Source organism: Polypterus senegalus, chromosome 16, assembly GCF_016835505.1.
Source record: "Polypterus senegalus isolate Bchr_013 chromosome 16, ASM1683550v1, whole genome shotgun sequence".
Lineage (NCBI taxonomy): Eukaryota > Metazoa > Chordata > Cladistia > Polypteriformes > Polypteridae > Polypterus > Polypterus senegalus.
The window spans coordinates 61,146,892-61,435,249 of NC_053169.1; positions in this window are offsets into that span (position 1 = coordinate 61,146,892).

Genomic DNA, 288,358 nt, shown 5'->3' on the forward strand with positions numbered 1-288,358 from the left:
AGAAAATTAAAGGCACACAATACATTGATGCATATTACAGCCACATACAAGCCAGTATTACTGTAAGAGAAAATATTACGGACGTATCTACTAATAACATGCCACCCAAAAAAAAGGACACGTCAAATAGGACAAAATACACAGACAATCAAATCCTATATAAGCAACATCTCCTGGAAGAATGGTCCACTCAACAAGTAACCATCAACAAAAGAAAGGCTGAAAGACAAAGAAAAATACAAGCAAATAGATCGATTGAAGAAAAAGAAAATGAGCGTCAGAAAAACGCTAAAAGAGAAAGACTCAGAAGAGCAAACCTTAGAAAAAGTTGGCATTTACTTGCCAGAACCAGTATCCGGCCACAGTCAGTTATATGTTGCATTATCAAGAGTTAGAAGTTTTCCAGATGTTGTTGTCAAGGTTGTAGATGGTCCTGAACAAGGCAAACTGTTGCCAAACTCAGACAGAATATTTACAACAAATGTTGTCTAAAATGAAATTTTATAGAAACATTTCATGAGGTAAAAAAATAGAAAATTTTTCCTAAATATCTTCTTCAGATATTGTGTATTACAGATTGTTAAAGTTTTACACTAAGGCAATATTAATTATACTTACTGTATTGTCACATACGTTTCTATTTTATTTTTATTATTTTACTTTAGGCTTCTTGCAAAAATATTTTTGACAAAAAAAAATTAAGATAACAAACAGAATGAGGTCCCTTTCCATTTAATATAGACTGTTCCTACTAATGTTTATGCACTACTGTTCTAGCGCCCGTTATTGTAACGAGCTTAATGTCTAGTACTATACTAATTGCAATAACTAAATCGTTAAAATTGTTATCATGGCAACAGCAAATGACTGGTTGCATGAAACTCATATTTAACTGTCTGTATTACATACTATGGTTTATGCATGATTGCACACAGTTACATTTTGTTAATTGAAATGTCAGCATTCTTTTTCATGTAAAAATCTATTTTTAATCAGCCTGGCAAACCAGTAATCACCGTATTTCAGAATCGTGATTTGTAAAATAATACATTTTTTCCCCAATCCAAATATTTGATAAGTCATGTAGTATTCATCTAGCATTTAAATCTAAATGCAAAATAATTTAACAGAGAGTAACTACAGTCCACAATACCTATGATAGTTATGTCACGGGTGTCATTCTCGATACATCTATTCAATGGCGTTTGTCGTGTATGCTAATAAAATGCATTGCATTTTTTAGTCCGTCATTTGGCGTATACAAACAGACCATGTAACCTCATAAAGGAAATTTTAAACAGAAATATTGATAGGAAATATAATAAGTTGATAGAGAAAGTACTAATCCCACTGAAGCCCATTGATTGTCACAAAGCGGGAAGAAGCTGATGGTATGACCTTAAGGGTCTCAAACTCTGGTACTGGGAGGCCAGCATGCCCTCTTTTAAGCAGTTAATGGAATTTGTTATTTACGTGATTTCTTTCCACTTTTATTTTATCATATTAATGGGGTCAGATCACCAGAATGTTTAATGGACTCAAATGGGATTAGTACTCCCTCTTCCATTCCTTGTTGTTTCCCTTGTTTATTATCTTTCTATTTAAAAGTTATAGTGTCAGTTTGTTTGATGTCCCAATTTTAATGCCACTTGCTATACGATTCTCTATGACAGTGTTAATGCTTGCAATGCGCCATCTATTGGAATGAAAAAATGCATTCAATTTTATTACTACATGTACTCTATTACAAAATACATTCCAAAAGATGTACATTTCAAGTAGTAATGCTGAATATGTCCAACAGAGTAAAACAGCCAGACGGACAGAAAACATCCTGTATTACATAGATAATTAAGTGAATCATACTTCAATAAATATTCACTTTTGAATCGTGGTTCAAATGTCAGTATTACCCAATATTGCAAAAGTATTCTACAGTATTTAACAGCTTTCAAAATTAAACAATTTTGTCACATTCTTCAGTTCATGTAATGTAATGAAGCATTTTTTTATATAGCACCATTCACTGAGAACATCATTACAAGGTGTTTTACAATTCATACAAATAACAATTCACTAAATTCAAAATTAGAAGTGTAACAAAATAGCTTGCACAGTCTAAGCAATATACTGTAGATTTCCAGATGTTTAAAGTAAAATGCATTAAATTAGCTTACCAAGGTGTTTCTGTGGTACTGGAAGGCTAATGGATACGCAAAATACAGCCAGCACAACAACAAAGGAATAAAGTTGAGAAAAATATACAGATACAATTAACTCTAAAAGGTCACAGTGTTAACAAGACCCTAATTTTGGAAATATGGGAATGAGAGTCATTAGACATACCAGAAAAGACTATTCAATCAAGTATAAGTACATTTAAATTACCAGAGTAACATTTGCAAGCAATCAATGGCATCAGTACCTTAGTTAGATTTGTATGTACTGTAATGTTACTTTAAATTACAGCAAGGTGTTCAAATTAACAGTTCCCTTAAACATACAGTAAAACGCTTTCAAATGAAATAGATTCCATACGATGAGATTTATCTAATGTAAGTGCAGAGGTGTAAGTACAAAAATGTTACAGTAACCCTTTCTAGTGATTTGTTTACCTGTAATACATTAATAAAAATAAGTACATTTTCTCCATGAAAGTATTTTTTAGAGACCCACAGTGAATTCGACCTTTATTACAGTGTAGACGTAGCAGTTACACACCTGTTCAGGAGCATAACATGCAGAGAAATTACACAATGACAAGAGGCTTTATTTGTATTTGTTCCCTTAGAGTAAAGGAGTAATTCTTGGAAGACCTTTGACATTACCAGTTGAAGCCATCTACTGAGTCTCCTAATGAGTTTAGGAAGGTTATAATTGGTTTTGAATTCGGAAAAGGAAAGGTCCAAGTGCAATTCTCATTTTAAGACATATATCACTGATAGCAATTGAAGGGAATAAGAAGATGTATTGTGAATTCATAGACTTAGAAAGAGTGTATGACAGAGTGCTCATGGAGGTGACCTACTGGTCCCTGAGGATAAAAAGGGTGTCGGAAAAGATTATTAGAATAGTCTAAAAAATGGATACCAGAGCAAATGCACTGATGCAAATGGGAAGTGGAGAAATGTAAATTAAACTTAATTAACATTAATATAGGTTTTCATCAGGGGTCAGTGCTTACTTGTATCTTTTGATATTGATGACTGACATATTAAGTGAAAACAGGGAACAAAGGCTGGCAGCCTCCAGGTGGTGTCCCCAGGATCAGAGATCGCTAGTTTCTGGAATCTGAACCATCAACAGGGATGTCCTGCATTTGACATTTGGAAACATCTTCTTTGACAAGGACACATGAACCATCCATTCCAATCTGCCATCTTAACCTAAAAGGAATTAAAGTAGTAAATGGAAATATCAGTAGTTATCAATAATCAATAATCCTCTCTAAAAAGTTGGACAGTTGGGAGACAAAGTCAAAGAGATGAGATTGCATTGGTATGGACATGTGCAGAGGAGAGAAGCTGAGTATATCGGGAGAAGGATGCTAAGAGAAGGTTTATGGATGTGGTGAGAGAGGATATGCAGGTGATGGGTGTAACAGAACAAGATGAAGAAGACAGGAAGATATGGAAAAAGATGATCCATTCTGGCAACCCCTAACGGGAGTATCTGAAAGAAGATGAAGAAGATCAATAATCCCAAGGGAAAACAATGCAGAATTGGCTGCCATTTAAGAAACACATACTGAACATACAGATATACCTGTAGAAGGTATACTCTGACCTATAGTTTATTTCAGTTAAATACTGATCATTCTTTCTTCCAAGAGAGCTAGTAGTAGTGATTATCACTGCTGTCTATACACAGCATAGCTAGCATAGTTCTTGATCTTCTTCTAAATGCCATAAATGGACTCCAGCAAGCTTAACCCCGATGGCTTTCACGCCATAGTGGGGGATTTTAATCAGGCAAACCTGAAGTCTGTTCTTGCTTAAATTGTTTTACCAACTGCAGGGAATACCCTAATATTTTTATTGGTTTCATTTGTGAACATCACCTCATGATTTTTATTGTGGTATGCTCCTGCTGGCACCAGCCACAGGTATCAGTAGTTGGTCTAGTCTTAGCCTTAAGGGAGGAATAACCTGCAAGACAACAGGTATGGATTGCCATTGGTTATAACTGAGTTCCTCCACTCTGTGATAGGTTTTGTTGTCTGCACACCCCCCTCACAAAGACAAACTAAACTGGAGCACCAGTTTTATTTATTATCAGTATTAGAAAAATTAGAAAAACATGGAGCATTTCTAGTTTTTGTTTATTTACTCAATGAAAGATAAAGATGTGACATTTTTATGAAATATTATCACAACAATAAGTCATTCAAAAATAACAGAAATAATAGAATTAAATTACATTTTTATAACAGCACACAAATACAAGTGATTTAATACTGTAGCATTTTACAATATTGTGTGGTTAAAACAAATAAGCTTCTATAGGGATAAAACAGTTTTCATAGACACCAGATAGTAACTCAAGAGGTGTAAAAAGTGCACATTCAATGTACTAGTGTTGTTTGCTTACTGTAGAGTTATTTCTATGTTGAAGTCCTTTCACTCACAGCTTGGAAACTGCCATCACCTCAGTTGCTTGAGCACACAGCTCTACTGGTAATTCAGTAACGTGTACTGGGATTTGTTCTTATGTCAGAAGCAATTATTGAATGTGTAAAAGATGAAACTGTACAAGTTGCAATAACCTCTCTCAAGATAAATTTGAAAGACTAAATTAATTGGTAATTAAGGTTACATAAAATATTTATCTTAAAAATTGTTTTTTAACATGGAGTCTTTGAAATTTCAAACATTTGTACATTTGCCTATACAGAGATAGATAGATAGATAGATAGATAGATAGATAGATAGATAGATAGATAGATAGATAGATAGATAGATAGATAGATAGATAGATAGATACTTTATTAATCCCAAGGGGAAATTCACATACTCCAGCAGCAGCATACTGATAAAAAACAATATTAAATTAAAGAGTGATAAAAATGCAGGTAAAACAGACAATAAGTTTGTATAATGTTAACATTTACCCTCCCGGGTGGAATTGAAGAGTGGCATAGTGTGGGGAAGGAACGATCTCCTCAGTCTGTCAATGGAAGAGGACAGTGACAGCAGTCTGTCGCTGAAGCTACTCCTCTGTCTGGAGATGATCCTGTTCAGTGGATGCAGTGGATTCTCCATGATTGACAGGAGCCTGCTGAGTGCCTGTCACTCTGCCATGGATGTCAAACTGTCCAGCTCCATGCCTACAACAGAGCCTGCCTTCGTCACCAGTTTGCCCAGGCGTGAGGCATCCTTCTTCTTTATGCTGCCTCCCCAGCACACCACCGCGTAGAAATAGGCACTTGCCACAACCGTCTGATAGAATCTTTGCAGTATCTTATTGCAGATGTTGAAGGACGCCAGTCTTCTAAGGAAGTATAGTCAGCTCTGTCCTCTCTTGCAGAGAGCATCAGTATTGGCAGTCCAGTCCAATTTATCATCCAGCTGCACTCCCAGGTATTTATAGGTCTGTACCCTCTGCACACAGTCACCTCTGATGATCACGGGGTCCATGAGGGGCCTAGGCCTCCTAAAATCCACCACCAGCTCCTTGGTTTTGCTGGTGTTCAGGTGTAGGTGGTCTGAGTCGCACCATTTAACAAAGTCCTTGATTAGGTTCCTATACTCCTCCTCCTGCCCACTCCTGATGCACCTCACGATAGCAGTGTCATCGGTGAACTTTTGTATGTGGCAGGACTCTGAGTTGTATTGGAAGTCCGATGTATAGGCAGAACAGGACCGGAGAAACTACAATCCCCTGCGGCGCTCCTGTGTTGCTGACTACAAAGTCAGACCTGCAGTTCCCAAGACACACATACTGAGGTCTGTCTGTAAGACAGTCCATGATCCATGCCACCAGGTGTGAATCTACTCCCATCTCTGTTAGCTTGTCCCTAAGGAGCAGAGGTTGGATGGTGTTGAAGGTGCTAGAGAAGTCCAGAAACATAATTCTTACAGCACCACTGCCTCTGTCCAAGTGGGAGAGGGATCAGTGTAGCATATAGATGACGGCATCCTCCACTCCCACCTTCTCCTGGTATGCGAACTGCAGAGGCTCAAGGGTGTGGCGGACCTGTGGCCTCAGGTGGTGAAGCAGCAGCCGCTCCATGGTCTTCATCACATGTGATGTCAGAGTGACAGGCCGGAAGTCATTCAGCTCACTAGGATGTGATACCTTTGGGACTGGGGTGATGCAAGATGTTTTCTAAAGCTTCGGGACTCTCCCCTGTTCCAGGCTCAGGTTGAAGATGTGCTGTAAAGGACTCCCCAGTTCCAGCGCACAGGCATAAGCAGTCGTGGCAATATTCCACCTGGACCCACTGCATTGCTGCCATGAAGTCTCCTCAGCTCTCTGCTCACCTGGGCTGCTGTAATTGTGGGTGGGGATGTCTAGAAATAACTATATCTATAATAATATCTAGAAATATTATTAGAATTATTAATGGTTTTAAGGTAATTAATTGTTATTAATTAGTCATTTTAAGATTTGGCCGATGGCTTGTCACCATACATTTTTGAATGAATTTCTAAACTAAACAGAAGAGATGCTGCTGACCTGTGCACCACCCCGCCTCAACTGCCACTCAGACAAGCTGCGAACCTGAGAAATGTCACACAATAAGTGTAAAAGATCTGATGGCTGCTTATGTCTATAACGTCAGAAACTATAAAGGACTCTAAAAAAATGTTAAGTGGAATGTTTTGAAACATTCCTGTATTCACCTGGTAGCACTGCGATCACTGCTGTCTAAAGAGCCCCGCTGTTACTCCTTGCCTGAAGAGCTGCTCCTCTGTAAATGAAAAGGGTGAAAGGAGGAATAGCCAGAACAAGAACAAAAAGTTACAAGCTTGTCTGGAGATAGAAAAGGCGAATATCTGGTGTGAGGATTAAAGTAAGAGAGTTATGGCAAGCTCAGGTAATAATAATAGTAATAATAATAATACTTTTTATTTATATAGGACCTTTGCCCTGCTCAAGGCACTTGATATTTGGGCACTGCGAAGAACCAACTTCCACCTTTTATTTCAGATGCTATTTTAATGCTGGATGGATTTCATCAGACGGAGTAGAAAAATCAGGAGGAGGGTGGGAGATTTTTGTGAATGTGCAGTGATGAAAAGGGGAGCACAGTATAATTAAAATTAAATGTGTGGTCCAGAAATTGAATTGCAGACTGAATTTGCCTGTTTCACTGCCTGGGAAAGTAAGTTACTAAGCCTGGCTGACTTAGTAGCAGAAATGATTCACTCTATGCCAATATCTTTTTGATAAATCATTCTTAATACTGGTGACTTCAAAGAAGGAATAAAGGCCTATTAGGCCTGTGCCTTTCATAGACATTGCTCTATCCAAATGTTATTGCCTTTAAATATAAATCTGTTGCCCAATCTAAGCTGGTCTAACCTCATCTTACAACCTCTACAAGCCTGTATTGATAATAGCAGCTCTTTGTTATCCAACCCGTATTTTTTTTTGTTGGTGGGCTTTTTTGGGCGGGGGTGGAAGTTGTTTGTTTTTATCATATTTATTTATGTAATTATTTTTTGAGCTTCTGTAAAATTTGTATTTATCCTTGGGTACAACTAAAGCACAATCTAATCTAAACTCATCTAATCTATTCTATCAATTCTAATGTGATCAAATCATGCATAGTTTGGAAATGTGGAACTAACATTGAACTTTCCTTGTGAATAAGTGTACTAAATTTCAAATAAATTGGTCATAAAGACAACAGACATGAAAATAAAATTAGGTGCTTTGGCATTTTATTTGCGGCACGGTGGCGCAGTGGTAGCGCTGCTGCCTCGCAGTTAGGGCTCATTTATACTTCACGCGACGCGACGCATGCTGCAGCGGACGCTCCTGCTACGCAAGCGTTGAAGTGTTTATACTTGCGCGTACTTTTACGTAAAGCTGGAGGAGTCCACCAGGTGGCAGTGTGAGATAGTATCGCGGTGAGAACATGTTTGGCTTCTCTGTGTTGTGAATTGCCTAAAACACCTATTAAATTCCGATAACACCTTACCGCAATATCTGTGAAAAGGATGTTTATTGATTAAATCCATCAATCCAGGGATGTGCCCATTCCAACAAGCATTGGGCACGACTGAGAAACAGTCCCTGGACGAGGTCTCTGCTCATCGCAAGGTGAATACAAGCACTCACATACACTAGCGTCATTTTAGCGGCACCAAATCCCCAAATCTGCTTATCTTTGGAAGGAAACCGAAGCACAGTGTGGAATACAAGCAGGAAATACCAGCAACGTAACTCTCTGCGAGACAGCAGTGGTATTGCTCTGCCACCGTGTCACCCCCATGTGTGTAATTATTAACAGTATTCATTATTTAAATGAAATTATACGTAAAATGTAACATACACACTTTAATGCATTTCATCATGAAAGTGATATCAAGTATGAATCTAAAGATTCTAAATGTGCAGAGAGTTGGAATATCATACATTTAATTTGTTCTGTGTGGTGATCTTTTGCTGCTTGCTTTATTTTTGTACTTTACCTGCTGTCAGGTCCAAGAAGCTCGTAGCGATTAAAAACTGGGATGACGTTTACGACGGTCTGCTTTAATGATAAAGTAAACTACGAGGTTAAAGTGGACAATTCGGGATTAAAGCGAAATTTCCACTTTAATCACAAAATACACGTTTTCACGCGTCAAATATAACGCTATACATTATGTTGCTTTTGTTAAGTTGCAAAAATAAAAAAATTAAAAAAGACGACACAAAAGATGGTATGTGAGACTTTTAAAATGTGTTGTGTCATTACATTCGGGAACTATCTACATGTGACAGAAAGCCTCTATGCCGATCCTACGGGATGGATGCTTCGATGTTGTGAAGCAAAATGCCGACATACAAATGCATTCGTGGTGCTTTTATATTCAAGCGTCGCATATTCCCGATCGTAATGACACGATACATTTTAAAAGTGTCAGTGCCCTCTATTTTTTTTTTTTGCAACTTCACATCGGCAACATAATGTATAGCGCTGTATTTGAGCCACTGAGAAAAAAATAAAAGACACGGTGAAAACGTGTATTTTGTGATTAAAGTGGAAATTTCGGCTTTAATCTCGAAATGTCCACTTTAACCTCGTAGTTTATATTATTAATAAAGCAGACCGTCAGAACGTCATCCCAGTTTTCATCGCTACGAGCTTCTTGTACCTGACAGCAGGTAAAGTACAAAAATAAAAAATAGACGGCACAAAAGATGGTATGTGAGACTTTTAAAATGTATCGTGTCATTACGATCGGGAATATGCGACGCTTGAATATAAAAGCACCACGAATGCATCTGTATGTCGGCATTTTGCTTCGACACTTTGAACCATTCATCAAACAGCAAAGCGCGCACATCGATCCCGAAGGATCTCCATAGAGGCTTGCTGTCACATGTAGATAGTAAACAGAGACTCTGACGTCACGTTCCGACTTTTAGCACACTGCGCCCCCCGACTTTTGCTGGTACTGCAACTCGCGCACGCGTCGCGTTAATTTCTGAGGACCTGCTCAGAGGACGCGTGAAATGAACGCTGGGAACGCGTGGCAGCCATGATGCGGACGCGTACGCGTTCTGAGCGTGAAGTATAAATGAGCCCTTAGGAGACCTGGGTTCGCTTCCCGGGTCCTCCCTGCGTGGAGTTTGCATGTTCTCCCCGTGTCTGCGTGGGTTTCCTCCCACAATCCAAAGACATGCAGGTTAGGTGGATTGGTGATTCTAAATTGGCCCTAGTGTGTGCTTGGTGTGTGGGTGTGTTTGTGTGTGTCCTGCGGTGGGTTGGCACCCTGCCCAGGATTGGTTCCTGCCTTGTGCCCTGTGTTGGCTGGGATTGGCTCCAGCAGACCCCCGTGACCCTGTGTTTGGATTCAGCGGGTTTGAAAATGGATGGATGGTTGGCATTTTATTTGAATGCAACTAAAATAGATTTAAATAATCTGCAAGGTCCTTTAAAAAATAAATATTTTTGTCTTGCTGTGAATCCTGACTTACATCGAGCAGCTTCAGTAACACACCAGATTGAGAGCTGTAAGTGTGTGTTACCTGATACCATGTTATACTGCACAGTAGGTGTAAAAGTTGTCTTGCGATGATTAGGAGAGGTGACTGAAGTGGCATTGTTAGCTGCTTTTTTAAATTAATTGAGATTTAACACGTTAGTTTATTGGAGTTATCATCTAAACACACAGTTTGGTTTATTTAATAACCTGATGCAAATATTTCATGACGATGAATGTTATGTTTTGTATATCGTAACATTTTAAAAAGAGAATGATACTATTTATGTTCAGTAATGCAGCACACAGAGGATTCAAGGAAGTCCTTTCTTACTGCATTACTCGCAAAACTACAAAATAACTCACAAAATAGACACATCTACAGTAAGCACTTCAACTCATTGGAACAATGTATGGCTCACAAAGTCATATTTCAGCCAGGATGTGCTCCAGCTTTTGAACCCAAGTCTCCAGTATTTACAATTTCCATGCTTCACTTACTTTTGTATTCTCTGCCATTAAACCTTCAGGGTCTTGTCACAGAAGGTCTCCAACATCACATTAGGATCAGCAGCTGCACCCAAGTCTGCAAGCTGCTCACACAAATTGTGCGCAAACTCATTAGAAAAAGCCTGATCTTGGAGTCTGAGTGGGTCCAGCCTCATTCTTCTAGTATGTGGTAGCCTACTGGACCTAAGCTGGATTTTCTGAATAGAAACAGCAGGTCTGTGGTCAGAATTCACAAGCTGGGCACTTCTGTAGACCCTGCTGTTCTGTATGAGCGTCCAGAATCTGTCCACAAGGATATGATCAATTTCCTTCATCACACCACTCATATTAGAGTACCAAGTCTAGTGAAGACTGGATGCCCCTCAGTACTGTGTCTCTTCAGAGAATCCTTCAGTACCGCTGGTTTGACTTTGTGTCAAACGAGTGGTTGCTCACAGAGTCTCAAATGAGGCACATGACCTGCATTGTGAGGAAGCATCAGTTACGACACTAAGGCCATGTTACACGATTACCCAAGGGTGATCCAGATCACAAGATACTTACTGTTGAGGAACCAAGCAGCTGGACCAGGCAAATGGGGATGGGACTGGACCGCGTGTCTGCCTGGAGGGTTGTCATCCAGGAACGTGAGCTGTTTCCTCATGTGGTGGGTGTGACAACGCACCATACCAGTGCATGCTCCCCAACCTGACTTAACTTGACCTGCTACAACCACCTACAACCCAGCATGCTGTTTCCAACATTGGACTATCTATTGTTTTGTCTTTTTCACTTCAGTTGAGCCACCTACTCCTGTTTGTGCTGCTTACATTTTTTTAGCCATCCAGTCCATTATTTGTTGCTAAATCATTTGTCCCACCAATTCTGGTGTATGTTTCTTTCTTATTTGAATTAGGTTAATTAAGAATCCACAGACTGTTCTTTTGTCATTTTGATCCCCTATCTTCATCTGTTTCTTGTCCAGTGTTAACTATGCCTTCTGATTCTATTCTTGCTAATCAGCCTGGACCTCCATTGTTTATACCTGCTAATCAACTGGGACTTTCTGCTTTTGCTTTCGAGTTGTTCATCTCATTTCCAAGAGAGGACACTATTTTGCCTTTCGTTACATTTCCAAAAATTCCCAAACCACTTGTGTGACTTGAGATGTTGCCTGAGTTTTGTCAGGATGTGGCTGATGTCCATTGCTGCAAGAGTGTTATGAGGAGGTCCTTGTCACAATCATTAACTGAGTTATTTACAGCGGAGAATAACTTAAGGCCAAAGTAACTTTAAGTTAGAGGGTCAGAACATTACCAATAGAATGTCCTTGGTTAAGTAGTCAGCAAAACAAAAAAATATTGTGTTAAAATATCACAGGCATCAATAAGGAAATGAAATCTCTTTTCATCTTTTTCTCTTCAACTTATTTTAGCATGCTCACCTCTCCAAGCCCACCATGATCATTACATAAACTCATGATAGCCAGAGCTTTCTAGAAAGCCTGTAGTGCAGTGCAAACAAACAGTGCCTATGGCTCAGTGATACTACAGACTACACAGGGACTCCTGGCCATTGTTCAATGCCATTAAAAGAAAGTGGGGTGAAATACTGTGTCTAATCAAGATTAGCCAGATCTATTCATCTGGAAGGTTTGCACACCATTTAATGGGAGACTGTGGTAAAAACCATGAAAACAGATTTGGTTTAATTAGACTCATTGTTGTTTTAGCCTTTGGTTTCACAATTGGCAAATAATCTGTAATTGAATTGCACCTTTTTGAAATATTCAAATGTTTATCATTATTGTTCACAGTACTTTTACTTTGTACTATCAAATAGATTTTTGCACTGCTGAGAAAAAATGGTCTCCAAAGAATAAAAGAAGTTGAATGTAAATGCCTCTACTAATGATTTCCAGAGTTCTAAATTAAATGACCCTTATTAATCTTACATCAGATATATCTCAATGAGACAATTATTACAACCATTTAAACATATCTTAGATTTCCTTCCCCCAGACAAGTAATCATTTTCAAAATCAAATAGAAAAATCCTACAGGGATTTTGGACATTTGCAACAGAACTGACCATATTTTCCTCAAAAATATTACCACATTTAAATGCAGGACTTTTTCATATTTTAATAGATAAATGCTTTTTCAGTACCACAATGTTCACTTTTTCCTGGTATGAATTCTAAAAAAAAACACTATCTATATTCTTCTATTGTAATTGCTAATTTGAATTAAAAAATAAACAATATACAATGTACCTTTATTTACATTATTTGCAAGTTCTTGATAGCTTAATACATTTTTCTCATCTTCTAAGTATCACTGATTACCATTTTTATTCAACCTTTATGTTCATTTTAACATTTCTGGTGTAACAAAATGTAATAAACACTACTACACATCATGTCATTATGATTGTAATGCAAAGCTGGTGTCAGTCAACCATGTAAATTCATCATACGATTTAAAAAGCAGCTGACAACGTGTGTTGCTGATGTCAAATAAGAGGACAATTAGCTGTTTTTTCTTCTTCTCGGTATTTAAATAAATTTAGATAACAAAAGCCTATCTTCCTTTTATTTGCTAGAGTTTGTATTACAACATGAGGTCCAACTCAGCCTGACAAGTTCAAGGCTTGAGCCCCTGGTTGTTAATAGCAGAGAGAAGAATGTCTGGCAGGACTGGAATGAATTGTGCCTGTTTAGTCCAGACATGTCATGTGGCTAGACACAACTTATAGAGCCTTTGACCTTTCTGGCTGACCTGTGTTATAAAGTGACCATAAAATATTGAGTTGCAGACAAAATTAGTTCCCTGCCCCCCTTTCCCAAGGCTTTGTCGCTTTTGCAGATGTGGATTTCAGCGTTTGAGATGCACTATGCAAAAAAAAAAAGTTTTGTTGTGAAGCAATACTAGTTGTTATAATGCAAAATAAAAAGGTTTATATAGTAAACTGGTCAAAGTGAAAAAAGTGAAATACAACAAAAGAATGCAGTACATGAGGTAAATATGTATTGTCTGCAAAATATTTAAACAGCTTTAAAGTTACATCACAGCTATTGATACATGATAATGGTGGGCAGCACTGAAATACATTTATTTACACTGCTGCTTCACAACTCCATGATCCAAGATTTGAATCCCAGACTAGGCACTGCCTGTAAACAGCACAGTCTTTGTTCGACTTGTGGGATTTTCTTCAACCACCGTACTGTTCCTCTCACATCCCAGAAATGCACAGGTATTCGTTAACCCATAAACCAAAATTGGCCAAGTAAGAATGTACCTGGGCTGTGCTCTTCAGTGAACTGGTGCCCCATCCAGAGGGTTTTTTCTGGATTGTGCGGAAAGCTGCAAACGTAGGAATTGGTTGTGAGGTTACAAAAGCATTGAAAGAGAAAAAATTGAGACCCAGTGTACATAGTAAAACAAAAATACTTTTCTTAGAGAGAAAGCACTGGAATTTCTCAACCTCTGGAATACTGCCAAACACTCTACCTTCTCACCTTTTGTGCAATATTTACCAGATTAGCACTGTTCCCTCCTACTGTATTTTTAGTCTTTTTTTATCTAGCTACTTATCATTTGTTAAAAAACACTCATGTTAATTTTAATTGATAATTCTTTACTTGAATATGGTTATAAGTACATCAAATATTCACTTGGTGACAGTGGGAGTATTGCTGATAATTCCCCTGTGCACTACATAATGTAAAGGAAACAATCAGTATCATTTTATTTACTTGTAATCTCTACAGTGTTTAACAGAAACATATGCTTAATGTCATTAAATATTTTAACACAATGTTGAAAAAAAAATTACATTTTTCTTTTTTTGAAGGAAATCACCTTTCATTTGTTTGTGAAAACATATAAGGTAAGTGACTTATTTGTATATAAATATTAATATTTCTATATTTATTCTGTATGGGAGACAATATATATATATACATAGTCACACACGTGCACTTCGGATGCAGTCAATGGGCTTGTCTAATGCATGTCTTCCTTCTTCTGCAGATCCCCAGAAGTAAAACCCACCCAACGTCACTTCCGGTTCTGCTTCTGGTGACCTCCCATCCACTCTCAAGCCTCTCATCACTTCCAATTCCAGCGCCAGAGACCTGCCTTTTCCTTCTGACCCACTATAAAACCACCATATTCCTGTTAGATAATGCTCAACATGAGTTTGACTCAGTCCTAAGAGATTACTCTGATACTTTACACTATAATATACACACACACACACATATATACAGTGCATCTGGAAAGTATTCACAGCGCATCACTTTTTCCACATTTTGTTATGTTACAGCCTTATTCCAAAATGGATTACATTTATTTTTTCCTCAAAATTTCTACTCACAACACCCCATAACGACAACGTGAAAAAAGTTTACTTGAAATTTTTGCAAATGCATTCAAAATAAAAAAATTGAGAAAGCACATGTACATAAGTATTCACAGCCTTTGCCATGAAGCTCAAAATTGAGCTCAGGTGGATCCTGTTTCTCCTTATCATCCTTGAGATGTTTCTGCAGCTTAATTGGAGTCCACCTGTGGTAAATTCAGTTGATTGGACATGATTTGGAAAGGCACACACCTGTCCATATAAGGTCCCACAGTTGACAGTTCATGTCAGACACAAACCAAGCATGAAGTCAAAGGAATTGTCTGTAGACCTCCGAGACAGGATTGTCTCGAGGCACAAATCTGGGGAAGGTTACAGAAAAATTTCTGCTGCTTTGAAGGTCCCAATGAGCACAGTGGCCTCCATCATCCGTAAGTGGAAGAAGTTTGAAACCACCAGGACTATTCCTAGAGCTGGCTGGCCATCTAAACTGAGCGATCGGGGGAGAAGGGCCTTAGTCGGGGAGGTGACCAAGAACCCGATGATCATTCTGTCAGAGCTCCAGAGGTCCTCTGTGGAGAGAGGAGAACCTTCCAGAAGGACAACCATCTCTGCAGCAATCCACCAATCAGGCCTGTATGGTAGAGTGGCCAGACAGAAGTCACTCCTTAGTAAAAGGCACATGGCAGCCCGCCTGGAGTTTGCCAAAAGGCACCTGAAGGACTCTCAGACCATGAGAAACAAAATTCTCTGGTCTAATGAGACAAAGATTGAACTCGTTGGTGTGAATGTCAGGCGTCCCGTTTGGAGGAAACCAGGCACCACTCATCACCAGGCCAATACCATCCCTACAGTGAAGCATGGTGGTGGCAGCATCATGCTGTGGGGATGTTTTTCAGCGACAGGAACTGGGAGACTAGTCAGGATAAAGGGAAAGATGACTACAGCCATGTTCAGAGACATCCTGGATGAAAACCTGCTCCAGAGCGCTTTTGACCATCGACCATCCAGGGCTGGACTTTCAGGGACTTGTGGGTTTGTGTGCACTTGAACTTGTGTAAATATATTGTAAATAAACGTGTGGTGGTGGAATTGCAACATGTCTGCATGTCTGTGCTTGGGTCTCATTCACAATATATATATATATATATATATACATATATGTGTGTGTGTGTGTGTGTGTGTTGTATATATATATGTATGTGTGTGTGCAAACTATAATCCATGCACCATTTGATTCTTGACTTTTTGTTGAAAATTCTACATTTTTCCACTGATGCCTTAAGATGGAAATTTGTTTTAGTGCCATTTCTATTGAATTATATTGACACATATGACTTTAAAGTTTTTTTTCATTTTTTGCTTAACTTTTAAACATAATAAATGAGGGGGGCAGCACAGTGGTACAGTGATATTGTTGCTGCCTCTCAGGAGACCAAGGTTCATGTCCCAGGTCCTTCCTGTGTGGAGTTTGCATGTTCTCTCTGAATGCGTAAGTTTTCTTCAAGTGCTCCGTTTTTTTCCCACTGTCCAAAGACGTGCATGTTAGGTCAATTAGTGATGCTAAATTGGCCCTAATGTGTGTTTGGTGTGTACATGTGTATTTGCTCTGTGATGGACTGGTGCCCTGTCCAATGTTTGTTCCTGCATTGTGCCCTATGCTGGCTGGGATAGGCTCCAACCTCCCTGTGACCCTGGTCTGGATTAAGCAGGTTACAAAATTACATGAGAGGGAAGAATTGTGTCTTCAGCTGCCTTTTGTGTGATGCCTCATTTTCATACTATTTAATTAACTTTCAAGTACAATATGGTTATAAATGATTCCCTATTTGCCTATATATGAGGGTTGAAGGTTAGTGAAGACTAAGAGTATTTGATCATTTTATTTTATGCTACTGACTATACATTATTATCATTATTATTTAACTATATTTTTACGTGAGCAACAGTAGAAAAGACTAATGCTGTCACTTTGTTCTTTCTGAAAAATCAGAAGAAAGTGTATTTATATACTCATTGTGTAAAATGTGTCATTCACTAATTCCACATCATCCAAACTTCTCACTCTTTCTCTCTCATTCTCTTCATTCATCATCCTCTCAAAGTAATTTTTCCATCTATTCAACACACTATCTTTGCTTGTATGTTTCCATTATTATCCATTATCATCCTAAGCTGCTGCTCATCTTTCCCATCCTGGTACCTCTGCCTAGCCAATCGGTACAGGTCCTTTTCTCTCTCCTTTGTGTCCAACTTCTCATGCAAGTCATCATATACCTTATCTTTAACCTTCGCCACCTCTCTCTGCACCTTATGCCTCGTCTCTTTGTACCCCTGTCTTCTTGCTTCATCTCTCTGATTATTTCACTGCTTCTTCTCCAACCTCTTCCTCTGTATACTATCTTATACTTCCCCATTCAACCTCCAGGTTTTCCTGTCCTCCTTCCTCTCTCCAGATATCACACCAAGCACCCTTCTAGCTGTCTCCCTTACCACTTCTGCTGTAGTTGCCCACCTGTCTGGTAATTTATTACTGCCACCCAGAGCCTGTCTTACCTACTCCCTGAACTCCACCTTTCAGTCTTCTTTTTTCAACTTCCAAAATTTGATCCTTGGCGTTGCCCTCACTCTACTCCTCTTATTGATCTCCAATATCATCCTACAGACCACCATCCTATTCTGCCTAACTATGCTTTCCTTTGTCACCACTTTGTAGTCTTCAATCTCCTTCAGTCTGAGTCTCCTGCATGGGATATAATCCATCTGCTTGCCTCTTCCTCCACTCTTGCATGTCAGCTTTTTTCTTGCTTTTTTTTAATATATTGCAGATACAGTCTATGGATTTTCCAGTTGACAAATCTATCTGGATAAAACTGAGAAAACCCAAACCATCTATCTATTTTCTATTCCTACCTGTACATGCGGTGAAGGAGAAACTGACTGAGCCTCAGGTTCCTGGACCTGTAAGGGAAAAGTTCTAAACATTGCAATACCTCATAAATGATAAATGATAAATGAAAAATAAGATTTAATAAATTAACTTTTGACACCTTAATGGTGTCAGTCTGTTAATATTTTGCATCCAGTTACATCAAACAAATCTAAAAATGGAAAATGTCATGTCCAACTATATAGGATTTTCAATTAGGCTTTTTAATTTATTCTCAAGTGACGTGCTGATAAAGTTTACTTTTTTATTCTGCAATAAAATATTATTAATCATAAGTTTTGATACTTACTCGTTTTTATAGATTATACAGTATTGGTTAATTTTATTTATATAATCTTATTACATTTATTGGCTATTAAATTATTGACAGCTTTTAGACAAAAGTATACACATGAATTATATCTGAAAAGTAGATTTTATATTTAACTCATTTTATGTGATGACAATTTAAGTATCTGTTAAAAATATAGAACAAACCCTTACAAACCTCTTTTAACAAAAAATTATTGTCCATATTCAGTCTCCTTCACTACCAATGATAGTGTAAACAAAAAATATAAAACTAAGTGTGAGCATATTGTTCAATTAATAAAAAAAAACAAAACACTTAAGCAACACATTAATTTAGATATGGTCACTTTATATTGTATTTCAAGAGGTCTCTGATGTATTTATCCGTTCCACACTCACACATACAGCATGTAAATTCAGCCATGAAATAATTTAGATATCCCATTTCTAAAAGTGCACATGTATTTGGGATGTAAGGGAGAAACTGAAACACCAGGAAAAAAAAATCCAAACAAGCAAGAATCATTTTCCAAATCTCTTAGGCTACTTTTCTATTCAGTTTGTTACGTTTTCTTCATCAGAGATTTTTTTATGATGTACACAACTTACACATTTAAAAGTACAAGAATTGCTTGTTTATTTTTTTTTCATTTACAATATAAAGTGCATTAATTAGCTGTTTAAAAGTATTCAAGCAATACCATACATTGCATGAAAATATGCAGAAATTGTTTATAGATTTAAAGAGCAGTTATAAAGGTATACATATGTTGAAAACTTTGAGAATATTACCCGCCAAAATTCCTTCATGTTTTTCTTTTTCTTTTTTTAACATTTTATTGAATTTATTAAAATCAAATTACATTCCATACAAGCAAGTCAAGTTTTTCAAAACTATGTTCCAAACAAATCAAGCCCCATGATTTTCAGTTTACTTAACCTCCAGAGTTGTATCTCAGTAAAACACTGCATTTTCCTTGTGTGATTTGCTACAAATATTACAATTCTACTTATATATACTTGGGAAGTTAAGTCACTGATGTCACTACAGCATTTCTAACTACATTAGGCAGAATTAATGTAATGGTCATGGTTGTATGTGTTTCAGAGTGATAGCAGTGTAAGTTTACCCATCTCCAAACACTATATTAGTAGGAATATGGAAGACATCACTTATCTCATTATGTTTGCTTTTTGAAATAATTCATTGTTACTATGGTTATCCATGGATGCCATCCTGATTTTATCTTTATAGTAACCAGGTTTCTTGTGAATCTTAGGCTTTTGATACTTGTCAGTACATGATACCACAATAGGTACTTTCCCACCACAAGAAATTTTTTTATAACCAGGGTTTTTTAGCTACTCAGGAAAGTTTTTAGCATCTCCACTGCCAGAACTCAGGCTACTTGTAGTTCCTGGTAGGTAGTTCCTTCAACTTTTTTTAACTCTTACTCCAGGGCATGTACTTTTCTTTCAACCAGAAACTATCGTGGGTGGGGCTTGAACGATGAATTGTGCTGATTGGTTGACCACAAGCTTGTGGTGCTCCAGTGTTTCTCACATCCATATTAAAACACAAATGTAAACATGTATTTGGATCAAAGTGACAGTAAGTTTCCAATCTATAAATCAAACATCGAAGTTCCAGTTCTTTTATTAATTTTAGCTTTAAAGGTGTGTTTGCAGGGATTTGCTGTCAGCAAGTGCAAAATTTTTAATGTGTTTTTGCTCTTTTTTAAAGTGTTGACTGTAAGAAAGTACCACTTGTGTTTTCTGAAATAAGAGAACTGGCGCTTTGAATAAAGAAGGAGCATCAGGAATAATTCTGGTGCAGGGGCATTTAATTTTGTTCTGTACTAAGCTTATAGAGTTGTTTTGTACTTCAGGTTATCACTTTGATCTGTTAATCTCTGAGGACATTATGTCTGTTTTAAAACACCACTTATTAATTAGAACTGTCGGAATACATTTTTACTCTGTTTGAAATATTTTTCTCAGCTCTGCTCTTTCCAAAATACATACTTTGATCGAGAAACTGCTGTAGTAGCATCATTTGTTTTATTTTTCCTGGTTTGTTAGCCTATAAGAGTTGCATGTTGTAATTATTTAATAGTACACCTGAATGCTAACTGATGAATCTGTATTTTTATGGTATATTGTGTATAAATGAAGAAATATAGAAAATTGTTTCTGCTCTTCTACTCTTTTGGCTGCCTGACAGCTATAATATTACCTGAAAATGTGACATGCAACTTTCGTTTCTTACTTGTAAGTTAGCTGTTCTAAAAACATTTTCATCTGTTAATTTTCAGTAGAAGTGAGACTGGGATGGTAGACTGCTTTTTCATACTGATTGATTGAAGCAAATTAGTAAAGATGCATCTTTGTTGCTCTTTCAGTATTTTAATTTTCTTATTTAAAACAACATAGACTATTGCTATAGTCTATCTTGTTTCACTTAAAATGACCTTTGACTTAAGACAAATTGATTTGTTTGAAGCCAGTTTCACATCGGAGCTGTAGTTATTTGTATGTATGATGACTTTGTTCATTACTCAGTGTTTACGTAAAAGAATAGTAGCCGATCAGAAGTAAGTAAATAATGGTATTACATAGATTAAGTAAAAGTAAGGGTAATTATTTTTGGAATAATGACAACATGAATGATAATTATATTCAAAGTATTATTATTAAATAGGCCATTTACAGTCTTGAAAATCAGGACAGGGTGGCCTGGTTGAACTAGTTGGCATGTTTCCACAAAGACCCTCTCCAAAAAGTGAAAGTATGAATACATAAATCAAAGTTACTATATTCAGCTAAGAATGAGGAATACTATATGGTCTAAAGGGTCTGTAAATTAATTACATACATATTTTTGAATTAGTTTTAAATCTAACTTTAGAAAGAATGTTAATATCATTACACAATTTGGACACAATTGAAGTTTACTAATAAAAGTAAATGTAAATTTTCCCCCTTTGCTTTTTTATATGTGAATTATGGAAAAAGACAAAACTAGCAGGGAATGGTGTTTGTTTCTCTAAATTATTTCAGATAAAAAATAGTATACCACACATTGTAGTTAAATATTTGCAAAAGATATATAATAGATGATGTAAAAAAAAATGAAGTTATTTGTACCTGAAGTGTTTATATACAGTAATGTACGTAAATATGGAAAATGTGTTGTGGAATATATGACTTTAATAGAATAAAGAGATAAAATGTTATCTCTATATGTTTTCCACATGTGATGTGTTTTATTTGTAGTTGATTTTGAAGTAATAGCAAAAAGTAGTTTTTTGAGGTTTACCCTCTTCAAGGATCATTAGTAGAATTCCAAGTAAAATTATATGTGGAATGATATATGCTTCTATATTTTTACATTGTAGAGCTGTGTTCTAGATAGTGTCTTATCTAACTAACTATTAAGCTATTTTCTGACACTTAGGGTGTATAGGTTGCTCCTGAAAAGTCCAGACCATACTCAAAATACATTATTGCAATATGATTTTAATTATTTACAAAGGCTGCTGTTTTAGATGGAGGCTAGGTATGTAACCAAATTTTAAATAAGGCAAGCTGCTATAAACCACATATGGTTAATCAAACAGTCAAACAAAATTAAACTCTGATATATTTTTTGCTTTGTAAATCTTGATATTGTGAGGTTTCTGAACTCTGTTGGGACCCCCACCCCTTCGGGGCAACAAACCATAGCTCGATTTCCACTTCTATGGAAGGCTACCTATCTGTCACAGAGGCAACCGCAGGTTCACAGCGTAGCAGCAAAACACTGCAGAAACAACTCTGAGCCAGTTGTTGTTGTGCTATAAGTGCCCGTCGTCGATGGGTGATGCAAGGAACATTATAAATGCAGGGAACAGTATTACTTGGCCACAACCCTTCCTGTTTGCTGTGTCTGTATATAGGAGAGTGGTAGATCTGCGACAATAAATAACCCTGCTGTTCCTGTTTAAAGTTGAATAAAGCTTGTTTTGCTAAAGTACTGAGACTCAATCTCAGGTCATGGGGTGCAAGACAGGGACTAGCGCATCACAATATAATGCTAATGCTACAACTTCTAATTTCTGAAAACTGATGTTATTAATGGTTGAACGAATAAACGAATGAACAACACTTGTATGTTTGCCAAAATCATATAACATGTTTGCTAAAAAGTGTCTTTGTGTGACAAACATTAACATTACACTAGTGATATAGCATAAACAATAAAGTATATTTATCATTAATGCATACTGAAATATTAAATGTAAATGTGCAGTAAATAGTAATGTAGTGCAGATAATACAATAAGTATATAAATAAAACAATATGACATTGTAAACAAATGCCTACAAATCTTGTGAAAACATATTTTTCCTTTGTCATTATGGGTTATTGAGTGCGACTGAAGTGCACAAATGGCAAATTTATTCATTGTAAAGTTAAATCTACAACACAATAAAGTGTCCATAAAGTGAAGTACTTCCTGAATCCACTGTATATTAAGTTAGGCTGAGGGATTTAGAGAGCTGACAAGGGCAGGGCTGAATCAAAAGTTATAATTTACCAGACTGGTGGAAAAAATCTATTGACGTGTAGAGTGATTCTTACTTAAAAGGGGGATCTATAAGGTTTCACCCAAATGTCACTGATATTTTTATAACCAACGTGTAGGAGGAGGGGGCTGACTCGTGAAAGGCACCATTTCCATCATTTTCAGAGTAGGCCCACTGATTCATCTTCATTGAATATGGCATCTTGTTCCTGTCTACAATCAATGGAGTGTCATGAACAGACCTTAGGCGTTTTACAGACATGTCACTGAAAGTTCAGTCATTAATACATAGTATGATTATGCATACATGTGACCCAAGGAAGCTGGCGCCTGATGATATTTCTCAGGAAAAGAGTATTGTCCCAGATATATTTTGGATTGTGTAGTTTGACAGAAATTTGTATAATGCACAATTTTGAGATGAATGAATTGGATCGTGTTCCATACATATTGAGAAAGTGTATATTTTTTCGATAGACAACTTTCTTTCATTACCTGAAAATATCGATAAAAGGTCCTGTTCCCAAGTTCTTTGGATAATATACAAATGCATTACTTTGGAAATACTACTTATGTCAAATATAGTGTATGGTGAGGGATGTTTAGCAAATAACACTATATTTGTTTAAGGTACAGCTGCTCAGTGGGTTCAAAAATATTGTAAATATCACATTTCTAAAGTTCCTACACCCACTTTATTCAATAAATGAAATACTCTTTAAATGCTTTTTCATTCAACCAAAGACTTCCAGAGATTCTGTTGTTGATGATTAGTGATGTGCAAACCCTGCAGAGTTTGTTTCACTGTTAGTTCTGTGAAATCATGGAAGTGTTCAGGAACTTCATTAAACTCCGCTAAATACATTGAAGTCAATAGGGAAGGAGGAGCTGAACTAATTTTGAGTGGATTATAATGGTGCAGAGCTGCTTTAATTATCCCTAGGAGCTAGGAAATCAACTATCAACTATGATGGACAATTATTGCAGCCAAACCTGTGACCTGAGCTGTGCACCACAGTGCCTCAAGCAAAAAAAGATGCAAAGACGAAACAATAACTACAAACAAAATACAACAAATGACCACAAACTAGCAATAAGTCGAAAAAAATATATATAATTGTGTTCACAGAGATCCAATCTTCTGATGCAGCTGGAATTTCTTTTTTGTTTCTTTGATATCTGTGCAGATGCTTTGCACTTTGTTCTTCCATGAAGAAGACTGAAAAGCCACGTACGCAGTAATACATCTTCTGGTATTACTATTGTTTCACATGGTTGCATGTGTTTTCTTTCTTGGGAAGGGAGAGAGCTCTTTTAGGGTTCTTTTGATGTAGCTGAAACACATGACCAATTATGCATGCAAATTAGCCATGTTGCACTGTGCACAGGGATCTGTGTTATACAGTATATGTAATGTCAGTATTCATAATATTCTCATTATGGTCAGTTAATGTACCTCTGAAAATAAACTCATGCACCAATTTACAGCAAACTGAGTTGAGGCAATTTGTACTTAATGGCTGACGGACATATGAAAACAACAGGGTAATAATGATCTAGAAATTGCCAAAATCAGCCAGTAAAAAAAGCATTATTTATTATTATTTCCCAGGCCCTTGTATGTTATCTGGCTCATGGAAGGCCCTTTAAGGTTTGTTGTGGTTGGCACTGCCCCATGTGATAAATTCTAATAATAATAATAATACTTTACATTTATATAGTGCTTTTCTCACTACTCAAAGTGCTCAGCATTTGCAGGTTAAGGGCCTTGCTCAAGGGCCCAACAGAGCAGAGTCCCTATTGGCATTTACGGGATTCGAACCAGCAACCTTCCAATTGTCAGTGCAGATCCCTAGCCTCAGAGCCACCACCTTTAAGCAAAAGAAGATGGAAGGAGACATGATTGAAGTGTTAAAAATCATGAAGGAAATTAGTACGGTGGATCAAGACTGTTAGCCTAAAATGAGTTCATCAAGAACACAGGGACACAGCTAGAAACTTTAAAGGTAAATTTCACACAAACATTAAGAATTTTTTCTAGATAGAGAACCATAGACACATGGAATAAATAGGACTGGCGAGCTTTGATGGGTTGAATGGCATCTTCTCATATAGATTGTTCTAATGTTCTAATTTGACCCACACCACCTTTCGTACATCAGTGTTTTTCATCCTTTATGGTGCTACAACCACCCCCTTGGTGAAATGGGTGGAACTGGGGGGGTCCTCCTTGGAGAAACAAATTCATATACAAACAGGGAAACATATCACAATACATTGCTGATTGCTTAGGCAACACACCGAAACCCACTTGCACCCCACTGCAACTCACTTACAAACCTATGACAGTAATCTGCAACCCACCAGTAGCAACCTAGGTTCAAACCAGTGGATGAGAAACACTGGTTTCGGAAATCCAGCTTGACCCACTCGCAAACTTTATCAGAATTGGCCGATGTTAAGAGTGGTGTCCCACAGGAGTGAATGCCAGCACTGCTGCTATTTTTAATATACAGTATATAGATGATTTGGATAGAAATATAAATAACAAGTTAGTTAAGTTTGCAGATGACACCAAGTTAAGTGGATTGGAAGATAATCTAGAATTCATTTACAAAGGGACAGAGGAACTTGGACAGCATACAGCTTTAGGCAGATTTACAGCAGATGCAATCTAATGTAAGTAAATGTAAAGTATTACACATAAGAAGTAAAAATGTTAGATATGAATACATAATGGGAGATTGGAAAGCTGAAAGTACACTTTATGAGAAGGATTTAGGAGTCATAGTGGACTTGACACTAACATCTTCTGGACAGTATTCAGAAGCAATAGGTTATGTAGCACAGTGTGTGTAGTACAAGTCAATGGAGGTTATGCGAGGCAAGAAATTTTAAATGCATAGCTAAAATACAAACTTTTTTCATGTTACAGTAATAATGACAAAATGTTGACTGCAAGTGTTTAATGTGTGAAGACTGATGTCCAAGTATCAAATAAAACACTATCTACAAAAGCTATAACAAATAAAAGGTGCTTTTATTAAAGGACATAAAAGAAATTGGTCAATTTACATGTTGCTGTCAGAAACCAATGTAAGATGTAGCTGTTTCAGTACATTTACTTTTTAGCCCAGGCCATCTTGTACATATTCTTCGTCCTCACTTCCACACATGTTTTTACTGATCATTTTGTCACTTTTCATTTCTTTCAGTAAAGGTAGACTAGAAGACTTCTGACCTGGTCTAAGTTGCAAGAGGAGGCCCTGGGAATTTCATGTATCTGAGAAAGTGCTGCAGCAGTGTTTCAAATGCCACCATGAAAAATCAGAGTAAAGTTAATCACCTTCCAGCTGATCCAAATCAGCCTTAAAATTAAATATTCTGAGACAAGCAGTCATTTTATTTGTACTTGACTTATGTCCAAAGGACCATTTAGCAATTACTTATATGATGACATTTTAAACTACTGAATCACCAGTAATATACATTGTATTTTTAGCATGAATTGACATGCTGATATTCATGCTGTGTAATCAGGATGAAGTTTGGTAGACTGGATACAAAAGGTATAATATTTGAAGCCTAAGACTCATATCTACCTGCAACCCAGTCATTTCTGTGTTTGAGCTATTGCTGGATAAAATGAGTCCTGGAGAGTAAGGAGTGGCAAAATGTCATTTTAAATGTGATTGCTTGGATGGGTGATCTCAAAAAATCCCCCCTCACTTGTGTGTTGTATATGCGATCATGAGGGTGCTGATCACCAGGGGGGACTCCAACTAAAAATATATTTGAAAAGGACCAGATTAGAGACAACCTAGGGTCACATACCAGGTACTCATTGTGCACCAAAACCAATTCATTAAGTCAAAAGTAACAAGTTAGATTTCTTGTAAAATAATAAAACTCTCAGAATCACTTGCAAAGCTACTACAAATACAGAAACATGATGTGGACAGTAGGGGGCGCTCCAGCTCCCCAAACACCCAACACAAGTAGGCTCAGGACACAAGTTCAAAGCACAAAGAGTCTTTATTTGTGACAAACTGTTCCCTATAAGCTTCTCCCACCATAATAACAAGCATAAGTACAATAGCACAATAAATCACTCTTTGCTTTCTCTCCCTCAGTCACTCACTGCATCCTCCACTCCTCCTCACAAACTTCGTACACCTCCACTTGACTCTGGCTGTTGGAGCAGTGGCAGCAGGCTCCTTTTATCCTGTGCTCTGGAATACTTTCTGTTGCCCCTTAGAACGGTCCAGAAGCACTTCCAGATGAAGCACAAGCCCAATAAAGTAGGGATCCACAGTCGCTGCAGCATCCCCGACAAGATACATGGGACCCAACAGGACTGTAGCGAACTCCAACTCCCATTGGGCCCTGTGGGAATCTGAGGCACCACTGCAACCCAGGGAGGCTGCCATTTAGCACTCCAGGGGCGATAATGCCCTGTGTATGATCTCTCCCCCAGCCCTTCCATTACCAAGGCATCCCAGCTGGGTGAGGGTCCCTGTCATCCGCCACACTTGGAAAGTGGAAGACGGACAACAATGACCTTTATACTGTTGCACTAATTGTGGTCATGTGGTAGAATAAGGAAAAAAAATTGTGGTGTACCAGGACTCAAAATGTTTTTACATTTTTACACAGTCAAATTGGGAACCATGCACTGGTACAGTGCGTTGCCATACGCACTACACGATGAAAGAACTCGGGAATCCGATTTACAACTCCCCAGGCAGACAGGCCATCCAGAAACACCCTCAAGAAATGACCCTCTATCTGCCGCAGCCAGCTGTTATGTGGATGACCCTTGGTCTGGTCCAGCCACTCGGGTCCCCAACAATGAGGATCTTATGAACCGGATCTCCCTCTGGGAAATGTGCCACATGGCCATAGTGCCGTAACTAACGCTCCCTCACAATGCAGGTTATGTGCATCATTCGGAACTCATTCGACATAAAGTCAACCCAACGGTACCAAGGATTTTCCAGAGAGACACAGTACCAAAGGGGTCCCGTCTTAGTCTCAGGTCACTGAATAGCGTCCATGTCTCACAACCATATATCAAGACAAGAAGCACCAGTACTCTAAAGACTTGGACCTTGGTCCTTTAACATGGATATCGGGAGCACCACACACTCCTTTCCAGCGACCTGAGGATGTCTCACAGGGCAGCTCGATCAACTGTGTCGAATGCTTTGCGAAAATCGACAAAGGCTGCAAAGAAACTCTGCCCATATAATTGCGTTTGCGCTCCATGTGAGCCCTTAGTGCCAGGATGCGGTCGATGGTAGACTGGCATAAAACTAGACTGTTCTGGTTGCTGGTAGGTGAGCAAGTGATCATGGATCCTATTGAGGATGACCCTAGCAAAAACCTTACCTGGCACCAAGAGCAGTGTTATCCCCCTGTAGTTGCTGCAATCCAGTTGATCACCCTTCCCTTTCCAGATAGGGATGACAAGTCCCGTTTTCCAGTCAGTTGGGATGATGCCAGTCTCCCAGATGGAAGCAAAGATTGCTTGCAATGCCAGGAGGACAGCCTTACCACCAGCCTGGAGAAGTTCACCCCGGATACCACAGATCCCTGCAGTCTCAAACCCAGTCTCAGCTGGTTCACCAACTGTGCAATCTCAGTGAGAATGAGTAGTTCACAGCTAATTGGAGGATCAGCCTCAAGAACAGTGGACCCAGAGATATCCAACGTCCTAGCCGCAGGATCAGCTTTAAACAACGGCTCAATGTAGCCAGCCCAGCAGGTCACAACTGCAGTGTCATCTGTAAGGACCGTTCCATCAGCTGCCCTGACTGCAACTCTCTGTGGAACAGATTCAGATGTGCATAATGCTTTGATTCCTCTGTAAGCAGGACGTGGGTCACTAGACCACAGATGGTGTGTCACTTGCTCACAGATTCTTCTAACAAACACCTCTTTATCTGCCATCAGAGCCCTCACAGCCGTCCCTCTCAGTTTCTGGTACAGACCAGAGTTGGCATTGAGCCATGTGCTGTGACTCTTATCGATGATATCCAGGGTGCCCTGAGAGATGAAACACCTCCTTCTGGGAACACCAGTACCACCAACACAACCCTCAGCAACCTTCAGGGTCTTGTCATGGAAGGACTTTCACATCACATTAGGATCAGCAGTTGTTTCTAAATCTGAAAGTTCCTCATACAAACTGCATGCAAACTCATTAGAAACAGCCTGGTCTTGGAGTCTGGCCAAGTCCACCCGGGGATTGCCATAATCTTATAATACGCTCGTTGAAAGGAGTGACATTGGATACCATTGGAAGAAGACAATCCGCTACAGCAACAGCTACTCCCCGAGTATGACAGCCATCTGACTGACCAGACCAATAAAAGGTGTATCAACTGACAGAGATCTGGCTGGTCCCCAGTCTGTGCACCAGAGAGAGTGCAGCCACTGAAATGCGGAGTTTACGCAGCTCCTCCGACAGCAGAGGAAGACGTTCCATACACCCACCCATATGGGCCACCTCAAATTGGGACCAGACTGCTGCCGTGCAGCGGGCAACGCCTTAGCACCACACCAGTTTCAATCCCCAACAGACCTGACCCTATTGACTCTCCAACAGTTTCGATTCTTCAGGGGATGGGGCTCCCGAGAGCTTTCCCCCTTCCCCTTCATGATGTGAGCAGCCTTCCCATGGGCAGCTGCAGCAGAGCTACTCCCGCGGAGAGCAAAAAGGAGTCCTTTCTGTAGTCTTGGAGCTTTGTGAAGTTTTTTACAGTGGCTGGAGTGCCAATTCTGCCACCAACTCCTATGATTTCCCTGCAAGTTGGAGGAACACTTGCAGGGCTAGATACAGTTTAACATCATACCCAAGACACATGATGAAATTGCTTGCGTACTAAAGTGACTTTAGCTGCAGGTGGAAGTCCCATTTTACTTTATGGTGCCAAGCAGAGTTGCGTTGCATTATAGCAGTCTTTAGCCAGCGAAAGCGCTGTGAAGAAGCTGTCTGTTGTTATGGTCCTGCCTTTGTCCAGTCTGTTAGCGGTTAAGGAACATCATATCTTTGATTGTCGGTACAACAAATAGTTTTTAGCAGGCATCAGCCACAGTGCTGCTCTTGTGAAAAGAATGGAGATAGACGGCATCAACTCACAGAGGGAGGGGCAAGTTCATTGTAACATGTGAATGTCACTAAGAGAATAAAACCGAATAATAAAAAAACAGGTGCTAACTTTTACAAGTTGCCAAATGTTACACCGGATGTTTCAGACACAAATCAAATGTATGTTTTAATCATATTATAGTAATAATAATAATAATAATAGCAGCTCACTACTCAAAACATGGAGCGCCCAATCTCAAACTCAGGACTGTTGGGTTATTAGGCAGCGGTTCTTACTTCTATACCATTCAAGAACACATTTCAGTTTGGGTTTTTAACTCATTGACAGCAGCATGTAAATTATTTTTTTTTTCTCGGGATATATTCTTGAATAAAAGTGCATGTGTTTATTTGATATTTGGACTAAAGTCTTCACACATTATATTCTTCTCATCATTATTATTACACTTTGGAAAAAGTTTCTGCATTAGGTATGTGTTCAGCATTTCTTGCCTCACATTTCCTTTCATCCTACACTAACCCTGATCTTTGTAGACACGGAACACACATGAAATTAATGTATTCCAAATAACGATATACTGTATTATTTATTCTATACAACTCCAGGAACCTCAAATGCAGATAAGGAGCCTTGGCTTCAGCTGGGAGAACGTTTTGCCTGAGTTGAGCTCCGTCAAAGGGGGGATGGGACAGCAGGCTGCTTACTGCTTTTGCTGATCAACACATTTACAAAACAAAAGATGCTAATGGAGAGGTGCAAAGGAATTTTCGTAGGCTTCAGTAATTCTAGTGTTAACAGATGTTAAGAATTACAAAGTTAAATAAATAAGACGTGCAGTAAAAACAGGTACCGATGAGCATCCATTCATTAATAACCTGTTTATTTTGCTTATAGGTAGGGTTCACTTTTTGCATAAAGTATTTATTTATATGGATAGTTTATTTTTCAGTTTAAAATGACAAACTGTTCTGCTTTGATAATTTTCAAATCCGATTTTGATCCTCCAGCTAGGATATTGGACATCTCTGGGTGTACGGCTCTTGAGGCTGACCCTCCAATTAGCTGTGAACCACTCAATCTCACTGAGATTGCACAGGTGGTGAACCGGCTGTAGGTAGTGAAAACTGCAGGGTTCTGTGGTATCCAGGGTAAACTTCTCTATGCTAGTGGTAAGGCTGCCCTAATTGCATTGCAAACAATCTTTGCTTCCATTTGAGAGGTGGCATCATCCCAACTGACTGGAAAATGGGACTTGTGATCCCTATTTTCAAAGAGAAAGGTGATCGCCTGGCAACATCAGGGGGATAACACTGCTCTCGGTGCTGGGTAAGTTCCTTGCTGCCTTGTGGGACATTCTGAGACTTTGTGGGATCCCCCCAAATTTTCTGGTTATCATGGTTGGCCTGTACACTGATACTGTGAGTGCTGTACAGAGTGGAGGCAGAACCTCTGAATTTTTCCCAGTTAATTATGGGCTTCATCTGGAGTGTGTTCTTGCTCCTACTCTGTTCAATGCTTGCATGGGCTGGGTGTTGGGCGGGGTTGCAGAGTTCAGGGGCTGTGGGGCATCTATTGGTGAAAAAAGACTCGCTGATCTTGACTTTTCTGACAATGTAGCGATCTTTGTGGAGTCAAGGGAGGTTCTGATCAGGGCTCTCGAGAGACTGAGCGGGGAGTCTGAGTGTCTGGGCTTATGAATGTCCTGGATAAAAACCAAGATCCAGACCTTTAATGACCTCGGGCAGTCATCAGCAGTGTGTCTGTCTGCGGAGACATTTATGGGGGCATGAGGTCACTGGAAAGGGGTACGTGACGCTCCTGACACCTTTGCAAAAGGATAAAGGTCCAACTCTTTAGAGCTGGAGTGCTTCCTGGCTGCCTATGTGGTCGTGAGACATGGATGCTATCCACATAATTATGATGTGTGGATTTGTGTGTATATAAATATATATATAGGTTTATTGTTAGTCAATCATTGTCCAACTCACAATATCCTAACACAGGGTCAATGGGGTCTGCTGGAGCCAATCCTAGCCAATACAGGGCACAAGGCAGGAGCAAACCCCAGGCACGGCGCCAGCCAACCGCAGGGCACACACCACACACCAATCACACACTAGGGACAATTTAGGATTGCCAATGCACCTAACCTGCATGTCTTTGGACTGTGGGAGGAAACCGGAGCACCCGGAGGAAACCCACAAAGACATGAGGATAACATGCAAACTCCACGCAGGGAGGACCCGAGAAGTGAACCCAGGTCTCCTTACTGCGAGGCAGCAGCGCTACTACTGTGCCACCGTGCCGCCCTAGGTGTATTGTAACAGAACAAAGGACAAGAGTAAAGAGTTGGGATACCAAGACAGCCATCTTATATATTTGGAGGCAGTGAGATTAAAAATAAAAACATGCAAAATATTGTGTCATTGTCTATACAGACATCAGTTCAAGACGGAAATGTTCAAAGATAGTTGAGCTTCCAGTTTTGGCCCCTTCTGACAGGAAGAGGCAGGTCCAGGTGGACAAACACTGGAAGTGACGTTAGAGGTGTCCTAGCCTTCAATTAACTGATCTACAGAGGGAGAAAAAGAGAGAGAGGCATCAGGACATGGCGCCATCCCCTGCAGCTGCAGTACAATTACAGTCAGTAGGACCGTTTTGGTGTCCTCTATGTGTATGCGCATGATAGTTTCTAGTATACAGTATATTAGTCAAATACGCAAGTTTGATAAGGACCTTACGAGGAATTCCTATCTGAGGAACAATAATGTCTTGTTCTCCCTGCCACTGTATATCTCCTCAAGAGTCCATATCATAAAAGACTTCACAGTCAGGAAGCCTTTGTCTTTTTCCAACCATTAACCACTAAAGGAAGCACTGCTGTGTTGACCTGAAGTGTGTCAATACTTTTTTGCCTCTCTGTTGGAATTCACTTCCCATGCTTTCTCAATTATATTTACCACAACCATGACAAGCAAAAGGGAATCCCTGGCCGATATTCCAAAACTTCTTCACATCTTTGTTTGCATATTTTTCAATATCTAAAGATATAGAAAAATATACATGTATATAGATAAGTACACATGCACATTTTATATATTTATATAATTATATACAATGTATAGATTTACATCTATTGTTCAACAGACAGTAGTTTATATTATAACTGAGTTTTGCTGCCTTCTGTATTTTTCAGCCAGTGATACAAACATCATCACAAAGGATTGCCTTGGCTTAGCTATTTTAAAACAAAAGGCTTGCACTTTACAGTAAATTTACTGACCTACATGTACCATCATACTATGGATGTCTGTCAACAGACCACTGGTGCATGACAATGCCAGTTTGAACAAATGTTATAAAGTTGTCAGCCCAACAAAATGCTAAATAATCTGATATGCCTCGTACAAGACTCTACATAAAATTAGAATTTTGAAATGTGAATGATATGATGGCACAAACATCACAACCAAGAAAAAAAGAACTTTGTAGAAATAAATGGACTGCACACGTCATTTTTGTCACAATGAAAGAACATGTAACAATAAAAATTACTTTGTAAAAATATTTTCTTTTGTTTAGATTTTTTTAAATTGATTTTTGAATGTATATAATGTGGAGCCGACCCGGACACAGACAGACGGACATGTTGTTCAATACCACCACACGTTTTATTTACAACTATTTACAAATATAATAATGGTCACTTAGACTGAGTCCCATGCACAAACCCCAATAATCTCAGTCCTGAGACAAATGCCTTCTTTTCGGGCCGCCTCCACTCCTCTTCTGCCTTGTCCTAATTCCACCCGACTCAAGCCTCGAATGAAGGGAGACGGCCCCTTTTATACATGACCCGGATGAGCTCCAGGTACTTCCAACACTCCCCCGTTGGCCACGTCCCAGCGTGGCGGAAGTGTCGGCTGTTCTCTCGGCAGCTCTCCTTATTCTTCCCCCCAGCACTTCCTGGTGTGGCAGAAGTGCTGAGGTAACAGGTCCCCAAGGCATTGGGGCGCCTCCTGGCGGTGACCACGGGCCCCTACAGGGTGAGGCTTCCATGCCCTTAACCCGTGGCCCCCAGAGCAACCAGGAAGGCGGCCCCCACGTGATCCAGGGTGGGCCTTGACCCTCTTCCGGTCCCTCACGGCATCCCGGCCGGGTCGTTGCCCCTGGCATCCCTGACAATAATTACTAGAAATGACAAGACATGAGAAAACATTATTACTTACGTACATTGCTGATAGGGAATAGTATTTGTAAAAACTCAATAATGACAGATCAAGGTGTGGAATAGAATGGACAGATAGACAGAAGAAAGGACTGGTCACTGATTGTCATAAGAAAAATTTACATTTTTTAAGTCTCACAAACATTTGATGGTTATCATGATTATTTAAAGTAATATGCGCCATTTTTCATATACGTGTTCTTAATACGTTTCAGTTATGTAGCTGGTTCCTATGACTGTTTATGGCTATTTTTCTTTTGTCTATTTTGCATTATTGTGTTTTATTTATGTTTACCCTTTTGATCTTGATTTTGTTCTTATTTTTCTTTCACATCTTTATCACTCTACTATCTTTCCATTTTTATGTTAAAAGTCATTACAACTATTAAGTATTTCCTTTTGTTACTTTATTTTCCTTTTACCATGTATTTTAACCTATGTTTTCTGTAGTTTTCTGCATTATTCTCCTGCCTTTTTTAAATATATACCCCTATCTTACTGTTTATTTCAAACTCAAATTTTCTGCACTTTTATTACTCTTCAGCTTAGTTTCATCCTTTCTGACTTTATATGCATCAAGAGTGCAATGAAGGTCAGGTCAGGTTGGCAAGCATGCACTGATACAGCACATTGTCGCATCCACCACATGACAAAACAGCTCAGGATCCTGGTTGGCAACCCCCAGGCAAAAATGCGGTCCAGTCTCACCCTTCAAAAAATGACCCTCTATCTGCCACAGCCAGGTGTTATGTGGGAGTTCCCTAGACATGGTCCAGCCAATTGGGTCCTCAACAATGAGGATCCTGTGAGCCGGATCACCCTCAAGGAATCGTGCCACATGGCTGTAGTTCTGTAACTGACGCTCCTTCACAATGGAGGTAATGTGTCTCATTCAGGACTCCATGAGAAACCACTCATTCAAACCACCTGTACCAAAGGATTCTCCGAAGAGACACTGTACCAAAGGAGTCCAGTCTTTGTCTCAGGTCACTGGATAGCATCCATGTCTCGCAACCATATAGCAAGACAGGAAGTAACAGGACTCTAAAGACTTAAACCTTTGTCTTTTTGCATAGATATTGGGAGCACCACACACTCCTTTCCAGCAACCTCATGACCCCACATGCATTCCCAATCCGACTACTGACTTCATAGGAAGAGTCACCACAAACATGAATGTCACTGCCATGGTAAGTAAACTTCTCGGCAAGGTCGACACTCTCTCCGCAGACAGACACATTGTTGATGGCTGTGTCTATGAAAGCCCCAATCTAAGTCTCCATTGACTCTACGAAGATCACAGTATCATCAGCAAAGTCAAGATCAGTGACCTTGCCCAACACTCAGTCCATGCAAGTATTGAACAGAGTAGGAGCACACTTCTGGCGAACACCAGAATCAACTGTGAAAAACACAGAGCTTCTGCCTCCACTATTTACAGCACTCACAGTATGAGTTTTTAGGCCAGCCATGATATCAGGAACCTTGAGGGGATCCTGCGAAGTCTCTGGATGTCCCACAGGGCAGCTCAATCAACCGAGTCAAACACTATGAAAATCGACAAAGGCTGCAAAGAAACTCTGCTGATATTTGCATTTGTGCTCCATGAGGACCTTCAGTGCCAGTATGTGGTCGATGGTTGACTTGTTAGGCATAAATCCAGACTGTTCCTGTCACTGGTAGGTGAGCAAGTGATCCTATTGAGGATCAAAAAAAATGTAAAAAAGTCATGTTTATTCACCGTTTCCTTTTAAATTTCACTACATCTGACACAGGCACATGAAAAATGTGTTTAAGAAAAACAATAACAAAGCTATAACTGGACAAAATCTGAGGTAGTAGCAATACTTTTTTCCATTTTTGAAAAAAAAAAAAAAACATTTTGGTCATATCCGACCTAGGTACACATCAATGTGCATAAAAAATAGTGCACAGTATTGACAATAACATTTGTTTCTCTCTATCTGACCCAGGTACATCACAAAGTACATTTTATAGAATAAGAACTATCAATGCTATTAAAGCTATCAGTGCACAAACCCATAATAAGTGATACAATTAACTAACACACATGAATACAATGTCTACTGCACACTGAGGGAACACAGGTTTGTTTTAAATCACCACATGTGTGATTAGCAGTGCCTCTTCTGTAAACGGTGGCGGTACACATATGTTGTGTTTTTGGTCAAGTTTCAGGTACCGCAAAGGTATATAGAGACAGGGAGTCCTAGTTTTACATGTTTTGTTTATTTGATGAAAAAAACACGTTTAAAATTTGAAATTGACAAATCATCAAGTATAATGATAATTGTTTATATTTATATAGCACTTTACAAACTCCACGCAGGGAGGACTTGGGATGTAAACTCATAAGCTCCTTTTTTACAGTCAGCGGCACTACTGTTGTGCTATCTGCATAGGTGTACTGTCCTCCATAATATTGTGCTTGATGGTTTAAACATACAAACACAGAAATTCTGAAATTGAAGAAAATAACTGCAGGTTAATAACAAACTCTACATTCTACAAAAAAGTTGCTATGTATTCCCACAAAGCAATCAGTGCTTAATTTGGTTGAAGAAAATTCTAAACGTTTTGCATGTTTTCATCAAAAGCAGTCTTTCTAATTCATTCTTTGCTTTGAGTATCAATATTTCATCATCATCCTCTTAACAGATTCCTCTTGAATCTGCAGGAATTTCATGAGAGTGGAGGGCCGATCAATCATATGAAGAGAAGTTAAATTCTGCTCTGTACTTGTAATTATTATATTGTACCTGAGGATTACTTGTGTTCTGTTCTGTGTATTTTATTGTATTTACCCCCATTTTTTGTCACCCACTGCACGCCCAACCTACCTGGAAAGGGGTCTCTCTCTGAACTGCCTTTCCCAAGGTTTCTTCAATTTTTTTCCCTTACAAGGGTTTTTTTTGGGAGTTTTTCCTTGTCTTCTTAGATAGTTAAGGCTGGGGGGTTGTCAAAAGGCAGGGACTGTTAAAGCCCATTGTGTCACTTCTTGCGTGATTTTTGGGCTACATAAAAATAAATTGTATTGTATTGTATTAAAAGTGCGGAGACAGTGCTTGTCAGTAACAAGGCTCTCATTGGAGTAACAATTGGATTAATTTGCAAAAATCGATATTAACATTGATTTTTCTGAAACTGGAATACAACTAAGACTCAGCACACAATTGATTATAAAATCATTTAATATGTAGTTGATGCCATGACCACGAGGTACCAGCACGTACCTTCACAAAAAAACACTGTATCACATACTACTACCACAACACTTCTAGACACACAACAGCGCACTGCATTGTGGGCTGAATGTTGCTAGGCTACGTGGAGTATTGCATTCATGGTCTGTATTACTGTAGGAAAATTTATGTAGGAATTTCTGAAGGCTCACAAAGTGTGTTTTTCTAATTTTTTTTCTGTGTTTCTGGCTGAACCACAGGCTGGGCCACTCAGAGGTTGCTCCTGGGCCACATGTGACCCGCAGGCCACCATTTGAATAGGCTGGCCTTACAATAACATCCAAGAGCATAATGAATTTTTAAATTACTTACTCATTTGGGTTAGCAGTTATTTGCAATGTATTTTTTGGTCTGTAGTACATGTTGTGTGGGATACTGTAGGTCGTGTGCCATTTTACATTACCATTTATTTTTTAATTCTTGAGCATACTGAATGCAAATAAAAATTCTGATGTATATGAGATATATGGCATTAAAAGTTTAACAGAAACTGAAAGCCATGTTAAGGCATAAACTAACAGCTACCGCTCTTTCACAGAAAGTAAAAGATGCTAATCTCATTCCCAGATCAGGACCACATATTTCTCTGGCACTAAATGAACAAATTGTCTTTCAGTCTATTCCTATATCTTCTCTAATGGCTTCTTTTTGCATCAACTTTTGTTGTCATTACTTTCACCTCCAGCTGGTTCCTTCTCTTCTACTCCTGTATTTGTTCTGTATATTTGAAATCTTCTTTTCTACTTTTCAGTATGAGAATCTCCTTTATCTGTGTTTTCATTTTGCTTGTTTATATTGAAACAGCCCTTCATTAATTCTCTCATCATCATTCATGTAGCAACTTTGAGCTTACTCTTCAAAAAATAATACGAAAAGACTGATATGAGCATCTGACAAAATCAATTTGTTTTTCACAAACTTAATGCACATCCTACTCACAAATTTGACTTTCTGCGGCATAAACTAGCATGATAAAAATAGTTTTAATTACAAAAAAGTATTTTTTAAAGTAAGTAAGCAAAACACTAAGACAAATTATATTTTTCTAAGTTCAACCAGTTTAACATGTATTTTATTTCTCTTGTGTTATTATTTAACAGGTGTTTTATTATAGCACAGAGGAAGTTTTAGTTTTATTACTCTTATTTTTATTTATTTTTGTTTTTATTTTATGCATACATCTGTAATACAAATCGTAATGTGCTTGTAATTTTTTTGGACAGACTTGACTTCTGGCACAGCTCTTCTTCCACCCACATATTAGTATTACTTTTCACATTGAAATAAATTCACTTATTTACTCTGTTGCCACCAAGAGAATTAAGCTTGTATAATAGATGAGAAATATGAAATTGTGTTTTATATAGCAGAAACATCTTTCAATATATATAATTATATGTTTCAATTAATTTCTAAAAGGGAACATTTAAATTCAGACAACTAACAATCACTTTAAAAACTTTTCTTTAAAATTTAATATGTATTAGAGCACATATACATTTATATGTATGTTTTTGCATATGTACAAGTCAAATTCCTTGAGAATGAATTCAGTTATAGCAATTTTTTTTGGTCCTGGTCAATTTCCTATAGAAATAGTGTAAAAAGAGCCTCATTACAGCAGGGTTGATTTTATCTGCAAAATTCAGTACAACAAAATCATTTTTCACAAAAAAGCAGTAAAACCCACATATTTGTATTGTATTCAGGAGCTCCGCTGATCAGCCAATTAGATTGCATGTTTATGTCACTTGGTTTACTTGATAGTTGTCATACTCTTGCAACAGAGGAGAGCTCAAGAAGGGTTCCTGCAGAGGCATTATGGGTGTATCTAGGGACAGGATAACTGTCAATCAAATATGACTTCAGCTGCACTTGCGGAGCTCTGGAGGCTTTGCTGAGCACATTGATCAAATTGAGGATTAAAATTTGGCTTGCCCTTTAGCAAAACTTCCTGTTACACACTGACCATGGTTCTTTGACTTGGCTTCTAATTTTCAAGGAACCTGAGGGCTAAATGGCTACGTAGCTTGAGAAGCCTCAAAGGTTTAATTTTCAAGTACATCACAGAGCTGGGAGCCAGCATGCATACAATGATGCTCTGCCTCGCCACCCTTGTGCAGAAACCGACTACCACCACTATTCAGGAAGTGAGCCACTTTGGACCAATGCATCTTGTCTCTAGCCTGACGAAGGAGCCACACTGGTAGCACTGGACCCAGCTGAAGTAGGCAGAGCACAAGCTGCAGATCCAGTGCTTTCAAGGGTTTGACAGTGGGTTGAGTCTGTTAGCACACCAGATAACAGAGAACTGTCCCAGATGAGTACCACGGCAAAGGCCTACAGGTCTCAGCTTAACAGCCTTGAATTACACAACAACATCTTATATTGCAAATGGGTGGAGCCTTCCCAGGGAGCAAGGCTCTGGCAACTTATGGTTCCTCCAGCACTCCAGAAGACCGCTGTCCATGGTCTGGTGGGGGCGGCACAATTAGGAGTGGCAAAGTCCCTACAGCGGCTAAGTGAAAAATTTTACTAGGCTGGCTGCTAAAGGAATGTGGATCTGTAAGTGGGGACTTGCACCACTGGTACTGCCTACAAGGGGCCTACAGATCGCTACCGCACCCCTTTGCAATAATATTAAGTAGGAGCACCCATGTAGAGAGTTGATATAGACATCCTTGGCTCTTTCCCATGCACTGACGATGGAAACCACTTTGTGCTGGTCGCCATGGACTTCTTCATCAAATGGCCAGAGGCTTTTCCGGTCCCTAACCAGAGTGTCACCACAATAGCTAAAAAGCTTGTAGCTGAAATGTTTTGCTGCTTTGATGTACTGTGGTGTTATGGGTCCACAGCTCGCTGAGCAAAGGCCGTTTCTTTTTAAATAAATAATCACGCTCTCGTGAGGGGGCGTAGTGGCCATAGCAAGCCGCGGGGCGATCTGCGGTGTGGCCGTTTCTCAATTAGTGCACAGGTGAGGGACTGCCCATATCCATGATTGTTCCCATGGCTAATGTGCTGCAGCTGCTATCGCCCCTCACAATATAAAAAGAAGCGCGAGTCGGTTGGGGAAAATAAAACAGAGGATCAGAAAGAACAAAAGGAGAAAGATCAGGAAAAGAACGAGAGAAAACGAAAAGAGAAGGAGACAGAGGTTATTAGGAAGCATGTCGGTGCAAGAGAGAGAGAGCCACGAAGAGCAAGTGGGTGAGCGAGCGAGCGAACAAGCCCTCGTGGGCAGCTGCGAGGGCCTGGGTGTTAGGCCTACACCCAGGCATTGGAGTTGGAAGTTGCTCCCGCTGAGCGAGCAGGTAGCGGGAGTGACCAGGGGAAGGCGACTGGCCGCAGAAGGCCGCAAAGGCAGCGGGAGTTGGGAGGCTTGGTCGGGGAGTATTCAAATTGAGTGTCCTGGCCGTTGGATTGAACCAAGTCTCGAGGCTGGGATGAGTGCCAGACCGAAGCCAGGGATCGGGAGGTCTCCAGTCTCGTGCGTATGAAAGGAAAAGGGCAGCTGCAGAGAGTGGCTCCCCTGTTGCGAAGATTGGACAGGGAGAAGCAGGGGAGTCACCAGTTAAAAGAAGCACCAAGCTTGTTGTTTTTAAAGACTACTTCCTAAGGTACGTTTTAACCTCGTTTTTTAAAGGATTGGTTTTTTTATTGTTTCTAACCTCCACATTTCTTTTATGGGATTATTTATTTAATGATTAATTTTGGAAAGCACTGCATTTTATGAACACTTTGATTGTTTTGTTGACTGTTTTTAATAAAAGCTCTTTTGTACATTTGAATCATCCCCTTGCTCAGTTGTTGCCTCCATTGTCTAGCTCATCGGTGACATTAACGACAGTGTAGGGTTCAAAGGCTTCTGAACAATGATGGGAGCGTGGAGCAGAACCCACATCGTCAAACGTACCAGAAGAACTCCATAGTGATCAGGAAAGAAACTTTGAAGCTCAACTGTTCAAAGAGGTTTGCCAGCTAATTGGGGTGCACAAGACCAGAACCATTTCCCTACATCCACAAAAAGATGGGTTGATGGAGTGCGTCCACCACCTTTAACCACCCAATGGCTATGCTCACATCCACCCACCAACAGGACTGGGACTGACATCTACCACTCGTTTTATAGGCTTACCGCTTGGTTGTTCACCAATGGAGCAGATGCATCCCAGTAGCCCTGATGTTTGGTTGTGAGCTCCATACTACAGTTGACCATGTCTTTAGGCGGCCTCCAGAAGAAGAGATTTCTTGTGCACCTGGTCTGGAATATCTGACTCAGCTCCGGAACAGGTTTGAGACAACCTATGAATTCTGACAACCGAATCTGTGGCCTGCCAGAAAAAAACTTATGATCACCGATGTCTGGGGCAACCTTTTACTCCTGGAGACCAAGTGTGGGTGTTTAATCCCTGCTGCAAATACAGATTGTGCCTAGAGCTTGCCATCCACTGGGAAGGTCCAGGTACTGGAAATACTCTCTGAAGTAGTGTATAGGGTCAGGATGCCTAAAAGGAACAAGTTAATGGTGCTCCATCAAGACTGGCTGGTACCTTTCAAACACAGAGGGTCACCAGAAGTCCCCGACATACCACCATTCCACTTGGCATCTCCAGAACTAACCTGCTGAGCCTTCCTGTAGAATCCAGCACCTAAGACATCCTCCTTGCTGGCATCAGGATTATTTTATGGACTGTGGGGGTGATGAGGACAACTGAATCCCTGGGGGCATTGTAGCGATGGAGGGCACTGATGTCCCAGAGGCTCTGCGGCACTGCACCTGAATTTTGGACCGTTAATTTTAATTTCTTCCATGTTGGGTTTCAAACAGTTGTGTTTAATGTTGATTTATAGCTTTTCATAATGGGAGTGTTTTATTGAAGTTTAAAGGGGGGGGTTTGAGTTTGCCGACCACCACTAACTGTTGCTGCCAGGTGTATGCGTCCCAGGATTGGGACTAAAGACTGGGGATAATTTGAATATTGCCATTTGTAGTGATTGCATTACATTCACAGTATTAAGAAAGGAGTAAAGAAAAGTGTTTTGTTGAAAAATCCAGTGTGTCTGTTTGTCACAATATGTATACATACTGTGAGACTTCTGAACTCTTTGAGACCCTCCTCAATGGGAAGACACACTGAAGCAAGACTGCCACGTTTGTTGAAGGTTGCTTGACTTTTGCTGAGGCAACCGCAGATTCGCAGCACCACAAAAACAATTACTGCCAGTTGCCCAATCGGTGATGAAGGGAACATTATAACTTGGCCACTGACCTGGCCCTGACCTTGCCTGTTTGCTGTGTCTGTATATAGTAGAACGGTAGATACCACTACAAAAAAGAATCTTGCTGTTCCTGTTTCCAATTGAATAAAGCTGGTTTTGCTAATGTACTGAGGCTCAGATTCGTTTTTGGGGTGTAAGACACCAACTCACACATCACAATATGTACACATACTGTATATATTGTGAAGAAGGGGGCTGAATGCACCCCTAGAAGATGCAGTCACTCCTTCGAAACCCTCTTTTAAACGGAGATTCAATGGGAAACAAATACAGTTTTTTACCTCCTCTTTGCTAGATTAGCTCTGCTGCTGCTGCCGTGCTGCATGATCTGCTTCTTGTGCGGTGCTTAGAACATTTAAAGCCTGTATAGCAGCTGTGCTTTTGTCTTATTGCCTTGTCTGACTTCTTCCCCAGACATCCTCTACTTTATGCTTTATTATGCTGTTCACGAATAAAGTTTATGTTTCTCAAAAACCCTGAATGAATCTGTGCAAATGTGTAACCCAAGCATGACAATATATATACAGTCATATGCTGATTTATGGCTGATCAAGTTGAGGCAATTCATACCTACAGCTGGGGTATATTGTGGCAGGGTCAAAATTACAATGTCAAGTTTTCAATATATTTACACTTTTAGGCATCCCTGGAGTCTCTCTGTCTGTATGGTAGGATGGGAATTTATGAATCCTCGTGCAGGATCGTCCAGATGACCGTGGTGGAGCCGATTCCGGCCGGATTGGGTCCAGCTTCGGTAAATGTAGGATTGGCCTGCCTTGGGCGTTTCCTGCGTGGGGAGTCCCTGACCTCCTCCTAGCCGATACGAGGCACGACTTGACGGGCATTTCCATGCAGGTGGATGGAGTCACGGTGAGTAGATCGGGAGATTCCTGTTAGTTTGACTGGTGTGCTGGAAGTAATACGAATATAGAAGGAAAAGGAATAAAAAGCATATGCAAAATAAAGAATAAGAAAGCATACTGTATGGAAAATACATAGGAGGGTTCTAAGGGCTCACGGAAAGTGACTTGGGACCCTACGGAAAACGGCACAGTGTGAATGTTAGCTAGTCACCCCTGTGGAAAGGATTAGAAAAGGGGCGAGTGGCACGGTCCTGTCATAATTTGAGGAACGGGGGTGAAAGGGTGTATTTAGAGAATGTGTGTCTAAATAAACGGGAGGTCGAGTTTTTCATCTGCTGTCTGGTCATACTCTTGTTTCAACGGGTTGCTAAGGTGACGGAGACAATACCCTGGCAGATTGACTCATACAAACCGTCTGATGAAGGGATCGGGGTAAAAACCTCCATATCCTGGACTCCACGGGGCGTATTGATGTAGGATTCTGCTGATGCGAATAAACGGACACGAAGTCACCTGAAGCTGTAATCCGGGAATAGGAGCGGGTGGAACGGGGTTTATCAAGGGCTGAGTCAATTTTTGCTGAGATCCTGCCACTCACTATGAGAAAAACAAATCAGTAGCCAGTCAAACAGTCCCCCAAGAGTCCTAAAAAACCTAATGTTAGAAGGATTATTTTCGGGGGATCGCCAGGCTCCTAGTGCGCTGTCGGGATCGAAAGGCGGGTTACCTAGAAAGCTCATTGAAAAGAAGACAGGATTAAAAAAAGCATGTAGGAGGTGGAATAAGGACAGTGGAGGTAGATGGCCAGTGGAAGGAACTGGAGATATGAATTAGAAAAATACTGTGCAGAAATACACAGGGTTGTTGTAATGGAGGTCCTTATCGGATGGATATCTATGACAGATGGGAATTGGTTATTAAAGACCGTACATTGGAAGCGGCACAAAAACTGAATGAGCTTTTAGTTGCTGAACTTAAGAATAGAAAGGAAAAAGAAGAGCTGCTTATAGCTTTACAGAAAGTGTAGGCTGATACGGGACCCCAGTCTGAAGGAAGGAGGAAAAGGAGTGATAAAAAAACTTTTATATCCAGTGCTCTCTTCCCCAACACTTTACCCACAACCCCTTCCACTGCCACATTCAATCATTGCCCCAACGGCTCCTGTGGTTACCGATGCCCCAGTTACTGATGATTTCTTTGATGAACAATATCAATGTGACCCCCCCTCACTTACAGATCCTGATGATGAGACTGACGGCCACTTGTTAGGGGCTATGGGAGGCTCTTCTAACTTACATAAAAAGCCCTCCATTTCACAAAGTACTAGAAGCAAAACCCTCAGAGATAAGACCCCTCATAAACCTTACCCCGTTTAAGTCCCCAAAACCTTTAGCATCCACATTTTCATGCCCTTTAATTGAGGTTCCTAACCCCGACACATCCCACACTGCCCCAGGAAATGCTAACCCCACTACTGTAATGATACACCGTAACTGGGATATTCAAGAGCTGAAAGACGTAGTGTCCGAATTGCCTGATCGTAAGGTAATCGGTGGGTTGAAGTTTGTGGAACAGGTGCAGCAGCTAGATAATATGTACAAACCCGGTGCAGCCGAGTGGACCCAAGTGCTACGCAGAAAGTTGAGGACTACTTGGGCTACTGTCAATTATGGGCAGCATAATGGAGTACAGTGGCATTGGAATGAGGCATTGCCTCGTGGACAAAATAATGAGGGTCTTTTCCTTGCCAAATGGGAATCTGTGAAAACTGCAATAGCTGCAAAATATAAAAAGGGCACCGACTGATACCTTTTCAGCTGCCAAACAAAAGAAAGATGAGACAGTAGATGAATGGGCACACCGCATTCAGGACTTGTTGACAAACCATTCTGGCTTAGACAGCCCAGACGACCATAACAAGGCAGGAGTTCCTCCTTTTCTGTCAGGACTCAGAAGTGATATTCAAAATAAAGTACGCACGTCCTGTATTTGGATGGGAAAGTGCCACTTTTGATGAAGTTAAAAAAGACACGCGGAGCATGCTGAACGACAGACTAAACAAAAGAGTCAGACACTCAGACCAAGTTAATCGCGCACAAATGAATTATTATGCAGGTGGAGCTGCCTCAGGCAGGGGCGAGGACGTGAAAGGCGTGGATTTTCCGAGAACAGGGGCAAGCCGGGGAGAGGTCGTGGATTTTTCCGAATTCTTCGTCTGCTCAGCCGCCTCTCCCCTCAGATCAAGCACCTACACATCTTGCCTGTTACGATGGGACACTTCTGCCGCAATTGCCCACATCAGCTTCCTCCCCCGCCTTCCTTACCTGAACCTGAGGATATTCCTTTCACAGGGACCCCAGCCACTCTTTTCAGTTGCCTTTGCTCACTTGCCATGTGGACACAGATCCTTTATTGACTTTGCTGAATGGCACTGAAACTGCTTTTCTAGTCTGCCTCGAACGATACACTGACTGTACTTACTACTTCTGGACAACCTCATGTTTTGCTGGTGTCTAAAACTCTTCGGGTTCAGCTTCATTTCAGTGGTTCCACTTTGATGCACCGTTTTTTGTTAAATCAGCTCTGCCCTGTTAATCTGTTAGGAAGGGATGATGACTAAGCTCTCCCTCTCTATTTCTCTAACCAAACGAGGGTTTTACTATTCTATTCCTAAATTCCTGTGCCAAACCTCCCCCACACTAAGCCCTCTTGCAGCCTGGACCCTGAACATTTCCTCACACACCATTCTCCTTAAAGCCCTACACTCTTTTCCTTCATGTCTTTTCCCCACTTGCAAGTCCCCAACACCCTCCACTGCACTGCCCAGTACTTCCCTGCTGAAGTGGACACACCTTGGTTAGAATCTTTTCTCTTTTCAGGCACTAGCCCAGAGACCCTTCATATCCCTTGCATTTTTTTTCTCATGCAAACAAAGCTGCTGCTCCAGTGCACCTCACATATTCACAAAGCGTTTTCTATTTAGGAGGTTCGGTTCCCCATGTTTTTCTTTAGCCAATTATAGCACCGTTCACTGAGTTGAAATTGGGGATTGGGTGGAACAATGTTTCAATAGGACGGACTGGCTACATGTTGCTTCGGGTATCTTTGATACCTCAGATCATTTGATAACTAAAGTTTGTGCTTCAAAATGATTTTTTAGTACATCGTGCATTGTGCCGTCCTTCCCTTTCTGCTTTTTCATTGCAAACCGCCTCTCCCACTTGGCTTTCCTCACTTCCCGATGCACTTTGGTCCCAGGGGAAAAATGATTATGGAAGGATAGCACACTGTGAGCCACTGGTGATTTACCCAAAAATCCTCCTTCCGCCCGCATCGCTCCCAGTATCCTCTGTCTCCAGCAGCAGAGGCTGGCATCTCCGCCGTACATTCCGATCTCGTGAAATGTGGAGCAGTCATTCAAATTAAACACTCTCCAGTCAACTCCCCCATTTTACCTGTTTAAAAGGCTGACGGTTCATGGTGTTTTGTTCAAGATCTTCGACAAGTTAATTCTGCAGTTTTTCCTAGGGCACCTATTGTTACTAATCCTTCCACTATTCTTTCTACGATACCCTCGTCTGCCTGTTATTTCTCTGTTATTGACTTTGCTAACGCTTATTGTTGTATTCCTTTGCACCCCGACTCTCAATTCTGGTTTGCCTTTACTTTCCAAAACCGCCGTTGGACATGGACCGTTATGCCTCAGGGATATATTGTAGCCCTTGTGTATTGGATAAGCTCTTGCTCAAAATTTAAAAGGCTTTTGGCGGAAAAGACAGTGTATTGATACAGTATGTGGAATGTTGTGTAGTACTAGTACTACAAAGCAGATTGTGCACGGATACTCAGCAATTGTTATTATTTAGCAGAAAATGGCCACAAAGTTTCTAAAACAAAACTGCAGTTAATTCAAACAACTGTGAAATATTCAGGTCATGACATTTCTTGTGAAACGAGAGCTCTCTCTCTCTCTAGTGACCGTATAAACACCATTCAAAATCTTCCTAGACCTGTTACAAAGCAACAGGTTGTGTCTGTATTAGGCGTTATAGGATACTGCCGGCAATGGATTTTAAACTTCAATGAAAGAGCACAGCTTTTGCAAACTTTAGCGTCACCCCTGATCTCCCCCTTTTTGGTCAGGTGGCATGGAATGATCAAGCTGGGAAGGCTCTATGTGACTTAAAAAAAAAAAAGTGCCCTACTGTTTGCATGCATTGGGACTGTTGACTATCTCGTCCATTCACTCTGTTTGTGGACGAAAAGGGGGGATATATGAATGCATTTTTTACACAACTCCATGGAGAAAAAACAAAGGCTTAGCCTAATTTTTGAAAAAATTGGATCCAGTGGCTGTGGGACATCCAACCTGTCTCAGAGCTGTAGCAGCCACAACAGAGGCCGTGCTAGCCAGTACAGATATAGTGCTCATGAGCCCCCTAGTGGTAAAAGTGCCTCACGCGTACACTCCATTTTAGTACAGGCTAAAACATCACATCTCATTACTGCTAGGGCAATACACTATCAAAATATACTCTGTACATTGTCAAACGTTACCATAGAAAGGTGCTCCACCTTAAATCCAGCTACATTGCTTCCAACTGAAAATCAAGGGAACCCCACAACTGTCATGATGAAATAACTAAGGTTATAAAACCTAGACCAGACCTACAGGAAGCAAACCGAATTTCTTCAAGTTTAAGCGCGCAGGCAGCTGAGTTGATAGCTCTCACCGAGCTTGTCAGTTGTCAGAGGGAAAAATTGTAACTATCTATACTGATTCTAGATATGCTTTTGGAGTCTGCCATGATCATGGGGCATTATGGAAACTCAGGGGATTCAAGACCAGTACTGGCAAGCCCATTCAGCATCAAAAAACTAAAAGAATCCCTCTTAGAGGCCATAACAAAACCATCAAAGCTAGCGATCATTAAATGTCAAGCTCACACAGGAAAACAGGATCCTGTCAGCAAAGGAAACAAATTAGCTGATCATTTTGCTAAACGGGCTGCGTATAATAACACACCAATCTTTTATTCCAACAGAGAAATGACCAGGACACTGATAATCAAATTATTTCTTTACAGAATGCAGCCACGGACACAGAGAAGAAAAATGGTCCAAAGAAGGGTCCCTCTCTGATGGAGTCTGGACCCATAAGCAAACTAACAAACCTTTCCTCCTAAAGCTTCTTTCCCAGGTATGGAAAAAATCGCCCATGGCTTAGACCATGCTGGAAAAGACGCCATGGTTCAAGATGTTGAAAAATATTGGGAAGCTGTAGGTTTCTCTACATATGCAGAGCAGTTCTGCAGGTGCTGTGCATTATGTCAAAAGTTTAATGTAGGAAAGGGCACCCAGGTAAGTCCCGCCATTACACCTAACCTAATGGGTCCATTCAAACACCTTCAAATGGACTTCATTGAATTAACACCATCAAAGGGGTACCGATACTGTTAGTAATTGTTGATGTGTTCTCCCGATGGGTGGAAGCTTTCCCTTCCAAACATGCAGATGCCAAACCTGTGGCAAAAGCTTTGATAAAGGAAATCATTCCTAGATGGGGAATACCACAGAAATTACAAACTGATAATGGCACCCACTAAATTCCATTATAAATGAATTAACCACCTGGCTCCAGATAAATGTGCATCATTATTGCAAATACCACCCCCAGAGTGGAGGTATTGTGGAACGATGCAATGGTACCTTGCAATCTAAATTGGCTAAAATCTGTGAGCAAACAAATTTAACTTGGCCTGATGCTCTGCCTCTGGCCTTGATGGGATTAAGGGGAAGAACACATTGGCAGTTAGGGCTGTCGCCATTCGAAATTCTGACGGATGGCCATGCCAGTCGGCATGGTCATAGGTAATGTTACACTGCATACTGTGGACAATGATCTTCTTTCCAGTCTTACAGGTCTCCGAGCTTCTCTGAAGGAAGTCCACGAGCAGGTGAATCAGGCCTGGAGAACTAGTCCTCCATCAAAGGACTCCCTGATTCCATTAGGAACCTGGATTCTGGCTAGAGATACTCGAAGGAAACATTGGCATCACCCTCGTGGAGAGGACCGTTCCAAGTTCTGCTGTAGACACCACATGCTGTTAAAGTTGAGGGACTGCCTGCTTGGATTCACATCTCACATTGCAAAAGATGGCACCCTTGATTGTGGTCCTACTATGTCTTTCCATCCCCTTGTCGACTGCTCTGGTCACCTTGACTTTTCCTTTCGGAATCACCACATCAGTTCAGGTGGATTTCTGTTCTATTATTGACTGTGGGACTGATCGACAAATCCAGTGGAACTGGTCTGACAAATATGTGTGTGTAACTGTTACAAACTCTGGATTCGGAAGTAACTGTGACATGTGGGACTGGGTTTTGGCTAATACTGGAACTGATGACTGGGGTTTATCAACCCTATAAGGCCCAGAAGTATGGTCTGAAATATCGTTTTCTATTATAAAAGGACATGCCCCTCATGAATGTGCCGAATACCATTGTAACCCTTTGATCATTACTCTGAAGAACCCTTCTTTACATGATTCAGGAACCTGTATTTTAGGGGCATATGTATCTGGAATAGATCCTCTAGGGAGATTTCAAATTAAGGTTGAGAACCCTGTTACTAACACCTCCCATTTCCCCACACACACACTCTCTCTCCTACCCCTGGTCCAAACCGCCCCTGTCAAGGTCATGAATATTTCCACCTTTCTTCCACTTTTCGATTGAAATTGGGTATGGGATCAGAACCGTTGGCTGCAATGGGTATTATATTCAGCTAGACAAGTGAATCAATCTGATTGCTATGCATGTGCTATAGCTAGGCCACATTTGGCCACTGTCCCTTTTCCTCTTTCTAACATATCTGATCCTACTGGCCTTCCTTGCCTACTTGCCCTTTTTATCTCTTCCTCTATTCCAATCGACTCTAATTACATTACACTTTCCCTTCTTTTTCCCCCTACTCTTCCCATGACTCCCCCGATATTCCTTTATACCTGTTTTTTTAGAAACCTCACTTCCTCTCGTGGCACAAATGTTGGTAATATCCCATCCTCTTTTTGTTTCCAAACTTTTCCGATTAATTCTTCCTCTTTAGCTTCCAAATTATCAATTTTTCTGATTACTCAGAATACTGATATTTGGTGGATGTGCCATAGGTCTAAATTGCTTGACATCCTTCCACCTGACTGGACTGGCACTTCTGCTTTAATACAATTTGTTATGCCTTTCCGACTTTTCCCTTTAACTGCCTTCCATGTGTCGACCATGTTTGGCCGACATCGTCAACCCCATTCTGTGGACCCTTCCCAGTTTTCCCTACATGGCCCTGGGGTGTATTTTGATTCCATTCGAGTCCCTCGTGGAGTCCCTGATAAGTTCAAGGCAAGGGACCAAGTTGTTGCCGAATTTGAGTCTATTTTTCCTCAGGTTACTATAAACAAAAATGTAGATTGGATTAATTACCTCTATTATAATCAACAAAGATTCTTAAATTTTACTAAAGAAGCTGTTGAAGGTATCCATGAGCAACTTGATAAAACATCCCTCATGACCTGGCAAAATCGATTGGCTTTAGATATGCTCTTGGCTGAGAAAGGAGGCGTTTGTGCTATGTTTGGTGATGCATGCTGTACCTATATCCCTAATAATACAGCTCCTGATGGATCAATCACCCGTGCTTTAGCTGATTTGACATGAACTAGCTACTAATTCTGGCATTTCTAATCCTTGGGACAAATGGTTTATGTCCACTTTTGGGTCCTGGGGCCAATGGCTTAAATCAGTTTTCATCTCTCTTACGGTTGCTTTAATTGTTCTCCTGCTTGTAGCTTGCTGTATTGTTCCCTTGATAAGATACATTGTATTCAAGTATTTTACTGCCTCTATGGCAAAGGCTTACTTTTTACACAAAGAAAAAATGCTTCAGATCAGCACAGCCACCCCACACTCCTCGCCCACTCCACTCCATCCTCCTCTCCTACCCTTTCCTACTCATCTCTCCCTGATCAAATATTTTTGTTTGCTAAAAAAGGGGGGAATGTGGAAGACGAATGTTCTCTTCGTTCCCTTGTACTAATTCATGTCTGAGAAGTAAGCTTTACAAAACCATGTAATAGCATGCTTTGTTTTAGCAAACAGAAAAATGTTTGTGCAAAGGACTCAAGGTCTGAGCATTCCACACATGAGTCTGCCTTATCACGTTTTCCCTTAGCTTACATCTGAACGCCATAACAAAAGGAGCCAAGAAATCAAGTTGCACAAGGGGCGTTGAAGGGGCTAAAGGTTTGTGTATAATAAATGTGTTGACTGTTACATTTTATAATGATATTAAATTACGCATTCTAGGGGTATAAAACTGGACCCCACCCAACAGACGGGGTTCAGAAAAGCCCTGACACTGTCATGTATATTTGATTGTCTGCTTTTCTGAAACTCTTCTCACCGTGACTCTGAAAATAAAGCTGCTTTATAACCGCACCTGCTGTCGGGTCTGAGATTTCGTCCACATGACTTATTGAGGCATGCAGGCAAAACCACAATAGCACGCGGGCTTGATGTACTATAGTGCGCGTCAACTCAATCTGAATTGCGCGATCACATTCGAAAAAATATATCTTTTCAAGTTCTATTTAGTCCATATGTGTCAAACTCAAGGCCCGTGGGCCACATCCGGCCCGGCGTGTAATTATATCCGGCCCGCGTGATCATTTTATATACTGTATTATTGTTATTAATGGCCCGGCGATATGAAGCGCTTTTAACACAATAAACTACAGATTACATAATGCAGCACTTCAGCTGCCTTGCTGAACACTTACCACGTTAATCAAGTCTAGCTTATCATGCTGCAAGTTATTGCGAAGCTAGCCCTCACGATGCCGAAGAGAAAAGTTGATTCTGAAAATAGAGCCTTTAAAAACCGATGGGAGGCTGAGTATATGTTTACTGACATTGCCGGTAAACCCGTGTCTCTCATTTGTGGAGCTAATGTGGCTGTAATTATAGAATTTAATCTAAGACGGCACTATGAGACAAAACATCAAGATAACCTGAAAGACCTGAATGCAATGCAGAAGATACAGAAAGCAGAAGAGTTAAAGAAGAATCTGACACTTCAGCAGACGTTTTTACTCGTGCAAAATCACAAAGTGATTTCAAGTGAAGCTGCTTTTATGGGAGACACAAATGCACCAGTGCAACTTGCCCCACTTTCCCTGTTGCCAAGTAATGTTGAACCAAGTCGGTACAACTGTGTTCCCAAATACGCACTTTGTTGATAAACTGAGTGCACTGCGCACTGAGTTCGCATGGCGCTTTGGTGACTTAGAAGAACAAAAAAAGAATTTTTTTTTGCCGTCGATGTGGAAACTGCACCTGTGCAGATTCAGATGGAGGTGATTGAGCTGCAGTGTAATGGCACACTGAAGACAAAGTACGATACTGCAGGGCCCGCACAGTTTATTCACTCCATTCCTGCAGAAATGCTCCAGCTCCGTCTACATGCGGCTCGAACCTTGTGCATGTTTGGTAGCACATATCTGTGTGAGAAGCTCTTCTCAGTGATGAAGACTAACAAAACAGCACACAGGAGTCACCTCACTGATGAGCAGCTGCAGTCCATCCTGAGAATCTCCACAACACAGAACCTCACACCAAACAGAAACGAACTTGTTGCCAAAAAAAGATGCCAGGCGCCCAGCTCTGATAAAATAACATAAGAGCAAAGACAACTGAATGATTTGATTTATTATTGCTGAAAAGAACACATTTTATTTATATTTCCAGGTTTTGTTATGCAGCATGTTCATATTTGAATTTGTATAATTTTGACAGGATATATTTTTATGGAGAGCAAAATTTAAGTTATTTAAATTTGAGTTGATTTATTCCGGAATAATATTCCTGTCTGTTTTTATTCATATTTATGTTCAAAAAAGTTAAGTTTTAAAAGTTTTAAAGTTTTAAAAGTTTAGTTTTAGTGTGTTCAATTAATGTTTATCCTGTTCGGCCTAAAGTGTGTTTTGGATTTTGGCCCCCTGTGCAATTGAGTTTGACACCCGTGATTTAGTCGACACAAATATCTTTGGAATGTAAGGCGAATTTACTATTTACATTTGTATGGTGAAGAAAAATTTATGCAATGATGCCTACATTTAACTTACATTCCTACCAAAGATATTTCTGTCGGCTAAATAAAAATTCCTTCTATTTAAAATTTAAATAGAACTTGAACAGATACCATAGTTCATAATATCCACGCAGACTTGCACGTAAAAGCGGGAGTCATACGTTTTAACTAACAGCGTATTGCACTGATACAAAATAGCCTGCCCATTTAATTATTTAGGAATGGATAAGATTTTGTACAAATAATGTTTTTCATTTTTCTTCCTTGATGGATTCTGCCACCCCCAGCAACAGTTGTTCGCACCCCAAAAAGTGTATGTATAAATATATATATATATATATATAATATATGTGTATTTGTGTATATGTATATATGTAGATATGTATGTATATGTATATATATGTTTATATATGTGTGTGTGTATGTATGTATGTGTGTATGTATGTGTATATATGTAGATATGTATGTATATATGTGTGTGTGTATATATATATATGTGTATATGTATATATTTATGGATATGTGTATATAAATATGTTTATATGTGTGTGTGTATATATATTGTGGTGGATTGCCGGCATTTCACTCCGGCCCTCAACCCCAGGCCGCCAGGAGGAGCTCTCCCGACAGCATGATCATGCCCCGAGTTCCAGCAGGGCATCATGGACTATGTAGTGTTTGTACACAGCCCTGCTGGATACCTTGGGGGCCACCAGGCGTCGCTGTAGGGGCTCGTGGGCTCTTATGTGCCCTATAACCCGGGAATGCGTCACGGTCACGTGACAGGAAGAAACGACGTGCTTCCGGGTTGAAGAAAAGGACTATTTACCCTGACCCGGAAGGAATAAGGACTTGTGGACTGTTGGGCAGGAACACCTCCGGGTCAGGGAATATAAAAGGACTGTGGGAGCTCCCAGACGATGAGCTGAGTTGGGAGGCAGGGTGGCTAAGCGTCTGGGAGTGGAGGATTGGTTTATTATTATTATTGTATTTGTGATTATCATTGAGAATTGTGGAGAGAAGCGTGCTTTGTGCACTTTATTATTATAATAAATATCATCATTGGATTTTACCTGGTGTCTGACGTATAGTCTGAGGGTACAAGGCTGCGAGAAGCGCCCTATTCTATTACAATATATATATATATATATATATATATATATATATATATATATATATATATATATATGTGACAGCAACACTCATCACTCACAACAATAACAAAACAATTACATTGACAATCATGTTATGTTATTTTCAAAATGTTTCCTTTTCTTTTTCATTACTTCTTTAACACACTACTTCTCCGCTGCGAAACGCGGGTATTTTGCTCGTTCAATAAAAAAGTCACAATTTGTGCCTCTTACTATGTTACCAATCAGGGCATACAAAACTCTTGTGTTTTCTGTGTGAGTAGACCAGCTGAGACAGGAATACAAAATTGATGAGCTGGAGAAAAGCTACAGTTGGTGCCAAATTAATTGTAAGAGCCAATTTTAGAAAGTTAAAGTTTTGAGTTAAACTCATTAATGTTTGCTTAATTTGAATAGAATATAAATTTCTCCCATAGTCATAGATAATGGTATAGTCTTTTCTCCCTATAAGTTAGTAAGAGATAGAAACTTCTTGCTATAACTGAGAAACAGTGTGATAATAGATCCTGTTGTGTTTAGAACAGGTCCCAGTAAAGAGGGACTTGAAAGACCCATTTTCTACTCAGAAATGGGATAAGCATACAGTTTTGAAATGGTTCAGAAATGTTCAGTAAATAGTAACGTTTTGAGATGTAACAAGATTTAAGCTTTGAACAGAACTTTTCTTAACAAGAATTTTTCCTTTTTTTTGCTATTTTAATTTTCTTTTTTGTGTGAACTGTTTAACTATGAAATTTAACTAAACGTTAATCCCATTTTTTGAATTAGAGCTTGAACTTTGGTAACTTTGGAAAAACGCAGCTACATTAATATTAACCTTTGTTTAATCTGACAGTTTGTCAAAGCCCTGTGAGCCTGATTAATGTATTTATGTCATATGTTTCTGGGTTTGTCTGAGGCTAAATTAAAAAAGTTCATTTTTGCCAGAATATATATTAGAAAACTGATTTCTGATGCTGAATTTGATGGTGCAACGAGTGATCTGGAAAAAGTGCCCTGAGTATCATTTAAATAAGTAAGCTTTTAGGTAACAGCAAAGATCCAAATTATTAAGAAACTGTGAAATGTCATAGTTAAGTTGAAGGTATTGTGTTGCAACATGAGTCTCAAAATTCACATTTTGGGTTCACAAGTTTTGGAGCAACGAATACAATGAAGGGAGAAAGATTCCATCAGGATATCAACAACATAGAAAAAAGTACCAGGGTTGTTGGGATGTCAATGTGACGGCAAAATACTCCTGGATGACCTGTAGGGATGCACCGGCAAAAGTATAGAAATGACAGGCCCACCAAACCAAGTTTCAGATCAAAAAAGTGACAGAAACTAGTTAAGTTTTATTTAAGTCAACGAATATGTAGTATTCTTTTCTTAACATATACTATATGTTAAAAATGCTAGATTGAATAATATGTCAGTGATAAATTGATTTAGAAAAGTAAAGTATTGCATACATCAATAAATTGTAGAATTTGTTCAATTTCAATTCCATTTTTCAATTTTTTACTTAAATGTGATGTGATGGAAACATTCTAAATATATTTTTATGTTCATGAATGAAAATAAAAATAGAAATTCAAAATTAAAACATTTTTTGTTTAATTTTGCAGACCTGTGTCAAGATATGATTCTTCAGTTTTATTGTGCTTAATACAAAGTAGGCCTACAATATTTTACTAATAGGATGTGACACCCTGTGCATTGGAATTGTGGGTGCCAAACTACACACTCTGTGTCCCTGTAGTCCAGAACCAAACAGGACCAGTACAGGAGATTTAAGATGAGAGGAGTAAGAGACATGACAAAATGTTGGGTTTTAAACAAAAAGTCTGCATTTTATTTGCAGCTGCAATAAAAAACAAGACAACAAAAATGTCATGTGGGCATTGACAATCCAAAAGCAATGACACACTAAATAATTAAAGAAGAAAAATGATGGTTCTTAACAGTAATTACAGTGAAGATCCTGATGTCCCAGAAAGAAAACCAAACAGGAAAAATAAGTGTATATGCACAAATTTGTTGTAGTCGTTGTCAATTAAAATGCTGCCAAGAAGTTACTCTAGAATAACACAGTCGTAAAATATGAAGAATCCACAAAAATATGTACTAAAAAAAAAATAAATTAATATAAAATAAGATGAAAAGGGCACCAAAACCCAAACTATATAAATACCTCTGCCAATCAAGATCTGTAATATCAATATCTATAATAGAAACAAATTATATGCGAAAATAGACACAAGCCGCAATGATTTACTGCACTGTAAAATGCTCTACAATAAACTGCTCATCACACTCACCAATTGACCCTATATGCAGGAAGTGCCTTTTAGGTTCAGCTCCATTTTTGCCAACCAATCCAAGTGCATGTCGTCTATCCAGCCAATCACAGTAGACGTGAGCACTTCTGTGCTGCGCAACCCGTACCTTGTGTGCAATGCTTCTATTAATTTTATTGCAGTCTCACAAGCACTCTCAGGCTTTGGGCTCAAACACACCACTGCTTTCAAACACTACAGTAAGTTTTTGCCTTTTTATTTTTTACTTTGGGGTCTCCACTATCTTTCACAATGAACAAATTTCTACACTTTTTCTCTCCACAGAGACAGTCATTTGCAAGCCACTAGCATTTGACCTCTACAAGCCTTCATGTGTGTTCTTGTGCCAGGGTCTCATTGTGTAACCCCACTGTAGCAGCACCAAACCTCCAGCTGATGCATCATCTTATGCACACAAGTTCAAAAGAAAAAAAAATGTGTCATTTTCCTTTTTTTGTGTTTCTCCCGAACTTAAACTGTACTAAATTCCTTTGCTTTAGTAATGCCTGCCTAGGAACATTACCACAAAGGATTACATATTTATGGTATAAATGCCTTGTGCAAAGGATATTATTTTTGTTCAGAAAAAAAAATGCTTGCTATGAATTATAGCATATTCCTAAGCATTATTATTCCATCCATTAATCCATTTTCAGTGAGAGCCAGACTATATTATGCCCATACTGGACACAACACAAACCTAACCCTGGATTGTACACCAGCATGTGAAAGAACACATTCATATACTGACTATGTACCCTACAGTCTGTTTAAATTGCAGAGCCAATTTAGACACATCTGTAAAACTAACATGTACGTAACTGGGATGTACAGTGGGAGACCCAAGTTATACTATACTGCACCTTTTTTCAGATACTGTATGACTTTTTTTACAGTTTAATCAATGATAATAAGTACTAACTGAGAAAAAACTGTTCAGCAAACCTTGCGATAGGAGGCACTGAGCATGGGGCATGAGCTTAGCTTGCACTGATTGGCTAATATATAACCTTTGGCTAATATATAACCAAGCTGTGAAACACATACACAATACAGCTTTTACGAAAGTGATTAAGTACATTTATATATGGGTAGATTTCTTCATACACTTTGAATTGTTGTTAGTGTCTGTTTTTGTGGGTTTGATTAATTTTGTTTGAAAATTTGTATTTTTCTTATTTTTCCATGAATTTTTCTTTTTTTTAAAATCAAACAGTAATATTTTTTGGCCATTCTCATTGTCATCCTCAGGTCCATTGTTTTGGTGTCAGTTGTTCTGAGAATGCATTGTGGACTACTTGTTAACTTCTTTTATCAAATGTTTCTTGTGTGAAGTAATAGTACCTGACTTTTTTTTCACAGGAGAGTGAACAGTGGACCGTGAGACTGACAGGTGAATGGATGCAGTGGCAGCAATTATGAGAACAATGTGCCAGACTGTGGTGGTAATATGGGAATAAAGTGCTCAGACAAAGCTTTTTTGATGTATTGGGGTACATCCCCATGCTCATCTGATCATGATCTGTGAGAAATAATGGTAGGGAGTACAGTATAATGTAAGTAGAACAAGTCAAATTAAGGCACTTGTCCTGGGCTGCAGTATAGCAATACAGGAGGACCATGGGGTAGATCATCTAGTTCTTAATGTTGGGAGGAGCTGTTTGAGCATATTGTTTGGAGTCCCATTGAGAACATACAGTATCTGGTATACTTGGAAAATACAGCCCCAGCAAACACTTGGTGATTTACTGTACAGTATCTCTCTCAACTGGCCTAAGATCATCTGAAATTACCAACAAGAAGTTTGGTATCATCTGCAAACTTAACCAGCTTGTTACTTATATTCATATCTAAATTATTTATATATATTAAAAATAGCAGCGGCCCTAGCACTGACCCCTGTGGAACACCACTTGTTACAGGACAAGGAAACTAAATTAATTTCCACAAGTTTGTCATGGAGTTTTTAGGATGGAAATCCTGATGGGACCATACCAGAATTTTCCCATATGTATGCAGGTATATCTAAGGTAAACATAAAAGTACCTAACGCCAATCAATAATATCTGTCTCTGTTTTGCTAGTGACTAGTGAAACTGGCAATTTCACACACCTTTCATGTTATGAAAAATCATACAGTGGGATACTGGTGTCCGATATGCCTTGACTGGTATCCGATCATTGTGATGTCCTTGCTCATCATTGTTATCTGACAAAATACATCCAAATAGATGTAACTTTTAAGTAAACTGCGAGCCTCATGGCCACCTGCTGCTCCAGAAAATATATTGGTTATAAATTGCCTACTTTGAAACAGCAATACATCAAGTTTAGAATCAAATGGCTTTGAGGTGAAAAAGAACAGGACAAAACAACATTAAAATAACACACAAACTACACAAGCTGTACAAGTTAAACTGTCATTGCACATTCAGTAGCAGTGCTAATTAACATGCTAGGTGTTTGCTGGTCAGCGTGAAACCAACAAACGACTGAAACCAGGATTCTGTGTTTTTTTCAAAGAGAAGCCTCATTCTGCTGACTTCTTTTCCACAAAGTGGGATAATCACAACTAGGCTTCTGTGGTGACTTTTTCAAATTTACCATGGTCCTCCTGAGAGGTGGGTGAAAATCAAGATGCAGCACAACATCTAGTCAACAATGAATCCCTGATATTGGGCTCCTTTCTTTTTTTCTGTGGCTACCTTTACACGTGCATATAGTACTGGACTTTTTGTACCTTTTTGCTGGTGCGTGCTACACAGCCTTAGCTTGGCTGATAACTGGAAGTTCAAACAAATGATTTAAAAAAAGAAACAAAAAAGGAGATTCTCATTTTAATACAGGTATTGACCTTCAGATCCCATCATTAAACTGGAAAGTTCAGGCTGCTTATGTGTACACACACACGGGTACAGAGAACACTGCATGGTTAACTAGTCCAATCGCTTAGCTGAAAATTGGCTTGTCACAAGGACAATTTCATATACTACAAGAAGCAATATTTTTCTATATAAATAATTATATTAAGAATTTGATAGAACCATTGGATCTAAAGCAGTAAAGCCTCTTATTGGAACATGTTTGAAATTGATGACTTATTCTCAATCTTTGTTATTTGATATATTTTATCAAATATATTATTTTTTAAAGTTTTTTCATGACTCCTCAGTCATCTGTTTTGTTCTTTTTCATTTGTTTCTGTGTGTTTAAGTAAAAAATAATAGTAATTAATGAGTCCGAATTTTAACTACTCAGTGAACAAAGAAACATAGAAAACATACAAAATATAATGATGTGTATAGATTTTGCTAAATGAACTCTGTTTCATCTATCTGTTTTCTGTAGCCACTCTATTTCATGCAGCATTCTTTGGGGACATACCCTGTCAAAGCATTTATTCAGTACAGAAAAGGACTCCACCTTATGGGGAAATCATTGTGAGGCAGTGTGTCCCAAAAGCCATAGCAAATGGGGCTGTTCAGAGTGCAATGAAGTGAGGCTTGCACAGACGAGCACCATCAGCCATTCTTGATTAAAGCAACTTAAATGCTGGGGCAGGAATTGATAAGGAAATTTGGAACCCTAAAAAATGAAAAGGATTAGCTCAGTGGTGTGTGTACGTAGTTACATTTTTCAGACTACAGTTTTTTTGAGTTTACCATGATGTGGTAGAAATTAAATTGGAAATAAAGAAAGAAACCTTGTCCTCCACTAGGACCTCTTTGGGTAAGGAATCATGCAGGAGGAAGCTTGTCCATTGAGTCTTTTATTTACTCTTGGAGCAACTTGTACAATTATCTACTAAGGGACAGTGCTCTAGGCAGAGGTTGGCAGCAAGTGCTCAAAGAATAATAGCAGAGGTCTATATTTATAATCAATTGAATTTACAAAACAGTGCTGAGTTAAAAGATAACACATTAGCTGACATTTACTCTGATTGGTTCGTTGGCTCTCACACCCAAATAAATTACCCAAACAGTCTCATTCTACTACACTCTTGTTCTTCTCATATCTCTCAGGTTTAGCTCTTACCCTTGACATTTCTGTGTGCGTCACAACTGTTCAGTCTTGCTGGGTGCAGTAGATCTGCTGATTTCTTAATCCTCCTAGAACACCCTCTGTATGACCTCAGTCATCTCATAGTACAGTAATTGCAAACCTTTTGTGCTTGGCATGTCAGAAATTCTGAAAATGCCTAACTTGACTCTATTGGCATGTAAAAAAACAAAAGAGAAACAATTCTATACATATTCATTTATTTAAAAAAACATAGCCCAATCATGTGTGGTGCTATGTATCATAAAAGTAAGAGAAAAATCAGTGACTTACAATAGAGAAAATGATATGTGGACTCATAATTGGATTAACATAGTGCACTAAAAAAGCACCCTGATTTTAATAGTAATTTTGAATTGAAATAAAAAATATCAAACACATTATATTTGACTTGACATCAATAACTTTTTTGTTGCTGAGTATTAATAGATAAATCTGAAATTCAAGGTAGGTACTTTGTGCACTTCAAGCCCAGGCATGTAGCACTGACATAATCTGTCAGTTACTTTTTTTGTCTGTTTTAAAGTTGTTTAACACTGAGCATAAGGTCTTGCAAAAGTATGTAGAGGAAAAAATTGTGAGAAAACAATTCCTTGATGTACTTATTGGCACTGTTTCTAGCTCTTTCAGCTCTTCTCTCATTGTCTGACCATTTGAAAATCTAGTAATGATGGCCAACCAAGCCAGTGAGGTGACATCAGTAGTTTCAACAAGACAAATCGAACAAATATTTAGTTTTTTAAGTCTCCTTTTAATTGATATTATACATTGGAGATCAGTGTCATCACTCTTTCTTTAAAGGTATTTCTGCTGAGTGGTAAATCAGAAATATGCCTAATAATGGCATCTTTATTTTGCACATCTTCAAACAAAACTTTTACAAGAAATTCTTAAATAAATTCTCCTTTACTGAGAGCCTTTCAATGTAATGTAATGTAAAGATGTAAATTTAAGTTGCCTCATTTATTGCTTAATACATTGGAAGAGTTTTATATTTAATTGTAAACTTGAATTGTGGTGAATAAGCTAAAATCTCTTTCCTCAGACATACAGTATGCACTTTTCCTGCTGGAATACTTAATTGGATCATTGTTTTCAATATGATTTGTGTTATTTTTTACTTAAAGGTACAAACCAGCAGCCATAACATACAACACTGGCATCCATTTTGTGTGGTCTCACCACTTATCAAAGAAGATCTGAAAAGAATAAAGAACGTGGTGGCTACACCTGAACTACTGAAGAATGTTGCTAAACCAGGAATCAGAATGAGACACAAACGTCTGATATGTCAAAATGACATTTCACTCGACATCATAAATGTTTCAAACCTTTCACATTTTAAAACCATTGTGAATGTTCCATTATTGTAATGTTTAAAACATTAAAAAAATACACTTCTATATTAAATTTATACAGTATGTTACTGTTCTGTATCTGAATAACTATGTCCTATATTACTTTGACAGAAATCATCAGTGCTGAAGGATATAGCAAGGGCAAGTCATTGGGTAAACAAAAAACAAAGAACTAGTTACTGGAGTAATATCTGAGCCTTCAGTCCCGGATATGACTCCGAAAACTGTGGGGATGAGGAGCAAAGGGAAGAGTGTTTAAAGCCATTTATATTTCTTTCTATAACTCTACAGATATGCATATGTTTCTATTATAAACAAGATGTTGGTGTTTGTACATAATTAATCACATGAAATAAAATAAAAATCTGTTGATTTCAGAAATTTATATTCTATATTTGAGAAAATGGTTGATTTACAAATTATTAACAATTTAACATACAATTCAATAAATGTTTGTGAAAAATGGAACATACTTTGACATAAATCCATGAATTTGTGACAAACTTTCAAAGCAAATTGAACAATCTACCCTGCAGTGAGCTGGGAAAATTCAACTGCAGCTGAACAAAGCCTTTTGTCAAAACCAGTCATGTTTAACCCTTTAGAGTGCTCATCAAACATCAGAGGTAAACCTATTCATTAGATGAGTATGCCAACTTTGCCATTCAGGCTGGGTCAGGCAAAACCGAACTACAATTTAACAAACACATCTGTGTTTTGTCAAAACTGTGAACATTAAGGTGTCCCAATGGCATTTAACCCTTTACTGTGCCATCAAACATCACAGTAAATTCCATTCATTACATGAAAATGTATGCCAACTTTGCAAGTCCATTTGACAAATCTATACTAATAAAAGGCAAAGCCCTCACTCACTCATTCACTCATCACTAATTCTCCAACTTCCCGTGTAGGTAGAAGGCTGAAATTTGGTAGCCTATTTCCTTACAGCTTACTTACAAAAGTTAAGCATGTTTCATTTCGAAATTCTACACGTAACGGTCATAACGGTCGACAACGTCCGCCATATTGAACTTTCTTATTTATGACCCCATCTTCACGAAATTTGGTAGGCGGCTTCCCTGCGCTAACCAAAACCGATGTACGTACTTATTTCGGTGGTATGACGCCACTGTCGGCCACCATATTGAGCTTTCCAATGTTACTAATTCTCCAACTTCCCGTGTAGGTAGAAGGCTGAAATTTAGCAGGCTCATTCCTTACAGCTTACTTACAAAAGTTAAGCAGGTTTCATTTCGAAATTCTACGCGTAACGGTCAACAACGTCTGCCATGTTGAACTTTCTCATTTATGGCCCCATCTTCACGAAATTTGGTAGGCGGGTTACCTGTACTAACCGAAACCAATGTACGTACTTATTTCGGTGGTATGACGCTACTTATGGGCCCATTTTCAAGAAATTTGGCATGTGGATTCCCAACGCTAACTGAATCCTACTAACGTACATATATACGTCCATAGCCTGCAGCTCGGTCACCGTGTGAGGCGTTGGGTCCCCCATCCCAACGCCTCTCACTTTGTTGGCTGCCTATATAAGGCCGTCCTTCGCTCCAGTCTCTACATTCATTCATTCAAGGTTTAATTTTCTTCTTAATAAAAATTTTAAGGCAGTACTTTGCCGCTGCGAAGCGCGGATATTTTGCTAGTATATAATAATATTGAATAAGTAACTGCTTTACACAAGGTATGTAACTAAGTAGCTGGCTGGTAGGGAGTAAGTAGCCAGTTAAATATGGAGGTGCAAATAAGTACTCAGCTTCAGCCTTGTACCTTTATGCAGGGTGCCAGTCTTTCACAGGAGATTCTCCAGTCCATACCCATATTTACTGTACTTAACAAGCTAGTTTTGATTTATTTTCCTTTGACTGCATCTAGATACTTAGTTGCTGTAAGAAGATGCAGGTAGGCTTCTAGGTTGTGAACCTATACAATTAAATTTCAAATAAATAACACTGAACCACACCAAAACAAACATCTTCTGTTACTGGGTGGAGTCTGTGTTTCCTACACTAGATCAAGTGTGCAGATTTCAAATCTGAAGTCAGATTTTGTTAATTAAGTCAGGATCTTAAGTTAAGCATACATGTGCAAAAATTAACTTGTCCATAATACAGAACTAGTTTCTGCTGGATAAGTGTGTGATGACATACTAATGTATTTATATCAACAAAACAGAAAATAATATACTGAAATGAAAAGATGTTCAAATGATTCACTGTAAGCTCAATGTGATTTTCTTCAAAAGTGTTTAAGTACTTATTTTTGCACGTGTGAACGGTTGTAGTTGCGTGTTACAGAAAAATCAGTTGTCACCCATCATGGTGGCCCCAATATCTTGTTTAAATAATAATAATTTCTTGATGGAATCTCCCTCCATGTTCATCACTTACATCACCCAAATTTTGGAGGAAAAATTCCAGATGCAAATGTAAGAAATGCATTTTTAGTGACAGCAACCAAGTTTTTGTTATGTTGTTAGCATGTTGTTTACAAATTCATTATAGTTTTCAGATTACTTGTTCCCAAGAAAACTGATGTAAAATGTTCCAGTTATGTGCTGAGTAGTTTATCACTTTCAAAATAAGTTCCATTGGTTCAATTGTCTCTTTCATGTTTACCTCATGAACTACTGGAATAGAAGATTTTTCTTTAACCTTGTACATTAAGACAGCTTTAAAGCTCGCTTTGCCAGAGTCTATGAATAGTCTCCAATGGTCAGGCATGTATTTTCAACCTAACTCCAGCATGAGACCATTCACATCGGTACAGAAGCAGATACCATTTTCCAAATTGTGGTAGTTAGACAGTTTTCTGTGGCAAGCTTGAAAGTGTGACATTGTGCTACATTCCTGTACATTGGAGGCTAACAGTTCCGATTTCTCTTTTGACAGTGACAGATCTTTAACTAGATCATCTAAATCAGATTGGCTTATCAAGTGCAGCTCACCCTGTTCAAATTCTGGATCATACAACTCAACAGCAGCAACTTCATCTTCCAGATCTTTGTCAATACTGTCAGTTTCCACAGCAGCAGTTGCAGGAGGGATTGCCACAGCATTGACTTCATCATGAGCTACCATCTTAAGTGCAGACTCATAGTCAGGATTAACAATTTTAGATTTATTGTTCTTTGAAAATCCAGCAATTGTAGAGGTAGAGTGAGACTAGTCTGAGTGTTTATTTTTTTATTCACACCACACCATAGGAAACAGCAAAAGACTGAATTCCTTCTGTCATTCATCCACTTGTTAAGCCCAAAACAAGATACTGTGCGGAAGATATGAGGTTCCCAGCTTTTATCCTAATCTCAGATTTTACATCCAAAATAATACTTGCAAACAATTGTTACTTTCTTTGTCGGGTTCTTGTGTTGATTAAGCTGAGTATATTTACCACAAATGTAGCAAAATTTGTAAGGATGGTTGATGCAGCTGTGCCTGTCTTTTTAAGTTTAAAAGAGAAACACTGACAAAACCTTAGCAAGCTCTAGCTGTACCCTCAGTCTCTCTTGTCTTATATAGTTACTGTTGGCATCGGCTGACTAACATGCCAAAAGGGTTCTGGACAATGCTGCAGGCATTTGTCCAGGAATGTATTAATTCTAGAGGTTAGCAGGTTTAAAGATGTTAGTAGGGGTTTTCATGGTGCCAAGCCACAGGATGAATAGCAAACTGGACGTGCTTGTCAAATCCTGTTTTAAGATTTGGAATCAGCATATTCAATTTACCATATAACACATATTTTATCCCCAGTAGCAAAACATTGATTTTTCAGAGTAATTAATTACTAGAGATGCTTAGGAGGTGTTGAAACACAGTCTTCTATGTAATACAATATAACTATCACATTCTTTTATGTTATAAAGCATTCCTTGCAGCAAAACCATTAGTAAATATCATAACTGTTTATAATAAGGTACCAATATTGATTCAGGCTCCAACAGAAACTTGTCGTGCTACATCTCATGATTATGAATGACTCCAGTTGTTAAAAAGATTTCTAAAATTGAATAAATTCAGAAAGCTGTATTGGGTAGCTTTTAGATCGCTTCTATGACCTGTCTTAATTTATTAAATGGATCCAAGTCCATGACAAGAAGTCACAATACCTACATGAAGGTAGGGAAAATGGTAGGAAATGTGTTAAAATCAAAATATTTTAAAGTACTTTCCCCAGACAAGGGAGATAATTCTCCTTACATCTGCTTAAAACAATCTTTGCTATCTTAAAACACATAAAGATGTGAATTAAATATATAAAAAATAAACATAGACACACATGCTCTGTAGTACTGAATTGATGAATTGATTGAATATAGTACATCAAAATAAAATGTTGAAGATAGATAAAGTATAGAAATATAAATGTAATCTTCCACTTTTCCTTTTTTATATACAAATTTGAAACATTGTTAAAAGCAACCAACCCAGAATCCTGCACTTCTCATATATCCCTGAGGTGATATTGGCTTCTCTATGTGAACATGCAGGCTGCATTTCTAAAGTATACAGAAATATTTCATGGAATTTACAGTTTAATGATCCCAGAAAATGATGGGAAAGGGTTTTCTCAATTAAAATTTCTATAAAGGAATGGAATCCAGGTATTTGGAGTACTACCAGATGTGATGCTATGTGCATTACAGTGCATTATGAGAAGTCACTTCAAGTACATAGACTAATTTTGCTCAACGGTAAAAATCCCCATTCATCTTTAATAACTCATTCTCAAAGCGATGTACTGTTATCTCAAACTGAAAAAAAAACCTCTCTTTAAGAGGATCTTTTGAAACATGGGAAGAAGTCAATATAATTCTAAGATAAGAACACTGGGCCTTTGTTTAATTTAATTAACCTACCTCTATTTATTTATTTAGATGGGACTTTCTTTTCATATTGCTGTAATTTTTTTGTTTTTGGATGGAGCTGAATGCAGCGTCCTTTTCTTGGACTGATTTGAAGCATACAATTGTTATTTGCTGTGTTTATCTTATTTGTTCGATTGAATTGTATTCTGTTGTAAACAAATTTCATACATTTGCAAAAGTGTGACAGGCAAAAATAACACATACTATATGTTCATTGTTTAAAGAATTACTCCTCCCTAAAATGACATTTTTTTATACATATTACTTATCATATGCAGTTTATAAGGATGGCCAAGGAAACGTTTTGTCAGAACAGAGATATCAAAAGTTTCTGATATAACAGGGGTCTGTAGTGACCAGTGCTGGAAAACAGCAAACAACATCCAAAACTCAATGAAAAAAACTCATGTTACTTGTTTCACTTAATTCACATTTCAAGTCCTCCACTTGTAGGCTCACAATGCCACAAACACAATGTCTTTTTGCTAAAATACTGTTAAATAAACCACTTTCATGAAACATGAACGGAAATGTAACATGCTTAAAGCAATTACAAGGCTTTTTACAATAAAGAATTAGCATGTAAACATAACTAGTTAATGCTAAGCTGTGGGAGTTTATCATTAGGACAGTGAAGGAATGGCTGCTGCTGAAAGTGGGGTTTGCAGTTACTGTATGTGTGAATGATACATTAAAACCCAGTTATTTCAAGCAGTAATAGCCATTAGAAACACTAGTCATGTCTTGGTTGTATTTTTAAATAAATGTAATGGTCTCTTGAAAAAAAAATCAATTTCTATCTAAAACTTGACCATTTCTGGGTGTGTCCAAACTTTTGACTGTTAGTGTTTCAACTCATGAGGAAGTTCATTGAGTTTGTGGCTGTTCCTACTGAGGTTTTGCTATTATTCTCTATTTTTTTACTCCTGAATTATGGTTTAGACCAGTTTTCTTTGGATTGCCTTTTAGGCTTTTTTTTGTTTTTCTTTTATACATTTATTATTGCTAAAGATTTTTTGATGGTTGTGTCCTTCTCAATGCAGAGTTTTTTATGGTTTTCCTGTCCTTGTAAAGGCATTGTTGCTGTTTTTTTTGTTTTTTTTTTAAAATATTGTTAGATTTTTAACTGTGTGTCCTGAGTCTTATTTTTTACGTGAGAAGACCAATACCTGGTGGGCTTCTGTGTTTCAGGCCTCCTTTAGGGGAGGCCCATACTGGGGGAGGCCAGTAAGTTTTTCTGGGTCTTTTTGGAGGCCTCACTTGTTTTGTTATTTTGTGCTAGAATCAAGATATACTCTGCTTAAGAGTAGAACTGAAAATGATCCAGAGAAGTGAAGCTAAGGCAAAAAAGTGGTAAAAATACTAAACAAGACCACTACCAAAAAGAATGAAAGAACCAAAAAATTATAGCTAAAGTGTAAACCAAATGAAGAATGGAACAAAGCACAGATGAAAAAAAATCAAAGTAGCACATAAATCAAGAGTAACAAGGCTTGTTTGTGTCTCACTTATCTCAATACTAAGAAAACAAGAATGGTATGCCACTTATACAGTATACCTGCAGCCTGACAGAGTGAGTCATGAGATGGAGCCATGTGATCTAAACCAAGATGGCCAAGATATATGTCAACAATCTGCTGTTAATGTTGCTTTACATATATTTCCTTACACACCTGCATATATTCACTATTAGATTAGATTAAATTAGATAAACTTTATTAACCCCATTGGAAAATTCAGGTGCATACAGCAGCAGAAACAAAGAAAACAAGGATTCAGACTCACGGGACATATATATAGGCAATTAATAAATTTTGTTTATTCATTTATTTAACAAGTACATCGGGTGTATATTGTGGTTGATATTTCTAGTAATACCACTACCTTTTAAAGGCAATCATAATGTCCACAGATATTCACAAAACATTTTGGTTGTCTTTATCCAAACAAAACCACAGTGAATTTACGGTTTCAACCCCTAAACTACTGTAACACCACCACATCTTATTTCATCATCCACATTCTGCAGTGCTCCATATTCTTCTGAGCTCTGGTTCCTTTCTAGCTCAAAGTCTTATTTTATCCTATGACCTTCTGCTTATCTTCTCTTTCCCTTTTCTTTTATTCTTTCTTCTGTTCATTCTCTACTCCTCTCAAAAAGATAGCCAATCAGCTCTATCTTTGATGCATCAGCCTCTGAAATATGTCAGAGATGTGTTTCCATCTGTATTGGCAGAGTATATTCTAATGCTTTGATCAGTAAGTTATGACTGAATGCATTCGTACAGTAAGTATCCTGTGAAACCTGCAGCTATACTAATCAAAGAGAATGTTTTTCATCACTCATTCAGGTCAAGAATGGGAGCCAGTTAGGTTCTTTTTCTTCTATTATGGTATATATCCTGAAGAGTTCATGCAAGTGAACAGTTCCTGAATGGAGTCTGTGATTAAATTCTTGTGCCTCTGCCTGGCAGAACTAGTTTAATACTCACATATTTTTTTGTATTTCCTGGACTTCTTAAATTACTGAACCTACTGGTACTTTATATGCACAGCATATTAGTACAGTTGTTAGCTCAGTTGCCTCACGGTTTCAGAAAGCAGGGTATCACTATCAGTTACTTTTAGTAAATGTGGAGTCTGCAGAATTCCACAGTGTCTGTAATGATTTTCCCCAACCATTTCCAAATCTTAAGATGTACATGTTAGGGTAATTGTTGACTGTTTATTACTCCAAAATAAATTAGTGACATTGTGATGAAATGTTGTCTAAGGTTGGTGCCTGGTTTGTCCAAAGCTTTTAAGGCAGACTCCACCTCGACACAGCTCTATAACAAAAAGGAACAATGACAGGACTGGCAGATGGTTCTTGAACCTATCCAATGCTTTCAGAATTCTAATTCTGTATATGTCAGAACAGTTCACAATGGTGCTGAAAAAATGGTGTCAAAAATCTTGCATAATTTACTAATCTAAATTAATCTTAGGTTAATGTTGTGATATTTTACAGTTGGTGGTTTTACCTAGATTTTTTATTTGTTGACTGAGCTGTGTATCTGTTTTTATTGCTCAGTTGTGCTGCTGTTTCCCTCCTGCAATATTTGCTCAGTGTCACTTAAGTGTTTGTTGGGATCACGTGTGCTGCAGGACTTAGATGTGTGCTATGTGAGATGGTTTTAGTTTTCAAGTTACAGCAATAAATAATTATGTGGTTGTTAGAACAACCAGTAAAAAAAGTATGCAATATCTCTCAACATCATTTATAATGTTCCTATTTACAATCACAACACCCTGGTGCAAGGCTAAAAGTTTCTCAAATTGTATATTGACCAGTTTAAAACTCTTTTACTTATGACCACTCATGGCCATATCTCCAGTCAGCGCTTTGAAAGGCTTTGTTTACTGTGGTTTCCTTAGTTAGTGGTTCATTTTATAAGGTAGTATATTTTGGGTCTTTTGTGAGACATTTAAAAATGTAAATGCGTAAATCTGCATGATATCAGTTTACAAGATGAAAAAAAGGTACAATTTGACCTACATTTATCTTTCAGTTTTTGATATGTTCTGGCTGTTTCAAAAATTGGTGTGCATACTGATAATAGAACAAATACCACTGACTGAAGGTTATTTTTCCTGTTGTTTATTTACATTTAATAAAGTTTGATGCTCGAGGAGCTGTAACTATAGTGGTTTTACGAGGTGTGATCAAAAGGTATGGTGAATGTTGATGCAGAGCACCGTCCAAGAGCAACGCAAAACAATTCAGTGCAGGTTTTGACATGTCCATCCTAGAGCCTAGTTTGTAACAAGTTTCAACTTATTTGATACTGTGAGTCGTTTGTGAGCCATTGTTGAGTTCAAGTGTGTTTTTCAAGTTTGTCTTTAATAATAGATATCAAGCAATAAATTAACATAAACTTTTGTTTCAAATGGCTCAGGAAACCAATCAGATGTTAAAATCGGTTTATGGTGACACTGCTCCGACAATTAAGACTGTTTACAAGTGGTTTGATCGATTCCATAATGGATCTGACTTGGTTGAAGACGAGAAAAGATCAGGACGTCCTTCAACATCAATAACAGGAAAATATTGAAATGGTTTAATTCTTCATCATGACAACGCTCCTTGTCACACATCCCTTCTAATAAGACAATTTTTGTTGAATAAAAACATCACACTGTGTCAGCATCCACTTTATTTGCCGGATCTGGCACGGTGCAACTTCTGGCTGTTCCCTAAATTGAAAACAACCATGAAAGGCAAACAATTTCAATACATTAAGGACATCCAGGTCGCCGTGACAGCCCAACTAAAGATACTCTCGAAAGAAAACTTCCAGGCAGGAGAGTTGGGATAAGTGCATTCGAAGTGGATTATTTTGTGGGTGACTAGTAATTGTAAATCTGTTACTGCAATAAACATTTCTTTTTTAAAACATTCACCGTATTTTTTGATCACACCTCGTACTGTACTTTAATATGTATTGTAAAGATGTGTGTACCATGTCTTGGGGATTGTCATTAAATGGGCTTGTGAGGGTTGTGCTTTATTTACAATAAACTTTTCTAGCTACCAGGTTGCCGCTACATACAATGTTTTGAATTTGCCATAAAAACATGACCATGGGACACAAGCTACCACTTCTCAAAAGATTTAAATTTCCAGTACGTAATTCATAAGCTTTTAATTAGGACCAAGACAGAGGTTCTAGCCCCATTAGTTTGCAAGTAATTGCATGACAGACAGATAGACCTTAACATTTTATATATATATAATGTGTTTGCATTACAAAATTCATATTACAAAGGCATTTTGAAAAATGAATAAACTTCTTCTTAAAGCAGGGGACGCTCGTAAGCCTGCATTACTGAAATATGATACAGTCATTAAAATGTCTACTTGCGTAATGCAATTTACACACACACAAAAAAACAGTAGTCTAAATTAATTTATGTTTGTAAGCCATTTTTTGGGATTATATAAAAAAATTGGGTGTCAGCACAGTGGCACAGAAGTAGTGTTGTTGCCTTGCAAATAAGGAGACTAAGCAAAGTTAAGCCCAGAGTGCTCTCTTTGTGACATCCTGTCCTGGGCTTGCTCTTGCTGGGAAATGGCTTCATCCTTCAGGCAATCTTACTCTGGATAAGGGGGTTTCAAAAACAGATGGATGGATAAAAACAGTGAGAGATTCTACATGTGCTTGTATTTCAGTACACTTACTATCAGATTCTTTAAAAAAAATCTACTTGAGTAGTTTTAACTTGGGCATATCTTTATATATAAAATACTCTACTGTGGTTTTTCATTTGTCTGTCCAGGATTTTAAATCACCTGTAGCTGACAAACCGTTTGACCTATTGACCTGAAATTTGGTACACATACTGTATATTACGTGATGTCTACTATCCGCTTTCGGGGTGATGATTGACCTCTAAGGTTATTCCTCTTTTATTTTTATTTTATTGCAGAGTCAATTCATGGCAGTGGCCAGCAGGGCGGCAGTGTGGCACATGCATACGGGTACCATTCTCATCCCTACCACCTTCTCCATCACAACACCTGCCTCTTCATATCTTAAATCATTCTTCAGACAGATTGAAGACTTAAGAGCCAGCTTAAGTAAAAAATTAAAGAAAACGTACTAAGTAATTGCAACACAAACACTGACTTAATCGAAAGAAGAGAAGAAGGGGGCCTCTAGAGTATGAAAGAGTATGAAAACTATGAATGCTCAAGTCATGGCATCCTTTTAATGGTTTAACTTATATTTGAGTAATATTTCAAAAAGGTACCTCTACTTTTACTCAATTATTGCTGTTGAATACTTTATAGAACACTGCTATTGCTTACCTGATGCAACTCTCACACTTCCCCTCTGTAACACTCCAAATGGATCTGCTGTAACATGCCAGCAGAAGGCCACATTTTTTTCTGCTAATGGCCATTGGCTACATAAGAAATAAAATGCAAGATATGAAGACAAGATAATCATGTACTTGTCCACTTGGGAGACTCATTTGGATGCATCTTGAGGGAACCCTGGAATTCTTAAATATAGATTGCACTCCACATGAATCCTTTAAAGCACTAATATAACACAGAGTAGGCCAATTTTCATGGGTCATGCAGTAGAATAAAGGACTGATAAAATCCATATGTCTATGGTCAATGCTTTTTGGGACTTGTGGGATGTCCACAGTGATTCTTTTCCCACTTCTCCATGACATCAGCATGCTTTTTGACATGATGCAAAATGCAGTATAAAATTTTTCAAGGACCTGAACATGATTTTATGCTCTACCCTCTCTTTAGAGAGTACCAGATTTCATAGAGGCATTCTTCTCCAGACTGCTATTTCTGTACTAAGTATGTAGCTGTGGAGAAATAGAGAATCTCTAAAAGTGGACTTGAGCAGTTGAATAGTCCAGGAATTATCTGCTAGTTACATAATTCACCATAGTATCAAGCTATGTGGTCATACAGTGGAGTTATTATAACAAGGATACCAATCCCTTAGTAATGAGATAGTTCGTTATATTTCAGCCATGATGGTTCACTGTTGGGTGGGTACTTGAAAAGTAAACTCCATGCAATGATATCTTTGAGGTGCATGGCTTAGGGGTGTGGTCAGCTCAAAATAGCAGATATGAGTTTGAGGTGATGTCACAGCTAACTTATTGAACTTACCACCACAGAGATGAAGAGCATACCTCCATTAAGAACACTATATTCTTTGAGACTACCCTGTTTTCCTGATAACAACGTGTGGTGTTTTTCCTGACACAATAAATATGCTGTGGGTCTGATGCTAGTCCACCTCAGGTCCCATTTTTGTACACACTCATACTCACACTCACAAAGGTTAATTTCAGAGTCATTAAAAACCTTACTGCATGTCTTTGGAGATGTTGGAGTAAACTGGACTACCTAGAGTGAAATGCACTGTTGACCATTATATAATACTGTATATGAATGTACATACAACATATTTCAGTCAGTGTTCAATTTCCTCCAGACAACATAAAACGTTATTTAAAATGCTCTTGGCTGTTTTAATTTTTACATGTTAAAAAGTAAAACTACTAAACTGCATAAATCCTATTTTTCTTACAATGTTATTTTATTTTGTAATACAATCAAATCACAGAAACATTTTAGATAATTATTCTGTTTAGCTTTAAGCTCTTTCTGTGGAGCATTTAATATATTTTAATGATTGCTGTTTATTCACTTAATAATTGAAAATAACATTTATTTTAGATTTTTACAATTACATTTTAGTTATGTAAAAATGATATGAGTGAAAAGAAATGTTATTGCTTTTTTTTGGAAATGTACATTTTAAAAGAGTATTATGCATACCTACATTGTAGCTTTTATGTGTGTGTTTTTATAATCTATCTACTTTGCATTTTTGTGAGATCTTAACATAACACGCTTTCATTGCTACTGTATAGCTTTGAAAAGGCTGTTCTTTGGGCCTTTGAATAGCTACCATAAAAGGCACTTTTTTGTTTAAGGATAGAAGTGCTATTGTTTTGGACTGCTAGCTAAGAAACAGGGCCATCATAAGCAGTGTGCAATAATAATTCCTTCAGTGCTGCATGCAAAGGCGAAGATGATGAATTTCTATGCCACGCTACATTATAGAAGGATAAAAGAACAAAGGGGTGAAGGGCAGTGGTTGCACAGAGCCTTAATCAGATGCAGATCAGCCTAAGAGCATCAGAGCATCAAATCCCTGCTCCACAGAACCAAGCACCCTTTTTCATGCACTGCAAATGGTTGAGACAGATTCAGGGCTTTATTGAAAGATCATATGGGATGACTGCAAAATCCCATTACTTGTTGATTAAGTATTGATCTCTGCAGCATTAACAACTCAGCTAATATGGAGTGACCTCTGAGACCAGTGGTTGGAGAAAAGGAGAAAAAGAGCAAGAAAAGAAACAGGGAAGGGGGTGTGAGGTGGTTTACAATTTACTAAAACAGGCAGACACATGAATAAAGAGGAGGAGAGCAACTCTTGTCTCTTAGCTCTGGTTAAAATGTCACACTCGACAGTGCGGATCAATGCCCACTTTATTTTCTTGCTGCCGTCTTATTACCATCATGAGACTGCCTTCTTTGATGCTTTTTAATGACCTTCTGAACTATGCACTCTGCCTTTTTATGTCTCTGATGTGGTGCTGTAATGTGGCATGTTCGTGAAGAATAATTTGCCCCATGGAGAAGAAGTTCTTATAAATATTTCTGCACTCTATTTATTTATTAATTTATTTATTCAGTCAGGCAAAGGCCAAGTATTATGCTATTATAAATAGCATATCACTTATGATGTCAGTTTTAATTACAAGAAGCTGTTAATAATATTAGTTTTCAAAATTAGGATTTGCATTATTGTACACACACATCTATATATATAATATATATAAACTGCTCAAAAAAATTAAAGGAACACTTTGAAAATACATCACATCTCAATTGGAATATCTACACTGGTATGGACTGTGTTATGTGTTAAGAATAAAAAAATGCCAGGAATAAAAGGATGCCACATCGTTTGATGGAAATGAAAATTATCAACCTACAGAGGGCTGAATTCAAAGACACCCCAAAAATCAAAGTGAAAAAATGATGTGGCAGTCTAGTCCATTTTGCTGAAATTTAATTGCAGCAACTCCAAAATCATACTCATTAGTTTGTATGGCTCCCACGTGCTTGTATGCATGCCTGACAATGTCAGAGCATGCTCCTAATGAGTACGACGAATGTTGTCCTGGGGATCTCCTCCCAGATCTGAACCAGGGCATCACTGAACTCATGGACAGTCTGAGGTGTAACCTATCGGCATCAGAAGAACCGAAACATAATGTCCAAGAGGTGTTCTATAGGATTTAGTTCAGGCAAGCGTGGGGGCCAGTCAATAGTATCAATTCCTTCATCCTCCAGGAACTGCCTGCATACTCTTGCCACATGAGGCCAGGCATTGTCATGCACCAGCTGGAACCTAGGACTCACTGTGCCAGCATAGGGTCTGACAATGGGTCCGTTATATATATATATATATTGTCAGACTTGCCCGGAGACCACATATTTATAAAACACACACGTTTATTTCTCCCAAATAAACACAGGATTTCAGTCCCGAACACCACACAATGCACACAGCAATTAATCACCACAATAAATCTCTTCTCTACCACAGTCCTTGGCCACCTATCTCCACCCGGGAGCTTCGTCGTGCTCTCACTCTTGACTCAAGCTCCCCAACTGTAGGAAGGTGGCCCCTTTTTTTCCCGCCTGGATGTGCTCCAGGTGGCTGATGACGGCCTTCCGGCAACACTTCCTGGTGTGGCGGAAGTGCTGCCCTTTGCAATGGAAGCACTCTGGGCGTCTCTCTCGCACGCCTGTGTGTGTGTTTGTGTGTGTCTCTCATGCGCCTATGTGTGTGTGTCTCTCTCTCGCGCACCTTGTGTGTGTGTCTCTCTCGTGCACGCCTGTGTGTGTGTGTGTGTGTCTCTCTGGAGCGCCTTTGTGTGTGTGTGTGTGTCTCTCTCTCTCTCTCTCGTGCGCGCGCCTGTGTGTCGCGCTCTCTTTGCACAGGGAATGCCCAGGGAGAGACTGAACACCCCCAAAAAAGTCGAAAGGGAAACTGGCTTGTTCGTATACCGAGTGTGTGGTCGTGAACAGATTCAAAAGTTTGGTGAACTTTTTGTTCGTAAACTGATTTGTACGTGTTCCGAGACGTTCGTGAAACCGAGGTTCCACTATATACTGTATATATATATATATATACAGTATATATCCATCCATTCATCCATTATCCACTGCTTATCTGAGGTTGGGTCGCGGGGGCAGCAGCCTAAGCAGGGAAGCCCAGACCGCCCTCTCCCCAGCCACCTCCTCCAGCTCCTCTGGGAGGACCCCGAGGCGTTCAATGGCCAGCCGGGAGATATAATCCCTCCACCGTGTCCTGGGTCTGCCCTGTGGCCTTCTCCCAGAGGGGCATGCCCGGAACACCCCCCCAGGGAAGCGTCCAGGGGGCATCCTAACCAGATGCCCAAACCACCTCAACTGACTCCTCTCGATGCGGAGGAGCAGCAGCTCTACTCTGAGTCTCTCCCGGATAACTGAACTCCTCGCCCTATCTCTAAGGGAAAGTCTAGCCACCCTGCGGAGAAAACTCATTTCTGCCACTTGTATCCGCGATCTTGCTGTCACTACCCAAAGCAGTGGCCATACTGTAGGTGAGGGTAGGGATGTAGATCGACTGGTAAATCGACAGTTTCACCCTTTGGCTCAGCTGTCTCTTCACCACGACAGACCATTGCAGAGCCCGTATTACTGCGGATGCCGAACCGATTCGTCCGTCAACCTCCCGCTCCATTCTTCCCTCACTCGTGAACAAGACCCCAACTATACTTGAACTCCTCCACTTGAGGCAGTAATGTGTTCCCAACCTGGAGAGAGCATTCCACCGTTTTCCAGCTGAGAACCATGGCCTCAGATTTAGAGGTGCTGGCTCTCATCCCCGCCGCTTCACACTCGGCTGCAAACTGCTCCAGTGAGAGCTAGAGGTCACTGTCCGATGAAGCCAACAGAACCACGTCATCTGCAAATAGCAGAGATGAGATTCTGAGGTCACCAAATCAGTCCCCCTCTGCTCCTTGGCTGCACCGAGAAATTCTGTCCATATAACTTATGAACAGAATCGGTGACAAAGGGCAGCCCTGGCGGAGTTCAACCTCAACAGGAAACGAGTCTGACTTATTACCGGCAATGCAGACCAAGCTTCTGCTCCTCCTGTACAGGGTCTGAATGGCTCGTAACAACTAGCCTTGTACCCCATACTCTTGGAGCACACCCCACAGGAGGCTTCGAGGGACCCGGTCAAATGCCTTCTCCAAATCCACAAAACACATGTGGACTGGTTAGGAAAACACCCTTGCCCCCTCCAGGATCCTGGCCAGGGTGTAAAGCTGGTCCAGTGTTCCATGGCTGGGATGGAATCTGCATTGTTCCTCTTGAATCTGAGATTCGACCATCGACCGAACTCTCTTCTCCATCACCCCCAACCTGGGAAGCTGAGGAGTGTGATCCCCCTTTAGTTGGAGCACATCCTCCGGTCAAAATTCTTATAAAGAGGGACCACCACCCCAGTTTGCCAACCCAGAGGCACTGCCCTCGATGTCCATGAGATGTTGCAGAGATGTGTAAACCTGGACAGCCCCACAACATCCAGAGCCTTGAGGAACCCAGGGTGAACCTCGTCCACCCCAGGGGAACGCCACTTCGGAGCTTTTTAACTACCTCAAAGACCTCGGCCCATGTTATGGATGCCCCGCCCCTGCCAGAGTCCTCCAGCTTTGCTTCCTCTGAGGAAGACATGCTGGTGGGATTGAGAAGAGCCTCGAAGTATTTCTTCCACCGGTCAATAACGTCTACAGTTGAAGTCAGCAGGGCTCCATCTCCACTTTACACAGTGTTGGTGGAGCACCGTCTTTCCCTCCTGAGGCACCTGACAGTTTGCCAGAACCTTCTCGGTGCTGACTGAAAAGCCATTTTCCATGGCTTCCCCAAACTCCTCCCATGCCCGACTTTTTGCCTCTGCAACAGCTGATGCTGCCACACGCTTGGCCCGCCGGTACCCCTCAGCTGCCTCTGGAGTCTCACTGGTCATCCAGACCCGATAGGACTCTTTCTTCAGCTTGACAGCCTCTTGAACCTTAGGTGTCCACCACAGGGTTTGTGGATTGCCGCCAGGAGAGGCACCGACAACCTTGCAGCCACAGCTTTGTTCTGATGCTTCGAAAATGGAGGCTTGGAACGTGGCCCATTCAGACTCAATGTCCTTTGCCTCCTTTAGAATGAGGTTGAAGTTCTGTCGGATGTGGCAGTTAAAGATCATTCTGACCAGTTCCTCCACCAGACATTCCCAGCAGATCCTCATTATACGTTTGGGTCTGCAGGGTCTGTCCGGCATCCTCTTCCACCATCTGATCCAACTTACCACCAGGTGGTGATCAGTTGACAGCTCAGCCCCTCTCTTCACCCGAGTGTCCAAGACATAAGGTCACAAATCCGATGACACGATTACAAAGTCGATCATCGAGCTGTGACCTTGGGCATCCAGTCGCCAAGTGCACTTATGGACACCCTTATTCTCGAACATGGTGTTCGTTATGGACAATCCATGACCAGCACAGAAGTCCAACAACTGAACACCACTCGAGTTTAGATCAGGGAGGCCGTTCCTCCCAATCACACCTCTCCAGGTTTCACTGTCATTGCCGATGTGAACAGTTAAGTCTCCCAGTAGGACGATACAGTCCCCTGGAGCTGCACATCGCAGCACCTCTTCCAGGGACTCCAAGGAGGCTGGGTACTCTGAACTGTGATTTGGCACATAAGTGCAAGCAACAGTCAAAGTCCTTCCCCCAACTCGAAGGCGTAGGGAAACAACCATCTCGTCCAACGGGGAGAACCCTAATGTGCAGGCCTCGAGCCAGGGGGCCATAAGCAAGCCCACCCCTGCCTGACACCTCTCACCCACAGCAACTCCAGAGAGGAACAAAATCCAGCCTCTCTCAAGAGGAATGGTTCCAGAGCCCAGACCATACGTAGAGGTGAGCCCGACTATATCTAGCCGGTACCTCTCAACCCCTTGCAGGAGGTAACTTTCCATGTCCCAAGAGCCAGTTTCAGCAACCAAGGGTCGGAACGCCAGAGTTTCCACCTTTGGTTACCACCCATATCGCATTGCACACAACCCCTATGGCCTCTCTTGCAGGTGGTGGGCCCAAAGGAAAACAGAACCACGTTGCTCCTTCGGGCTGAGCCTGGCTGGGCCCCGCGGTTGAAGGTCCAGCCACCAGGCATTCGCCAGCGAGCCCCTCACCTGGGGCCCTGGGTACCCCCTGGCAAAGGAAACGCCAATCCTTGGTTTAACTCCATATGGAGTTATATATTATATATTGTGAGCTGGAGGGCTGATCGCACCCCAAGAAGATACAGACGCCCCTGGGAAAACCCCAACCCCTGAAACACAGACTACCCTCACATTGCTCCTTACCTTCGTACTTGCGCTATAACGCGTAATACAAGCTTCACGTGATACTCCGCTAACTTAAAAGCCTTGTGCAGCACCTGTCAGTTTTGAAATTGATTGTTTGCTTTTATCTCTCTCTCTGACATTCTCTGCTCCTAGCGGAACTGTCATCTCTGACTTGTCATGGAGCACGTTTAAGCTTTTAAAAAAGAAACAAATGTTTGTTTGCAGTGTTTGAATAATATTCCTGTTTTCTACAACCATCTGTGTCTCTCTGCAAATCTGTGACCCAAGCGTGACAATATATATATATATATATAAACAAACAATGTCTGTTTTTAAGGGTTACATACAGTAAGTGACTAATAAGTGCACTACTGGGTACACAAAAAGAATATGTAATTTTCCTCATTGCAAACAGCCAACACTAGTACTAAATTTTTAATATTAAAAGGTGTCATATTCATTATTATTCATTGGTATGAAGATTGATCCAGATCTTGCCTAAAATGAACCAATCATTATCCATGATTATTTTTCCACCTGCTCAGAGCTGCTGGGATATGTTTTAGCCCAGTGATTCCAAACTGCCAGTTCACAGTCTTGAAGAATATTTTTGACTGTCTTCAAAAATCAGTGAACTCACAGATTATTTTTTTGTGCCAATGTGAGCACTTTTCAGGTAACATTTTGAACAAAAAATTACCTCATTTTCAGTATGGACACACCAAACTTCCAACAATAACCAGCTCTCCAATATAATCTTAATAAATCTACACAGTACAACCTTGCTTAGAGTACTAGCACTTATATCCACTTGAGGCACTGGTTGGACAAATTATGATACACAGCAAATAAGTTTATCATATGTGTGCTCTGAAAAGGTTTTATCAGTCTCCTTCTGGACCATAAGTCAGAAAGGTTCTTGGGTTAAATTCACAGGCTCATTACCATCTATGTGGTGTTTGTGGGTTCTCCTAAGTTTTCAGTCTGGTTTTCTTGAGAATTCCTAAATGGATTTCTTTCCCCAATCACAAAAATGTTCTTTTTGATTGGTGAATTACTCTGGTTGAAGAGATAATGAGTGTATGCACAAATATGCCTCGTGGTAGCCTGGTACCCCATTAAGAGTTGTTTACTGCCTTGCATCTAATGATACTATTACCCTGGAACTGAAAAAGTAAATCCAGAAAATAGATGCATGGTTTAATATATTGTCATTTTTATTACCATAAAAACAATAACCAATTTAATTAAAAAAATATGTTTTACATTAATGTATTCTCTTTACCATATTAAACAGATTATTTCCAGAGGTAATGCAGCAAGCAAAAGGGCAATCTAAGGGCTATTCAGAAATAACGAACCAAAGAGTAATTTTTACTAAATTACATACTGTGAAAGCCAATGAAGGATCACTTTAATCTGATGAAGTTGATGTAACCACTTATGCCACATTCAAAACAATTTTCTTAAAGCCATTAAAACCAGAAGGCACAGCAGGCATGAAGTGACTGCACTTTAAGCCAGGTCATGCTAACACCTCACCCACTGGAGGTAGCTGTTTTTTGAGGTTCTGCCTCTAAATCTCATCAATTTTCCTTAAAAGGATATTAATTTCCCCTAAAATATTTAATTGCACAGTACCAAATGATGAAAGAGTACATGTAGGCTGCCTCCTATGGAGCTCGGAGAAAAAATTCTATAGCCAATAGATCCTGTTTCTTTTGACCTTCATCATATTGAATTATTTATGTGTGAAGGAAGTAACTTACAGTATATGATCAGCAGAAAAAGAAGTAACAGTCTCAGGATATTTTACTGAATTGCAAATGTCTTTAAGATATGTTGTTAGAGCATTAAAATTTAGGTGGCAAGAAGGAAACATAATTTATCCAAAATTGTGGATGCTATATTCCTTATAGAAAAAAGCACGTAACTGTGCACCGATGACTGCATCAGACCAGTTGTAAGGGTGCATTTGCACCAGACACTAGAGCAGGAAATACAGCATTAAGTAAAAAATTGTTAAATGTCCAATATGCTAGATGCAATGAAATCAAAGGTAAAAACATGAGAAACAGTATTAAGTAAAGAATTGCCAAATGTCAAATATGATTAGGGAGAATGAAAAAAGCAAGAAGGTATTCAAAGTAGACGTAGGTGTCCAAACTGGCAAGACATAATCAGTAACTCATCATTCTGTAAGCAAAAGCAAAATCCACCAAAACACCCATCAAATCACTAGAGAATCTGAATGGCTGTTAGGAAGGCAAAAGTATAATGTTTGAGCAGTACCAGAAGGGGGTGCTTATCTTTTATTCCTCTCCCATCCCATCATTGACAACTATATTCTGTAAGTGACGGCACAGCTACATTGGAGAGCATGGAGGTAACCAGAAAGCCAGGAAACTGTCTGAAGGCAGAGCCCCCAAGTCAAAGTTAGATTTATTATTGTAAAAATAATAATCAGGTAAAGGAATCTCTATTACTTGTCTTCAGACCTACAGAAAGAATTTATGTATTGCTTATCTTACCGTGTAACACATGCTGTTCTAGAAGAGAAATCACTATTTATTACACTGTAATCATTGATATCAAGTTCATCACACATTGGCTATTAGTTTATTTTACAGTATGTTCAATTAAGTAAAATAAAAAAAATGTTTTTAATCTTCAACAGAACAATTTTATAGCATTTTTGACAACATAGTCACGAGTCACTATGTGGCTTCACTAGTCTCATAATTCAACCTGTTCAGCTTAGGGCTGTACAAGGCACGGACCCTATCCCATAATTTCCACTGCATGGCAGGCATCAGTATTAGGTGGAGTGTCAGTTATTTGTAGTGTATACTCATATGCATTGTGGAGCCAACCCGGACACAGACAGGCGGACATGTTCTTTTTCATCACCACACGTTTATTATATACACTATTTACAATTATTTAAATTGGTCACACAGACCCAAATAATGGTCACTCAGACCCAGTCACGTGCACAATCCCCAAATTACTCAGTCCTGGCCACAAATGCCTCTCTTCGGGCCGCCTCCACACCTCCTCTGTGCTTCGTCCTGCCTCCTTCCGACTCCAGCCTCGAATGAAGGGAGACGGCCCCTTTTATCCAGTTCCCGGATGAGCCCCAGGTGTTCCCGGCATTCCTCCCTTGGCCACGCCCCAGTGTGGCAGAAGTGCCGGCTGTCCTCCCGGCAGCTCTCCAGGTGCCATCCTAAATCTTCCCCCCAGCACTTCCTGATGTAGCGGAAGTGCTGGGGTAACAGGTCCCTAAGGCATTGGGGCGCCTCCTGGCGGCGACCACGGGCCCCTACAGAGTGGAGCTTCCATGCCCTGTACCCGGGGCCCCCAGAGCAACCAGGAAGGCGGCCCCCACGTGATCCAGGGTGGGCTTTGACCCTCTTCCGGTCCCTCACGGCGTCCCGGCCGGGTCATTGCCCCTGGCATCCCTGACAGCATGCATCCATGTTTTTTCTTCTAAGAGATATCAAAATTAAAACAACATTGAAAAAAGTATTTTTCATTCATTTTGAAGTCTATATAACAATTTCAGGTAAAATAGGTCTCAATATTAGATGCTGAATACACGTAATGAACAGATCTCAAAACTGTATTCCCAAATATACACTAGAGCTCACAGAAATGTTGTAGAGAACTGTGAAAATTTATTATTATCCCCTACCATTTTGTTTTCAGAAACTTGCAGTGTTATTATGGCCTTTTTATTTTGAACAGGTTTTCTTGATGATCCTCATTTCCTTAAACAATTGTCAGATGTCCCAAAAAGGCGATGGTTTTGCAGGTGGTGGCCACAAACAATTGTACTTTCCTTATCCTTCTTGACTGATTCTTCTATAGTCCTTCTCTAGTTTTGCAATTGCTAATGTGCATCACCATGCAGCTCTATTGGCATTCAACAGAAAATACCACAATTGGCAGCTCCACATTGGCAACCAATTCTCTTCATAGATGACAGCAGGTTCACACTCAGATGTAAAAGAGTGAAAAGGTCCAGAGAAGCCATAGGGAATGATAAGCAGCCTGCAACATCATCCAGAATGACTGGTTTGGTGGTGAGTCAGTGATGGTCTGGGGAGGCATATACTTTGAGGGTTGCAGAGACCTTCACATGCTAGGCAACTGTACCCTGACTGAATGAAATCCTCAGAATCATTGTTAGACCTTGCACTGGTGCAGTGGGCCCTGGGTTCATCCTGGTGCAAGGTAATGCTCGGTCTGATGTAGCCAGAGTGTGTAGGCAGTTCCTGGATGTTATTGACTGGCCCGCACAACTATGCAAAAAATGCAAAACTAGAGAAGAATCAGTCAGGAACGATAAGAAGGGAGAAATTGTCTGTGGCCACCACCTGCAAAGTCATTCCCCTTTTTGGTGTTGTCTTGCTGTGGCCTCTCCAATGAACCAGTTGTCACTTTCATTTCTACCAAAGCACAATCGCTTATACTTCCTAACTGGAGACATTGATATCCCTGAAGCTTAACTGACTTGGTGTTAGACTGTGATAATTAAGTGTTTTCTTAATTTTTTTGAGCAGTATATATCTGTGTGTGTTTTATGCACTTCCAATCAAAACAGTTCTGAAAGAACATTAAAGAATGATCCAAGTCTCTTATGTGAAGTTAGTTTAAATGTCATCTGCAAATCAAGTGTATATATTTTCCCTGTGATAAACTGTCATTCTGCCATGGTTTAAATTCTTAATAGTGTCAAATGCTTCCAGTACCTCTAATATTGATGAAGCTTGCTCAGAAATCAGATAGGGCTACATGCATCACAGAATGCTGTAGGTTAAACACTGTACTGTTTTTCTTGTCACATTGTGGAACAATGCAGTACATGTCTAGTGCATTTATCTGCTTGTTATTTTCAGAAATAAAAATTACAGCTAATCTTTAATCACTTTTTATTCAGAAATATTTTATAGCATATGAGCGCAATAAATCACAACTGGATTTTTTCAAGCAAAAAACCTGACAAAAGAATGTAATTGAGTCAGTCCTGATAAGAAGACTTTTGAAATGAGTTAGCTAATATGGCAGCGACACTAATGGCAGCAGATGTGTGACATTTGTGCAGGTTTGACTGTAAGTAACTGTCAAAATATTTGCCATGCCACTTGTCACCATAGCTTAGCAAAGAGCACACCCGTTAGAGGCAAAAACATTTTAAGATCACCTATACTGCAAATCTGGCTATCAAACATGGAAAACCCATGATTTTTATCATTCAGATTTTGTAAATAGAGTTTAAATACTTTAGAAAAATGATTAATCAGATCAGTTTCAAATGCATATCTTTGCTTTATGCAAAATAAGACTTTTTTTAAAAAAAAATTTGAAGCTTGGACCCACGTTGGCACTTCTATGGAAAAAAGTGCTTATCTTGAAGTGATTCTAAGGACATGGCCAGAATTGAGAGAGAGTCAGACAGACATAGACAGGAGGTGAAAATCGAGAGTGCATTGCTAGTACTGCAGATGTGACCAAGGGCCTCATGTATAACGGCGTGCATAGTATTCACACTAAAACATGGTGTATGGACAAAACCGGAAATGTGCATAAGCACAAAAAAATTCAGATGCATAAAACTGCGTAAGCAAAGTTCCATGCATGTCCCCTTTATAGATCCTAGTCAATGTGAATTTTTTATTTTTTATTTTTTTTATTTATTTTATTAATTTTATTGGAATCCATACAAAGCAATCAAGTTTTTACAAAAAGAAAAATTAAATTAAGAACAGATTGATCCCCACCCCTGAGAGAGAGAGCAAGCTAAACAGCGTAAAATTTAAGGCTTGTAAACTTACCTAAATTAATAAATTCTCTGTGCTTCATGAACTTATTTTAAAATATTACTGATTAGATCCTGCCATGTTTTGAAAAAAGTCTGTATGGATCCTCTAACTGAGTATTTAATTTTTTCCAATTTCAAATAGTATAACACATCAGTTTCCCACTGACTTAAAAGAGGAGAGTTTGGGTTCTTCCAGTTTATCAGAATAAGTCTGAGTGTCAGAAGTGTAGTGAATGCAATCACAATTAGTTTGTCTTTCTCCACTTTAAGCCCCTCTGGAAGAACCCCAAACACAGCTGTTAGTGGGTTAGGAGGAATTGTAAGTCCAAGGCTGTCTGAGAGGTAATTAAAATTTTTTGTCCAGAATAATGTTAATTTGGTGCAGGCTCAGAACATGTGACCCAGTGAGGCTGGAACTTGGTTGCAACATTCGCAGGTTGGATCATGCCCTGGAAACATTTTGGAGAGTTTTAGTCAAGACAGATGTGCTCGATATATAATTTTGAGTTGTATAATTGTATGCTTTGCCCATATCGAGCTCGAGTGAATTCTCTGCATTGCTACTTTCCACTCCTTTTCTGATATATTAATTGAGAGATCTTTTTCCCAGTGTCCTTTTGGATCTTTGAAAGGGAGGGATTGTAAAATGATTTTATATATTGTAGATATGGAGTCTAAGTCCTTAAGATTGAGCAATATTTTTTCCAGCATGGATGAGGGTGCAAGATGAGGAAAAACTGGAAGGTTCTGTTTAACAAAGTTCCTGAATTGAAGATTTTACTTCTATTGCGGTCCAAGCCTGTGTATGTTCATCAATTTGTATCCAGGTTCTTATCGCCTGTATATTTGCTACCCAGTAATAAAACTGGAAGTTAGGTAAAGCCAGTGTTCCCAGCTCGCGTGGAGTAGTTGAAAGGGCGGACTGCAAGGCCTTTTCCAGTTTCAGATGATCTTCTCCAATCGCCGAGCTATCGTGACCTGCGTCACTCATGCTCATACATTCGCTCCCCATTTCGCTCTCAGCTGGAGACGATGTAGCGGACTGTGGTCCCGAGGAGTCTGGGCTTTCGCCCATCTGATCCGGGTCAGTCTCTGAAAGGCCGTACCTTGAGCTTGAACTGGGGCTTGCCGATCTGAGCTTGGATGTAGCTTTAGTTTTCGTTTCTTTCTGAACCCCTTTCCTGTTGGCCGTGTTTATATATGCTTGCATATACTGTAGTAGTACCTTCAGGTTGGATAAATACAGGATATCTCAGGATAATAAGAAGATAATATGAAAAATAACACTGCTAGTAGCGGAGCTCCACTTCAGACATCCATCTCTCGGAATGGACGAGACCAAACACCATCATACCCTTGGTTTTATTGTTGTTATTATTGCATTAAGACTTACTATGCTTATTCTGGACCACTTTCTAACACCATTCCCTGGGTTTATTATCCAGGTTTATTATCTTAATACATTAAGATTGCTGAAGATTATATATATTTTAGGTTCATAGTTTGTCAATAATTATATTTTAGGTATATAGTATTTAGACTATATTGGCATTAGATATCTCTATTTTTTAATCCTAAAACGCCGCTGCGTGGGGGCTTGTTTTGCTTTGGACATGCTCTGTCTCTGGGTATGTCAGAGGACCGGGACTGCGTGAAGTGGGGTCCAGTGTCACGTGGGGAGGAAAAATGGGAGGGTGGGGGTTAAGGGGGGGAGAGAAAGAGAGCAGGCTCTATCTATATCTTATCTATCCTTTTAATCTTTATAATTATGACTACCAACAAAAAAATAAGCTGCATGGCAATAACTCTTGGGGAAATAGGAAATTAAGGTTAAAGCTGTCTCACTTCCAGTTAACACTATAAAATGACATCAAAAATTCAGAATCAATGTCTCCATGATGGGACAGTTAAATTTGTGAGCTGAATTGTTAAATGGCCTGAATCACGAATTAAAAAGAAAGAAAGTACTCTCTCACCTAACAAGTTTAAGCGCTAAAATAGTATTTTTACAGGAGACCCACTTACTAAGCAAGGATCAGTTCCGGCTGCAAAAAGGACTGGACTGGCCAAATGTTCTATTCTAGCTTTACAAAGAAAACTAGAGGTGTGGGAATTCTTATACATAGAACAGTCTCATTTGTAGCATCAGATGTAGTATTGGATTCTGAAGGGAGATATGTGATGGTCATGGGCAACTTATCTAACTGTAACATGATTTTGATAAATGCTTATGCACCAAATGTCGATGATAAGAAATTTATACAAAATTTATTTGCATCTATTCCCAATGTGAACACTCATAAAATTATAATGGCTGGGACTTTAATTGTGTTTTAAATCCTCTCTTAGATAGGACTTGTATCACAGGGGGGATGACATCTAACACGGCAAAGATAATTACAAAGTTTATAACTGTTCACAACTTATCTGAGCGTTGGAGTTTTTTACACCCAAACTCAACATATTCTTTCTACTCACCAGTACATCATTGCTACTCAAGAATTGATTATTTCTTTAAAGATAACAATGTCTTGCCTGCGATTAAATCTTGCAAATACGATGCTATTGTTATTTCTGACCATGCACCTCTGATCTTAGAGCTAAAGTCACTATGCCCCACACACTCATTTCGCAAATGGCGTCTCAACCCGCTTCTATTAGCAGACGAGAATTGTACAGAATTTATATCCAAACAAATCAGTTTCTTCCTAGAGACAAATACATCCTCAGAGATTTCTGCAGGAATACTCTGGGAAACTCTTAAGGCCTTCTTAAGAGGACAGAGTATTTCATATCTTTCCCACAGAAATAAATTAGAAACCAAGAAAGTAGCAGAGCTAAAAAGCGAAATTACTAGAATAGATAAAGAACATGCCAGGCTTCCAAGCGAGGCTCTACATAGGAAAAGGCAGGCTCTGCATTTAAAACTAAACCTCTTGACAACTAAAGAAACTGAACAACTAATTTATAAATCCAGACATCATTACTATGAACACGGAGAGAAAGCTAATAAGCTTTTAGCTCAACAAATTCACAAACAAGAAGTCGAATCCCAGTAATCACTAACACGAACGGAGACAAAATCATCGACCACAAAAATATAATGCGCACATTTAGAGACCACTATAAATCCTTATATTCTACTGAGTTTAAAGAAGACAACACACAATCTAATGCATTTCTGGATACATTACAGATACCACAAATAGATACTCCTAGTGCAGAGGAACTGGATAAACCTCTGGTGTTATCAGAATTACTAGATTCTATAAAGTCACTTCAAGGCGGGAAAGCAGCAGGTCCTGATGTCTACCCTGTAGAAATATATAAGAAATTCTCTGTTCATCACAAGTAAACATAAAGCGCTTTATCAACAAAATTTTGCAGTCTGCATGGAAAAAATTAAGCAAGACTTGCATAGATAATCAATCCTTCATCTCACACTAGCTGGAAGAATTAACACTGTTAAGATGAATATTCTTCCTAAGCTCCTTTTTTATTTCAAAACATTCCAATATACATTAATAAATCATTCTTTAGGCAATTAGATTCAACAATAACCTAATTTATTTGGAATTCAAAACATCCACGTATCCAAAGAGCGACCCTACAAAGACAAAAGGCAGGAGGTGGCATTGCTCTACCTAACTTCCAGTTTTATTACTGGGCAGCAAACATACAAGCTATAAGAACCTGGACACAAAAAGATGAACATACACAGGCCTGGTACGCAACAGAACTAAAATCCTGCAGTACATCTTTATATTCCCTGCTCTGCACCCCAATAAATGCAAGTTATTGGCAATATATTAATAACCCAATTGTGCTTTACTCGCTCAGAATATGGAACCAATGTAGAAACCATTTTAAGAAGGAGAAGCTTTTATCTGTGGCACCTCTGCAATAGAACCTCCTCTTTCAACCTTTAAAACATAAGCAGTTTTTAATATCTGGAAAAAATTTGGGATTAACTTACTTAGAGATCTTTATATAGACAACGTCTTTGCATCCTATTAACAATTAGATTCCAAATTTAACATTCCAGCTGCACATTTCTTTCACTATCTTCAAATTAGGAACTTTGCTAAACAGAACCTGCCTGATTTTCCTCATCTTGCACCCTCATCCATGCTGGAAAAAATATTGCACCATCTCTGCAATATATAAAATTATTTTACAGTCCCTCACTTTCAAAGATCCAAGAGGACACTGGGAAAAAGATCTCTCAATCAATATACCAGAAAAGGAGTGGAAAATAGCAATGCAGAAAATTCACTTGCGCTCCATATGCACAAAGCATACAATTATTCAACTCAAAATTATATATCGAGCACATCTGTCTCGCCTAAAACTCTCCAAAATGTTACCAGGGCAAGATCCAACTTGCGAACGCTGCAATCAAGTCCCAGCTTCACAGGGTCACATGTGTTGGTCCTGCACCAAATTAACATCGTTGTGGACCAAAATTTTTAATTACCTTTCAGACAGCCTTGGTGTCACAATACCTCCTAACCCATTAACAGCTGTGTTTGGGGTTCTTCCAGATGGGTTTAAAGTGGAGAAGGACAAACAACCTGTGATTGCATTCACTACACTTTTGGCATGCAGACTGATTTTGCTAAATTGGAAGAATCCTATCTCTCCTCTTTTAAGTCAGTGGGAAACCGATGTTTTATACTATTTGAAATTGGAAAAACTCAAATACTCAGATAGAGGATCTGTAGAGATTTTTTTCAAAAATTGGCAGGAACTAATCAGTAATATTTTAGAATAAGCTCTTAAAGCACAGAGGAAGCAATTATTTCTGCATTTCTTTTTCTTTTCCATTTATCTCTATTGGCTTATCAAACTCATCAATTTAGGTATGTTTACAAGCCTTAAGTTTTACTCCGTTGGCCTTGCTCTCTCTCTCAGGGGTGGGGGTCGATTTGTTCTTAATCCTACTTTTTGTAAAAATTGATTGATTTGTATGGAATGATTGCAATAAAATTAATAGCATTTCCAAAAAAAAAAAACAAGCACATGTAAAAAAGAAGAATTAAAAGGAATGCAAAATTTAGGTCCTGCTCAGTAAAGTATAGGCAAAGAAAAACACACTATTTGGTGTCTTTAATCTCAAAATTTCCACTTTAATTAAGTAATTTATTTTGTTATTAAAGTAGAACATAGTAAACTTCACCTTAAAATGAATGTTTAATTTATTAGAATTTTTCAAACCCCATGGTAACTAAAGTAGAACATTAAATGCTTCATGTTTTAAGAGTTCCCCAACCCTGTTAATTGCTTCATGCTTCTTAATCGAGCTTATTCTTAAGCCAACACAAGCACACAGGCAGTGATCACCACAAAGAATACATTACATTCATGATACTACAGCACTCTTAACATCTAGGAATACTGAGATGTATACTTGATATCATTTTCATAATGAAATTATTAAAGCATGTATTAAACATCTGGGGGCACGGTGGCACAGTGGTAGCAAATACAAAGGCATTTATTGTGTCTGTCAGCGTGTTGCAGTATGGATTCTCAGGGCCCCCATATGTTTAATTATTAACAGTGTACATTATTTAAATGAAGTTAACAATTTATCTGTAGAATTTAATATACATTAATGCATTCCATCATTAAATGACATCAAGTATACATCCTTAATATTCTTACAGCACACAACTTCAAGAGGATAGCTCTTGGAAATCTAAATCCACTTAGAAGCCAGGGATGATTATATGTAAATATGCACTCTCTTCTATTGAATTGAATTGAATTCCTTTATTGTCATTGTATGGTATAATGAGATTCAATATGCAACTCCTCCATAAACTAATCTATACTAATAAAAGGAAAAGCCCTCACTGACTCACTCACTGACTGACTGACTGACTCATCACTAATTCTCCAACTTCCCGTGTAGGTAGAAGGCTGAAATTTGGCAGGCTCATTCCTTACAACTTACTTACAAAAGTTGGGCAGGTTTCATTTCAAAATTCTACGCGTAATGGTCATAACTGGAACCTATTTTTCTCCATATACTGTAATGGACGTTAGCTCGATGGACGTGGGGGTGGAGCTGCGTGTGACATCATCACGCCTCCCACGTAATTACGTGAACTGACTGTGACTGCAGTATGTGAAAAAGAAGTTTAATGAGAACACACGAGGTATAAACAAGACTTTGGATCACTTTGTAACGGAGTTAAAATTGCTGTAGACGTGGACATCGCAACATCACACAAGAGAGCAGCTTACGTGAACTGACTGACCGCAGTACGAGTGATCACTTCCATGCATCAAACCTGTTCAAAAACGCATTACACAATTGACAAGCTGGGAAAAGAATATGCTCCGAGCTGAGCTCCACAGCTAACGCGGTCTTGCGGAAGCAACCTCGTCACGCTGCCACCAAATACTGACAGAAAAATCCACAAGTTAATACACACGCTGTCTCTAGAGTTTCTCCACACTCAATGTATTCTTTGCATCCCTGTTACACCCTCTGATCTCCCATTTCAATTCAGATGCCTCCAATTTCCAGTAAGGAAGATGAGAAGTAAGAAGTCTCAGGGACAGACCCAACAAAAGGTTGCCATTGATTTCAGGCAAGATTGCTTTTCTCCTGGACAACTATACGTTGCATTCTCAAGAGTGAACTTGCGCAGCTTCGTCATATTACAACCACAGTGCTGAATTGACAATGTGATATATAAAGAGAATTATAATAATCGTAATAAAAGAACAATAAAACAGCGGAGAACCTGTGGATTAAATAAAAAGGCAGCTTTCTTGGCAAAGCAAGGAAAGAGGATGGCTTTATATGTCGTTCGTTTATAAAACAGCAGAGAAGCTGTGTAAAGGCTGCTTCACAAAAAGCCAGCGGAGCGCCTTATATGAGCAGGCAGTCAGCTAAAGAAGGGAATCAATAAATATCTCTAATCGTGATAAACAAACAAAAAATAGCGCACAAGCCACGGATTAAATAAAGGAAATGGGTATCTGAACAGTACAGTAAGTCTTGAATAGCTACACAATAGCTATAAGAATCGTAATAAACGAACAATAAAACAGTACAGAACCGCGAAGCAAGGAGAAACGACGGCCTTATATGGCGTTCGTTTATAAAGCAGCGGGGAAGCTGTGTGAAGGCAGCTACACAAAAAAACAGCAGAGTGCCACATGCTGAATGTATTCCTCACATCACCGTTATACGCTCTGATCTCCCATTTCAATTCAAATGCCTCAAATTTCCAATAAGGCTCTGATGACAATTAATAAGTCTCAGGGACACACCCCACAAAAGGTGGCCATTGATTTGAGGCAACATTTCTTTCTTCCTGGACAAAACTAGACATTGCAATCTCAAAAGTAATCTCAGTGCACAGCTTGGTCATATTGCAACTGGACTGCTGAACTGACAACGTGGTATACGTGGGGATTTTGCTATATACAGTATATATATATATGTAGATATATACGTATGTATGTTTATATATATATATATATATAGCAGAATACCAGCTTAGAGAGTAGTGTGTTAAAGAAGGTGCGAAAAAGAAACGGAAAAATTTTTAAAATAACGTAACATGGCTGTTAATGTAATTGTTTTGTCATTGATATGAGTGTTGTTCTCATATCTATCTATATATATATATATATATATATGTTGTTCTCATATCTATCTATATATATATATCTCTATCTATCTATATATATATATATATATACCCGCGCTTGGCAGCGGAGAAGTAGTGTGTTAAAGAAGGAAAGAGAAAGAAAAGGAAACATTTTGAAAATAGCGTAACATGATTGTCAATGTAATTGTTTTGTCACTGTTATGAGTGTCGCTGTGATATATATATATATATATATATAAAAAATACCAGCTTACGCAGCGAGAAGTAGTGTGTTAAAGAAGCAATGAAAAGAAAAGGAAACATTTTGAAAATAAGGTAACCTGATTGTCAATGTAATTGTTTTGTCACTGTTGTGAGTGATGAGTGTTGTTGTCATATATATATATATATATATATATATATATATATATATATTTACACACACACACATAAACATATATATATATATACATATCTATACATATACACATATATACATACATATATATATATCTACATATATACACACACATACATACATACACACACATATATACACAGAAATACATATATATATATACATACATACACACATATATAAACATATATATACATATACATAATATCTACATATATACACACACAGCTATTTCGTATCAGTGCAATACGCTGTTTGTTAAAGCGGTTGACTCCGCTCTTACGTGCAATAACAAATCAAATCATTCAGTTGTCTTTGCTCATATGTCATTTTAGAGCTGGGCGCCTGGCATCTTTTTGGCCACAAGTTCGTTTCTGTTTGGTGTGAGGTTCTGTGTTGTGGAGATTCTCAGGATGGATTGCAGGTGCTCATCAGTGAGGCGACTCCTGTGTGCTGTTTTGTTAGTCTTTATCACTGAGAAGAGCTTCTCACACAGATATGTGCTACCAAACATGCACAAGGTTCGAGCCGCATGTAGACGGACTTTTTTGTTCTTCAAAGTCACCAAAGCGCAGTGCAAACTCAGTGCGCAATAACTCTAGCCGCAATAACTTGCAGCATCATAAGGTAGACTTGATTAACGCGGTAAGTGTTGGCAAGGCAGCTGAAGCGCTGCATTATGGGATCTGTAGTTTATTGTGTTACCAGCGCTTCATATACCGGGCCATTAATAACAATAATACAGTATATAAAATGATCTCGGGCGGATATAATTACACGCCGGGCCGGATGTGGCCCAGCCCTTGAGTTTGACACATATGGACTAAATAGAACTTGAAAAGATATATTTTTCAAATGTGATCGCGCAATTTAGATAGAGTTGACACGCACTACAGCCTGCATGCCTCAATGAGTCATCCTCCCCTCGCTCTTACTTTTTTACCGTTCATCTAATGAATACACTGAGTATGGCTTTACCAAAACAATCATTGATGGCGAATAAAGTATCCATTATTCGAGTATGTAGATCGGTATATATATATACATATATATATACCAGCGTATCGCAGCGAGAAGTAGTGTGTTAAAAAGGTAGAAAAGAAAAGGGAACATTTTAAAATAACGTAACATGACTGTCAATATACAGTATTTGTTTTGTGAGTGTTACTGAGTGTTGCTGTCATCAAGGATTTGATTATCATTATTTCTTTCAATCAGGTTCGTATTTGTAGGATGTGTTGTGTTCAAGTTACATTCCGTGTTTGTCAATCGTTGTAAAGATGACAGGTTTCATTCATCGATTCGTTTCTTACTGCATCAATAAACAGCTCGTCTTCTTCTTTATCTGAGACCTGACACACTGCATGCACGGGTTTTTTACACTGTCTTCCTTTAGCGGGACATTGACTTTTTCACCGTGTGCTTTGTTTCCGCAGTAGCTGGATTTATGAATATGCTTATCAGGCGCTTCATATTTTTTGCTGCCTTTTCAATTGTGTAATTCGGTTTTGTTCAGCTCTTTGGAACTGTTGCTTTTATCTGTGCACTGCGTCAGTTCACGTGAGCCACTCGGTGTACATGCATCGAAGGTTCCCAGCTGTGCTGGTGCCATCTCGTGCTATGTCCATGGCTGTATTTAATGTTACCTTAGTCCTGGCACTTAAAACTTTCTCTTGCAGTTTCAGCTGAGTTTGTGTCAAACACCACCCTGACCATCTCATCTTCCTCTCCATAAGCACAGTCCTTCACCCGTGAATATTTACCCGTGGCAGTTTGCTATTGGATTGCCGCTGACGGACGGCCTTATATGGGTGGACACTAAATTACAAACGCCAGCGGCAGCCTGTCTATGAACTTAATTTAAAGTGTAGGTTTTACATCGTGCTTTGTTTCCGAAGTAGCAGAACTCATGAATATGGTTGTATATGTCACTCGCTTCGCTTCTTATTGTTTCGCTGCCTTCTCAATTATATAATGCATGTTTTCTTAAGCGCTCTTTTGAGGTCTTCCTGGTTTTCTATGTACTGCGTGATTACGTGGGAGGCGTGATGATGTCACACGAAACTCCGCCCCGGCGTTGAAGCTCATCTCCATTACAGTAAATGGAGAAAAACTGCTTCCAGTTATGACCATTACGCGTAGAATTTCGATATAAAACCTGCCCAACTTTTGTAAGGAAGCTGTAAGGAATGAACCTGCCAAATTTCAGCCTTCCACCCACACGGGAAGTTGGAGAATTAGTGATGAGTGAGTGAGTGAGGGCTTTGCCTTTTATTAGTATAGATATGTAGATATGTATAAATATATATATATATGTGGATATGTATATATATATGTGTGTATATATGTAGATATGTATATATATATGTAGATCTGTATATATATATGTATATATTTGACTGTGTATATATATATGTGTGTGTGTGTATGTATGTATGTATATGTATGTGTATAAATATGTTGATATGTGTATATATGTTGTCACGCACGCGCGAGTAGGAGGCCGCGGATTGATTCGATAGCACCTGGGAAACCATTCGCCGCCAGGGAATGGCGGGTATTAACTTTCTCCCTCTGCTTCCTCATAGAAAGAAAGACCTTCCTGCACCATAGGCCTGGATTGACGCAGTCGCGATACTTCCGCCCTTCCTCCGCCATCTTGCCCTGACGTCATCCTTCCCATCCTCCCTTGCGGTCCTTCCCGCATCCTCCACTTCCGCTCCTCCCCAATAAAATGGCGGCGCCAGGAGTCGGCGCGCGCATATGAACTGTTTGTTTATAATTTTGACCTGTTTTTTTTCTGTGTACAATATACGGGGCGGAAAACCCCAACCTTGCTACTGTCTCCTCGGTCCTTTACAAGTGGCGTAGTCGGCAGGATAGAGATCCCGAATGACGGAGGGACAGGACCTCAACACGTGCTGCAGGAATGAGCGCCCAGCTCCAGGCTGCAGCAGCGCAAGCCGCCACCACCGGGAGCTGGAGGCCACGGGCCAGGTTAGTGGAAGCCCAGCGGGCGAGACCAGACCCGCCCAGGCAGCCGCCTCCTCCTATTAGTCCGATGGGCCCTTCGAGGGCGTCGGCCTACCTGGGCATGTTTGAGAGGACGCCACCCGAGCGAGTGGCAGCGGTCAGTGGGCGTCCATCTTGGCGCCATACCTGAAGGACCAGCGCTGCGGGCCTATTATGACCTCCCTGAGGAGGAGGCGCTAATTACGACCTCCTCAAGCCCGAAATACTGGCCCGCTACGGCATTAGCCGGGCCAGCAGGCGGCGAATGGCGGAACTGGGTCTTTGACCCGAAAAGCCCTTCGCGCCCAGGCGTTGAGTTCTGGGGCAAGATGGGCCGCTGGCTACGGCCAGAGGCCCGGCGGGCGGAAAGTGGTCGGCGGGTGGCCTGTGAAGGCCTGGTCAATGCGATGCCCAGTTCCCTCGCCCAGCAGGTCGGGGACACGCCTATCAAACATGTCGGGCCTCCTCGGCGTCCTGGAGCGTCAGTTGGCGGTCCTCCGACTTGGGGGGTCAGAAAAGCCTGCTCGCGGGAACCGGCAGGGACGGGCGGGCCACCCCGAGCCCCTCGGCGCTGCAGAAGCGCCAGCCAGAGCCAGAGAGGCGGGTCCGCCGCTGTTTCAAGTGTGGCGAGACCGTCACCTGCTGCCAAACTGCCCCATCACATCGCCCGGAGCCTATGGACTGCAGCTGGACATCGCGGAGAGGTATTGTACCCGCCGCATCCCTTGGCGAGTCGAATCGGGAGTGGTGTTGCTAAATGGAGCGCGCCGTGGTGGCTTTGTTTGATTCCGGCAGCAACATTACCATTGTTGCTCGCCGCTTTGTCTTACCGCAACAGTGGTTAAAACAGCATTTGTTGGTTACCTGTGTGCATGGGGGACTAGGTCATATCGTTCAGCTCACTGCTATGTCACCTGGAAGGGGAACCAATCCAAATGGCGGTCGCTGTGTTACCTGACCCCCTTCCCAGTGATTTTGGGACAAGACTGGTCTAAAAGAATCAGCGGTAAGCCATTCGCGCTCGGGGCCTCGTTGGATCTTGTTATGAGGGGAAAAGGCACCCCTCCGCGGCCTCCACGCCCGTGCACAAGGGCAGGCCCTATGGGCGCTGGTGTCTCGGGGACCTTTCGTGGCTACGGACCTTGACCGGAAGATTCCGCGGAGAAGGGACTAGCCAGGGAACTCTCCCCGGGCCCAGGCCCCAAGACCCTCTCGGCGGCCTGGACCATCAATTTGGTCCACGCCGCCTCCTTTAAGAGGGAGCAGTGGAATGATGACTCCCTGCGCTTTGCCCGAATGCGTCGTTCTGCCTAACAGCTCAACAGCGGGCGGATCCACACCGCGGGAACCCTTCTTTGTCCTTGAGAATGATCTGTTGTACCGGTGGCTACCCATGAGGGCGAGGTGCGAAGTTGTTGCTAATTCAGCGTACCTTCCGGCGGGAGATATGCGAGTTGGCACATGCTCACCTCCTAGGCCCACCTCGGGGCGAAAAACACTGGAGAGGATTAAGCTCGCTTTTACTGGCCTGGGATCAATGAGGAGGTCCGCGGTTCTGTCAATCCTGTCCGAGTGCCAGACCCGCCAGATTCCTAGGAGGGACCGTGCTCCTCTAGTCCCTATTCCCCTCGTGGACATCCCCTTTGAAAGGATAGGGGTCGATTTGGTGGGACCCTGGAGCCCTCAACCCGTGGCCACAAGTATATCCTAGTCATGGTGGACTATGCCACCCGGTACCCAGAGCGGTTCCCCTGCGCTCGCTAATACTAAAAGCATCGCACGGGAACTGGTTAATTTGTTTTCAGCGTGGGCATACCCAAGGAGGTCCTCACGGACCAGAATGCGCCCTTCACTTCGGATACGTTCAAGGAGGTAGCCAAATTACTGCAGATAAAGCACCTGAAAGCGTCAGTCTATCACCCGCAAACTGGCGGGTTGGTCGAGCGATTTAACACAAATACTATATATATACATACATACACACATATATAAACATATATATACATATACATACATATCTACATATATACACACACAGCTATTTCGTATCAGTGCAATACGCTGTTTGTTAAAACGTTGACTCCGCTCTTACGTGCAATAACAAATCAAATCATTCAGTTGTCTTTGCTCATATGTCATTTTAGAGCTGGACGCCTGGCATCTTTTTTTGGCCACAAGTTCGTTTCTGTTTGGTGTGAGGTTCTGTGTTGTGGAGATTCTCAGGATGGATTGCAGGTGCTCATCAGTGAGGCGACTCCTGTGTGCTGTTTTGTTAGTCTTTATCACTGAGAAGAGCTTCTCACACAGATATGTGCTACCAAACATGCACAAGGTTCGAGCCGCATGTAGACGGACTTTTTTTGTTCTTCAAAGTCACCAAAGCGGCATGCAAACTCAGTGCTCAATAACTCTAGCTTGCAATAACTTGCAGCATCATAAGGTAGACTTGATTACGCGTAAGTGTTAGGCAAGGCAGCTGAAGCTGCATTATGGGATCTGTAGTTTATTGTGTTACCAGCGCTTCATATACCGGGCCATTAATAACAATAATACAGTATATAAAATGATCTCGGGCGGATATAATTACCGCCGGGCGGATGTGCGCGCCCTTGAGTTTGACACATATGGACTAAATAGAACTTGAAAAGATAGATTTTTTCAAATGTGATGCGCAATTTAGATAGAGTTGGCCAGCTACAGCCTGCATGCCTCAATGAGTCATCCTCCCCTCGCTCTTACTTTTTTACCGTTCATCTAATGAATACACGAGTATGGCTTTACCAAAACAATCATTGATGGCGAATAAAGTATCCATTATTCGAGTATGTAGATCGGTATATATATATACATATATATATACCGCGTATCTAGCGGAGAAGTAGTGTGTTAAAAAGGTAGAAAAGAAAAGGGAACATTTTAAAAATAACGGAACATGACTGTCAATATACAGTATTTGTTTTGTGAGTGTTACTGAGTGTTGCTGTCATCAAGGATTTGATTATCATTATTTCTTTCAATCAGGTTCGTATTTGTAGGATGTGTTGTGTTCAAGTTCACATTCCGTGTTTGTCAATCGTTGTAAAGATGACAGGTTTCATTCATCGATTCGTTTCTTACTGCATCAATAAACAGCTCATCTTCTTCTTTATCTGAGACCTGACACACTGCATGCACGGGTTTTTACCTGTCTTCCTTTAGCGGGACATTGACTTTTTCACCGTGTGCTTTGTTTCCGAGTAGCTGGATTTATGAATATGCTTATCAGGCGCTTCATATTTTTTGCTGCCTTTTCAATTGTGTAATTCGGCTTTTGTTCAGCGGTCTTTGGAACTGTTGCTTTTTATCTGTGCACTGCGTCAGTTCCCGTGAGCCACTTTCGGTGTACATGCATCGAAGGTTCCCAGCTGTGCTGGTGCCATCTCGTGCTATGTCCATGGCTGTATTTAATGTTACCTTAGTCCTGGCACTTAAAACTTTCTCTCGCAGTTTACTGAGTTTGTGTCAAACACCACCCTGACCATCTCATCTTCCTCTCCATAAGCACAGTCCTTCACCCGTGAATATTTACCCGTGGCAGTTTGCTATTGGATTGCGCTGGCGACTGGCCTTATATGGGTGGCACTAAATTACAAGCGCCAGCGTAGCCTGTCTATGAACTTAATTTAAAGTGTAGGTTTTACATCGTGCTTTGTTTCGAGTAGCAGAACTCATGAATATGGTTGTATATGTCACTTTCCTTCGCTTCTTATTGTTTAGCTGCCTTCTCAATTATATAATGCATGTTTTTCTTAAGCGCTTTTTGAGGTCTTCCTGGTTTTCTATGTACTGCGTGATTACGTGGGAGGCGTGATGATGTCACGAAACTCTGCCCCGCGGCGTTGAAGCTCATCTCCATTACAGTAAATGGAAAAACTGCTTCCAGTTATGACCATTACGCGTAGAATTTCGATATAAAACCTGCCCAACTTTTGTAAGGAAGCTGTAAGGAATGAACCTGCCAAATTTCAGCCTTCCACCCACGGGAAGTTGGAGAATTAGTGATGAGTGAGTGAGTGAGGGCTTTGCCTTTTATTAGTATAGATATGTAGATATGTATATATATATATATATGTAGATATGTATATATATATATGTAGATCTGTATATATATATGTATATATTTGACTGTGTATATATATATGTGTGTGTGTGTATGTATGTATGTATATGTATGTGTATAAATATGTTGATATGTGTATATATGTATATATATGTAGATGTGTATATGTATATATATATAGATATGTGTATGTGTAGATATGTGTATAGTTAAAGACATCTTAGAATGGCCCGTCCGTACCAAGAAACAGGTGCAGGCTTTCTTGGGGCTTGCGAGTTACTACCGCCGGTTTGTTCCCGTTTCTCGAAGAGCAGCACCCTTGACTGACCTGACAAAAGGGCGCTCCCTATCGTGGTGTGGACCGACAAAGCAGAACAGCGTTCAGTGACCTAAAGAAGGCCCTAGCGTCGGCACCTGTGTTCGGACGCCCGATTTTGGGCTCCGTTTATTCTCCAGACCGGCGCGGACACAGGCCTGGGTGCCGTGCTGAGCCAAAGCGTCGATGGTGTCGAGCACCCTGTGATGTACCTTAGCGGAAACTGATGGACCGGGGAGACCGGTGCAGCGGCAGTGGAGAGGAGGCCTTGGCCATTAAGTGGGCAGTGACCCACCTCCGTTACTACCTGCTGGGTCGAATTCGCTCTGGTGACTGATCCGCTGCACTTCAGTGGATGTCCCTACACAAAGAGTGAATCCAGCGGGTCACCAGGTGGTTCCTGGACTTACAGCCGTATAAGTTCACTGTCACTTATCGGCGGGGCACCCTTCAGGCCAATGCCGATGCCCTCTCTCGTATTCCACGACCTCTCGGTTAGGTCCGCCCGACCTGGCGGTCCTGGGCTAAGGGGGATGTGTCACGCCTGAGCAGTAGGAGGCCGCGGATTGATTCGATAGCACCTGGGAAACCATTCGCCGCCAGGGAATGGCGGGGTATTAACTTTCTCCCTCTGCTTCCTCATAGAAAGAAAGACCTTCCTGCACCATAGGCCTGGATTGACCGCAGTCGATACTTCCGCCCTTCCTCCGCCATCTTGCCCTGGCGTCATCCTTCCCATCCTCCCTTGCGGTCCTTCCCGGCATCCCTCCACTTCGGCTCCTCCCCAATAAAATGGCCGCGGCCAGGAGTGGCGTCGCGCATATGAACTGTTTGTTTATAATTTTGACCTGTTTTTTTTCTGTGTACAATATCACGGGGCGGAAAACCCCAACTCTTGTTACTGTCTCCTCGGTTCGTTACAATGTATATATATGTAGATGTGTATATGTATATATATATAGATATGTGTATGTGTAGATATGTGTATATGTAGATATTTTTATATGTATATATCTATACTAATAAAAGGCAAAGCCCTCACTGACTGACTGACTGACTCACTCATCACTAATATTCTCCAACTACCCGTGCAGGTAGAAGGCTGAAATTTGGCAGGCTCATTCCTTACAGCTTACTTACAAAAGTTGGGCAGGTTTCATTTTGAAATTCTACACGTAATGGTCATAACTGGAACCTATTTTATCGTCCATATACTATAATAGACTTCTGCTCGATGGCCTCCACGTAATTTAGTGCCTGCCCATATAAGGTCGTCCGTCAGCGGCCATCCAATAGAAACACTGCTGCTAAATATTCATGGGTGAAGGACTGTGCTTATGCAGACGAAGATTAGATGGTCAGGTTGGTGTTTGGCACAAACTCAGCGAAACTGCAAGAGAAACTTTTAAGTGCCGGGTCTTAGCTAACATTAAATACAGCCGTGGACATCACACGAGATGGCACCAGCACAGCTAGGAACCTTCAACGCATGTACACCGAGCGGCTCACGTGATCTGACGCAGTGCACAGACAAAAAGCAACAGTTCCAAAGAGTGCTGAACAAAAACCGAATTACACAATTGAGAAGGCAGCAAAAAAATATGAAGCGTCTGACACATACAACCATATTCATAAGTGCAGCTACTGTGGAAACAAAGCACACGGTGGAAAAAGTCAATGTACCGCTAAAGGAAGACAGTGTAAAAAAAAACCTGTGCATGCAGTGTGTCACGTCTCAGATAAAGAGGAAGACAAGCTGTTTATTGATGCAGTAAGAAACTAATCGATGAATGAAACCTGTTATCTTTACAACGATTGACAAACACGGAATGTAACTTGAACACAACACATCCTACAAATACGAACCTGATTGAAAGGAATAATGATAATCAAATCCTTGATGACAGCAACACTCATAACACTCACAAAACAATTACTGTATATTGTCAATCATGTTACGTTATTTTTAAAATGTTCCCTTTTCTTTTTCATAACTTCTTTAACACACTACTTCTCCACTGCGAAGCGCGGGTATATATATGTATATATATATATACCCTGATCTACATACTCTCAAATAGACAAACCACACGACGTGGCGCAATGGAAGAGGCTTCGCCTCTAGCGCCGACGTTCGAGGTTCGATTCCCAAGAAGGGGTGCAGTGAGTGCGTATGTCTGATGACACCAAAATTAGGGCGAAACACGTGTCGCCTACTCTTTGCATTATTTCACAGTAAAACTATTTCTATATATATATATATATATATACACACACACATACATATATATCAGCGCTTTCCGATTAATTTTACCCTCGCACCCCCTTGGTTTGAGACGTATGAAAAAATATGCGGTTAACGCAGAAAGACAGATCACCAATTGAAGCTTTATGAGTAATAGATACTTTATTCGCCATCAATGATTGTTTTGGTAAAGCCATACTCAGTGTAATCATTAGATGAACGGTAAAAAAGTAAGAGCGAGGGGAGGGTGACTTATTGAGGCACACAGGCGAAAGCACAATAGCACGTGGACTTGATGTAGTGCGTGTCAACTCGATCTGAATTATGCAATCACATTAGAAAAAATATATCTTTTCAAGTTTTATTTGGTCGACACAAATATCTTTGGTTGGAATGTAAGGCGAATTTACTCTTTACATTTCTATGGTGAAGAAAAATTTATGCAATGATGCCTACATTTAACTTACATTCCTACCAAAGATATTTCTGTCGACTAAATAAAAATTCCTTCGATTTAAAATTTAAATAGAACTTGAACAGATACGATAGTTCATAATATCCACGCAGACTTGCACGTAAGAGCGGGAGTCATCCCTTTTAACAAGCAGCGTATTGCACTGATACTGAATAGCCTGCCCATTTAATTATTTAGAAATGGATAGATAAATTAAGATTTTGTACAAATAATGTTTTTGATTTTTCTTCCTTGATGGATTCTGGCACCCACAGCAACAGTTGCTCGCACCCCAAAGAGTGTATATATATTGTAAGATATGGCCGGCTATGTATCCCGGCCAATACCTCCAGCCGCCAGATGGAGCCCTCCTTGCACCGTAGAGGTACCCTACTGGATACCATGGGGGCCGCCAGGAGTCGCTGCAGGGAGGCCCAGGGACTATTTTCCCTACACTCCAGAAGTCGTCCCACTCACATGGACAGAAGAAATGACGTGCTTCCGGGATGAAGAAAAAGAGAAGTTTTACCTGACCCGGAAGTGATAGAAAGTCACATGGACTGAGGGACAAACACTTCCGGGTCAAGGAATATAAAAGGACTGTGGGAACTCCCAGGCAATGAGCTGAGTTGGGAGGCAGGGTGGCTAAGCGTCTGGGAGTTTGGAGGATTTGTTATTATTGTTATTGAAGTATTTAGATAGATAGATAGATAGATAGATAGATAGATAGATAGATAGATAGATAGATAGATAGATAGATAGATACTTTATTAATCCCAAGGGGAAATTCACAATTCACAAATTTGGGAGTGGAGGGTGCTTTGTGCACATTAGTGTTATAATAAATTTCATTATTGGACTTTTACCTGGTGTCTGACGTGGTGTCTGAGGGTGCAAGGGTGCGAGCAAGCACTTAATCTATTACAATTTGGCGTAGTCGGCAGGATTCTCTGGCCTTCAGTTTGGCAGAGGACCTGGTAAAAATTTTACTGTGGACAGAATACCCTCAGACACCACGTCAGTCTTCATCCCGGAAGCACGTCATTTCTTCTGTCCATGTGAGTGGGATGTGTGTGTATATGTATATGTAGATATGTATGTATATGTATATATATATGTTTATACATGTCTGTGTATGTATATACTGTATATATATGTATATATATGTGGATGTATATATGTGTGTGTGTATATGTATATATGTAGATATGTATGGATATGTATATATATGTATTTATAAGTGTGTATATATATATATATATATGACAGCAACACATCTCTCACAACAGTGACAAAACAATTACATTGACAATCATGTTACGTTATTTTCAAAATGTTTCCTTTTCTTTTTCTTTACTTCTTTAACACACTACTTCTCCGCTGCGAAGTGCGGGTATTTTGCTAGTGTATATGTATATATGTTTATATGTGTGTGTGTATATATATATATATAAATATATATAACAGCAACACTCATAACAGTGACAAAACAATTACATTAACAATCATGTTACGTTATTTTAAAAATGTTTCCTTTTCTTTTTTTTTCTTTTTTCAAACTTCTTTAACACACTACTTCTCCGCTGCGAAGCATGGGTATTTTGCTAGTTTTCCTATAAAATGATAACAAATACTAATACAATAGACAAAAAATGAAAAATATACAATATGAAAGCATAAGTACAATATACATTGTCAGGGATGCCAGGGGCCACGACCCGGCCGGGACGCTTTGGAGGACCGGAAGTGGGCGTGTGCCCATCGGGGATCACGTGGGGGCCACCTTCCTGGTTGCTTTGGGGGCCACGGGTTCAGGGTGTGGAAGCCCTACCCTGTAGGGGCCCGTGGTCACCGCCAGGAGATGCCCCAATGCCTTGGGGACCCTGGACCTCAGCACTTCCGCCACACCAGGAAGTGCTGGGGAGGAGAGAAGCAGGGACACCCAGAGAGCTTCCAGGAGAACAGCCGGCACTTCCGCCACACTGGGGCGTGTCACCGGGAGATTGCCGGGGAGCACCTGGAGCTCATCCGGGTGTGGATAAAAGGGGCCGCCTCCCTTCATTCGGGGCGAGAGTCGGGAGCGGAGAGGACTGAGGTAAAGAAGGCAAGGAGGTGGCCTGAACAGAGTGAGAGAAAGGCATTGTGTGGCCAGGACTTTGGGGTTTTGTGGTGCACTTATTGTAAATAGTTGTAAATAAAGTGTGTTTGGGTGGCAATGATGGTGTCTGCCTGTCTGTGTCCGGGTCAGCCTCCACAACATATAGTGCAGATAGTGCGAATAGTTCAAAAAGTGGCTCAGGTTGCGCAATATTACAGTTGTAGTGCAAGTTTACAGTGAGGTAATTGCAATTATAAGTACAAACAGTTCTACTGGGAGCACTTGATGGACTGAAGGAGTGTGTTTACAGCCCTTGGGACGAAATTGTTTCTGAGCCTCAACACTGTTCAACACTGAACAATCATATGCATGGAGGGGACATAGACCTCTAAATAAATACTGCAGACAAGGAATATAATTCAGTTATTTATATTAGCTAAATTTGATCAAAGAAAAGTATGCCATAATTCATCTTAAAATTGTGCATTGTACACATCTTTCAAAATTAAAGTTATTTAAAATATATCAGGGTCAGAATGCTAACTCCAGACAATGTTATCATACAACAGCCTTGTCTGTACTGACTGCGTAGAGAAGCAGGAGTTAAATCTGAAATTGGAGTCAGGACTTTAAGTGAAATCTGGTTTAAGGAACAGAGCAAGGAAGCCAAAAGCCAGAATAGTTACACAGCTTATACAATACAACTTACTGTATTTATACTCACTGATTGCAGCACAGAGATCTGTGAACAGTCATCCGTTAAAATAAAAATATAGATTATACTACTTACTGAATGAAGAACTGGTACTGTGATGGTGCAAATCAACTCCACGCTACAGGTTGCATCCTGGAAGCCTCTTGAACCCACTACCACTGATAATATACCAGAGGGATGAACCAGCAGATGAGGTCACTCACACAAAGCAAGGGATAGGTGAATAAAGGTGCCAAGTGCTTTTATTAAACAACAATCCAACAAAGCAGTGTCCAAGGTGCAGTGCTGTCTTCCATAAATAAATAAATAATCCATGAAAACAGTAAACATTTGTGTGACTAAAAATCCAGAACTTAAAACAAGCATAAAACCATCACAGTCTTTAGGCCCTTGTTCTGTTCCATCCAAAGAACAAATGCACAATGCCCACTTCATCTCCCTAGCTCATCCATTGCTCACTCAGCTGGCAGTGACACTAGCAGCTGCAGTCCTCTTCAACCTGGCCCCTTGCCTTGGCTGTCATGAATGGTGTCAGTCAGACTGCTTGGGGTCGGTCTTCCTTCTTGTTCGCTTCACTCTACAACAATAAATCAATGGGGACTATCCGCCCCTAGAATACTCTGTCTTTTTGCTTTGTCTCTGGGACATCCACCACAGCCTTTCACACACCCTAGCTGGCTCGTCCTGCCTCTCCTACTGATGTTGTACTCACGTCTCTTGTGTTTGTTCTGTCCCCCTTTTTTTCCTGTACAGTTTCCCTTTATGCTAATATTCCTAATAGTGCACAGGTATGAAGGAATTAGTGGGGCACCTGCCTGACAAACTCACTCGCACGTCTTCACAATCAGACAAGTACCTGCAGCCAGGTAGGCAAAGTCGATACTGGAGAGCCACAGTGGCTGCAGGTTTTTGTTCCAACACACTTTCTTGATGAGAAGTCAATTATTGCTAATGAAGTACTTGTTGCTAAAGTGTCATTTTTCTGATTCATTTTAGTGGTCTCTCTTGTTAAGGTTCCCCACCCTTAATTGCTTATTTCAGTATTAAACAGCAGCATTCACTGTTTCAATGGCTGCTTATTAGCAAAAAGATGCAAATGACAATGGAGCCTGCAGTTCTCCATCTATCTTTTTTCCAACAGGCGATTTATGTGCATTAAACGCTTTTGTTTTGATGGGAGTTTCTGTATCCAATGCCTATTTCATAGTCTTATTTTAATTTGTTATTAGTTGATCCAAATTGGTTTCAACAATTATGCTTGAGTTTCTCAAAATATCTAAATCGGGGTGGCAGTGCTAGTCCTGGATTGCCACAGCGGCTTCAGGATTTTGTTACAACCCAGTTTCTTAATGAGTGGTCGATTGCTGATAAAGCAGTTATTGCTCAAGTGACATTTTGATGCTTCATTTTAGTGGTCTCTCTTGTTAAGGTTCCCCAACCTTAATTGCTTATTTCATTCTTAAACAGTTGTATTCACTGTTTCAATGATTCCTTATTAGCAATAAAATGCAAATGACAAAGGTCTGAATTTAATAAATAAGTAAAACATTAGCTGAAACTGTCAGTTGCCACATCAGTGTGTTTATTAAAATCCCCCCTCAACACTCTATGATCAAAATGTAAGTCTAAATCGGATAAAAGACTTCCTTATTCAGTCATGAACATTGAATTTGGCCCTGGTGGTCTGTAGACCAATATTACAATTATGGTGGAATCTGTTTTAGTGTTTAATATAAATTGCCTCAAAGGATGTAAATTCACCTAAATTTTTAGAGGTTAGTTTGCAGTCTGTCACATATAACTATCCCATGGTCACCTCCTTGACCAGTAAATCTTGATGTATGAAAGAATGCATAACCGTTTCATGACAGCTCTGATATGGGAATAGTGCCATATTTACAAAGATGGGTTTAAATCAGAAAACACAAAGCAGATTTTGTACTAAATATAACATCATGTACCAAAGCAGCTTCATTTCCAATAGAACAAATATTTAGTAAGCAACATTTTAAATTACAAGGATGTTTCTGTACTGGTGTTATATTTATTGTTTTAATTTGAATGAAATTACTTATACAGGTACCAGTAGTGGAGGCTCTGATTTAAACTCTTGGTCTAATTATGCTCTTTATCCTTTGGTTAACAAGTAATTTAGATTTTGCTTCAATACTAAGTTTTTAAGAAGCCCCTAGCAGCCTATGATTCATGATCACAAGACTACAGCATGGATTGTGCTCTGATCAGTCAGACAGGCAGTTTTGCTACCATATTTTGTGATAAAACAAAAGACCCCATCCAAAACTGTCTTTCTTGAAAAATCCAGACCTTTACCTAAAGTTATTCCAAATGTTTACAAAGGCTAAGCAGTAGACCACCACAAAGTCACGGTTCAGAGTTCACAGCCTCAGTCGTTCACGGATTTTTCCTTAGAACCTAACTAATAATTGTTAGTGGAAATTGCAAATATCCTCCACAATTTTTGTTTTGCTTTTTTCGTGGCAATACTGTACTGTAGAGATAACACAAAGCAAACATAGAGGAAAACGTGGCTTGGGATGGTGAAAGTAGCCAATCCGAGAGAGTTATTCATTTCTCCTTGCTGCTAATTGGCTGCTGCCCTGTGATGCATCTCCAGCAGATGCAGCCCAGCATTTTTGTTCCAGTTTACCGCATGTAGCTATCTCAAGTGTTTTGCTGAGTGTTCTTGTGTTTTTCATTTTGTTCTTCTTAAAGCCCTAAGATGCTGCCCAAACGCCCTGCACCTTCTAAGGCTTCTGACAATGAACCTAAGCACCAGAAGAAGTTTAAAACACTCCAGGAGAAGGTTGAACTACTGGATTTTCCCCTGGAACTAAAAAGTAAATCCTCTGCTTTGTTGTGCAGTCATTATCTTCATTACATACCTTCATCGTACTGCACAGCTAATTCATCATCATCATCTTCAATCAATATCATTCATTATTGGTGAGTACCCTTACATTTTACTGTATTCTAATTAAATTAAATTATTACGTATTCAGCCTATTTATACCAAAGAAAACGACAGCATATACCAAAGAAAACATGCTTAAATGAATTACAGTACATATGGGGGTAACATCGGTATTTTACATTCTAGCACTGCGGGAAACATAACAGTACAGTACTACAGTGTACAGGTTTACCTTTACATTCTTGCATTTATAGGCATTTCTTTGACCACATCCAAAATTTGCGGGTGTTCTAGGAACATAACCCCCGCAAATTTCAGGGGTCATCTGTACTTTTATTTACACACTAAGTTTCTAACCGGCAGTGAAGGAAATGCAGTCAACTATAAACTCCTTGGTAAGGGGACAGACATAGTTAAATTCTGTCTTTTTCTTTTACTTTGGTACATAAAGATATTAAGTTCCTCTTTAATAACTCAAGATTGCTGCAAATAAATACTTTGTATTAGTGCTGATGTGCAACAATAGACACTACATTGTTGGCCAGAAGGTCCAATTTAGCATTTATGTCTGATACAATTGTCCCAGGAGGCATCTGACTTTATCTGCTGAATTAACATAGTTTAGAATTCCACTATGGACTCACCAATTTTGAGCACTTCGTTGTTCTTAGCCTCAACAGTTGTGCTGCTGAGCACTGAGAATCTGTTTTCTGTCTCACTGTTAGCTGTTTCCTGAGTGGATGAAATGGTGCTGCTGATTTTGGACGTGCATTGACTACAGTGGGGCCTTGGGAGACTTCAGCTGAATCAGAAATGGCCGAATTGTCTAAACAAACCTAGTCAATCCAATTTTTTGTTTGCTTAATCACTATCAGGTGAAGCTGTCTATATTGTCAGCCAGAAAACTGAAACTTTCCATACTGCAGGACACACAACATTTTATAAAATGTTCTCAATGGGCAGAGAACAAACAGAACTTATGTTAAACAATGACATCATCATTATTATTGTTTCTGTAGTAACTTTTGTGCCTTCCGAGTTCAGCTGGTTCACTTGGAAATCCTCATGATCAAGCTTTTACCACCAGCTTGTGATCAACTTTGTGCTGTTGATTCGTCAGATGTGGGGTTTTACTCCAGTTGTAATTTTTCTTTACTAATGGCTGTACTTTGCTTCTGCTGATGCTTGTGCTTCACATCCACTGTTCCTTGTGCTTTACTTTCAATGGTAGTTAAAATAACTGGGTCAAAGTAAAATACATAAATTGTTACCAGGGACCAAAAAGAGTTTGTATCCAAAGAGTGAATTGATTCAAACAGTCAATAATGAACTGCTCAATTCAGTAAGTTGTATCCAAACTTAAACGGCCGGGAAATGTGTGATGCTGAACTTTATGCCATTACAGTAATAACATCACTCATTGCACATTCCTGGTTGTCTTTCCTTGGCATATACCTGAAAACGAGTAAAACAGAAGTTGCAAAATGACAGCACCCATAGTACAAATAACATGCAGTTTATTTTTAAACTAGTCAAAAATATGTTATATTAAAAGACAAATGTGACAATCAGATTCTTTGACCACTAAAACCCCTGAAATGGAAATTCAATGATTTTTGAGAACACTGAGAAAGAAAATGAAAAATTAAAACAAAAATGATATTATTATATTGTGAGGCATGAGTCTCTGTCCTGCATCTGAGAGAAGACGCTGAGTCCAAAGGCCCCTTCCACCTTAGCTTTGTTCACATCGGTGTGGACAAAGCGACCGCCTAAGTGAGAGAGCATCAGAGTTGACAGTGGCAGACATCAAAAGCAAATGGCTGCAAGCTAATAAACCACAGAGTGAGCCGGGCATTTTTATCCTTCTGTCTGTACAGCCACTGGAGTGAAGCATGGTCAGTCACGAGGGTAAACCGCCAACCCCATAATTAGTGGTGGAGGGTCTCCACTGCCCATTTAATAGCCCAAACATTCTTTCTCAATGAAGAGTAATTATGCTCCCTGGGGAGCAATGTCTTGCTCAGAAAAGTGATGAAGTGTTCCTCACCCACAAAACACAGAGAGCACCGCCCACAAATTGAACGCACTTACATTCATCTGTAAAATGAATTCTTTACAAAAGTCTGGATTCTGCAGAACAGGAAATGATGACAAAGTGACTTTCAATTCAGAGAAGGCCATCTCGCAATCATCAGTCCAGACAATGGAGTATTCTTTCTCCCCTTCATCAGGTCTGTGAGAGGAACCACTCTATGAGCAAAATCCAGAATGAATCTGTAATAACCAGTGAAGCAGAGGAAAGCTCGAACTTGCTACTGTGTTTCTCCAGACGCAGATACGCAAACACCTCACCGGCCTTGTCCAGCTGAGGTTTAATCAATGCGTTCCCCTTAGAGTTGGGGTCTCCAACTCCAGTCCTGGAGAGCTACTGTGGCTGCAAGTTTTCATTCTAACTCTTTTCTTAATTAGTCACCAGTTTTTGCTGCTAATTAACTATTTCCCTTTATTTTAATTGACTCAAACTGCTAAATTGATTCTTTTTCCTTAAATGGCACCTAAACATAAATTTAATGTGAAGATGACCAACTAAGTTGGGGCCTCAAACTCTAACCAACTTCAGTTTCTTAATTTGAAGCCAGTTCTTGTTGCTAATTAAACCCGTTATTTAATTCCATGCCAGACATTTTCAAAACTGTTGATTTAACTTTTTTAAGACCATGTGGACCTGAGCAGATCAACAATACTGAGGACTTTGTTTTTCTTTATTTTCAGTTATTGCTTGATGGACGCAGGTTGTTGTTTATGTGTTGGTACATTTTGTGTCTTAATATTGTTTGGTTGCTAATTAAGGAAAAAATAAATAATTAAGGGGCCTGAATCTTAAGTTGTACATCAATTAAAATTAAGGCAAAGAGTTAATTAGCAGGAAAATCTGGTCACTAAGTAATAAAAGAGAATGAAAACATGCAGCCACAGTAGCTCTCCTGGGGCCTCATGTATAAACGGTGCGTACGCACAGAAATGTTGCGTAAGAACTTTTCCACGTTCAAATCGCGATGTATAAAACCTACACTTGGCGTAAAGCCACGCACTTTTCCACGGTACCTCATGTCTTGTCGTACGCAAGTTCTCCGCTCGGTTTTGCAAACTGGCGGCACCCAGTGTCAAAGCAATGGTACTGTTCTTGTGTGATTACTCATTATTTTCATGACGCGGCTTTATAAATACACAGAAACTAACCGCATATTGTTTATTAGTGTAATGCATCTGATTGTAATTAACTCGTAACAATATAATGGTCCAGGGAACAGCCATAGTATTCCAAATACCATAACTGCTTTAGCGTTGTTACTCTCACTTTCTTCTTCTTCTTCTTCTTCTTCTTCTTCTTCTTCTTCTTCTTTCAGCTCCTCCCGTTAGGAGTTGCCACAGCGGATCATCTTTTTCCATATTTCTCTCACTGCACCACTCGGAGTATTTATATCACTGTATCTGAGTGTGAATCACAGCAGCAGCTGATCGGAAAGAGAATTATCGGTATACAGCTTTAAGGACACGCTACCTCAGCCACTGCAAAATGTTTTAAAGCCTTTCCTGTACGGACCTCGCGGTTCAGAAACAGTTTAATCCCAAGAACTTTAAATGCACTCAATCAATTGCTCCTTGTAGAACGGTTTGTACTTATAAGTACAATCACCTCACTGTAAACTTGCACTACAGTTATAATATCTCACAACCTGGGCCACTTTATAAAGCGTATTTACATATGATGACGATATCATTTTAAGGTGAAATGCAGCAAAATATGTTTGTTAAATTATACACATAAAACTTTAACTTCATTTAAATAATCTATATTCTTCACTGGGAGTGGCATGAAGGATAGAATAATTAAACATGTACTACGAAGATATTTCAATGTTCTTTAAACGTTTTGAAGAATCGGCTAAGCTTACAGATGGCTTAACGTCTATTACAGAGCTGATTGTGTGGCGATCGGTTACTTGGGGAAAGAAAAGCAAGGACTCTTGGGGCGGCCACGCCAATATATATTGAATATAAAACAGAAAGAGAAAATAACAACACAGCTAAAAACGCAGCGACAAATTCCGACAAAAGATAAATGCTTGTCATGAGCACGAGGCTCATGAAACACATGTTTAATAATGTGCTTTAGCTCCTATCATCATGAAAATGACATCACGTATACATCTCAGTATTTTAGTTATTCAGAGAGCTGTAATATCACAAATGTAATGGACTCTGTGTCCAGTTGGAGGAAGAGAGCCAGTTTAAGAAGCAAGTAGTGATTCACACACATAGAGCACATACGAGTAGAAGATCAAATACAAAACAAAACATTTAACGTGCTACTTTAATTACGATGTAATTTTGAGAAACTGGTTAATTAAACGATTTTAAGATGAAGTTTATAATGTTCTACTAAATGACAAAATAAACTACGTGATTAAAATGGAAAATTCGAGATTAAAGTTGACATTTCGTGCTTTTTCCCCACCGTGTGCCTTTTTTCTCTGTACCCTAATAAGCTTTCATATGACACTCAGACAGTGGGCTTACAACTCTTCTTTTCACGGCAACTTTGATATGTGACTTCTTTTTTATTTCCGGCACTGTGCGATTTTGTGAATGTGAGCTTTCAAGTTTCTCCAACACGCTATGTCACTCGATCAACTTCATTTTGTTGATTATACCACGGTTTATTTGAACAAATAGTATGTTTTTCCTTTGCCTCCACTTGGTATTCGCTGAAATTCTTATATTTTCCCCGTGCTTTTCCCATTGTCTTTTCACAGAAGGCTGCGCTTAAGGGAGATTTATATTGATTTGCATATTCAAAGAGATGTAATTCTGGGAGGATTTGGGGCGTTACAAAATGCGCGTGCACGAGCGTTAGTTTTCACGCTGATCGGGATTTATGTAGCGGAAGAACGTGGAAGTTGGAGTACGCACAGATTCCTGCATCTGGATTTTTCTGTGCGTAAGCACATTTCGGCTTTTGTGCTTACGCCATGTTATAGTGCGAGTTCTACGCACGGCGTTATACATGAGGCCCCAGGACTGGATTTGGAGACACCCACCTTAGAGTATCCCAAATAATGCATTTCCGACATCCCCAATTTACACTTCTTAGGGTTCACTGTCAACCAAGCCAGCTTCGAGCTGTCAAGCTCTTATTACTAAAAATGACCACAGCATCAAGATACAATCCATTTCACACGGAATGGGGTTGCAGAATCTGGTCCATCATCCTCTGAAAAGCTAATGGTACACCATGAAGACCAAAAGGAAGCCTGGTGATTTTGAACAACCTGTCTGGAGTGACGAATGTGGTCTTCTTGCTACTGGACTCCTCTAGGGGCACCTGTCAGTATCCCTTGGTGAGATCCAGAGTGGTAATATACGTGGCTTGTTTCTCCCACAAGTCATCAATATGCAGTTTCAAGTAGGGATCAAACTTGGAGATCTTATTCAAGAGACTGAAAAATATACAGAACCAAACTGGGCCATTCATTTTAGAACTAGAACAATTTGGCTTTGTCACTTGCTTTAACTTTTGTGAATTACATCCAGTTTAAGCAATTGCCTTTCCTGCTTGCATATCACCTTCCTTGTTGCTCCCGGAAGACGATACGGGAATAGCTACACTTTAACCCTGGGTTCTATTATGATCTTGTGTTCCTCAATTTTCATCCAGCTGGATGCAGCCGAGTTCCTTCCAATCAGAGAGAGCAACGCAGTCTTCTGGGTGTCTAAATTGTCATCAATAGTAACCTCTGGCTGGAAGACTACTGCTGGCGTAGCCAACACCTCTTGGGGTTCGTACCACACTTTGTTTGAACTTTCGTCATTTGGGATCCTGATCTTATAATTTGTGGAAGACACACATTCTTCCACAACCACTGGATTCAGTCACTTCACCTGAAATTTATCACCCTTTTTAAATTCACAAGTTTTGCTTTTCTTGTCATAATTACATTTTTACACCTACTGTTTGCACTGCTGATGCTCTATCATGATTGAGAAGAATTTAGAAATCTGGTACCGGAGTAAAACGACCCAATCAACAAATCTCACCCTGTGAGTTGCATTGCGAACCCCCTTACATTCCTCCCGAAAAATATCCAACACCCCTCTTGGTTGGCGTCCAAATAACAGTTTGAATGGACACAAGTCAGTGAATTTCTGGGGACTCCTGAACAGAAAAAAGGAGGAAGGGCAGCATATTGTCCCAAGAGGTCGGGTTTCATGGGCCAGCCGCAGAATAATCTGTTGTAAAGTCTTGTTAATCTTTCAGTCAGGCCATTCGTTTGCAGATGATAATCAGAGGTGCTCATTTGTTTAATTGCAAGGTTTTTACACAGCTGCTTCATTTGAGCTTGAGTTTCTAACTCATTTACAGCCATATTTTAAGTCGAGTGCTTTTTTAAATTATTTTCTTGAATAAAAGGGCATGTGTTTATTTAATATGTGGACTAAAGTCTTCAGACTTTATACACTTCACATTATTATTAGTATAATATGGAAAATGTTTCAGCTTTAGGTATGTAATCAGCATTTCTCGCATTTCCTTTACACACATGAAATGCATGTATTCCAAATAACGATATACTGTATTATTTACCCTATAAAACTCCAGATCTCACACGAAGATAAGGAGCCTTGGCTTGAGCTTGGAGAACTTTTTGCCCGTGAGCTGAGCTCCGTCAAGGTGGGGAATGGGATAGCAGGCTCCTTGCTGCTTCTGCTGATCAATGCATTTACAAAACAAAAGACGCTGATGGAGAGGTGTGAAGGGATTTAAGGTGGGCCAGGATTACGGGTTTTCTAGGAATTCTAGTGTTAAAATGGCCGAATCCCATAAAGTTGGTGGTGGTTTTTTTTTGTTCAAAAATGACATGTATAAATAATTCAACAATGTGTTTGTAATCATAAGACATGCTTGACAACTGTCTTGGCTTGGAAAATGAACAGATTTGGTAAGTTTTTAGACTTTGCCCTATAAAGTACAATATAAAGCACGAATGTAGGGAAGATGTTTTTTTTTTTATTTATACAACAAGATTCATTTTAGAACACAATTTTTCATAGTAGTAAATGCATATATATATACTGTATATATATATATATATATATATATATATATATATATATATATACAGTATATATATATATATATATATATATATATTTCATATATGACGTTCAAAAAGTTTCTGCATTTTTTTTAACTCTATTTATTAAGAATTTCAAAAACAAATGACACCAATTTTCTACATAGTAACCTTTCTTGTTGTACCAACTTTTTAATGCCATCAACAAAAAATGTTTTTGGTTGAGCACGTAGCCACTGATGCTTTCACATCTGGGTTCGTTCTTTATTCCTTGTGGTCGTGGCTGTAGGTGGAGCACTCTGCATCCGTCACACTAGTACGGCCATTTTGAACATTTCAATCCACTCAGACGACTCTATGAGACAGTAACTTTTTTACTTTTAGTTTTCATTATTTTTCTTTTCTTTTCTCTTTTGTCATAATGAATGTATCACTTTTTAAAGTTTTGGAGACATGACACAAGGGCATTTCTCCTCTTACATTACATTTTATCAGAAATACCAAGAAAAAGAAATGCTTTCTCACATCCTAAAATTTATTTAAACTATTTTATAATTCTTTTACTATAAATCTTACCATTTTTACATTTCTCAGGCCATTAGATTAATTATTGCAAAGGAAATCAAAATGCACATTTGGGACCAGTTTTATACATATGCATAAATATTTAGCCTACCAAAAATGAACTTAAGTTACAACATCTGCCAGTGAAATGTTTCTTTAAGAATCTTAAAATAATTTTTACACAAATAGAATATTCACTGCTAAAATTTATTGATGCTTCAAAACATTAAATTCCTACAAAATGTTTTAGAAACAAAAGATTTTTGTCTGCTTTTGGAGTTAATTTAATGTTGCTACCAGAAAAGCTGTATTCTCAACTTGAAAGAAATTATTAATATTTATATCACTCTAATACTGTTCAAACATTATTTTAATTATATCTAATAAAAGTTTCACAATAAGAAATTAAATGTTAAGGATAGAGTGATTTTATTCACGAGACTCCACAATTCACTATGGCTTACTTTAGCTTCAGAAATTTTATTTCTCTAAAGGTAAAAAGATATCTTGCTATTTTCATACAATTTACATATTATATGCAAAACGTAAAAGACATCCTTTAATTTTACATACCACTGGTTAGAATTATTTTTAAACATCTGAATAAAATCCACCAAATAAGTTCAATTTCCTCTGTAGATTCAATCCAAAATACTACTGTGAGGGTGAAGCTTTTAATTCAGTGGCTGTTCTATGCAGGTGTATACTCTTCATTGTGATTGTTAGATATATCCCAAATATGTAAAGTAAAATTTACATGTAAATCAAAGTTTAATGTGAACAAAAAACTATGACCACTCCCAAATAAACACTTGTGCATGTCAAGGTCACAGCTATATTAGACAGAAAGTTGCCAGTAGGTACTTGTAGTCGACATGTTGAATGCAGAAGATGTGGGTAAGTTAAAAGTGACTCTGATAATGTCCAAATCATTATGGCCAGAGGATTGGGCCAGAGCATTTCCAACATGCCAAGGCTTGTGGGTTGCTCACACTCAGCTGTGGTGAGTACAAACAGAGAGTGATCAGTGGGGACAACCACGAACCATCGTCTGGTATTAATCCACAGAAAGGCTACTGAGGCAAAAATCATACATAATTTCAATAATAGTTATGGGTGTAATGCGTCACGGCACTGTGCATTGAACCCTTCTGCATATGGGACTGTGTAGCCGCAGGCCAGTCAGAATGCCCAAGTGAACCCCTGTCCTCCATGATAAGTGCCTAAATTGGGCACACAAGCACCATAACTGGACCTTGAACCAATGGAAGAAAGTTGCTTGGTCTGATGACCCCAATTTTCAGTTGTGTGATATAGACTGCTAGATATGCTTGCATTGTTTACCTGGGGAGGAGATGGTACCAGGATGCACTGTGGTAAGAAGTCAAGCTGGTGTGTGATGCTTTGGGCAATGTTCTGCTGGAAAACACTGACTCTGGGCATTTATGTGGATGTTAATTTAACACATACCACCTACCTATCTGGTTCTGGGCATTTATGTGAATGTTAGTTTGACAAATACCATTTACATAAACATTGTTGTAAACCAGGTACATCCCTTCATTGCAACAGTATTCCCAAATGAAGTGGGATTTTTCAGCAGGATATTGTGCCCTACCACAAAAATAAAAACAAGGAATAGTTTGAGGAACTTAATAAAGAATTCAAGTTTTTGTCCTGGCCACCAAATTTTTCCTCTTTCAATCTAATGTAGCATCTGGGAAATATTACATCTGATCCATGGTGGCTCTGCTTCACAACTTACAGGAATTAGAGGATCTGCTGGTGCCAAATACTACAGGACATCTAAGGTCTTTTAGAGTTAATGTCTGAGTGGGTCACAGCAGTTATTGTGGCACACTGAGCAAGTGGTCATAATGTTTTGGCTTATCAGTGTATATTTAGATATGCACAGAATTCTCCTCTTAAAACAATACTCCTATAACATGAATCCCTTAATTGGAAAAAACAGGTGTAGAGTGTTATGTTATGTTACTGTATGTTGTGCTATGTTATGTCATGTTTATATGTACTGTAAATAGTTCAGTAGTATTGCATTTACTGTCATTTTGTGCCACCTTCCCTGAACATTTTATCTCTGAACACTGTGATGATTTCACTTCCCCAAAATAAAAGGAAGTTATGCTGAAACCTTGCCTGAAGCACATTCAACAGATTTTCATTGCACAAGTGATCATTAACTTATATATCTGCTCTCGAGAGAGGAAGTGAAGTATAATAGTAGAAAAAAATGAAGATTAAGAATGTATTGCAATTCTGGTCCAGTTACAGAATATTATCTCTTTTTCTTAAGTTGCTAAATTGAGATGTCCGTAGTCCTTTTATTATCTTCCAAGTTTTGTGTAGTAAGTTTGCAGGAACTTTTTTCCAGTTCAGTTGTTCATTGTCAATTCAGATAATTGCATACTCTAAATGGTTGAATACTATTATATCTACTTCTCCATATTTCTCCAAAAAAAGCATTTTCAAGTATTGCTTTACACATTAAGGACTAAATGAAGAGAGTGGTGGCAACTGGTACAATTTTCTCACTAATGGAAAATCTTTAAAAACAGTGCACTCTTTTTTAATTTAATTAAAATTGGCCTCTGGAGTTTAACATTTAAGTGAGTTATTTTCAAGATAGACAATAAAGTTCTGAAATTTCTGTTACTTGCTAGAGTCAAAAAGTTAATTTTTCTAATCCACAAGAAGTCCCCTCACTTAGTACTAACATTGCGTTCAACAGTTATTTTATTTGTCATCTTCAAAAACATATTTGTCCAAACACTACCTTAGTTCTGTTTCAATTAATTCCATCAATTCAGTCAGATGCAAATTTTTTAAGTCTTCTATTGCATATTGCTCTGTTGTAGTGACTGAAGCTTCATTACTTTTGTCATTGGGAAACTGAAGAAGTCTGAAAACCAAACATAAGAGGTCAAACAATCAAAAGCAAATGACACTGTTGTGTAGTAGCACCAAGACCAGCTGAGGAAACTGACTGAAGAAAAAAAATGTTTGAGATTAACAGAACCCAAAGACAGAAGTGGGTTTTCAAGGAAGAAGCACCTTCTATATGGGTCAGTTGATCACAGCCTACAGTTTAAGGTGGCAGGATCTTTGAAAAGAAGTACAAGCGTGCAGAAAAATGATGTTGATGTAGCCTGAGCTTCAACTACCCTGCAGAAGTAGACTTTGCCCAACAGAAGATGGATATACTGAAGGTGCTTTAACACAGATACTGTGGCTAACAGCTGATCCCTTGTGCACAGAATCTCATTGCTACTGTTGTCAAAAACTGAGTGGAATAAATTGATCTGAAAGACTTCATGTTAACCCTGTACAACCCAGACTTAATATAGAATACTAAAATCATGGTGATCTGCCAAAATTATCTGATGCCACAGCTGGGTTTATCAGGAATAGGTGGAAGATTAAATAAAGGGCACTAGCAAAGGATTTTGTTGAATGGTGAAAAGCTAAACTATTTGCAGCTCAACATCAGTCAGACAAAGGAGATGATTGTTGACTTTAAGAGGGTCAAACCACCATGCCCCTGATTCTCAGTAGTGAACTTGGAGGGGATTGGACATATAAACACCTAGGGTGCATCTGAATGACACACTTGAGTGAGCTATCAACATGGAGGTTATATACAAGAAGTGTCAAAATCACGCACTCTGACTGGATTGAACCAGATACTGGCATTATCCTACTGGCAACAAAGAAGGAAGCTAATCTGTGCTTGATAGCCTGTTGTGTAACATACTGGGATAAAAAAAGTATCACTCTAAAATGCACCTATCACTCTGTGTGTCATTCTGTCTGGGCACTCCTTGAGGATTTCTTCATTGAGAACCTTTGATACTGGCAGCATTTTTGCTCCATGATGACCCTGTCTGCCGACATATACATTTAGAAGTGTACTCAGATTATACATATGGGTCTCTGTCTTTCACTTACTCCATGGTCCTTGTTAGACACTGCTGTTTTGTTTTTTTGTATCATAGCCACACCAGCTTTTCTTTTTGGAACGTCTAACAAAATATGTTACTTCCACAGTCTTAGACACATAGACCGAGCATGCGTGTTATTTATTGTCAGACATTCTAGGATGCAGATACAGTATATGTGTGGCCAACTGTTGCACTTTGTATACATGACAATAAATGACTTGAATAAAACACACTGTTTCTCAGCTTTCATGCAACTGCCTTGTCTTACTTAATCCAGGTGATCATTCAATATACTGTACTTTCCTAATAACTCTGCACTCAATAGATCACTGGCTGTAAGGTGGCATTACACTCCATTTAACAGGCCATTTCTTCACAGCATTCACTAGTGTGGTCAGCACCAGCCCTCCACTTGTTCCAGGATTAGCATCTTAGTTACCATGTTACCAATCCCCTAGCAGTTTCTGGTTTCTTTGCATCCATGGGTCACTTGTCAAAAGGCTTGGCTCCATGGGTCAAAAGACTTGGCTCCATTGGCATCTCCTCTATGAGCTTGTTCTGTTAGAGACAGTATGGTCCCATTTATCTCTTTCAGGGATCTTGTACCCTTTAGCAGCTAGGGAGCCAGAGACCAGATACCCTACCGTGGCTAGATCACTTTCTCTGAGCCATTCTTGGAGAGCTTTGCTTAAATGAGACCATATTAGGAAACTATTAACTGATACAGTAGGAAATCTAATGTTTTGATGCTAAAGAGCAGAATAGGCATGAACAGAAAAGAATAAGATTAATTAAAAAAATAAAAAGGTATTATTATGAAACTAAAACAGATGTGAAGATATTCAGTGCAATATTTGGGCAATGATTTATTATGCAAAAGAGGTATAATGGACCATAGGACGAGGATTGCTTTAGAAATAATACAGAAGTACATATAAAAGATACCCTGACCATATTGTTTTAACTTTGTAATTGAACTGAAATTTCAGATGAAATGATGCCTTCCATTTAAAACAAACAATATATTCTTTTTTTGATTTGGTATACTTTGTTAATCAGCAAAAGAAATTGTCTTTTCGCATGACTTTTAGGGGTCAAAGTGCAAGGTCACCCAGTGTATAGCACCCTGGAGCAATTTTCAGGTTAAGGGCCTTGCTTATGTGCCCAGAAGGGTAGGATGCCTTCTGGCAGTAGTGGGATTTGAGCCAGCAAACTTCCAGATGCCACCACAGATCTTTAGTCACAGAGCCACCACTCTGCCTAAACAGACCCATTAGCTACAATGAAGTGGTAGTGGGTGGTTGTCCCAACCCATATACTCTAGATAGCAAATCTGGATAGAGATTATGTTTAGACCAAATTAAAGAAAAGGTGGAAAACCAGATTTCTGGGGTTTTGTTATATAAAGTCCAATATGCCTGGATCTTGAAATTCGAAAAAGAAGGCGCACGAAAACACACTGAAGAATAATCTGCAAACTGAAAACAGACAAGAGCCAGGACAGGAATTAAACCCAGACCTTAACACACTTCAGGCATGTAATATTTAGGAAATCTATCGATCAATGTCACTCTGTATTGTGTCCTTCTTCTGGATAAGCTTTGCACCACTGCCAAGCTTAACTGGGTTATTGCAAGAAGTGTGAGTAACCATAAAGAATAAAAAGACAAACAGATATACTGACATTCTGTTCTGCTTGATGGTTCTGTTTTTAGATATGTTAGCAGTTACCATATTTGGATACACACCATTTGTTGGTATAACTTCTTTCCCCTGCTTTCCATTCTTTAGATAGACTTTAAAGTAAATAGTGTGATTTGTTTGCATTCAGCTCATATAAAACATGATTTGTTTGTTTTCAATTTAACAAAGATTTACCTCCAACGTAGCAAGAATAAATTGCTTACTGAACTTCAAAATTGGTTCTTTATTCAAGTGTATTCATTTTTTTTTATTCCTGGTTACTTCAAGGTAAAGGGTGAGCTCTGTTAAATGTCCTATATTAAGCTCTTGATTTAAGTGTCTTTTTTTTCTTCTTGGACTTTCAATGCAAGCACCAAAATTAAGTGCTAATTGTAAAGTAGGGACCCCACTGTTACTCTGCTTATTAAGATTATCCTCACAGCAGACATTTTCTATCTTTTTCACTCAAGAACCATTTCACTTATAGGAAACACAATGTGGATACACCTGTTTCTTAGATTTCGTCTGCTTGAACATCTGCTAAGGCCATTGTTCTAGTCAAGTAAATAATTAAGACTAAATCTCAGCACAGGAGCATGCTACAAACTGTAAGTAAACAAAATCATGTACAGCTCAGTGTGCTTTACTGTTCATATATTTTTAGAATCTACTACATGTCCATTTTTCTTATCATAATTTATAAAATTAGGTTGCCAAATTTTTTAGAAGGATTGACAGGCTACTTAAATTCAGTGTTACTAGGTTTATGTAATTTTGATACCATATAGAGTCACGTAAAACATTAAGTGCATCCCTTGAAATATGTATTCTTTTTAACATACATGGACATACAAAGATTTGATCTTCACTTAAACTATAAAGATAAAGGTGAATTAATATACCAAGCATCAAACCACATTTATATATTTTGTAGTCCACTGTATAATTTAAATAAACATAAAAGTCAATTTCACACATGCAAACAGTAAGTAACAAAAATCACATTTATCACTAGCTCAAATACCTGAATTTAAAATCAGAAGACCCGTGTCACGTGGAAATTGATTAGAACATCATTTAAGAGGATCTTGGAGGAACCAGTCTTATTTAAACCTCAGACATTTAGTTTGGTTTGCTCTTTGTTGTTGAATTCTGTGTTATCAGAATACTTCGAACAAAAGATCCCCATAAGGCCTTCAGAGAGAAGCTTATAAATGGCCATGAGTCTGGGAAGGGATTTAAAAAGATCTCTAAACAACTGGAAATCAAGCATTGCTCTGTCTGAAAGAGCACCCACCCATTTAGAGGATTTCAAGCAACTGTTAATTTTTCCAGACCAGGCCACCCAGGCAAGTTCAACATGAGAAAATAATGCAAGATTCATAAATATGTCTCTAAGAACTCCAGAATTTCATCACATGAATTACAGGTAGATCTTGCCACTGTTGATATCAAAGTGCATGAGTCTGGCATTAGAAAGGCTGGACAAATTAGATCTACATGGGATGTGTGTCAGGAGGAAGCCTTTGCTGTCCGGAAAGAACATTGGGACAAGACCAAAGCTTGCCCATGAAACAAAGTCTGTGACTTTTGGAACAATGTGTTCTAGGTTTATAAAGCAGTTCTAGACTTATCAGAAGATATGATTGGCAAAAACCAAAGACGGCATTTGAACAGTAGAACCTGATTGAAACTGTAAAGCATGGTGGAAGCAATGTTAGAGTATACTATGAATTCTTTATTTTTCCAGAAGGTGCTCGAGGACAATGTGAGGCTACCTGTCTGAAAATTGAAGCTCAACCATAAGTGGACTTGCAACATGAAAATCACCCTAAATGTACCAGTAAATCCACCAAGGAATGGTTGAAAAGAAAGAAATGCAGGATTTTAGAATTACCAGAGCTCAAAGATCCGGCCCACCTTAAATCCGTTTGCACCTCTCTGCCAGCGTCTTTTGTCCTGTAAATGTGCTGATAAAGACAAGCAGCAAGCAGCCTACTATTACAACAACCCCCACTGTACATTGCAACAGGTACACATGTCATAAATGTAGGAAGGACGGTCCTTGCATGTGTGTGAACTTTTAACATTTGAATTTGATGATTGCATATAGCGCTGAACTGACCTCTCTGTACTATTCTTTCCTCTGCATGTCCTCGAGTACAAAAGAAACACCACCATACAGTAACATGGATATTGGCAAGACTGGGAAAAACAAAAACACGCGGTCACTGATTACAACCGCAAGATGTTATGCGAATAAATATGAATAATATGAATAATGTTGCATCCGTGCCACAATGTTTTCCGAAGTGTACTATACAGGTCATAAAATGAATAATTCCAAATGTCATTCATATCTATGTCTCTGTTTATTGTTTTTTTTTTATATCATAGATCATAAGGTGCATACTAATTCAGCGTGAGCAGGAACACTCAATATAACTGAATAAAAAAAAAAATCGGTAAGATACAAAGAAGGCAGATTCACCGGTGTTTGTGTTTCAGCTTGTATCCCTCCAGATCAGAGAATGTCCAGTTCCATTGCCTCAAAACACCACTCACATCTACAGGTATTCCCAGTTTAAAATAAAAACTAACAGCATCAGATCCCTAGGGCGGAAATATTTATCGTGATCATGACTGAGGGAATAAAAGTGAAAAAAAAAAGTTAACTTTTACAAGTCCAATAAATGTAAACCGTCTGCTACAGATGCAGACCAAATTTGTGTGTGTACTGTATAATATTAACAATAAGAGCAGCTCACTACTGAAAATGGCAAATATAGGAGGCAGTGGGGATTGAACTGGTGGCCTCTTGATTACAAGTCAGCAAATCTTACCATTACACCAAAGAAGCAGTTATCTTATCTGTGAACCTTTTGTGAAAGTGTTTATTTGATCTTTGCACTTCAGGCTTCATATATTATATAGTTTATGCCTACATGTTGTTATTTACTACTAAGAAAAACATTTCTGTTTTAAAAATGTTACACAGATTATTGTACAAGTTGTGAAGGCTGGCCCCAGCACAGACAGACGGACGACATATTTTGCTCCACACACTTTTATTTACAATATATATATAATATACAAAGTCACGTGCACTCACGAAACCCCACTGCTGTTGGCACTGAATCCCCCAAAGTCCAGGGCCCACAGTCTCTGTGCCTTTGTCCTGGCCGCCTCCTGTCCTCTCTCCAGCTCTGTCCACTTCCACCCGACATCCACTAAATGACTGGAGGGGCGGCCCCTTAAATAATGCTCCGGATGAGCCCCAGGTGTTTCCGGCCTCTTCTCTTTAGCCACGCCCCAGCGTGGCGGAAGTGTCGGCTGCTTTCCTGGCGGCTCTCCGGGCGCCACACAAAGTCTTCCCCCCGGCACTTCCTGGTGTGGCGGAAGTGCCGGGCTCCCGGGATAATTAGGCACCCGGGGCGCCGCCTGGCGGTGGCCACGGGTGCCTGGGGCTGGGCTTCAAGCCCTGTACCCAGGCCCCTGCCTAACCAGGACGGACGCCCCACTCAGTCTGGAGGAGGCACACGCCCTCCTCCGGTCTTCCAAGGCGTCCCGGCCGGGCTCCATCCCCGGCCAAAGACCACACAGGGTAAACCGGCATCGGGGCGCCGCCCGGCGGTGTCCACGGGTCCCTACAGGGCTGGGCTTCCAAGCCCTGTACCCGTGGTCCCCTACACAACCAAGACGGACGCCCCCTCGCGGTCTGGAGGAGGCACAAGCTAGCGAGGACACGTGGGTCCGAACGGCACAACCCGAAAGGGCAGCACGTCCCCAGCGAGGGTCCTACTATGTCCCCAGGGTCCAACACGGCACCCTGGGACATCTGTCTTCAGCACCCCCGCCGGCGCAAACGCGCCCCAGTGGTCTGCCCCGCTCTCGCCCCGCTGTCCCCCCCAGCTGGGTCATCATAGGCCTCCCGGCATGGAGCTCTCCCGCACAGCGGCCCGTTCCAGGAGGGCAGGTCCCTGTCGGCGTCGGCCTCAGCGCCGTCGGGCTTCGGGCCTGTAGGAAAAAGAAACAGAGGGCCAGAAGCACAGCCAGGACACTCACCCCGAGCGCCCCGTCGGTCTCCGTACCGATCGTGCTCCTGCCCCCCTCCGACAGTCCCCAACTTGCCTGCTGAAGGCCTCCGCCGCCGGTTCCATGCCCATTCTCTCTTCGGCCGCGGCACCGCTCTTGCAGGCAGCTCGTCCAACCGCCCAGGGAATCTCCTCTGTCCATCCAGAGGGCGGCCCTTCTCGGACGCGCACCCAGCGCCGCGTCCTCCCCTATCGGAGGAATCGGCATTCACCCTTCGATTCCTCCTTCTTCTCTTGGACTCGCTGACGGTCTGGGTCTGAGCACAGCAAAAGCTCAAATCCAGCCCCGTCTGCGTCCAGGCAGAGCGACAGGAGACAGCTGCGGGCTTGAAGCGCAGGGCGCTAGGACCCAGGGCACTCAGCAGCCCTGATCCTACCAGCCCTTGCATGTTCGATCTCCCAGCCTCGCTAGCTGTCTGCACCGCCGCATCCGCTGTTGGGAAGTTGCCTACTCGGAGCCGGTCGTCCTGTAAACAGTCACGGCCATGTTCGGCGAACCCCCCCACTTGCTTTACGGGAACGGCAACACTCACCACTCCCGCCGTGTTCTGCCTGCCTCTGGTTCCAGCGTCGCGCCGTTCCTCCGTCTCACGCGGTGTCACTCCCGACGCAACTGTTTATTTACACTTATTTACAATATAAAAGTCCAGTGCACACTCACACGACCCCAGTGCCTCTGCACCGATTTCCCCAAAGTCCAGGGCCCACAGTCCTTGTGCCTTCCTGGCCGCCTCCCGTCCTCTCTCTCCAGCTCAGTCCTGCTGCCTCCCGACATCCACTCAAATGACTGGAGGGAGGCGGCCCCTTAAATAATGCCCCGGATGAGCCCCAGGTGTTTCCGGCCTCTTCTCCTTAGCCACGCCCAGCGGCGGAAGTGTCGGCTGCTTTCCTGGCGGCTCTCCGGGCGCCACCCAAAATCTTCCCCCCGGCACTTCCTGGTGTGGCGGAAGTGCCGGGCTCCCGGGATAATTAGGCACCGGGGCGCCGCCTGGCGGTGGCCACGGGTCCCTACAGGGCTGGGCTTCCAAGCCCTGTACCCGAGGCCCCCTGCCTAACCAGGACGGACGCCCCACTCAGTCTGGAGGAGGCACACGCCCTCCTCCGGTCTTCCAAGGCGTCCCGGCCGGGCTCCACTCCCGGCCAAAGACCACACAGGGTAAACCGGCATCGGGGCGCCGCCTGGCGGTGTCCACGGGTCCCTACAGGGCTGGGCTTCCAAGCCCTGTACCCGTGGTCCCCTACACAACCAAGACGGACGCCCCCTCGCGGTCTGGAGGAGGCACAAGCCCTCCTCTCCTCCTCCTGGGCGTCCCGGCCGGGCTACCGCCCCAGCCGGGGACCACAAAGTAGAAATGGAACACACATGAAATGCATGTGTTCCAAATAATGATCTATTATTTCCACTGTATAACTCCAGCACTTCACTCCCTCAAGGCGTGAGCTGGGAGAACTTTGTGCATGCTCTGCGGCGGTGGAGGGATGGAATAGTAGGCTGCTTGCTGCTTGTCTTTATCGCTACATTTACAGGACAAAAGATGCTGGCTGAGAGGCGCGAACGGATTTAAGGTGGGACGGATCTACAAGTTTTTTCATAGGCTCTGGTGTTAGTCAAGGCCTGGATATGAAGCTCATTGAGATGCATTGTAGGCAATATATGCAAGGCGCCAATGGAGAGCTGAGGGAATTCTGCATTGAGGAGGTAGAAAAACTTTCTCCCAGTCCATGTAAGAGACTTCTAGACTGTTATATGAAACATTTACTTGAGGTTGTTTCTGTCAAATGGGCAAAACCAGCTATTAGGGCCAAGAGTGTAGTTACTTTTTCCACAGACTCAAATGGCATACCTATTTATTTTCCACTGAATACTGCAAATTATTACAAAGTCAATTTTTCATTGTTTTTTCAATAACATTACCTTTATCTAAAAATACTGTTTTAATGAAGATCAAAACCTGGCATGTCCATGTATGCTAAAAAAGAAAAAAAATTCTTAGGGTGTAGATACATTTTCACATGACTGTATTGTATTATTCTACTCTAGGCATGGTTTTTGGGTGACTGAAGTGTTAGACTGTAAGCCACAAGGCTGCAAGTTCAGTTTTCCCTCCAAACCATGATGTGATCTTCAGCATGTCACTTATGTTACATGTGCTCCTATTGTAAAAGTATGGGAGCAATTGTCATTTGTAAAATGCCTTACATAACAGCATCAGGTAACAAAAATGCTAGTATCTTACAGGTTCGATGTGTGGTTGGTGAGGGTCATGGTGGTACCAGACTGGACAGACAAGATTTTCCAAACCCACAGAAACAGTTTACTTCTGTTGATTTTCCACTACTCCAAAGTTATCCATCAAGTTTCACTCTGTGCTGGGTCTTCTCTCAGTGAATCTTGTCTTGTACACCTACTGTAGAACCAGGGTCTGCACTAAGGTAATCCCAGCTATATAAAAGATTGAACACATTCATTCTTGTAAATTGATTTTTCAGTCCCCCACCAACCAGAGCTCAGGATATTAGCTGAGAATGTAGATGTAGATTGTCTGTTAAATCGGAAGCTTCAGCAATGGTTTCGGAACTTACTGTTCCACTAAAGACCACTGCAGCACTTAAAAAATTTCTATTCTCACTTGTGAACAAGATCCTAAAGTAGTTGATCTCCATTCATGTGGCACTCTCCCACCTAACTCATTGAAACAACACAACTAAGCTTGGCTTCTTCTCATTTTACATTTGTGTTTGATTTCTCTTACAAGTTGTCTAGCTTTCGAAAACAATTTGTTTTATTTTCTGACCTGAAAGGTTACCTGCTGTCTGCAAGTCAAATATAAAAATGGCCTAAAAAATGTAATTTGTTTTACTTTTTATTTTTGTAATCTGCTAGTTGTTGTTACCAACACAACTGTTTCCTACTCCAAAGGTATGTTTTCCCAATTTAGCAGTATCTCAAACTATGTTTTTTCTAACTCTTGTAGTTAACTCCATTGAAGAGCAATACTTCCCTACTTTTGATGAGAGCAACCAGAATGACAGTTTCTGAACTTTTGTAATGACATTGGTCAAGCTGTACAAATGTCATTCCCTGTGCCCTCTTCCTCAACATAGACTTTATTAAAGCCACTGTCAGAACTCCAAGTTTTTTGAAATTTTGATATCCCTCCAGCTAATGCTGCATGAGAGACATTTCTCTTTAACTTAATGATTTCCATTGGTGCCCACCAATGTGTCTTGGAGTTGCCACAATAGCAAATATCAAACAATAATAATGGTCTTGAACAGTATCCAATAAGACTTTCATGTTCCTGACATCTGCTGTGATACAGAAGAAGATCTTTTAAATGTAAGAAGGTAGGCTTTTTGCTGATTGTATCAAGGAACTATTTTGGTCTTTCCATGCTTTTCCAGAAGATGATCCAGTTATATGAGGTATGTTTCAAAAGCCATTTTGTATTGCTGAAGTGTAGAGTGTTCAGATATTTTTTAAGTGTACTGAGAACCATCAGGGCAGTGTACTTGTGGACTGATATTTGCCTGTCTCCAATCTTTTGAGTGTAGCCCTGAAAGGAGTATTAGGATCGAAAACAATTTTGTCCTAAGAATTTTTAGTAAGGTGATAGGCAGTAAAGAGGTCAAACTGTGCGTGGACACCACTATGGAGGCAATGGTGGGAAGAAGTTTCCCTATAAACCTACAAAAAAGAGTAAGACTCACTCTTTTAGGGAAAGACTAACCTGATGTACTTGTGTCATGGGTCATTGTCACTATGGGCTAATATTTATTGTTATATACTGAGAGAAAAGTGAAATTGAGAGAGATATGAACACAAGAGAGAAAGAAACCAGTAGCTAAGGAGGATACTGAAGAGGTTTTATTGGAATGCTTTTAAAAATAGCCTTAAAAAGAGGGCTACAAAATGGCTGTGGCAGCTAAATCTATTCTTAGGACTCAAGGTAGGTTTAGCATGCAATAAGTGTTCCAATGTGTCAACAATAAAGTATAAACTAATTAGCAAAACTAATAAACAACAAAATTTGTCCATCAGCTAATTGAAGAACCACTGCCAGATTGGTGAAAAGGAGTCAGATAAGCCAGACACAGTCAGAGTCATGGGGACCTCAGCCAGCTAGCTGCCTCACCTCTACTGGCCATTCCACAGCTGGGTCAGTGCTGGGTTATCCAATCTGATGAAAAAACCCTTCTGCTTGATGATTTTAGTGCCCCTTTATCTGAGATGACTTTTCCATGACAGGCAAATAACTTGGCAGTAGAGTACTGCCAACAAGTGCCACATGGGGAAGCTGAGACTAGAAACAGAAGAGGGGAGAGTTAGTAACAGTTTAAAAATATCATATTACTTGCAGTATATTTAAGTACTAATGACTAATAACAGAGATGCAGTATGCACAGCTAATCAGCAGCTCTACTCAGGGTATGCTAAACTGAAGTAGTGAGTCTTCAGCCTGGATTTAAAAGCTGAAACTGAAGTAGTAGTAACCATTCAGAAAATGTTCTCCATTCTTCCTCTCCGTGACAGAACTCTCTGGTACTAGTTAGTGGCTAGCTCAACTGTTCTGTATCTTGTACAACTTCCCCATTTGCACTAGGGTAGGAGATGAGCACAGTGATTGGCATATGATTACAAATTTACATGGTCTGAGGTTTACCAAGTCTTTGTTTTGGGTGATTGGAAGACCAAGGGACACAATGTGTTAATTATTTTTATTTAGACTCTTTTTTTAGAAAGTTAAAAAGCGTTTTGATACACTTTATTAGTGATATGGGCATTGCTATTTTGCAAATGTGCTTAATCTGGTCAACCAGAAGTGTGTGGCAAATAACTTTACCAGAGCAAAGGTACAAAGGTCAGTGCTGTTCACTTCCTGGCTGTCAAGGTCTGTGGATACAACAAAGAATATGCTAGCATTCTCATTAATGTTTCAATGTGATTTTAGCAGGAAATTATTTTTTTAATTTGCTACATTTTTTGTTTTTGACTTTGGTTATTTGAAATTTTTATGTGAAATGTTTTGGTTTTTAACTCCTCTGCTACAATCTTTGAATTATGACTTTGGTCTCACTTCCTGAGCTTGTTTATTACAATATCACCTTTCCAGTATCCATCTTTCCAGTTAATAAAACCACAATCTGATGATGATTGCACGGTGCACATTGCTAATGGCCACTTAGTTCTGCATTCACTCCTGCCTTTCCACCTTTTGCTCACCACTGATTGCCCTTCCTGGCTAAACTTTTTCAAAATGTCATATACGATTTTGCTTACCTTGGTGCATCTGATCATAACTACTTTGCAAAGAAGATCCCATTCCATCCTTAGCAGTCTGGATAAAAAGATACTGCGACCTGAAGGCAGCAGGGGAGGATACCATCTCCCACTTCAAGGCTTCTTTTGTTGAAGAGGTGGAAAAATTTGTTGGAGACCAGGTGAACTCTTTACAGTGTATCATCCAACAAGAAATATACCAACCTCCGGGCTGATGTGAATGGCTTAAGGGCTGACTTCCAGCTGCTTCAGAAGGACATTGCCTCATTTAAAGCAAGGCCTGACTTCCATACTGAAGAAATCTCTGCCATCAATGGAGAGGTTGACTCACTGTCAGCAAAGCTCACCAGGATGGAAGATCGTTAGCGCCGTAATAACCTTAGACTTGTTGGCGTAAGGATTGGTACAGAAGGAAACTATGCCGGCTTTCCTTTGTCAGCTCTGACCGAAAATTTTTCCTGCTGTTGCTTCCTTTGAGCCTGTTATAGAGAGGGCACATAGGGTGTACAATGCGCGGGATAACACATCTTGCCCTCCTGCTATTATAATGTGGTTTATTAATTATCAAGACTGCCTGACAGTTAATGGAGTTACAAGAAAATTTCATTTTTGAAGGTCATAAAATTTATTTTTATCAGGACTTTAGTGCTAAAACAGCCGCGGCAAGATAGGCAATGAACATGACGATCAGAAAGGTGAAGGAATTAGGAGTCACCCCATTTTTGGTTTGCCCTGCACGTCTCAATCTCTCTTTTGGAGGTCAACATAGGTTCTACAACACTCCAACCGCAACGTGCAAAGCTTTAGATGACTTTGAATCGCACACCAAATTTCCTCTGTGATGCTCCGATGGAGGTTTCCACTCGGCTGTAGCCATGACTTTTCCAACTAACACCGATGTGAAGCTCGCCTGCCTAAGGGTCTGCTGTTAATTGACTTTTATTTCTTCTAAGAATTTTATGAGGACTGATTATTTCCTCATTGTTATGATGACTTTAATTTAATTTCAATAAAACTATAGTTTATTATTTTTTTAACCACAGAGGGTAACACCGTGGACTGTTCAGCAGGGTCTGGGTATTTTGTTTATATTTTGCACACTTGCTGATCCTAATGGTGGGGGCTTTCTGGACAAATTTTTTTCACATGTTCTGGGAATGCCCTCTGGCTACAGCTGTCTGGCGCTATGTAACAGAATCCCTTTCTACAATTTTTTCTTTTCCCACTCATTTGTCCCCTCAAGTTCTTCTCCTTCTAGACCTTTCTTCTCTTCCCTCACTCTCTTTCTTTTTCTCAGCAGAAGCCGTTAACACTAGAATTAGCAGAGCCTACGAGAAAACCTGTAAATCCAGACCACCTTAAATCCATTCACACCTCTCCGTCAGCGTCTTTTGTCCTGTAAATGTGCCAATTAAGACTAGCAGCAAGCAGCCCACTATTCCATCCCCCACCATCGCAGAACGTTCACAAAGTTCTCCCAGTTCATGCCTTGTTTGATTATCTGGGAGTGAACTGCTGGAGTTTTAGAGTGGAAATAATAGATCGTTATTTGGAACACATGCATTTCATGTGTGTTCCGTTTCTACAGTAATCTGTGTAAACATATTGTTAAAACAGAAACTTTTTCATATTTTATTAATAAATGTTACAAAATGTAGGCATAAACTAAAGAATATGTGAAGCCTGAAGTCCAAAGATCAAATAAACACTTTCACAAAAGGTTCAAGGATGATACAACAGCTTCCGTGGCGTAGCGGTAAGATTTGCTGGCTTGTAATCAAGGGGCCACCATTCCGATCCCCACTGCCTCCTATATTTGCCATTTTCAGTAGTGAGCTACTCTTATTGCTAATATTATACAGTACACACATACATTTGGTTTGCGTCTGTAACAGACCATGTAATTTATAGTACTGTACTTGTAAAAGTTACCTTTGTTTCACTTTTATTCTCTCACTCACAATCACGATGTATACTACCGCCCTAGGGATCTGACACTGTTACTTTTTATTTGAAACTGGGAATAACCGTAGATATGAGTAGTGTTTTGAGGCAATGGAACTGGACATTCTCTGATCTGGAGGGATAAAAGCTGACACACAAACGCTGGTGAATCTGCCTTCATTGTATCTCACCATCACTTTATTTTTTTTATTCAGTTTTATTGAGTGTTCCTGCTGACGCAGAATTAGTATGCACCTTATGGTGTATGATTAAAAAAAATAAAGAACAGACGTAGGTATTGTGGAGGACTGCCGTCTTCCCATACCGGTCAGCACCCCTAGGCCGTCAGGAGGAGCTCTCCCGACAGCAGGATCGTGCCCCGAGGTCCAGCAGGGCCTTATGGACTTTATAGTGTTTATACACAGCCCTGCTGGATACCTTGGGGACCACCAGGAGTCGCTGTGGGGGGGCTTATGGGCCCTGTGAGGCCGTATGACCCAGGAGTATGTCACGGTCACGTGATGGGAAGAAATGTCGTGCTCCCAGGTTGAATAAAAGGACTGATCCTGACCCGGAAGGAATTAGGAACTATGGATTGATGGGACAGAAACACCTCCGGGTCAGGGGCTATAAAAGGACGGTGCCTCAGTCCAGACACTTAGCTGTGCTGGGAGGTGGAGGAGCAAAGTGTCTGGGCGAGGAGGAGAGATTATTGTGTGTATTTAGTGATTAGTAGTGGATTGTTGATTATAGTTATTATTGTGTTGGTGTATGAGTAGTGTGGAGGGTGCTTGGTGCACTAAAGAAAACAATAAAAAGTATTGGACTTTTACCCGGTGTCTGGAGTTGTACCTGAGGGTTCAAGGGAGCACTAGCGCCCCCTACTGCCACAGTATATATGATATTTTGAAGAAATCATTTTATGACCTGAATAGTACCAATCAGAAAACATCATTGCACTAATGCAATATTATTTGAAAACGAACAGCGTCAGATGGGGTCTGAATATACTGAATATAATATACTGTTACTTAGAGTCAGATCAGGAGAGGCGGGAGGGGGGTGTTAGAGCGTGATTGTCATTGAGAGAATAAAACTGAAAAAAGACAACTTTTACAAGTACCATAAATTTATATCCAATGTCCCATATATTTGTCTCTTTCTTTTTTTTGAACCTTTTGTGAAAGTGTTTATTTGATCTTTGGACTTCAGGTTTCTCACATTCTATAGTTTATTCCTACATTTTGTAACATTTATTACTAAAATATGAGAAAGTTTCTGTTTTAACAATGTGTTTACACAGATTACTGTAGAAACGGAACACACAAGAACACACATGTGTTCCAAATAACGATCTATTATTTCCACTCTAAAACTCCAGTTCACTCCCAGATAATCAAACAAGGCACAAGCTGGGAGAACTTTGTGAACGTTCTGCGATGGTGGGGGATGGAATAGCAGGCTGCTTGCTGCTTGTCTTAATCGGTACATTTACAGGACAAAAGAAGCTGACGGAGTGGTGCAAACAGATTTGAGGTGGGCCGGATTTACGAGTTTTCTTGTAGGCTCTGGTAATACTAGTGTTAATGACTGTGACCACTGCAGCTAACTTGTTTTAATGCCTCTTGCTGGAAACCTCTTGCCCTTTTCTATCCTCCTATCTGGAAGTCTTCCTTTTACAATTTTGTCCTTGAGATTTCTGCATCTCAGATCAACAACTCTTCTGAATCTACTATCCACAACACTATTCAATTAGTAAAGAGCTGGTTGAGGGTCGCTCAGTGATGCTGATTTTCATATGTACAGTTTTCCTAATTCTTTTTTTGTCATTGTTTTTGTTGTTTTTTACTTTGTACTGTGCTCCTGCATGATGTGTGTGCCAATTTACTCACTGACTCTTTTTCCCTTTTTTGTGTATTTTTTTAATTTGCAGTCTCAGATGGGATGGAATGGGGTAGGGTTGATGGGCAACCGTTGGGGGTTGGTGTTGTTGTGGTTGTTCTTATGTTCTTATATTTGTTGGTTTTCTTTGGCTGTATTTCCTTTTCTTCTTATCAATGAAAATTTCATCACAAACAAAAAACAATCTGTCTTCTGATTCCACTTAATTAAATACTGCTGCCACCCAGCAGAATCAATATGCACTACACAGATTACACTAAGAGCACACCCTCAATATAGAAAAAAAGTTTACATTTCATCACAACAATAACAGAAACTACGAGTATTAAAGTAATACCGCTCAAATGCAATATAACCAAATTAATGAGTTTGTATAAAATATCAAATTGATCTACATATTGAATTGCCTTAAGATGTGGTCAACTTAAAAGTCGGTGGCCTTAAAAGGTGGGTGAGCCTAGTAACCCATTAACAGCTGTGTTTGGTATACTTCCAGATGGGCTTAAAGTGGAGAAGGACAAACAAATTGTGATTGCCTTTACTACACTATTGGCATGCAGACTTATCTTGCTCAACTGGAAGAATCCTAACTCTCCCCTTTCAAGTCAGTGGGTAACTGATGTTATATACTATTTGTAATTGTAAAAAATATAATTCTCACTTAATTTTTCAAAACCTGGCAGGATCTAGTCAATAACATTTTAGGATAAGCTTTTAAAGCACTGAGGGAGCAGATTCTCTCTTCCTTTTTCTTCTCCATCTATATTAATTTATTAATTCATCTATTTATTTATTTTTACTAGTTTTAAGTTTTATTCTGCTCTCTTTCTCAGGGGTGGGGGTTGATTTGTTTTCAATCCTATTCTTGTAAAATTGATCTATTTGTAAGGAATGTTGTGTGATTTCAATAAAATCAATAAAATTAAGAAAAAACAAACAAACAAAACAAAACCTCACACTGTTCCATCTGAACCAATGTGGTGCTGAGGTGTCATGGCTGCACTCGGGTCCTAATCTGGGATCCTGAATTGATTTGTCATGTGGTAGGTGCAGCAATGTTGCTGTATCAGTGCGTGCTCCTAACCTCATCTCTCGTAATAAATTATGTTCTGAGGAGTATGTGGGGCTAGCTTACTGGTAAGCAGGTGTACCTACTACACTGGCTATTTTTATTAACAATGTCATTGTCAGTTTGTTATAGTTCTTTATAGACATTTATATGTTGAAAAGTAGAATTTCACTAAAGGTGGTGAATATTTTGTTATTCTTCAAAACATCTATAAACCTTGTTTTCATTTTTCATTTGTTTCTGAGGAAAATTATTCACTAATAAACATATAGGGTAAATTAAGAGTATATTTTATCCAAGTCTCTATCCTTCCGCTTTTTAACCTGCTTACCCAGTTCAGAGTCACACTACGACACTGCCTATCCTGACAACATAAAGTGTAAGGTGATAGCTAACCCTGTACATGTTTACATTGAAGAATAAAATTATACAAAATGCTGATGAATTCTAAAAGAGGTAAACAGCACAAAGAACAAATAACATGCTTACATACCATATGATGCATTTAAAGATACAAATGAACAACAGAATGCATTCACAAAATATACCAATAATAACAAGTGCCTCTAATGCCCTATAGCAACATATATAGCAATATATTTTTTACTTTAGTCTGGGATGAAGTATGCACAAGTCAAAATCATCCTGGAACAAGAAAAAAAGCTGTATCGCCACCACTCTGTGCAGTCAATGTGACTTGGAGTATTCACTTTCTTTACAGAACGACTCAATAATGATTTTGCACTCAGTCTGAACATTTTATTTTATGTTTTTTTCATTAAAATCTCATTACTGCCAAATATTCTGATTTTAATATATCACTCACAAAATTACTTTAGCAGAAATATGAAGCTGCAATATAAACTGATTGTAATAGATAATTAAATCTGGTGATTTAAAATGACTTTTTGAGAGTAGCAACGCAAAATAGTAATAACCTAAGTATTTCCTGTTGTGAGTGCAGACACATGCAGAATAATTAATATGCCTGTGAAAGAAGGTTTACCTTCTCAAACTAGCTGAACAGATTTGTTATACCCTAAGTATACATAAACTGTCAATACATGTGCAGATAATTCAGATTAGAAAAGGTTTTAACTCTGTTCATTGACTTGATGAAGCTATTGTCTAGTTAAAAAGCTGACACACTCTATTAGAACTAACATTCCTGTATTGATTATACCATTTGAGGAGCCAGCCTTTCTGTGATAGGAGCTCTGCAATTAGTTGTTTTTTTTTAACTTGTTAAATATTTGTAAATCATTTGTACTTTTTTGCCTTACATAACCTGGTCATTACCTTTTAATCATTTTGTCAGAATGCCAAAAATGCAATCCCTTTGACTTTTTATTTAGAAATAATTTAATTAATGTCTATCCAGAAATCAATGCATTATACATTACACATTATGATCGTTTAGAATATGCATGGCACCCTAAGAATAAGACTAAGATTTATGAAAGTCAGTCAATTTGTGTGACTGAGGAATCACTACTGTATGCTTTATGGACAGGCTTTTCAAATCTTTGTCCAGTCTTCAAATAACTCAATATAATGATGCAAATATCATTACTAGAACCTCATATCTAAATGTGATATGCTATATTGGCCTCTGGTATAGAATTTAAAAAACATTGTCCACAATCACAGATACTGGTGCATGCCAAGGGTATTGCTTAATATACTGCAAAATGCTATGCAGAGGCCTTAAGCACATGTAAAAAAAAAAAAAAGTCTGCAAAGATGCTGTCAAAAATAAAGCCACTTAAAGTTTCAAAATATCCAAAAAATGTACTGTAAAGAGCAGTAAACAGTTGTCACACATGCACACATGGGAGTCAGTCTAAGGACTTAACTTAGGGTAAGACACAGAGTCAGGGGTTGATGAACTACACTAATGCCTTTTCTCCTTCTTCAACAGACCACAAGAAGGGAAGCCCAACTAGAGTTCCACCCACTTCTGTTGCCAGACCACACCTTATTTACAGACCTCACCTCTGACTAAGAACCCGCCTCTTCCTGTCCTGCACCTATAAGACCCAAGCACTCCACTCTCCATTTTAGTCACTGTTTGACTCAGTCCTTTACGATCACTTTATTCACAGTTAACAGATTTACTACATTGTTGCAGTATACAAGGTGGATTCCCCAAACCTTTCCATTTGTTTATGTCTTCTTTACACAGTAAAAAATAAATAAATAAATATTTGATGTGAGCACTCTTTGTCTTTAAAACTGCATCAGTATTCTTATTTATACCGTCATGCAGTTTTATAAGACAAATGTCTGACAGTTTTTTACTAGCCTCTTGGAGAAATTGTCCCATTTGTTCTGCAGACTTTGGCTGTCTTGCTTGCTTCTGTTTCTCAAGGTAATCCTAGATAGCCTCAGTGAGATGGAGACTCAGAGGGGATCAGGCCATCAGTTGCAGAACTCCTTGTCCTTCTTTTCACTGAAGGTGATTGTTTATGACCTTTTCCATTTGTTTGGGGTCCTGTTGCAAAACACAATTGGGAAAAACCAGACACCATTCTGATAATATTGAGTGCTGGATTAGAATAACTTTGTATTTCTGAGCTTTAAAGATTTAAATATTCAGATCAGATCAAAAGCTCCATTGGTAAAAAAGCAACACCAAACTTGCAAAGATCTTCTTCCCTGTCTCTCTGTTGACTGCAGATATTAATCCATATAGTGTTCTCTGGCTCTTCTACTTACAAACTGCCTCCTGTGTGAGTCAGAAATTACAAACTTTGACTTGTCAGTCCATAGTACTTGCTACCACTGTTCAGCACATCATTCACTGTGTTTTCTTGTTGGTGAGTCTCTTGGAGTTGTTCCCATTTTGAAAGAAATACATTTTAAGAGCAATTCTATACCATGAACAAGTCACCAGGTGAAACTGAAACAGTGTTTTTTTTTTCTCTCATGTGCTTGCGACTCAGAAATGTGAGCAACGTGATACAGTGACATTCATTGAAATGTCTGAGTGGCACAGGTGCAGTGTAACAGTACTCTTCGGTACACTAAGAAACATGGCCAGTACTATAAGTTGAAATTGAAAAACCCCTGCTCACAAAGGTAACAAAGGGAAGACATATAGTAGACATTGTCCTGGCTATTGAACCTATGATGCTTGAACTGTAAAACTGCACATTGCAACACTTTAAAGTTACATTAAGCAATACTTACAAATCAAGCATAGCGTTGAGTCCTTCATCAAATGTTGTTCACAATAGAGTCAAAACTCTGAAGCTGACTCATTATCTTAATATTCCTTACTAGCCAACCCGCGGCGTAGCATACGCCGCATAATCAGGCCGCTTTTTAAATGATTCTTAAGCACAGAGGAAAAAATAAACATTTGAAAAATCCGTAATTTAATAAGCCACCAAGAAAAGTAACATTGCAACAATACACGCTACAAACCAACATACAATTGCCCGTGACTGAAAACCAGAGGAGCGCCGTCGCGCTTTCTCCTTCCAAAGCGAAGGACGGGGTTGAACGGCGCTCGGTCAGTACGCACTGCCCGCTTATGTGCCTGCCCCCAACTCCCTACCTGAGTCGCTTTTGTCTGTGTACAGCCCACACGCACCTGTGAGTCACATTGACTGTTAATTTTCCAAACACCGCCTCAGTCGGTTTCCACGTTGATTTTTCATTGTTCTTTGCGGTTCTGGCCTCTTTTTTTTATATATAATCCACCAAGTCACCTGACCATGGGGGGCTTTACAAAGGGCAGGGACGTAATCAGTGCAAGCGTATGACCCGCACGTACTGGGAATTTCTCGTTCGTGGGGAACAATTGGAAGCCATGGTCTCCATCACGAATGGGGTTCAACGGCCTCCCCGCGCCGGGTAGACACATGTTGATCCATTCAGTGTAGTGTGCGTGCAGTACCGGACATACAAGTGCATCATAGACCTGTTAATGCTCAATCTCACGTGGCTGAAAGCCACTTGTCCCTCTAAGAATTTGGACGCCGACCGCTGTTGGGTCGTGTAACTATTTAGCAGGCGGGAGTCTCGTTCGTTTTCAGAAATAACCAGCCAAATCGCTCTACCAACTAAGAACTGCCATGCACCACCACCCACAGAATCGAGAAAGAGCTATCAATCTGTCAATCCTGTCCGTGTCCAGGCCGGGTGAGGTTTCCTGCGTTGAGTCAAATGAAGTGAAAGGTTCCACACCTGGTGGTGCCCTTCCATCAATTCCTTTAAGTTTCAGCTTTGTAACGATAACTCCCCCCTGAACTCAAAGACTTTGTTTACCCGGTTGGCTGCCTGTTGCGGGGCCTGCATTGGTGAAGCAGGTGAGATGGTAATGAAACAGAGGCACAGGGCTTATTGGTTTTTAAAGACTGCTTCCTTCATTGGGTTTTAACCAATGCACGGAACGAACCAACACACAATCGTCCGTGTGGCTCCATCCGTCATGCTAGTCTGCTGGTTTCTCGTTCAGTATACACTGCTTGCTCATGTGCCTACCTCCAACTCGTCACTCGAGTCTTTGTACAGTCCAGATGCACCTGTGACTCACGTAGACTTTTCATTGCTCTGTGCGGTTTTGGCTGCCTTTCTATATATAATCCACCAAGACACCCGACCACGGTGGGAGGGGGGTGTGTACAAAGTGCAGGAGTATCTAAGAAGACGCATGTTTGTCGCGGATGCGAATTGCTGTATGTAGCGTGTAAAACAGTTTGCTATAGTGCACGCGGTCATGCGTCGTAACCGAAAACCGAAGTTTTTTAAAGACTGCTCACTTCATTGTGTTTTAACCTCAGTTGTAAAGGAACGTTTTAAGGATCCCATGGGATACCCCTCGCAAACAGTTTTACACGCCGCATATGGCGATTCACCTCCGCGAGAAACATGCCTCTATTAACAGTCATCGTGGGTCAGAGCTGCATGTGACCTCTACGACAGACGAATATAAATGACGCAGGTTTTTCTGTGTCGTCGCGTCCGAGTTGGTGGGCGTGGCTCTGTGAGTTGTCGTCGTATCCAATGGTCTTGGAGTTGGTGGGAGTGGCTCCTTCCTGCGTGCGCCATAGGTGTCTCACTTGTCGGCGGCTTAGTGAATCCACGCCCCTTCCGGCGTGCTTTCCATGGTTGTCTTTCCTTAGTGAATTATATATATATAGATAATTAGGATTCTATTACTTTTCTAGGTCTTGTTCAACAATATGTTTTCTTTCATTGAAGACGAAGACATTTCCCTAGTACAAACTTCAGAGTTTGTGCATCAACCAAGCAATCCCCATGCCCTTTCACAGAAGTTTTGTGCATATTGGTGCATATGTGGAAAACATGTTGTGAACCATTCATCCCATAAAAACTGGATCACTGCTTGCTGCTTTGCTTTGGTTCAAACTGAAGGCAGAGTGGGCATGTTTACTTTTAGAAGACAACAAGAGAACCTGACTGATCAAGGTTGAAAGTTTAACACTGTGACCACAGACACACCATGTTGGCTGTATAGCCAACCCATGCAAAATGATCACAAAAGTGAGGATAATTAATGACTTACCCTTGTACAATGCAAGGATGGCATACTAATACTAAATAAAAAACTTATTTTTAACACCAATCATCCATCCATCCATCCATCCATCCATTTTCCAACCCGCTGAATCCAAATACAGGGTCACGGGGGTCTGCTGGAGCCAATTCCAGCCAACACAGGGCACAAGGCAGGAACCAATCCTGGGCAGGGTGCTAACCCACCGCAGGACACACACAAACACACCCACACCCTAGGGCCAATTTAGAATCGCCAATCCACCTAACCTGCATGTCTTTGGATTGTGGGAGGAAACCGGAGCACCCGGAGGAAACCCACGCAGACACGGGGAGAACATGCAAACTCCATGCAGGGAGGACCCGGGAAGCGAACCCGGGTCTCCTAACTACGAGGCTACCATGCCGCCCAACACCAATGATAAAAACTCTAAAGATACTGTAACACTAAATGGCACTATACCAGCACTTAACCCATCACACTGACACTGACAACACGAGTTAAAACCGCCAAGAAGTTGTTTAATTTACTTTGCCTTACACAAAATAAAGTACAATATTCTCTCCCCCACTACTCCCAGCAAGCTCTGTCACACACCTCCCAACTCCGGCTTGCCTGTTGGGTCTCCAACAGTCCATTAAATAGTCCTTGACCCGAAAGTGCTTCTCCTCTTCCATCTTATTCCAACGGAATTACTTTGGGGTGTCCATCCCCGTGACTCGGTAGTACTTCCAGACTATGGAAAAGATATAAGTCCCCAGGTCTTTTTACAGTGTCTCCTGTTAGCACCCATGGTATCCAGCAGGTCTGAGAAGCAGAACTCCAAACCACTTGGTGCCCTGTGGGTATCTGGGGCACTACTATGCTGTAGGGAACTCACCATCTGGCATCTTGGGGGAGGCAGTATCCCACAGTAGCTGCTTTCCCCACTCCTTCTCTTCTCTGGGTGTCCCAGCCCAGGATAAGTTGTCGGCCGTCCGCCACAATATTTAAGGATAATTGAATCAGTTACCTCACTTCCTTTCAATCCTGTCTTGATCAGTTTCCTAACATTTTAAACCACTGTTGTTGATTTTGCATCTGCATACAAGGCCTGACTGGCATCTTCTTAACATTACCAGCCAAATATACATACAGTATTTCCCATTCTGAAATTTCTTAGAATGACATTATTCCTTAGCCTGAAATTAAACTGAAATAGAAACTTATCACTCATTTAAAACTGTCTTAAACTGTATGAATTAATCTTAAATATGTCAGATTATATGATAGAAAATACAGTATGTTGTCCTGATGTTATACAGTAACATTATAAGTAGTCACTATTGTTTTTTTGTTTTTTTTCCTTATTACTCTGTCAAAGCCAAATTAAGCCCATGAAAAAGAAGGCAAAAATTCTCCAGGCTAATAGTTAATTAAGCAACAGTAAATGAGAAAGTTGGAGTTTATTAACTGTCTTTGCCCCCAAGAGGAGAAAGTCTTGATTTTTGAAAGTGTTAATAACAGATTAAACCTACAGGTCCTTAATTTGAATGCTTCACCATACTGAGATTGGTAACCTTCCACTGTCCATTCCATATTTAAGTATGGTTTTTATTGTAAGCAAATAAAATGTATAGGTTTTCACAAAGCCAACCATTTAATATGCCTTTATTCTGGTTGAATTAAGTAATATGTGTTTATTCTGTGCAAAAAATCAAGTTTTCAATTAATAAATGCATTAAATAAACAAATGTTTTTCAGTTCTAAAATTTTTTTTTTTCATTAAAGTATTAGGATGGCACTACCCTTATGTTGTGTTTACATTTATAACACAATGTTTACTATCATTTACTGTACAATAACAGTAATTTTTAGTTGAAAGAGTGCAGTATTTGAACACCATAAGAACCTGCAATGTACAGTACCTTCTGGAGATCAGAATGATGGATTACCCTTCAACCAACATTATTATACCTTCCTTTCCCTGATTTTCCTGCTGCTTCCTGGACATTGTGGTATCAGTTATTTTATATGTATCTAAAACTTGAATGATGTTTGTGATGGTTGCTTCAATTCCTGGAAAGAAAATGTAAACAGTTTTTCATTTTTTTAGACACAATGGTCCTTCGTCCTTTTGCAAAGATATTGGGACCACCACACACCCCTTTCCAGCGACCTCAATCCCCCCATGTTCTCCCAATCTGAGAACTGACTTCATAGGTAGAGTCACCAGAGACATGAATATCGCTACTGAACTAAGTAAACCTCGTGACAAGTTCAACACTCTCTCAGCTAACAAACCACAACATTGATGACCATGCCTAAGAGGTATTAAATGCCAAGATCTTTGTTTTTATCCAGGATACTCACAAGCCCAGACACTCAGACTCCTTCCTCATTCGCTCAAGAACCCTGATCAGAGCCTCCATTGTCTCCTTGAAGATCACAGCAAAGTCGAGATCAGTAAATCTGTCTTCACCATCAGATGCCAGACAGCCAATGGACCCTGCCCAACACCCAGGCCAAGCAAGAATTGTACAGAGTAGAAGGAAGAACACACCGCTGACAGAACCCCAGAATCAACTGGGAAAAATGCAGAGGGTCAACCTCCACACTGAACAGCAACTTTGAGAGGATCCCATGAAGTTTTCACAGCTATTTGGAGGATCAACCTCAGGAACCATGTACCCAGAAATGTTCAATGTCCTTCTCTGTTCCTGGTACAGACCAGAGTTTCCATCAAGCTGTGCACTGTGATTTTTCTTGATGATATCCAGGGTGCAAGATGAAACACCTTCTTCTAGGAACACTGGTAACACCAACACAACCCTCAGCAACCTTCGGTGGCTATGATATTAAACTGCATCCAGCCCTTCAAGTGGGCCTTTAACTTGCATGGAAACCATGGCAGATGGTGGCAGGATTTGCACTCCAGCCACCATAAAAACAGGTGAGACAACAAGCAGAATTCCTTTCTGGTCTCCGTGGGAGTATTTCTATTGCAGCCACCCATAGGAAGGCTGTTTGCATTATTATTAAGGGGATGGAGAAAAGCCCTCAGGAGCCCCATCCCTGGAACAGTCCAAAGCAATGATAAAACCAATGGGGTCAGGCTTGCTGGAGATTGGAAATGGTATGGTGCTGAGGTGTTGCCCGCTACACAGCAGCACTTGGGTCTCAGTTTGAGGCGGCCCATCTGGTTAGATTCATGTAACGTCTTGTCTCTCCAGTATAATGGTCATCTTCCTCTGCTGTCAAAGGAGCTTTGTAAGCTCTACATTTCAGTGGTGGCACTCTCTATGGTGCGCAGAACTGGGCCTGGCCAGATCTCCGTAGGTGCGTACACCTTTTATTGGTCTGGTCGCCCTGATGGCTGTGATACTCAGGGAGTAACTGTTGCTGTGGCAGATCAGCGCCTTCAGACGGTGTCCAATGTCACTCCTTTCAACGAGCATACTTTGAGATTCAGATTAACACTTGAATTCCTGAAGCTTAAGGAAAAACTCGTAATCTCGGCCCACCTTAAATCCCTTCGCACCTCTCCATCAGTATTTTTTGCTTTGTAAAAGCATCGATCATTACAAGCAGCAAGTGGCCTGCTGTCCAATTCTCCGCCTTGACGGAGCTCAGCTCAAGGGCAAAAAATTCTCCCAGCTCAAGCCAAAACTCCTTATCTGTGTGTAATGTGCCTGGAGTTGTATAGGGTAAATAATACAGTATATTGCTATTTGGAACACATGCATTTGATCTGTGATCCATGTCTACAAAGATCTGGGCAAGTGTAGGATGAAAGGAAATACAAGAAATGCTGAACATATACCTGAACACATAACTAATAATGACAAGAAATGTATAATGTGTGAAGACTTTAGTCCAAATATCAAATAAACGTGAGCTTTTTTTCAAGAATATAACCAAAGAAAAAAAGCATTCGATTTACATGTGGCTGTCAATGAGTTAAAAACTCAAGCTCAAATATCAATCGACAGGGAATTTACACATATTCTTGAATGGTGCAGAGGTAAGAACTGCTGCCTTATAACCCGAAGGTCCCAGGTTTGAGATTGGGCGCTGTATGTTATGTATATATGTATAGTGAGCTGCTATTATTATTATTATTATTATTATTATTATTATTATTATTATTTCTACAATATAATAAAAACATACATTTGATTTGAGTCTGTAACACTCAGTGTAAATTTTGGCTACTTGTAAAAGTTAGCGCTTGTTTTTTTATTATTCGGTTTTATTTTTTCTGTGACATTCACTTGGTGCAACGAACTTGCCTCTCCCTCTTTGAGACGATGCAGTTTATCTCCATTCTTTTCACAAGAGCAGCGCTGTGGCTGATGCCTGCTCAGAACTGTTTGTTGTACCGGCAATCAAAGATACAATGTCCCGTGACCACGTGGAATTTTAAAAACCTAAAAATGTTTACATGAAAAAATACAATCCAAAGTATTGAGTACCGAGACTACCAAAAAGCAAAGTTCCTAAAATACTTTTTTATCTTCCACATAAATGCAAAGTTCTAGAAAAAAAACAACTATTAATAGAAAAAGAAGTACAGTAAACCAATTTTTCTTTTCACCGACAGTTGGCCTTTGTTCCCCAAACACTCCACATCTAACTCCTTCTTCTATAGTGTAATTGCTACTCTATTTCCTCTATAAAACCCAAACTTCTGTTAAGATGAAATTAAATTAAAAAGACCTATAAAGTGTAAATAATGAAAACACCCCTATGGATTCCAAAACTATATTTTGCATAATCTAGTAGATTTGATAATATAAAATTAGTAAACCCCCAGTGAGTTCCAGGTATCTTGGACTTGTTTTCCTTGCTAACTATAAGCTTCACAATGCATCATTATTTGTGCTACTGGGAAAATATGGGCACTGGAATAAGCAGTTTCAGGAAACAGATAAACATAGGAAAGATTTTTATAGTAACATGCATGTATACTCCAGTGTCAAGATGTTTGTGTTGTCTTACAGATTTATATTGAACGAAGAACCAGTTTGGGTGTTAGAAAGCATACCTACACAAGGTAGCAGCAGAGGTTTGAAGATAAATCTGAAGCCAGTAGCAGTTTATGTGTATTTTTACATTGAGTTGGTTGAAGTCTGCAGATACTTCATGCCAGAAAACAAGTAACAAGTATAGCATCCATAACATCTACCTCTACATTTGAGATAGAAATGAACTGTAGTGTAAGGTGCTTTACACTGTGGAAATATTAATGTAATTCAATTAATTGAAATGCATTGACCAACCCATTGTATCTCATGGAAGGGTCAGAAATACAGCAAAACAAATCCCAGTAATTAATTCTTCCAGGCCTCCATTAAATCTCTTTTATAAACCTGGGACAGGCCAGTTCACTTAGTGGGCTCACATTGATTTTATACTGTATCCTTTGGTATGTTTACTGACACATATTATCTTTCAATTGTTTCACTTTTTCAGCTTTTGTAATCTGCGGTAAATTCACATGGGAATTGTAATAGAGGTTTTCATCTTATTAATGCATTGGAACCTCATATAAATTTATGTTAGTTGTGGATTGATTTAACTATTAAATGTTTCACCTTGCAATTTATTATTAGCTAATAATCTTTTTTGGTTTTGTATGTATTTCTTTTCTCCTTTGTACAATTGGTTTCTTTCTTTTTTAATAAAATATATTTACACATTTCTATGTATATTTACTGCATGAGTAGTGGAATTATTTATTTATGATTATAGATTGGCTCTCCTGTAGTGAATGATTGATTTATGCTTTACATATTCTATTTGTTTAGTATACTTTGTGACGGATGTGGATTGACACCACACTCCCTGCTGCATGATGTAGCCTATGATCCTACAACTGTCACTAACATAATTGGAATTATCTGGGCACATGAGTACATGTATAGCAAGGGGTAGGTGTAAAAGTGTTTTTATTACCAAAAAAAAAATCAAAAGTGTCCCTAAGTACAGTTCCCAAATGTCTTCAATAAATATATACACAAAAAAACGTGAAATCTATGAGTTAAAATCAAGCTTTAAAATAAGGAACGCACAACAATACAGTCATCAGGTCCTTAATGCACAGACAGACCAGCCCAGCACAACTCTATTGTGTAAAATCTATGTGTAAGCTTTTCTCAAGATGCTCCCCCAGTGTTTTCCTCCTACATACCAAACACCCACGTGTTAGGCAAGGCTATTATAGTTAACAAAAACTAAAATCAAAAGTGAAACTATTAAAATAAAATTTCAAAAACTGAAATGAAACGGTTAAAGTAGCTGGAAAGAGTAACAGAAATAAAATAAGATTCTGGTTCAAGTGTTAGTGAACCATGCCAAGGTTTTGATTTTGCTCTGAATGTGCTCAGTAACATTCAAAGCTGCAGTTCACTGGATCTCTGGGGCTCAGGCGAGAAAGAAGTATTAGATACAGAAAATCCCTTACAGAATTCTGTTTACAAAAGTCTGTTCATAAATGACGGTATGTTAGCTCTAATTCGGACTGAATCTAAGATACAGTATGTAAACACTAAACTAAATTCCAGACTGCATATGAATCTGATGTCTGTTATGATGAGATGCACATTTCTTTGCACTTCTTGTATATCAAGATGTAATTCAAATGCATGAAGTCAGAATTTGTGGTCAACAAATCCTTTACTATATGGACAGAAACTGATTTAGAGGCTGACTAGGTTAACATACATTATCAGCATATTGTTGCTGACCAATCACTTTTGCTTTAAAAAGGTCATTTAACAATGAAGCAATACAAACCTTGTAAAATTGTGTTGTCAATGTCTCTACTGAACTAAAGGTAGGTAGGTGAAGAGTATGCCAACTGGTGGAAAACTAAACCTACTAATGTATTTTTGTATTTATTGTTATTTATTAATTTATCTTTTTAAATTTTACATTCACAGCTCAAAATACCTGATATTGTAAAAATAATCGGGTTGCAGAAATATGTTTTAAAATGTTTGTACCCATCTTTTCAATCTTTCTCCTTCTCTCAAAATAAATTGTTAAAATATCATAATCTTTTTGTTCTTAACATCAGCCATATAATATGTATTGCATAACAGGGATTCTTCCTGCCTTGCATCCAAAGCTTCTGGGGTAGGCTCCGGGATTGCTGTGATCCTGCTCTGGATAATTTGGTTTAGAAAATGTATATATTGTTCCTAATCTCAGATGCTGTTTCTGTTGTTTTGTGGCTGTAAATACAAAACCCCATATTCCATGTACGTACAAAAGTACTCAGATTTCATAGGGAAGGCAAAACAAAAAAGAAAAGAAAATAGCTCATTAATAACACACACTATTCAGGCTCTTTCCCGCCTTGAGCCTCAAACTCCAAGGAAGCTCTTGTTCTCTTTGTCCTTAAATGGATGGAGTGGGTTCGGAAATCAGATGGATGGACATTAATTGATAAATCAATTTAATTAATACATTGTTTAACATTTGTTTTTTTCTAAATATCTCTGATATAATTAGATCTTTTAATCTATAATGTTTGCTCTGTCTAGGTCTGTTGCTCCCAGTGCTGCCAGAATATGTTCTGTTCCTCCTAGACCCTGAAGTGGATTAGGAGAATTTAAGATGTTATGTTAGTGTGTGGTTGAGTGCAAAAAAAAGATTAAGAGCGTCTGATGTTTTCTGTACTGACACAGCTAAGTCCAATTGCAAGATGTTTGTATAGCATTAACTCGAAAGGAGATCATTTATATTCCTTTTTTATGGCCTTATCAAGGAAGACATATTTTTACAGCTGACTTTTCACCATATAAATAATTAAACATTAAAGGCTTTTTTAAAGATATGCATCTTTTGATTAGATAATGCTTGATAGAAACAATTACTGACCTGCTGTTGGCTCACACATTCCAACCTTTCTTTCTTCTTCTGTACAAGAGTTATAAATTAGTTTTCCAATTACTATGATCTCTTTTAATGAAAACAGACACCACAGTTAAATTGTCCTTGATATAACCACCTTTCAAATAATGCTACTTCCAATTCTGTTTCTTGATCCTGTACCATCATCCCCAGATCTCATGTTCACAGACTTTGGTAGAATAGGAGGAATGTGAATAATATTGTCATTATTAAGTAATAGCATTCATTTTGTACAATTCATCTTATAAAGCTTTAATGAAAAGAGGTGATTTTATTTTTGATTTATTTTAGCTGTAATAATTTCAACTATAATATTTTTTTCTTATTTTTATACTGTATGTAAATGAATCGCTCACATTTCACACAGGTTAATCAACATAACAATAATCGGTTCCACAATATTTATAAGTATATTGTATATTTATTTAATCTATGGTAAATATTTTATATACTTTACATGTTTAAAGATCTGGCCACAGCTTATTTTTACAGCATATTAATAATTGATAATATAAATAAATAGTAATAGAAAGTATATTAAGTGTCTTTAGCAACATTTTTTTAAAAGCATTCATTTATGTATTATGTATATTTTATTGTACTGTACTTATTGTGCAGTGGTCCTTGTATGTTTTGTTGAATGGTTTTGTATGTTTGATTAAATGCTACTTTAAGGTGTGCTTTGACTGTTTTATATTTATAAATGAGATAAATGTGTTTGTTTAGCACTTCTACCACAAACAACAGACTTTAATTTCTGGTACAGCAATATGTCTTTGTGCAGTCTTCAAGCTCTTTTTGCACCAGTGCAGGTTTTATAAGTGTGCTTCATATTTCTTCCCTATCCAAAAGAGGTGGTGTTAGATTAATTAGTGACTCTAATTTTGCCCTTTATTAGTGTGTGTTGTCTTCTCCAGAGTTTGTTTTTGCCTGTGCTAGATATTGCCAAGATGAGTCCCTGAAAAGCCATGATAGGCAAGACATACTTGGAAAAGAATGTAAAAGTTGTTGCAGAAGTAGACAATGCTCTGAACTCTTCAATGAGAAAGTTCAAACTAGCTGTGGGGAAATAAAGGTGTCATAACTAATATTGTCAGTGTTAGCCAATATGTCTTACAAGAGGGAGTCGAGGCCATTTTGAACTTTGAGTTAATGGAAAACCATAATTACATTTTTGCTTGTCTATTGTAAGTTGTCATCAATCTAAATAGAATTGCCATGAAATTAAACACAGCCTGTTAAATACTTATTTATTATTTCCATTTCATTACGTGAATCCCACTTCTTGTCTATAGATGCACCTCCATAACTGTGGTGTCTTTGTACATGTGTCAGTTGGTGACTTGTTGATGCTATGAATGAAAGACTCTTAAAATTAAAAGTATTTCAAGAAATAGTTTTGTTTGATCCTCTGGACTAAATCTTCACTTATTTGATTTTTATTTCTGAGTTAACCTTTTGTTGTATCATGTTATTAGATCGCCTATGATATGCGGCAACACAAAAGGTACCAACCAGCCTCTTAGGTTAATCTGTAAATGAAGATAGGAAGAAATCAAAATGTCAAAAACAGCTATACAACTGTTAATCTCTTACTTGTCTCACTCTCCATGCTCTATCCTATGTATTTAGCCCTAGGAATGTCTATAACAGGCTACTTGATGACGGGAGCTATCTTTAGCTTCTCTTCTTTAATTCATTCTAGTTTTACATTCATTGTACTACCAATAGAGTGCTTCACAAGAACATCCTTGTGCTTTTAAGGGACTACAGTTAGAAAAGAAACGAACAATCTATACCTCAGCAATGCTGTTAGAAGTCATACAGAGACAGTTTCTTACATTTTTTCACATCAAAACCAACAATAGCAAATATAAATTGATACACAGAATCATACATCTGAGGTGGAGTAATGTCTTGATGCAGTTCCATTAGCAAAATAAGACACTCTGGCTACATTCCTTAATGGGCCAGTTCTTTTGTTAAAGATTATATATATCGGTAAATAAAAAATGAAAATATAAAGATTTCTTGCTGGAGAAAGAGAGAGTCATGAAGGTGTTTTATTTACCATGCAGTAACTGAGAGAAAGAAGCTCCTTGCAAGTCTGTCAGTTGAAAGAGAACTTAAAAGTGTCTCTTTTTGCTGTAAAAGGCAGCATTACTACCCATTTCTTCTTGCCCAAACATTTCACTTACATTTTAAAGTTTCTCACAATTCATAGAAAATGTTACAGAATCATTATTACAAGCTCAAGATTATTTTTCCAATGGGAAAGCTGTGCAAACTAACTATGCAACATACGGCTCACTTTTCAGATTTCCCAGGATACACTGAACTCCATTTAATCTTGACCAAATGCAGGCTAAGGTCATTGCCTGACATTCCTCAGATTAAAAGTTTAAGTGTCTTCTTTAGACCTTATAACAAAATTGCCCCGCCAATCAGTACTTGCCTTACCTATGTTTATAACTTCAGTATTTTGTGTTCAGACCATTGATACTCATTAAATGAAAATAAATCTGAAGCATCACACTTTTGTTTTTTAAGAAATGCATTCTCTTTGGTTACATTAAACAAGTAAAGGACTAGCATCTCAAAAAGGGTCAGTTCCTGTTAGGAAAGGCTGAAGACATGGTGTTGAATTTAGATACTGTATTTCAGTGCCATTCCATAATATGCAGTTTGATATACACTCACCTAAAGGATTATTAGGAACACCATACTAATACGGTGTTTGACCCCCTTTCGCCTTGAGAACTGCCTCAATTCTATGTGGCATTGATTCAACAAGGTGCTGAAAGCATTCTTTAGAAATGTTGGTCCATATTGATAGGATAGCATCTTGCAGTTGATGGAGATTTGTGGGATGCACATCCAGGGCACGAAGCTCCCGTTCCACCACATCCCAAATATGCTGTATTGAGTTTAGATCTGGTGACTGTGGGGGTCATTTTAGTACAGTGAACTCATTTTCATGTTCAAGAAACCAATTTGAAATGATTCGAGCTTTGTGACATGGTGCTTCCTGCTGGAAGTAGCCATCAGAGGATGGGTACATGGTGGTCATGAAGGGATGGACATGGTCAGAAACAATGTTCAGGTAGCCCGTGGCATTTAAACGATGCCCAATTGGCACTAAGGGGCCTAAAGTGTGCCAAGAAAACATCCCCCACACCATTACACCACCACCAGCCTGCACAGTGATAACAAGGCATGATGGATCCATGTTCTCATTCTGTTTACGCCAAATTCTACACAAAATTTGAATGTCTCAACAGAAATCGAGACTCATCAGACCAGGCAACATTTTTCCAGTCTTCAACTGTCCAATTTTGGTGAGCTCGTGCAAATTGTAGCCTCTTTTTCCTATTTGTAGTGGAGAACGAGTGGTACCCAGTGGGGTCTTCTGCTGTTGTAGCCCACCCGCCTCAAGGTTGTGCGTGTTGTGGCTTCACAAATGCTTTGTTGCATACCTCGGTTGTAACGAGTGGTTATTTCAGTCAAAGTTGCTCTTCTATCAGCTTGAATCAGTCGACCCATTCTCCTCTGACCTCTAGCATCAACAAGGCATTTTCGCCCACAGGACTGCCGCATACTGGATGTTTTTCCCTTTCCACACCACTCTTTGTAAACCCTAGAAATGGTTGTGCGTGAAAATCCCAGTAACTGAGCAGATTGTGAAATACTCAGACCGGCCCATCTGGCACCAACAACCATGCCACGTTCAAAATTGCTTAAATTACCTTTCTTTCCCATTCTGACATTCAGTTTGGAGTTCAGGAGATTTTCTTGACCAGGACCACACCCCTAAATGCATTGAAGCAACTGCCATGTGATTGGTTGATTAGATAATTGCATTGATGAGAAATTGAACAGGTGTTCCTAATAATCCTTTAGGTAAGTGTACGAGTAGATGCAAAATAGTTTCTGTTAAATAATGTATATACAGTAGCTTTAGAAATGGGGGCTAAAAAACTTTAAAATTAAATACATCAGCCAAAGAACAGACTGGGAAAGATGCACATTTTTCAACTGATGATCTCTGGCTAATAAGCTGAGGATGGACTTGAATGGTTAAGCAACCTGGGATGCTGGACCTGACATCATTAAATTTATTAATGGTTCCAAATCGATACTGGGCTTCAAAACCTGTATGTATAGGAAATGCTTTATTAACAATTTCATTCCCTTTCTATTTACATTTTTGTTTCTAAAGAGAGCAAATAAATATGTATCTTTCTATAATCTCCCTTCCACTTCATGATCTAATCTAATCACCTTCACAATCTTCTTAGATATGAATCTAACTAAATATCTACCTGAATTGAAGTTGTTGGGCTTAAGAACAGATGGATGGAAAACTGAGATTTGCCTTGATTTTGCATAATAACACTTACAAGATGGAATAATTGTATTGACCCTCCTGGTTCAGTTTTTTTTTCTCTCACTTCAGTCTGCTAAATATCATGTTTTTGTTCCTGAGCCCACTATGATTAAATTTGTTTTTCATTACTGGACTTTGTAGGATATTTAAAGTATATTCTCATTCTATTTATCTCACAAAGGTTTTTCATTCTTTGGTTATAATGTTTTAATGCTTCTCCTTCTTGTAATACTTTTCAAAAGAAAGTAGGGAGACATAAAAGAGATTTAAAAATTAATTATGTGTAAAGATACTTCTTACTGTGTCCTCCATTTCTATGACTGACAGCTATTGTATGGAAATTATCCATCTGTTTATTTTCTGAAACCAATTATGCACTTACTGGGAAAATGGAGGCCAGTAACTATCCTGGCATTTGGTACAAGGTTGTAATCAACCCTGGATGATGCAGCAGGCCATTGCATTGCAATGCAAACTTGCATGTATGGTACATCCATATTAAAATGGCACAATCTAGAATTGCCAATCAACCTTACACATCTTTGAAATCTGGAAGTACACTGAAGCACCCACAGGATTTCATTCATAAAGTGACCAGACCTGGATCCAAAACCAGTGCCTGTATTTATTAAATGTCTCATAAATACTCCTAGTGTTTTCAGTAAAAGCCTGAGTAGCATAAGAATTTGTCCCAGCAGAGTAGGACATAAAAAGTACCTATGAAGCATCCTCCTCCCATTTCCAGCCAGAAGCAGAAGTTCGTGTTTGAGAATGAATGACATATTGATTTTATAGTAACCCAAGCCTTTGGAAATCATGATGACACTTTATAGTTTTCTAAGTCTAATATTAAGGCTTAACCACAAAGATAATAATACTACTACTGCTAATAATAATTTTCAGAAGGATGTAAATGCTTTCAAATATTTATGCCACCCTCATGAGTACTCTAAGGTCAGGCATTGAACTGGACCACTCATAACAATATCAAGTGTAATAATGTAATGAGCACCGAAATGAAAGACAATGGGCATGTTTATTTAACAATGAATGATCCACAGTTGTACTTTCAGAATAATCACCTTCCCACTGTTATGGCCATGGGAAACACATTGTAAAGTAACAGATATAGTGAAACTAGCCTCAGTGTTGTTTCTGAAAATTGTGTTCACTCTTCCAGTGTCCCCAATCATTTTTCAGAGTTGCATACCATGCTCTTCTCCGTGATACCTCCTGTTCTTCTGTGGGTAGCTTTTTATCCAATGTCCAAGGAGTCTCTGTCTGCCTTCATGAACCTTACCAGGGTTGTAAAGTGTAATGCAAATATTGCAGGGGTTCATGGAATGCACATCTCAGCATACCTGTATAACATTTTACTGTCAATCACCCATCATAAACATTTCATCTTTTCTTGCTTGATCTGCATCTTCTGGCAGCTCCTTGCAATTTAGGACAACTCTTGAGCTCTCCTAAGTCCAACAGAAGTTGGGAGTAGTTTCCTAATTTAAGAAAATTGCTAAAATGCTATTACTCCTACTGCTAACAGTAGGACCGGATTTGCATCACTCTAAGATTTTTGAGTTAGTACTGTTCTCCTGTTCTGAGATGCTTGAAAAATACGGGCACAGGTCACCAGCTAATGTATCTCTGTATCGCTCAAAGAGAAGGTATATTTGAGCAAATCTAAGGGTTCAACAAGTAATAACATGAATACTTAAATTACAAGTAGAGCGAAAAGTAGAGGGTGGTCATGAAAAGAAAGCAGATCCAGTGCTCCTGCTGAATATGTTTATGTAGTTCAAATAGTTGTGATTGGAGTTTGTGTGGATTGTTTAGAATAGATTTTAATGTTTTCTCTCTTCATATCCACTCATACACTTTTTTTGCAATAGCAAAGAAAAAGATTTTTAACACATAATGTTCTCTTCACATTTATTTTGTGTTCTGCCTGACCAAGGGCAAACTTTGATAGGATCTGTAAGACATACAGTAAGTAATGATTAAAAGACTGATTACCTTTTCAGTAGCTAAGGATTAACGTTTATTGCTCCATGTACAAATACAGTCATATTTTTGCACAGTTCAAAGCCAGCTCTCTTTGTGGTCATTTTCTGCAGTATATTCCATCATAATGATTTTCAGTGATCTTGAGAGAGGTAACGCTTTTTTTTTTATCATAATCTGTGTTCATTTACACTGGTGCAGAAAGAAGGCCCATTACAAAATTTTATCTTTAGGCTGTCTTGCAAGACTAGAGTGGAATAATAAAGAATCAAGTTATTCCAGAGACCCAAACACCCTCTTTAATCAAGAAGTGCAAGCATTTCTTCAAGTTGCCGTGATGTGTCATTCTATACAGTCGTTGTGGAGACTGAATAGTGAAGTCTGTTTTGAGCTGATTTAATCTCTCCTTGCTGACCACTCAAAGCAAAAATGCTAGAAAAGTGAGGATTGGAAAAGATTGCACCAGCAGATGCCGATGACAAAGGTTAGCAGCCATCATCAAGACTCCCCTGCCAGTTTAGAATCCCAAGTATTCAGTGAGTGACAGGTAAGATTAGAGTTGGCTTTATCAATTTGCTTGTAAAATGAGAGAAAAAAATGTTTCAGACATGCACAGTTCTATTTTCATTTTATGGATATAGCAAATTTATAACACTTTTGATATTATTTAAGTTGTTTCTTTAGATTAAAAAAAACCAAGAAGATCAAAGAAGACTGGAAATTTATATATACAGTATATACATATCTATAGATAGATAGATAGACCTTATATACAGTGACTTCAGAAAATACTCAGGCCCCTTTAATTTTTTCACATTTTGCTATGTTGCAGCCGTGTGCTAAATTCACTTGAATTAATTTTTTCCCCATATCAAGCAACACTCAATACCCCCAGAATGACAAAATGAAATTAGGACTTTAGAATTTATTTCAAATTTATTAAAGATAAAAAGCTGAAATGTTACATTGACACAAGTATTCAGACCATTTACTCAGTACTTAGTTGAAGCACCTCTGGTGGCAATTACCGCCTGGAGTCTTCTTGAATCTGACACTATCTCATGTATAAACGGTGAATAAGCACAAAAATGTTGCATACGCCTGTTTCCGCCCTCACATCGAGATGTATAAAAACTAAATTTGGCATAAAGCCACACACATTTTCACGCTAGCTCAATCCCTGGCATACTCAAGTTCTCTGTACGATATTGCAAACTGGCGGCACCCAGCGTCAAAGCAGTGCTTTTGTTCCAGTGTGGTTTCTTTTTTTAGATCCACATCCCTGGCACGGCTTTATCAAATACACTAAAATTAACCGCATATTGTTTATTAGTTTAAGGCATCAGATTGTAATTAACCTGTAACAATATAATGGTCCACAGAATGGCTAAACTATTCCAAATACCATAGCTGCTTTAGCATTGTTACTCTTAGTCCACCACTCAGAGTATTTATCACACTGTATCTGAGTGTGGAAACACAGCTCTACAGCAGCTGATCGGAAAGAGAATTATCGGTATACAGCATCAAACACATGCTACCTCAATCATGCTCACTGTCTGCTGAACTGCTCTCATATGACAAATACTTCTTAGCCTTTCCTGTAGGGTCATTGTGGTTCAGAAACAGTTTCATCCCAAGAACTGTAAACGCACTCAATCAGTCCATCATGTGCTCCGTAAACTTGCGATACAGTTATAATATTGCACAACATGAGCCACTTTATAAAGTGCGTATTTACATATGATGACGATATCATTTTTAAGATGAAATGCAGCAAAATATGTTTATTACATTATACAGATAAAATGTTAACATCATTTAAATAATCTATATTGTTAATAATGAACACCTGGTGCTCATCCGGGAGCTGTATATAAAGGGCCGCCTCCCTCCAGTCATTGGCGAGAGTCGGGAGGAAAGACGACAGAGCTGGAGTGAGGACTGGAGGCGGCCAGGAGAAAGACAGGCACATATGGAGCTCGAGTGAATTCTCTGCATTGCTACTTTCTACTCCTTTTCTGATATATTAATTGAGAGATCTTTTTCCCAGTGTCCTCTTGGATCTTTGAAAGGAAGGGATTGTAAAATGATTTTATATATTGTAGAGATGGAGTCTAAGTCCTTGAGATTGAGCAATATTTTTTCCAGCATGGATGAGGGTGCAAGATGAGGAAAATCTGGAAGGTTCTGTTTAACAAAGTTCCTGATTTGAAGATAGTGAAAGAAATGTGTAGCTGGAATGTAATTGTTCATAGGATGCAAAGACATTGTCTATATAAAGATCTCTAAACAAGTTAATTCCAAATTTTTTCCAGATATTAAAAACTGCATATGTTTGTGAAGGTTGAAAGAGGTGGTTCTCTTGCAGAGGTGCGACAGATAGAAGCTTCTCCGTCTTAAAATGCTTTCTACATTGGTTCCAGATTCTAAGTGAGTGGAGCACAATTGGGTTATTAGTGTATTGCCGATAACGTGTGTTTATTGGAGCACAGAGCAAGGAATACAAAGCAGTACTGCAGGATTTTACTTCTATTGCAGTCCAAGCCTGTGTACGTTCTTCTATTTGTGTCCAGGTTCTTATCAACTGTATATTTGCTGCCCAGTAATAAAACTGTAAGTTAGGTAGAGCCATGCCACCTTCTGCCTTTTGTCTTTGTAGGGTCGCTCTTTTGATGCGTGGATGTTTTGAATTCCAAATAAATGAGGTTATTGTTGAATCTAATTGCTTAAAGAATGATTTATTAATGTATATTGGGATGTTTTGAAATAAAAAAAGGAGCTTAGGAAGAATATTCATCTTAACAGTGTTAATTCTTCCAGCTAGTGTGAGATGAAGTGTTGACCATCTATTCAAGTCTTGTTTAATTTTTTCCATGCAGACGAAATTTTGTTGATATAGAGCTTTATGTTTACTTGTGATGTTTACCCCTAGGTATTTAAACTGTTCTGCAATGATAAAAGGTAGGGTGTCTAATCTAATATTATATGCTTGAGAATTCACTGGAAAGAGTACACTTTTATTCAGATTAATTCTGAGACCAGAGATCTTTTGAAATTCTGTGAGTGCTGCTAAGACTGCAGGCACAGAATTTTCTGGGTCCAAATATACAGTACCATATCATCTGCATATAATGAGATTTTCTGTTCCAGTCCTTCTCTGCTAATCCCCTTTATCTGATCAGTATTTCGACAATGTATTGCCAGTGGTTCAATGGCAATGCAAACAGCAGCGGTGACAAGGGCATCCTTGTCTAGTGCCACGTTCTAGTTTAAAGTAGTCTGAGCAAATGTTGTTGATGCAAACTGAAGCTTCTGGGTTAGTATACAGTAATTTAATCCATGCACAAATGTTCGGGCCAAACCCAAACTTCTCCAATGTAGTAAAAGGTATTTCCATTCAATCATGTCGAATGCTTTTTCTGCATCCAATGATAATAATATTTCTGGGGTGTTTGATTTAGTTGGTGAGTATATTACATTAAACAGGCGTCGAAGATTTGAAGATAAGTGTCGGCCCCTAATAAATCCAGTTTGGTCTTGTGATATTACGAGGGAGCACTTTCTCCATCCTTCTAGCTATGATTTTAGAGAGTATTTTAACGTCGTTATTCAGAAGTGAAATTGGTCTGTATGATGCACATTGTAATAAGTCCTTATTTTGTTTTGGAAAGACAGTGATTAGTGCTTGGCGAAAGGTTTGTGGAAGAGATTGGTTATCTCTGGCTTCTGTAAATGTTGCTAATAGGAGGGAGCTAGCTGAGCGAGAATTTCTTGTAAAACTCTGCAGGGTAGCCATCAGGGCCTGCTGCTTTTCCACCTTGGAGTGACTTTATAGCATCTAGTAATTCTGATAATGCCAGAGGTTTATCAAGTTCCTCCACACTAAAAGCGTCTATTTGTGGTATCTGTAATGTATCCAGAAATGCATTAGATTGTGTATTGTCTTCTTTAAACTCAGTAGTATATAGGGATTTATAGTAGTCTCTGAAAGTGTGCATTATATTTTTGTGTTCGATGATTTTATCTCCGTTCGTGTTAGTGATTACGAGATTGCATTGGCACTTCTTGCTTGTGAATTTGTTGAGCTAAAAGCTTATTAGCTTTCTCTCCATGTTCATAGTAATGATGTCTGGATTTGTAAATTAGTTGTTCAGTTTCTTTAGTTGTCAAGAGGTTTAATTCTGAATGTAGAGCCTGCCTCCTCCTATGTAGAGTCTCGCTTGGTAGTCTGGCATGTTCTTCATCTATTTTAGTAATTTCGCTTTTTATCTCTGCTACTTTCTTGGCTTCGGATTTATTTCTGTGGGAAAGATATGAGATAATCTGTCCTCTTAAAAAGGCTTTAAGAGTTTCCCAGAGTATTCCTGCAGAGATCTCGGGGGATGTATTTGTTTCTAGAAAGAATTTGATTTGTTTGGATATAAATTCCGTGCAATTCTCGTCAGCTAATAGAAGCGGGTTGAGGCACCATATGCGGGGTGAATATATGGGGTTTAGTAATTTCAGCTCCAAGATCATAGGTGCATGGTCCGAAATAACAATAGCATCGTATTTGCAAGATTTAATCTTAGGCAAGAAGTTATTGTCTATAAAGAAGTAATCAAACCTTGAGTAGCAATGATGTACTGGTGAGCAGAAAGAATATGTTCTTGAATTTGGGTTTAAAAACCTCCAGGGATCTGATAAGTTATAAACTTTGTAATTATCTTTGCAGTGTTAGATGCCGTTCCCCCATTGTCTTTTCACAGAACACTGAGCTTAAGGGCTATTTATATTGATTTGCATAATCAAAGAGGTGTAATTCTGGGAGGAGTTGGGGAGTGGCGGCAGGCACGTGCGTTACTTTTCACGTTGACTGGGATCTATGGAGCAGAGAAAGTGGAAGTTGGTGTTTGCACAGATTTATGCATCTGGATTTATTTGTGCTTAGAACATTTCTGCTTTTGCCTGTACGCCATGTTTTAGTGTGAATTCTACTCACAGTGACATGGAACACACATGAAATGCATGTATTCCAAATAACGATATACTGTATTATTTACCCATTACAACTCCAGGAAACTCACATGCAGATAAGGAGCCTTGGCTTGAGCTGGAAGAGCTGCTTTTTTGTCCATGATCTGAGCTCTGTCAAGGCAGGGGATGGGACAGCAGGCCGCTTGCATCTTCTGCTGATCAACACATTTACAAAACAAAAGATGGTGATGGAGAGGTGTGAAGGGATTTAAGGTGGGCTGGGATTATGAGTATTTTCATGGGCTTTAGGAATTCTAGTGTTAAATGATACCCAAGTCTCTCATTACAGATCATTTATTGTACCATCACATTCTATGTCTTAGAAATCAGTTTTCTAATACCAGGTTCAGAAAAAGTGCTCTCTTTCAATTTAGCCTCAGACAAACTTGGAAACCTTTGGTACAAATACATGAAATACACTACATCTTTCAATAGGGCTTTGACAAACTGCTTCATTAATAAGAGCTTAATGTGAAAGCAGTGGCAGCAGCACTTTGTCTGGATCCACCAAGCTAGATCTGAGGATGCTTTATTAGCAAGCCACAGCTTTTTTCTAGCTGACCGTTCCTTCTGAACCCAATGTCATTTCTTGGCTCTGCTGTCCAACTCACAGGGAAAACAAGGGAATTTTGTACGACATGACTAGTTATACATAGAAATGTGTTTTGAGAAAAAATATTGCATTATGGAAAAAAATGTTTTTCATTTTTTAATTCAGAGTCCCAAGCATTTTTAATAATCAGAAGAAATAATCAAAACAATTTTCAGTGTATTCCTGCAGTGTTGTTATTTGCTTAATTTAACGATGTAAAAATGTAGAAAAGACTCTTTACACCTGGTAATAAAATCATCAACCACTAAACCACACTGGTGGTGCATGGCCATTCTTAGTTGGTGGAGCGATTTGTCTGGTTAATTCCGATAATGAATGAGACTCCCTCCTGCTAAATAGTTACGCGACCCCCGAGCGCATATTGTAATCTTTTTAGTTAGCCAATAAAAGGTGTCATTTTGCTTGGCTTTTCTCAACCACTAAACAAAGATTTATTTAATTCTTATTAAGTATGAGTCATCAGCATTTCCAGATTTACTGCAGCAGCCATTGGTGAAGAGAATGAACAAAACAGGTGAAAGAACACAATCCTGAGAGGAGTTTGTAGACGAGGTCAATATATCAGACAAATAACCAGTTCATTTTACTCTTTGTGCCCTGTCTGTTAAAAAGTTAATCAGCATCAACTTAAAGTTTTTAATAGGCCAATTTTCAAGAAGGTGTGGCTGGGTAATATTAAACAGTGATAAGAGGTCCACATTCAGGAGCCTTTAAGTGGTTACACAACAGATGACACAAAAGTAACAACGGTGTCCTGTGTCCCTCTATCTGACTATTAGGCAAACTAAAATGGATCAAATAAAGACTATCTTTTCTCTGTCAGCTTCCACTTTATATGCTTTTCATATGATTTCCTAACCAGTGATGTCACTGGTCATTTAAGGTTTTGGGGCTTTTGCTTGTAGGCTACAGGAATTACTCTTACCTGTTTGTATATGTTACTCTTCTAACTATAATTTGGAAATTATATAAAAACTGGAGTTCATATAATTGATTAATTAATTAATTAATCACATTTATGTAACACTTTTCTCATTACTTAGCGCTTTTACATAGATTGATGGAGCCCAGCATCAGTTCTCAGAACTCTCCTGGATGATGAGACACCAGCCATTATTGTGCCAGTAGACCCAACACACATTAATTGTAAAGAGGTGAAAGACATAGTCAACTAGAGACTAGAGACTGATTAGGGGGGCAGAATGGACAAGGCCATGATGGGCAATTTAGCCAGGAAATTGGGATAAGCCCTGTTCTTTTTGAAAGATGCCTGGTGACCAGAGTGATTCAGGACCTCAATGTTCTGTTTTATCTGAAAGACAGTGTTATTATTACAGTACAGTGTTCCCATCACTGCACTGGGGCATTAGGCTCCACACAGACCACAGGGTAAGCACCCCCTGCTGACCTCACCAACACCTGGTCATACAGCAACCCAAGCTTTTCCTGGATTGTCTCCCACCCATGCTTAGCTTCAGGTAGACAACCTGTTCTGAAGCACAGTTGGTATCGCTATGCACAAGATTTCAAGTGTCTTCTATTACAATGGCCTGGTTCAAGACCTTTACTTGTTTTTAATTTTCTATATTGTGCTGTAAGTCCCTTTGAAGAAAAAAATCTCTCATTTGTCAGAAATCTTCTGCTTCAACTGATTCTTTGTGCTTTGTTATAAAAATAGACTGATTGCTTTAGACAAGCTACCCCTGTTTTCCTGCAACTATGGCACCCCATTTTTTCTTTGGCAACTACTTGCCAAATGAGTAAAACAGCTTAAGAAACACCAGTAAAAAATAATACATGCAGTGAAAATGTAACGATTTCAAATTGTTAAAGCTTTATGTATAGTTCATGTAAAATAATCATGCAAAATCAGTCAGCATGATGTAAAGAATGGCACAAAGAAGCAAATTATAGCATTTAAATGTTTCATGTTATTGTTTTTACCTTTAGGATTTATAGGAGCCTGCATCCTTTATTTTACAATTTCAAAGGTGTTTATTTATTTAGAGACACACATAAGAGGAAGTGCAGTAAAATTTCATCACCCTTAGTTGTTGTAAGCTGGAAAAATAACTTGGCAGACTACAGCAAAGCAGTGATTACTGGGAAAACATAGAAGAGTGGAGTGCTAAAATATGAAATTAAAGAAAAGCTGCTTCTATAATTGCAGAGCGAAGAAAAGAAATTGGATGGCTATGTGTTACAGGAGAATGTTATATAATAGCTTTAATATTTGGTGTGATAAACTCTAGAGTTTAAATGAGAAAAATATAGCTACATTCCACAGATGGAGATTAAAAAAAGAAAACACAGTTATTGTTCGGTTCAAGCTTTTTTAAGTAAAAAATGTAATATGAGTCTTTTCTCAAATATCAGGGAACTTGAAGAATTTACTGCTGAAAGCACTAGACTTTCCAGCCTCAAATACTCCGTCTGTCCCACCATGACTGAGCTAATCGATACATACTTTTATATTAGCCAAGTATTTCAGTTAAGCAGTACCATTCTATTTATTGTTAGCAGTGATTCAAAATGTATCAACTAGGGTGTGTTGAATCTCTCATATATTACACAAAAAAAAAATTACTTACAAGCCTTAACATAAGAAAATCTGTATCCGCATACAGTAATAGGAGGCTCTAGTAGCATATTCTGTGTTTAAAAACATTTCTTCTTAAGAGGGAATACTAAACACCAATTTGGAGTGGGTGCAGACTTTCACAATTAATTGTTGTGTGTTTTATTTTTGTAATTAATTTGGATTGCAAAGATCCGTTTTCACTTTGACATTAAAATATCTTTTTCTGTTGATCTATGTCAAAAGTGTGATTCTTATCTCTGGACTGTAACTTCTGTTTACATGAAGTTCATATTCATGTTCCATTAGAACAACACAATTTAAAGTCTGGTGATCACTCTGATGGAGATCCTGATTTCCCCTTTATAACACACACACACACACACTGTTCCTATTTACACAAACACTAAGTATGAATAATGCCTACACTGCCAGTCATTTATTAGTATTTTGCATAGGACTCATTAAGATTCCATACATACAGGTACTGTACATGTGGATGATGCATGCACAGCCCTACGGTACTCCAGTTACACAAATATACATGGAGATCTTATCCGGAAAAACACTTGAGTGATGTCCAATTGCTAGTCACACCATAATAGTCATCATTGAACTCTTAAATACGTATAAGAGAGATGCCAAATGCTTGTCACCCTTAGTACTTGTACTGTGCATTGTGATGGTGCAGGTCAGCTTCTTGCTCCCTCTTTGCTTCTGGGAGCCTCTTGAATGCGACACCATTAGTACCGTAATCGAGATGAGCTTGGCAGAGGACAAAACACACCAAGCAAGGGGATGGTGAAAACAGCAAGTGCTTTTATTATAAAAACCACAGTCTGAGTAGTCACTTCAAGTAATGGAGCTTTCTTTTAGCTTGTCACACTCAACTATGTATAAAGCACTCAAGTGGTGCAATGACGCAGAATGAGACCATGTGTCTGTTACACCATCATTACACCATCGTACATCAAGACAATGCTGTAATATTAGTTTGTGATATTCATTTTTTGCAAGCAGCTGCTGGAGATTAAAGATATCTACACCTACATTAAAAATCAGAACACATCATAAAGGTACATCGTAAGACTCCACCCATTTACCACCATAAACATTTTCTTAATACTTTTATCCTATTGAAAATCTGATTCACCACAAGTTTAGAGAAAAGTGGGCCCTTAACTAATTATCACAAAAATTCTCAGTATTCTTTTTTTTCTTCTTCAAAGCTGTCTTCAGTTCTATGATCAGGGCCAATAAGAATTTGAATCGCTCACAGTAATAGGCAAAACATTGGATCAGTGGTGCTTCTGTGATTTCAGATACCCTAAACTCAGCAATAGATCACAAGGTGTTTTATTAATTGGTCAAGATATGGCCATGAAAGCCACATTCTGTTTCCTGACACCTAGTTTTTGGATTGATTGTAATAATAATGTAACAAAATTTTGTCTTATCTCTCAGTGCATTCTTGATTTAGTGTCATTGACAAATTAAAGCAAAATGCATCAATAAAATCCAAACACATTCATGAAAATGCACATTGATTCCAATGCTGTTTTTTTTCCTTTTTAAAGTAGCTTGGCTGCTTACCACAATTTATTCAGTGTCACAAAATCTATGCATGTTACATACTGTGAGACTTATGACACATTGCCTCATTTTGCTATGTTTAGCTGTGGAAGGCATCAATATGCACAACGTGTAAAAATGTCAAAGAGCTATTTCATGGTAACCATTTGGTTTGAATTAGAGGCCAGCAGGGAGCCAGGTCTCTTGCTCATTCTCGCCTTATCTCTTTGTTCCTTTCTGCTGCCATGTACAGTTGTTTCTCCGGCCTATTTTCCTGCTTGCCTGCCTCCTTGGGTAAAAATTAAAAAAACAATGCTATTTTGTTTTTTTTTTTTTTTATTTTTGCTCATATAGGATATGTAGTCACATTACCTTGTATAAGCTTGCCTTATATGTAAATTATTACTTTTACCCTGTCTCAACAATAGGTGTCACTTAAAATATGCTGTAATAAATTAAAAATTTAGAAGATTATTTATGCATTATAATCATATAAGCACTTTGAAGAATGAACTTCTAGAAAATGTCCATTTTCTGCATAAGTCTCAACTGTCTCTAAAATAACAATCTCTGTGAAATGTTTTGACCATAACAAATGTGATAACCTCTTCTGTTTAGAGATGAAAATAGTTATGTCCATTTACTTGAAATTCTCTTCCACTTCTTCAGCTTGACCAATGATGTATAAAAGCTACAAGTGATCTTTTGCCTTGCTTAAAGTCTCCCACCAATTCTTTTTTTTTTGATATTTAAATTTGTTTTAGAACACACTATTTAATGTTTTTTTGTATATATGTCACAGTATGTGCTGTACAAGATTCAAACATACGTAGCCCCTTACTTCACTAATTCAGAATTCTAACATACATACATCTAACATAACACACTTTTCCATCTCTGATTTCCAACTATAAAATTACCTCTATTATATCTGTGTAATCTACACTACTTTTTTTAATAAATTCTAGAGCTTAATGACACACTTGGTAACACCTATGATGACCAACAGTCCTTCACTTTCTGTCCGGTCCAATACTTGAACCGTAATAATATATTCCACTGTTATCACTAATGGGACAAACTTCAGCAGGTCAAAATGTAAGTTTATTCTCACTTCGTGGTTCGCTTTCTTATATGTCATCAGTATAATTAAAGTAGGTTATGAAACTCAGACACATGCTAGGTGAACATAAGACCAGGATTCAAATTCAACTCTTGCAATAACAACACAAAGCATTTACACCCTAAATACGAATGTGGGACAACTGTGATAAAACAACTATGCTAAATACTGTTCCACCTTTAACAGCAGCACTTTTTTTATTTTATTATAATGCCACTGTCCAAGAATCTCTTGGATATGCAACACATTTACCAATAAGGTATATTTAACAGGGATTACATGGAATTTGACATGGTGAAAAGCTGAAATATCTCTGGTTTCAAATGCCTAATAGAATGACACCACAAATAAAGAAATCTAAATAAAACAGTTCTATTGCCTGGAAACAAGCACTGAAAGCAGCTATGACACCTTCATTCCTAAGTTTACCAGACATAATCTTTTCTAAGGGCTGATCTTGTAGCTGTCAGAAAATTCTCTCTATCTTCCCCCTTGGCCCCTACTCCCACAGAGTAATCAATTTTGAATATTCAAGGGAAAGACACAAAATGACTTTGAGAACCCAGAGCTTTTTGCATCATTAGTACTGTTATGTGCTTTCCAGATAAATATAACTTAGATAGTGTGCTGAATAAACATGCATGCACTTTACAAATCAGTGGTATAGTACATACATATACACACATACATGCATACATACTGTACATACTTTGTAGATGGAATGATGGCATGGTGGCACAGCAGTTAGTGGCACTGTCTCATTTCTTTATGATAGCAGATTTAAATGAAATCCTAGTAGCAATGTATCTCATGATTGTACATATCCCCATGTGTTATTCTCTGGGTATAATGTGTCTTATGATAAACAGTAATTTGTTGATAGATGTGTAAGTATCCACTGTGATGGATTGGTTTCTGTATTACATTTGATGGTTCCAGGAAAGGTTCTTGCTTTCTGCAACTCTAAAGTTGGTTAAAGGGTTTCACTAAATAATGGCACGAAATGGGTCCAAAGAGTGAAACATGCGTCAAATTATCTGTGTCTATTTGTAATTCCTGCCAGAAGGCTCACCTTCTCGAAAGAACCACACCAAAACACTTCATTACTCTCACTACCTCTCTCTTTTAACACTAGTCTGTATTCTTTTCACCAGTTTTCTTCTCACACTTAGTCTCTTATCACTGGATTTAAACAGATCTGGTCTAATACTTTTTTGAACTATCCTCTGTGGTTGTATTTCCTGGTTAAGAAGTTGATCACATTGACGACAGCATAAATCAGGATAGAACTTTATACAGAGGCTCACAGTGTTCCTACAACCTTTAGGTCTCAGTAGCCTTAAAATGAATACATCTCCAAGGCAGCTAATCCTCTTTGTTCTTCTCTTTGTTCTAAAGAAAAAGAAACTATTGGCCTCCATTGATTCTTGTCTGTCTTTATATTTGCAGACTCTTCTTTCTTTCTTTCCTTGGCAGAGTTACTCTGCTGCGCATTCATCCTATGCAGGGATGTAGTTATACTGTATGCTTTGAATCTTCACCTGAAAAAATTTCATGCAACAGATGACAGCTTGTAAAACTTGAATTCAAGATGGGCAAACAAAAAAAGATGATCTTTTGGAAACTCTGAAATATGAAATGGTGTGCAACAATTTAGAACTTTAATTAGACAGCCTTAGTGATAGTTCCATAAAGCACCCCCACCCAACTGGACAATTTATACAGCAATTTGTCTGTTGTTGCCTTCATTTACATAATTGTATCAAGTCGTGAACAGTATAGGTGCACGCTGGCGCAGGTCTGACTTTTCCACAAGTCATGGGACAGATTCCTGTGTGCAACTACTGACAACCAATTTGTGCTCAGCCAAAAGTACAATGCATACAATGCTCACAAACAGAGCAGAGCCAAATCAAATCTATGAGAAGAAGATAACAGTGGGGCTTACAAAACAAAGAAAATGGGGTGATCTGAACCATGCCATCAGAGGAGAGGATTATGGAATTTGGAGTCAGCACAAAGTCTGCAACTGAAAATTGTTGGAAAAGTCATGTACAGTAAGTAGTGTGACATACTATTAAAGGGAATATTTAGCCATCAGATTAACCAGTGTTCTAATCTAGCATCTAAAACATGGCAAAAAAGGATGTGAGACCTCTCAAAAGTCTCAAAAAGCAGACCAGAACCTTCATTAGCTTGCCCAAATATGGCCTCACCTTAGGCAGCCAGACCACTACAGACCTGCACAAGTTAAAAAATATCTTTGAATAGTCCCAAGCAATGTGAAACGCTTCTCTAGGGAGAGAAAATATATAACCTCTGGCTACATAAGTCAAGTCCCAACAAGAATCTTGATAAATCAAGAATTTAGTGATGAAAAGCAGAAGGAAGCATAGAATTAGAAAGGCAAGGGAAAAAGGGCAAAAGGGATTTCTCTAAAGAGGCAGTCCAAAGTGAAGGTGTTGCAATATAGAATTGAAAATCAGTAATCCATGAACAGAAGCGATAACAATAATAATGATAATAAAAACAGAAACAGAAAATCGAAGGGAAAATATTATTTACAAGAGCATTCCAACTCTCAACAATGCACTGCTCAGGTCTTCACTCTCACCTCATTATAAAGGCTGATGGTGGTCCCAGCAGTAGTGACGTCGGGGTTGTCCTACATTTTGGAGTTCCATGCACAAAGCACAAGGAGTGGATGAACATTTGAAGACACTACATTAAGATTAAGATATATATAAAAAACAGCAATATTTACAAAATATGAAAAATGTTTAAAAAAAAACATAAAAGAGAAAATAAATACATTCTGGAATAAACCCTGGCTGTAACGCAACAATTAGCACCTAACACTGGTTATAGGTGATTAACTGTCATTTTCTTGCCAGCCATAGGAAGCTCTCAGATTTTGAAACAGCTAAAAGTCTAAACTCTAAAAAGCCTAGATCACCATTACTGATTGCTTTATTTTTGTGAAATCATACACGTCCGACATTGAAAATGTTTAAAATGAGCCAACATCTACTGCTAGAAACAACATGCTGTAAAATGTAGATGTAGGATATTATTTTTTGTGGTAAACCATACTCATGGAGAGATTAGTGCAGTTGATCAATGGCTATATTCATTCAGGTGTTATTTGATATCCAGAGAAAATGGTCTATCTTGTTAGTGAAGCTCATAACCAAGCTCGAGAGCAAGTGCACTTGTGGTCACTGATTGATTTTCAAAATTGCTAATTTAAGATCACTTATCCTAAACTCTTATTGGCCAAAGGAATTATTAGATATTGTTATTACACAGACTGCATAGATTTCCCATACCCATGGTAGATGACCATACAGTAGCTCTTAATTTACATCTTCATCATGACACACTGTCTGTGCTTGCATGGAGCACAAATTCAAATGTTGAATTTGTCATTTTTTGTAATCTTAATATTAATCTTAAATTATGTAAATAAATAATTCAGATGATGATCTGAACCATGGAATTACTTTACAGTCTGTATTTCTTCAAATCTTGTTAGCCTCAAACAATGTGCATGTATATACAGAAAGTTTTAATATACATTGTGAAAATGCATGCAGAAAGGAGAGAATAATAGAGGACAGGGACAGGCTGAGTTGTGCCCTGAGGAAGTGGGAGGTATCCACACAATATGCCACAGTACCCTGCTTTACATATTTGGGCCAGTCCTATCTCTTTCTTGGGCTTAGTGCAACATGCCATTTGTACATGTGGGTGATATTTTTGACAGCTTGGGATGACAATGTTCCACTCATCAAGGCCCGTGCTCTCTATTCTATTCCTCCATTCTTCTTTATTCAACTTACAACAGTTATAAGATCTTGTGGCACAATTTTTTATTCTCTCAGCTCTCTTTTCACCCTCTTCTATTTTCTATTTTGTTCTCCAGGATGAAATCTGTTTCTACAATGTATGCCACTTTCTGTAAAGCCATCCTTAAAGCATTACAATTCAATCAATTGTGGAATGTGATCTTTCATCTCTTAATGCTGTTGCCTTTTTCGGTCTGATTCTGTTGTTTGTTCTCAATTTAAATCCTATTTAATATCTTCTTTGTGTAATTTTAAAGTATGCTTCATATGTTTAACATGTTTATTTATGTTCCATTTATATTACTTAATTTGTATGTAGTTTAATCTCTATGTATTGTCACATTTTTCCCCATGTTCTTTGTGCATTGTGGGTGGTTACCCAGGAGAAGGGCCCACCTGTCCATCTCCATGTTGAACTGCCCCAACTCTATAAAGGCAGAAGAGACCCACAGTTCAAATGTGGAATGTTTCATCGGTTCTTGGTGTGGTGAGTCCTCGTGTGTTTTATGATTTATTTATTTCGGATTTCTGACCTCTGATTATCTTTGAACAAGTTTATTGGATTTTGCATTGGTACTTTGTTTACTATAGGACTGCCTTTGTCCAAATTAATTTTATATCATTTGTCATTGTTAGATCATTTTAGAAAATCAAAGAATCTTGTAAAATAAATCTTTTGTTTTTGTTTATAAGTATCCTTGTCTGCCCTTTATTATACAGACATAGGTTTATGGTGACCCTCTCCCTGTAACAATATTTGTTAATGTATATTCGGACATCAAAATGGAATCTGGGTGCACCAGTATGAATTCTGGTGTGCTCTCCAGCCAGTGTGGAGGCCACAGTGAAGATTGTTACATAGACCTCCCTGCCTCAAAACACCTGTAATTTTTAGGAATAATTCTTTTTTATATGAAAATCTGAGTCATCAACACATTTATTTACATTTTTACACTGTTTATACCTGATTCTCTGATTATATCTGATTTCTCATGGCCCTTCCTAAAGGTCTCTTCTGCTTTGTGTGTTCAACAAAATATTTAAGTATCTTTTTGTGTGTCTATGATTTGGACATGTCCTACCTTCATTTTTGTCATGCTGTATCTGATTTTCATTTAATTATCCTATCTTGTGACATACTTTTCACTTCTCAAGTTTTTCTCCTTCCGGATCATTCTGCTTTCTGACCACAATCTGGGAACAATTGTCCCAACATTAACCATAGCTTCTTGCTGGAAATTCTCTGATAACCTGTCAGTCAATTTTTGGTAAACCTCTTCTAATCTTATATTACTAGAATTATCTTCTGCATAGTCAATGATGTGCCCATCCCCTGTATTTTAAAGTGGTAATCCTTTGTGGAAATTGCTCACAATCATATGGTGGGAATGAAGAGGTCATGGGTAGTGTAAAGGCCAGCCCTGACGCAGACAGGTGTAGGAGACAAGTTCAAAGCACACAGGGCTTTTATTTTTTCTTTTCCCTTGTGTTAAATGTCTTCCCCTGTTTCCCACAAACACAGCAACACAGTCCCAAACACAACCAAAATATCCATCCATCCATCAATTATCCAACCCATGATATCCTAACTACAAGGTCACGGGGGTCCGCTGGAGCCAATCCCAGGCAACACAGGGCGCAAGGCAGGAAACAAACCCCAGGCAGGGCGCGCACTGACACACCCACCAAGCACACACAGGGGCCAAATTAGTATCGGCAATGCATCTAACCTGCATGTCTTTGGACTGTGGGAGAAAACCTGGAGGAAACCCACGCAGACATGGGTTCGCTTCCTGGGTCTCCTAACTGTGAGGCAGCAGCGCTACCCACTGTGCCACTGACAAGCACAATAACAAAACACAATTCTTTTCATTTTTCTCCTCCACTCCTCCCGGGCAAGCTTCGTCTCCCTCCTCTGGCTCCCCGGAGTGGTGGCTGCTGGATCCTTTTATAGCCCACCCAGAAGTGCTCCATGTGTTTGATGACCTGTTTCTGGCAGCACTTTCAGGTGTAGTGGAACAGCTGCTTTCCAGGGCTCAGCAGTAGCTTCAGCACCCCCTGGCAGTGCCCATTGGCTCCAACAGGGCAGCACCAAACTCCAACTCCCATGAAACCCTGCGGAAGTCCTAGACACCGCAGTAACCCAGGGGGACTGCCATCTAGCATTCCGGGGGATGTACTGTCCTGACTAGGCTTGCTCTCCTGGTCCTTTCAGCAAAGAGGTGCTCCGGCCAGTCAAGGACCCCGGCTGTCCATGACAGTAGTTATTGTTATCTTTTGATCTTTTTATGGTTTAGTGTTAGTTGGCACTACCTTTTATTAATTCACATTCATTTAATATAAATTTTACCAAAATGAAATACATCATGCCACTACAACGCTAGTGGGTAGTAGGTGATGCACTCACTCATGTCAGGTAGCAGGGAAGAGTTGTAAACAGAAATACTTAACCAGGACAAAGGTGGTGGTGCAGAGAAGAGGTACAACATCCCAAAGGGAAATTTATGGGACTGTGCTTTAACAGAACTAGAAGGCAGTAAGAAAGCTACCCTTGATATCAAGCCTGTACAGGCCATAAAAATGTCCAGGTTACAGCCATGTGTGATAGGCAGCATCACAGAACTTAATGTTGTTAAATATTATAACTCATCATATAAAGTTTTACTTACCTTGGACATATGAGGTAGCAATGAGAAGGCTCCAGGAAGAAACACCCAGGCAGAAACACCAAGTTGTGCTTTGGATGGAGGTACAGTCGGCCAGTCGTGCAGTTTCATGTTAGGCGTATTGAAATGCACGTATCCTGAGTGTCGATGTCATGACATCCCGGTGTTACATTGTGGCTGCCAATTGAAGTCTGTGTGAGTTGCAGAGGTGACTGGCATGAAAAGAGTATGTATGCCAATAATTGAAAGAACCGTAAGAGAGTTAAGATCCAGGAAATGAGTTTTTGCTTTTTTTTTTCATCTTTATTTTAGGACCACTGCATATAGTGTACAGCATCCCCTGCATTTATTTTTGTTTTTTGTATATGCAGCATATATTATGTGTCATTGCAAAGAACTGTGTTTGTCATTAATTGAATGACAATTAAATATTTTTCTGATTCCTAATGAAGTACTATTTTTTCAAATATTTGATCTGTGTCTCAGTTCCCTCCACCACTGATCTGCTTGGGTAAAACTTCTGATGCCATAGTCTGAGATTGTGTAAGGGTGCCAGTACATGTGGAATTACAACAAGGTATTGCCAGATGGAGTTCTAGCCTTGGGTCTGTGATGCAAATATAGCACTATTTAATGTCAGAAATAACCAATATTGTTACAGCCAAAGATCTACTGAACACAAAGTCCCTAGGAAAGCTGTGTAAGCTATAGGCTGCTGCATGGGCCAGACACATTTTACAAAGCCTAGCAGTACCAGAGCTTCCCTTGGTCACTGGCCCTTCACTTAAGCTCCTAGGTGGAGCACCAACCAGATGGACCCAGGCATTTCAAGGGGCATTTCTAAGACAACAATTTTGTTACCACTGAGTGTCGTGTCAATGGCCCATTGACTAGCAGTAAAGTGGAGAAAGCAGAGTTTGGAGAGAGAAAGAGATGAAAATTAATGTTTTGACACTTGGTGCTTCGGGCGCTTTGTTTGAAGCAGGCAAGTAGCCAAGCCATTTCATTTAATAGGTCTTTACAACTAGCCAGGCCTGTGGTCATTGATTTTCTTTTTGTCTTTTTTCTCTTTTTAATACTTTGTGTTCCTTCTTTAGATTATTCCTTCTTGTTGTATTTAGTTGAATGAAAGCTTCCCCTCAATAATTCTTTGGATTTTCACAAAATGTATGTAGTATGTGTGTGTTTGTGTGTGTACACTGCTAAAAATGCATATGCAAAAACTAGACAAAAAACTTTAAATATGAGTTGCTTTATTTGTATAAAGCAAAAAAAAATCTGCCATAGAGGTAAGCAAAATTTACTTGACAATATTTCTTAAAGTAAGCTAAATAATCATAAATTCTATTTTTTGAACAAGTGAATAATTCTTACAGATTTAATATCATGATTTAAATACTTTTCACTTGGCTTAGATTTCATTTTTTGCAGTTATACATGCAGTGCTTTCTTTGCATAGATAAGAGATTTTATCCACGTAATAATTTCTCCCCTTTACATTTAAACACTGAATACATTCACACCAGAAATGCTCAAGAAAGAAAAATACATCAAGTATTTTTTTATATTATGTACAAGTGTGTTTTTTTTTTCTTTTTGGTTTCTTAGCTTGTTTGTCTTTTTAAAGCAGCTTTATCTGAATATAATATGGCATACTTTTTATGGTCAAAGATGTTTCCTTTAAGTTATCATATTGAGAAATGTCACTGAAAGAAATGTTTTCAGGCTATTTGCTGAGAAAACTAACATAAGCTCCTTATCAGAAAATATTAAGTTTATGCCAAAAGGTGAACTGTTCTGTCAGTTGTTCGGGCCATTTGAAATTCTTGCTTCATTGTGACAGGTCAGTGCACAAAATTTGCTGGCAGACGGAGGTCGACTCACACATAAACCACAGCCTTCAGCTACATGTGACTGTAGGTAGCGAGTTACAAGCTCAGAACCTTTACTTAACCTTTTGTTATAAAACAAGTTTTGTGCAAAAGTTGAAATTTGCCACAAAGCCTGGAAGCAGGGCACTGAACCAAGATGTGCCTCTTACAACATGTTATCACAATTACATATAGTATATTTTATTTGGGGTTAGAAAACATAAACCAAGCATCCATTATGCATTGTTTTACAAATTCTTCCTATATCTTACCTCCATCAGTTCCACAATTATTGCATCTGCTTGATACCTTTCAATGTCACTAGGGCTGTAGTTGATCACCCGTAGTGGTGTTCCAGTCTATCACCTCATACACTCACACACACATTCATACTGACTTAAAAGTCAGACCCACCAATAAACTTAAATTTTGAAATGTCAGAGGAAAGCTGGAGTACATGGAGTAAACATTCATAAAGTCTTTGGCAGACCATGGAAATTCCCCACTTCAAGCATTGGTATGTGGGAGGTACTATGCCACCCATGTTCTTACCTACTGGTTTATCTGTTTGCAGTACCTATAAATAGTATTCATTCCCTTGGAAGTTTTCACATGTTATTATTATACTACATTAAATCACAGTGGTTTTAATTTGGGATTTTTGACATGGAGCGAGAGAAATAAACTGTTTAATGTCAAAGTGAGAAGAGATTGCTGAAAAATGGTCAGAATTTATTACAAATCTAAAGCACAAAAAATTGAGCACATAAGTATTCACCCCCTTCTAGTCAGTATTTAGTAGATGAGCCATTGGCAGCCATGACAGCCTTGAATCTGTGTGCACAGGTCTCTTATCAGCTTTGCACATCTGGACACTGCACGTTTTCTGTTCTTTGCAAAACTGCCCACGTTGTGTCAGGCTGCATGGAGATTGTAAGTGATCAGACTTCCTCAAGTCCAGCTACGAATTTTCAATTTGATTGTTGTTTTGGTTTTATGTTTGGGATTGTTGTCTTGCTGGAAAATAAATCTTCTCCCAGTGTGCAGGTTTATTACAGACAGTATCAGGTTTTCCTTTTAGATTATTGAGCTGCATTCATGTTCTCTTCTACCCTCATAAGCCTTTCAGGGCCTGCTGAAGAGAAACATCCCCACAGCCTGAAGCTGCCACCACCATACCTCATTGTGGGGATGGTGGTTTTTGAAAATGTGCAGTGTTTTCCTTATACCAAACCAGTGTTTGCACCTGATGTTCAAAAAGCTCAATGTTGGTCTCATCAGACTATATAGCTGTCTACCAGAGTCCCTTCAAGTTCTCCCATGTGCTTCCTGGCAAGCTCTGTCTAAGATGTCATGTGTGCCACTTTTTACCAGTTTCTATCTCTTTTCCACTTTCTCATAATATTGCAACTGGTGAAGCATCCAGGCAACAGTTGTTGTCTGCACAGTCAATCTAATCCCATCCACTTTAGCTTGGAACTCCTTCAGAGTTCTCATAGGTCTCATGGTGGTCTACCAGTATTGTTTTTGCAGGATCACTTCAGTTTTTGTGGATGGCCTGTTCTAGGCAGATTTACAGCGGTGTCATTCTCTTCCCAGTTCTTAATGATTGAATTAACTGGATATTTGGTGACTGAGATATCTTCTTGTCTATATTCCCCGACTTGTGATTTCAATGGAGTTGCTTAGAATGGTGCTTGGTTTGATGTGTGTGGATTTGGTGTAGTGTGGTTGGGTGCTGTGGTTGTTTTGTGTTTTTATTTTTTTTCCTTTTTAGTCATCATTGCAAGTTGGACCTTCCAGATAAGGTGTATTTATACCATAGTCAATTAAAACCCCAGGCAGGTGATTTTTCATTGAACTAATTATGTGACTGCTAAAACCAAATATGTGGTGGCTCTGAGGCTAGGGATCTCTGCTGGTAATGGGAATATTGCCAGATTGAATCCCAGAAATTATTCCAGTACGTTGGGCCCTTGAGCAAGGCCCTTAACATGCAATTACTTCATCCTGGGCATGACGTTAACCTGCAAGCAAGTCCTCCAACCTGCAGGGAAAGTTTAGGGGTTGATAGCAGGATTGGCACTCCAGCCACTGTAAAAACCTCACATTGTTCCATTCCATTTGAACTACCGTGGTGCTGATGTGTCACCTGTTGCATGGCTGACCTCTGGTCCTAATTTGTTATCCTGCGGAAGAGTATTATTGACTCTGCTTGCAGAGTAACTTTGTTGTTGATGGAAAAAGAAAAAGAGGATGTAACATCAACATGCTTCTGTTCCAAGTCCGCCACTTCCCCCAGGAAAGCAAACTCAGTGTCAGGTGCTCCTTCAATGTAATAGGAACCACAGCATAGAGAGATTTGTGTACGTTGTGTACAGGTACACATGTTGTAAATGTAGGAAGGATGATCCTTTAGTGTGTGGGAACTGTTAACATTTGAATCTGATGATTGTATATAATGCGGAACTGACCTCTCTGTACTATTATTTCCTCTGCATGTCCGAATGAATATGCAAATGAATATGACTTTCAAAAATTGTTGCACTAGTGCCACAATGTTTTCTGAAATGTACTATACAGATCATAAAATGAATTATTCCAAATACCATATATACATATGTCTTTGTTTTTTTGTCAGTGCGGCTTCATGGACCATAAGGTGCATACTAATTCAGGGTGAGCAGGAACATTCGATAAAACCGAATAAAAAAAATTAAAGTGATAATGAGATATCAAGAAGGCATGACACACCAGCGTTTGTGTGTCAGCTTTTATCCCTTCAGATCAGAGAGTTTCCAGTTTCATTGTCTCAAAACACCACTCACATCTACAGTTATTCCCAGTTTCAAATAAAAACTAACAGCATCAGATCTCGGGTGGTGGTGGGGGGTTTGTTGTATCATGATCATGACTGACAAAATAGAAGTGAAAAAAGTGCTAACTTTAACAAGTACTATAAATTTACACCATCTGTTACAGACACAAATCAAATATATGTTTTAATTTATAATATTAACAATAAGAACACTAGAACACTCTAGACGAGAACAGGCCATTCAGCCCAACAAAGCTCGCCAGTCCTATCCACTTATTTCTTCCAAAAAAACATCAAGTCGAGTTTTGAAAGTCCCTAATGTCTTATTGTCTACAACACTACCTGGTAACTTATTCCAAGTGTCTATCGTTCTTTGTGTAAAGAAAAACCTCTTAATGTTTGTGCAAAATTTACCCTTAACTAGTTTCCAGCTGTGTCCTCGTGTTCTTCATGAACTCAATTTAAAGTAACAGTCTCGATCCATTGTACTAATTCCCTTCATAATTTTAAACACTTCAATCATGTCACCTCTTAATCTTCTTTTGCATAAACTGTATAGGCTCAGCTCTTTTAATCTTTCCTCATAATTCAACCCCTGCAGCCCTGGAATCAGCCTAGTAGCTCTTCTCTGGACCTTTTCTAGAGCTGCTATGTCCTTTTTGTAGCCTGGAGACAAAAACTGCACACAGCACTCAAGATGAGGCCTCATCAGTGCATTAATACTGCTGAGCAAAACCTCTTGGACTTGTACTCCACACACTGTGCTATATAACCTAACATTCTATTAGCCTTCTTAAAGGCTTAAAGAGGCGATCACTACTCAAAATGGTAAATTTGCGAGGCAGCCAAAATCGATCAGGTGGCCTTTTTAGTACAAGTCAGCAGTTCTTACCGTTGCACCACAGAAGCTGTCGTATTATCATTGTAACTTTTGTGACCGTGTTTACTTGATACTAGCTGAAATACCCAGCGTTGCCCGGGAGGAACATAAAGTGTTTTTTTTTTAATTTTTGAGAAAAATATAAATAAAAAAAACACAACTTTAAAAATAAAAATAAATTAACAAACAATAAAGACTCACTAATGTCCTTGCTTTGCAGTCTTGTATGTATGTTATCATCCAGTTGATTGTCAGAACCTGCCAACTCTATTTAATGTGAAAAGCAACAGGGGCCCAGTGGTGCTCAAACATAAAAAACTTTAAAAATAAAAATAAATTAATAAACAATAAAGACTCACTTATGTGCTTGTTTTGTGGTCTTGTATGTATGTTATCATCAAGTTGAAGCTCGGAACTGGCCAACTCTATTTAATTTGAAAAGCAACAGGGGCGCGGTGCTGCTTAAACATAAAGAATGCTGGCAGTCGCCTGCTATATACTAACTGTGTAAGCTGTGCTGTTAAAAGCACGAGATCCTAGAATGTATTGAAATCGTCAGAACTATTCTGGGCATCGTTTGTGCATTAGCAGCTAAGCGACTGTCTTTCTTAGGAGGTTTCCTTTTGCCAGTGTGCTGGCCTCGCTTGCGTATCCTCAGAGCTGGAGCCCTCACCCCGACTCTACTTCTCACTTCTGGGCTGGACAGACACACACACTTGCACGCATAGAACTCTATTTAATTTCAAAATGAACAGGGGCATGGTGGTGCTCAAACATAAACAATGCTGGCAGTCACCTCCAGTTCTCCCTCTGGTGGTCATTCTAAGTGTCAACTGAATGATAACATGCATACAAGACTGTAAGATCACCCCCCACCCTACCCAGAAGGGGGTCGGTTAGGGCTAATTTCACCCTACAGTATTTTTAGTCAACCATTGAGAAACATGTGTACCAAGTTTCATGAAAATTGCTTCAGCCATTCGGACGTGATGCTGGAACATACATACAAACACACATTGACTTTTATATATATAGATTTGGACTTGTTTAAAAACAAAAACACTAAAGTTTACAAGTACTATAAATTTACACCGGCTGTTACAGACGCAAATTAAATGTATGTTTTTATTGTATAATAATTATATAATATTAACAATAAGAGCAGCTCACTACTCAAAGCGATAAATTCGGGAAGGGGCCAGAATGAAACCGGTGGCCTCTTGATTACAAATCAACAGTTCTTACCGCTATACCACAGAAGCTGTTGTATTATACTTGCACCTTTTGTGAAAATGTTTATTTGATATTTGAACTTCAGGCTTCACACATTATGCACTTCATGTCAACATTTTGTCATTTATTACTAATACATGAACAATGTTTCTGTTTTAAAAATGTGTTTACATAGATAGTTGTAGACACAGAACACACATAAAATGCACGTGTTCCAAATAATAATATATTATTTACCCTCTAAAACTCTAGCACTTCACTCCAAGATGATCAAGGCTTGAGCTAGGAGAACTTTTTGTCCTTCCTGCAGTAGTGCGCGAGATGGTATAGCAGGCTCCTTGCTGCTTGTGTTGATCGACACATTTACAAGACAAAAGATACTGACGGAGAGGTGCGAAGGGATTTAAGGTGGGCCGGAATTCCAAGTTTTTTCATAGGCTTTGGTAATTCTAGTGTTAATGGATTTGGATACGTTAGTTTACTATGTGGTTTTGTTTTTTGTCTGATAAAAACAAACAGAATCAAAACCAGATACTGAATATGAAGAATTTTATAATTTTATAAATATTTTCTGTTATTTATGCAAAACAAATGTGTGCTGATTGTTGGCACTTTTTATCCTTTCCTTTTATCTCGCTCCAAGACAATATGCTTATAATGAATGCCTTTATTATTGCATTCAAAAATCTCCCATACTGGGCTTTTTATTTTGTATTGGCCATATTGATCTTTGATTCCATCTTAGGCACATACAATTATACACAGAATTTTGCCACCTGCTGCAGGGCTGGCTTAACAGCATTATAGGCCCCTGGGCAAAGCAGTGCACTGGGGCCCCTACCTACACAATCACTCACAGGAATAAAAATGTAAATGATCGATAAAATTAAACATGTTTATTGTATTGGTACTTCCAACAAAATCATCATTTAAACATTAAAAATGCTGTACAGCAAAGTTTAATTAACACAAATGTTTGAACAATAAAACATGAGCCTTGAAAAACACAAAAATTTCAACATAGAAATGATACTTAATTAGTAAACCATACAGATGGAGATAGTACAGTATGAAATTACTATGAATTATTTATTATTAATCATGTATCCAACACAAACATTTGCAAAATTTCTTTGCAGAGAATTGAGTTGAAATGACAATAACATATACGCTTTTACGTTATGTAGTGCGTGAGATCCATACACATACATGTACGTGAGGTTGCACAGGTGACCGTGATACTAAATCAGAGGCAAATACCAATGTCCACTTGTAACACAATTAACAAATATTTGTTTAGTATAGTATTTATTTATTGACAGCAAGTCACAACATACATAGATTATCATGGGGCCCCTAAGCTTGTGGGGACCCCGGGCAACTGCCCAGCGTGCCCATGCATTAAAACGGCCCTTACATGCAAATCTGAAAAGATACCAAAAATCAGAAAATAGATTCTATTGTGTTCTGACAGGTGTGATCATGAAAATCATGTGGGCTTAGGAAGAACAGGACTCTTAGGCTTAAATCGGTTTGCAGAATACACCCGGTTGTACTGAGGGAAACCAAGAAAAACAAGCATGACTTGAATAGCCCATGCATAAGAACAGTAAACTCTTAATGATCAGTGCAAGAGCAGGTAATTGGTGTATGGACAGTCACAAAATGACAGAGACAGCATCTGAGAATAGGAACAATATATACATTATCTAAACCTGTTTATCCAGAGCAGGATCACAGGAACCTGGAGCCTACCTCAGCAGGTTTGGATGTAAGGCAAGAAGGATCCCTGGTATGCTATATGTATGATACCGCTGATGTTAAAAATAAAAAGAATATGATATTTCAACTATCTATTTTGAGAGAATTGAGAAAAATTAAAAAAAGGGGGACAAATATTTTAAAATATAATTCTGCTACTGGATTATTTTTACAATATCAGGTATTGTGAGCTGTGAATATAAACTAAAAAAAGATAAATTAATAAATATAGAATAAATACAAAAACACATTAGTAGGTTTAGTTTTTTTACCAATTGGCCTACCTATCTATAGTTCAGTAGAGACATTGCCAACTCTGGATTTTTATAAGGTTTGTATCACTGCGTTGTTAAATGACTCTTTTAAGGCAAAAGTGATTGGTCAGTAACAATATGTTGATCTTGTATGATGTCCGTCAGTCTCTCAATCAGTGCTGTTTTATTTTCGGAAAGCATTTCTCCTGTGTGAAGTGGCAGGTGAATGATTGTCAACAAAAAGCAGGCACCTGAGAAATAAACTGAAACGTTACTCAGTTGTGATTTTTCTGTCCATACGGTAAAGGTTTTGTTGATCGGCACATTTTGATTTCTGCCATTTGAATAACATCAAGCACAAAGAAAGGCGGCAGAGAAAATCGCTTTCTGTTTCACATGCTTTATGCACCCATATTCAGCTTGCTCTGTCAACGCAAATGCTTTGTGAACTCAAGCCTTCTGTCACCAGCTGCCGTTCGTTGGATAAATATATGCAGGCGGCTCGTGGTGTATGACTTTCTGTTTTAAAAGTTACAAGGGTTAAAGACTAACGATAAGAATATTCATTCAAAAGCGAAAACTAAAAATATTTTTAATATATTATTATTTTATTTCAGTTAGTCTTTCCAGCTATTTTAATAGTTTTGTTTAGTTTACCTTTTTCATTTTGGCTTTTTGAATTATTTTATTTCAGTTTACGAAAATGTTTTTTTAATAATAATTTCATTTTTGATTTTAGTTTTATTAACTACTAGCAAAACACCCGCGCTTTGCAGCGGAGAAGTAGTGTGTTAAAGAAGTAATGAAAAAGAAAAGGAAACATTTTGAAAATAATGTAACATGATTGTCAATGTAATTGTTTTGTCACTGTTATGAGTGTTTCTGTCATATATATATATATATATATATATATATACAGTATATATATATACACACACACACACACACATATAAACATATATATATACATATCCATACATATAAACATATACACATATATATATATACATACATATATATATATACATACACACACATATATACACACAAATACATATATATACATATACATACATATCTACATATATACACACACAGCTATTTCGTATCAGTGCAATACGCTGCTTGTTAAAACGGATAACTCCCGCTCTTACGTGCAAGTCTGCGTGGATATTATGAACTATCGATTTGTTCAAGTTCTATTTAAATTTTAAATAGAAGGAATTTTTATTTAGTCGACAGAAATATCTTTGGTAGGAATGGTAAAACAGACAGGAATATTATTCCTGAATAAATCAACTCAAACCTTAAACAACTTATAATATTTTGCTCTCCATAAAAATATATCCTGTCTAAATTATACAAGTTAGAAATAAAGTAAACGTTAAAAGAACAAACATTCAAATTTCTTTACTCTTATGTAATTTTATATAAAAAATAAACTTAGATTTTAAATATCCCAAAAGATTTTGCTCTCCATAAAAATATATCCTGTCAAAATTATACAAATTCAAATATGAACATGCTGCATAACAAAACCTGGAAATATAAATAAAATGTGTTCCTTTCAGCAATAACAAATCAAATCATTCAGTTGTCTTTGCTCATATGTCATTTTAGAGCTGGACGCCTGGCATCTTTTTTTGGCAACAGGTTCGTTTATGTTTGGTGTGAGGTTCTGTGTTGTGGAGATTCTCAGGATGGATTGCAGGTGCTCATCAGTGAGGCGACTCCTGTGTGCTGTTTTGTTAGTCTTTATCACTGAGAAGAGCTTCTCACACAGATATGTGCTACCAAACATGCACAAGGTTCGAGCCGCATGTAGACGGACTTTTTGTTCTTCAAAGTCACCAAAGCGCCGTGCAAACTCAGTGCGCAGCGCCAGTTTATCAGCAAAGTGCGTGTTTGGGAACACCGTAGTGACGACTTGGTTTAACATTACTTGGCAACAGGGAAAGTGGGGCAAGGTGCACTGGTGCATTTGTGTCTCCCATAAAAGCAGCTTCACTTGAAATCACTTTGTGATTGTGCACGGTAAAACGTCCGCTGAAGTGTCAGATTCTTATTTAATTATTCTGCTTTCTGTATCTTCTGCATTGCATTCAGGTTACCCTGATGTTTTGTCTCATAGTGCCGTCTTAGATTAAATTCTGTAATTACAGCCACATTAGCTCCACAAATGAGACACACGGGTTCAGTAAACATATACTCAGCCTCCCATCGGTTTTTAAAGGCTCTTTTTTCAGAATCAACTTTTCTCTTCAGCATCGTGTGAGCTAGCTTCGCAATAACTTGCAGCATCATAAGCTAGACTTGATTAACGCGTAAGTGTTCGGCAAGGCAGCTGAAGCGCTGCATTATGGGATCTGTAGTTTATTGTGTTACCAGCGCTTCATATACCCGGCCATTAATAACAATAATACAGTATATAAAATGATCTCGGGGCGGATATAATTACACGCCGGGCGGATGTGGCCCGCTGCCCTTGAGTTTGACACATATGGACTAAATAGAACTTGAAAAGATATATTTTTCAAATGTGATCGCAATTCAGATAGAGTTGACGCGCACTACAGCCTGCATGCCTCAATAAGTCATCCTCCCTCGCTCTTACTTTTTACCGCTCATCTAATGAATACACTGAGTATGGCTTTACCAAAACAATCATTGATGGCGAATAAAGTATCCATTATTCGAGTATGTAGATCGGGATATATATATACATATATATATATACCAGCGTATAGCGAGAAGTAGTGTGTTAAAAAGCTAGAAAAGAAAAGGGAACATTTTAAAAATAACGTAACATGACTGTCAATATACAGTATTTGTTTTGTGAGTGTTACTGAGTGTTGCTGTCATCAAGGATTTGATTATCATTATTTCTTTCAATCAGGTTCGTATTTGTAGGATGTGTTGTGTTCAAGTTACATTCCGTGTTTGTCAATCGTTGTAAAGATGACAGGTTTCATTCATCGATTCGTTTCTTACTGCATCAATAAACAGCTCGTCTTCTTCTTTATCTGAGACCTGACACACTGCATGCACGGGCTTTTTTACACTGTCTTCCTTTAGCGGGACATTGACTTTTTCCACCGTGTGCTTTGTTTCCGCAGTAGCTGGATTTATGAATATGCTTGTATCAGACGCTTCATATTTTTGCTGCCTTTTCAATTGTGTAATTCGGTTTTGTTCAGCTCTTTGGAACTGTTGCTTTTATCTGTGCACTGCGTCAGTTCACGTGAGCCACTCGGTGTACATGCATCGAAGGTTCCCAGCTGTGCTGGTGCCATCTCGTGCTATGTCCATGGCTGTATTTAATGTTACCTTAGTCCTTTCTCTCGCTCGCAGTTTCGCTGAGTTTGTGTCAAACACCACCCTGACCATCTCATCTTCCTCTCCATAAGCACAGTCCTTCACCCGTGAATATTTAGTGGGAGTTTGCTATTGGATTGCCGCTGACGGACGGCCTTATATGGGCAGGCACTAAATTACAAACGCCAGCGAGCCTGTCTATGAACTTAATTTAAAGTGTAGGTTTACATCGTGCTTTGTTTCGAGTAGCAGAACTCATGAATATGGTTGTATATGTCACTCGCTCGCTTCTTATTGTTTCGCTGCCTTCTCAATTATATAATGCATGTTTTCTTCAGCACTTTTTGGAGGTCTTCCTGGTCTTCTATGTACTGCGTGATTACGTGGGAGGCGTGATGATGTCACACGAAACTCCGCCCCCACGGCGTTCAAGCTCATCTCCATTACAGTAAATGGAGAAAAACAGCTTCCAGTTATGACCATTACGCGTAGAATTTCGATATAAAACCTGCCCAACTTTTGTAAGGAAGCTGTAAGGAATGAACCTGCCAAATTTCAGCCTTCCACCCACACGGGAAGTTGGAGAATTAGTGATGAGTCAGTGAGTGAGTCAGTGAGTGAGTGAGTGAGTGAGGGCTTTGCCTTTTATTAGTATAGATATACACATATATACAGTCTTTGGGGTGCGAGCAACTGTTGCTGGGGGTGGCAGAATCCATGAAGGAAGAAAAATGAAAAACATTATTTGTACAAAATCCTAATTTATTTATCCATTCCTAAATAATTAAATAGGCAGGCTATTTCGTATCAGTGCAATTCGCTGCTTGTTAAAACGGATGACTCCCGCTCTTACGTGCAAGTCTGCGTGGATATTATGAACTATCGTTTCTGTTCAAGTTCTATTTAAATTTTAAATAGAAGGAATTTTTATTTAGTCGACAGAATATTTTTCCGGAATAAATCAACTCAAACCTGAAATAACTTATAATATTTTGTTCTCCATAAAAATATATCCTGTCTAAATTATACAAGTTAGAAATAAAGTAAACGTTAAAAGAACAAACATTCAAATTTCTTTACTCTTATGTAATTTTATATAAAAAATAAACTTAAATTTTAAATATCCCAAAAGATTTTGCTCTCCATAAAAATATATCCTGTCAAAATTATACAAATTCAAATATGAACATGGTGCATAACAAAACCTGGAAATATAAATAAAATGTGTTTTTTTCAGCAATAACAAATCAAATCATTCAGTTGTCTTTGCTCTTATGTCATTTTATCAGAGCTGGGCACCTGGCATCTTTTTTTGGCAACAAGTTCGTTTATGTTTGGTGTGAGGTTCTGTGTTGTGGAGATTCTCAGGATGGACTGCAGGTGCTCATCAGTGAGGCGACTCCTGTGTGCTGTTTTGTTAGTCTTCATGACTGAGAAGAGCTTCTCACACAGATATGTGCTACCAAACATACACAAGGATCGAGCCGCATGTAGACGGAGCTGGAGCATTTGTGCGGGAATGGAGTGAATAAACTGTGCGGGCCGTGCAGTATTGTACTTTGCCTTCAGTGTGCTATTACACTGCAGCTCAATCACCTCCATCTGAATCTGCACAGGTGCAGTTTCCATATTGACGGCAAATGGGTTGCGAAACAACTCAAAACTTTTTTTGTTCTCCAAAGTCACCAAAGCGCCGTGCAAACTCAGTGCGCAGTGCGCTCAGTTTATCAGCAAAGTGCGTATTTGGGAACACCGTAGTGCCGACTTGGTTCAACATTACTTGGCAACAGGGAAAGTGGGGCAAGTTGCACTGGTGCATTTGTGTCTCCCATAAAAGTAGCTTCACTTGAAATCACTTTGTGATTTTGTACGGGTAAAAACGTCTGCTGAAGTGTCAGATTCTTCTTTAACTCTTCTGCTTTCTGTATCTTGTGCATTGCATTCAGGTCTTTCAGGTTATCTTGATGTTTTGTCTCATAGTGCCGTCTTAGATTAAATTTTGTAATTACAGCCACATTAGCTCCACAAATGAGACACACGGGTTTACCGGCAATGTCAGTAAACATATACTAAGCCTCCCATTGGTTTTTAAAGGCTCTATGTTGAGAATCACCTTTTCTCTTTGGCATCGTGTGGGCTAGCTTTGCAATAACTTGCAGCATCATAAGCTAGACTTGATTAACGCGGAAAGTGTTCTGCAAGGCAGCTGAAGCGCTGCATTATGGGATCTGTAGTTTATTGTGTTACCAGCGCTTCATATCCCCGGGCCATTAATAACAATAATACAGTATATAAAATGATCTCGCGGGCCGTAATATAATTACACGCCGGGCCGGATGTGGCCCGTGGGCCTTGAGTTTGACACATATGGACTAAATAGAACTTGAAAAGAAATATTTTTTCGAATGTGATCGCTCAATTCAGATCAAGTTGACGGGCACTACAGTACATCGAGCCCGCGTGCTATTGTGGTTTTGCCTGTGTGCCACAATAAGTTACCCTCCCCTCGCCCTTACTTTTTTACCGTTCATCTAATGAATACACTGAGTATGGCTTTACCAAAACAATCATTGAACGCGAATAAAGTATCCATTATTCATGAAGCTGATGGTGATCTGTCTTTCTGCGTTAACCACATATTTTTTCATACGTCTCAAACCAAGGGGATGCGAAGGTAAAATGAATCGAGAAGCGCGCGTACATCCCCTCTCGGGAATCGAACCTCAGAGCTAGAGGCAAAGGCCCTACTATTGCACCACGGCGTGTGGTTTGTCTATTTGAGCGTAGCAGTGTAATTCGGTTTTTGTTCAGCACTCTTTGGAACTGTTGGTTTTTGTCTGCACACTGCGTCAGAGCCGCTGAATATGGCTTTATATGTCACTCGCTCGCTTCTAATTGTTTTGCTGCCTTCTTAATTATATAATGCATGTTTTCTTCAGCGCTTTTTGTAGCTCTTCCTGGTTTTCTACGTAATGCGTGATTACGTGAGAGGCATGATGATGTCACACGAAACTCCGCCCCCCACAGCTTTCGAGCTCAACTCCATTATAGTAAATGGGGAAAAATAGCTTCTAGTTATGACCATTATGCGTAGAATTTTGAAGTTTTGTAAGGAAGCTGTAAGGAATGAGCCTGCCAAATTTCAGCCTCCCACCTACACTGGAAGTTGGAGAATTACTGATGAGTCAGTGAGTCAGTCAGTCAGTCAGTGAGTCAGTCAGTCAGTCAGTGAGGGCTTTGCCTTTTATTAGTATAGATAATAACCTTGTTTGGGATGACGCCCATCTCCCAAATGGAAGAAAAGATTGCTTGCAATGCCAGGAGTACAGTCTTACCACCAACCTGGAGAAGTTCACCCTGGATACCACAGATCCTTGCAGTCTTCTAAACCCTCAGCTAGTTCACCACCAGTGCAATCTCAGTGAGACTGCGTGGTTCACAGCCAATTGGAGGATCAGCTTCAAGAACTGTGGACCAGAGCTATCCAACATCCTAATCGGAGGATCATCTTTAAACAGCTTCTCAAAGTAGCCAGTCCAGCGGGTCACAACTGTAGTGTCATCCGGAAAGACAGTTCCATCTTGGCTCCATATTGCCCTGACTGTGACTCTCCAAGGAACAGATTCAGATGTGTGTAATGCTTTGATTCCACTGTAAGCAGGATGTGAGTCACTAGACCATAGATGGTGTGTCACTTGCTCCTCTAACAAACTCCTCTGACAAACTCCTCCTTGTCTGCCCTCAGAGCCCTTCTCTTCTGTTCCCAGTACAGACCAGAGTGGTCATCAAGCCATGTGCGTTGACTCCTCTTGATGATATCCAGGGTGCTCTGTGAGATGAAACACCTCCTTCAGGGAACATTGGTAACACCAACACAACCCTCAGCAACATTCAGGGTCTTGTCATGGAAGGTCTCCCACATCACATTAGGATCAGCAGTCACACCCAAGTCTGTAAGTTCCTCACACAAACTGCCTGCAAACTCATTAGAAACAGCCTGATCCTGGAGCCTGGCCAGGTCCAGCCTAATTTTCCTAGTCGGTGGTAGCCAACTGGACCTAAGCTGAATCTTCAGAGTAGCAACAAGAAGTCTGTGGTCTGAATTCACAAACTGGGGACTTCTCTAAACCCTGCAGTTTTGTAAGAGCCTTCAGTGTCTGCCCACAAAGATGTGATGAATGTCCTTCACCACAGCTCCAGTATTGAAGCACCAAGTCCAACAATTCGGGTCAGGGCACTGAAACCAGTATCCAGCAATCCGTAACCCCTGACCTTTTGCAAAGTCATGGAACAAGGAGCCATTTTCACTATGGTTGCCAGGCCGAAGGAGATGAACACAATCCTCATAGCCAGCCCTGTCAATGCCAGTGGGGGAGCTAATGTCACTAGTGACCAGAGGAGTGTCACCTCGCAGGGCGCCCAACAACCACTAAGTGAAGTTGCGAATATAATGTCTGCCTCATGGAGACATCATTCACCGTGGTGGAAGCATATACCGAGACAACAGACAAGGCACCCAGAGAGTGCCCTAATCTGAGTTTCATAACACGCTCATTGAAAGGAATGACATCGGACACCATCAGAATGAGCTGATCCGCCACAGCAGCAGCTAATCCCTGAGTATAAAAGCCATCAGAGTGACCAGAAAAATAAAAGAAGTACCCACCTACAGAGATCTGGCCAGTCCCAGGTCTGTGCATCTCAGACGGTGACAACATTGAAATGCAGAGCTTACAAAGCTCCTCTGACAGCAGAGAAAGACGATCATCATGCTGGAGAGACAAAACATGCCACACGCCTACCCGGATGGGTTGCCTCAAATCGCACCACATCTGTTCCGATCCCCAACAGAACTGACCCCTTATGTCCTGGGTATGATGTTAAGCTGCATCCAGCTCTGCAAGCAGTCCTCCAACTTGCAGGAAAATCATAGGGGTTGGTGGCATGACTGGCACTCCAGCCACTGTAAAAGAAAACTTCACACAACCCTGAGATGACAGAGAGGACTCCTTTCTGCTCTCCATGGGAGTAGCTGTGCTGCAGGTGCCTATAGGAAGGCTGCTTGCATTATGAAGGGAATGGGGAAAATCCTTCAGGAGCCCAATTACCAGAAGAGTCAAAACTGTCGGACAGCCAATAACCCCCTTTCAAAAACCTGTTAAATCAAAATACAACAACTTTAGGATGCTAAAATGATATTAAATCATTTGAAAATATGCTTGGTATTGCCACATTGAAATTAAGTGTTTGCTTTTCATAATTAAGCAAATATGAATATGTTAAGTAGTTCAACACATTTAAAGTAATATATTCTTAGAATGCTCCTGTGGTGAACTCAAACGATCACTGTTTAAATACATTAGTTTACACCATGATAATTATAAATGAAGTAATATTGAATATGATGCAATTAAAACTTAAAGATTGGTTACACTTTATAAACTGTTTTAAATTCATCAATTCATACTGTCTTAAATAAAATAAATTGAACTCTCGCTGGTTTTCTGCTTTATCCCTGAACACAAAATGGTGCGTATACTGATATTTTTATTTGATCCATTTTTCTTTTAGTAATACATTCACCCAGTTTCTAAATTATTCCCATGCAGGTTATATACACAGTCTTAGGCACAAGATAGAAACCAAACCTTTGGAGTATAAGGCCCAGTCATTCATACTGGGCAATTTTTGAATTGCAGGAAAAAACTGGAGAAACCTGGTGAATCTGACAAAGAAACAGGAGAAATACAGTATGTAAACTCCATACAGATAATGGTTAAGCTGGGATTTGATGCCAGTCTTTTGTAGTTTGCTCTTAGCTGAGCAAATAAAAGTACAGAGATTTACTGAAATCCCACATGGTTACACATGTTAATATGTATATCCTCATCAACAGATTAGATACCATGTGGGTGAAAAAGTCTCGGAATTCTATGCAATTAAAATTAAGCCAGAATCAGACTTTTTTACAGTGTAAATTCTGAATAACTCTCAGGACAGCATTCTGCTTCCATCTAATGGATTAAATACCATTATACTACAAAACATATCACAAATATCTCTGTGCAGTTTGCCACTCTAAGGCAACTCCTCAATATTCATGAGTGGGGTGGAACCTCCAACCAAAATACCATGTCATGTAAACAAGAAGTTGTAAAGCCAGATTTAGAACAAACTGAAACTAAACCATTATTTGAATCAAGTGATAGTGATGGCATTGTGAATTGGTTACGAGATGTCATCATCAGATATTGACACAGACAGTGAAACTGATGCATATGGCATAGGTACAACCAAACTGTCATGATATGCCTGGTGAAGTCAGTCGTGTGGAGCTTCACCATGGTGCAAGTTGCTGTGTGGCAAAAAGGCAAAATGATTATAATCAAGTGGAAGGACAAGACATTATTCCACTAAGCACTGCACATAATTCAGCAAGCCATGTACTGTATTAGCCTGCAATAACACAAGGGACACATTGATCATGTGAATCAAGTACTGACATTCTGCCCTCGCGCATACAAGCAACAGAAAAAAATATTAAAAGAAAAGAATGAAAAGAAACAGGCTTTTACGGTTCAGTTTGTGATGTTGGACTGTCTGTTGGTGACTGTTATAAAACATATCACACGAAGGACATGTTCTAAACCTCCTTTAGAACAGTAGTGGACACTAGATATACCTTTCCTACTGTATTTTTTGTATTTTTTTGTAGTTAAGTTCCGCATTCAATTAAAAATTCTTCTGTTAACTTTAAAGGCTATCCACAGCCTTGCCCTTCTATATCTGTCTGACCTCCTCCATGTTGCCATTCTCTCCCTAACCCTTAGATCCTCTTCCTCCATCCACTTGACTGTCCCTTTCATCCATCTTACCACCATGGGGAGCAGACCATTCAGTTGCTGTACTCCCCAGCTCTGCAAGTTACTACCATCTGAGCTTAGAAATATTGAATCATTTTCATTTTTCATATCTAAACTTAAAACTCATTTGTTTAAGGCTGCTTTTTCCCTTTAATTACAATTGCTCTGACTGATTTTAATTTTTGTATTTTAGTTTTGTTTATAATGTGTGTTTTATCTATTGTTTGGTGTCCTTGAGTGTTTAGAAAGGCGCCTATGAATAAGTAAATTGTATTATTATTATTATTATCTATGTATTACATTTTTGCTTATTGAAAAAATATTACTGTTTTGACTTGTTTTTCTAAGGGTAAACATAGTGCTAAGGAGGGTACTGAAGGAAAGCATAATTATATTATATTTGAGCTGAGGTTATTAAATGGATAATGAAATAATAAATAATTAAATAAAGATTTTGAATTATTTCCTATTACCAAATTAATGAGCGAGGATTCTTTTTTTTCCCTCCTTATTTATTTGGACTGAAAGTAAAAATAAAGATTCATTTGAGAAGTTGCATATTAAGAGTCCACTCTACGGATTTTACCATGGCGTTGATCCCGTCTATCAGCCTGTTTATTTCCAGATGCGTTCATTATAAAGAAAGAAAAAACCTTAGCTAGGACTTACATACATTACGAATAACTCAAAAAATTACTGCCTCAGATGCTTGACATTAGCTGAATGTAATGTATTTTCTGGCTATTTTTTAATATTATGTATTTCTTAGGAAAAGTTCTTGCTTTGTAAATTTACTTGCACATAATTTAAAAATAAAACCTGACAATTTACTTCATTTTTTGCACTGGGTTTACAATTAATTTTTTAATTCATACAATAAGAACTTTTTTTACCCAAACACCCAAATCTAAGATGTAGGTCAAAGGGTTTTTTGCAGAAGCATCTAACAGGATGGGTTACTAATGTGTAAATCCTTTCTTTCACCTTGCTGTTCAGATATGCAATCCATATGTGTCTGTGTCTTCCTCACAATGTTCGCCTAAAAATCCCAAGAGTATACAAAAGATATTTAGTTAGACACACATTTTTGCACCTTTTTTCATAGATTCTGTTTCATCTGGTACCTCAATGACAGTTTAAAGGTGATGTGAAAGTCTCCTTTTTCAAGGTAAATCAATCATGTGGTCATACATTGAGGTGATGTGTATTGAGTATTGATATTTGCTGTCTTCTTTTAAATTGGACAAAGAAATGGAAATATTCCAGGAGGTGAACATGCATTTTTGTTTTATTAGCAATTAAATGTTAAAATCTTACTCAGTTAAACACTAATTTGAAATAGGCCTATTGTAACATATTTTGCATTAGACAGCAGTTTATAATGAGTATTATTTTGCAAAGATAAAACACAAAGGTTACTATCAGGATAGTGAGGAAGCAGAGCCTGGAGGGTGAAATGTCTCTAAATGACTGCTTCCAAATGACAGACTGGGAAATGATTTGCGAGTCACATGGGGGTGACATTGAGCTACTCAGTCATTGCATCACAGACTATATTAACTTTTATGTCGACACTGTAGTACCTTCAAAGACAGTGTGTTGCTTTTCAAACAGCAAACCCTGGATTACTAAGGAGCTGAAAGGTATCCTGAATGAGAAAAGGAGAGTCATGTGGCAAGGAAGTACAACAAGTGATGAAGAAAAAGGTTAGTGGTGAAAAGGAAACTTATAAAGTTAAAACAGATAACAATCTTGCACAGAATAACACAAAAGATGTCTGGAAATGGATTAGGCATCATTACTGGACTCAAGCAATCCAAGGCTCAGGTGCTAGAAGGAGAGGTGAAAAAAGCAAATGTCTTGAACCAATTTCTTAATAGATTTTCCCACCCACTGCCACCTACTTCCAAAAATCAGTGCCTACTGCATTAATAACAACTGCCACTTCAACTGGAAAGGCCAGTGATAAATCCACCTCTGATCATCACTATGGGCTGTCCATAACTGAACAACAACAACATTTTCATACAAATAATGTAGCTCAAAGTGCTTTACATGATGAAGAATGAGAAAAAAAACAGTAAAGTAGAAAGCAAAGTCCGATGGCCAGGGAGGACAGAAAAAACGAAATAAAATCCAGACAGCTGGAGAAAAAATAAAATCTGCAGGGGTTCCAGACCATGAGACACGTCCAGCCCCTTCTGGGCATTCTACCTAACATAAATGACCAGTCTTCATTGTACTTAGGGTTCTTATGGAAGGACTTGATGATGATGGTCATGTGGACTTCTGGCCTTTAATCCATCAATGTAGGAGCATCATGGTGATTTGATTAGATGGTGGTGGCGCAGGTCGCCACCACAGGAAACCGGGAAAAGAACAGAAGAGAAAATAGGGGTTAGTACGGATTTTGGAGCCACCATGAATAGTAATGATAATTAATTGAATATACAGAGCATCAGAATTAAACTGAAATGAAGTTATGAGAAAGCCATGTTAAAGTAATGTGTTTTTATCAGTTGTTTAAAGTGCTCCACTGTATTAGCCTGGCGAATTCCTATTGGCAGGCTATTCTAGATTTTAGGTGCATAACAGCAGAAGGCTGCCTCACCACTTCTTTTAAGTTTAGCTCTTGGAATTCTAAGCAGACACTCATTTGAAGATCTAAGGTTACAATTTGGAATATAAGGTGTCAGACATTCCGATATATAAGTTGGAGGAGATTATTTAAGGCTTTGTAAACCATAAGCAGTATTTTAAAGTCAATTCTGAATGACACAGGTAACCAGTGTAGTGACATCAAAACTGGAGAAATGTGCTCAGATTTTCTTTTCCTACTTAGGGTTCTAGCAGCTGCATTCTGCACTAGTTGCAAACGATGTATGTCTTTTTTGAGTAGTCCTGAGAGGAGTGCGTTACAGTAATCTAGTCAACTGAAAACAAAAGCGTGAACTAGATTCTCAGCATCTTTCAATGATATAAGAGGTCTAACTTTTGCTATATTTCTTAAGTGAAAAAATGCTGTCCTAGTGATCTGATTAATATGCGATTTAAAATTCAGGTCACAGTCAACAGTTATCCCTAAATTCTTTACCTCCATCTTGACTTTTAATCCTAATGCTTTAAGTTTATTTCTAATAACCTCATTAGATCCATTATTGCCAATCACTAAAATTTCTGTTTTCTCATTATTTAGCTTGAGAAAAATTACTATTCATCCATTTAGAAACACAAGTAAGAAATTATGTTAGTGAAACAACAGAGTCAGGATCATCAGGGGCTATTGACAAATACAGCTGTGTGTCATCAGCATAGCTGTGGTAGCTCACATTGTGCCACGAGATAATCTGACCTAATAGAAGCATGTAAATTGAAAAGAGCAGCGGACACAGGATAGACTGTAGACCAAATGAGGAGCCAACACACAGGCAAAGCTATGAGAACAGATGGAGTCAGTCCTCGAGCTGTTAAGGCTGGTGCTGATCAAATTCGTGGTATCCTCTGTAACCTGTTCAATCTGTCCCTAAGGCTACAGAAAGTGCCGCTGCTGTGCAAAACAACCCGCTTTGATCCTGTTCTAAATAAGTAATGCACCTCTTAACCCAATGACTACTGACCAGTGGCACTTTACATCTCGCTTCATGAAAACCTTTGAGAGGCTGGTCATGAACTATATTAGAGCCCTCTTGTGGTAGGCCACCTGCATCCTCTGCAGTTTTCCTAGACAAAGATTGGAGTGGAAGATTCAGTTATCTCTCTGTTCCACAAGGTCTATCCTCACCTGGACAAAGCTTACAGCACTATGAGGTTTTTGTTTTTAATAGGCAAACTCGTATAAATACAGGTGCCCTGGATAACCGATTATCTATCTGGTAGTCCATAGTTAGTGAGACTCAATGATTGTGTTTCTGATACAGATGTGAGCAAATCTGGAGAACTGCAAGGAACAGACCTGTCTCCTCTACTCTTCACTCTGCACACCTCAGACTATAAATATAACACCTTGCCATGACACCTGCAAAAATTCTCAGATGGTTCTACATGAGACAGAGATAAGACTAAGGTGGAGAACTTTGTTTCTTGGTGCACAAAGAATTGCTTGCAACTTCATATTATGAAAAGCAAAAAACTGGTTAATAACTTTCATCGCACCAAAAAGCCTCTATGTCTGGTCACTATTAAGGTAGTGGATGCAGAGGTGGTGCACTCCTACAAGTTCTTGGGGTTTCACATATATATAATATGTCTCTTAACACAGACAAACTATATAAGAAAGGACAGAGTTCTTTTTTCTTAGGAGACTGTGTTCCTTTAATGTGGGTCATGACATCCTTCACTTCTATAACTTGGTGATAGTCAGTATGGTTTTCTACACGATGGTGTCCTGGGCCAGTAACGTCACTTGAAGAGAGGCCCACTGAATCAACACGCTAATTAAAAGGAGAGAATTAAAACACAACTGAGTGTTATTATGAATAATTCTGCATATCCTCTCTCTGACACACTAACACTGAGGACTTACTGCCAATGAATTATTCAGGTGTGTCACAAAAAGTGACTGGGGCTCTTTTACACCAACAGCAATACATGTACATAATGCCTCACTGTGACTAGAAGTTTTCTTTCATTTTAATGTTCTTCCTTTTTAGTCACTCTGGTGAGTGTTCAGACCTTGGCTGTTCTTTGGACCAGAGGTGTTATAAGGTCTTCATTCTTCTACTTAAAAGGCATTTTTGACATTTTGCTAGTAAAATCTAAACCCCGTTATTGGACCAATTCAGGCTGGAAGCCTGCCATTTCAGTTTTGGCTAAGCTGCCTAGTGGGAGGCCTGTTTAATATGCCCAGACCTGCCATGCCTGTCTTTCATTAATTTTGAGACATGCTCTTCAGTTTACCACTTGTGGTTACAAGAAACTCACAATTTTGCATTTATGATGAATTTAGAAAAGGATACCAGATGTCACAAAGCATGGTTAGAGACAGAAAATGCCAAACAGTGTCACCCACTGTCACTGTCACATATATATTTCATTGCCTTAGGATGGCAAGCAACATAATCAAAAACTGCAGTATAAACAACTGCAATGACCAATGTACAAAATGTGGTAAATTATTTGAATAACAACTGGGAATACCATCTCTCTGCGGTGGGCTGGCGCCCTGGCCTGGGTTTGTTTCCTCCCTTGCGCCCTGTGTTGGCTGGGATTGGCTCCAGCAGACCCCCGTGACCCTATTATTAGGATATAGTGGGTTGGATAATGGATGAATGGATGGAATACCATCTCTTATAATGTGGCAAATGCTGTATGGTGATTATGCATATAGTTAGAATTTTGAGTTTAGAAATTACTGGTTGATGATGCAATGCTTTTAATATTTCATTGCTATGGTTCATTATTATGCATTATTGTACTGCTCTATATATGAAAAAATGATTAAAATAAATTCAACTTAATTTTTGAACTTATTTTTAATACAATATACAGTACTGTATACAGTATACAAATATGTATTTATCTATAGGCTGAAAATTTAAGGTGATAAAACATAATTATATAATATTAAATAAACACTAGCACATTAATTTAATTCTAATTCTACTTTATTACATCTCCATTTTGTGAGCTCACTTAGTCCAATTTAGGGTTATGGGAGCTGGAGTCTTATCAATCACCATCAAATATAATGCCTGGACTTGGTTAATTATAATTACGGAACTACAGTAACTCATAAACTTATTACTAAATATAAAAAGAAAAAAATTGGAAATTACAAAATAACTGTTAAATCGATTGCTAAATTGAAAATGATCCAAATTTGAAATTGAATTTTAAGTTTTTCAATGAAAACTTTATTCTGAAAATTAGAAATTGATTTTTCAGTCTTGGGAAATGTTTCACTCCCAATGCAATCTCTAGAATGATAAGTAATTCAAGACAGTATTGTTACCAAAAGAAAAAATGCCCTTAGAATAACTACTAAATGATAGTAATCAGATGAGACTCCTAAATAGAGAAAATGAATAAATGAATATGTAATTTTTAAGTTAATGAGATGAAATCAGGACTCCATCCAACATTATACCTGCAAGTAAATCTTGTGAGTGTAGTTTACTATTTGCTTTTCAACATGACCTGCACTTTAAGAATGCAGCACTGAATCTGTTGATCACTCTTTATCACATTCTGAAGTAAAAAAAAACACAACACAATTAAAGGGCTCTTTCTTGGAAGTTTCTCTCAGTTTTACTTTAGGTATCCCATGTTATAAAGTAGTTATTTGTAGATTTCTGCAACGAGAGGAGGAAAAATTGGTTAGGTAAGCCTACCCATAACTATTTAACATATTACTGTTAGTTTGTTTATTTGCCTAAAGAGAAATTTTCTTGACTTTTCTGACATACTTCAGTGTTATTCCAATAGGGGGTATAATCCTAATATTTACTGTTATGACAATTTTTAACTTTTCAGATGTAATTTCCATTGAAACAATTACCCTATTAAAGATCTAAGTTTCAAAATCATTGACTATTATTTGTGTATGCCCAGGGACACAGCAAAAACCTTAATATTTTACTTAATCTTATCAAAAACATTCAGCATTGAAAGAATTAACTAGCAAACATGTCAAAGTTAGTGTCTGCCAATAGATTATATAATACTTCCTCCATGTTTTGTGCCTAGATCTAGAAGATTTGAGTTTTACTTTACCCCCAAATGCAGTGTCAAGAATGCCTAAGTTATGTTTAAATACACTAAGGAAACTGATGACCAAACTACTTAAATTTATGTAAAAAATCTTTCTTAAAATATATAAATGGATCTGTTTTACTAATGAGATCTTACCATTTTTTCCTTCACTTGTCTTTTCTGTGTAATGAGAAAGGATAAGATTAACAGAGTGAAGTGTTGGGGGCTAGCTAGTACCCCGTTTATTATGAAATAAAACTTGTGAAAAAGAAAACAAAAAAGTTTCATTATTGTGGATGTTGCACATTCTTGAGTGCTTCTCTTCTCAGGCCACATGCTTCCTTCTTTGTTGTGGAGCACAGTGCTGTTTGATCTAAAGTTCACAATGAATGCCAACTTTTAGTAACAAAGTTCTTTAAATAGAAGCAGAGGTGAAGCCTTCTAGGTGAAGCCAGAAGTTATGCTTCATCTTTTGGGCTGCAGGTGAAAGGAAAGAGACGATTATCGATCACTTTTCCCTTAATGTAAGCACCTGAGTCTTTACTTCCTTAATGGTGTGAGGATGCTCCCAGTTCACACAATTGCAATAAATGATACCAGCATTTTTGCTAAAATGTAATAGCACTTGGTGGCTTACTGCCACTAGTGTACTTCCTTAAAATAACAAAGAACCTTTGAACTTGCAACTTTATTTGGTCTAGAGTGAGGTTAGATTCTTTGAACCTCATGCATTTTTTTGCCCTTGTTTGGCAAGGAACCGGGAATTAGAAAGAATTTCTTACAGCATACTTATGCTACTCAACAAATCAATAGCACAGATCAAGCAAACTACTATAAGGGTTTGACTAATACCACATTACAATGCCCTTCCAGGTTCAACATTTGAACTTACTTGCCACAGACCCTGGAATGTCTTCCTGCTGTCAGTTTAGTGTTTATCTACTCTTCTCTTGACTTTGCAACAAGTTTTTTATTGAGAGGCAGATTTAAACCCTACTTCTGACTTACTTTTGGCTAAAGTATAAACCTCTTCCAGTGTTAAGAGTGGCCATCCTTTTTATCTAGACACACCAGACTAGATTTCTAAGCTTTAAAATTTAAATGGTCAGCCTCCAAGGTAGTTCCTACTGATCAAATTTACCACTTGGTTATATATATTCCTTACTGCGAGAGTTTTCAGGAGGGGGTTTCACTAACATATTTTTTCCTTGCCTGATCCTCAGCTTCAGGTTCGAGTTTATTGTTATATGTATTGAGTACACTGAAATCCCTACTTGCTTGTCAAACCAATATGCTAAGTTTTGCAGCTCCCTGGCACTAAGATTAGTACAGTAAGTAGTACTAGACAAGTATGAATCTCTCTTTAGAGGAAGATCAGGTTTTCTTCCTTCCAAACAGGATGCATTTGTCTATCTCTCTCTCTCACTCATGCCAATAAATCCTTATATTTCCTTTATCTACAGCATATCCTATAGTGAATAGGGCCACTAGTATGATATAAAACCATTCATCAACACTGAATATGTCAGTATTCGTTGAGAACAAAATACTGCCAACAGTCCTTATGGCATTTTTTGAAAACATACAATCTTTTAATAAACATAACGACTACAGATAGTACCATCCATAATTGTGGACTTCTGCTTAGAGTGTCCTGGACCCCATGTTCACAATACATATACACTGTAGATTTGCTTCCTAGATTCTGTTTTCATCTTGGCAATCACTGCATATTAGATCAATGGCCTACCACAAGGTTTTTTCCTTTTTATTTACTTTTTTCGCCAGAAGGTTGATAAGTTTCAAGGTTGCTTCCTCCATGTGGAAAGTCAAATATGGAAAGTTATTTTGCCTATTTTGTTCTTCAAAATTACAATCAACTTTATGCCATAATTTGTTTGTGTTCTGACTCATTTGGTACAATTTTCCTGGTCCTAAAAACTTTTTTACACTATTTATGTATTGTTTTGAACAGTTTTTGACCTATAAGAATCCATTCCAATGGTTATTTTCTTTGCATGTAGTCCTTGAAAAGATGTTACTTTTGGTTAATGATATAATTAATATTTGCTATGTCACAAATTTGATTTTCAGAGACTGCACTATTTTATACTTCTTTTACTACCACATGGTAGCTGGCGGAGCATGTCACCAGGAAATCATATATTGTAACATCACATATGCAGTGCTTTATAATCTGCATGCATATGACATCCGAGATTGTGGTCATTCTTTAAAAGCAAACTATTGTGCAATTTCTTTTTTAACTTTCTTGATTAATGACTACTTATTGCATATATATTGACTTCAAGTTTGCTTTTGTATTAGGTTGTTGGTATTTATGATATATCCTGCTGGTTTTAATGCTGTTTGCATTTAAGCATGCTCATCTAATGTTCCATTCTTACTTTGTCCTACTGGCCCACCTTATACCATTCTAAGGTAGTATAATATCCATACATAGCATGTTTAACATTATATCCTTACATTGTATACACACTTTTTTGAAAGTTACTCAGTACATTTTAATCTTTAGCCATGGGTGAATTCATATTTTTAAAGTAACATTAGCTTATGACATTGCTTAGACTGCTGCAATGCTAGTTTTGCAATCAATATGTATCTGAGCCAATTTCCATTATAATGTAATTTTTTTTTTGTTTATATGCCTCCCAGTAAAAAAGTAATGGTGTAGAACTTGGTAGAATTTTCATAAGCACCAAAATTTCTTCCAGTTTTTTAAAATATTTTACAGTAAACATTCCTTCAATATTTTAATTGATAGCAGTTTCTTAAGATGCTTTCATAGTGGAGCACAGTGGATATTTCATAACTTAAATTGTCATAATTATTTACTACAATTCATCTTGATACCCTTCTAGTGCATTTTGTGCTCTGAAAACATATACTGTAGGTAAGCGGCTTATTGCGTTCACTTGGGAACCATTTTGTCTGTTCTCATAGTTTTGCTCTTCTTTGCTGGGTGTCATTATAGAACAAGAGAAAGACCATAAAAGGGCTTTGAAAGCCATTTCTTGTGGCAATGTCAACATTTTGTTATGTCTAAGTGAATGAAAATCCTTGGAGGGATTCATGAAGTCAACAGAACTTGCAATCTATCGCTAAGCCTTCCTTTCCAGAATCATTTATTGGGCTAAAGGTCAATCTGTGCTGTTTTCTTCTCGTCTTTGACTTGCAGTTTGTCTCATAATTTTTTTACTGTCCCTAGGCATCTATCTTTCCTTCCCTTAATAATAGCTTTTACTCTCTGTAAGCTACTTATTTGGTCAATGTACTTTTATATTACTATTTTTCCACACACATTTGTAAATTATGTTTAAAATATTTGTTTAATTCATTAAAGTAATAATTTGTTGTTTGTCCTTCCTTCAGGAAAATAATGTCTTTCTCTGGGTAAAGAATAAAAGCAATGATTTTCAAATAGCCAAATGGCAACTTTGTTCATTGCTATTCATTTTGTAATTAGAAAGAGTCAATGAAGTAAAAAAGAAGAGGTAAATAATTTATCAGAAAAACTATGCCATCATGCTGAATGTTACTACATAATATAAAATTATAAAATGTTTAAATTATAAAGTAACTACATCATAAACAACTACATAAAAACCAATAATATGGAAATGGGCAAAGAAACATATGTAGGAGGAGGGTATTGGGCAACAAAAACTGGTGGAACACCAAAAATGGTTTAAGCTCCATATTGCTGCAAAGAATAATTAGTTATCTGTCTAATACAGAGTCGATGAAAATACTGTGAGTAAATTTAACAAATCATTACAAAACAACCCAAAATTAACTAGAATTGCTGCTGGGCTAAATTGTTATTAAGTGAAGTTGTCTTAAGTTATCTTGAAGATGCTACTACGAATGTAGTTAATTTGTAATAAAGTGTTAAAGCTGTTTATAAGACTTTTGACTAAGCCTGTATTTGCAATAGTTTTAATTAAAACAATTTTCCAAATATTTAACACAAACTTTTCCATGCAACTTTGTAAATAATCAAAGCAGTCGATTACATTAACTGAAATTAGTAAACCAGCCTTATCTATACAACTCACATAATACTGCAGGTACATTTCATCAGTCCTGGCTTATTGTGATTCTCTTCATTCTTCATCTCAAACATTTATCTTATATTCTGTCAGCACCTTCAAGGATCACAAATCTGAAAACAAGAAATAGACACACTACAATAAGTGTCAATTTTTCGGAAAATGGCAAAGGGATCATTGGGATGAAAAATAATGGGATGAAGTTTACCCATTAAAAATATAAGGAGAAGTTGCTGGCTAAGGAAAATGAAAGCAATAATGGTGTTGGTAGTGGTGAAAGAGAAGGACCTAGCTGTCGCTTTGTTGTGCTTATTCCCAAAGAGGAAGGAAAAAATTACCAAAAAACTTGTCTAAATAGAAAGCTATTACTGTTTAATTTATTTTATGAAACAAATAAAGGGAAAAAACAGGCTAAAGAAGTTACAAAAATAATACAAAATAACAAAACTGAACAGGAACAAAAGCAAACAGCAAAACAAAAGAAAAAATGCAATCAAACCAAGTCAACTGAACAGAGAAACCAAGCCAAGAATAACAGCAATAATGTTAAAAGCCAAACATATTTACAAAAATGGGGCAAAGAATATTTCCCAGCAAGTTAACTAATACCACAGTGCATAGCATATAACATTAGGATCCTTTATTGGGTGAACCGGTGGGCAATTGCAAATAACCACGATACATGGAAACTTTCAAAATTACAAAAAATGAAAAAGATTATAAAACAAAAAGTGTCATTCTCTATCAGCGTGAGCCATACAGAAGACAATTGAAGAACTAATTTTGTATAATTATTTATTTATTTTATCAGTTCTGTTGGTGACATTATGATGCTGAGTGCTGCTAAACAAATAAGCAACTTGATAATGAAGTTGTGCAAATTTCATTTACTTTGTGACCAATGCATTGCTGCAGGGGCACACTGCTGCCCTTCGAAAAACCCCCTCTTAAACAGTGTTTCAATGGGAAATAAACACAATCTTCAGCTCCTCTTTGCGGGATCAACAGCAGGCATACTGGCTTGCCGCACAATGTGTTCCTTACGCAGGGCTTCGAACATTTAAAAGAGTATTTAACCCACTGTATCTGAGTGTGTAATCACAGCTGTACAACAGCTGATCAGATTATCGGGATACAGCAACTAGCACATGCTGCCTCAGCCATGCGCAGTTTATTTGAACTTCTTTCATTTAGCAAATGCTTCAGAGCCTTTCTTGTAAGGACCCCACGCTTCAGAAACCGTTTCATCCCAAGAGCTCTAAACACACTCAATCAATCCTTCAAGTGTTCCTGGTAGAACTGTTTGTACTTATAAGTACAATTACCTCACTGTAAACTTGCGATACAGTTCTAATAATGCACAACCAGAGCCACTTTATAAAGTGCATATTTACATATGTTGACGACTGGCTTCTAAGTTGATTTTGATTTCCAAGCACTTTCATCTTGGATCTCTTGATATCATTTTTAAGATGAAAGTAAACATGCAGTAAATCATGTTTATTACATTACACAGATAAGTTTTAAACTTCATTAAAATAATATATATTGTTAATAATTAAACATGTGAGGGCATTTTGACAGTGGTAGAAACAAGCTGGTGCCCCATTCAGGGATTGTTCCTGCCTTGTGCTATATGCTTGCTGGGATTGGCGTGACGCTGGATGGATAGATGGATGGAATAATTAAACATGTACTACAAAGATATTTCAGTGTTCCATAAAAGCTTTGAAGAATCTGAGTTCTGAGTTTATAGATTGCTTGGCATCTATTACAGAGTTGATCATGTGACAGTTGGTTACTTGGAGAAAGAAAAGGAAGGACAGGAATTGGAGGTTAGTACGTTTGAGAGAGACAGTACTGCTGCAATAAATTATTTAATCGAAGGAAGCACATGGCACAGCAATCATCTTGCAGAAGGCAGGAAAAATCTCTGGACAGGGCGCCAGCTCATTGCTAAAACTGCACCACCGTGTCCCCATGTTTAATACATGCTTTAATTCCTATCATCATGAAAATGATATCAAATATACATCTTAATATTTAAATTGTCCAGAGACCTGTAATATCATGAATGTGATGTATTCTGTGTCCTGCTAGTGGACGAGAAAGCCTGTTTAAGAAGCACATAGTGATTGACACACATAGAGCACAAAAAAGAACATATAGAATACAAAGCATTTAACATGCTACTTTAGTTATGACGGGATCTGAGGAACTAGTAAATTAAATGATTTTAAGATGAAGTTTATAACGTTCTACTTTAATGACAAAATAAACTATGTGTAAATTTCGAGATTAAAGTTGACATTTGGGAATTTTTTTCAGCTGTGTCCCTATTTTGTTTTTCTTTTTTCTGTACCCTAATACTCTTCCATGTGACACACGGTGGGTTACAACTCGCCTTTTCACTGCAACTTTGACATCTGATCACTTCTTATTTATTTCGGGCACTTTGCGACTTTCTGAACTTGAACTTTCAAGTTTCTCTGCCACTCTGTTACTCGATCAACATCCTTTTTTTTATTTATGTCACTGCTTAACCCAACAAACAGTATGTTTTTCCTTGCCTTTGCTTGGTATTCGCTGAAATTCTTATTTTTCCTCCATTCTTTTCCCATTGTCTTTTCACAGAAAGCAAAACATAAGGGGCTATTTATATTAATTTGCACATTCAAAGAGGCGTAGTTCTGGGAGGAGTCAGGCGCGTGCACAAGTGTTACATTTCACTTAGACTGGGATTTATGTGCCTGAAGAACGTGGAAGTTGGTGTACACACAGATTTATGTATCTGGATTTTTTTGTGTATACACACATTTTCACTTTTGTCTGTACGTCATGTTTTAGTGTGAATTCTATGCACTGTGTTATACATGAAGCCTTAGACATGGATGTCCTGAGTTCTCACTTTTCTGTCTCTCTTCCCCCAGACTCCTTCTGCTCCAGCCACTGCTTCTGGGCCGCTGTACCCCCTTGATGAAGAAGACTTTGTGTTCTTTTGTGCAGGAATTGGAGCTGATGCATCAGGTTTGACAGGGGTTCCTAGCGAGGCTGGTTTGCCACTGAAAGAGACTTGTGTTTTTATCTGCCAGAAAAGCAATAAAGTTTTTACTACTTGGAAAACCTTTGGTTCTCTCCTGTGCAACTTTGTGACCCAAGCTTGACAATATAAATAAAACCATCCATCCATTATCCGACCCACTATATCCTAACTACAGGGTCATGGGGATCTGCTGGAGCCAATCCCAGCCAACACAGGGCGCAAGGCAAGAAACAAACCCCAGGCAGGGCGCACAAACACAAAATTTTGAATCGCCAATGCACCTAACCTGCATGTCTTTGGACTGTGGGAGGAAACTGGAGTACCCAGAGGAAACCCACGCAGACATGGGGAGAACATGCAAACTCCACATAGGGAGGACCCGGGAAGCGAACCTAGGTCTCCTAACTGCAAGGTAGCAGCGCTACCACTGGGCCACTGTGCTGCCTAATAAAACCACCATGAAATAATAAATTATTTCTTAAAAAAACATATAGGGAATACTTTAGAATAAGCACATATTTTGAAAATAAAGTAGTGTTTCTATATCATATTTACAGCTCCCACATTACTGTAAGAGCTTGATCTAATTTAGGAGTAGTTCCACTTTTTTGGTCTTTTAACGCATGTACATTATTAAATATCTAAGAAGCATACTGCATGAAACATGGTCCAGTTTAAATGTTAAAATATGTTTTGAATGGCACAACATTTTAAGAGGGTCCACAAAGGTCTAAATCTAGTAACTTGCATTGTTTTTAAATGCTAAGTTACTTACTCATGATTGAAATATTTTTTGTATCTATAGATAGTTAGATAGATAGATAGATAGATAGATAGATAGATAGATAGATAGATAGATAGATACTTTATTAATCCCAAGGGGAAATTCTTGCAGCTTATGATTGTTTGTTTGTAAGTTAAACCTAAACATTTAGTGTTCCTCTCTGAGCACAATACCAAGAAGATCAGCTATACAAAAATGATGCACTTTTTACACAAATGAAATTAAGATGTGAGCGCTATATTGTATAAAGAAAGACCCTAAATAATAAATAAACAGTATGTACACAATAAACATACAGCCTGCAAGGGATTGCCTACTCAGTTGTCGGGCCGCTGTCTGCCACATACAATTGTTTGTCCAGCTTGCATGTTGCAACAAGCACTAAACATTCTGTGCCTCTCCATTTGCTCCACCCCCACCCAGTCTCTTGTAAAACTTCTCCTTTCACCATTCAAGTGTTTGTCCCAGCTTACCAACTTCACATTGGCCATGAGACTATTTTAAAACCCATCACGGATTTACATCAAGAAAAGCCTCAAAATGACTTCCTTTACTGTGTCTTTCTTTTGATACAGAGCCATGTGGCTACATGTACCTCTAGCACCACCTAGTATCCCTGTGTTCCTGGTACATGTTTTGTTGAAGGAGCATTTCACAGGGTTTTTTCAGGGTACACATTTAAAACTCAAACAGTTAAATTTAATTTTGATAGGGCAAATTGTGAGCAGATACAACGAAACCCAAATAAGATAAATTGGGATAAACATTTAAGTGGTAATACAGTTAAGGAAATAAGAAACAGGTTTAAAAGAGTTTTACACATAATGCAAAATAATAGTATCCCAAAATTTAGAAGCAATAAGAAATTAAAGAAAACTCCAAGGTGGATAAATAAGCAGTTAAAAAAGAAGTTAACAAAAGAAAAAACAGCTGTATAAGATATATAAGATTAATAGCTAAAGGGCTAAATATGGCGCGTATAAAAACATAGTAGCATCAGTTAAAAAGGATATTAGGAAAGCTAACATCCTAATAAGGCAGTTGTAGAGAAATAGTATGAGGAACAGTAGAGGAATAAGAGCCTGAATATACAGACAGTAAAGTAGCAAATGCTTTCACTCTGCATTTTTCTGAAATTTATACATGTGAAGATGTTGACAGATTTCCAAAATTAACAGGAATAACAATTCCCCGAAATTTTCCAAAAACTCAGTCATCCTCATAGATGTTAAAAGGACCATGCAAACCATTCCAGGGCCCGCATTTTGTAAGATATAAAGACCTATTATATCGGGTATCAGAGTACGAGGGTGAGGTGGGGTCGTACTTGTTGGTGCTAAGAGTTTGCTGGAGGCAGGTTTGCATGCTCGCACACACCCACCTCTTAGGAGCCCACCTCTTGTCCGATAAATCACTAGAGTGAATTAAGTTCCACTTTTATTGGTCTGGAATCAATAAGGAAGTTTGCCATTTTTGTAGTTGCTGCCCGGTATGTCAAATGTGGCAGATTCTTTGGAAGGACTACGCTCTTCTTGTTCCAGGCCTCTGATAGATATCATATTTAAGCGGATCAGGGTAGACGTTGTAAATTCATTCTGGTCCTGGTCTAATATGCTACCAGATACCCAGAGTCCATCTCTTTGAGACAGGCCAGCTCTAAAAATATTGCACAAGAACTGGTGTTCTTTGCAAGAGAAGGCATCGCAAAGGAAATCCTAAAGGACCAAGGGACACCTTTTAACTTAGACTTGTTGCCAAGTTACTTCATATCAGACATCTGAAAATCTCAATGTGCAACCCTCAAACTAACAAAAAAGTATGGTCCTGATGTTGTGGTATAGGATAAAAATGCAGATACTGCATTTCATAGCCTAAAGCAAGCCTAATGTCGGCTCCTATGTTGCTGCCCTACCTCCTTTGCCATGAAAGTTAAATCTATATATCACTCAATGTTTTTGGACCTTCAGCCATATAAGTTCAATGTTCACCATCATCATGGCCTTGGAGTCAACCTCAGAACCTCAGACTTGGTGGTGGTGTGTGTATGTGTGTGTGTGTAGGGTCATGTTGTCACTTGTGCATGCTTAGGAGTCAACTTCAGGACTTGTCAACTTGTAATTTCACCCTGACACAAGGGTAGGTACTCTCTTGTAATGCTTCTCCTCTGCTTCCTTCTGAAGGTCCAAAAACAAACATCTCATCATTACATGACGTCACTTCCAGTTCAAGGGCTCCTAGGGCTTCCCCTTCCATGTCACTGATTTAACACTAGAAAAGCTGAAGCCTACGAAAAAAGTCATAATGCTGGGCCACCTTTAATTCCTTCACACCTCTTCATCAGTGTCTTTGTTTTGCAAATGTGTCAGTCAGCACAAGCAGCAAGCAGACTGGTATCTCATCCCCCACCAACACAGCTGAAATTCTCCCAGCTCAAGTCTGTTTATCTGGGTGTGAGGTGCCTTGAGTTGCATAGGGTAAATAATATATGATTATTTGGAATGCATACATTTCTGTAATGATCTGGATAAATGTAGGATGACATAAAATGCAAGGAAAGAATGTTGAACACATAACTAAAACAGAAACTTTTTTCATGTGATAATAATAATTGATAAAATGTTGACGTGAAATGTTTAATGTGTGAAGACTTAAGTTCAAATATCAAATAAATATGTTCACAAAAGGTGTAACAAAATACCTGTGCCTTTATTCAAAAATCTAACCAAAGAAAAATAAATTTTACAACTTATATGTTGCTGTCAATATTTAAAACCAAATCCCATTTATCAATTGCATGGGTGAGTTAGAGATAAGAATGGCTGCCTCTATATCAAGAGGTTGCAGGTTTGATCCTGGGTCTTCCCCATATTTCCGTTTTGAGTACATAACTCAAAAATTAAAACATGAAAAAACTTTCTGTTTTAGTTATGTGTTCAACATTTCTTCCCTCGCATTTCGTGTCATCCTACATTTATCCAGATTGTTGTAGACATGGAACACACATGAAATGTATGTCTCCCAATTATATGTATACAATATATTATTTATCCTATACAATCTAGGCATTTCATACCCAGATAAACAGACTTGAGCTGTGAGAATTTTGTGTTTCACTTCAACTGTGTCGATGGGGGTGATGGGATAGCAGGCTGCCTTCTGCAGTTGCTGATTGACACATTTGCAAAACAAAGGCGCTAATGAAGAGTTGCAAAGGAATTTAAGGTGCCCTGGCATTACGACTTTTTTCATAGGCTTCAGGGATTCTAGCGTTAATAACTAGCACCACTGCCATCTTTCCCCAATCTAATGATACTCCAGCACCTGGAAAGATGTTTTTCTCCATACACGTTAAAATTGTGTTTATTATTTTGTCATTTATTATATGGGGTTCACCTGTGGGTGCTCTTAACCTTTATCTTTAGGCTGTGTTTCACTTACAATATATATACTGTATCAAACAAACAACAATCTCCCAAATCACATATAACTTCTGGCTTGAATAAGACAGCTGCTTCTGTCAATCACTGGCTTGAAGGAGAGGTAAAATTTGGCCAGATTTCCGCAGTTGTACTGCACATTTACACTTAACACTAGAATTATCACAGTTTACGAGAAAACTCATAAATCTGGCCCACCTTAAATCCATTCAGGTTCTTTTGTCTTTTAAATGAGTCGATAATCCCAAGTAGCAAGCAGCCTGCTGTACCATTAACCCCCACCACAGGAGAAACCTCCCAACTGAAGCCTTGTTTATCAGGGAATAAGGTACCAAGCAGCCTGCTATACAACCCCCCAGCCCCGCCAGAGAAACTGTAAAAACCTCCCCCAGCTGAAGCCTTATTTATCAGGGAGTCAGGTACCTAGGCTAAAAAAATATATTGTTATTTGGAACACATGCATTTCATGTGTGTTCCGTGTCTACAAAGATCTACTATCTATGTAAGTGTAGGATGACAGGAAATGTTGAACACATACCTAAAAGACTTTTTCCATGTTTTAGTACAAAATGTAGACATGAAGTGTATAATGTGTGAAGGCTGAAGTCCAAATGTCAAATAAGCACTTTCACAAATGATACAAGTATAACATAACAATTGTGCCCCCCCCACCCCCCCCCAAGACTATAACCAAAGAAAAAAAAATCAGGTTAGTGTTGCTTATTAGCCCGATTTTTAGGTTATTACAGCGATTAGAGCTGCTGACTCCTATTCAGAAGGTCCTGGGTTCAAGTCTTAACATTTCCCAAAATAAACGTTTTGAGTAGTGAGCTGTTCTTATTGAATTAGAATTAGAATTAGAACAATCTAGACGAGAACAGGCCATTCAGCCCAACAAAGCTCGCCAGTCCTATCCACTTGCTTCCTCCAAGAAAACATCAAGTCGAGTTTTGAAAGTCCCTAACGTCTTACTGTCTACCACACTACTTGGTAGCTTATTCCAAGTGTCTATCGTTCTTTGTGTAAAGAAAAACTTCCTAATGTTTGTCGAAATTTACCCTTAACAAGTTTCCAACTGTGTCCCCGTGTTCTTGATGAGCTCATTTTAAAATACAAGTCTCGATCCACTGTACTAATTCCCTTCATAATTTTAAACACTTCAATCATGTCACCTCTTAATCTTCTTTTGCTTAAACTGTAAAGGCTCAGCTCTTTTAATCTTTCCTCATAATTCAACCCCTGTAGACCTGGAATCAGCCTAGTCGCTCTTCTCTGGACCTTTTCTAGTGCTGCTATGTCCTTTTTGTAGCCTGGAGACCAAAACTGCACACAGTACTCAAGATGAGGCCTCACCAGTGCATTATAAAGGTTGAGCATAACCTCCTTTGACTTGTACTCCACAGATCGTGCTATATAACCTAACATTCTGTTAGCCTTCTTAATGGCTTCTGAACACTGTTTGGAAGTTGATAGCTTGGAGTCCACTATGACTCCTAAATCCTTCTCATAAGGTGTACTCTCGATTTTTCGACCGCCCATTGTGTATTCAAACCTAATATTTTTACTTCCTATGTGTAATACTTTACATTTACTGACATTAAATTTCATCTGCCACAAATCTGCCCAAGCCTGTATGCTATCCAAGTCCTTCTGTAATGATATAACGGATTCCAAATTATCTGCTAATCCACCTATCTTGGTATCATCTGCAAACTTAACCAGCTTGTTACTTATATTCCTTATTGTTACTATTATACAATAAAAACATACATTTAATGTGAGTTTGTAATAGCCACTGTAAATGTATGGTACTTGTAAAGGTTAGCATTTTTTTAATTCAGTTTTATGCTCTCAGTCGTGTTCACGCTCGCCCCGATCTGACACTGGTGTTTTCAAATAAAGACAAGCTATAACAGAGGTGAACTCAGATCGGAGAAAGAGAACAGAAGCCCTCCCCGCAAGAAACGTCCACTCACATATAAGAACAACGCAGCTGCACCAGGCGTAAAGGTGAAAGATGGCACCATTTGGATACAGGACAAGGTCCGGCATCATCCTGCCAATCAGTCCTTCAAAGAAACACCACCATATTTTGACTTTACTACTTCCATGTCACAAGGCTCTGAATAAATCATCAAATAATGTTACATTCACATGCTGTTTGAAGATGGGAAAAAGTTTCATGATAATGTCCATCAAAGTGATACCACTCAGTAAGGAACTTATTAGAATACAGTAATACTCAATTTAGCTTGGTTATTGTTGTGTAATGTAGACCTTTAACCTCACTCAGTAACAAATTTGGAAAAAAAACAGGTTAACCAGAAATGGCTTCTTTTTGTGGTCAAACCTTATGTGGCATGATGCAATCACAACAATGTGGAAAGTTTGCTTTTTATTATCACTAAAAAGTATACGTTAGCTTTTCTTTAATTGCATCTATCCAAAAATGTCTACCCAAAATTTGCATGAGCATGAGGTGGGAAGCTGAGGCATCACAAACAGTAAATCAGAAAACTTCTATGGTATGTAACTGTACAGAGTAATTTTAAGGAATATGACATTGAATGTATGCTGTTGCAGTCATCAGATCCCAGTCCAGTCAAAGATGTGAAGAATTATATATAATAATCTTTTTTGTGTATAGGTGTGAATTTACTGAAAGCATCTCAGCACTAAGAACATTGTATACTAAACCTGAAGGTTGATTGTTAATTTCCCCAAATCCATCATAAAGGTCTATACAAGTTCTCTGCACTGAAACTACAGGTGATTTGCAGTCATCAAGGACTTTTTATGGATATTGTAGCTAAGGAGTACTCACAATTTGACAATGTGTTGGAAGACAAGAAACTGCAGCTTCTATGGTGGAAAACTTTTGGATTCTATACCCTTAGTGTATACAGTACATGCAGACACCCATAACTAACACCCAGTATATAATATTTCAGTAAATCTGCAACAGATATAGACATGTGCAAAATGCACTTCCACTTTCTCTATACAACTTCAGATGGCACCAGATTAAACCTCAAGTATGCTGTACTTCACATTGTTGCTACTACAACAGAAGTTCTCCATGCCCAATAAAGATAAGGAAATGAGGATGATAAAGCAGGGATAGAGGTTGGAAATTACAAAATTCTTGATGAGAGCAGAGGTGTATATAAGGATGGTGTTCCTGTTTTTGAATAATTATTTTGTTTTTTAATGGTTCCTTACTAAAATACTTTGTTTTCATTTGCATATACTTGAGTTATTCCCTGTTTTCCTAAACTGGAGAAATGGGCAATGGTATTATTTGCCCACATCCAATACTGGCAATCTTCTTCCATAATTTAAAATCTCAGATTGGCAGGTTTTCCCATAGACAGTACATGAGCAACTTTGTGATTTTCAGGAACTTATTCTCTTCATTATCTCATCCCACTTTTTTTTCACACTTTTCAAAAGGCTGTTCAATGCTTTAGTTATCTTTTGAAAGAACAAAAAGCTACAGTGATCCCTCGCTATGTCGCTCTTCGACTTTCGCGGCTTCACTCCATCGCGGATTTTAAATGTAAGCATATCTAAATATATATCACAGATTTTTCGCTGGTTCGTGGATTTCTGCGGACAATGGGTCTTTTAATTTATGGTACATGCTTCCTCAGTTTGTTTGCCCAGTTGATTTCATACAAGGGACGCTATTGGCGGATGGCTTAGAAGCTACCCAATCAGAGCATGTATTACGTATTAACTAAAACTCCTTAATGATATACGATATGCTTCCCGAGCGGTGCTTGATTGTTTGCTTTTCTCTCACTCTCTCTGACATTCTCTGCGCCTGACGGAGGGGGTGTGAGCAGAGGGGCTGTTTGCCTAGAGGATACGGACACTCTTCTAAAAAATGCCGCTTTATCGTGGTGCTTCGGCATACTTAAAAGCCCAAAAGCATGTATTGATTTTTTGATTGTTTGCTTTTCTCTCTCTGTCTCTCACTCTCTCTGACATTCTCTGCTCCTGAAACGCATTCCTTTGAACAGAAGATATGTTTGCATTCTTTTAATTGTAAGAAAGAACTGTCATCTCTGTCTTGCCATGGAGCACAGTTTAAACTTTTGACTAAAGGGTGTTATTTCATGTCTAGAGGGTTATAATAATGTTAACAGTGTGGGAGAGTTTATAAGGGCTTAAAATATATAAAAATAACCATACAAACATATGGTTTCTACTTCACAGATTTTCATCTATCGCGGGGGGTTCTGGAACGCAACCCCCGCGATCGAGGAGGGATTACTGTATTCTTAAGTAAAGTGTGTTTTGCTTTTATGGTGTGTGTCTATCATTTGTTTTGCGTTCATCTTATAAATAATCGGTTTCAGATTGTACATCTATTTATACCCTTTTCTTAATTAGTTATTAAATTATGATGTCCTGTGTACACCATATTACATTTTTGCAACTTTATTTAATCCAACCAGAGAACCACAAACAATATCATGTAATTAAAGTATTGTCACTCAGTTCCTTTTCAGTTGATTTGAGATGCTTCAATGGTGGGTTTAACAAAGAAGTAGTTTATAGTCATTCATAAATCATTCGATTAAGAGGGGTTTGATTAAAAAACACACAAAAAAGTACAATGTAAAGTTACTCATTAGTCTCAAAGAATTATCATTTTCGGAAACTCACTGTGGATATCTATGATTAGCTAATGTGGCTTGAAACAACTAATAGATAAACTGCAGTCAGTATTGTCCAGATTATTGGTGCTGTTAAGTCCACACCTTGACTAATACAGGCTTTTCTAAGGTCTCAGGGAACACCAACCTGTTACAGTGCATATGGAAGTAATAAAGTGGCTGTGAAAGGTCTATCAGCACCACTGCATGCAAAGCTACAAATAAGTGCTGATGTCGAGACCTACTGAGGTATGACATTGAATTTTAAGACGGTCCGCATAATAAGTAAAAAATGACATAGGAGATGCTTGGCCTTCATTGGTCACTAATCATTCTCTTTTCATTAAGTATATATCTGCTCAGAAACATTAAAGCTGACAGATTTGTAAATCATTTTACAATAGTGCTTTCTAGAAAAGGCATCACATGAGATAATGATTTAACTGTTTTCTTATTCCTTATTTTGTGCACTATAATTGTGTGAGTGCTTTCTAATATTGATTGCTATATTCTTTTTGATGCTCTATTTAGAATTTTATTACAGTGAGAAAGGAATATATTACAACATATTAAATGAAGATAAATTGGTAAATGTGCAAAAAGAAGTCTTAAATATAAAATACCTAAGTGTAGAATATAAATGACTTATATATATATTTTTTTTTTGAATTTGAAATGAAACCTTAAAAATTCATATTCTTCCAACATAACAAGAATTAGATGAAAACATCCAGTTTAGAAAGGAAGATTTTAAATCTAAACACAAAATTCCACAGTATAAAATGCACTTATAAACAAACCAGGTATTGTGCTTCTAATCACACTAACACATATCACTTTAATTTTTTGCATTTTGTTTTACGAAGTACTGATTAGTTGGATACACAGGGGATTCCACTGAAAACAACAGGTCTGATAAAACTTAAAAGGGATTGGAATTATCTTAGGTAATGAATTGAAATTCTATAGCTTTCTGTAAAAAAGGAAAAAAAAAAACAAGCAATGCAGCTCCATTCTCTAACTTGCTGTCAAGAAATATAATTTGTGCCCTCAGTGATTCACCTGGTTCATATGCAGCATGCAAATTTATTTCCCTAATAATCAGACCTGGAGATTGCCCAAGAGGATTAATAGCATCATTCCTTATGCACTGGCTGCCTCTAGGACTGCCAGGATATTATGCACCTCTGACATGGAAAAATTGTGTTAGTTCTACAGAGAAAACGCAAGGATATTTGTCCTGCTAGACAATATAATAGGCTGGTGCATCATCAGATTGCAATGTCATTTCAAAAACCTTGAATACAAATAATGTACAGTGGAAAGAATGGATGGTACATTTCTTAATACAGTAGATCTGTTATCTTCATATTTCTATAAAATCATCTGACTTTGCTTATTTTATTTCTTGTGCTGAAAGTTATTGTTATTTCTTTCATTCAGATAGAATATATATCTGCATATGCTGCATTGTGTTTAGTATTTGAAACCAGTGGTACTCTGTTTAACATATCGGTAATCATGTTCTTATTTTAAAGCTGATTGCCTTTTACTCACAAAAATAATGGCTTCATATGTGTGCTTAGGAAGTGCCAAATTCTTTAAATCAAGGTACTCTGACAAATCTTGACAAATCATTTCAGATTACGAATTTCAAATTGTTTCGTATGCACTTAAATCCAGCATCAGCACTGATTTGTCAGAAGGGCAGGAAAAAATGCTGGTAGGTAGTGAAAACCTCATTAAAAAGATAAGTGGGCCACATTCAATTTCAGTCCATTAATGCAAATTGATTTAAACCCTCACTCCACAGCTGAATGGTCCGAGCAGTTGTAGATATCATTCCATTATCACTGTGCACTATGCAGACATTGGAAAAGGACTGGCCACAGCACATACAATACTACAGTATAAACACCGAACACTACACTGAGTGCAAAAAGTATTAGAGCAGCTGGAGATGTGTGGGTTACTAGAAAGTTGCCTTTACCAATTAACTAAGTCACCATGCAGTTTGATGAAGTATGAAAAACATATTCATAAAAGACAAAATGTCTGATTTCTTTGATAACAACTGACCTGTGTAAAAGAAGGCTTTCAGCATTTTTTTATTTGAATTACAGCCACTGGCCAGTATGTTAGGTACATCTATACAGTACCGGCTAAGATTCCTCTTTGCCTTCGTTAACAGTCTGAATTCCTCATGGCATGGATTCCATGAGGTGCTAGTCCTTGCTAACTCATAACATCATGCAGATCCTTCAGAAATTTTCAGCCATGCTAGGAAACCCTTGCTCCACATCAACCCCAATATGCTCTGTTGGATTGAGATCTGAGGACTGCACAGGTTATTGGAGTAAATGGAAGGCACTGTCATGTTCATGGAGTCTATGTGAGATGGTGCATGTTTTTTGGTGTGGCACATTACACAGCTAAAAGTAGCTATTTCAAATATGGTAGACTGTGGGCATAAAGGGATGGTCAGCAGCATTTCTTAGGCACTTAGAAATCAGGCACCAGATGTGATTCTCAAACGAGAATGCATTTCTTGGGATAGCCCATTAAAAAGTATGTAGTGAATAGCAGAAAAATCCTGTGCTGCAAAGGCTACCTGCACAGGGCTTCTCCCTAAAACAACCCACCCTCAATTTCTCCAGTGTGTGTGTTTCAAACCACTGCTGGGGTTTCAGGGGGAGAGCAAAAGATAGTAGAAAAAAGACTTAATGCTGAGAGAAAGTAAAAAGGTAAAATTGCTTTTACTAGTAGCACAAGGTACCTGAAGCCATACAATTAATGTGCATGTTGTAATGAGTACTACAACAGTGGAGATAGGCAGGCACACATATGTAGACTGCTGCAGCTACTGGGCTCCACATATTTGGGAAGTGCCTCTGTCTGCTGTGATATCTTTTTGTCGTTTTAACTATTGCATTATTATATGGCATAACAACAGCAAACAGAGTTCAGATAAGTATTATGGTTTATGGACATACAATGTGTTAATAATTTACAACAAAACATTGCCATTTGTCTGAAATTGCAGCAAATCTGTGGTTTTTCACACATTCTATACGGGTGTCTCGTGCCAAAGAACAAATGCCTCATGGTAGTCTGATAGCAGTCATGGGACATCGTATTTTTGATTGCTTGTAGAAAAAAAAGTTCTGAGCAGGCATCAACCACAGCACTAACTGTGGTCATCGCTGCTCTTGTAAAAAGAATGGAGATAAATGGCACCAAACATAGCCATGTTTGAACAATGGACCTGCCCTGACTTTGCATATTAAAACACCCATCTCACCATTCAAGCCTGCATTTTCATATGTTGTCACATATAACTTCACAAAGCAACAGTGAAAATAGATACAAGTATAAATATATCAAAATGTACAGCAGACTCTGCTGAGTAAAGCAAGCCCAAGCATGTCAAGTGCGATAAAGCATTTGCAAGATATTCACAGTAAAAGAACAGGTTAGTATGCTAGACTGGCACCAGTGGTCTGGTGTTTCTGAACAGGTGGCTTGTTCCACCGTAGGTTTTATACCATTTTATAGTTGCGTCTGAGATGTTTCAAACCATATATTACATGCCCATGTCTGAAAAATAAACAGTGCCAAAGGTGAGAAAAATAAATGAAAATATGTGATTTTTTGGTATGTGTGTATATATATATATACAATAAATATATATGTGCGTGTGTCTATATGTGAGAAATTATATATATTTACATTTTTTTAATTATTTGATATAAATTTTATATTATTTTTATTTATACCTGAAAAGGTTCTGGAGGTGGGAGGGTTGCCCATGGTGCCAAATGGTGTAAGTATTTATTTCTTTGTATTATTAACATGAAACTTTTCACAGGTACAGTTGACATGTCTGGGAACACATCACAGATGAAGAAACTGACCTGGCATTGCTTGAACCTGAAATATGTTGCATTCAAATTTGGAAAAATCACAGTGTCTTCCTATGTTTTTTGCAATTTTGCCATCATTTTCTGAAAAAAGGAATGTTTAAATTCGTCACAAAGTCTAGCACATATGAGAAGTTATAGTGAAACAATGACCGTTCTTCCGTTATTTATTGGATAGTAAGGCTTTATTATGGTGTTCTTCCCTCAGGCAGAAATTACAGAAAAATGCCCTCAGGGTGTAAGGACACTGGAGCTATTCTGGCATGTTATGTTTGCATTTCCAGATAGACGGTAATGTTACTTTTCTTTAGTTATTCATTTAGACATGCAGTCAGAAGGCTGATGTTTGTGCATCCCCATTGTGCATCTTCGTTATCAGGCCTCTTAATGGCAGCCCTTTTGATGGGGTGTGACACACTGTTTACATCAGTTGCATGTTTTGCAGTTCATATTTTCATGAATATAGCTGCCAATTATTTCACGCTTACAATGACTCCTACACTATAATCGTATTGAGCACTCTGCACATGCAACACACATTTATATGTCTAATATTATTTTCTAGTAGTCCTTTCAACTTTAGACAGTTCATTGTAAACAGACACTTGCTCTCTATTTAACCGGAATATGGAGAGCACCTTGGATCTGTGCAGTTCAAAATCTCTGCCCCTACTTTGAGCACCGCCTTCATGAGGCATTGGATTGATTTAGAAATGTGATACTCAATGAGCTGTCTAATTATTCCCACCCAGATTTAAGCAAAATTCACTCATTGTTGGTTCCAGATGTGTACATTATATGTCTTACTTCCGCAAGACTAATATTTTCTAGATCACTCAACATTTTACAGCCTTCGCTTGTCTAGTTGTGCTGATCACATGCCCAAAACTATTACATACTAACAGGGCAATATGTCTTGTTCGCGTAAAAGAATCATATTCTCAGCAGCTCAGCAGGTGTCAGGATCACTACTGCTGGGATGGAGTCAGCCTTACAATAGTACTGTATTTGACTAAATAGGCTAAGAAATTGAATGCATATGTGAATAAAAGATCAAATACTGTAGATGCAGCTAAGTGTCAACACATCTTACCATTTTTAAAGTCACAAACAATAAATGCATCAAAGTTCTTATCCAAGGAACATTCTTGTGATAAAACAATTTTGCAAATAGAACCGCCATGGCTGGGTTGTCAAATCAGGATCAAAGTTAAGATCGGAATATACGAGCAAAGAGTAAGCGGGGCTGTCCGGAGGAGGGGTCAGAGGGGTCCTTCCACAGTTTCAGCAGGTTTAGGTTGTATATCCACTCGCTCAGTCGATGGTTTAGTTGTTTAACCAAATAGTCTACGAGCCCCTTCCTCTCCTTAACCTTGTAAGAGCCTCGCCAATGGATCAGTAATTTAGGATGTGATGTAGGAACGAGGACCATGACATGATCACCTGGTCGGAACTCCCGAAGCGATGTGCCACGGTCATAACAGCAGGCCTGAGCTGCTGGCGCCTTTTCCATGTGAGTTTTTAGGACTGGTCGTATTTTATTGAATCTAACTGTGCGATATATTCCAATATGTTTGTGGAAGGGAGGGCCTCCTCCTCCCAGCCTTCCTTTAGAATGTCTAATATGCCTCAGGGCTATCATCTGTATAATAATTCAAACGGTGAGTACCCCGTAGAGGCTTGCGGGACTTCCCAGTATACAAAAAGAATGAGGGAAAGGAGCTGATCCCAGCTCCTTCCATCCTCACTGACCACTTTACGAAGCATCTGTTTGAGAGTCTAATTAAACCTCCACTAAACCATTGTTTTGAGGATTATACACAGAGGTTTTTAAATGTTTTATCCTCGGTAACTTAGCTGTTTCCCTGAATGTTTCCGAGCTAAAGGGCATCCCTTGATCCATTAAGTTTACTTTGGGGAATGCCAACTTGCAAGAAGAACCCTACCAACTCCCGTACGATAATTATGTCATTCCAGGCAGGACCCGCAAAACTGGCGGACCTCCTCTTTGATTCCCGGCCAAAAAAATCAGAGCTTGATACGCTCCAGAGTCTTTTGGGGCCCCAAATGGGCTCCAAGGAGGTGGATATGCGCTAGTTCACAGATCTGTTGCCGGTAAGTTCGTGGGACTAGCAACAGTGAATGTACCTCTCCTTCATATTCAGCTACCCGATATAGGAGGTCATCATTTAAGACAGGGGTGGGCAGATTCAGTCCTGGAGGGCCGCAGTGGCTGCCGGATTTTGCTCCAACCCAATTGCTTAATAAGAAGCACTTATTGCTCAAGTAACACTTGTGCTTCACTTTAGTTGTCTCGCTTGTTACGATTCTGAACCTTTATTGCTTGTTTTAGTCTTAAACAGCTGTTCTCTTGGTTTTTAATGGCTTTTTATTAGCAATAAGATTCAAATGACAAAAGGAAGCAGCTTTTTTCCATTTATTTTGTTACCATTTACACATGCGCGTTTTTATCATGCACTATTGGCTTTAATTAAATACTTGGACGGAAAGTGAAGAGAAAAAAGTGAAAGATTGAGTATTACTCCATTTCAGCCTTAAAATCATATAGATGATATCCTTACAAAGGGGAAGAACATCTAGGATATGAGAATGGCCTGATATGGCAGAGTTAAAGCACTAACAAGCAATCAAATTAAATTATTGGCACGGATTGTTTTCTAATTAAGCAACTGGGTTGGAGCAAAAACTTGCAGCCTCTGCGGCCCTCCAGGACTGATTTTGCCCACCCCTGATTTAAGACAAAGTGAATACCCTATGGCATAGGATGCTGAGTGCGGTGGCTGTTTATCAGAACAACTGCATGTTTTACAAACTTAACACTAGAATTTCCAAATCCTGCAAAAAAACTTGTAATTTTGGCCCACCTTAAATCCATTCGCATCTCTCCGTCTTTTGTCTTGTAAATGTGTTGATAAGCACAAGTAGCAAGCAGCCTGATATACCATCCCCTCCACCAATGTAGAAAGGGCACAAATCTCTTCCAGCTCAAGCCTAAAAAATATATTGAAATTTGGAACACATGCATTTCATGTGTGTTCCATGTCTACAACAATCTATATAAACACATCGTTAAAACAGAAACATTTTCATGTTTTAGTAATAAATGACAAAATGTAGACATGAAGCATATAATGTATGAAGCCTGAAGTTCAAATATCAAATAAACACTTTCACAAAAGGTGCAAATATAATACAACAGCTTCTGTGGTGTAGCGGTAAGAACTGTTGACTTGAATTTACTGCTTTGAGTAGTGAGCTGCTCTTATTGTTAATATTACACAATAAAAACATACGTTTGATTTGCGTCTGTAACAGCCGGTGTAAATTTATAGTACTTGTAAAGTGTTTTTTTATTTACACTTTTATTCTCTCAGTCATGATCACAATACAACCCCCCTCCACCACCACCCCAGATCTGACATTGTTAGTTTTTATTTGAAACTGGGAATAACTGTAGATGTGAGTGGTGTTTTGAGACAATGAAACTGGAAACTTTCTGATCTGGAGGGATAAAAGCTGACACACAAACGCTGGTGTGTCATGCCTTCTTGGTATCTCATAGTCACATTCATTTTTTTTTTATTCAGTTTTATTGAGTGTTCCTGCTCAGACTGAATTAGTATGCACCTTATGGTCCATGATGTTAAAGCCGCACTGACAAAAAACAGAGACATAGGTATATATGATATTTGGAATTATTCATTTTATGACCTGTACAGTACATTTCAGAAAACATTGTGGCACCGATGCAACATTATTCATATTAATCATATTCATTTGCATACCTTCTTGTGGTAGTAATCATTGACTGTGTTTTTTTTTCCCTGATCTTGCCCAGTCTCCACATTTTGGTGTATGGTAGTGTTTCTTTTGTACTCCAGGGCATGCAAAGGAAAGAATAGTACAGAGAGGTCAGTTCTGCACTATATGCAATCATCAAATTCAAATGTTAACAGTTCTCACACACCCAAGGACCGTCCTTCCTACATTTACAACATGTGTACCTGTTGCAATGTACACACTTCTTTCTGTGTTGTGGTTCCTATTACATTGAAGAGGCACCTAACACTGACTGAGTTTGCTTTCCTGGGGGAAGTGTCGGTCTTGGAAGAGAAGATTATCGATGTTGCATCCTCTTTTTCTTTTTTCATCATCTTTTCTTATAAGAAGCGATGGCGAAGTTCCTCTGCAAGGTGAGCAAAGAAAACTCTTCTTTTCTCAGTGGACCCCGTGCATGCCTTGTACAATGCATGTGTGTTCATTACCGCCAGGTCAAGCATGTTGTAACACACAGCAACCAGCCACCTGCTCGTTCCTGCTCGCACTGAAGGAGCTCATGCCTTGTTGTTCACGATGTCAACGCAGCACTGGGGAAAAAAAGAAAGAGACAAATATATGTGACATTTTGAAGAAATAATTTTATGACCTGAATAGTACCAATCACAAAACACCATCGCACTAATTCAATATTATTTGAAAATGAACTACGTCATCTCGGGTATAAATTTATGGTACTTGTAAAAGTTAGGTTTTTTTTTTCAGTTTTATTCTCTCAGTCACGTTCACACTCTCCCTCCCCCCTTCCTGATATGACCTTAACTAACAGCATCACCATAAATTTACACCCGATCTGACGCTGTCAGTTTTCAAAGACTCATATATACTAGGGGCTCTGCCTCCGCTTGCTTTGCTTGCCAACCCCCGGCCCAGCCACTTAACGGCTCTGCCAGTCTTATATGGGTAAGCATGTGTATAATTTAAATAGATTGTTATTTTCATGGGAACTGTTACATATGCATAATAGAAATAAATATTTTGCATTACAGCAAGTAATTAACCAGAGTAAAAAATAGTCAAACTTGCAAATTTGCTTTTGCATTTATGTCATTTTTATTAAGTTCAAAATAAGCCAATTTGTTTTTTTTCATTACCAGTAAAGCTTGTGCTTCTTCGCCTTCTTTAAATCGAATCATATTCTGACCTGCTAAATGAATTGGTAATAATTCAACAGAATGACTTTGACTGTACATTGTCAATTTCATTAAATGCCACCCGCTTTCCATTGCACTGATGTACTGAGTATCTAAATATGCTTGAACTTCATCCTGAGAGTGTTCTTTGGATACATTTATGCATACTCTGTCATGCCCTTTATGAATGTACTTGTAGATGTACTTAATACTCTTAACCGATGCACAATACTCAACATTAATATGACCATCGAATTGTTAGAGCAATTACGGGTTATACGGTACAATCATTGAATTATCGATCATCACAATTTTAACAACTTTCTTTCTGTGATAAGTGTGTTGTTCATGCTGATTATCTCTGTGTTGATAATCAGGAAAGCCAGCCGTAGACATATCTGTTGAATTAATAAAAGCTTTAGGAAATTTCTTTAAATACTTTTTTTTCTTTTGAGTCCCAACCTACTGAATCTTTTAAATGAGATCTGTGAGACATGTGTTTAATGACTTTGTGCCATAATTCAGAATAGGTTTCTCTGTTTGGAATTTCAGCACAGACAAAACGATATACATCATCAGAAGGTAGTAATGTATTTTGCAAAGTAACAAATAAATACATGTGAGGGTTTTGCAGATAAATTTTGTGTAAAGTGCGATACTTTTGTACATATGGATTTGTATCCATTATTGGCTGTTTTTGAACCTCTTTACGACATTGTACTTTGTCTTCTACTCTTTGTCTTTTATGTCCTTTGTTGTCTAATGTTATCCACAAAGGATGTACTACATTACCTTTCTTGGATATGTCCTTCTTTCTATAGTAAGAAGACTGGATGGTGTTAACGGTTGTAGACATTCTTTGGGATATTGTAAGTTGGTTTTCATCTTCAGCAAGATCACCACCAAAAAATTTTAGTATAGTCTATTGATACACATTTAAACAATTTGCCATGTAACCAACAAACATTTTTGACATTACTGTAATTCAGTTGATTGCATCATTTCTCAAGATTCAAGATTCTTTATTTGTCACATGCATAGTTATACAGGACAACACACAGTGAAATGCATCTTAATCCGCTTATCAAAACTGTGCAAAGTTAAAAGAATATCAGTGAGATTAACAAAAAAGTCCTAGATTGAAAGATGACAGTATAATAGAACATAATAAATTAAGTGAATAAGTAGAATTAAGTGTTAAGGTGCAATAGTGCAGTGATTATTGTGCAAAACCAAAGTTAGACAAAGTTAGTCTTAGTTTTATTTGCCCTATAACCCGGAAGTACATCCTGGTCACAGGGACAGAGGAAATGACGTACTTCTGGGATGAAAAGAAGAGCTTTTGATCTGACCTGGAGGTGCTAGGAAGTCACATGGACTTAGGGTTCGGAAGCACTTCCGGGTCAAGGATTATAAAGGACTCTGGGAAATCCCAGGCAGACGAGCTGAGCTGGGAGGAAGTGTGGCAACGCGTCTGGGAGAGTGGAGGATTTATTGATTATTGTATTGTGTATTATTAATGCTATTAATGAGTATAGTGGAGTTGAGGGTGCTTTGTGAATGTTATTGTCCGAATAAAGAAAATTATTGGACTTTTATCTGGTGTCTGCCGTCTGATCAGAGGGTTCAAGGGAGCGACAGTACCCCATATCTGTCACAACATACAAGAATCAAAGGCAATATATAGCAAAATTATGTGGGGGGAAGGGGGGGTTTGGTGGGGGGAGCTGGGTCAGGGGGGTATTGGTCATAACATTTTATTTATTATAAACATATTCTTCTTAAGTTTGCATATGCTGGGTTTATGTCCAAATGTCTATTAATGGAGTTTTTGTCTGATAGCCAAGATTCAGCCAGTTCTCTGGCACTTTTAGTACTGGCCTTAAATCTTACTTGTACATTGTCCCAGTTAAATGTATGTCCTGTTGATTTTGTATGCGTATAGATCTGAGATCGTGAGTCCTTCCTTCTGACGGCGTTGCAATGTTCCTATATACATGTTACAATTGTTTTTGATGTTTGTCCTATGTATACTGCTGGGCAAGAACTGCATGGAATGCTATAAAGTGCGTTTTGTGTTTCTGCTGTCAATTTCTTGTTTTTAGCATTGAAAAGGACAGTGTGCAGATTGTTGGCAGGCTTGTGTGCTATTCCGATGCCTGATTTGGCCAGGATGCGTGCTTCACCTTCCGACACGCTGTGTTGATAAGGAAGTGTGTACCAGGTGGGATGGGGTGTCTGGTTCGAGTCAATTGTTTGCTGAGTATTTTTGGCATCTTCTGCGTAGGCATTGTTTAATGAATGTCTTTGAGTATCCACTTGAAGTGAAAAGATGGAAAAGATAGCGTCTTTCGTTCGTTTTTGCTTCCTTCGTATTACAATGGGTGTGGACTCTTCTGAATAAAGTTTTAACACAGCTCCATTTATGAGATAATGTATGGTGTCTGGCGAAGTATAAAATGTTGTCTGCATAGCATTCCTTACGGTAAACACTAGTGGTCAGGGTGGCGTCATTAATAATAAAACGTTACGACCAATACCCTGCCCGACCCAGGTCCCCCCACCAAACCCCCCCCTCTCCCCATCTAATTTTGCTATATATTGCCTTTGATTCTCGCATGTCTAAGCATTATCCTCTGATGAAGACTCCTGGTAGGGGCTGATGAAAGCTCAGGAAAATAAACTACTTTAGAATACAATATTCATTTTTTCTCCCTTTGTGGATCTCCAGCTGCTAATTTGCAAACTGTATCACAGACCTTCGCTTATATATATACAGTATATATATATATATATAGTAACAAAAGGTGCTATATAGGCGTCTGACCCAACACAGAAGGACATAGAGGCACGTATAAAACCAACAAGACTTTATTTTTCTTCACCCGTGGGTGCACGTCATCCCCGTGACCCACAGGCAATACACAGTCTCAAGCACTATTCCACTACACAGCAAAACCTTTCCTTTAACAACCACTCCTCCACAAGCGTAGTCCTCCTCCTCCCGACCCTGGCTCCTCAAGTAGTGGTGGCTGGCCCTTTTTATAACCCACCTGGAAGTGTTCCAGGTGCTTGACCACCTGGTCCTAATTGCACCTCCGGGTGGGGCTGAAGATTCGTCCAGCCAGGCAGCTGAGTCCATGCAGCTTACCCGAGCGGCCATCCGAGCCCCCAACCAGGCTGTGGAGGACTCCATCTCCCATGGAGCCCTGCGGGTGGTTGGGGAATCACCGTCAGCCAGGGAGGCTGCCACCAAGCGTCCCGGAGGAAGTACTGGACTGCCCATGGTGGCTCCCCCGGAACATAAGCAGCAGGGGCGTCCCTGCCGGGCATGGGACCCAGCTGTCCTTCACAATATATATATTAGATGGGATAAAACAAAACATGTGACTGGAACACACACACATTGTACACATGTCTATCTGCCAGCTATTTTGGTTTAGTCTGCACATCTTTTGCTAAAAATGCTGTACAATTCTCATCCTCACATGGGATAAAAACTCCAAGAAACTCTGTTAAAAGCATCTAAAAAGAAATTAAGTGGCATCGTGTAAGGTTGTCATGTTCTATCAAACCATTCCTAAACAATTTTTTAACAACAGCAACAAAAACATTTATTTATATATAATTAATTGAAAATAAAGAGTATCAAGATTAAATTAAAATGAAGTTATGAGAACGCCATGTTAAAGTAATGAGTTTTTAGCAGTTTTTTAAAGTGCTCCACTGTATTAGCCTGGCAAATTCATATTGGCAGGCTATTCCAGATTTTAGGTGCATAACAGCAGAAGGCTGCCTCACCACTTCTTTTAAGTTTAGCTCTTGGAATTCTAAGCAGACACTCATTTGAGGAACTAAGGTTACGATTTGGAATATAACGTGTCAAACATTCCGATATATAAGATGGAGCGAGATTATTTAAGGCTTTGTAAACCATAAGCAGTATTTTAAAGTCAATTCTGAATGACACAGGTAACCAGTGTAGTGACATCAGAGGGGTGATGTGCTCGGATTTTCTTTTCCTAGTTAGGATTCTAGCAGCTGCATTCTGCACTAGTTGCAAACGATTTATGTCTTTTTTGGGTAGTCCTGAAAGGAGTGCGTTACAGTAATCTAGTCAACTGAAAACAAAACCGTGAACTAATTTCTCAGCATCTTTAAATGATATAAGAGGTCTAACTTTTGCTATGTTTCTTAAGTAAAAAAATGCTGTCCTAGTGATCTGATTAATATGCGATTTAAAATTCAGGTTACAGTCAAAGGTTACCCCTAAATTCTTTACCTCCGTCTTGACTTTTAATCCTAATGCATCAAGCTTATTTCTAATAACCTCATTATAACCATTATTGCCAATGACTAAAATTTCTGTTTTCTCTTTATTTAGCTTGAGAAAATTACTATTCATCCATTTAGAAACACAAGTAAGACATTATGTTAGTGAAACAACAGAGTTGGGGTCATCAGGGGCTATTGACAAATACAGCTGCGTGTCATCAGCATAGCTATGGTAACTCATGTTATGCCCCGAGATAATCTGACGTAACGAAAGCATGTAGATCGAAAAGATCAGTGGACCCAGGACAGAGCCTTGTGGAACCCCATATAGCATATCATGTGTCTTTTAATTAATGTAGTTGTAATTACCACAACTAACAAAGAATTTTCTGCCTGCCAGGTAGGATTCAAACCAATTTAAGACACTACCAGAGAGGCCCACCCATTGACTAAGGCGATTTCTAAGAATGTTGTGATCATTGGTGTCAAATGCAGCACTCAGATCTAAGGATGAGAACAGATAAATGGCCTCTGTCTACATTCACCTGCAAGTCATTTACTACTTTAACAAGTGCAGATTATGTACTGTGATTTGCTCTAAAACCTGACCTAAACTACAGCAGTCTTAAGACAGTCTGGGAAGACCCCCGTATCTAATGAAGAGTTTACTATGTCAAGAATATTATCAATTAGCACGCCTGATACTTCTTTGGAAAACCTTTTGGTATTGGGTCAAGGACGCAGGTGGAGCGTCTCAGTTGAGAAATTATTCTATGTAAATCAGGTTAATCTATCCTGGTGAAAGAATTTAATTTGTTTATACCGGAGTACTGGGGCTTAGGAGGATCTGCAGTGTTGGGGAGATATACTATATTATTTCTAATATCATTAATTTTTTGATTGAAAAATACAGCAATAGCCTCACAGGTTTCACTGGAAGTATTTTGGAGGCATTCCTTTGCGTTACCTGGGTTTAGCAGACGATCAATCATAGAGAATGAGATTCTGGGATTACTAGCATTGTTATTTATAATCTTAGAGAAATAGCAGCGCCTCTCAAGACGGACTGTGTTATTGTATTCTGTTATTTTAACCTTCAATATCTCATAGTGGATAGTTAATTTAGTTTTACTCCATTTACGCTCAGCTCTACGGCATGTTCTCTTTAAATCAGACACTCTTTTGGTCTTCCATGTTATAACAATGCTAGAAGATTTTTTAACTGTCCTTTCAGGTGCAACTATTTAGCAGCAGCTCTCAACTTAGTATTACATTTTTCCACTTTACTATTTGCATTATCCTCGCTATTGTAGTTAGCACTATAAACGGACTGATTGCTTAGAATGTTTGTAAGTTTTAAAGCTACTGATGAATCAAAGAAGCGTTTTTTTAACAATATGCTTCTCATGAATGTTTTCTATCAATATTTCTATATTAAATAGTAAAAGAAAATGGTCTGATAGACCAATATCAATGATCTGCTTCACATCAACTTTTAGTCCTTTGGTAATCACTAACTCTAATGTATGACCTGCTTTGTGTGTAGGCTGATTAATGAGCTGTCTCAAATCAAAAGAGTCCAGGTGGTACATGAATTGTTTTACTTATGGATTACACTGATTATCGAAATGAGTTAATGGCGCCAACTATTAGGAGTGTGTCATAGTTCGTAATTATAATTGACACTAAGTCTGAGAATTCCTCAAAGAAAGACGCATTAAATTTAGGAGGCTTATACACGGATAATACTAGAAAGTGAGAATCTCCATGAATAACAACGGCAACATACTCAAAGGACTTGAATTTACCAAAACTAACATCTTTACACTTTAACTGGCTCAAGTAAATGTTTGCTAAACCGCCACCATTCTTTCCCTGGCAATCCGCACAAGTAAAACTGTACTTCGGAGGCGCAGATTCAATTAAAACAGCCGCGCCATCAGAGCTAAAGCCACGTTTCACTTAGTGTGATAAAATCAATTTTTCTATTACTAATAAGATCGTTGATCAAAAACGCCTTGTTGGTTAATGCTCTAACATTTAATAGTGCCATATTACATGCGGGGACTGGCAGGGACACTCAATAAAACTGAATAAAAAGAAAATCAAGTGACGGTGAGATACGAAGAAGGCAGCTTCGCCAGCGTTTGTGTGTCAGAACCCTTTGGGGCGTTAGTATGCATCGTGGTACACTGCAGAGCTATAGCGCGTCTTTAGTGAAAACAACCGTGTCAGATGGGGTTGTATGGATTGATTCTGAACGCGACTGAGAGAATGAAAAGTGAATTTAAAAAAAAGCTAACCTTTACAAGGATCATAAATTGCACCGGCTGTTACAGACTGAAATCAAATGTATGCTTTTATTCTAAAATAGTAAGACTAAGAGCAGTTTACTTCTCAAAACGGAGAGGTGCAGGATCGAACTTGCAACCTTTTGATTCCAAGGCGAGAACTGATTCCATTGCACCACAGAGGCAGTTATAATAAATGGCTGTCAATGTCGCATGTTAAGGCGGCTTTGTGTTTCTGCAGTTATATTTTTGAATAAATGCGCAATTGTTGTGTTATTCTTGTGAAAATGTTTCTTTGCTATTTGGACTTCAGGCTTCATACATTATATAGTTTATGCCTACATTTTGTCATCTACTACTAGAATATAAAAAACGTTTCTGTTTTAACAATGTGTTTACACAGATTACTGTAGAAACGGAACAGACATGAAATCCGTGTGTTCCAAATAACAATCTATTATTTCCACTCTAAAACTCCACTTCACTCCCAGATACTCAATCAAGGCATGAGCTGAGAGAAGTTCGTGCACATTCTAAATTGGTGTGGTGGATGGAATAGCCGGCTGCTCCTAGCTTCTCTTTATCAGCACATTTAGAAGACAAAGGACGCTGGCGGAGAGGTGTGAAGGGATTTAAGAAGCAATTTAAGGTAGGACGGAATTACGAGTTTTTTCGTAGGCTCTGGTAATTCTAGTGTTAAAGATAGAGTGAGAAGCTCAGTCATCCGGGAGGGGCTCAGAGTAGAGCCGCTGATCCTCCGCATCGAGAGGAGTCAGATTAGGTGGCTCGGGCATCAGATCAGGATGCCTCCTGGATGCCTCCGTGGTGAGGTGTTCTGGGCACGTCCAACCGGGAGGAGGCCCTGGGGAAGATCCAGGACACGCTGGAGGGACTATGTCTCCCGGCTGGCCTGGAAACACCTTGGGATTCTCCCGGAAGAGCTAGAAGAAGTGGCCGGGGAGAGGGAAGTCTGGGCCTCTCTGCTCAAGCTGCTGCCTCCGCAACCCGACCTTGGATAAGAGGAAGAGGATGGATGTATGGATGGATGGATGGATGGGTTGAAGGCAAAGTGGGGGTGCGCAGGGCGTCAAACCGGTTCTGGGTCAAGATGCTCGCTTATGCCGATGGAGGTGTTCTAGCCTTGAACCCCCGCCTGCATAGCTGAAATACACCGAGGTCTTCATTGGTGGCGTTGTTGCTCCGACAAGGCGTGGGGGTGAAGCTCACTTGGCCTTGGAGGTGAGCGGTACACCGTGGAGTCGATGTTACTGAAACCCGGCGTGTTACGTCAATTTCAGATGGCGGAGATGGTTTTTCCAGCAGCCGAGCCTTCAAATCTCGTAGGTACCTCCATCTAAACAGGAGTTTCTGGATCTGGTTGTTGAGAGCCTTGAGTTCTTCTACAACGGCAACGTGATTCATCTCACTGTCGGCCATTGTCTGCTTCTGCTTCTGCTTCCGCTTCGTGCCCTAGGAAAAAATGAGAGAGAGAGAGAAGTTAACTGCTGTTGAAGTGTGTCAGGGTGCATTATCCTGTTGGAAGAGGCCACTGCCATAAAGGAATACCATTGCCCTGAACGGGTTTATGTGGTCTGAAGCAATCATTAAATATATGGTACTTGCCAATGTAACATCCAAATGAATGTCAGGACCAAAGTTTTCCCAGGAGAACATTACTCAGAGTATCACACTGCCTCCACATTCCTCCCATTGTGATCCTGCTGCCATTTCTTCCATAGGTAAATGACACACCAGGCTGACCACATTATTAAGAAAAAAAAAATCTAACCAGGCCATCTCCTTCCATTGCTCCAGTTCTGACTTCACATGCCCATTGTAGGTGCTTCCAGCAGTGGACAGGGGTCAACATGAACACTCTGACAGGTCTGCCGCTATGCAGCAAGCTGCAATGCATGTGTGTTATGACACATTTCTCTTTAGGCCAGCATTAAGTTTTTCATCAGTCTGCGAAACAGTAGCACTACTGTAGGATTGAATCAGACGGCTAACCTTTGATCCCCACATTAATCAAATAACCTTTGTCATCTATGACCCTGTCACCAGTTCACCAGTTGTCCTTTTTTGGATCACTATTGATAGATACTAACTACTGCATACTGGAAACACCCTATAAATCCTGCCGCTTTAGAGATCCTCTTGACCCAGTCGTCTAGCCATCACAATTTGGCTTTTGTCAAAAGTCGTTCAGATCCTTATGCTGCACCATCTTTCCAGCTTCTAACACATCACTTTCAGGAATGAACTGACTGTTCAACTTGCTGCCTAATATATCCTATCACTTGACAAGTGTCATTGTTGTGACATAATCAAAGCTATTCCCTTCACCTGTCAGTGGTTTTAATATTGTGGCTGATTGGTGTACTTATATATACAAGCCTATATACAGTATAAGCTTATATATGTCAAGCTTGGGTCACAGAGTTGCACAGGAGACTGGAAAAAGGAACCAGGTTTCCAAGGTACAAAATCTTTATTGCTGAACTGGCAGGCAGACAAGCACACAGGCTGCAACTGGCCAACGTCACAGTACAGCTCCCTTCTCCTGATTAAAAGAACACAGTCTTCTTCATCAAGCAGGTTCAGCAGCTTGGAAGCAACGATTGGGACAGGAGGACAAGATAGTGAGAGAGGACAAGATAGTGTGAGCTGTTAGGTGGTCAGGGCTTTGTCTTTTAAACCTTGTTCTAAACCCTGTGCAAGAAGCATGTTGCCTTTAAGCCTGCAAATCATGCAAAGGACAGCTAACAGTGTGTTTGTTTATCATTGAAAATTTGTTTAAGAGGGAGATTCTGAAGTGCAGCTGTGTTTCTTTGCTATAGGTTTACTGTTTAACAGAGAGACAGCTCGTAATTAATAGCATATGAGTGTACAACTGCCAGTGCTATGTGGTAGGAAAACGGAGCAGGGGAGGCACTGAACTGCCTATGTGCGACTATTGCTGCCATATATATATATATTGTCACCTAAGGTATGTGGTACCACCCTGGAATAAGAGCCTCGATAAACCTTGAGGGCAGGGAAGCCCCACCCCTTCTGGCCCACTCAATATAAAAGGGCATCTCATTTTGGACCTGACTGCCATAAATAGCACAAAAGAGAGAATGAGCACTGTTTCAAGGGAATTGTCCCAGCCAGAGAGTGCCATCAATCTGGTGTTTTTTTTGAAATTTTCTTTTTTTGTTGGAATTAAATGGGGTTTTGAACAGTTTGCCCCACTCCTATATATATATATATATATATAAACAGTATGTAAGAATATGTAATAGTATGTCACAAATAAATCAATAACTGTCAATAAATAATTTTTTAAATAATACATTGATCATTGTTTTTTAATAATTATTGTGTTATATTTAAACATGAATTTAGTAAGGCTTTTTTTCCTGAAATGGGCCTGAAATAAACAGTGCTGGTATTTGCTATGCATGCAAATGAAAGTGAGAAAAGTGTAACATAAATCTTTCACAGAAAAAAAATGAAAAGACCCTCATTTTATTATGCTTCTCTGCTGAATTTTGTTCAGAAACTTTCCATGGTCATCAGCATACTAAACAAATTGAAAGCCACTAGTGACCAATTACACTGAGGTTAAGCTGCATAACTTTATGATAGCATTAAGCCAATATATCTTCATTATGAGCCTGCTGTGTTTTCAGTACTGTTTATATGATGATACTAAATGTGGATATGGAGCACACTCTGTGGGACCAATTCCTTTCGGCCTGAAAACTGTAAGGTCTCTTGTGTACTTAGGTCCGGAGCTAATTACAGGGATAACATCTGCTTTCAACACTCTGCAGTGGCAATCACTATCAGCTTTATTCTACAGACGGCAGAAAATTACTAAGCATTTGCAGTCCTTCAAAACACTGCATTTGAATTTAATATCCCCAAATACAGCATTGAAGGCATTCTGTTTATTAATTTTTTTCCATAAATACCAAGTGTTATTTCAATTTTTATGAATATTTTCTCTTTTATTTAAAATATAGTTTTTAAATGACATTTGAATTAAAATTACAGCAATTCAGGGATTATAAAAAAATCATAATAAGGTCATAGTTTTTATTTAATTAATTTAATAATAAGCCCTTTATGCTGAAGCACCACAATTCACTAACCAATTGTGATGCCTAGATTATTTAAGTATTTTGTTTTATGAATAATTACTTGCATTCATGCTGGATATTACTTTTACAAATGAAATTGCTATCAACTTTATTTTCTCCTAAAATTAATAAATTACTTTGTATGTACTGATTTTTTTAAAGTATAAGTATGTTATCTGTATGTCTTGCTAATCATTAATTTAAAGATATCAAATATTTATATAGTTGAAAATAATAATAATGTGTCTGTATGTCAGTAACTTCTTGACTTAATATGATGATTAAAATCTCAAACATCAAGTGCATGTTCCTTTGTGATTATAGAGGAAGGAAATATCAAAATAGTACAGAGAAGCCTAAATTTATTATTATGGTGAAGTTTCCTGGTGTCCCAAACGAAGTAAATACATTGGGAGACTTTGATGCCTGGTGCCTTCAGCCTGAGCACATGGCATACCATGGGCATCTTGAAGTTCATGGGCCGAGTGATGAGGAGAGAGGGAGAGACACAGCTCCAAATAGTATGGAAAAATGTTTAAAAAGTGCAGTATTTAATGCAATCAGTGTACAAGATTCACAAGTCCATTGTCACACAATACAATGTGATGTGTTTAAAGAATAAAAATAGGAATCAAAGCAAACTCAGTACAACCACTTTCAACATCCTTTAACTTTATCAGGGCCAGACAAGATCATAACTTGCTCAAGGCCTCCACTGCTTAGAGAAATTCAGAAGGTTCACACCCAACCACTAGCTCACTGCACCAGTTCAGATTTTCACTTCCAATCCATTAGAAAATTTGGAGGAATCTGTATCAGGTACTACCCTTTCTCTCTAACATGACAGCCATCCTGAACAATCTAAAGATATATGATGAGAAGACAATAAACAAGAAGACAAACTGATGTGATGAAGAAATACGAAGATGAATGACAGAACCTAGAGTCAGTTATGCTGCCCTTAATAATCTTATGATTGCTGTAGCCAAAGCTGTGCCTATATGCCCCTATCTGCACTAGTAGGCACACCCATCACCACTTCTGCAACACTACATGCTTCAAACCTCATGGTCTCCAGCATGTGTGCATGCCAAAATGCGAGCAAATCCTTAGTTGTAGCAACCTTGCAGTACTCTATTTAGGCAATTTTCCTGAATTTACTCTAGGCCCTTCAATCTAATTATGGCCCCATTGTTAGTCTTTCCAGCAGCTAACCTAGTGCTTCTTCTCTTACAGCACTAACAACACATCAGGACACCTGCAGCTCCACTCTCTTGGGCACACAGCCAGCCTCCAAGACTTGCACTAATGCCTGCGGGTACCTTCTCCCAGAGCAAGCTACAAGCCATTTTCTAATTGCACCTTCAGAAAAACCAACTACCCACCTAAGATGACACCTCATCTAGGACCTCACTTGGTTTATTCTCTGTTTGTCACTGCAATGTAAAAAAAAAAAATAAAACCCAAATAAACAAATACTGACTCGAACAATATTATATTTTCTGAACCCATGTTTTTTCATTGTAGAATTGTCCAGTATTTGAAAATGATTGGTTTCTGATTTGCACTAGATAATATCAGAAGACTTCAGAGTCAGGAGAGCTACAGCCTGTCCAGGCAGTATTGGATGCAAGGCAGCAGCTCAATTTGGATAAGAGATCAGTCCACCAAAGTGTACCCACACAATCATAGTGGACTGATTTTGAGTCACCAATTAACCTAACATGTTGGCCTCTAGTAGAGACCTGCAGTAGCTGGAGAACCAGTGCACACACAACACGAACATGCAAACTTCACTTGGGAGCTACAGTGAAGTGGGGTGGTGCAGCAGTGCTAACCAATGCACTACTCTATTGTCCACTTTAAAATACTAATTATTCAAAGTTAGCTTTTTTTTTTGCTGTACATTATTTCTAGAGAGACCACTGTTTTCAGCTGATATGTCAGGTCTGATGTGTGAACATCAGGCTTAAATAACAGAATGACTGTAAAGGCCCAGACTTGATATGACATGTCAGAAGTAACATGAGTTGTCTTCCAGAGTTTTCTACTCCACTCTAAGGAAATAAGTGGAACGTGTGTTAGTGGTGGTGTTACACTCTTTGTCATCCTCATTCATTTCCTTTTTCCTATACATACTGTACAGTACAAAAATTGTTAAATCTACGTTATCAAAATTAAGGTCACAACAGTAAACATACAGCATTTCACTCAAGTAAAAACCTTCAGAAAAATTGTACTGCTTAACAGCTTGGGTGTGACAGAAAACTATACAGAAATCTTCAGAACATTAGATGCTTTTTGTAAACATTAACAGAATGCATTATCAAATATTTATCCTACTTAAGCTGGCATCATCACTTTTTTAAAAGGTTGATGTTTCAATGTTGTGAACACAGTGACACTAAATCATATTAAGAAAGGTTTAATCATTAGAGGATGGATGGATATTTTTCAAGTCCTAATCACCTCCAGAGGCTACTGCCTTGTGCCTGATGTAGTGAAGACTGGCAGCTGCAACCAACAATTATATTAAACAGGTTCCAAAATGTATGGATGCATACTTTATTTTATAATGTTTATTTTCTCTGTCAGTCTCTTCAGTCACTACCTTTAAATTCAAATAAACAACAAATACATATTTTGGGAGATTATTACCAATGCAGTATTTGATTAATTAACCTATTATGAGTTGGCTGTTATCTTACACACAATGCAACACTTAACTACACTAAATGAATATTTGATGTACCGTGAATTGTATATGACAATGAAAAGGCAATAACTGTGAAGTACCCATGTACTCTTTTCCAATTGATACTAGCTAGTACAGCCAGTATTATATTCGTAAAAACATATTTAAAAGATATCTGTATGTTTGATCTGTTTTTACTGGATTACTTTTCTGATTTTCCACCATTAAAAATGTGAGATTGTACTCTACCTCTTATGATCACACCAGCTAAACAGTGGCATGTTTTGTAAAGATATTGTAAACTTCAACATAAGATCAAGCGATTGTTAATCTACAAATAAATTTAAAACAAAAATAGCATATTAAACACTCTGTAATCTATGTGCTATGGGAATCAATGGTTAACTACTAGGTGTTTTTTTAATTTTTCTAAGTACAGTACTGAGCAAACTATAGTGATCTATTGTTTTACAAAGACAAACTGCTTAACCTAACTAAATAATTTTAACAGTTAATTAACAAATATTCACGTTTTCCTGAATGAAAGGTAGATTGTGAGGTGCTGGCACTACTCTTTACTATCTTATTCCTCTTATGTTTGCTGTCACTGCTAGAAGGCTGCCACAGTAAACAATACTACTCTGTTATCATCTAAAAGAACAAGCTTTTCTTAAAAAATGTCTAGTTTTTTTTCATTTTTGGTCTCGTCGGATGCGACAGATGGACGTCTGAAGTGGAGCTCCGCTAGCAGTGGTGTTATTTTTCATATTATTTGCTTAATATCCTGAGATATCTTGTATTTATTCAACCCGAGAGGGACTGCTACAGTATATGTAAGCACATATAAACATGGCCAACAAGAAGGGGGGTTTGAAAGAATCGAAAACTAAAGCTACATCCAAGCTGCGATCAGCAAGGCCCAGTTCAAGATACGGCCTTTCAAAGACAGACCTGGATCAGATGGGCGAAAGCACAGACTCCTTGGGACCATGGTCCGCTACATCGTCGGCGGCTGAGAGTGAAAAGGGGAGCGAAGGTGCGATCGTGCGTGCAGATCTGGATAGCTCGCCGATTGGAGAAGAGTACCTGAAACTAGAAAGGGCCGTGAAGTCCGCGGCTTCAATTACGCGAGCCTGGAGCAGCGGGGACACCGGCTACAGCAAAGTCTGCTGCTTCATCTACGGTACAAGAAGGCACAATTGAACTATCTGAACTGAAGGTGTTGCTCGCTGAGCTCACGCAAGATATAAAGAAAAGCGAGAAGACTAATGAGAAAGCAACGGCAAAGGTACTTGAGAGACTGAAACAGGAATTGAAACAGGAGATGAAACAGGCCAATGAATTGCTGCATCAAGAGGTGCAACTTGAGCTTCGACAGGTGCTGGGTAAAATTGAAGAGTGCATTCAGGAAAACTCGGTTAAACTTAGCACGCTTACGGATCAATTGGAGCATTTCAAGGAGACATTCACGAATCGGATTGAAATGGCCGAACATTTAGCTGCCAGTGCCGAGGAAAGAGCAGTAAATGTCAGTTCCGAATGCAAAAAACTCGGAGAAAAACTTGGAGACAGACTGGCTGCTTTAGAAGATGGGAGTAGAAGGTATAATGTCAGAATTGAAGGTCTGCCGGAGAATCGAGAAAGTTCAAACCCTGTGAAATTCGCAACTGAACTTTTTTCTAAAATAATCGGGGTTGACTTTAAAGCAGAATCTGAGATAGCAGCGGCTTACCGCGTACGGGGACTGCATGAAGTGGGTTTTAGCCTCACTTGGGGAGGCAAAAAGGGAGGGTGGGGGGTTAAGGGGGAGAAAGAGAGCAGGCTTGATCTATACCTAATCTATCCTCTCAATCTTTATAATTATAACTATCAACGTAATAATAAGCTGCATGGCAACAACTCTTGGGGAAATAGGAAATTAAGACCTAAACTATCTCACTTCCAGTTAAGACTATAAAATGACATCAAAAACTCAGAATCAGTGTCTCCATGATGGGACAGTTAACTTCGTAAGCTGGAATGTTAAAGGCCTGAATCACGAATTAAAGAGAAAGTACTTTCTCACCTAACAGGTCTAAATGCTAAAATAGTATTTTTACAGGAAACCCACTTACTAAGCAAGGATCAGTTCCGCTGCAAAAGACTGGACTGGGCAAATGTTCCATTCTAGTTTTACAAAGAAAACTAGAGGTGTGGGAATTCTCATACATAGAACAGTACCATTTGTAGCATCAGATGTAGTATTGGATCCTGAAGGGAGATATGTAATGGTCATGGGAGACTTATCTAACTGTAAAATGATTTTGATAAATGTTTATGCACCTAATGTTGATGATAAGGAATTTATACAAAATTTATTTGCATCCATTCCCAATCTGAACACTCATAAAGTTATAATGGCTGGGGGCTTTAATTGTGTTTAAATCCACTTTTAGATAGGACTTCCTCCACAGGGGAACGCATCTAACACTGCAAAGATAATTACAAAGTTTATAACTGATCACAACTTATCAGATCCCTGGAGGTTTTAAACCCAAATTCAAGAACATATTCTTTCTACTCACCAGTACATCATTGCTACTCAAGGATTGATTACTTCTTTATAGACAATAACTTCTTGCCTAAGATTAAATCTTGTAAATACGATGCTATTGTTATTTCGGACCATGCACCTATGATCTTGGAGCTGAAATTACTAAGCCCCATACACTCACCCCGCAGATGGCGCCTCAACCCACTTCTATTAGCTGACGAGAATTGTACTGAATTTATATCCAAACAAATCAAATTCTTTCTAGAGACAAATACATCCCCGAGATCTCTGCAGGAATACTCTGGGAAACTCTTAAGGCCTTCTTAAGAGGACAGATTATCTCATATCTTTCCCACAGAAATAAATCCGAGCAAGAAAGTAGCAGAGATAAAAGCAAATTACTAAAATAGATGAAGAACATGCCAGACTACCAAGTGAGACTCTACATAGGAGGAGGCAGGCTCTACATTCAGAATTAAACCTCTTGACAACTAAAGAAACTGAACAACTAATTTACAAATCCAGACATCATTACTATGAACATGGAGAGAAAGCTAATAAGCTTTTAGCTCAACAAATTCACAAGCAAGAAGTGCATACGCAATCTTGGTAATCACTAACACGAACGGAGATAAAATCATCGAACACAAAAATATAATGCACACTTTCAGAGACTACTATAAATCCCTATATACTACTGAGTTTAAAGAAGACAATATACAATCTAATGCATTTCTGGATACATTACAGATACCACAAATAGACGCTTTTAGTGTGGAGGAACTTGATAAACCTCTGGCGTTATCAGAATTACTAGATGCTATAAAGTCACTCCAAGGTGGAAAAGCAGCAGGCCCTGATGGCTACCCTGCAGAGTTTTACAAGAAATTCTCCGCTCAGCTAGCTCCCCTCCTATTAGCAACATTTACAGAAGCCAGAGATAACCAATTTCTTCCACAAACCTTTCACCAAGCATTATTCACTGTCTTTGCAAAACAAAATAAGGACTTATTACCTAAGGATACCCTACCTTTTATGATTGCAGAACAGTTTAAATACCTAGGGGTAAACATCACAAGTAAACATAAAGCTCTATATCAACAAAAATTTGCCGTCTGCATGGAAAAAATTAAACAAGACTTGTATAGATGGTCAACTCTTCATCTCACTCTAGCTGGAAGAATTAACACTGTTAAGATGAATATTCTTCCTAAGCACCTTTTTTTATTTCAAACATCCCAATATACATTAATAAATCATTCTTTAAGCAATTAGATTAAACAATAACCTAATTTATTTGGAATTCAAAACATCCACGCATCCAAAGAGCGACCCTACAAAGACAAAAGGCAGAAGGCGGCATGGCTCTACCTAACTTCCAGTTTTATTACTGGGAAGCAAATATACAGGCGATAAGAACCTGGACACAAATAGAAGAACATACACAGGCTTGGACCGCAATAGAAGTAAAATCCTGCAGTACTTCTTTGTATTCCTTGCTCTGTGCTCCAATAAACACACGTTATCGGCAATACACTAATAACCCAATTGTGCTCCACTCACTTAAAATCTGGAACCAATGTAGAAAGCATTTTAAGACGGAGAAGCTTCTATCTGTGGCACCCCTGCAAGAGAACCACCTCTTTCAACCTTCACAAACATATGCAGTTTTAATATCTGGAAAAAATTGGGAATTAACTTGCTTAGAGATCGTTATTTAGACAACGTCTTTGCATCCTATGAACAATTACATTCCAAATTTAACATTCCAGCTACACATTTCTTTCACTATCTTCAAATCAGGAACTTTGTTAAACAGAACCTTCCAGATTTTCCTCATCTTGCACCCTCATCCATGCTGGAAAAAATATTGCTCAATCTCAAGGACTTAGACTCCATCTCTACAATATATAAAATCATTTTACAATCCCTTCCCTTAAAAGATCTAAGAGGACACTGGGAAAAAGATCTCTCAATTAATATATCAGAAAAGGAGTGGAAAGTATCAATGCAGAGAATTCACTCGAGCTCCATATGCGCAAAGCATACAATTATACAACTCTAAATTATATATCACATCTGTCTTGACTAAAACTTTCCAAAATGTTTCCAGGGCATGATCCAACCTGCGAACGTTGCAACCAAGCCCCAGCCTCACTGGGTCACATGTTCTGGGCCTGCACCAAATTAACATTATTCTGGACAAAATTTTTTAATTACCTTTCAGACAGCCTTAGACTCACAATCCCTCCTAACCCATTAACAGCTGTGTTTGGGGTTCTTCCAGAGGGGCTTAAAGTGGAGAAAGACAAACAAATTGTGATTGCATTCACTAGTGTTGGCACGCAGACTTATTCTGATAAACTGGAAAAACCCAAACTCTCCTCTTTTAAGTCAGTGGGAAACCGATGTGTTATATTATTTGAAATTGGAAAAAATCAAATACTCAGTTAGAGGATCCGTACAGACTTTTTTCAAAACATGGCCGGATCTAATCAGTAATATTTTAAAATAAGTTCATAAAGCACAGAGAATTTATTAATTTAGGTATGTTTACAAGCCTTAAATTTTACGCCATTTGGCTTGCTCTCTCTCTCAGGGGTGGGGATCGATCTGTTCTTAACTCAATTTTTCTTTTTGTAAAAACTTGATTGCTTTGTATGGATTGTAATAAAATTAATAACAATAAAAAAAAAAGTCTAGTTTTCTTTTATGCCAGAAGTCACTCCTTTCTTTTCAGTTAATCTTAAAAATAATAGAAATTTGATTGTATGGCTGTTTACACTCAATGTTTTAATTGCTCATTAAATTATGATGCCATGTTAACATCATATTACTTTTTACATATTGTTTCCTTCTACTGAAGCACCAAAAATGTCACTATGTAAAAAAAAGTAATTTTAATTGATTGTTTTTCAATCAACTTATGATGCCATTTTTGGAGATTTTAAGTGTGTGGATAAAAAAGTAGAAATTTATAATCACTTGTAAAGTGGGAAATTCAAGGAATAGTTCACCCCAAAATTATATTTATTTTAAATGTTACATACCCTATGTAGCTTGTAGTGATGATTGAGAAAAAAAATATTTAATGTTTTCATGCAGAATGAAGCTATGCTTTAATAAAAGTGGGCAGTGACCAGTGCTGAACAACAGCAAACACTCTTAAAACAGTGGCAAAAAAAAATCTCATGTTACTCGTGTTGCATAATCCATGTCAAGTCATTGAGTCATATACTCAAAATGTGCTAAATGAATGCAAATTTTGCTAAATTATTGTTAAATCTATTTCTTCAGTAAAATGAAAGTAGCCCAAAACCCACACATGGGGTAGAGCTTTTGAATTGAAAACTGGACTCTTGGCCAATATTTCAGGGAGCAAGTCAAGATGAACATATGAAAGCCACCATTTATGTCAATTAAGGGTTCTATGTTGATTTGACTCTGTTTTCCTTATTTGATATTGAACATTTAGGGTAGAGCCATTAAATATTATATGGAGAAACTATCTGAAGGGTTAAAATAATAATCAGGGCAGAATTTCAGGGAATTTAACACCAGTAGCTAAAAATGAGCAAAGAGTTATTTAAAATGATGTCTTTGAACATATAGATTGAGTAATGAGAGAGGCATGTTTTATGATTGAATTAGGATAAGAAACACTAATGCTCGATAAATTACATTTTTCTAAAAGTTATTCATTTCACAACACATGGAAAATTGAAATAATTATGCAAACAACCTTTACATTTTTTTTAAGTTATGAGTGTCTTCTACAGACAAACTATATAAATTATGTCAGGCTTTTATTTAATATGGATCATAAGTGGAAATAGTACAGAGGAATGGAAAATGTTTAATAGCTAATGGTCAAGAGTTTAAGAAGTATTTATTAAAAATGGATATGTTACCAGATACATTTGTTCAAGAGACTTGGCTAAAGGCTAATTTGCAATTTAGATTTAGAGAATTTCAATTTTTTCAATTCAATATAGTTTATTTTTGTATGATGCTCTTCTTTTTTTACCTTTATTGAACTTATAAATCACATTACAGTAAGTAACATACATTTCAGTGAAGAATGCAATTATTACAACATTCCAAATGTTAATGTTTAAAATTATGTTAGATTAAGTCATATTCAGCACCGCTTCCCTAACCGTTCAGAGAGCTTTGTGAATAAACAGCCCACCATGGGGTAGTTCCTCGTGTATAGTGAAACATCAAAAAAAAAAAAGTTTAAAAAGAAGCTGAACATAATAATTGTAGTAAAAGCATGAATAAGTTTCATTATGAAGAAGCTTTGGACTCATTTAGTCATTACGAAATTGGGTAATATAGGCCATCTTTTTCTAAAGCTATTAGGATCATCAAAGGCATAAAGACAGATCATTGGAAAAAGAATGGTTTCTGTCTGGAATATGATACATCTGTTAAGTATGTATAAAATGAAATGTTGGAAATATGACAGGAAAAGGGGCATAAGCCTAAAAACTGAAGTTAGATGTGCAGAAACTAAAATAAACAAAGCACATTTACCAGGAATTACTTTAATAAACTTTGTTAGTATTGATTATTTGAATGGAAATGTTCAGGATTTCAAGGATGAGAGATTTCAAGCGTACAGTTATATTTTGAATGAGCAGACACATTTTTGCAGAAGTGTTAATGATGAATTTAACTTAGGAAGTATACTAACTAGTTATTGATATATCATAAAATATTGTACTTGTGGATTAAACAAAATATTAAACTGTTTTTTAGAAATTAAATTATTTTCTTATTATATTATATTAAATAATTAAATATTGAAGTCAGTTTTAGATTTTTTTCAGTAAGACCTAACAGTTTTGATTAATGCATGGAAACATTTTTTAATAATACTGATAGAAAAGCATGGAAAAATATGTCATATCCTCACTCAAATAGACACATTAAAAACACTGGTAATTTCTGTAAATCAATTTAAAGAATAACTAATACAATTATTTTTTCTTTTAAAATTGTTCTCTCTGACATATATTGAGTGGATTTAGAGCAAACAGCAACAGAAGTCAGTGATTTAAAAAATAGAGAAATAGGAGTAGGGGTGTTTTTACTTAGAAAAGTTATATGATATGACTTAGAAATCTTGATTGTTAATTTAGATACATGAGTTAGGATTGGAAAGTAGACTGTACTTGTAGATAAGAGATTTTCTTGCAGAGAACTTCAAACCTATGAGTGGTTAAGGGATGTTCATCTAAAGTACTAAAGATGAAAGGCATACTGCAGAGATTGTCATTGGCCTATTTTGTAGTAAACATAATGATTAACAATTTACTTGAGCTGTCTTAGATGCTGATATATCAATATTCACTGACAATAGTTCTATTTGAAAACAAGGAAAACATGATTTTCTTCTAAAAGAAATGCAGTTTTCAACCACAGTGTGGACAAGTCTTAGGAGTTACACTGTCAACTTAAAAAAGAGGTGCTGTTTGTCTTAAGTTAAAGAAATTTTATAAAATAGAAATTAATTATTTTCTACTTTAGTTTACCTACAGAAAGGCAAAAATCACTTCATTATTGGGTTTGCTTTTTGATAGCTGATTAATATGGAAACTGCACAGTACTAATAACAACATTTAAGGATAAGTGAAATGTAATAGGATATATGTCTGGACAAACATGAGGACTAAGACTTTATACTAATTTGATAATTTGATTTAGGAAGCTACTATGATATATGGTTTAGCAGCAGTCTTAGAGTCATTATTAAACAGAATTCAGCCTAGAGCTCTTACAATATGTTTAGGGACTTTCTGTTCTTCTCCAACAAATGCATTATTAGAAAAATCGTTACCATTGTGTCTTAGAAGATACATATTAGAACTTAATTACTAGGTGTATATATTTAAAAGAAAACTAAACTCATCCAACAGCAGCAGCACTAGAAGGTTTTTTGTAAACTCAATATAGATGTATGAAATATGATTTATAAAATAGGAGCAAGATTGGTAGGGATTCAAAAATCAATAAATATTCTGTTTCACATAAAAAGATTTTCATCTGCCATTCCTTGTATTTTTTTAAACCTTCTATTGATTTTAAAGTAGTAGAAAAAGTCTTAAGGATTAGTTCATAGATATGGTAGAATCAGTTTTGATTAGTTATTTGGTGTGCCAGTACAGAGAATATATATATATAAGTTATACTGATGGATCAAAAACCTGTTAAGTAACAGCAGCTTCTGCATTTTAGGTGAAAAATATAATTAAAGATAGTGTGGATGTTATTTGTTCTCAATTATCAGCAATTGTTTCAGCCTTAAAATTGTTAAAAATGAAATTGTTGTTGATTAGAATTTGTTAGTGTGTATTGGAATGCTTGAAAAGGAATATACTAATTTAAATAATGTGCATTAACCCAGTTAATGTACTAGTTGATAATGTGACGTTTAACTTTCCATAACGTCACTATTTTCGAATATTTGTATAATTATGATTAAAAACATGTAAACTGATGTGATACACTTAAATGAAAGTGATAAAATTTAAGCTGAAGTGCAAGGCTACTCAATTATTATTATTATTATTATTATTATTATTATTATTATTATTATTATTATTATTATGCTGGAAATCCAAGAGTTATATTTTCAACTATTGTTCACCTTCTGTACCCAGCTCATTCAATGGAATGCTTCCTGAAAATTTCTAGCAAAACTTGTGAAGCTTTTTCAGGATTTTTTAAACACAAAATAAACAATATTATATGTAACATAATACATCCCTCCATGGTGTTTTACAGTTGTTATAGTGTCAGAGAAATACTGAATCATTAGAATGTGCAGATAATGCATCAGTGAGGTTGTTTTTAGTGTAAGGTACATGCAAATACCGAGGACATAATTGTTTACTCTATGCTTACAATGCACACTTAGATAATTCTTTAGTTTCTAAATAGGTGACTTTTTTGTTTTGTTTTGTTTTGTTTTTTTGCTTTTATGGCTTACCTATCACAAGCAGCAGTAGAAGTGAGCTGGTGTACCAGAGATGTGATCATGAGTATGTGTCTTCAAAGGCATTTCATTAACTTGTATTGGGGATTTGTTTTTCTGTTCATTATTGGCTGTAAGATGAGAAAATGGGGGAAATATACAAAATACACAAGTTAAAGTGATCTCAGTCTCTCCCTCTGTCCCTCAAGGTAAATCTGAAACAGTAAATTAATCCATAATTGATGTCACAGAGAATGTTTCTCTGTTTTAAGACAGACAAGCTTGAAAGTTCATCAATGGTTTTCAATCTCAATGAAAATGAAACTTAGCCAAAAAATTTTCTAAACAATAAGTGCGTGCTGAATTTTAACAAAAGCAGTCCACTGGGAATGAAGCAACTTAATGCAGAGAGACAGACAGATATGGTGATCACAGTAGGTGCTTTTTGCATTTTATGCTTGTACTCCTAAAACAGTGGCAAGTGCACTTTGGTAAAGGATGAACAGTGAATACTGAGTCAAAGCAAGTGATAGAAATATTCCTTGGAAAGTTCAGTAAATAGCATTTACTATTTATCTTTCAGTGTCCAATAATTCAGTGAAGTACCTCTTGTAGGGCTGTAAACTCAAAAACGTCCAGCCTTTCATCATATTTCCCAGTTTTTCTGGTTAACAGGAATATCAGGGACAGAGAAAGATGCAACACTTTTCTCAACAATAGACCAGCAATTTGATTCCTTATATTTTACACAGGCTCTAGGGGTCACCCATTGCATGACTAAACATGGTTCCTAATTTGCAATCCTGAGGTGGTTTGTCATGTGGTGAGCGCGGCTACATGCTGTTTGAGTGTATGCTCCTAATTCTCTCCCTCCTCCACCTCCTCTAATTCTAGAGGTTCAACTCAACTGAAAAATCCAAAATGTGCTACTCTGAGCTCCAACTTGCACCGCTCAGAACTGAGCACTCTCACTGCCCAAATATTCGATCATCAGTCTGATCCCATCTCATGATGGAGTTTGCAAAGCAAGCTGCTTCAATGCCGCATGCTAGTGCGACTCTACAATTTAATAACTCAAAAGCCAAGCCTGACATTCATACACACTGCACAACCTCTCAGCAGTGTGTATCCCTTCTAGGCCTCACCTGGTACAGCTGCATATGCTGCAGATACCAAGAGAAGAAAAATAGAACAAGTAATTGAGAGCAGGCAAGTTATCAAAGCTGAAACGCCTGCTATATAATAAAAACAGTACCAATAATGCACTTCTTCACAGATGTGAATATGAGGTTCATTGGTCACTTTGAATTGGCCCTGTGTAAGTGAGATTATGTGCTTGTTCATGAGTGGGTGCTGTGATTGACTGGCACCCTGTCCAAGGCTGGTTCTATCCATTTTTCAGCCTGCCAAATTAAATTTGAGGCTTAAGAGTTCAGAACCTATTCCATCTACATTGGGTGCAAGGCAGCAACCATCCCTAGACAAGGTGCACTCACGGACACACCGTTATTCATTTGTATGTCAGAAATCTGTACGAACTGATGAAAGTGCAAATGATTAGAAGCTAATCAGCCATTAAACTTTATATAAAAATGGAGCCTGAGTGACTATTTAAGTCACAGGTCAGGTCAGTTAATTAACATAATGAATACAAAAGAAAAAGGTTTGCTAGTAATAGACATCTCCATTATATAAATTTTCATTGAGAAAGCAACATAAGCATTAAACAGTAGAAGAGCATATGATGGTATGGTGCTTACCTACAACTCTAAAAAAAAGTTTTAATAAAGTTTTAATAAACAGTGACTATTAAAGTACAAGTAATTAAAATTCAGGGCATTGTATACAAATGCATACAAAATGGCATAAAAGAAAAAAAACAGCAGTTTTAGTGAAGAAATGTTTGTTTGAAATAAGAAATGTGAAAAGAAAGTCCCTCAGGGATGAATGCTGGGGACACTGCTCTTTACACATTATATATGTGATTAAAAAAAAAAAAACATGTAACAAACAAGTTACTTACATTTGCAGTTGACACTAAATTAAGCAGATTAGAAAATGCCATGGAGGGAATGAAATCCCAACAGATGACCCAAAACAAAACTGAGAACTCTGCAGATATGTAGCAAATTAAATTTAACATAGGCAAATGTGAGCTTGTAAATATACAGTAGTAAGAAATAATAATTCCCAGTCACAACTAAAGGCGGATATATGTACTATGTGTGTATATATATATATATATATATATATATATATATATATATATATATATATATATATATATATATATATATATATATATATATATATATATGTACTATGTACTATAACTACTCCATAGGAAAGCAGTTTTATGAATCATAGTGGACTCATTATAATCAGAAAATTGTACAGTCAGATTTAAATGTTCATTTATTTATTTGCTCATGCCTTTATCCAAAGTGATTTGCAGCATTTGAAAGATACATTTAATTACATTCCTTTTTGTTTTCCCAATTAGAACAACACAAGGTAAAGTGACATGTTCTTGGTCACACAGTGTCAGCAGTGGGATTTAAACCTACAATCTCAATTTTTGAAGTCCAGATGCTTAACTACTACACTATGCTTCCAGATTTACATCTAATGGGTGTGCAGGTACAAACTTTTCTATGCAAACCATTTGTTTCATCCTTCTCTTATAGATCTGACATTAAGAAAAAAAATATAACAGAGGTGTTGTATCTTGTGGGATCTATACATTAATTTGAACAGATATCAAACAAATTTCAATTGCCAAGACCACACTTCTTTCACTGCCTTCAGGTCTGAGACTTTATTTAAAGCAAATTGCAAAATATGGACTTTGTACTCCTTGAAATATGGGAAAATGTTCAAATATTTATCTATATGTGTCAGGCTTGGTATAATACAGCTTAAAATAGTCCACCATATCCACTTATCTAAGGTTAAACTGGCTGAAATCTTTCCAGATGTTGTTCCCAAATGTGCAAAGTGCAGGAAGGCTCCAGCTACTCTCCTTCACATGTACTTGTCTTGTGTAACAGCAGTCCAGTATTGGAGATCAAAGAGCTTAGATGTGCACGTTGAACCCTGTCCTCTAATAGCTATTTTTTAGTGTTTCTCAGGATTTCTATCTTATCTAATACTCAGTAAAACTCCATGGTTTTTGTCACTTTCTTAGCAAGATGCCAGATTCTGCTGTGCTCGAAGCAACCTGTTGCACTCAAGTTTTGTCACTGGGTGAGAGATACAATGTGCTTTCTCCACCACTGATGGCTCAACTGCAAAAATGCATTCTGTTTGGCAGCTGTACCTAAACTTCTTTAAAAGTTTGCAGATTGACTCTGTCACTTGATAGGCCTTGAAGATTGTGGTTTACTTTCCATGTCCTGTTCCTTTTGACACTTTTCAGGTTTGTTTTTACTTTTCATCTTTTTTACTTTTCCTCTTCCTCCTTCTATTTTACAGCTGGCTTTATACAATTTAATTTATTACAAAGTCAAGTCACAGTACTGTATTTTGAATGTGTTACTATTGCAAGCTGTACACTTAATATCCCTGTTTTTCTCTCTAAAAGTTCAATAAACAAATTGAACATAAAATACTATATGTATATAAATTCACATCAGTATTGACTTTTCTCCAGCTCCATGGCTGTGCAAATATGATGCACTGTTTGGCTTCCTGAAATTATAATAAAAGTGAAATTAAAAATGCCTTCCTAGTCATTTTCGATTCCGAATTACAAATCACATTGGAGTTCATGAAAAAAGAAGCAATAGCTTACAATAGCTGATTAGTTGAAAATATAGCAATTGCTTGCCCATTTTATATATTTAATGTTTTTTACTCATTTTAGTTTTGTTAATAAATGCTGAATGATGTTAATGAAACACATATTGACTATAGGATAAAAGTACACTCCTTTATTAATAATAATAATAATAATAATACATTTTATTTATACAAGACGCCTTTCTGAGAACTCAAGGACACCGAACAAACAACAAATAAACAAATAATAAATAAATAAATAAAAGACACAATTATAAACAACTAAAAACATCACAAAATATAAACATTAAAACCAAACAAACCATTGTAATCATAAAGAAAAAGCCATTTTAAACAGGTGTTTTAAGTTTACATTTGAAAGGTAAATATAATTTGATATTTCTAAGCTCGATAGGTAATGAAATCCAGAGCTTGGGAGCAGAATGGTTGAATGCTGTGCTCCCCATTGTGGTTAGACGGGTGAGAGGGACGGTCAGATGGATGGAGGAAGAGAATCTAAGGTTACAGGAGGAAATGGCAACATGAAGGTCAGACAGATATGGAGGGGCGAGGTTATGAATGGCCTTAAATGTTCATAGCAGAATCTTAAAATCAACTCGAAACTTAATCGGGAGCCAATGAAGCTGCTGCAAGACCGGAGTAATATGGTGAATAGATGAGGTTCGAGTAATGATGCGTGCTGCAGAATTCTGGACTAGCTGAAGCTTATGAAGAGATTTATTAGAGAGACCAAAGAGGAGTGAATTGCAATAGTCCAGCCGAGAAGTAACAAGACTATGAACAAAAATAGCAGTGGTATGGGGAGTGAGGGAGGGGCGGATGCGATTAATATTACGTAGGTGGAAGTAAGCAGACCGGGTAATGTTATTATAGGGAGACTGGAAAGATAGAGTACTGTCGAGGATGACACCCAGACTCTTGACCTGAGGTGATGGGGAATAAATGGAGTTATTAATAATAAGAGAAAGATTATTGGCTTTGGATAATGATGATTTTGAACCAATGATGAGAACCTCTGTTTTGTGACTGTTTAAGAAAATTTGAGGAAAACCAGAATTTAATTTCAGCAATGCAGTCAATAAGTGAAGGTGGTGGAAAGGAAGAGGTGGGTTAACTAGCAAGGTAGAGCTGGGTGTCATCAGCATAACAGTGAAAATTAATGTTATATTTCCGAAACAATATTGCCAAGGGGAAGAAGGCAAATAATAAAAAGAAGAGGCCCCAGGACAGAGCCCTGGGGCACACCTGAAGTAACAGTGGTGGGTTGGGATGTGAAGGTTTTAAGCTGAATAAACTGAGTGCGGCCTGAGAGGTAGGATCTAAACCAACCAAGTGGAATGTGGGTAATTCCAATCAGGGATAATCTAGTAAGGAGAGTGGTATGACAAATAGTATCAAAGGCCGCACTCAGATCAAAAAGGATGATTAGGTATTATTAATTTTGAAATCATATTTACATAATATTTACGTATCTAAATATAACTTATTAGTAGACTAGGTTATGTTGAACTAGAAAGGATAATAAAAAGTTTAGTGGCAGCTGCTTTCCAGCTCTACCAAGTGCTCAAATCCAAGCATGGCCTCTCTCCATGTGAAGTCTGCCTCATGCTTCTCTGAGTTACTCTGATGTCTTGTATCAATCAAAGACATGCATGTTTTGCTCAATGGAGACTCTATATTTGCCCTAAGTGGCTGTATAAGCAGCAATGGACTGGTGTCCCTTCTTGCTTTGGTTCCTGCCTTGCCCATAGTCTTGGTATCTCTTTGAACCTGAGGCAACAAAAAAACAGGATGGTTAATGCAGTAAAACCGTATAAACAACAAGAATGCATCCAAGTGCATAGTGCATCTTTTATTTATTCCAAAGGTTGTGTCCAAATGCATAAGTGCAGATCCTATTGTTCTATTAATAAAAAAGTCTATGATAAAATCAAGTGCTTGGGATAATAATATCAATAAATAAATAAATCTACTGTGGGTTAAAATCAAGTATAATAACACTGAGTAAACCTGAGGAATCAGGTTTATTTCCTTCAGTGTTCCCTTATCCTCAATGCATCGATGAACTAAGGCAGCAACAAGTGCAATCATCCTTTAACTGGCTTTCATCCCAGCCACCTCAGTCAGTCACTCACTAGGATGCCCGGCTCTGCCATTCCATCAATATTCCTGTGTCCACAAGAAGATCCTCAAAGCCCTTTAGCCACTCCTGCTCCCTAGTTGTTCATCAGGAGTGACCCATTCATGGCCCCTGCAGGACCCTTGTTTGAGGTTATTAAATCTATAAAAATTATTCAGCTAATTAAAGTAATTATTGTTGATGAAATATTATTATGGATAATAATAATAATTACTGTTATTAATAATTATTATGAAACAATTAACTTCTTAAATGCCTAAAACAAGAATTAATGTTCTAGTAAAAATGAAGAATTAAAGCTTTATTTGAAGAAAAATATATGTACAGTAAATCCTTGCTATCATTAGATTCCATTCTGCTTCTGTAAAAGTGTAACCCATTTTGCAACATCCACAGTCTACTCACACTTATTTACAGCCATGTGCAGAGAAAAGGAAATTCTACGAGCAGCAGTGACACAAGCTCCAAGATGGGAAGTTCTTGTGGCATCTGTTGTGTGTCTTATATGGTAATATTCCACATGTTCCACGTGTTTCTCAGCACAAATGTGCTGTGATGAGTTTAGTTGATTTTCGGTACACAAAAATTATGTGTTTTAACAGGTTGTAAAGATGTATAGTTAATAAGGTCTGACGGAACTTATGCAGGTTTTTCCCATAGGATCAGTGATTCATTATCTGCAGTTTATGTTGCTGTGGGGTTTTTCAGGAGCATAACCCCTTGAATAACAAGAATTTATTGGATATAACAATTTGAACTTCTAAACTTGCAGAATTCCAAAAAATGCAATTGATCATATGTGAAGCTGTATGATTAAAAACCTATATAAAACCAAAATGAAATAAAAAAGCAGTGGCTTAATCAGTTACATTTATTATGTCTCCCTCATCATGCCCACCTATAAATGATGGTGGTATGGAAGGATCAATATTCTAGCTTTGGGGTATCCTTGCTTGGTAGCTTTTTCAAACTTAGTACATTTTAGGAGGTCTTCCTCAGCTCCATTATGATCAATATAATGTCTTGTGATTTATTCATTCCTCATACTGATGTGCTTTAAATTTTTTATTTTTTTTAATTTACCTGCCTATAGAGAAGCAGATGGTACTGGACTTCTTCAAAGGCTTATATTGCACAGCCTTGACTGGGAACAATTTGAATCAGAAATACAAATGCATGTTAAAAAAACAAACAAACATAAAGCAGTTCTCAGTTCCATTGATCTTCAGCCTTCATGCCAAATCACGCATCTAGAAAAGTTGCATAACCATAAACACACAAGGGTCAACCAAGGAGACTATAGGGCCAATTTCAGCAGGACATAAGCTTGCAACACCTGGCATAAAGACAATTTCACATAGTACAAAATACTATTAAGAAATTGCTTTGAGCATATGATGGGAAATTGGAAGATTGGAAAAAAGCAGTTTTGAAGAAAAGGTTGAAGGTTCTTGAAAATTCTTTAATAATATGTTCAATTACTGAGGGACGCTTATTACTTATTTTACACAACAGCTGATGACCTGTGCTCCACTGGCCCTTAATGCAGAAAGACTAGAAAGGAGTGAATAATTTGAAACTGAGGCATATTATATACCTGTAGACTACGTTAATCAGTTTCTTTAAAATAATAATAACAACTGAAGCTTGGTTATTTTTTTAAACCTGGAACCAATGTTGTAGCATTCAGTAACCATGAGTGAAGAAAAAACTGAACACCAGTATATTTACAGTTTTTGACTTTTAATAAATACAAGTTGTTTGACATAGTAAAACACTTTTTAAATAGGTCACGAGTAACCTTGGCACTAGTCAGACACAGCTGGTGCACCAAATGTCCATTCCTTCAATGCACTGCAGAAATCCTATTGGGTCGATACGTCTGTCAGCCATTATTGGCAGCATCCAAGGGATGTTGCCAAATCATATAATGTCTTGAAATCATAGACTTTCTTTTAAAAAGTATCTCTGTGAAATTTGTTACTTGGTTCATCTGATATATGTTTATCTGATATATGTGAAGTGCACTGAATATTAAAAAACATGCAGACTAGAAGAAGTTTGCCAACTGAGAAAGTCGAGAAAATGATGATCATTGAAACAATGAGATTTTATTGGTAGTGTTTACAATAGAGGCTACATATAACTGTATTTATTTATCACATACTGCTCTGTAAGCAAGGCATTAACATTGGCTTTATTTATATTACATAACAATAAGTGACCAATAAATGCACTATAATAATTCCCTAAACCTGGTATTTGTTTAGTTTTAGATTTTTTAATATATTATCTCACAGTAGGATGTGTCATACTTTCTTTCCTATGGCTCTACTACAGACTGGCTTTTTTAAAAAGTAGATATTATTTGGCAAGATCTTACAAGAATTGTTTAGGAAAAAAAAACATTAGGATGTATTCTCCTTCCTTTACCAATGTATCACCATGGTGACAATTAAAAGCATTGATTTTCAGCTGCCTTCACAACAATAATAAACAAAAATAAGGTGAAATTGTCACTAATGTTGCATGATTGGAAAAATCTGCATACCATACCACAGAAGTCTGTTAAAAGTGCGTGGAAAATACGACTGTGTGTGTGTGTGTGTATCTTTCATATTGCACCTAAGGGAAAAGTACTGTATATCAACACAAAGTCATCACATTGTGCTGCCCAATTTAAACATTAATCACAGCTATTTCCTCATGGTAACCTGGTGTTGTCTTCACTTTGCAAAGAAAGGCGGTCAGCAATTGCAGTGAGCAGCAATTTGCTGCCTGCATTTCGTTACTTTATCTGCATGTTGCACCTTTCAAAGAACTGTGCAGTTTCATTTTTTCTCTGAAATTAATCAGCATGTAATTATAAAAAAAATCTGAAAAAAATGAATATCTTGAGTATGATTATGCTTGTGTCCTATCCAGAGAGCCAAAATCTTGTCAGGCCTAAGAACAACATCTGATCATCTCATTCTTACTGTATGCTACCCCCACCTCCTGAATCTATGCAAGCCCAACTTAATGCTTAGCAACAAGCCCTTGGGCACATTTCGCACAGCTTAATTCAGAGGCAAGTTTGTACCAGCTGATTAGCTCCATGTGCTGCTACTCAATTTTCTTTCTAAATAAATAAATAAGAAGGTTTTTGGAGGCAAAACCAAGAAAAAAGGAAAAGCTAATGGGTGTGGGATGAAAAAAAAATTCAAATATGTTCACTTACTCTTCTGATACACAGTAAATACAACCTTGCCAGCAATGAATGCAATTCAGTTATTTTGCCTGGCTTCTTTTCAAAATCCAAGCCAACATGCCTTCATACTGAAGATTTATAAATAACATTCAAAGCTGATGTCACACATATATATCAAACTGAAGACAAATTCACTGTTACAAATTTAATGTCTTAAATACTATAGGCACTGCATCATAGCTTATTTTGTCTATTATAGTAATAAGAGTTTTGTGAAAGTTTCCATTATTAAAAATAAAACTCGGAAAATTAAACCAACACCAGCATAAGGAAACTTCAGTATAGCAGTACACTGCCATCAGTTATGCCCCAGTAAACATATTTGATAAACAATCAATTTAGATTTGCTCTCATTGTATGTAACTGACCAAAAGCTACACTGATAAAGATTTTATTGTTATCTTGCAAATAGAAAATGGTGGCAACTGCAACATTGTATGAGAGATTACCACAACAGAGCACTTTCTTCCATTATGTTGTTACTAGAAACTAGTATCACCAAAGCAACCGCTGCTGCTGAATGAACACAAGAGTGGCAAGGCATATGGATTTTCTTCCCCACATCTTTCTGGACTTCCAAATGTATAAACAACTGTGATGGTGCTGCTTTATCAACAAGAAAACGTACCTATGTCTCACTTTCTTCACTTTAATTTTGCTGACACTGTTATGGGATTGCCAGGGCTGTATTCTAGGTAAAAGTTTATTTTTTGTTCTGACTAAAAAAGGCATTCAGAGCAGAAGAACTGTGGAGCAAGCAACAGTAGAAAAAATGGCATCAAAAGCAAACAAAGTTCAAAACCAGGAGTAAGGAAGAGAGTTGGTAAAACAAAACCACCAATCAGAACACAAAGAAACATTCAAGAACCAGTAATCAAAAATAGCAACAATACTAAGTAATTTAAGTTTATGCAGTAATATATACACTAGGACTGCTCTGGTGCCCTTTAAACGTGCAACACACGTGAAATAAATTCTCACTTTTAAACCAAAGCTTCTATCACAAAAATAATGACAGGAATCGTTTCTCTGGAAATAATAACCCAGTAACAACACCAAAAAAACATTTTAAGTCCACAGAAAACAAAACAAAAAGTGTTCTTTTATGTTAATATTTGTTTCCTTTTTATATGTTATATGCATATAAGATACAATCTCGGGGCAAGCCCCTGACATTGCAGCTGAGGGACTGCCCTCCAGCCTTTACATTGGGCAGTGTGGGTGTCAGTTTCTCACTGAAGCATTCAATATGTTTATGTTTGTTTGGCTATGTTTGAATTTTGGTTTGAATTTTCAGTTTCTCATTTTTGATTTATGAACTTATGGATTTTGATTTATTGATAGCAGACCTGGCTCTATTATTTCCTTTTAAGCAAATCTATTAAACTGCTTTTGTTCTTGTCACATTTTTTTTATAAACCTTTTATTTTAAAGAAGCTTTTGTTTTTCTCATCTGTTGGGGTTTCTTATGGTTTGTCTCCCTCCTTTGAATTTATGAATTCAAAATCCTTTCTTTTTTGTTGTTGGACTTGTTGAAGCTTTAAAACCTTCTTCTCAATTTTGTGGCCAGCCTGACCTGGGAAGTACCAGTGTGGAGTACTTGTGTGACTCTTGTTTCACAGTTTTGAGCTATCAAACCAGCAGTCATAACAGCCACATATGTTTGTCATGTATCTGTTTGAAAGGATGTGCTTTATTGTTGTTTTTGTTATTTTTAAATTATTACTTTTCATGTCTTTTTGTTATTTCTGTTGGTTTTATAAGAAAGGTGATAATAGTTTACTGTCTCTTTGAACGCACTGATATTTCATGTTCTTTGTCAGTGGAGCTCTGAGAGATGGGACCATCCAGATATCAGTACTCCTGAGCCTTCCCTTTGACTATTTAAACTAACTGAAAAGCCAGGAGTTAGAATCATTTATTAAAGTGAGTACAACTACTGCTCTGATTAGATTTACTGTTTGTTTATTATTATTATTATTCACTGTTTTATTGGATTCTTCTAGTGGTTAGCATATTTAGATTTTGTTCATTTTTGGCCCATTTATAAAAGCCAAAGGTTTGCAGTTATTCTTCACCACCAGTTTTTGAGGTACTTATAGTTATTTACCCAGCTTTCCACTTGTGTGCCTGCTCTAACTGAAGCTAGAATGTTACCTTGGGGACCTGGCTGAAGTAAAGGTTGCCTCTACTGGGCAGACTAGCCTGTTTTTGGAGACCAACACCTAATTTGCCTTGGAAGAAGTTCATAACAAAAATATTATTGGCAGTGATTGTGAAAAATAAACATAGATAGCAAGCATGGCTGAATGTATTTGAGCTGTGGAAGTTCTAGGAACATTTGCATATTTTTCAATCTTCAGTTCTTACACACTATTCAGCTAAGCTAATACTCTTTTTATTTTTATGAGAGTACTGCATACAGTTTTGCTTAAGAACTTGTATTTTTATTGTCAATACAGCCTACTACCACAATATGAAAGGTGAAAGCTTGCTGTACGTCATAATTATAAGCTGTCGTCTTTGGACATATTCCACAGTGGGTGAATATGTTTATGTAAAAGTCCAAACATGAAATTTAATGAATAAAATTGCAGTAGGACTCATTGTCTTTCATTTTACACTATAGGCGTATTTCCTCCAGGACATGTAAATGTTACCAGCCTCAGGTCTAGAAGAACCTAGGCCAGGTACAAGCCTCTGTTGCTACAGGGTGTAGCCACAGTGATATGGTGAAAAGCATAAAAGAAACAGGCAGCAGTCCCGAGTCTCAGACCATACTTCTCTGTTCTGCTTTATTCTCCTTTTACCAGAAATACTGTATATATATGCTTCAGTTTCTGCATAGGTCAACATGGCAATATTAAAACAATGGTTCAAGCCAATTTCCTCCTCTAGAACAAATAGTGTAAACACATTTACTTTGGTTCAACAATGGTATTGTGGCCAGCTATCAAAAAGTACTTGATTAGAAACCAATGTCCCCAGAACCTGTTAATTTTCAAAGGAAGCAGACAGTTCTGTTATCACTACATTTTGTGTGGATGAGATACTTAATCAAAGCAGGTGATAGATAACCATCAACAATAACCTGTAGCAGAATTTTCTGCCTTTTGTTTAAAACGCTGGTTTATAGCCCATTACACTAAGCAACACACAGAAATTTCATTTTCTTTAGAATACTGAATTAAAGTCGATTACATAAATATACTTACGATTTCAGAATTCAGTAAAAAAAATAGCCTTTTGTCATTAGGTGGTATGACATATGTGAAAGCATGTATGCAAAGGGGCCATCTTTACAAGAGTGTATTGCGTGCTTAGAAGATGTCTATACATTGTTTCTTATACAGGAAAAACTTTAGCAAAAAGAAGTATGTTTCTTGAGTAATGTTTTTTCAACTTTTTGGTTTTGACTTTGCTTAGTTCTTTGTGACATCAGGATTTGTCCTGCCCTTTTGAATTGGTGGGTAAATAAACGTCAGTGTTACCAATGCTATCTTGGCCATCAAGAAGAGTATCTCTTTCTTTTGTGAGTGGATCCAAGCATTGACACTAATTAGACAGAGAATGGCACTTTTCGATAGTTGTCCATATCCAGAATTGACATGCAGTTAATGGGAAGGAATATTTTGTCATTGATGATGCAGTGCAAAATAATGATACTCTAGGGAGACTTTGCTAATGTATTGGAAACCTAAAACATGGTCATTTAGCTGCTAATTCCATATAATTGTAGACCTAAGAGATCTGTGAGTTGCAACACAGTCAATCCTGACTCATATTGTGCTCTAAGGAACACTACAAAAATGTATATTAAGTAAAGAATGAACACTGAAATGGCTATTTCTAAGGTATAGGGTCCAACAGTGTATACATATTCTTAGTGCCTAAATCATCAAATAATACAAAAGATAATTCTATAAGAGAGTGCTGTCCATCATTGCACTGGATGTTAGGCACAAAACAACATTGGATGGAGCACCAGTATTTGTGTGAAAATTACTCTCCTAGACCCTGCCGGTGTAATTTTTGCCTTTAGTCTGAACTAAAGTCCTTACTTGGTATACTATAACAATGTACACAATTTTAATTATGTTCTATTTCTTAAAAGTGAAATCACTTATTTGTTACAAGAATAAAAATACCTTCAATGTTCTGTTAGTATAAGATTAAAGCAGTCTCAGTGGATCACTGAAAATACAAACGTTAAACAAATTATCACATTTCAAATAATCATTCCAGCTGATGCACACATTTCTTTTAAGCACACAATAAAAGAAAGGTACCAGTTACTTCTTTGGAAACCCCACTCTAGTGTGCACACCTTGACCAGCAGCACTAAACTAAAAAAATAACAAAACTGCGGAACCTTTAACACATTTCATTCACTAACTCTGTATAGAAATGTAGAGAGAAATTTGAATATAAATTAGGACAGTAAAAATGTGCGCTTGTCAAAAATAGCCCTGGCTTTCACATTTAGCTTGTGTCAGATTCTGTATTTAATCATCAGATGCTGTTTACTGATGCTAAAAGCAGCAGGTGACTCTGCAGGTCAGTGCTGGTGTTCAGTTTCCCATTAGTTCATAATCTGATTTTTAATAAAGTCTATGTTATTTACCTGTTTTACAACATTGTGACAGTTTGCACTGCCAAGGGCACAGCAGGGGATTAATCCTGAAATGGACTTGTGCATTGCACTGGTCAACCTTTTTGGCACCTGGAGAGAAGAATAAAAACATGTTTGTTGCAAAATAAAAATGCAGAGAAGTTATTTAACCACTTCATTGACTAAAGAAAAACCTGGCTTTGCACTTAAAACTGGATAGTTTAAAAGCTTTTCAAGGACTTTAACTAAGACACTTTTGTTACAGGCACGTCTATATTCCATGCAAAATCCAATGCCTATGTTTTGTTTCTGCATGTAAGAATCTGTTTATATACATGTCATTGTCTTTAATCTAAATGGAGTGGAAATTCTGTAATTGTAATTTCTTTTAAGTCAAGCAAGTCTTTTTTTATCAAGGCAGAAAATGCATGAAAAAGGAGAGGGTTCATTTTTGCCCTTAATTAACTGGACTATGAAGAATTCTAGTGTGGTTTTGTCCACCCCCACGCAAGAATGCAATGTGAAAACATCAATGACAATCTGCTGACTTGTGTGGGCATGTCAAGGCAAATGTGGCGTGCCTGATTCAAACACCTTTGGCTGCAAAACAGTTGATAAAGGAACAACTCACATTCTGTATGAAACGAAAGCTACCTGAATGTGTCTAATTATTTGTTCACCTCCCATTTTGTATGTACAGCAAGAGTTTTCAGTATAATATCACAAAATTCAAAGACTTAACTCCCTCGTTTCTGGATTTTTTTGATGGAATTTTATAGATAAATGGGTAATCAGCTATCCCTCACATGATCTGAAGAGTAAAGTCCACACTAATAATATCAATCACTCTGTTTGTCTCAGGGGTGGTGTGATGTGTTCTGGTTTGTAATTTATCACTTATTCAGGGCCTATGTGGAATCTGCATGTTCCCCCCTAGTGTTTATCCCCAGGTACTCCAATTTTTCTTTCATATCTGACACAACAAGCATGTTAGGTTATAACTGGGGAATCTAAATTAGACCAGTGTGTATGCCGGAGAGTGGACCCTACTACGGTCTAGCACCCCATGAACAGTTGGTTCAGACTCTGCATGTGATGCTGCCTGGATAGAATTAGATTAAACGAATTTGAGCGAGCTGTGTTATCTACCTATATATCTATTAATCAAGGGGTGTGAATCTCAGCTCTTGAGGGTGACTGCGGCTTCAGGGTTTCTTTCTAACCAGTTTCTTCATTACTTGTCGATTACTGTTGATAATGAAGCACACGTCTTTTACCTTAATTTTATTTGATATGCTTCATAAGACTGTGAGGCCTTTATTGAGTTTTTCCTTAATCAACAAATAAACAATGATGATATGCAAATCAAACCAACATGACACGTTAACATGATCTGATTTACACACATCATGTGTCCATCATGTGAATGTCTGAAAATCACAGAAAAAAGAAATCTACAGTTTTCTAAATGTCTGGTAAGACAGAATATGAGCACCAACAAGCCATGGAAATAAACAAGAACTGATTTTTAATTCTGAAACTGGTTAGATTCAGAGGTCCCTGTCTTAGCCGGTCATATGTTGGCTCACTTTGCATATCATTTTTGCTCAGCTGCTAGTTAATAAAAAAGTAACCATTAAGGGTTTGAGTCTTAAACAAGCAAGTCAATAAAAATTATCCAATAGAAGTCTGTTCAATTAGCAGCAGTAACTGGTTGTTTATGGAAAATTGGCTCCAACAAAAAACTGCAGCCACTGCGGCCTTCCGGGCTCTGAGTTAAAAACCCCTGTATTAGTTGTTCCATACAGTTAGGGTCACACTTAAATATCCATTTCTGTAATGAACACCCTAGGTGGCTCATCAGCATAACTTAAAAAAATGGAAATCAGCCATTACTTTAATGTTTTATGGTGATACTAATTGCAGACTTATTTTCAAACACCCAGTCAGAGAAATTATGCATCTACATACTGGGCAATGGAAACAACTGACATCACAATGCTCAGTCACAAGCAAATGAAAATCTGTTACATGCTGCAAGCCAACATGGACATGGACTTGAATATCCTGTAGCATCACCTTCTCCTGATCTCTTCCAATTGCCTATTAACCTCAGAAGGTTAGTTCCAAAGACATGAACCAAACTAGAAAGCTAAAATAACAAATGAACAACAAGTTCTGAAGTATGGATTTACTTTTACCATGTAGCATGATGAGCAATGTGACTTATCTGTAGTGAGGTACTAGCAAATGAAACCATGAAGCCTTCCGAAATATTAAACCATTAAGAAACAAAGAACACTACTTAAAGATGTAAAACTCACTTTGCAAGCACCAAAAGGACCATTCAATTCAGAACAGTAAAGCAATGCTAAAAATTTACCTATATATCTATTAATTAAGGCGTGTGAATCTCAGCTATTGAGGGTGACAGTGGCTTCAGGTTCTCTTTCCAACAAGTTTCTTCATTACTCGCCAATTATTGTTGATAATGAAGCACACGTCTTTTACCTTAATTTTATTTGATATGCTTCATAAGACTGTGAGGCCTTTATTGTTTTTTTACTTTTCTGTAGTGAGGTACTAGCAAATGAAAGCATGAAGCCTTCCGAAATATTTAGCCATTAAGAAACAAAGAACACTACTTATAGATGTAAAACTCACTTTCCAAGCACCTAAAAGACCATTCAATTCAGACCAGTAAAGCAATGCTAAAATTTAAAATAAGAGCTACTTGTGAGAAATTAGACACAAGTGTTCACAATACATAGGCAGAAATATTACAGACATGTGGCTAGTGCGCTTGGTGATAAAATACATAGCTTCATACATAATGCAATGTGAAAAAAGGCTTATCAAGGTGAAGGAGAGTGACAACATTTTGCATGTTGTTCAAACATCGAAGTAAGACTTTTATTGTTTTGTGACAATATTATATTCTTACCCCTAATGCTGAACATTTTTATTCTTTTGTTATAGTTCTGTATTTTAAAGGCTTGTTCAATTAATTACTGTTGTTATCTTTATAGTGTTTTTCAGCACTAAACCTTATATTTGATCCAACCAGTTTAGAAGTGAGTAGTTATCTCCCAATTTTCCACCTTATTCTCTGTCTAATGGAGTTTATTATTCTGCTTGTAGCCACTTAGGCCAGTCCAGTTTCTGTGGTTCTCTTATGAATACAGATTGTTTCAAGTTCTTAAAGAAGTGATAGCCAGACTCACAGTTACTTTGTGAAGTCGCACCTATACATGCCAGTGTAGGAGGAGATGGGCTACCCTAAGGTGGTATACCAGGTAATGTATGCTGATCTGGAAGTGAAAACCCTACGGGGTATAGAACAAGACAGAAATGCTCACATCCTGGAAACACCTGATCAAATTCTCTGTGGTTGTCAGAAGTGCCATTACCATCAATTCACTGAGAAAGTAAAGGAAAGGGGGTTTGATAAGAACCACCTGATTAGTAGTCCCAAATCAAAAAAAAAGGGTCTTGTTTTGCTATTCTTTACTGACTTCAATGACAGGAGTCAAAATCCAGGCAGTCAGCTCGCTCCAGAGCAACATTCCCTGAGAAACTGAGTCTCGTTTTCCCATCTACTCATTGCTTGGATATGAATTGCCTCTGAAAGTGGACTTGGAATAAGATAGTGAGATTGGATAAGTGAGACAGGAGTGGAGACTTGCTGCAGGATCACTGTGACATGGAGTGGTGGAGCCTAAGCATGTATTCTTGAGTTCGGTGACTGTGTAACTATGGTTCATTTGAAAGCTCATAACCCCCTTTACTTTACTTGTTTTTCTTGCATACTACTTGACAGCAGCTTGTGTACCACACTGACTGAAAATAACAGTACTAGCCCATAACTACACTGGCACATGACTACTTTAATGCCACAATTGCAGAATATTCTATTCTATATGTTAATTTAAAGACTACATAAAACCAATTTAAACAAAATCTTTGAAATTGATTTCTTTTTTAAAATGTTTTAGCTCTGCTAGTAGTGCTATGCCCCCGCACTGCCACCTCAGAAGCACATGTTGGTGGACACCCCGCAGACATTGGCTCCCATTTTGAAATCCACTGTTCTAACAAAAAGGGAGGGAACTGATCCTGGGGAGACAGAAGTTGAGCAATACAATTTTTCCAGGCCAGTAGAAGAGAGCACACAGTTACTGAATGGGTCTGTGAAAGCCATACATCACTTTTAACAGGCAAGAGATCCAAGACTATTTTTTTGTTGTCCTGTTATATTAGGGGCTGAGGAACAATAAAGAGTGCAGTGGTTTCAGGATCTACCAGATGACACTCTGGCTTGGATGAGCCATGATTTTATTTAATAAACTCATCCTTGAAAACGATTTTGGTAGTACCTGCAAGTTTTAGTATTGACAGTTTAAAGGCTGATAATTACTAATAGCCTGTTAAAATAACAGGGACAAAGGTAAAGCGGGGTATGAAGTCAAGTCAAGTCACATGGCTTTATTTTCATAACATCCATACGCAGTGTTGCAGCCTACAGTGGCAAGAAATAACCTTCTCCAGGACCACGGTGAAACATATAAATAAATACTATGGCAATAGTGCCATGGTGTTAAATTGCCATATAACAAGTACAAGACAGGTAAAGAACTACACTATACTATAAATAGAAAAACAAACAGACGGACAAAAAAACAAACAAATAACTAAATAAATATGTAGAGTAAGTGAATAGATGGTAATAATTTGAGATAGTAATAAATTTATAAAAAAAAATAAAAATAATAAATAAACAATAGTAGTAAGTGCAACAAATGTACTGCATAAATAAGCTACTAGGAGCAGATCTGCGGCAAGAGAGTGATCAGCTCTTCCAAGGAATGCACAACGGGATGCGCTCAACTTTGCGCTCATGCTTGCTTAAGTTCACGTACACAAGGCCACTAGTGCTATTTAATACTTGCCTTGCAAAGACTGAAATGAGCACCTGTGCAGAAGGCACCTGCGTCAGTTGCGACTGGTGTATGGGAGCCACGTGTCACAGGATTGGTTGAAGATTTGTTCACCGACTATAAGAGGCACTGCCTGCCTCAAGGGGATGACTTTAGACTTGGTAGTGTGGTGATATAGCTCCTTCATTTGTATACCAAACAGCAGTTTGTGCCTTTATTTTGTAAACATTTTCTTGTATATAAGTAGATATCACCTAGTTGCAGTATAATTTTTGATGGAGGTATTTATATAAATTTTGGGTTTGTGGTGTTTTTCCTGTATATACACCGTTTTTTTTCCCTTCAGTGGACTGTGTTTTGTGTAGCTTCTTTCTGAGCACATTTTGCTTTAGGAAGACTACAATTTTGTGTATATATTTTTTGTCTTTATTTTTCATTTTTGAGACTGATAGCTTCCCTATAAATATAATTCACTGTTTTTGATTGGGACATTATTTTTGTGTTTTTTTGCACCTGTAAATAAAACCCACGTTTATTTTGGAAATACCACATTTTTGTGCCCATGTCTCCATGTCTTACTTCTTTTGAAGTCTAATCCAGGTCGGTCCCGAACTACAAGATGCCCACTGGTGTCAACCTTGCAACTACACAGGGTGTCACAAGAAGCTGTTGCAGAATCTGGCAGAACTAGTTTGGATGCTGCAGTACCTTCTGCCAGTTTGAAGTGGGAGAAGAGGCAATGGGATGGGTGGATGCCATCCTACACAAAGCAACAGGCTTTGCAGGTGCAGTCCTTTAAAAAGATGTATTGAATGGAAGGCAGAGAGGTCCTAATGATCTTTTTTGCTGTGTTTACCATCCAATGCAGTACCTTATGGTCAGTTCTTATACCAGACAGTGATGCAGCTGGTCAGAATGATCTCGATGGTGCCTCTGTAGAATGTGGTAAGAATGGGGGGAGGTAGGCTTGCCTTCTTCGGCCACCAAAGAAGGTGGAGATACTGCTGTGCCTTATTGGCTATGGAATGGTGTTAATTGACCAAGTACCATTAGCACCCAGATGCACACTAAGAATTTGATGTTCTCAACCAATTCTTCCACAGAGCCCTTAGTGTGCAGTGGGGTGTGGAATGCATGGGCCTTTCAGAAGTCCATAATCATTTTTTTCATCTTGTCCACTTTTAGAGAGATGGTTGTACTAACACCAGCCTGACAATTCTGGTATCTCTCGTGAGGCTGGGATTGTTCTTATGTACTCAAGTGAGTTTATTTACATTTTTTTAATATATCTTCTGTCCATTTATGTGTAGTGTGTAATTCATAAGAGATTTACTGTATATATCATAATCCTAACTACAAATATAGGCATATGTGTTTTTTATAGTAATTTAAAAATATTACTAAGCAGGGTTTACCAGCTGCACACATTTGTTTCTGCGCAAATTTTTCCTTTGTACATTTGTGACATTGCGCTTTTGTCTCTCACACTTTAGTCCTGCTACCAGCCATATAACTTATAGAATGGCCACTGGTGTCTGCTGAAGCAACATCAACTAACTCAGCTTCAAAAATCTGGTCTCTTTCCCACCATTCTTAAACTGTTGGATGACTTCTTATAGTACATAATACGAAATTCACATGGTTTTCAATTTTCAATTTGAAGAGTGCACACAGTGATGGCTTTTTGTAAAGGTATTTGTAATATATCTGGTTTTACAACTGACTATACTCATTTTTTTACCTTCCAGCTGTTCAGCCTGTTTAAACCTGGTCTCAAGAAGTCAACATTTCTTTCCTACAGCCACTTTTATTTTTTTAAAAGTAAGCCCATTGACTTAATATGCAGGATGCTATTTAGTGTTTAGTACCTTAATGATCTTGCTTTCTAGCATTTCTCTCATCACTGATGCTATTGTTGTATCAAATAGGTGTATTCCATAAAAGCAGGGTAATAAAGCTGACCCAACACTGCATCCCTGGCTAGTGGTACATAATCCTGACAACCTTCCCAAATCAGTGATACTGTTAGCAATGAAGAGCTGCAATGACTGCGTTTTCAGCAGGTAGGTCCACATACATTGAAGATAATAAAATAAAGACCACAGTGAGCCTGTCTACTGAAAATCCTTTTCTGAATCCATGAATCCCAATGAGGATATTGTTTTTTTGTATGACCATAGTGGATTTCCAACATTTGTCTGCAAAAGTCGTCTTTGTTTAACTGAAAGTAGTAAGTCATGACCTCTGTCACTCAGACATATATATATTACATATGTATAAATTACATTAGATAGATACAGATAGATAGATACTTTATATTTTCTGTTGCCATATTTTACTTTAGTATGTACAATAATTATCACAAATACAGTGTGATGGTACTGCAGAATATTATATTCCTGGCCCAAGACATAACTAAATTGACCAATGTGATATAGCGGGTCTGTGTCTTTAAACGGATGGCCAGATTTTAAATAAATAATCGCCACACTCACAGCTTTAAGGAGGAGGGCATGGTAGTATGGCGGGAGTGATTCCCGGGTGTGATGCGAGTTTGGATGTTTCTGCACTGAAGTGCACAGGTACGGGATCGCCCGTGTCCATAATTGATGCCATGATCTGCTAATCGCCACACCTGTACAATGTTCCCATTATAAAAAAGAAGTGCAAGTGCAGAGGGGAGAAAAAAGGAGAAATAAAAGGACGGAGGTTAAGGGAGAAGAAGGCTGGAGACATGGAAAGCTGGTGCGGTTCGAGTGAGCAAGTGAGTGAATGGGAGCAGGTTCACTGCTGAAGGCAGGCAGCCAGGAGAAGAGCCCTTAAAGAGAAGTGTGTGGCCGACACTCAGTGGGCGAGGGCAGAATGAAGCAGCTGGAGTGGCTGGGAGTGTGGATGACTCACTGCGTAAGGCTGTGTAAGGAATGAGTGCTCTGGCAGTTGGGGAACCCAAATCTCAGTCCAGTAAAGTAGCTGTACGGAGCCAGTGGATGAAAGGCTACCAGACCAGGAGGAGAATCAGCTGCACCTGCAGATAGGGCGACTCCCCTTTTGCAAGGCCTGTATGGGAGACGCACGGGAGCCGCCAGTTAAAAGGAGAAGTCACTGTGTTTTTTAAAAAGGGACTGCTTCCAGCTTGTTGATTCTAACCTCGTTTTAATGGGAATATTTATTGGATTTTTAAACTCCAATAACTTTGTTTTTGTGGATTATTTATGGATTATCATTGAGCACAGCACTATTTGTTTGAACATTGTTTTGATTTTTGTTTTAATAAAAGCACTTTTGCACTTTGCACCTTCCCCTTGCTCCAAGAGTGTTTTGTCCCCATTTGCAGAGCTTATCCGTTTACATTACCGATGATGGTGGGTTCGAGGGGCTCTCAGAAGAAAGGTGGGAGAATGGAGCAGGACCCACATTGTCACAACCAACCGTCATATATTTTATTTTAAAATGGCTCCAAAGCACAAATATTAATTACTGTCACAACTTTTCCTATTCCTCTGTTCCGGATGAGCTTCTGTCCCTAATTGTCTTCTGACTAACAGCTCTATGACTGAGGAAGAGAAGCCTTTTTTAAAGCCACAACCAGAAGTACTTCCAGCATGTCAGATGCACAACCCTAAAGCATTTCAGGGTCAGACAGATTCTCATGGAGCAGGGAAGTCAAAGATTAGTTTTGAAACTAGAACAGATAGGCATTAAAGGTAACCGGTAAAACCAGATTTCAAGCTGGTTAACTGGCAGGAGACAGAGTACAGATAAGAAGAGAATTCTCCACTTGGTGTGAGGTGAAGTCATTTTGAGGTTTGTCCTTGGACTATTTTTTTTTCTGATTTATATTAATGAAATAGATTTCAGTATAGTCAGTAAACGTCTGAAATTCTCAGATGACACTTTAATTGGAAGAATGGCAGACATCTATAAGGCAGCAAAAACAATCCAGGAGGCTTCAATGAGCTTCAGAGATGAGTGAACACTTGGAATATGCAGTTTAATGTAGAAAAGTGCCAAGTGCCACATGTGTGCAAAAGGAATGTCAATTATAAATACAAAATGGGAGACACTGTCCTACAGAAACCAACCTGTGAAAAGGGTTTAGGGGTGTATTTTGCAACAATATTTTCAACTTTGAGGTTAATTAGACCCGTTATTTAAAGCCTTTGGTTATATTTCTGACTTTATTTTACATTTGTGGAATTCCGCAAAACAACAACATTTTATGCATGGTTGCCATGTAGTAATCAAGGACTTGCAAACCAGAGGTCATGACCTTATGCATAATCAGCATGACACCATAAATAGCTTCCAGGTCAGCAAGTCAATGTCCAACTTTATTATGACTTTCTAAAAGGTATTTTACTGTGCTACTTTGTGTTTGAGTTTAATTTTGACCCCCGTTATGTTTATGAATCTTGCTCTTTTCCAACCCTTGGTGTTGTCACATGGCACTATTATTCTCCCGGTTATGACATTTGCTTTCATTTTGACTTCTCTTCCTGGTCTTTCATAGCACCTGTCAGTTTGATATGGACAACAGAACAAGATAAACCAGGACTTAAGTGCATGTTCTACCCACACAATTAAACCTGATTCATCTTGAGCAGGAGAGGCTGTGTGAAAACCTAATCTAGGCCTTGAAAATTCTTAAAAGCATTGATAAGGTAGATCCAGCAGAATTCTTTTAACTTTAGAGTGAAACACATACTCAAGGATGCCAGTGGAAATTAACACTAGAATTACCAGAGCCTACGAAAAAACTCGTAGATCCATCCCACCTTAAATCGCTTCTGACCTCTCCGTCAGCGTCTTTTGTCCTTTAAATGTGTTGCTAAGCAGCAAGCAGTCTGCTATCACATCCCCCATCGGCGCACAGTTTTCTCAGCTCAAGTCTGTTTACCTGGGTGTCAGTTGCTTGGAGTTGTATAGAGTGAGAAATCAAGCAAAATCACACCTTTTATAAATACTATATCATTATTTGCAACACTTGCATTTCATGTGTGTTCCGTGTCTACAGCGATCTATGTAAACACATCGTTAAAAAAGAAACGTTTTTCGTATTTTAGTAATAATTGACAAAATGTAGACATGAAGTTTATAATGTGTGTAGCCTGAAGTCCAAATATCAAAGAAACACTTTCACAAAATATACAAATACAACAGAACAAGTGCGCTTTTATTCAAAAATATAACTGCAGAAAAACAACATGCATTAGGATGTGACATTGACATGCATTTACTATGACTGCTTTGGTGATGCAACAGTATCAACAGTTGACTGGTAATCAAAACTTCATGGGTTTGATCCCCGATGAGTCTGTTTTGAGAAGTCAGCTACTTTTATTCATACTATTCTAGAATAAAAACATACATTTGATTTCAGTCCGTAATAGCCGGTGTAAATGTGTGATACTTGTAAAGGTTAGCTTTTTCTTTTTTTTTTTATTCAATTTCATTCTCTCAGTCGCGTTCACGATCCTACCCTACAAAAACTGACACTGCTGTTTTCACATAAAGAAGCACTATAGCTCTACACTCTGTAGGAAGTAAGTGAATAACATTTGATCTGGCTTTTATGTAAGTAACATATAAATGTTGATGTACAGATGTACAAGCATAACAAAACAAGTGCACTTTTATTCAAGACTATAACCAAAGAAAAAAGAAACTCTCAAGTACACTGCAGAGCTTCCTGTGTTTGAGTGACACGGGCATGCTCAAAAAACACATGTGTAATGCCACAAAAAGTGCACGCAGACACTTCAGTTCGAAAGCATTGGTACAACAATGCAGTCAGACTTCTATTTAGGGCACATACACTGTCCAGATGTTATTTATTTTGATTTATTTACTTACTTCCTACAGAGTGCAGAGCTATAGCACATCTTTATGTGAAAACATAAAGTCAGATGGATTTCATTTCATTCAGTTTCATTCTCTCAGTCGAGTCCACACTCCTACCCTACAATGTCTGACACTGCTATAAAAGTGCATGCATATCATTTAGATGTATAATGTAGTACTGTATCTATATAAAAAATGTTTTATCAGATTTCTGAAAAAATTACCTAATTTGCTACACTTTAAATAAAGTATATATCCTTTATTAAAAGCATATTGCATGAAGCAGATTCATTTTATGCTAAATACTCTTTAATAAAAGCCAAAAGCCATTTATATAATATTCCATGTTTTTGACTCTGTCTCCAGGACATCAACAGTTTTTTTTTTAGTTTTTTTTTTCTGGGTAAGACTTTTTTTGCCTAAATGTGCTGCTTCCTAGAGATCTTAAATTTTAAAATAGATGTATCATTCCAGATCCTTTGGGGCATGCATCACACCTAAGGGTTTTCTAACAATGTTTTTATGTATCTGTTAATTACTTCAGTTGAGTGTAGGGAATATGTGACATTTTTTGGTCAGTAACTTGAAGTTAATACTTGGAAGTGAATAACTAACTGTGGGTTTGACACTTGTGGGAACTCTTTAGGGAATCGCAGCAATGATGTGTCATCACATGTGTTTAAATACATGTTATACCCCTGATTTATATATACTAGCTTTGCAGATGGCTAAAGGGAAGATTGAATATCAACAAAAAACAAACCAAAAAAAAATCTTTCAAGTTGAAAATAAATAAATAAACTTTAAAGCACTCCCTCTTTCTTGTCTTAAATTTTCCTTACACTTGAATTCCATTACTAAGGTTATTATTTTCTCAGAGATGCGTCATTAAAAATAACACCCATTTCACTTGCCACAATCTAAATAGGCATGAAATTATGATAAAGTCAAGAAGTAGCCAGTCAGAATTAACAGGAGAGTATTAATAACATGAATGAGTTAATAGTGCAGAAAGCTCTTCCAGTAGAACAGTGGGGGTGTTGAATATTCTTTTCTTAAGTCAGCTGTAAGTAATTATTACATGGTGTGCCTCTGACTATTACCATAACAGAGCAATTGAACGTGAAAAATGGGTAATAGTATGGACCTGCAAGCATGTTTCAAATATCATTGCAAAGGCTGGTAATCTGACTATGACTGGTTTAATCCATTAAAAAGTACTAGGGATAATTTTCCATCGCTTTACATAGAAATCATTCAATTTTCAAGACATTTTCTTAGAATCTAATGTTAAACAGATTGCAATTACTATAGCTTCTCTATAGTTTATTTAAGTATGTGCTACAGCTTACTTTTTCTGCCTTTAAGTTTATCTTTGCAAAATTAAAAAAAAATCACTTTCACTGTTCTACATTTTCATATCCCACCAGTCAGTTTCTTCAGCAAGAAAGTGCAAGAGTATGGAAACTATCAAAGCCTCATCAGAAACAAAGCAGAATGGTTAAGACAGTAATTAATCACAGAACACATTTTGTTTCTACATACACATACAATGTGGGGTAATTTCTTTTTGTAACTTAGTACACTTTGGAATACTCTGGTTTACCATTTTTGTGATTTCTCAAAACTCTTCAAAACATTCGGAGTGTCTTATTTAAATCTAGAAAATTCAGAATTGTATGATAACTTCTAATAGTCTCTTAGTGCAGCACACAAAAACACATGTAAATTTTACAATAACTGCTCTGAATTTAACAAAACATTGCATTTTTATTAGAATAGTATGTATACTATACAATAATTGTATAATTATATTTATGGAATTATTAATTTTATGTACAATAATTTACTAAATCATGTTTTAAAAAGAATGTTTGATTGACATGGCAAATCACCTTTAAATACTTTGCTACATTTTATATGGTGATCAGATACAATAAATACATAATAAATAATCTAATAAGTCACTAATCTAAGGTGTAGCTAAATAGAGATCATAAATTACATAGTTAATTTTTACATTATTTAAAAGGGTTGTACATAAATTGAATTTCTGTTCTGTTCTGTTAAAGAAGGTACGAGGGTGATTATAATAAAAGTACTGGGAATATATAATATGTGAAAACAGTATGTATATTATGTTTATTTCCAAATGTTTTAATCAGTGTTAAATATTGTTTTATAATAACTATTAGTATTTAACAATATTTAACAGTGTTTGTATTATTCAGCTTTAAATATTGCTCCATTAGACAGACATGAAGTTCTGTAAGTACAAGAAGAAAGGAGTCCTGAAAGAGCAGGACAAATCCAGATCAACTGTGGCAAATGGTATTATAAAACCTGAGCAGCGCTGCAGAGCAATAGAAAGTTTCAGCTGTCTGAAGATGTCGGGTGAGGAGATGTGAGAGTTATACATACATTTCATGTGTGTTCCATGTCTAAAATGATCTAAGTAAATGTAGGATGATAGGAAATATAAGGCAGGAATTGTTGAACACATAGCTAAAATAAAAACGTTTTTCATGTATTAGTAATAATTGACAAAATGTTGACATGAAGTGTATAATGTGTGAAGACTGAAGTCCAAAAATCAAATAAACACTTTCACAAAAGGTATAAATATAAAAAAATGTGTGCACTTTTATTCAAGATTATAACCAAAGGAAAAGCAATTGTTTTAGGGTACAAGGTAGATATGTCTGCTTGGTTAGTGCAGTGGTAACAACCAATGTCTTCTAATCAAGAGGTTGTTGGTTTGATTCCTGGGTCTTCTAATTACCATTTTGAGTAGTGAACTGCTATTTTATTACTATTATGTAATAAAAAACATACATTTGATTTGAATCTGTAACAGCTGGTGTTATGGTAGTTGTAAAAGTTAATGCTTTTTTTTTTCAGTTTTATTCTCTGTCACATTCATGCCCTGCAAGCAACCCTCCACAATCTGACGTCATTAGTTTCAAATATAGACATGGATTAACAAACTTGTTTTGTTATACCCCATCTTTATTTGAAAACAGAGTCAGATCTTGTGCATGAACGAGACTGGGACTGGGAAAACTGTAGACATGAGTGGTATTTTGAGACAATAGAGCTGGAAATTCAAACTGGTGAATCATGCCTTCTTGGTATCTTGTTGTCACTTGAATTTTTTTTAGTTTTATTCTTGAGTGTTTCTGCTCACGCTGAATTAGTATGCACCTTCTGGTCAATAATGTGAAAGCTGCACTAACAAAAAAGAGAGACAGAGGTATATATGACATTTGGAATAATTTATTTTATGACCTGTATAGTACATTTTGGAAAACATTGTGGCACTGATACAACATTATATTTATTCACATTCCTTCATGCAGTTATAGTCAGTTACCACATTTGTTTTTTTCCCCGATCTTGCCCAGTCTCCACATTTTGGTGCATGGTGGTGTTTCTTTTGTACTCCAGAACGTGCAGAGGAAAGAATAGTACAGAGAGTTCAGTTCGACACTATATGCAAACATCAGATTCAAATGTTAACAGTTCCCACACACCCAAGGGCCGTCCTTCCTACATTTACGACATGTGTGCCTGTTGCAATGTACACACTTCTCTTTGTGCTGTTATTACTATTACATTGAATTAGCACCTCACACTGAATTTGCTTTCCTGGGGGAAGCAGCAGTCTTGGAACAGAAGCTTGTCGATGTTGCGCCCTCTTTTTTTCCATCGCCTTTTCTTGTAAGAAGCGACAACAACGTTCCTCTACAAGATGAGCCAAGAGCACTCTTCTTTTGTCAGTGAACCCCATGCATGCCTTGTACAGTACATCACCACCAGGTCAAGCATTTTGTCGAACACAGCAACCGGCCACCTGCATGTTGCTGTTCGCACTGAATAAGCAGCTCCAGGTTCCCAACGGGCTTCTTCCGGCTGCACTTAATAATTAAAAAATTATTAATCAGCGACCACAATAATGAAAGGTATGTTAAAAGATTACTTACACCCAGAGTTAACAAGACAAACGTCATAGAAGATTTCTCTTATTTTCTGTCATGTATCTAAAACTAAATAAATGATTTTAGAAATTATATAGTACATCCCCTCATAGTAAATTCAATTGAATCCATCCATTCCCATTTAAAGAAGTTAAATTCTTCCAATGGAATAGATCTACCTGAACTATGTAGAATAATTTTATAGCGGCACAGTGCCGCTTAGATTCACACCACTGCAAGGATGGTGATTTTTTTTTTTTTTGGTGGGGACTCCAGAAACACTCCCAGCCTTGGCCTGACTCACACCAATCACAAAAAGAGACACAGAAACCAATGGATTAAACAGTAATCTACAAGAATGTATTAAACAAAAATTATCAGGATATAATGAACTGCACAACGAACAAAGTAATCCCTTTCTCAGTCCACTGCTGGCGATCACACATATTACAAAATCCATAAACAGTAACAAATAAGATAAACACAAATACCATCAGACTGTCCCTATGAAATGGCAACTGATTATGTGGAAATGATACAGAAGAGATAATCTCTGTAAGTAATGTAAAACGGTCTTGCCGGTATTCCTGATGCGTTGAGGTGTGTTGAGATTGGGAGCGCTCCATCTGACAAAGAATGAAATCTGATCTAACACAGTACTCACACAACAGGCAGGCACAAAACAGTCCATACAATCATACAGGAGCAGTGATCCAGGACACTCTCCTTAGACATCTAATCAGGGCCACAGCAGGGTCTGTTTTTGACAACTTTAGACCTGCCCTTCTTATGTAAAATTGTAGAAAAGGAAGTAATTAAGCAGCTAAATGATTACTTTCTTCAGCATTCTATTCTTAAAAAGTTTTAATCACATTTTAGAACAAATTTTAGTACAGAAACTATGCTGGTTAAAGTAGCAAATAAATATGTGGGTTAATGCCTACAAATGTCTTATATCTGTTCTTGTTCTCTTAGACCTGAGTGCAGCATTTGACAAAATGCACCACAATATTCTTGGGTGGGCCCCTCCAGCAATGCCTTAAATTGTGTTCAGGTTTACTTAAACAGGTAGAAAATTCTTTGTTAGATATGGCAATTGTACTTTGGAGACCTATGATATTATATATGGTGTACCACAAGCATCTGTTCTGGGTCCGCTGCAGCTACATGCTTCCATTAGGTCAAATTATCTCAAAGTACAAGATGAGTTACCATAGCTATGCAGATGACATACAGCTTTATTTATCAATTGTGCCTCATGATCCTGACACCCTTGGTTCTCTGTTCCAATGTCCTACTTTTATTTCCATTTGGATGAGTAGTAACTTTCTCAAACTAAATATGAAGAAAACAGAAATCTTAGTGATCTGCAATCATGGACACAGTGAGAGTATTAGAAATAAACCTGATCCCTTAGTTTAAAGGTCCTGTACACATGGGCTTTAAAATCTTAGTTAAATGAATGTGCTCTAAGCAACCTAGGTATTTAATTAGCATTTTGTAGTGGTGCTTAATTGACCTCAGTAACACGTTACATTTGCGTTCGTATGCCTTTGGGAAATGCCAACTTGTAGCCAAGATTTTACTTTTGTCTGTTTACCTGTGGGGGGCAATTATCAGGCAGTCCAGAGTGTTTTTAACTTGTGGGGTTTGAGGTTCCTCCTTCATTGGATTCACAAAATATGGATCAGTTAGCTTTATTAGACGTGAACATTAACTTCCTTGTGTTAAAAATATGGCAACGTAGGCAGAGAAAATATTGCTGCTGCTACAGGGTTCACTCACTGACTGTACAGTGTGTGTGTAATCTATGAAGAAAGACGATAATTTCCGCATAAGTTCTTCAAATACTGTGGCATGTTAGTTTTGCGTAAGAACTCACCAATTAATAATTGATTAGTAGCTAAAGTTATGTGTGTATATATATATATATATATATATATATCTTTATATATATGTATATACTGTATGTATAAATATATATATATATATATATATATATATATACAGTGGAACCTCGGTTCACGACCATAATTCGTTCCAGAACTTTGGTCGTAAACCGAGTTGGTCGTGAACTGAAGCAGTTTCCCCCATAGGATTGTATGTAAATACAATGAATCCGTTCCAGACCATACAAACTGTATGTAAATATGTAAAAATATGTAAAGATTAAGCACAAATATAGTTAATTACACCATAGAATCCACAGTGTAATAGTAAACTAATGTAAAAACATTGAATAACACTGACACAAAACACCTAGGCTCCCTGATCAGCTACACGAGCTGACTCGCTGGCGCTCTCTCTCTCTCTGTAGCACACACACCACCAAAGCCCCTCCCTACCTCAGCTACAGGAGCAGGCTGGCTTACGCGCTCTCTCTCTCTGTGTAGCGCGAGCGCGTGCACATACACACACACACACCTATCCTCCCCCCATCCCTTCCCTGTCAGCTGACTGTGCTCTCTCTGCGCTTGCTCGCTCGCGCTCTGTAATCTCTCTGTAGCACGTGCTCGCGCAGCATTTTTTTTAAAATGAGTTTTAAGCACAGCAGAAAAAAAATGAACAACAAATCCGAAGCGCTTGAAAAACCAACTCACAAGCAAACAAAAAAGTAAGATTGCAGGAGATCACGCTATTAAACCTAAAGCCTGATCGCTGTAAACAATGTTTCTAAAATGAGTTTTAAGCACAGCAGAAAAAAAAGGAACAACAAATCCGTAGCGCTTGCAAAAACCAGCTCACAAGCAAACAAAAAAGTAACATTGCAACAAATCACACGATGAAGTCCTCCATGTAAACAATTTTTAATGAGTTTTAAGCACAAGGAAAAAAGTGAACATTTGAAAAAAGAGAAATGTAACATCGCACCTAATCGCGCTATGAAAAACTCCATCTGTAAACACTTTCATGAGTTTTAAGCACAAAGAAAAAAGGGAACATTTGAAAAAAGAGAAAAATAACATTGCAACAAATCGCATTATGAACTAAAAAATTAAACTTTTGAAAAATCCGTAATACAAAAACCACCAAGAAAACTAACCTTGCATGAAACGAGTTCTGGGATGAAGTGTTTTCCTTCAGGTGTTTTCTCTCTTGTAATTTCTTGGGTTTCTGGTGCTTTTAGCTGTTTAGCTGGTGGGAGTGAAAGCCTCATGCAGCCATTCCAAAAAGAACGTTCTTGTGACCCTCCACATTACTGGCAGTCTGGCTTTGTTTACATTATGCTGCTTGAAAGCACGAGGGTTCTCCGATTGGTAAATGAGTAAACTGGTAAACATTTTTTCCACCTTTTGTAATTTCTTTCTTTACTTCGATTTCAATTTTCTTCAAAACTTTCTTCTGACAACTCTCCACTTGCTTAGAAGCCATAGTTAACTGCAAAAGCACACGAAATACTGTAGAGCACAAAGAGAGTGCACGTCTTATTGAAAACAATGAACAAGGAGCGGCTTTGCTTAAATGAAAAAGCATGGCAACTCTCTTTCTCTCTCAGGCTGCCTGTGGGGGGAGGGGGATGTTTTCGCTTGCACTACAGCCTACAGATAGGCAGGCAAACACGTGCAGCAATCTCCTCCTCCCCCTTCCCAGCAGGCACGTGCTCGCTCGCTCTTGCTCTCTCTCTCTCAGCTCAGGAGGCAAGGGAAACTGGCTTGTTCAGCAAACACGTGAAGCAATCTCCTCCCTAGCAGGCATGTGCTCGCTCGCTCTTGCTCTCTCACTCTCTCTCTCTTTCTCTCTCAGCTCAGCTCAGACAGGCAAGGGAAAATGGCTTGTTCATATACCGAGTGTGTGGTTGTGAACCGAGGCAAAAGTTTGGCGAGCTTTTTGGTCGTGAACCGAGTTGTACGTGAACCGGAACGTTTGTGAACCGAGGTTCCACTTTGTATATATATATATATATATATTACATTTCTTCTTCTGAATCACAATCTGATTATTTAGGTGGTTATCTGTCAGGTAAAGCTTGTGGTTATTGATCATTACCGTTAGTGTCTCCATATAATAGGATGCAGAGAAAAGCAAGTGTAGAAATGTAGAGTGGACAATTAAAAGTTGAAAAAAAAGTTAAAGATCATTAGCTTTAGTGATGGGATACAGAGAAAAGACCACTTTGACATCAAAAACTCAGTTGTGCAAAGCCAGCACATATATGCATCACACACACACACACACATATATATATTGTCGCGGATGCCAGGGGCGACGGCCCGGACGGGACGCCTTGGAGGACCAGAAGTGGGTGTGCGCCCATCTGGGATCACGTGGGGGCCACCATCCTGGTTGCTTTGGGGGCCACGGGTGGAGGGCATGGAAGCCCCACCCTGTAGGGGCCGTGGTCACCACCACGGGACGCCCCAATGCCTTGGAGACCCTGGACCTCAGCACTTCCGCTACACCAGGAAGTGCTGGGGAGAAGAAGAAGAGGGTCACCCGGAGAGCTTCCGGGAGAACAGCCAGCATTTATGCCACACTGGGGTGTGTCCAGAGGGGAATGCCCGGAACCACCTGTTGCTCATCCGGGAGCGTATAAAAGGGGCTGTCTCCCTTCATTCAAGACTGGAGTCGGGTGGAAGAAGGACAAGGCACGAGAGGAGTGTGTTTATATATATATATATATAAATATATATATACAATTAATTAAATGAATGACAATAATCATGGGACATATCTGGTCCTCCAGAATGTTAAACGAACGACATGTAAATGCAATACATACGTTTTCTTCACGCTCGTCAGGATTTTGGCAGAAACTGACCCAGAGAAAAAACTGACTTTTTTGATGCCATCCAAACGCTCAACCGATGCTACAGATGGTATAAAAATGCTCAGTTCAGACATCCGTGTGGACAGGGCGTAAAGGTGAAGACGGAAGGCAACATTTCAGGGGCAACAAAAAAAAACTTTGACTTAAACTTTAAATTGCTTATTAACCAGATTACTCTTTCTGCATTTTTTCATTTAAGTAATATAGCAAAGATTCAATCTCTTATAACAGGAATACCTAAGAAAGGGAATCATTTGGCTGTAATTAATCCAGAATGCAGCCACCAGAATCTTAACTAGGAAAAGAATATCTGAACACATCTCACCAGTTTTAGCGCTGTTATATTGATTACCTTTGTCATTCAGAATTGATTTTAAAATACTACAAACTATGAAGCTTAAAATAATGTTGCTCGTCCTATATTTTGGGACCCCTACACCCCAAGTCATAACCTTAGATTTTTGAATCAAGGTCTGCTTCTAATTACAAGAGCCAAACTTTAAAATAAGTGGTGTGGAGGCCTTTTGCCATTATGCACCCCAAATCTGTAATGCATCATGGTAATACTATGGATCATTTTAAAAACTGCTAAAATAAAATATTATTTTAAATAGCTTTTACATAGCTACATTTTAGTTGTATTTCCTGATACATTATATGGGCATAGAATTACCTAATTCTTCATGGTTCCACAGTGTGTACTAATCTCTACTATTCTCTACTGTCCTTTCCAGTTCTTCTGTGGTGGTGATCTGCGCCACCACCACCTGATCAAGGCTTCATGCAGGTGTCACAGCTGCCCACAAGACCAACATCACATTGGTAGTATCAACATCACCAAATACTATCATGTAAAGCCTGAAAACAATGAGGACTGATATATGACCATTTATGTTAGGTAGAATGCCCAGTGGAAGCTGGGTTTTCTTTTTGGCCTTGTACCTCCAGCAGATTTTATTCTCCAACTCCTTGCAAAAGGACTTGAAATGAAAAATGCTGACTAATGCTGTATAGAATTTAAGGAAACAATTGAACCTTAATAAGCTGCGGTACAGAAATAAATTCTATATGTTTATACTAAAAATAGTATAAAATGCAATAATCCATTTTTAATAAATGCATTTTTTTAAAGCAAAATTTTAAATTGTTCCCTAATACATAGTACACTATTGTCCTGTAGTTTGAAGCAAGCCAACAACTTATTTTATGTAGCTAAAGTGAATATCATCTCAAGGCACTTTAAACTTACAAAGTACAGAAGAGTTGTTTATCAGCTGAGGGTGCTTTTTGGCATCCCTAAACTCACATAATACCAAGGGACCCAAAGCCTAAAAAAAGAAAGTTCTTTTAAACAATGTCACAAACTTGACAAAAAGACACAAAAAGGTTTAGGGCAACCACCCATATATTGTTTTCCTTGCTGCAAAATTAGATGACATAATGGTATGACTGGTTAGAGTCCACAACAGAACTGATTTGCTGGTACAAAGATGGTGGCTTTAAAGCAGAGCGGAAGAAGTGGTGTCATAACTGGGGCCAGAACCGGAAGTGGTGTCAATGAGGTCGGAACTGGAAATGACATCCTCAGGGCCAGGTGGAATTTCCCGTAACTACTCTGCAGAGAAGCGAGAGAAAGAACTAGCACACCCCCTGGTCTTTCATGGAATTACTCTCATTCAGGCCCTTTAGCTGCCACCCATGCGCACATGACAACAAACATTAACAATACAGATATATATATTGTAGCAATGCTACTAATAGTTAGAACTGCATCTCCCAGCAGTCTTTGCAGGGGATGTTGGGGTCAAAGGTGGCCAGAGGGATTTAAAAGGAGGGCAGGTGTCAAATATAAAAAGAAAGTTTGTTTTGTTTTGGTGCGTTGTGTGTTACATTTATCTGTCGTGCTTCCTGCAGTTGTTGAACCTTGATTAATCATTGTATCCTGGACTGTATTTGTTTGTTGGCGTCTGGATCGTCTGTCTACCTGTGCACTGAGGACTGTATTGGAATTTATTGGTTTTCCGGAAGATTGGAGCGCTCCTGAACCATCCATCTGACATCATCTTTTCAGTAACTACCAGTAGGACTGAGTTTTCTTTCACCCTTTCAACATACAGATCACTGGACTTCACCACTTCTCATTTCATCCGGTTTGGTTTACATGGACTTTGCTGCGTGTTTATTGTGTTTCTTTGTTAAATGTAATATCGCCGAAGGGGTCAGGGGTGGTATTATTGTTTTCATTTAGTTCATTTAATTTCATCATATTATTTATCCATTAAGGTTCCCAGCCTGCTTCATTTGGTCTCTGTAGTGTGTGTGTGTGTGTGTGTGTGTGTGTGTGTGTCGTTCCAAGGCTGGGGTTGTCCCTGGTAATCCACCACTAAAATAAATAAATCACCGTCACATTGACGGTGTGAATCTTAGCGGCCCCTGACTGCTACAATATATATATAAACAATTAGAGACTAATAGTAAAGTAAGAAACAGAAAAACCAAAAGCTCAGTTTGACTCTTGCTCTTGTCTTCTGCTTTTCTCTCAGCAGTCTCTGTTCTCCTTACCAAGTGTTTGCTTCCCACTAGCTCTCATCCCAATTTGTACACCATTCTGGGAATGTCTTGTTCGAGCAGGGTCTCCACACATCCTTGAAAACCTGAAAAAACTTTAAATTAACAAAATCATCCCTTGAAATTCAGAAAAATGTCAAATGCTGTTGAAAACTCCTGGAAATTGATTGAATCTAAAAAAATAAAGCTAGTTGCCTCTGTAAGTACAGGTAAAATTCCGTTACAACAAATTCCCAGGGAACAAAATATTTTGTTGTAATGAAAATTTTGCTATAATGAGATTCTGTATTTGTTATTATAGTGCTTTCTTTAACTTGTATCAAGGCATTTGCAATCATTTCAATAGCTTCTTTCGCATTAATTTTAATCTCCTCCTGCCTACATGTTATACTGACGAGAATTTTTCTCAGCATTTCCTTGCGATAACACACTTTCAGGGTGCGAATGATGCCCAAATCCAATGGCTGAAGCACTGCTGTGCAATTGGGTTGGAGGAATTCAACACAAACATTATCTAAATGTGGAAGCATGTTGTGGGCAGCACAGTTATCAATCAGGAGCCAAATCATCCTTTTCTTCTTCATATTGTGAGGTTTCTGAACTCTTTTGAGACCCCCAACTTGAACGACACGCTGAAGTGCGTCCCGAAGCACGATTGTAGTGTCTGTGGAAGATTGTTTGTCCGTTGCTGGGGTAGGGCAATAGGAGGCTCACAGCAGTGCAGTGAAGTGCCACAGAAGCAAATCATATAAGATTGGGGTCGTGCTATAAGTCCCTGTCTTGCACCCCAAAACACGAGGCTTAATCTCAGTACTTTAGCAAAACCAGCTTTATTTAGCTTGAAACAAGAATACTATACAGATACAGCAGTTAGGCAGGGTTGTGACCAAGTAATCCTGTTATCTGTATTTACAATTTACATGCTCCTAACCTTGCATAACCCATCGAGATCTTTTCTGTTAACTTTGGCGGAGAGATGCATCATAGCTGTGAGCCTGCTAGTGCCCCATACAGACGTGGAGATCGCACTTTGGGAAACTCTTCGGCGTGCTGTCTAGTTGGGGGATGTCCCAAGAGAGTTTACAAACCTTACATTTTTTTGAATGAGAGCCGCATTAATAGGAATGTTTCTTGAACGTGCATCACTGAATCACATAAAAACTGCTTTTTCGACATCTTCAAATACAGCAGTTCACATATGTTTGCAACCCGAGATTCTTCTTCCTTTTTTGCTCTGTCTTTCAAGAAAGTTGACAGCATCGATGGCGAAATTCCGAATTCACTGGCAACATCTTTTTTCTTTTTGCCAGAATCGAGAGCTGCAAAAAAATTTTAATTTTTTTTCTAATATGAACTGTTATTGTTTTTTTGTGTCTGCCATTTCTACAGGAGGGGGACAATGAGTTAAATTCCAACGGATGTTTTTCAAATGTTGATGAGCAATAAGCAAAAGGTATCACTGAAAACCGCAGGAAACAAAAAAGGCAAAAAAAAAAACGGTATGAGGAAAGTTCGAAGAACGAAAAAAAAATTACAGTGTTTCTGTTTCTGGGCACTACGTTGTAATGAAAGTATCTGCTGAATGTTCCTCGTGGTAACGAGATTTCTATAGACTCGTGTCATATGGGGAAGCTGTCGTGGCCATAAAAATACTTCATTGTAATGAAAATTTCGTTGTAAAGATATTCGTTGTAGTGGAATTTTACCTGTATTTCAGTTGTCACAGCAGAATACATTGAAAGACTGTGCGGATAAATCAAAAAATAGTTCACAGGTGGGTGAGGTCATAGTCATGGCACAAGCTAGAGAAAGTTTGTCTGTTTGCAGACAATGACTCCTGAGCACTCCCACTTCCAGCAATAAGACAGTACAGCATGCATGTATTATTCAATAGCTACTTTATTTCCTTTTACAAAGGAATACTCATTTGTGTTTCAAACTTTGCTATCTTTGTTCTACAGGACAACATGAGATTAACACTTATTCTTGGTCATCACCAGAAACTACATAGGGTAAGTAACATAAAAAATATGAAAAAATATTGTCAACACCCATTTGCACACTCACTTCGAGATGTATGAAACTAAACTTGACATAAAGCTATGTACATTTTCAAGGCAGTCTCTCATCACTACTGCTGTGCCACCAGGCTCATCACATGTTTAATACTCGTACATGCTTTAAATACATTTCACCATAGAAATTATATCAATGACATCTTAGCATTCTAAAATGTTCAGAGAGTTGTAATATCATGACTGTAGTGTATTCTGTGTGGCTGTCACTGCCTGTGCACTCCTGTTGGTGTAAGAGAATGCCCGTTTAAGAAGCACACAGTGATTAACGACTGAGTTGGGGAACACTTAGAATATGAAGCATTTAAAGTGCTACTTTAGTTACAATGGGATTTGAGAAACTCTAGTAAATTAAACATCGATTTTAAGATGAAGTTTATGGCGTCCTACTAATGACAAAATAAACTATGAGATTAAAGTGGAAATTTCAAGATTAAAGTTGACATTTTGACTTTAATTGCGACCTTTTTTCTTCACTGTGTCCCTATTTTTTACCTCTCTGTGACCCTAATACGCTTCTGTATGACACACACAGACACCTCTTTACTTCAGCTGCTTCATCTGACCACTTCTTTTTTATTTTGGGCACTGTGCGACTTTCTAAACTTGAACTTTTGAGTGTCTTTGCCATGCTGTGACACTCCATCAATTTTCTTTTGTTAGCAATATAGCAATAGGTAAATAAAATAGCAATAGGTACATAAAATATAGATCATTGCACATACAGAGTTCAAATCTTGGGGCACACATTGGCCATGCCACAAAGCGGTGGTATGGGACTGGCTCATTCTATTGTTTAAAGTCACAGCTCCAGGCACAGTATCTGTGCTGATGCTTCACACTTTTTTGTTCCATCAAGAAGAAAGAAGCACATTTTAAATTGTAATAATTTTTTCATTATTATTATTTAAATGGGTCTCATTCAGACACAAGGAGGGGAGGGATCCTTTAAGACTTGCTTTGAGATCATAGCTGGTTACATGGCTAACTATGCATGTAAAAGTAATCTGTCTTGAAAGACTTTCTACCTCATATGTTAATATCATCATAACTTAAGAACCCACAAAACAACTTTATAAGCTTTGAACCATGGGTGGGCAGCCAAACAAATGAAAAATAATATCTTCAATATTATATAGTGATTTTATTGTTTCCTGGCTATAAGGCAGTAATTATGGGTACGTTCTCTGTGGATTTGTGTGAAATATGAAGTTTCTGGTGAAAAACAGGCCATGGTATTGAGAATTCAGTGCATTATTTTAATGAATATTCAATCTCTCTGGTAGGCTGGCATCCCATCCAAGGATTTTGACTGCCTTGTACACACTCTCTCATGCTTCCCATAGCCCTATACTGTAAAAAAGTAATTCCAAAAACTGATGTATTGCATATTCAGTCAGTTTACAACATTTTCTTTACATTCTTTGGGTTTTACAGTTAGGTCAGCCTCTTTACATTAAAGTATATTTGTTTTGCCGTAAACAGGCAGAACAGCTGTACATAATTAGAATAAAAACAGATTGAAGTCTCAAACATTTTTAATAACCTTGGGGGTAACATGGTACAGAATAATGCATTAGTGTAATCTAATTATATTTGCCAGTAATAAAGTAGTGTAACTACTTATAACTATTTGTATTCTTATAATCACTTTATAGTGTTGAAAATCAACCCCCTTACACAGACAGACAGACAGACAGCGAATGTCCAAAAACACACACGTTTAATATTCCTTTTCTTTTTTACAACAC